This window comes from Halichoerus grypus, chromosome 15 (assembly GCF_964656455.1).
Source record: "Halichoerus grypus chromosome 15, mHalGry1.hap1.1, whole genome shotgun sequence".
In the NCBI taxonomy this organism is placed as follows: domain Eukaryota; kingdom Metazoa; phylum Chordata; class Mammalia; order Carnivora; family Phocidae; genus Halichoerus; species Halichoerus grypus.
Window position 1 is genome coordinate 13432944 of NC_135726.1, and position 222569 is coordinate 13655512.

Below are 222569 nucleotides of genomic sequence, written 5' to 3' on the forward strand. Positions count from 1 at the left end.
AACCTGATTCTAGGGTGTCTACCCTTAACCACTGAGCCATTCTGCATCCCCAGAGGCAGTGCAAGAGAAATCCCCAGCAGCTCTGGTGAATTTCCCAGCCAGGGGCTCTCCTCTGGCACAAGACGGAGGGGAAGAACTCCTTTTCTCCTCTAGTGTGTTCCTGCAAGAAACTCTAAACACATCTGCTCTGAGCAAAATCAAGTGGTTTTGGAGCTTCGCTCTGTACTGCCCCTTTGAGTCCGGCTCTAGGCTCGTCCCTCCCTCCAAGGGACAACCTCCCCCCTCTGTCTCCTGCCGACTCCTCTGCCCCAGCGACCTTCTTTTTGATTCTCACCTCCTTTCCTTTCGCTCTACCCTCGGAAGGCAGTTCAGCTAACACTCATTAGCACGTGTTAATGAGCATCAATTCATTTCTCAGTCGCTCAGCAGGAGAGGGGAGAAAGGAGGGCTGCTCTAGGGGTAATGGGTGCACGGGGCCTGGAGGCTCCAGGGCTCAGGCTCCTGGAGAGAATGGGGAGGGAGCCCAGTGCCCAGCTTGGGGAGTCCCGGTCTGCTGTCCTCAGGACTGTGCCCTCAGCAGCTACTTCTCTTTTCTCTGAAACCAGCATGGAACATTCCTAGGTCAGCAGTGAATGTTCTCCGCCCAGTGGCGGAGGCAGATTCCCATGATGTCCTTAGGTGAGTGCAGTTAAGCCGCCGTAGCGGAGGTAGTTCAGACACTCCTTGAACAACTGTCTCAAAGCCCCCAGAGCCTGTCCAGGGTGAGGCCGGGAACCAGACCACAGAGGGACATAGTCAGGGGAGGGCAAAACCAAGACCCAAGGGGACCGTGGAAGTCCCTCCTCCCCTCCATCTGGATCCTCCCTGGGTGTCTCTGATTCCAGCCGCACCCCCCCCCAACAAAGCCTTCAGAACTCTTGGCTTCTCCCCAAGTATGAGCTGCACTGAGGGACCAGGAGAGCATGGGAAAGCGCTGGGTTCAAATTCTAGCTCGGCCCCTCTTTGCTGGGCAAGTCATGTCGTCATTTTTTAGTCTCAAGTCCCCTCCTCAGAAAAGTGGTCCCTGTTCTTCCTGCTGTGGAAGGGTCGGACGAGAGGAGGCCCGAGAGACCTAGGGAACCGCGAAGTGCAGGTGCTAACTACTTGCCAAGCTTGTATTATTATTACTATTCGTGGCGTTGCTGTCACTACTGTTATTACTACTGCTCCCGCTAGTAACAATACGGGGTGGCTGCACTCAAGGTCAGAGAGAGGCAAGAGCAACCTCTCCCCCCCCTCCGCAGTGGGGGGCCTCTGCTTCCATGCCCGCGCGCCAAGCGGTCTCTATGCCCCCCGCCCCGTCCCCACCCCGCGCCCCTGGCCGAACCGCCGCGCCTCCGCCGCCGCCCCGCCGACACCCGGGCCGATTCTCTGAGCGCGCGCGCCCCCTGCCGGCGGCCGGGCGCGGACGCAGCCTCCGGACCGTATATAAAGGCAGCGTGGCGCGCAGGACCTGGCCGAGTGCGGGAGCGGAGCCCGGCGCAGGGACAACGTTGTGCGCCTGAGGTCTCCGAGCCGCTCGCCATGGCTAGCCCGCAGCAGCAGCCCCCTTACCTGCACCTGGCCGAGCTGACGGCGTCCCAGTTCCTGGAAATCTGGAAGCACTTTGACGCAGACGGTCAGTAGATCTCTCAACTTCTGCGCCCGTTCGCCCCCAGGGAACCTGCGGTGGAGGGGAAGGGGACAGCGCTGATGTGGGCAGGCGTATGTTTGCCCCAGGGGGTGTTTGGGCCCCAAAGCCTGCTGAGGTCGGGGTCTGGAGTTTGGGAGACACCCGCGCTGCTCAGGTGACAACTGTCAGCAACTTTTCTTCTCTGACATAGACGGCAGAGAGCCCACCAGCTTTTGCAGCCTCATTCTGGGCAAGTGGGAGCTTTCCCAGAGAGGAGGCCTGGGCGGGCAAGGCTCCCCATGACTCCCCCTGCCATCTTATCTTCCCTGCCTTTCTCTTCAAGGTAATGGCCTGCCTTCAGCTGCTGCAGCCACAGGTCTCAAAAGCCCACTCGCTTCTTTCTTGGGGTTCTCCTTTTGTTTAATACCAGCTTAGTCCGCCCCCCCCCACACTGTCCTGGAGATTGGGGCGAGCTGCGGGATACTGAAGGGAAAGCCTGGGCTTCCCCAGACGAATTGGCTGGGAGCGGGAGTGGAGAGTGACCTCGGGGCCCTGAACATCCCTTGGGCTTCCTTTGCCCATTTCCCATCCTCCCTGGGCAAATGGGTCCCCTCCACAGCAGCATTGGGTGTGGTGGGGGCCGGGTTGTGGGACCAGCCTGACATATTCCCTCATGGTGATAGTCCTGGGTGCTTTGGGTGACATCTCTGGGTGGAGGGAGGCACAATCCTAAATGCCTACGAAGACACTGACTCACCCAAAAATCGAGGGCCTGACTGAATGACCTTAGGAGGTGTCTCCCAGGGCTGGCATTCCAAGAGTCTATGATGGTCTGACTCAGGCATAAAGGGAGGCCCCCCTTTAGGAGCTTCTGATATCGCTAGAGACGTTTTCTCCACCCCTCCAAAAAAACTAAGTGATCGATTCCCTTCTCTGAGGTCCTGGCTGGGATGGGCATCCCAAATGTTCAGGCATCTCAGACCACTGGCAGGGTGGTGGCGTCGGGTGTTAATCCTGGGAGTGACAGTGAGGGGGATGGGAACCAGAGGGAGGATCAGGGGTGCCTCCCTTAATTCTTCCCTCCTCCTTTCCTCACCTCCGCAGGGCATGCAGGTAGCTCAACAGAGGCCCTCTGCCCACAGTGCTTGGAGAGGCAAGGGTTAACGCCCAGTAAAGTTAATGAGTCAAGTTTTGTTCCCTTGGAGCCACCTGAGAAAGCTGGGTTGCGAGCCAGGCAGAGGACCAGGCAGGTAATACCCAGGTTGGGACAGTGATCTGCCTGTGAATTACTGAAGGAGGTGGATAGATTGTTAAATCTGTAAAATGGGGACAAAGAGGGGTTGTACTTCCAATCCCCAGCTTGTGCCATAAAAGTGCCTTGGGGGAAAGGGCTGTAAGGCGCAGCCTCTTAGTATTCCAGATGACGTGCACATTCCCTAAGGATGCTTCTGCCAGTTTATCTGCACCAGAGACTTGCATGATTGAAGGAAAGTTACCAAGTGGCCAAGGTATAACCAGCCTCCTGCCAGATGAGTCAGCTATAATAAACAGAGGACTCCATAGTTTCTACTTCCCCCCATCCTCGTGGGGACAACCAATAGCACTCTCAATAATCATGCAAACCCTTACATTTATCTGAGACCTCAAACTGTTCCAAACACAATCGCACCTTCTGGAGTCCCTGTGAGGCTGCTGGGCAAGGTGCTCCTTGTGCAGATGAGGACAGAGGCATGAGGGGCGAGTTCTCTGAGGCTGTAATATAGCAAGGTAGTAGTGGGGCTGGTTCCTGGCCAGTGTTTATTCCCTGGTTTGGGGACGTGCGTTTGGGTTGGAAGAGGGGTTTTTCCATGACGATAGGTACCAGTTTCCCTCCCACTTGTCCACAGAAGAGCCTCTACCAACCCCAGCCTCGGAGGTGATGAGCCATTCCTTTAATCTCAGAAAGGGGTCCTTTTGTTGGCTGGAGCAAAGCTAAGTTAGCACCAGATGAGTGAGTCCAACAAACACCCGCAAAGCCTCTGGCTCCCTCCTGCTCCCATGTGAAAGGGGAGCTCCGTGCTTGCTTCTTGGTTCCTTGTCTACCAGACACCCCATTGCCCTCTCTGGCCACTGCCTCAAAGAGGCCCCAAGGAGGAGCCCCAGACCTAACAGAGAAAGAAGACAAAGGGGCTCACAGTGCCAGAGATGGCACAGAGGTGATTTAGGAAAATGAGGATACAGCCAAACTGGGGTTCTACTGAAGGATCCAGAATTAGGCCGTGGACTGCCTTGCTCTGTAACTTCCCTACCCAAGCCCTCCCGCACACCCAAAGGCTGCTGGGGAGCTCACCCCTCTCCCCTGAGGCACTCCCTGCCCTATCTGGGCCTCCCCCTTACTAACTCTGGCTTCTGTGTTCATCATGGGGTCTTTTTCCTGCTACAGAGTCCCCCTGCCGCTTACAAACTTAAAGAACTCTGGGAGGACTCCCCTTTGCAGCCCTCCAGGTCCCTGGAGCCCAGTTAGGCACAGCCCCTGGGGGAGGGAGCCACTGCCCCACTCCTCCTGGACCCTCTAGGAAACAAAGACAAGGCAACCCTAGGAGAAGCTGGATGCCAAAGCGAGTGGAGATGGGGCGGGGGGCTCTGACCCTAACTCAGCCTGTTCCTAACCAGGAGGAAGCATCATTCCGGTGACTTTGCCCTAAGAGTTAGATTCTTTTCAAAATCCTCATCAGTCTTGTGGAAAAAGGAAGGAGTGGGTGTTTGGAGAGAGAGAAACTGGGACTCAAAGAGGGAAAGTTCTTTTCACAAGATCACACGGCAAAGTGGGGGGGGGCGCACCCAGGAATCCTATCTCCTAGTGCCCTGTTCCATCCCTGGATGCTCCCTCAGCGTGACGCATCTGGGAGGGTTCAGATGTCATCTCTCAAAGGCAGAGGTAGAGAAGACAGTAGCCAAGCCCACGCTCTGACCCACATACCACCTCCATGCTCAGAGTGACCCTTACATGGCCCTCCATGTCTGAGTCCCTGTCCAGTGTAGCCTGGTCACTTCTTTGTCAGGAATGTCCTCACTCTGCAAGATCCAAGCAGCTACGGGATGCCCAGCTCGGAGCCCACACTCGCCTGTCCATGTGGTTCTGATCAGACGGGCCACCAGGTTCCTGTTCCACTGATGACCAGTAGGAATTTCCATGGAGAGCCAAGGTGTGGCTCAAAAGGGAAAAACACCTTAGCCTTGAGAAACCACTGAAATCAAAGGGACAAGATGGGTTCTCTCCCAGAGACCAGCAGACACCTGGATCCAAACAGGGAATGCCACTCACCCCCAGAATCTCTCTGACATAGATATACCCTTACGTGTGCAAAAAGTTAGATGAACAAAGGCATCTATTACCGAATTCTTGGGAATACTGAAAATTTGAAGGGAAATGTGCTTCACCAGGGAGGAGAAAAATGAATTATACCAATCTCTACAGGGGAATATTATGCAACCAAGCAGAGTGAGGTGGAGCTTTTCCATTGACGTGGGAAAATGTCCAAGATGTACTATTAAGATTTTTTGAATGGTAGCAGGACACTTACTGTATGAACGCATTTTCATTATTCACGAAGCGCATATGCTGGAAGATATTTGAAAGATAACACATGTTATAGGGAATAGAAAATGGTGGTTCTCTCTACAGAGGGGATGAGGTAAAAATTAAAAGGCATTTGCTTTAACGAAGTTAATTTCCAGAGTGTTTGAAAATTTTATAAGAGCTTATGTTTCTTGGGTGAATCTGCAAGACAGTAAAGATGTAAAAAGATATATATCTGCAGGTGTGGGAATCTGCCCAGACTTCTGGGCATTTGCCTGCCTCCAGATGGCCCTGGTGACGCGGGGGGTTCTCAAAGCCTCTTGCAGGGAGTGAGTCTTGTTCCCCATCCGTGGGGGCCCCGAGGCCTTTGAAAATTATTGACAGGAAGGCCCTGCCCTGTCTTCCCTCTGCTGTCCTCCTACCCCCGATGGTAATAACAGAAGCGTCCCCCCAAGCCATGCACCACCAACACCCGTTAGACCCGAGCACCCAGGCAGGCCTCCCAGAGCTTCACAGCCAAGTGTGCCTGCAGGGAGAGGGGAGGAGAGCGAAGCCATAGGGCTTCTCCAAGGTGGAGAGAGGTCTGGGCAGCTTGCACTGGGATACTAAGTGGAGGCTCTTGGAACAGTAAAAAAAAAGACTTGCCCAAACACGGTTCCAGAATACCTGGTATATATTAAGTATTTACACAAACACTATAACATGTACAAGGTAGTATTACTGTGCTATTCCTAAAATGATTATAGGACTCCTAAAAACCATCACTTCTTGGCACAAGAAAGTCAGAGGGATCTGGTATGGGGAGCCGAGGTCAGAGCTGTCTTTTAACCCTGTCCGCCGATCTCTGTGGGGTCTGTGTGTCTCATCTGGGACAGCAAGGGATGGGCTTGGGGGTCGTGATGGCAGGATGTGGGGTTCTTTGAGAGCAGCCTCCTGTCCCACCCAGGGTAAGCCCTAGGAATCAGTCCCTCACTCCGCTTTCACCCCTAAACCCCCAAATCCTTTGCTAACAGTGCCCTTTGGTGTGTCTGCAGCGTGCTGGGTGGCCCTGCGCTGGTGGCCTCTGTGGGCGCCCTGGGCCCCGCAGCATGCCCCTGGGGATGATTGCACCAGCCAGGGAGGCGCTGTGTCTGTGAGGAGCTGGGGCTCCCCAGGGAGGCAGCCCGGGACAAGTTTTCACAAACAAGACAGCTTGAGCCCGCCTCGCCAGGGGCAGCCACCAGCCCAGGGAGCCTGCGTCCCTGCCTGCTCACCATGGTTATTCCCCTCCAGACTTAAGTGGCTGTCCTGGCTGAAGCCCTGAGGGAGGTTTCCAGGGCTAAGAAGACCCTTCAGGGAAATCTCTTCCAACACCTGGAGAGCCCGAACTAGAGCGGGTGTGAAGCTCTTCGAAAATAGTGCCTCTCCTGGCAGCTGTCCGGGCCCGTGGCGTGCCATGCCCTCCTTGGCGCAGCTGGGCCCATCTGGGCCCTCTGGCCTCGCCTGGCCCTCCCCCCACTCCTCCTGGGCTCTCTGCTGTCCAATCTGCCCTAGCCTTCTGGCCTCCCCCAAGCCTGGGAACCGGCCCAGCGTTCGGCTGCCAGATGTCCACAGGCTCAGAGGACCCAGCCCGGCTCCAGAACCACTGTTCCAGAAGCAGCATGGCCCAGAAACACAGACTAAAAGTCAGATCTGAACGTTCTGTTTTTTCAGCCCTGGAAGCCACTCGGAGAAGAGTGTGCAGGAGTGCGCGTGCGTGTGTACGTGTGCGCGCGCGTGTGTGCGTGCACGTGCGTGTGTACGTGTGCGCGCGTGTGTGTACGTGCGCCCATCTGACCGACAGAGAAGCCACGACAAATGCAGGTGTGGGCGGAGGTCGTCCCCGGCATGAACAGTACACACGCTGTAGGCTGTGACTAATCTCTTTCCCCCTCAAACTCCTCCTCTCCAGCATCCTCACCTGTCTGCTTACCTGGCTGGGTCCTGCGATGAGAGCAGATGAGGTAGGGAGGGGGGCACTCCTTGTAAATGGTGCGCACCCCAGAAAGTAATATTAATATCAGGGCGGAATTGGAGGAAGCCAATTTCTGGCCCCAGCGGGTGGGGTTTGACTGTCCTGAAGGGTGCTCAGGCTTCGAGGGTAGAGGGCTATTTGCCTTTCCATAAATCTGAACTCCGGATAGACAACCAGGTGGCTTGGTCTCAGGAACACTTTCTTAATGAGCAAGTCTGAAACTTGGCATCTCCTGTCCTGGATTTCTCTAACCTGTGCCTCGGGGCAACACGGACTGATGGGTGCTGCTGAGGCTAGGCCCATAGTTCTCAAACTTGAATGTGTAGGAGGCCTTGTGAAAACACAAATTTCGGGGTCTCACTCCCAGCGCTTCTGCCTCAGGAGTTCTTGGGTAAGGTCTGGGATTCTGCACTTCTAACAAGCTCCCAGGTAATTCCAATGCTGTTGTTCCACAGACCCCACTTGCAACAGCAAGCCCTTATCCTCCAGACCTGCTAAATTAGACTCTCCACTTTAATAAGATCCCCAGGTAATTCTTGCATCCCTTAACACTTGAGACTCACCATAAAAAGGTCCTTAACCCCGACTGCACGTTAGAATCACCAAGAGAGCTTTGAAAACAGGCCTACAAGAAGTCCCCACCCCATCAATTAAATCAGAAGCTTTAGGGGCGAGGCCCAGACAATGGTATTGTTTTAAAAGCTTCCCAGGTGACTCTAATAGACAGCCTGGCCTGAAAACCAGTACTCTCTACAATGAGCTGAGGAGTTTAAAGCCATGGACTGGTTCAGAGGACAGAGGTTAAAAAATGATGCTTTCCATTCATGTGAGATTTTACATTTTCCAGAATGCTCTCGCAACAATACCTTGTGTGACTCTCACAACAGCTCTATAAAGCAGAAAGGGCATAAACAGTTATACCCATTTTAGAGATCAAGAAATGGAGGCTCAGAGAGATTGACTTGCTCGACGTCACATGGACACAGAGCTGGTGGCAGAATTATACCTCTTACTCAGGTTTCTCTTACCTGTTCAGCTCTTAGAAAAATCTGTACACACGAATCTCAGTGAGAAACAAGTAGGCCTCTTTCCAACGGGGGGCAGAGCATCCTTTGGTCAAGGCTTTCCAGGTGTCTGTGATCAGCTTAATTGTAAAGAAGTGTTGTCTCACTTTCTTTTTTTTTAAGATTTTTTTGGGTATCCGAGAGAGAGAGAGAGAGAGAGAGAGAGAGAGAGAGCGCGCGCGTATGCGCACAGGCACGAGGGGTGGGGGAGGAGCAGAGGGAGAGGGATAAGGAGACTTCCCACTGAGCAGGAAGAAGGAGCTAGACAAGGTGCTCGATCGGAGGACCCTGAGATCCTGACCTGAGCCAAAATCAGACACTCAGCTGAACCACCCAGGCGCCCCCAAGTACTGTTGTCTCAGTTTCAACTGGGGGAAACTGAGGCACAGTGGTGGTAAAGAATAGTAGCAAGAGTACAATAAAGGAAGATGCAGGGCCCCTGACTCCCACCCAGCCCCCTCTTCCTAATGTTCTCAGGATGTGGTTTGATAGGAAGGTAAGGAGTGGCGGTTGCTATGGTAACCACATTCTTATCAATGCCCGTCCACAGATTTGCTTGGTGGCCAGTCACCCCAAAGCCCTGATACAAGGGTCTAGAAAAAGCAATCCATTTGTCTTGTGCTGAAGTCTGCCCTGGAAGGATGTAGGTCAACCCATCCTCCACCCCGGACGGGGATAGCAGCTGCCTGCGGGGGTGGATGGGGGTTGCCCTGAGGGAGACCAAGTGGCAAAGGCCTTTCTCCCCAGTGAGGAGGTTGCCCCTTCTGGGCCCTGCAGCCCCTGCCTCCCTATCCGATCTCTGCCCCTCTCCCTCCGCCTTCAGCTGGTAGATCCTGGTAGTTCTTGTTTGGCTGCTTTGCCCCACTAGACCATGAATGCTCCTGGGGAATAAGCCCATATCTAGGACTTGTCTATAGCTCCCTGACCACCGGGGACAAAGTCAAACTGTTGTTTACTTGCAACAGTATAGGTTTGTTGAATTGAGCCACCTTTTCTCTCTTTGTTGGGGGCACGGAGAGGAAGTGGTGGTGGGATTCCTAGAAGGTTGCTCAGGCTGTGCAAGGTGGGTTCGGGGAGGGGACCTCTACCGTGGCACTCTCCTGGCTCCTCCCCGCTGCCTCCACTGTTATTCTTCCCTTTCTCTTCCTCTGCCCAGTAGCTGGGGCTTCTCAGAGAGGCCTTCCCTGCCCTCCCCATCAAGTAGCCCTGGCAGCCCGTCTCCGTTCTGTTACATCATCTTTCCTTTTCCTTGCTGTTTGTCTGCCCCTGCCCCATCCCCACCCCATTAGAACATAAGCCCCATCCTGGCAGACCCCGTCTAGCTCACTTTTACACACCTGGTGCCTAGCACACAGCAGGCACAAAGTGGGTGCTCAAGAAATATTGAATGAATGAATGAATGAGTGAATGAATGAATAAAACCTAGATCAGGAATTAGGATACTCCAGTTCTGGTCCTGCCTTGCTGTGTGTCCCTGAACAGATTGCTTACCTTCTCTGTGCCTCAAGTTTCTTTGTCACAAGAAGAGGATTCTATTCTGCCCTGTTATGATCCTGTGTGTCTGGAAGGAGTGTGACAACTTGGAAGACGGGAGCTCGATCTTGCACATTGTCATACCCCCCCACCATGGCAACCTACACAGGGCCTTACACATAGTGAGGTTTCAAATTATCTCCTGAAGCAAAGAAAGAAGCAAATATGCTTTGAAAAATTAAAAGTGTTGTATCCTGATGTTCACAAGTGTCCATGTCTCCTGCTGGGCAAGGCACTGGCTGACTGGTTCTGGAGGTTATTAAACCACCGTAAAACCTTTCCAGAACAAGAATAAACATAAGTACATTTATTCTTTGTAAGTTTCAGAGAAACCTCAAGGAAAAAGTGGGTCCCACAGGTCTGTACTTTTCTTACTTTTTTTTTTTTAAGATTTTATTTATTTGACAGAGAGACAGAGACAGCGAGAGAGGGAACACAAGCAGGGAGAGTGGGAGAGGGAGAAGCAGGCTTCCTGCTGAGCAGGGAGCCCGACGCGGGGCCCAATCCCAGGACCCTGGGACCATGACCTGAGCCGAAGGCAGACGCTTAACGACTGAGCCACCCAGTTGCCCCTGTACTTTTCTTTTTTTTTTTTTTAAAGATTTTATTTATTTATTTGAGAGAGAGAATGAGATAGAGAGAGAGAGCATGAGGGGGGGAGGGTCAGAGGGCGAAGCAGGCTCCCCGCTGAGCAGGGAGCCCGATGCGGGACTCGATCCCGGGACTCCAGGATCATGACCTGAGCTGAAGGCAGTGGCTTAACCAACTGAGCCACCCAGGCGCCGCCCCTGTACTTTTCTTCTTCCCATTCATATTGCTCAATGGGACATGGCTCAGCGCTGGCCGCACCTGCTTTGGCCTCTTCCTGCACCCCAAATCTCCTCGGCCTAAAGCAAGTGGCCCAAGATCAAGGTGTTCCCCAGCCTGGGCAGCTGGCAGAAACACCAGCCGTGGTGGTAATGACCACTGGCATTTTGGAGGCTTACTGTGGGCCAGCACGTTCCATGTGTTTTTACCCCCATGGGGGTCTTCACTGCCAAACGTAGGAGGAAGGCACTGTCATTATCCGTTTTATAGGTGAGGAAACAGGTCTGGAGAGGTGGCATCCCAGAGCAAACCAGTGAGTAATAGAGGCAGAACAAGAAGTGGGTGTGGGTACTTATGCAAGAAGTGTGGGTAACCCGCCCGCACCCCCCTCCATAGCAGGGCCGGCTCTCAGGATGGTGAGGCGTGCCGGTCAGAGCTGAAACCCATCCTTCCAGATCACTGCAGAGACTGATGAGGAAGAGAAAAAGTACTTGTTCCTTCAACTCGGAGGCATCAGCAGCTAGACTGCCTTTTGCCTAGAAAACCCTTGGCCTTGCCTCTCACGCCCCCTCTCCAGCCGGCCTCATGGGCCATTAGACACACGCTCGTGAAATTCCAACTGTCCCAAGAACGATGACCACTCTATGCCAGGGGAAAAAAGGGAGCTCAAGTCCCCTTCCCTCACCCCCTAAATACAATCACATCTTTTCCCTGCAGACAAAACTACATCATTTATCTCCCGGGATCCTCCATGCATGTTTATTGTAGCATCTTCTCCACTAGGGGGCGCCTCCACGGTTATTTATTGGGAATTGAAAATTCTCAGGGGATGCCGGCAGGGGAGAGGGTGGGAAGAACCCCCACCCCCACCCCACCCCATCCCACCCCCAAGGGCCAGGATAAATACTCCTTTTTTATTTTCTTTGTTTCGTTTGAAATTCCATCTGCCCTTGAAGAAAGCTACCAGGTGATTGACTATGCTTTATAGGAACCTTGCTCAATCGTTTTACATCAGATTTGAAACTTTAGGCCAGTGGTTTCCTAACTTGCTGCACATGGAAATCACCTGGGGAGCTTTACAAAAAAAAAAATCATGATGCTTAGTTCACACCCCAAACCAATTACATCAGCATGTCTGGGGGTGGGAGCCAGACATCCATTTTTTTTTTTAACGATCCCAGGAGATTGCAGTTTGGGGGAGTGTGGGGAGCACTGTCTTCAGCCTGTCTGATTTCCCACCCAGAAATGCCTCCTCTCGATCACAGCAGGGACTAGTGACCTTGGCCATGGGCTCAGCTCACCCAGTCTCTAGGCCTTCTGGGTTCAAGACTTGAGAACCTAAAGGGCCTCTCACCACTTATGTGCTCTTCAAAGTCAGGCGCTGACCTTGGGGCCCGGTCCTGATCTTTGCACTTTTCACCCCGACTCGTTCCATCTTTTCCTCAGATTCTGGTCACTGAACTGGAATAAGAGCCACATGGACAGTCCCCTCATAATGGGGGGCTTGGTGGGCTCTACACACAAGTGTCAAAACTCACTTTGCAGCTGACACGGGTTAAATGACTTTTCCAAAGTCCTACAGGCGGTGAGTGAGCAGAACAGGGTTTTACTCTGTGTCCACAAACCTCACGGCCTCCTCTCTTCATGGCCCTGCAGCGGATCGCCTCCCCTCTGCATAATCCTGGTGACCGACGCTCTCGGGTGGCCCCAGCCCAAAGGACAGACACTCCGCCTTTCTTTCTTTTCTAGCTCCCCAGAGCTGCTGTAACAAAGTACCACCAACCGGGTGGCTTAAAACAACAGAGGTTTTTTTCTCTTACCGTTCTGGAGGCTGGAAGTCCAAAACTAAGGTGTGGGCAGCATGCTTCCTTCTGGAGGCTCTCGGGGACAGTCCTTCCGTGCCTCTCTCCGAGCTCCTAGTGGTTGCCAGCGAAGCATGGCACTCCTTAGCTTGGAGATACATCACTCCAGTCTTGGTCCCTGTCTTTACATAGTCTTCTTCCCTGTGTGTCTCTCTGTGTCTCCACATGGCCTTCCTATAAGGACACAAGTCATTGGATTAGGGTCTACCCTAATCTACCATGGCCTCATCTTAACTAATTATAATTACCCTATTTCCAAGTGAGGTCACATTCTGAGATTCTAGGTGGGCATGGGTTTGGGGGGGTGAGGGGGTCACTCTTCAACTCAGTATACCCTCCCACTCCAGAGACCCAAATTCTGTCTCGGGCCTCATTCACTCCTGTGACCAGGGCCTGCCACCTGCTGACAAGCCCAGATGCTGATGACCTGTTGTCGCCTGGTGGATTCTCACTCCTGCTGCTTGCCCAGCCAGTTGCAGACAGTTCGGCTCGGCCCACTTCTACCAGCTTGGCCCAGATGCCGTCCCTCCCAGCGTTCTCTGACTACTGAAAGTATACCTCAAAGACACACGGTTACTAATCTTGCAGCTGTACAGTTGAGAGCAGGATCTGCGTCCCTAACGCTGCACGGTCCGAGGCCAACCCAGACACCTGCTTGTTGACCAGGGAGGAGTTCTCCATGAAGCCCCTGACTTCCCCATCCCCTCACCAACCCCCCATCAGTCTTACTATTCAGCTCTGAGGTCAATTGCTTTTTTTTTTTTTCTTTGCTTTCTTCACAGGAAATGGGTACATTGAAGGTAAAGAGCTAGAAAACTTTTTCCAAGAGCTGGAGAAGGCAAGAAAAGGCTCTGGCATGGTAAGCCCAGTACTCTGTCCCATTGTTTGATTTTTCTATCATCCTGATGGCGGCTTTGGTCAGCATTGTCTGTCCCCAAGTTATGCATCTCCTAAGCGAGCCTGACATCTCTGGTCTTGACCTTCCAAGTTTTTCTTTTATTTGTAAGGATTTTTTCAGTTGGAATAATCCCTTAAAAAGAGAACCTTCCTGCAATATCTTTGGATGTCTGGGATTGAGGGGTGTTCATGAATGGATACCAGGGGTTACTGAACCCTCCCAAAACTGCAAAGCTTTGTGTCTGTGTATATGTGTATAAAAGCTTTTTTTTTTTTTTTTTTTTGCCCTAAGGAATAGTCCAGAGCCTATCTAAGATTCTCAGGGGGGGTCCTGACTCAATTGTATGCCTCAGGGGTTTGAAGTGTCTTTATTCTAGACTGAAGGTTTTCAGCCTCGGCACTACTGACAGGGCTGGATAATTCTTCGTCGTGGGGGGGCTGTCCTGTGCATTGTAGGATACATAACAGCATCACTGGGACTCCCCATGAGATGCCAGGAGCATCCCCTCCAAGTTGTGACAATCAAAAATGTCTCGAGAAATCACCAAATGTCCCCTGTGGGGGGCACAGAATAATCCCCACCAGAGAACTACTGTTCTAGACTAACAGAATCTGGAATCCTCAGCAAGGACCTAGATGAACACAGGATTGCTCCAAACCAGCATCTGAACCACATAGTACGGACTGGCCTCATTTGTGGTGGTGTCAGACTGCCTTTCTCAGCCTGCCTGAAGCGACTCCAAATCACGTCCCTGCCCCTTCATGGCAGGGTCACTGTGGGGCCTGTAGTCATGAGCTGGCACTATTAAATTCACTAAAGCCTTGGGAGGACTGTCTGAAATACTGAAAAGCTGGGGTAATTGGAGCTAGTTTATTGGGATTCCCACGTCTAGTTCTCAAAGATACACAGTCAGACCCATTACCACCCCCAGCTCCCGCTGGTCCTTTGGGGGTCTTCCCACTCTCCCCAGCTGCATGTCTGCTGGCCAGTCTGCTGCTTCTTTGCAAGTCTTCATGGGGCAGTTTGGGAGGTGAGTCACAAATCCACCGGTAAGCTCCTGGTCCAGAGCGCAGCAGAGTGCCCCAGCGAGGGGAGGTCCGTCCATGGGCTTAGGCGATGGTGATGATTCATGGGTTTGTTTATCAACTCTTCCCCTATGACCCCGCATTACTAGGATAAAGAAGCCTGCATCGGGGCACCTGGGTGGCTCAGTTGTTGGGCGTCTGCCTTTGGCTCAGGTCGTGATCCCAGGGTCCTGGGATCGAGCCCCGCATCGGGCTCCCTGCTCCGCGGGAAGCCTGCTTCTCCCTCTCCTGCTCCCGCTGCTTGTGTTCCCTCTCTCTCTGTGTCAAGTAAAAACTTAAAAAAAAAAAAAAGAAGCCTGCATCACAGAAAACCCAGGCTTCAAAACTGATTCTGGGATCCTGGGGTAGGCGGAGGAATGGGTTTTGATGAAGTGCTTCTAGTCTGAAATCTTAGTCACTCCCTTCCTCAGATGGCTTCAGGGGTGACTCTCAAGTCTGTCAACAACCATCTCAACTGACACCATCCGGGACTGGTGTTCAGAGCAGCTGTTATAGGGCAGAAGGAATATTGGCCTTGGAAGCAGGCACCACGAGTTCCAATTCTAGCTACACCAGCTGGTCACCTCGGGAGAAGACCCTTCATTTCAGCCTGCATTGAAGTGTAGAAGGGACAGGCGACTCACCTCACTGGGGCTGCTGTGAAAGCTAAACCGGCTGACCCCATCTGTGATAGGGGCCTAGGAACATTCTGTGCAGACTTGTAAATGTAAGGCAATAAATACTGATGAATAAATCGTGGCAAATTAAAGCCGGTTCCCAGGTAGAAAGCAGTAGAAGGGTATACAGAAAAGACTAACCAGAATGGGTAGAATTCTCCTGGGCCCAATCCGAGGAAGCCCCCAACCCACCCAGAAGTCATCAGAGAAGTCAAGAAGAGGCCTCAGCTGCTCAAGCAGAGTGACCATTGGTGAGGGATGAGGAAGAGCCCGTTAATGCACAGAATTATTCAGCAGCACCCAAAACAGGCTAAGATTGGAGAATTTTGGAGAGCCTTATATTTAAGGTAGGCAGTGATGGGCTAAAGGAGATTTTGAAGTTGTCTGTCTTTGGAGTAGTCACAATAATCTAAAGGATAATTGAAATTACCCCTCAGCTTTATGAAGACTTTCTCCTCACCTTCCTCCTGGCATAAAATCAGGGTGAAAAATGTCATGAATTGCCTTTAGACCTGAGAGAAGAAAATGTGCGATTTACCTTGCTCTAGGGTAGTGCTGGTATATTCCTTGTGGAATAAGTTGGCTTGTATGAGAAGTTGCCTTGGTAAAATGTTGGGGCCTCAGTTCTCAAATCTGAGTGATGGGAATAAGTCCTCGTCCTTCTGATACAGCTGTGGTTTAATCCTGTCTCAAAGGCAGAGGGCATGTTTGATTGTATGAATTGCATGGGGGTGGGGTATATGTCCTCATGTGACCGAGCCTCAAAGGAGAGATCGCTTGGGCTTGGAGGGATCTTGGGAAGGAGAAGAGTGCAGCCCTGACCACTCAGAGCATTGGCCCGGCCTGGTTCCGTGCCTGCAGATTTGGGGCACAGAATGATTCGCGCCACTACCACACCAAGCAGGTGAGAGATCCGTGGTTCCCATGGGGCCCGGCGGCCCAGTCAGCCCCCCTCTGTCTTTCCTCAGATGTCAAAGAGTGACAACTTTGGGGAGAAGATGAAGGAGTTCATGCAGAAGTATGACAAGAACTCGGACGGCAAAATCGAAATGGCTGAGGTGAGTCCTACCGTCCTGGCTAAGAGCTACTCCGCCAAGCACAGGTGTCCTTCTGGGCCTCTAAATGGGGGGTGGTCTGGAAGCCCCCACGCCACCTCCAGCACTTAGGCTGATCAATGAGAACAGGCGGGACTTTTTCTGTGCCTCACGAGGAAAGAAGCAACAAACATTGGCCTAAGACAGGTCTAAGACGTGCTCTCACGGTCCCAGCAGCTACTGCAAATGGGTGAGGATCCCAGCTTAGGAGAGGAAGGAGCACGACAGCTGGAGAACAAGAGAGTTCGTGCCCCGCCGAAAGGCATCCGAAGGCAACAGTTTTAATTACTTAATTAATTTTTAAACATCTAATTTACATATATAGCACATATCATTGCTAAAACAGAAATAGAGGCATATTAAAAATTTAAAGAGTGTATTTGAGCAAAAATTGATTGAATGGGGCAGTGCCAAACCAGAGGTGGCTAGGAACACTCCACCAGCAGTAGCTGGGGAAAGATTCTCATAGAGAAGAGGGGGGAGCAGAGCAAGGAAATCATTTGATTGGCTAGAGCTTAAGTGGCTGCATTATTTGGGAGCACCTTGTCGGCTGTTCGGTTTCAGTTTGGGTTTGCTCACAGAGGCTACTAAGGCATTAAGCCCACCTCCATTTAATGGCTTCCTTGTTTAATTAAACAACTTATGCACACACACACACACACACACACACAGTACATAGGCATGTGTGTGCCCGCCTAACGAAACACCTGTGGCCATCAGTTTGTGATGTGTGGTCCAGGGCTCAGGCATAATGGTGGCAGCACAGGGATGAGGGCATAGCTCCTCCCAGGGTGGATTGGGTGGGATGCTGCCTCAGGGCAGTGCCCCGGAAGCAGAGACTGAGAGAGAGACCAACCAGAGTTGGTCTCACCTTGGGGCAAGGGATGGGGTGGTCCTTTGTACCCCCAGTTCAGTCAGTCGTAGGATACAGGCTGCCCCCTCCAGGTCAGGGAGGTGGCGGGGCTGGGGCAGCGGTGGTTTGTTGGAGGGCAGCTCTGCTGCAGGGGGCAGCTCTGAGCCATTAGCAGGTGTCCTTCATGGCGTGAGAGATGGCCCACCAGCCTAGCTAAGGGGGGACCTGGGAAGGGCACCAAGAGCATAGATGTCTAAGCTGCAAGTCTCAGAAAATCCTGACTCAAATGGGCTTAAACCAGGGGTCACCAGACTCTTTTCTGGAAAGATCCAGATGATGGTAAATGTTTTAGGATTTGGAGGCCATATAGTTTCTGTCACAATTCTTTCAACTCTGCCACTGCGACACAAAAGCAGCCATAGACAGTATGTAAATGAATGGGCATGGCCACGTTCCAAGACAAGTTCATTTACAGAAACAGGCATTGGGCCGGATTTGGCTCATGGCCCATTGTTTACCTACTCCTGGCTTAAACCATGAGAGGCTCCTAATGAGACGAGCCATGGGAAGGGTTGGCTCCAGATGAAGGAGGCCAGGCCCCCAGCCCTGCTTCTCCGCAGCTCTCTGCCCCCCAAAATAGCTTCATCCTCAGGCTGGGCTACTGCTTCAGCCATCACATCCGGATGCACCCATGTTCAGATGCAGGAAGGATCCATCTCATTTGGCCCGTCCTTGGGAGCAAGGAAACCTTTCCCAGGAGTACTTTTAGCAGACCTCCCCTCACATCTCATTGGCCAGAACTAGGTCACATGCCTGCTCATAAGCCAATCCCTGGCAAGGGAAACAGGATTGGCACATTTAGCTGACTCAGACCTATCAGGATTTGCCTGTGACCAAGGAAGCTGGGAGCAAAGTATGTCCGGGACAGCCAGCCGTGTTTGCTGAACTAGGGTATTTTTGCATTGTCTAAAAAATCAGATTTGTTGAGGGATAATTTACGTACAATAAGCTGCATTGATTGGAAGAGCCAAGTTCTGGGAGTTTAGACGTTGTGCACAGCCATGTAATTACCACCGCGATCAAGATACAGCATTTCCATCGCCGTTAAAAATCCCAAGCAACCACCCATCTCAGATTAGTTTGCATTTTTTAGAATTTTATATAGATGGAATCATCTTTAAGTATTCTTTTGAAGACGGGATACTTGCATTTTTTAAAGTGGCACCACTGTCTGTCCCTCAGGCTGCTCACACCTAAGATGTGGGGCGACCCAGATACACTTCTCAGAACATCCTTCTTCCCTTTTGAAGGGCTGTTCTCAGGAAGAAAAGCAAAATGCAGCTCCCACGCTACCTCGCCGCTGGCCATTCACCATCCTCCCTCCAGGAAAGTCTGCTCTGCTCCCTGGCAGGCCCTCTAACGTCTCTGTCGCTCTCTGGCCCCCACAGCTGGCGCAGATCCTGCCAACGGAGGAGAACTTCCTTCTGTGCTTTAGGCAGCACGTGGGCTCCAGCACCGAGTTTATGGAGGTGAGGCCAAGGCGCTGCCTTTCTCCCATGTTCAGAGCCAGGCCCACCCCAATGCCTGGGAGTGGTCCCCTGGGCGATGCTAAACCCCTTAGAACCCCACAACTCAGAGCATGGTCCCTGGACCAATGCCATCAGCATCACCATCACCTGAGTGCGTGTGAGAAACGCAGAGTCCCTGACCCACGCAGAAATCTACATTTCAGCAAGATCCCCAAATGATATGTGCACGTCAAAGCGTGCAGGATACAGTGAGAAGTAAATGTGGGCAAGTACATTTGGCAGATGCCATGTACACACTTACCTCCCCTTTGGGAATTGGTCATGGACATTTGCATCTTACAGTCTCTGAGAAATCCTGCAGTGAAGAGATCTGTTTCACGTCATTTGGCTTCCAGATCTCACGTACTGTGTTCTCAATAACATTAGTGTCCCTTGAAGTCAGGGCTCCAAGGAGCATGTGTGGGGAGCATGGATTTATGTGCCATCCCAAAGCTGAAAAAGCTCGGGCAGGGGGCGGGGGGCGGGGGGATTCCAGTTTGCAGTATCTTCCAGTTCTGATTCTTAACTGTGGTCTACACATCAGTGCCCCCCTTTAAAATAGATCTGTGCAACAGACATTCTTTGAAATCCTCAAGTGAAACAGACCATCCAAACTCACGTATTTTTTTTAGTAATATTCAACCGATAGATGAAACCATGTGAAATCACTAATATTTGACCATTTTTGATTTATAAAAATTGGAAATTCCATATGACTCAACCAAATACATGACTAATCCTGATACCCAGCAAAGTACCAATTATTTCTTGGTATTTTTCTGGACTCTGCACCCTCGCTGTTCAATATATGTTTCCCTCGGAGGGAAACTTAACCGATACCCCCCACACACTGTCTGCTCTGATAATGACTGGCCTTCAACTTGACTTGAGTTGCCATTCCTCATGTTAAATCCATGTCCAGACACCGGTAATCCCCTCTCCGTGATTTACTGCCTAAAACTAATAGAGAGTTAGCCCAGAAACCCACATGGCATGGAGTTCCCTACATGGGTAGAAAGTTGGTTAGAAAGAACTGATTCTCAGGGCAGAAAAGTCATTTTTTAAGCGGCAGCTTGCCTAAGCATCAGATATGGATTTAATTTTATGGTGCTTTAAAGGATTTTCTCCAGGCTTTTCAAGATGGCAAGATTCCATAAGCTGGTCATTGACATTCTGGATTCTGTTCTTAGTCCTTCTCTTGCCTGTCTTGCGGGGGTGGCAGGGGGTGTGAGGAAGGTCTGCATCTCCTTGTCAGAGTACTGCTTTTGTGAGAGTCGATTTTTCTGTCTGTAGAAAAGGGAGCGTTATGCCTGATGGCTCCCTCCCTGATGGGCAGGGAGGCAGCCAAAAATTGGCCTCTATCCCACCTCTGATCTGGAAAATGGGGATGACAATAGTTTGCGGTTGGGGGGGGGGCTGGAAATGCTTAAAGAGAAGCAAAAAATACCTTTCTCTGTCTCTGTCCCCCTCTCTCAAAGTCATTAGTGGTTTCTCTCTGTGTCGTTGACATGATTCCATATTCTTATCTGTCTTTATCCTTTCGTCTACAGTATAACTGCTGAGCCAACACCCCCAACCGAGTTTCCCGAGACCCCACCATCCCACAGCACCACCCCCCTGGGGTTGGCCATTTGTTCCATTTTTATCAGCTGGAAACATGAATTGGTCCCTGTGCCTCCCTGAAAGGCTAGCTCCGTCCCACTGCTAAGCACAACATTGTAATTTCTAATTTTAGCGATGCCTCAGGATTTCTTTGAGATTTCACAAAGCCCAGGTCCCTTGAACTCTTTTCCTTGAATGGGAAGAGAATGACCCACTGATGGAGAAGCACAAAGTGCTGGCGGGAAGAGAAGTGAGCAGGGAGTGTCTGGGGGGTGGGGGCGGGGCCAGGGAGGAAGGGAGGTCAGACCCGCTGGGAGGATCTCTCCCAAAAGAAAAGCAAAAAGCAAAGCGATGCTTTGCTCTGAGTGGACTGGGGTCCCTTCAGGTTACCCTCCTTTTTTTAAAAAAAAAGATTTTATTTATTTGTCAGAGAGAGAGAGAGAGGGAACACAAGCAGGGGGTGCAGTAGAGGGAGAGAGAGAAGCAGACTCCCCGCTGAGCATGGAGCCCAATGCAGGACTCGATCCCAAGACCCTGGGATCATGACCTGAGCCAAAGGCAGATGCTCAACCAACTGAGCCACCCAGGCACACCCAGGTTACCCTCCTTTTAGGCAACTTAGGGTGTATCTGCCTTTTTTCCCAGTCAAGACTCAGATGAACTAAATTCTAAGGCACTAAGTACATGCAGTTCATTGGTGAAGTCATATTTGTAAATCTGCACATATTAGTACTTTCTCAAGGGCAGGTTTTCTGGGCACAGGAAGGAATATTTGGATGGAACCAATGCATTTTTCCCCCAGAGAAAAGACAGTCCCCTGATCAAATACCATTTATCCAAGTTGTCTATGGTATACATCTACCCTTTTGCTGGGATTTGCTCATGTCTCATAACTTTTTAAAAAATCAGGATCCAAAAAAAAAAAAAAAAAGTACTACCAAATTTCCTGAGCCACCACAATCCCATGAGAATTACATGGCCTTGCTTGCTGGTATGGAAAAAAGATCCTCGGATATCTATAAACTCAGCCTCCAGACAATAAAAGGGAGACATGACATGGAGAAAGGAGGGGACACAGGGAATCCAAGTTTGGCAAAATAATTAGTGCTTGCTGATTCTCAGTAAACCAGGCATCACCCGTGTGCAGTGTGCGCTTCGGAGCTGAGGGACAAGAGAGGAAAAGTCAATGGAAGAAGCCTTGAAAGGCACCAACATAGATCAAAGATCTGCGGAAATGGGGCCCTTTGGATTGAGCAGGGAGGGGGGTGGTTTCCTTAAAAAAATAGAGAAAGGAACGCTTTTTATCACAAAGATGGGGAGTCGCCCTGGGATAGCCTAAACAAGCTGACAACACTACCAATTCTGCTCCCCTTCAGACGTGGATGCCGCGTGCACCATGATGGAGGAATGGATGAGGGAGTACAGTGACGAGGAACCAAAGCCTATGTCTGCCCCTTCCAGAAGGTTCTTACCCTTGGCCCTGGCCCTACTCAGAGAATGAGAAACTTCCAGAGCAGTAAAAGAACATGCTGTATACCCACAGCAAAAATCGGATCTACCAGATCCTAGTGCTAGAAGTTGCTTGGCTAGCACCTTAGAAAACCATAACCCTGTCCAAAAAAAGAAAAGAAAACCATAACCCTAGTTACAAAATGATCCAAAAAGAGACCCAGGCCAGTTAGAGTAGGGAGACATCATCCCAGCAGTTTTTTTTTTCCTTCTCTGTGTGACCTGGGCCAAGACACTTGCCCCCATTTCTTCATCTGTGACATGGAAAGGACTGGGCTAGACCATCTCCATGTCCCCATCCCCCGGTAATATTCTTGAACATCAAGACCCAACCTGGTCCATTAAAGGGAATTGGAAGGAGGCCTATAGATGTTGACGGGTCTTTGCAAATAGGTTGGCGTTCCCATTGCAGGCTTGGCGGAAGTATGACACAGACAGAAGTGGCTACATTGAAGCCAACGAGCTCAAGGTAGGATGGGCTTTGGGGAGGGTATGGAAGGCACAGAGAATAGGACTGAGGCCAGAGCGGTGGTAGGTTTAAGGAACCCGGGGAGGGAGGAGACGTTGGGTGAGGAACATGGGTTTATGGTCTGCTCAGGAACACTTAAGCCCAGCTCCGAATCGGTGGACATGTTCAGGACGGCCATGTGAATGAGTAACATGGAGCTGCAGGGCCAGGGAGTTGGACCGGACTACACTCCTTCGCCCATCAGTGCCCAGGACAGGCACCTTCAAGGCGATTCCAGCAGATTGGCCTCCTGGCCTATACATCTACCCCACCATTCCTCTGGAACTAGGGATCCCCAGGCACTGCTTAGCCCTGTGTCCTGGGCTCTCTGAGATGCCAGAGCCAGTTTCCACCACCTCTCTTAGGGGCTGAAGTTGTATCCAGGAGCTACCTCCAGGCCTTCATAGTCATTCCTCAAGCATTAGGGATTAGGGAATTAGGAGGGATGTAAGTCATACAAATGGTAGACCTCGGAAAACAATGTTGACTGAATGAAGGAACAAGTACAAGGGAGGGGCTGACTGAGTCAGGAGCTCTGAAGAGACCTTTTGTATTCTAGGGATTTCTGTCTGACCTGCTGAAGAAGGCGAACCGGCCATATGATGAACCCAAGCTGCAAGAATACACCCAAACCATAGTGAGTGGGCAAAAGTGTCCCTCCCCTCTCCAGAGGCACAGGACTGGGGCCCCAAGCCAGCGGGATTCTGGGTCTCCAGGGTCTTTTGTTGGCTGAGTCTTCAGGCCCCGGTGAGGTGACTCCCAGTGGCAGCTGACAAAAGGGATGCTGGGTCTCTGGCCCCACACCCCCTCTGTCTGAGATCCTCACTGAGCTAAGAGAGACTGGGAGCATCTGTTTCCATGACAACCTCCCCAGCTCTGGGAGAGGATGGGCTTGGAGAGGGTGGGCCTTTGCTGCTGGCCGGCCATGCTTCTGGGGCCCTCGCCCCGAGAAAGGGAGAGACGATCAGGGACCCATTTAGACCATGCTGGTCTCTGGCCTCCAGGTGACCTCAGAGGGGGCAGAGCACACCCACCCATCTCCCTTCCTCTTCAGTACAAGGGGATGGCAGGTCAGGGTCCCCCAGGAGAGGTCAAAGCAAATCACCCAGGCACCTCTGTCTGTCCCCAACAGCTACGGATGTTCGACTTGAACGGGGATGGCAAGCTGGGCCTCTCGGAGATGTCCCGGTAAGTGCCTGAGCCCACCCCAGGGTCACTTTTCCCAGGACCTCTGCAGACCGTTCCTGCCACCCTCCCTGGCTCGAAGACCAGTCGGTGGGGGGAAAGTGACAGGTCAGGTGTCATGAAGCTCAAGACCAAGCTAGAGAGAGTGTCAGCACCTCAGTGTGTCCGCCTCCCTCCTTGTAGAACTTGCCACAAGTTCCTCCGTGCTCAGAGACGGTTTCCAGAATTGCGGGTGCCGCCTCCACACCCCCCCACGTCCCCGTTTTCCTGGCCTCTGCCCTGTCTCCTAAGCTCTGCTCTAACACTTCCTTTCCAGACTCTTGCCTGTACAGGAAAACTTCCTGCTTAAATTTCAGGTAAAAGAGCCTCTGCTTTTCTTCACTTCCTCCCTTCCCTCATCCCCACGCACTTCACTCTGCCACCCTCCTGTCCGCCCTCCAGCACACAGGTGCGCACACGTGCGTGCACGCGCTCGCTCACACACACGCAGGCACACGTGCTCGCTCACTTGTACACGCGTGCATACACGCACACATACATGTGCACGCACAGACACACGCACGCGCATGCACAGGCACACGCGCACACCCAGGCTTTTGCTTCTCTAATACCTCGGGCCTTACAGGGCATGAAGCTGACCTCAGAGGAGTTCAATGCGATCTTCACATTTTACGACAAGGTAAGAGGGAGGACAGCGTGGGAGGGAAAAGCAGGGGCCCCATCAGCAGGGGAGCCCCCAGCCACATGGCTCCGCTTTGTCCTTCGGAGTAAGGAGGAGCTCAGTACTGCTCCCTTACCGCCAGCTCATAATTTCACATCGGAGCCAAGTGTTTTGCTAGGAAGTTGGGAGGGAAAGGACCCCCTTACCGCCCATCACCCCTTCCTTTGCTGCCCCGACCTGTGTGACTCCAATAGTCTCCCTTATAACCAAAGCATGGGGGGTAAGCTTTAAATAGCCCCTGTGTTCATCCTGACATCTTAGGGAGTTAGCTAAATGCTTCTGGAACCTCATTTATATTTTCAATGCAAATGAAAAATACCGGGACGCACATTTGCCCTGAAGTGTCCCGTTCCTGCCTCGGCTGGGGAAGTCAGCAGTTAGGTGTTATTTTAACACCGCACGGTGTGAACACCTTCTGCACAGAGTAGAGGGAAGGTCAGACTCTGCAGGCTCCCTGGGATGAGTTGGGGGAATCGGGAGGCCAGGTCAGGGGTGATGGGGCCTGATTCTAGAGCTCTGTGCTGCCCCTGCTCCCCACCACCAGGACGGCAGCGGCTACATCGATGAGAATGAGCTGGATGCCCTCCTGAAGGACCTGTATGAGAAAAACAAGAAGGTAAGCAACTGAGCCCCGAGGCCTAGGGAGGTGGCCCTGGGGCAGGAGAGAGGCTCCTGAGGGAGGGGGGAAAGGAACATGGGGTGCATTTTGCTCTCCTCTGATCACCCATAACTAGGCAGCGCAGTTTGGGGGCTGTTGTTTTGTTTCTGGTTGGATGCTTGGTTGATTGGTTGATGTTTCTTTTAATTGCAGTAAAATACACTTAGCACAAAGTTGACCATCTTAACCATTTTTTGAGTGTACACTTCAGCAATATTCAATACATCCCCGTTGTTGTGCAGCCATCACCACCACGACGTCCAGAACACTCTTCCTCTTGCAAAACCAAAACTCTTCGTCCAGTAAACAACCACTCTCCATTCCCCCGGCCCCCGGCCCCCAGCTGCTCTAGGCACCTCCAAAACGGCAGCATCCAGGGCTTGTCTTTCTGTGACGGGCCTACCTCGCTGAGCATAATGCCCTCCGGGTTCACCCATGTTGTAGCAATGCCGACGTCCTTCCTTTTTAAGGCCGAGTAATATTCCAGTGTTTGTGTCCACCACCTTTTATCTGTTCATACCTCAACAGCTCCTCAGGGGTGTTCCCCCTGTTGGCTCTCTGGAGTGATACGACGATGAGGCACTGAGAGCCTGACCGCCACCAGAAAAGACTTTTCCCACAAGGAGAGATTTGGGAGAACCTCCGAAACTAATAATATGTTATATGTTAATTAACTGAATTTAAATTTTTTTTTAAAAGGAGAGATTTGGGAAAGAAGGGGCCGGTGGGGGGTGAAGATCTTTCTCTCTGCCTCTCCCCCCAGCCTGTGCATGCATGCTCTCTCCCTCTCTCTCTCTCAAATGAACAGATAAAATCTTAAAAAAAAATAAAATAAAAAATAAATGCAGGGTCTGGAGGTGGGCAAGAGGCTAAGATGAGCCATGGAAGCATTTGTTCCCCTCAAAGAAAAGGCAAAAGACAGAGAACCGAACTATTACTTTCCCTGGTTGGCGTTGCTTCCAGGATAGACCGCAGGCATGGGCGGGCTCATCAGGAGGCCAGGGTCGGGGGGGCCGGGGTCGGGGGCGGCAGGGGGACCAGGAGCCCACTGCTGTCTTTGCAGCCGCCTTCCTTCACCTCCTGGAAAATGCCTTTCTCTGAGCAAATGGCTTTGCTGTTTTCTTTAATGAGATGATGAACACTCCATACTTCCTCGCATTGTCTAACCACCTTGGCTGCCAGGCACAAGCTAAATTTACTGCTCAGTTTCAGGGGAAAAAATTCACTGCAGCCTCTGAGTCTGTCTCCCCTTCCAGCTGCTTGCTTTCTGACCACTTCATCTTTGTCCTGAATATCATTCTTCATTTCTTTCATCCCGCATTTATTTTTTTTGTTACGTACAAGTACTTTTTGACAGAGGCAGAAAATAAATTACAAGTAAGCACATACTTCTTAGGAAGAAGGTCTTCACCAGGTATCTGAATTCAGCAGACTCTTTCCTGGCACCAAACTCTAGGAGAAAATTATTTATGCGCCCTTAATGTGTCCAAGGAGTGTTGGGCATCTTAGTGGAAAATATCTTTAACTGTAATTGTATTAACAAGGTATCATTATTTTCCATATGGCCCTGCTCAACACCTGAGGTTGTTCGACCCTGAAGGCAAGCATTAAATCTTGGGAGTGACCTGAATTTTCTGCTCATCACCTAACTAGGCTCTTTCTTTTTTTTTTTTTTTAAAGATTTTATTTGTGAGAGAGAGACAAAGAGAGCACAAGCGGGGCGGTGGCGGGGGGGACGGGCAGAGGGAGAAGCAGACTCCCTGATGAGCTGACATTGGGCTCGATCCCAGAACCCCCGGGATCATGACCTGAGCTGAAGGCAGAGGCTTAACCCAACTGAGCCACGCAGGCGCCCCTAGGTTCTTTCCTAATTACCACGAAATACAACTCCTGTGGCCACACAGGTTCACTCGAGATGTGGAAACAAAAACAGTCAGGTGTTGGGGTTAGGAAGCAACTCGGAAGGGTGGAGAACAAGGATATTAATAGAGTTGTTTACCTGGGAGTCTTCCACCTGTACCAAGCTCAGGATGTAGCCGCGGGGGATGGAGAGCCTGAACCAGGAGAGGGAGCCAGGGGACTGGGACAGCAGCACCCGTGCTGGGAAGTGAGCGGCCGTTTTTTGTGAACCCCCATGGCAGATGCACATGCCGTTTGGATGGTGCGAGGTCTGTGATACGGATTCTGAGCAGATTCATGTTTGAGGCTCCTGAGGGACAGGCTGGTGAGATCAAACCTTAATATTTCTCACCACTCCTGAGGCCACTGCAGCTCAGTAAAGCCTTCCTCAGCTTCAAGCAGAACTTCTAGACATAGAAAGTGAGCAGCCCTCTCCCTTCATGCTGCTAAGATTCTTGATTCCACATTGAGTCGGGGCGGGTGGTTCTCCAGCTCTGGGTTGATATATGGGGTCCCCTCCTTGGCTCTTAATTTGAATGGTAGATAGTATTACAACTAGGTGATATTTCCAGGGACTTCCCAACTTCAGGGAAGATGCTCCCCAAAGCTAGCGACGCTCACATAGTGCTTCCAGGGTGTGTGGTGGCACAAAACCCGGCATCAGTAACATGAGGGGATGTCCTGAGACACAGTAAAGGACTGACCTCTGAGCACCAAAAAGAGAGGTGACTGAGGGCAGGTGAGCCAGGCAAAGAATTAGATAGACTTCGGGACTCAGGAAACTAAGGATATTTGTGGCTGTAGAGTTGGTCCAGTCCTTTAACAAATACCATAGTTTTTATGCTTCAGTTTTTTCATTAGCTGAAAGGAGATAAAGACCATCACCCTGAAAGGGGTGGTGGAAGGAAGGGAGGGAGGGAGGGAGGGAGGAAGGGAGGAAGGAAGGAAGGAAGATCTGCCAACAATTTCAAGAAGAGAGGAGGGAAGGAACGGGGGAGGGAGGGAGTGTGTGAGCAAGGGAGAGAGGAAGGGAGACAAAAAGATAGTATAAGTGATGGATGGCTTTGCTGTATTTCAGACCTATTGGTTATTTGTATCCAAATCAATTATTGTAAAGCATGTATTCAACACAAGGCATATTAGGTACTGATGTTCTGTTTAATGTTGGCCTCCATTTTACATGAGACAGTGGCCATATGTCTGTGGGTCACCTGTCCTCATGGCCCCTGAAGGGCCACAGAAGCCAGTGAACAATAAGTAGGCAGGCGAGCCTTGCTGCTGGGGAGGCAGGAGTTAGGATTCCTTCTTTAAATGGGTGAAGTTGAGGAAAGTATGGTCCTTGGGGCGGGCAGGCAAGACCAGGGAGCTTCCCCTGTGTTCTCTTCCTCACCTGCAAGGACCCATGAGGAGTACGGGAGGCCCAGGGAGCCGGGGACTTGATACAAGTCATGCAGAGATAGGGACTAGCCGATTTTGGAGGGCACGTGTGTCAGGGGCTGTGCTAGGCATTGTTCGAGTTCATCCCCTCAGCTAACCATCCTAACACCTCAGTGAGGCAGACCTTGTTAATGTACCCATTTTACAGATGAGGCAGCTGAGCTGAAAGAAAAGATGAATACTTTCCCCAAAGCAATGCAGCCAGTAAGAGAGGGTTTAATGCAGGGCTTTCTGACTCCAAGCCCATGGTTGCTGGGATGGGGAGAAGAGAAAGGTTCTGGCAGATGTGTTTGTGAATGAGCAGATGGGACGCTCCGCTGGAGCCATCCAGTGAGGGGCTCTTACTCTCTCCCTGTGTCTCCTAGGAAATGAATATCCAACAGCTCACCACCTACAGAAAGAGCGTCATGTCCTTGGCTGAAGCGGGGAAGCTCTACCGCAAGGACCTGGAGATTGTCCTCTGCAGCGAGCCCCCCATGTAAAGGGGGCCAGGGGCTGTTTCTCCGCCTCCCCCAAACCCTGCCCCCGCTGCCCTGCCACTTCTCCCCGGACCCCGAGATCGTGAGCGCTCCTCCTCCGCCCCCGCCACCTGCACACACCAGCCTGCAGAGCAGGAAAGGAGAGATGGAGGGTGGGTTGCTGACGGGCCTCCGGGAGCCCCCTCCAACCTCCCCGGACCTGACCCGACCCGGCATGCTGCTCTGCCCGCAGCAGGGTACCACCCGTGTGGGCGGTGGGCGGGGCATGGGCGGGGCTTCCCTGCCCCCCTTCGCTGTGATGCATGAGCTCCTCCGCTGTATGATCTAGGCTTCTCTGTCCCACCGAGCCGACTCTTCCCTCCCACTCCCCTCCCCTCTCCCCTGTTCCACCCCCACCTCGCTAATGGCATAGCTGTCTTCTCAGAGCCCCTGTTCGTGGAGGGTGCCCGCCCTTTGTCTTCTGGACCCAGCGTGCTCCTTTGCTCTGTGGGTTCCTTGTCTCCTTGTTTACCAAAGAAGCGTTTACAGACAATAAAGTGGAAACGTTCTGCGTGGAAGCTCACCCAGTTCTGGTCAAGTGGTCGACTTCTCTCTGCAGTTAGCAGCTCTTCTTGACAAGGAGCGTATTCTTTGGGGGGGGGTGGGCGATGGGACCACCCAACTGGGGAGTAACCACGAAAAGCAGAGACGTAGGACCCCAGTACTCTCGGCTTTCCCTCGCCATTCCCGGCCTGTCTCCATCAGCCTGTCCTTTCTTTACTCCATGTTCGTTTCTCCACCTCCGAGATAATGACAGCAGTGATCCCTTCACTGAAAGCTGACTAAGCGCCAGGTATTATGCTAAACAGTTGACCTGAGGTATCCCTCACTCCTTGGAGCGGTGCTGTGACCGCCTCCACTGCACAGACAAGGAAACTCAAGGTTGAAGAGGTTAAGGAAGAACCCCACATCTCACGGCCAGTGTGGGGCGGAGCCAGCGTATGGATCCCACAGACCGGATCCACATTCCCTCTAGTAGGGAGAGCAGCTGGGTGTGGCAACAGTGGGACCAGGTGATGTCCTCCAAGCAGGGGGCACCTCCAACCAGGAGCTCTAGACCACCTCCAATTTAACCTCTCCTCCTCAAAATGTAATTAACCCCACCTCTCATCCGATGCCTCATGGCAGAGGGCCAGCCTGGCCCATGCATCCACAGAGCTGAGATTCTTGAATAGATAACTTTTTAAAAAATATGATCATTCACTGTCTACAGGATGCATTTTTGACATTACCTCATTTAATGCCGCAGCAATCCTATGGGATGGATCCTATTTTCAGATGAAGAACCTCCTCAGTGAGGCCCACCCTGATTAAACTGTAGCCCACTGCACCCCCTCACCCCATAGCTCCTCCCTGGCAGCATTTCCCCACCATGGCACCATGAGCACCTGACCTGGTATGCGTTCAGCTGCTCCTCCAGCCAGAGGGGGGAGTCCCTGAGGGCGGCAAGATGCGCCCCCTGCACAGGTCCTGCCCCTGCCTGCTCCACCCACATACCCCGGGACCCCGTTCCTCCCAGCTTCCCCACCCAGTATCCCAACACTCCCCAGGATTATGGGCCCCCCAAAGACGTCAGGATGTAGTCAATACGTTCTCTTACCGGGCAAAGGGGAATTAAGGTCCTAGAAGGAATTAAGATTGCTAATCAGCTGACTTTAGGGAGATTACCCCCATGCCCCAAGTAATCCCAAGGGTCCTTCGATGGGAAAGAGGGAGGCAGAGATCAAGTGATGCACTGTGCGAAAGGCTCAGCCAGCCACGGCTACCTTTCAAGATGGAAGCAGGAGGCATCTAGAAAGTCGGCGAAGCGGGAAAACATTCTCCCTTGGAGCCTGCAGAAGCCCCTGATACTCCGATGTTAGCCCATTTTGGACTTCTGGCACCCAGAGCTGTTAAGATGATAACTGTGTGTTGTTTTAGGGCAGCAAGTCCGTGGTAACTGGCTGCAGCAGCGACAGCAGATGAGCGCATGGCAGAGCCTCAGGCCACGCACTCAGTAATGTTTTCGCATCACACAATGAAATGTGGCTAAGATCCTCTCTTCCGCAGCGTTTCTGGGCGGCGTGGGGTGATCCTCGTTGCACACACACTCTCAGCACACTGCCCGGCACCACAGTATTACCAAATGACGGCTGTGGGGTCATAGCTACCGCGGGTGCCAGGGCCAAAGTACCAGAGGCTTCCTCTACCCCCGGCTGGCAGTTCCGTGGCTGCCCCAGGACTCTCAGGGACTCAGAGGGTTCCAAATTTGGGCAGTCCTACTGTTTTCAGAGAAGGTGCCCGACAGGTGCACTGCCCCCTCCTGAGGGAGTGGGAGTCCCCCAAACCTGGCAGACACCTCAAGGGGACAAGTCTGTCTGCCATGGCTGAGGAGCTGAGCACCCACACTGATCCCCTGGCAGAGGCAGGAAGACACTGAAAAGTGTGTATGAACAGCAAACAAACACATAAAAGATTGACATCATTGGGGCGCCTGGGTGGCTCAGTCGGTTAAGCGTCCGACTCTTGATCTCAGCTCAGGTCTTGATCTCAGGGTCGTGAGTTCAAGCTCCGTGCCGGGCTCCACGCTGGGCATGGAGCCTATTTGAAAGCAAAGAGAAGACTGACATCATTAGCCATTAGTGAAATGAAATACCATTACACACCAGTGGAAACCAAGTATCATTTTTAAATGCCTTATTTCTGTTTCCAAAAGCAGAGTCTACTAAATTGTGTGGATTACATGGGAGCCCAAAGAAGAGAAAAGGCTTCCCCATAGAACCAGAAAATAGAGCAATAAAACATTATTAGTTTAAACACAGAACCAAAATAAAATTCCCCCATCATTTCATGCAGTCCTATGTAATCATTCTTGTTCCACTGGATCTTGGATTAGCAGTCAGCTTTCATGACGCTGTCTTGCTCCTAGAACGGAGAGAGTCCTGGAAATCCGGACGCAGACCACAGGGCTAGTCTGAGAGGTGCTCAAGTGACGTCTGCTCAGAAGCCCGCACCCAAGAGTCTATTCTTTACAGGCGTGATGGTTGCAAGTACCTGGTACAGTCATTCTTCATGAGACTGTAGGACCATCCTCTGTCACTCTCTCACACACACACACACACACACACACACACACACACACACACTGCAGGCTGGGGCTTAGAGCAGAGCCTCCCAGGAAAGCTTGACACAGAATACCCACACGATGACGAAGCCTGCGTAGCTGTGGTTGGTCCGTTACTCTCACCAGTATCACCAGAGTGGAGGAACGGACAGGTCTCTATGCGGGGATGGTACAGAACTATTTCCTAAGACTTTAGATGGGCATTTCCCCTAGGGTACACACATGTGGGCAGTGAGTGCACTGACAAATCTCCAGGGACTTCCCCTCGCACTCACACACACACACACACACACACACAAATTCTTCTAAAATATATTCACATTTCATCCATATAAGCTTAACTTCAGGTAGGTGAACATGTCTTCTGATCTGACAACTCCTCTCATGCAAATCTTACAACAGTTAACACATCAAACCAGCCTAATTATTTCTAGCATCCCTCTTTTAATAAGGAGTAAACCCAGATCTTTGTGATTTTCTAGGGCCCCTCTGGGACACCTCAAAGATCACTGTAAGTGTAAAAGATATCCTAGAAAGTTCCCTTTCATGTTTTTTCCCCTCTATTTATTAAATTATTTGGGAAGGCAGACACCTAAAGAGTTGTCAGAAGAGATTTGGACACCTGATTAACATATGATCATGGGTACCTGAGAAACAACCCGTTGGTTACCCAGGTCATGAAGTGCCAACTGTTAAAAGTAAATGGACCTGGGGCTATTTAGAAGACATCTGTCCCCATAAGACCTTGCACACACACAGCTGTGTTCACAGCAGCATTATTCATAATAGCCAAAGAGTGGAAGCAAGTCTAATGTCCATCAACCCGACGGATCAACAAAGTACAGCACATCCATACAATGGGATTACTGATTAGTCGCCCATAAAATGCAATGAAGTGCTGACACGTGCTACAACATGGATGAACCCCAAAAACGTGACGCTACGTAAAAGAGGCCAGACAGGAAAGGCCACATCCTGGGCGACTGCATGTACACCGAATGTGCATGACCAAGTCCTTGAGACCGGAGGTAGAGTAATGGTTGCCGGGGCTAGTGGCAGGGGTACCGAGATGGGGAGCAACCGTTAGTTCCAAAGTAGGAACTGGGGATTAATTAGGGCCTTATCAATGAGGAATTCATTAATTAGGAATTAATTCTATCTGGAATCAGGCAGAATTAGGTAGTGGGATGGTTGCACAACCTAATAATACACTAAAAACCACTGACCCATAGGTGAATATCCTCTTCGTTTTCCTAAAAAAAAAAAAAAAAAAAAGCCTATGCAGGTATGGATTATAAAATAAGTAAAATAAACAGGAAATGCCTGTTTATATACATATACATATATACATATGGCCTGTTCATAAGGGATGAGTGTTTGTTGTGTTTTAAAATCACCTATTCTAGGACGGGACAAATTCAACATAAAGCACCAAAAAGTGTTCTGGTAAGATACAGAGTCTCTGCTATCTAGAATAACCTTCCATACTGCAGGCAATGATCAGTAAGCCAAGGAGGCAAGCCCATCAAACCTGAGCAAACTTTGCTAAAATACAATATATTTCAGTTTCTCTTCAGATGCAGGTTTTATAAAGCAATACAAATAAAATTCACTTTCCAAACTTAATCCTTCATGTATCCTTTCGCATTCTGGAACAAACTGACACCTTACTACAGGGCAGGGAGTCTGCAGGGTCAAAACTATTTTCATAATAATGCTAAAATATTATTTATCTTAACTGGCAATGTGTTCACCATCTCTGTTTGCAAATGAATCAAAAAATATTCGTAAACGTCTGTTTCGATTTCTAATGTGGCAAGTATCGATAGTTTTAACCCACATAAACAAAAGCTCTTTGGGTAATCTCAATAGGTTTTAAGAAGAGGGGAAGATCGCATCTTAAAACATAGTGCTGAAGGAGGAAGGAAACAGAATAAGAAATGGCATAACAATACCATCTACGTGAATTAGAAATGCTTATACACAAGACAGCAATAATGTTTTGTTACAGCATTAAAAAAAAAAAAAAAAGACACCCATTGAGCATTCCAAATGACTGTCTCCGAGGGAGAAGAATGGCCATGGGAAATCTCGTCCAAAGGGATTGCAATACCAAGAGAGGGACCCCGCATAGACCATTGATAATGACCCGCCAGGAACTGAGAAGTGTGCTTAAACTCACCCTCTGCACAGGGGAGGGGGGATCCCAAGCCCCCCCCAACCCAAAAAAAAGTACCTGTGGACTCCCCCACCCAGCTGCAGCTGCCCAGGATGGAGCGGGCACCACCCACAGACCCTCTCATAGGCTCCCAGCACCAACTCCTTCCTGGAGATGCCTCACCAGGAGGACTTTTTCTAGCAAATCCAGGCACGGTAAGGAGCAGGGAAGCATCCATATTCATGGCCTGGGAGGGAGCAGCTCCCAGGACAGGGAAGGCAGGTCGAGGTAGGTAGAGAGCTCAGAGGCCATGCGAGCATCTTTACTATGTTCAGACCACCTCTCTGGTGACCAAAGGTTCGCTCAGTTGCAGGGAAGCACGTGCTGGAAGCCTCTGTCATCAGTTAAGTTGACAATTTTAAGGTGCATGAGTTAGAGTGCCATGGTGCCCAGTTGGAGGGGTGGTGGGTATTAGGAAAAAGGAACCCAGCAGAGACACAAAGAATCCTGACTGGAGGGCCAGAGGTTGGAAGAACAAAGTTCTTCAAAAGGCACAGAGTAATCCACGAGTTCAGGGCCACGGACAGGTACGTACCAAAGGCTGCATGCTCCAACATGTTAAAACAACCAAGAAAACCATCAACGATCAACATCAGATGAGGAACTGGTTTCTGCTTAACCAGTGCCCTGACCAGGAGGAAACTCGCCACTTGCCAAAGAAGCACATTCCACTGTCACTCGGCTGGGTTATGAGGTCTGTCATCGTCTGACAACTATTCCTTGGAGCGTTAACTACAGGGCTGTGAGTTGTGTTGCACCCACGCTGGGGGTCATAGAGCGAAGAACCAAAGCACACCCATCCTCACCTGCCCGGGGCTCCCAGTCTGATGAGATGGCCAACAATCCCACGGATGTTCTGGCCTTGAGTCCCATACAAAATGCCTAATCTCATCGTCCTCATCCCATTGATTTTAAGCCGGCTCCTTCCCTTCCCGTCTGCATCCACCCTCTACCCCCGCTCCTCAACCCCAGTCTCTTTCCACAACTCCCTCAGTGAGCTGTCCCCTTCCCCACTGCCCTCATCAGTATTCCAAGGACACACTCCAGTCTGGAACTGCCCCTCTTCAGGACTAACAAGGTCAGTGATTTGTAGCGCCCAGTGCTAAAAGAAAACACCTGGCCTCCTTCTTCCAAAAATTACGAAGAATTTCGAGACAATGACAGCAGAGCATTAAATCAAGCAGAGGTGGCAAGTCCCTAAAGCGAGCCCCCCCACCCACCCACCCCTCTGGGACGTGGAGGGACCACTGAGCTGCTAACCACCAGCCCAGGGCGCAACAGGACAGGCCAGCAGCAACGCCCAGTCTTGGTCAGCGGGTCAGTGACCCATCGTCCTGCCATGAGCAGCAGATGGGCTCTCACCACTAACTGCTCCAAACAGGACCCAGAATCTCACCAACTTCCCCCTTAAAAGGGATCACTAAAATTTGTTAGAGCAGAAATTGCAAACAGAACTTAAAGGGTTAAAGGAAAAGCAAGGTTTCCTACTGGTAATTTTAAAAACCAAAGTGAAGTTTTGAAGAGTTGTTCTTCCCAACAACAAAACCATGCTCCAAATCACAAAAGCCCAAGCAGCCTCACCCCGGCTTTGGGGCAGCGTGGGGAGAGGGCAGCACGCCCCCCAGGGGTTACTGTCAGCACCCAGAAAGGAGAAGCTGAAGGGGTGCACAGCCTAGAAGACAGAGTCTTTGTCCCACTCCAAAGGTGGCCTCTCTAAGTCCTGAGAAGGGGAGCTGCTGCTCGTGACTCCCTTTCCGGGGACACTTCTTCTTCAGCCTCTGGTTTCGTGAAAAATCACTGAAGTCAGGAGACACTCCTCAGAAGACAGGATATTTCATCAAAGATGACCCAGCTGAAGCCACAGCTGGATTAACTGGTAAGAAGCTGAAGAGCCACACGCAAAAGAAATTGACTCCAAAATGTGAGGAGGCTACAAAAGTTCCGGAGAGTTGACCCCTGCACCGCATCCCTCCGCCAAGGAGACTGGACAGGAGTCCACGGCTATAAACACCCCCACTTCCTCAGGCCATTTACAGAGGCTCACAGCACCCCCCACCTCCGCCGGCATCCAGTGTGCCACAAGTCAGAAAACAGTTGAATCCCAGGATGAGAAAATACAAAGTCTGATGATCCTGTCAGATCATGATCGTCCCAAGACAAAAATACCGTCCACCCTGGCTGGAAAGGGGCAGCCTCTTTGTCTTCCACCAGGAGAGGGGAAGCATTACTGGGCCGTAGCAGGAAGAACAAGGAAAGTGTATGTATGGCTCAAACACTACCCAAAAATCGAGAACAACATCACACAAGCCTCAGGAGGCCGCCAGCAGCAGGTCGTGGCTCTGCAACACAGAGTCGGGAAGAAAGAGAGTGGTTTGAAAAAGATGCAGCCTTCCAGTCCCGCACGGGAGCCCGCGGCCAGCCGCCAGAGCTGGAAGAGGGCACGAAGCAACGAAGGAGGCAGGGGCTCCCCATACCGGGTCGATGCCCACTCGGGGCATGAAGGCAACACCACGCAGGCCCTAATGAAGGCCACGGGCAACACGTCACGCTCATGCACAGCCAGTCAAGCAGGAAGGGAAAAGAGCAGAAGCTGCCTGAGGAAGGGAAAATGAACCAGCAGGAAGTCCAGGCCCTGGAGAAAAAACTAAAGAAAAAAGAAAGCCAACAACAAGAAAGGTCCTATAAAATTTACAGTTGTATTTTAAACAGGAAAGCCATGAACTCTCGTTCACGGCACAGGACGTTAGAAGAGCTCTTGCCACAGAGATGGGGGGCGGGGGCTGCCAATCTGAAATATGTTTTCAGACAAACACACCAAGATAGCAAGAGAGCTTCAACAAACGGTGTCCCTCAAAACAGCTCCAAGAAGTAAGCAGTCACCAGAAACTTCCTGGAAGGCACCCTCAACGACCAGAGAGCCCCTCTGGCCCAGCCACCGTCACAGGTGGGATCTGGCTCCCAGCATCAATAATAAGCCAACCCGTGGGGTCTTCTTGCTCAAGGAGTCCAAGCTGGAGCCTCAACACCAATTCCTAGGGGTCATCTGAGGCCTCGAGTGCCTGGCAGCCCTCCTCGCTGGCCCAGCTGGGGTCCCACCAATAGAGGCAAGAAATCCTTCTCCTTTAAATAGCTGGATGTCACAGGCCGCCTGTCGTTCCCATCATTTCCACCACTTCCAAGACAGAGATGCCCAGTCCTCTGGGGAGATCACCACCCCACCCAGAAGGACTTCCTGTCCTTCTACCTATGGTTCTCCTTAGACCTACTGAGAAAACACAATCTGCACCTTCCCCAAGTAAGAACTTCCTTTTGCCCAAGAGGGTGCATGCAAACAACAATCTGAGGTTTGGGGGTTTAAAAAACGGTCTGACCATTATAAAGACCATCACTCAAACTGTTTCCTCCCAGTGCCAACAATGAACCAAACTGTAAGATGCTCCTCATCGTTCACTGGAGGAGCTTAGCCTCCACTAGGTCCATGCCTGCTGAGGAAGCCCTCACAGCTTGTCCTAGGCTCGTCTGAGGTCTCAGCTCCTGACGTCGTGTCTCTGCTTTGCTGAAACCCTTCCCTTCGGCAGGTTAAGTGCAGGAGAACCACTGTGCCACGTGTCAAAGAGGACGCAACTCGGTGCCCACAAAGATGGCCAATCCAGGGCCAACCCACTCATCGCCTCCCCCACCCATCCTCCCTGGCTCTTCTAAACGAGAGCTCAGAGATTGCAGCCCCACCCGTGGAGACCAGACACACTCCAGCATCAGCTCTACTGTCTACACAGCAAGTGAGGGGACTCCACGCTGTTAGGGCGATTTGCACCACAATCCTTGGGGCAGTTTGCCTGGCTGGAAGAGACTTATTCTCAGAGGGGCCCATTTGCAACTAACTTCATCCCTGATATCCCCGCCCCGTGGCTGCCACGCCCATGTGGGAAACACAATCTCCAATAGCTCACGTCTAGGATGACCCCCAACATCAACTTGGTCCACATGGTGCAGCATCCAAGCGCGTTCTTGAGAAACCCCAGGATAATAGCCACATTCGCCCTGCAGGGAGCCGGCTTGACGCCTCTCAAGCAGCCAGCGTCCTTGCCGGGGTGCACACACCTTACCGGACCCTAGACGTCTCGGTGCAGGTAACATCTGTCATGGCGCAGCCATGGTGTGGTGCTAGCTGGAATCCTAATCATCGCGCCCATGGGACCAGCCGTGCAGATGACAGTCCAGGCCATCGAATACAAAGGGGACTCAAATGACCACACTCAATGCTACTGACACGCACCTCCGCGAGCTGGACGCCACACTGCTCTGACACTGGGCATTACTGACAAGACCCCCAGATCCCACGGGGCAAACACCAGCCGCTTCGTTTAAGACAATCCATCACCCAGAGGTGCTCGTGGCTGCCACCCCAGCATTTCCAAAGCTTGCTTCTGCTGTCTGCTCCCAGGCATCCCGGTCCCAACAACAAGGGACCATCGATCGTGCTGGCAAACCCACGACTGAAGGACTGCCCCACAGCAAGCTCCACGAGCATTCAGGAAAAAAGCTGCGAAAGCCTGAAAGAACATTCTCACTCCTGGGCAGCGACAGGGGAAATCCTGGGGAGATGTTAGAGCAGACACACAAGGAGTTAAGCAAGAGGAGAGCTGAACCTTCTACATCTATGGAGGAAGATTAATCATTTGAAAGGCGGGGAGTCAAAGACCCTCATCATATGCAGGATGCCCCAGCACGAGGGCGCCCAGAGTCAGGAACTCTTAGACCACTTCCTAAATAGTGGGGACCCCCAATGCTTCCGATTGTTCTTTCACATCTGTTTCCTACTGGGTCATCTCCTCAAAACCCTTCTCTGCCCTTTCCCCTGAATGAAGAACTACCAATTTGAGGTCTGTGGTTTTAAAAAAAAAAAAAATGTATTCACCACAAAAGAAGATTACCTCAAGATCTTGTTCTCCACAGAATTAACTATTTAATTTTCATTGCAGCTCAGGTTTAAATAGTAAAGGACTGAGTGATTTATGTTGCATTTAATGCTCTAAAAGCCTTTTAGGTTTGAGTGAAAAAGAAATACAATAAAAATGAAGTTCCAATTGACCCAGCTGCCCAGCCAGGTTAAGGAACCAGTAATTTATATCAAACAGGGCTGAGGTTTGGAATGCCTATGGTCCACCAACGCTGAAAAACCCTTTGCCAGGATTTCACTGGACCCTCCAGACTGTGCACAGAAGGAGGCAGACAAACGGAGGCTCAGAAAAGTAACTTTGCTATAAATTTCAGGACAGCAAATAATGGCCCCTTACGGAAGGCTTGCTGCGTAGAGAACTGTACAAAGCAGGAGCTCTCCACCAGAGGCAACCTGTCCCCCCGCCCCGAAGACATTTAGCAATATCTGGAGACATTTTTCATTGTCACAACTAGCACCTCGTGGCGAAGAGCTACAGATGCTGCTAATCATCCTACAATGCACAGGACGGCCCCCCACGACAGAGTCATCCGGACCCAAATGTCAATAGCACCGAGGCTGAGAAACGCTGGTCTCGAATAAAGACACTTGAAACCCCCGAGGCGTCCAATCTTGTCACGACCCCCACCCCACCCCCCGCCGGCATCTTAGTATGCAGACCCGGTGCTTGGGGGGACAAGTGACTTATGCACATACACACAGACACAAGGCTTTGCGGTCTTGGAGCGGGTGGTTCACCAGTCTCTGATGCCATTCAACCCCTGATGTCCTTCCACAACCCCCCCAATATCAGGCACCCAAAGATATTGAGGTCAGAACTCTTCCTAATTAGGGAGTATTCCCTTTTTTTTTTTTTTTTTTTTTTTATCCTTCTAAGTAGAAGAAATCCTGCTCCAAAGAACCTGTGGCCCGTATTACCTCATTTAGACCTCACGGCCGGGTAACCGGGTCTGGACTGTTCTGTGACCATGTGACAGAGGACGACCCTGGGGCACAGAGAGGGTTAGGTAACTCTTCCAAGGGGACACAGCCAGGGAGTGGCAGAGCTGCAGGTGAGGCCCGGGCACTGCAGGTTCAGGATCCCGGGAAATGCAGGGCACTCCGACTCCAGCCTGGCTTTCCGTGGGGTTCCTGCTCCCGAGCCGCCCTCCACTCGCTGGCCAGCCCTGCGACAGCGCCCTCCGTGGGACACCCAGCCTGGAGCAGAGGCAGCGCCCTCCCAGGGCGGCCGCGTGGGTGGGGAGAGGGCCCCTGCGTCGCCTCCCCGGCCTCCCCGAGGGGCAGGACTGGGCAGGGAGCCGCGGTCTGCGTCAGCGCTTCTCATCTCCGAGCGCGCCCACCTGTGAACGCCACCCGCCACCCGCCACCCCGGCGGCCGATTCACGGAGCCAGCAAGTCAGCGCCAAGGCACATCGCCCGTGCATCACCTGTGTCACCCGAGCTGCCCACCCAGGCTTCCGCCAGGCCCCTCTCTGAGCTCCTCACAGGCCCCTGCAGCCAGCCGGCATCTGGGAAATAATGAGTAACGGGGAGTCCCTCATTCTTCCTCCATTAAACCTCTCCTTGGTCCCCTGAGTCTGTCTCTGCTTTTGTTCCATGGCAAGAGGTGGCCGGGGGCGCCGGCGGGCCAGCTGTGGTGAGGGACCGAGCGGACTCTCCTCCTCCAGCTGAGACCGATGCCCGGGCTCAGACATCTGGGCCCCAGGACTCGTCCTCTGTCCTCATTTCCGGCCAACGACTCTTCAGTCTCACCACCGGCTTCCTGTGGAAAGCCACCCAGCGTGGCGCCTTCGCATCCCCGGAGGCCTGTGACAAGCAGGAGACTGCATTCGAGCAAACTGTCTTCACAGGCACATTTTTCTGATAGTTTGTAAATAGGCGTGTTCAAATTGAAAATCTTTGTTTCAGAAAATAACAGCCACCCCGGTTTGACAGACGTTACCCATCTGCCATATGGGCAATACGGCCCACATCTGGCCCCGCCTGGCGCTCCTCCACCCCCCAGCTCCGTTCCTTGACTGGCTTGCTTGTCCCCCTAGTTGTGCCTGAGTGGCTTTTGGGAAGGGGCTGGGAAACGCCCAGTGCAGGACCAGTCTCCACAGCAGGAGAAGGTGGGTTTTCTGGACTCTGGTCCCCTAAGGGCAATGTCTGAGGCCATGAAGCATGGAGATGGTCCACATAGCAGCACCACAGCCCAGGATGACCTGGGGGTGCTCTGCATCCTCAAACAGGCTAGAAGGTATGCACCCTGCCATTTGATGGAGAAGAAGAAAGAGGCCCAGAGAGGGGAAGTGAGTGTGTCGAGAGCACACAGTCAGTGTCAGGGTAGGGAGGGCAGGGACTAGACCTGCACTCTGGGCCCCAGGCCTTAGTGTAGTTGCGAGCTGGTGACATCACCAGAACCTTCTTACTTTTCATCCCAGAGAACAGGCTGTGAAGACGAGGGTCTCTTTCCCCATGCTCGGCCCCACAAGGAGGAGCCAGCCAACTGCCCTAGGCTCAGAGCTGCTGCAATTTCCCTTGTGGGCATCCTGCCGCTGGGGTCAGCATTTCCAGTCAAGAGGGAGAGGACTAGGACACCAGAGGTAGGGATCTAGGTGGGGCCAGAGCGCCCCCTGCTGTCTAACTGCTAAGCAACCCAAACCTCGGGTCTGCCTCTCAAATTTCTTAGGGTCCCTGCCCAGGAAAGTTGAGGGTCGGGTTCAGCGCATACCCCTCCTGGGGAGTTTCTCCTTTAGCTCTAGACAACCCCGGAGGAACCGCCAGGATCCCTGTTAATGGGAAACTCATGCCCACCATCATTTCCTTTCTCTCCCTTGCTGCATCCCCGAATGTGTCCGGTCAGCATCACATATTGGTGGCTTTCGGCAGCCCAGCCACTGGGTCTGGTACGTTAAGAACCAGAAATGAAGAGCCACTGTCCCAGGCCCCGTGGAGTTTCCAGAGTGAGGCAGATAACCAAGGAAACAGTGAAGCAAAGATTTGATGAGGTGACTGCAGTGGGATGGGGGACCAAGTACCAAGCAAATGGATGGGGGTGGCGGTTCTAGTGGCAGACATGTGAGCTCTCAAGAGGAAAACAGAGGGAGACAGAACATGGAAAGGCATCTCTGGGGGCAGGGACAGACACAGCCAACGCCCCTCCTCACTCATCCCTTGTCCCAACTGCTTCTTCTTCCTCCCTCCTTCTGTCCCTCCTAACACCATGGGTCACAGTGGCTGTCCACCTCAAGAATCTACCCATCTCTCCAGGCTGGCCTCTCTGGCCAGGTCCATGTCTGGTGGGATCCCTAGGACTCTCCCAGCCCTCTTACCTCGGCCCTGCTGATGAACACTTGGGTTTCCTGAATCCTGCACAAGCCTGTCCACAATCTGGACATTTGAGAATTCAATACCTGGGAGATACTACACAGGGGATTCAGCAAAGTCTAAACCATCCTTTGGCCCTAAGAAAGAGAAATCATCCCAGGGAAGCAGGAAAAGTATAAAGGAGTCATGCTGAGGCAAGTTTCTCTACAAGTTCAGAGCAAGGATCAAGTTCACCTGGGCCCTTTTAAGGCCAGAGGAAGTGGTGAGGAAGGGATGTGGTCCCTATGGGCAATAGTGGCAGGATTTGCATGGAGAGGCAGAGTCAGGAGCAAAGACTTGGAGCAGGAAGGCTCAGGATGAGTCGGTGGGAGGTCCCAACGAGTACTTCCCAAGAGGCAGCTGGAAGGTTGGAAGCAGGAAAGGGACATAAAGATTCCCAGCGGCTATGACCAACCTGCACTCCAGCCAGGGAGGGTGGGGACAGCTTGAGGTCACCCACATTTAGCAGAGCCTCGGCCCTTGAAGGTGTCCTGCAAACGACCATCTCCATAGGAGGCCAGCATTCAACTCAAGGGCCGTTTAATACTCAAGGTCCAGATCAAAACAGAAAATTTAAGTCATACTCTTGTACCTTAAGCCTGTTCAGCATAGAGTGGGGATGATGAAAACCCCTCATAAGGTTACAGTGAGGACTGTCTGTGCTAATACACCTTCCCTACCTGGCGTCTGGCAGCCGCTTGAAATCATGACGACTCCATTCTACTTCCTAAAACCCGCTCTTTCCAGGGCTTGGGAAGCCTCTGCAGCCCCTTGACTTGCTCCTTCAGTCTCCTCTTGCCCCCTAATTAAACGGTAGCATTTGTGAGTAGTGCACATACCTGAAATCACTGTACATATATGAGCCATTTAACCCTACCACCCTGCTTTCAAGATACGTTCTGTTCCTTCCCAATTTAAAGGTGAGCAAACTCAAGGACAGAGCTCCCACATGCACACAATAGAGGTCTGAACGGGGGAGGGGGGTGTTACTGGATCAAACACCCCTCTCCTAGGCCCGTGTGCACAGGGCTCCCCATCCAGGACCCTCAAACCATGCCTTCTCGCTCCATAACCCCTCCCCTGGCAGCTGTGGGGGCCAGTCTCACTTCATTTTGAGCCTCCGTCTGTTCCTTTGATCAACAGACCCACAGTTCCAAAGGCCAGTGTATTATATGCATACAGATGGCTGTCTTCCCCTGAAGCCCGACCAGCTCCAAGCGCCTGAGCCTTTCCTCCAGCCTCAGCCTCAGGCACCTCCCCAAGAGCACGGGGTTCACTCTCTCCAGAAGGCTAGTTCAGGTGGCCGTGCTGGTCTCCTGCCCCCGATGTGGGGTCCTGGGGAGCAGCAACCTGTCCTCAGGAACCACTCACAGACCCAAGCATGGTAATGAAGGACTCGCCTATCTCAACCAGTGAGCCCTCCCAGCTCCCCTATTTTGGCTCACAGCACTACCTTTCATCCAGTCCTCCGAGACCCGAAGCTGTCCCCTTGACCCATCCCTCTCCAGCAGCCTTCTCATTCCCCCAACTGTCCTCTCTGCTTGGAACCACCCCCCCCCAACTGCCTCTCAGATTGTCCCCTTTCCCCACATTCCAACTGACCAACCGCCCACCTGCAGCCCCCGGCAGGTTCAGGTCAAATCCAAGCCCCCCTGGGTCTTGACCACACTCTGGCGTCTGTTAGAGTTAGTTCCCAGGGTGCGTCTCAGCCAGTGAACCACAAACTCCTTGAGGACAGGAACTGGCTCTTCTTCCATTTTTCATCCCCATGAAACTGATCGGCCTGGCACATAAAACCATCGATATATTTTGAGTAAATGAATTTGGGGATTTAGTTAAAGCAGAAAGTGTTTGATTGATAGAGAGCCTTTGATTTTTTTAAAAAATGTTAATTATATGTATTTTCTGACAGAGAAACATGAAATTGCCCAGGTCTATGCTCCTCCTCGTGCAGCCATCACACCTGCAGTGTTGGTGTTTTATTGATCTATTTGTTTATTCTGTTTTGAGTGTTGACGAGTCACTCAAACATTTCTGGAGCCAATGAATAAAACTGGTGTTAAAGCTCACCTGGTCCAGGGCGATCTGCACCTGAACACTAGAAGCGCCCAGGGAGTTTGTTAAAAATACAACCCTTAGCCCCCTTTCTAAGAGTCACCGAATGACAATCTCTGGAAGGAGGGCAGAGGGCTTTCACTTTTATCCATTTGTTTTTAATTTTTAAAACTTTTCATTTTCAGACTTAATAATCAAGCTCCCACATACCCTTCACCCAGCTTCTCCAGATGTTAGCACTTAGGTAACGGTGAGCGCCAGGATCAAAACGAGGACATGCACGTGGAGATGTTAACTAATCCGCAGACTTCACTCAGATTTTGCCAATTGCTCATTAATGTCCTTTCCACGTTCCAGGAGCCAATCCAGGTCACCACCCGGCACTCAGCTGTTTGAGCTGACGGATCTCTGGCTGCGAGTGCGCTTGTACACGTTCTCATATGTTTGAGGACCGCTGTCTTTGGGTGTGTGTGCGAATTGTCTGTCCAAGTCTTTTCCCGTTTTTCTTTTGGAGAATCTCATCCTCTGTCCCTTAATTTTTAAGAGTTCTCTACGTATTAGGGATCTTAAACTCTTCATCCTTGCGGCGAAGCCCTTAGTTTTGGGTGTTGCGAGTATTTTCTCCCAATTTTTTAATTGTCTTGACTTTATGGTGTTTTTTGCCACGTCCAATTTGCCAATGGTTCGTTCAACTGCCTCTGGATTCAGAGTCACGGTTTGAAATCCTTTCCTTATATGGAGCTTAAGTGGAATTTACCCATGCTTTTTTTTTTTACCCCACTAGTACTTACATGGTTTCATTTTTTACATCTAAATTCATGATCCATTTGAGTGTATTCTTCTATACAATGTGAGCTATGAATTTAATTCTCTCTCTTGAAATGACTGCCCAGTTTCCCAGCACCATTTATTAAAAAGTCTATCATTGCTTCTGAGATTCGAGATGCCACCTTTATCACACACTAAATGTCCATTTGTACTTAGGTTTATTTCTGCACTTTCTGTTCTATTCCACTGGTCTGTCTATTCATGTGCCACGGCCATACCGCTTTAATTACAGACGCTAATGGTTTGTTTTAATGTCTGGTGAGCAAACACTAATGGACCCTCCACCTTTCCAACGTTTCAATGTTTTCCCTGGATATTCTAGCAGGTTTATTTTTCATATGAACCTTACTATCAACAAACCACGCCCCTCAAAACAACTCCAGGAAGAAGTCACCAGAAACTTCCTAAAAGACACCCTCAAAGGCCAGAGGAGAGTTCCTCTGGCCCAACCATCAACACAGGTGAAATCTGGCTCCCGGCACCAACAAGAAGCCAACCTGTGGGGTCTTATTCTTCCTGCTGAAGGTGCTCCATGTGAGCCGGAAGCCTCAAAATCAGTTCCTAGGAGTCATCTGGGGTGTCAAGTGGATGGCAGGCCTCCTCGCTCACCCAGCTGGGGTCCCACCAACAAGAAATCCTTCTCCTCGAAAGAGTGGATGTCACAGGCCACCTGTCATCTCTATGATTTCCATGATCATCCCAAAACAAAGATGCCCACTCCACCAGGGAGCTCCAGCACAGCCCCACCCAGGAGGACCGCCTGGGCCCCCCTCCCCCAGCCCAGGATCCCACATACAGTTAGTTCCCCAAGACCTACTGAGAAGACGCAATCTGCACTTTCCCCAAGTTAAGAACCTCCTTTTGCCCAAGAAGGTATATGCAGACAACAATCTGAGGTTTGGGAGTTTTCAAAAACTGACCACTACAAAGACCACTGCCTAAACGCTTTCCTCCTACCGAATGACCTTCTTAGTTTAGCTCCTACCAGCTCTATAAGTTAGAAATTTACGATGAATATAATGCTGTAAATAAGTACTTTTTTGTGGATGAATAGCAAGCATTCCCCAGTTATTTTGATGGGCAGCCGGGTTTGGAAACCAGGGGAACAGAACCAAGGGGACTGGGATGGGACAGCTCCAGGGGCTCCTCCTGCTCCCTAGCAAGCGCCCTTGAGAAGAGCTGGACCCTCCACACCAGGCAGTGAGTCGGGGAGCTCAGCAAAGCCAGAAAAGGTCCTCGGGCTCACAGTGCTCAAACGATCAGCGATGAGCAACAGTTACCACGGCTGCCTCTCCGTGCTAGGTGGACGCCGAAGCCCAGCGAGGCTGATTCAGGTGTGATCACCACTTGATGGGAATAGAGAGGTTAAGACAACCAATCATGGCCGACCTGGAGATGAACAGAGGCACCTCACTCCAGCTGCCACGCACCGTTGTCTCCAAGACCTGGTCCTCTAAGGGCATTACGAGAGGTAGAAGGCAGAGGACTTAGTCCCCCCTCCCCAGGGGGCATGGCCACGGCCCAGGGAATTTATGGGACGCTGGTATCGTAGAATAAGCTGGGAGGGACTGACCCTGTTCCTTCATAGAGGAGAAACAAACCCAGGAAGTGAAGACACTTTCTGCAGATCACGCAGCCAGTCAAAGCAGAGACCAGAGGACAGGTCTCATAGGCAAGGCTCCTTGGCATCCACTGCAAAGCAGTTGGGTGTTAGAGGCAATGCAAGGCTGCCCCTTGGAGGAAGGGCCGGAAAACTGCAGGCATTCCTTCACTTTGCATGCTGGCGGATTTCAAGACCCTGACCCTCCCCGGGTGGGGGTTGGGGGGGAACGGAGTTCTACTTTCTTTGCTAGTGCCCTCCTGCCGAATCCCCAGGACCCTGTCAACGAAGTCCTATCAGGGGCCCAGTACACACAAAGCAGCTTTTCCTCTCACCGCGTCCCTGAAATCACCGACCCCAGGAACACCTAGAGAGAATGGCTTTTCATTCACGGAAGAGGCATTGGGATGGATGCAGTGGAGACAGAACCTGAGAAGATAAACCTGTCCGTCTCCTTGGAGGTGATAATGTGTTGGGTGTCTCAAACACAGTCTGTGGTGCCCAGAGAGCTGGAGTGGAACAGAGGGGAGGACCAAATACCCACCAAAGAATCAAGGGAGGGGCTCACGGCAGGCATCATATCTGAGCTAAGTGTGAAGAGGGAATGATTTCAGTAATGAAGAAGCCAGTAAGAAAGTCCCAGGGAGAGAGAGAAGGCAGAGCCTCCCCCTTACCATTCCCTGGTGCCTGCTTTTCCCCTCAGCTCCTCACTCCCTGCCCACCCAAGTCCTGGGAGGTCTCTGACACTGACTCGTCACCATAAGCCCCCACCCTCAGCTGCACCGGCCTCTCCTCTCAGGCCCTCCCCTCTCGGACCTATCAATAAGCAAAAACTAGTTCTTATGTACCTGCTGCAGGGAGTCCGGAAAATTCCAAACCAACCTCTGCCCCAAAGAAAGAAATCATCTCAGGGGAAGAGCAAAGGTTGCAAAGAAGTGACGGAGAGAGAGAAACATCTCTGCTAGTTTCAGGCCCCTGTGCAGGAGCCCAGGAAGCAGATTAGGATGAGCGGGCAGACGGGAGGAAGGCAGGAAGGCCCTAGATGGTTCGGCAGGACAGTTCATCTCGTCTGGCTGGGAGGCTGAGGGTCGGCCTTATCACTGCAGGGCCCTGATGGCTATGTCCCCTAAAGGACAGTGAGAAACGACTCAACATTGGGCGCGGGAACACCTCGCCAAATGTATCTAGAGAGATTCCTAGAACAAACCGTGTCCTTCCCTCTGCAGCTTCTCAAGGTGGGAGAGGTAGAGGGAACTCTGGCTTCACAGCTCTGACAGCGCCTGAAAACCCCTCCAGCTGTCAGACTCTGCCTCCTATTCTTGGGGCAGAATTTGTGCCACCCCAGGACGAAAGGGAGGGGAAGCCACAAAGTCAAGGCTGGGTAGCGGCTGAAAGGAAACCAAACCCAAGCCGGTGACTCTCCATGCAGTGCTCCTTGCTCACGGCACACTCTCCGGTCAGCTCTGAGTCTGAGCAGGAGATGGCAGCAGAGAGGGCTTGGGGTGGGGCCCAGAGCCCCCGCCACCCATCCTTGTGAATATGCTGTACTTAGGGGTGGCCCAGATCCTGTCCCTGGATCACAGAACACCCCATCAAGAGAGGAGGCAAGACTGACACATAGGGAACTGAGAACAATCTGGAAATCCAGGGAAGTAAGAGGGAATCAGTGTGAACTGTGTGGTACGAGAGATGACCTGAAACCTGTTTCCGATGGAGCACCAAAACCCTTAAAGGCGCAAGGAGGGGGAAGGGGCTTGTCCCACCAGATATGAAAATATATTGTTACTGTGGCGAAAGCAAGAATTCCACAAGAGCTGGGGAGTGAAGAAGCTGACAAGTCCAACGTAGTCTTCTTACCTGTAATACTCGCCAGGTAAATGGGACAGGTAAACGATTCCTTGGGAGCCATCCCTCTGGGCATCTGCAACAGAAATTTCCCTACAGGAATAAAGGAAGAGGGAGGAAAAAAAAAGGAATAAGGAAGGAATGCCTTCCTAGAGAGGGTTGTATGTTCAGCCCATCCACCCATCTATCCACCCTACATTCTTATTACAATGAAATTTAAAACCCTGCTTGGGGGAGTGGCGCCAGTCTTCTGCCCTTCGAGATGAGATGCCCCTATAGGTAATAAGGGAGCAAATTTTTGGGAAAAAAAATACAAAAATAGAGAGTCTAATAAACTGACAAGTCCAAGGTAACCATAGTTTCTTCCCTGCGCTTTCCTACTGAATTCACCTCCCAAGAGTCTTCTGGAATTTTCTCTCCCTTCCCCTACCTCACTCCCACCCCTAATCCAGGACCAGGACCTCACGCCCCAAACAGCTCTCAGCCCCTCTCTCTCCGTCATCCCACTCCGTCCCGCGCCCCGCCTGCTACCAGGGCCCTACCCACCCCCATACTCAGGGGCGCCCCCTGCCGCCCACCCGCAGCCGGTGCCGCCCCCTCCAGCCTCTGTCCCCGCCGGTCAGCACCGCGAGCCTGTCCTCCCTCCCACCTCCCCGCCATCAGGACTGACACCTGGGCTCGGAGGGCCCCTCTCACCTGCCCTGCGCCCGAGTCAGGCGCGCGCCTTCCGAGTGCCCGAGCGCGCGGGTGGGGTCACCCTCGGAGCCTGTGCACCTGCCCGGCGCGCCGCTGCTCGGGCCGGGTCGGCGCGGGGCTGCGGGGCTCGGCGCGCGTTCTCTCCGCGGAGACCGCTCTTCTCCCAAGACCGACCCTCCTTGCCCCCGTGTCTGTACATCCAACGGCGTGGGGCCCGCTGCGGGGCAGGGACCCCCGGGTCGCTGCAGGGAGCGACAGACGCGCGGAAGCGGCTCAGGCGGCGGAAGGGGCCGTAGGCACTTCTCTTCACTGGTAAAGAAGACCTCGCTTCCAGCGGCCCTCTTGGCGCAGTGGGCAGCGCGTCAGTCTCATAATCTGAAGGTCCTGAGTTCGAGCCTCAGAGAGGGCACGGTTATTTTGCTGTGCTCCAATGCGGTGTGTGCAGAAAGACTTGCAGCGAGGGGGCTCCGAAGCCCTCCCGGTAGCGGGACGCCCGCGACCGAGGAACGCACGTCCCCAGCAGCAGGGAGCCTCACTCAGCAGGAACGCAGGCGGGAGGAAGGACCGCGGCCCCGCCGCCGAGAATGAAAAGCCGTAAGTGAGAAAACGCGCCGTGTTGGCGCGACTGCGGGGAGATGGACCGAGCGTCGCCGAGTGGTGCGCTTGCTTTTGCGGCATCTGCGAAAGTGCTTCTTCGGGATCACTTCCCTTTGCCCCAACTTCTCTCTACTCGGAGCAAGACCGTGTCTCCACGTCCTTTTTGGCTGTCTCCAGAGGCTGTACCCTCGCTCCATCCCAGACCCGGCTTTCAAGAGCCGGCCGAGGAGTGGGGGGCAACCTGGGCGGGCAGCGCGGGCCCCCCACGTGGCCCAGGACCGCGAGGTGGGGCGCTGCCCTGGCGAGGCCTCGCTCTACCCACAGCTGCAGCTGAACCCTGCAAGTTTTGATTATTCAGTTTACAATAGCTTCCAATTACTTTGTGATTCAGTTTCCTATTATTTACAAGTATATTTCTTATTTTCCAAAATAGGGAAATTTCTGGTTTTTATTATTCATTTCTATCTTAATTGGTTGCATTGTAGTCATAGTGATGTGGTTTGAAGTGGGGTTCCCGAACCAATGGTCAAAAAAGAATTCTTGAGAGGTTTTTGGTGCAAAAAGGTGAGTTTTTTTTTTATAGCCCTGGAGCAGGACTCATGGGCAAAAAAGAGCTGCAGTGGGATTGTGAGGAGCAATTGATGATCTACTTTGGAGCTGGCGGAGGTAAAGACAAAGGAAGTTTCCAAAAGGATTTTTCGTATGTTAAAGAAGACTTACAGGATCCTGGAGGCCTGGAGAATGTCGAGCCCAGGTGGTTTTTCCCTCTATCAAAGCATTGACAGTAAAACAGTTGGGAATTCCTGGAGGAACGTCTTACTCTGCCTGTCTCAAGTATTTGTCAATGGGCTACAAGTTATAAGGAAATTTAATTTTATCTACATTTCTTTTGCCTTTGTTCTTCACATCAATAAAATATATTTTTTTATTTTATATACGTTATATATTTTTACTTCTTTTTAATTTTTAAAGTAAGCTGTACACCACGGAGGGGCTTGAACGCAACACCCTGAGATCAAGAATCACATGCTCTACCGACCGAGCCAGCCAGGCACCCTGGTCATAGAATATATTCTATAAGAACTAAATCCTCTGAAGTGTATAGCTCAGTGTATGGTCGTGTTTTGTAAATGCTTTTTGTGTATGTGGGGAAAAAATACGTATTCTGTACTGGTTGTATGCATTGAACTATGTTTCCTACTAATGTTCATCTTCTGTATTCTTTTTTTTTTTTTAAAGATTTTATTTTTTTTATTTATTTATTTGAGAGAGAGACACAGCGAGAGAGGGAACACAAGCAGGGGGAGTGGGGGAGGGAGAAGCAGGCTTCCCGCGGAGCAGGGAGCCCGATGTGGGGCTCGATCCCAGGACCCTGAGATCATGACCTGAGCTGAAGGCAGACGCTTAACGACTGAGCCACCCAGGCGCCCCTGTATTCTTTTTTTAAATGTTATTTTTTTTGTCTGTTTCAACTGTTGGTTATTGATAGATTTGTCTATTTTGTCAATTTGTATATATTTTGAGGCTACATTAATAAATGCATAAAGCATAGAATTCTTGTATCTTGGGAATTGAACACTTATGAAGTGCTCACCTTTTTTGCAAATACTGCTTTTAATTTTAGACTACATGTGGTCTAATAGTAATATAATATCAGCTTGCTTTGATTTAGTGTGTAGAAGCATTTTTTTCTATGAGTTTCATACTTTCTGTATCCTTGTTTTAATGTCTCTTTTAGGGGCACCTGTGTGGCTCAGTCAGTTAAGCATCTCCCTTCAGATCGAGTCCCGCATCGGGCTCCTTGCTCAGCGAGGAGCCTGCTGATCCCCCTGCTTGTGCTCTCTGACAAAATCTTTAAATATATATATATCTTTTAAACACATATATTTGAGGGCGCCTGGGTGGCTCAGTCGTTAAGCGTCTGCCTTCAGCTCAGGTCATGATCCCAGTGTCCTGGGATCGAGCCCCGCATCAGGCTCCCTGCTCAGCGGGAAGCCTGCTTCTCCCTCTCCCACTCCCCTTGCTTGTGTTCCCTTTCTCGCTGTGTCTCTCTCTGTCAAATTAATAAATAAAATCTAAAAAAAAAAAAAAACACACATATATTTGAGGTATTTTTAACCCAGTCATATAACCTCTATAGATTAATAGGAATATTTACTCTATTTATATTTAATATAATTTATTGGTATGTTTAGATTTAAATCTACCATTTTATTTTATTTTTAAAGATTTTATTTATTTATTTGACAGAGACAGCGAGAGAAGGAACACAAGCAGGGGGAGCGGGAGAGGGAGAAGCAGGCTTCCCGCTGAGCGGGGAGCCCGATGCGGGGTTCGATCCCAAGACCCTGGGATCAGGGCCTGGGCCGAAGGCAGACGCCTAACGACTGAGCTACCCAGGCGCCCCTGAATCTACTGCCTACCAAACCTGTAAGGTTTCCATTTTTGTTCTGCCTGTTTTTATTTAAATTCTAGTTAATTAAGGGGCACCTGGGTGGCTCAGTCAGTTAAGCGTCTGCCTTTGGCTGAGGTCATGATCCCACAGCTGAGGTCATGATCCCAGGGTCCTGGGATCGAGCCCCACATTGGGCTCCCTGCTAGGCGGGAAGGCTGCTTCTCCCTCTCCCACTTCCCCTGCTTGGGTTCCCTCTCTCACTGTGTCTCTCTCTGTCAAATAAATAAAATCTTTAAAAAAAAATATTATGTTCCAATGTGCCAGCATTTTCCCTCTATCTGGAAACTGTACCCTTAATATTCTTTTAGTAATTAATCTAGAAATTCCAATGCTACTACTTGACTTATGAAGACTACTATTAACTGGGACTTTCACCTTTTTTTTTTTTTTAAAGTAATCTCTACGCCCAACGTGGGGCTTGAACTCACAACCCTAAGAGATCAAGAGTGGTGTGCTCTGTGGACTGAGCCAGCCCAGCACCTGAGGACTTTTACCTTTTTTCCAGCAAAAAATTTTGGAATTCTTTTATCACTCTAGTTACTGCCTCCCCACTTACATGCTTTTTTCTTCTTTCAGTTCTCTCGGACACGTGCCTAAGAGTGGGACTGCTGGGTCCCATGCTGACTCTAGGTTGAACATTTTGAGCTACCAAACTGTTTTTCAAAGCAGCTGCACCATTTGGGGTTCCAATTTCTCCCCATCCTTACCAACACTTGCTGTTGTCTATTTTATTCCAGCCATCCTAGCAGGTGTGATGTGGTATTTCGTTGTGGATTTGATTTGCATTTTCCTCAGTGATGGTGAGCATCCTTTCCTGTGCTTACTGGCCATCTGTGTATCTTCTTTGGAGATACGTATATTCAAATCCTTTGCCCCTTGGACAATTGGTTTACTTGTCTTTTTACTGTTGAGTTATAAGGATTCTTTATATATTTTGGGTAGAAGTCCCTTACCAGGAATAGGATCTGCAAATATCCTCCCCCCTTCTGTGGGTTGTCTGTCCCCTTTTATGATGGTCTCCCCGAGGTGCTCATTTTTTATTCTGATAAACTTTATTTTTGAAGAAATAAACACTGCAGATGGAGTTGAAGCTCCCTTTTTGTCACTTTACGACCCAGTTTCTCTCCCTCCCTCCCTCCCCAGAGATTACCACTATTCTGAACTTGATCTTTGTAATTCCCTAGTTGTTGGTTTAATTGTGTAAAATACACATAACAGAACTTATACCATCTTAACCACCTTGAGGTGTATAGCTCAGTGGCATTGAGTACGCCCACGCTGCTGTGTCCCCATGACCACCATCTCCAGAATCCTTATCACCTTGCCAAAGTGAGACTCTGTCCCCATCAAACACTAACCTCCCATTTCTCTCTCTCCCTCAGCTCCCTGTAACCACCCTTCTGCTGTCTGTCTCTCTGAGTGATCGAAAGACCTCGTAGGAGTAGAATCACAGTATTTGTCCTTTTGTGACTGGCTCCTTTCACTTCCCACAAGGTCTTCAGGGTTCATCCATGTTGCAGCAGGTATCAGAATTTCCTTCCTTTTAAAGGCTGAATCATACATTCCCTTGTGTGTGTGCATATTACAGATACATCACATTTTGCTTGTCCGTTCATCTGTAAGTGGACACTTGTTATAAGTTTGTGTCTTGCCCAGTGGATGCTTCCATCTCATGGCCCTGCAATGCCCCAGGGCCTCCACCTCCTCACCTTGAGCTGGTAGGAGACCGAGAACCTGGAGGGGACGTCCCCTACTCCTTTAGCCTTGGTCCAGGAACGAGGCTCATTCCTCTCTCATGATCCATCGACAGGAACTAGGTACCTGACCGTATCTCGGTGCACAGGATGGCACGCTTGGTCCCTGGCTTTGCGCCTCCTCCCAGTGACAACCCTAAGCTACCAGCTTTAGCTGTCTCAGCTGTGCCAACACCAAGCAAAGAGGAGGCAGAATGGGCAAGGACAAGGAAGCAGGCCTCTATGGCTTGATTTCAGGAGCTGGGCTTTTTCTACCTCGAGAGGGCCAGACAGAATATTACAGAATGCCAGAATGAAAATCAGGCCTTCCAAAGACTCAAATAAAGCCAGATATCCTCAAGCAGCAGCTGAGAGAGAGAGAGAGAGAGAAAGTGCACGTGAGAGAGCGTGCACGAGCCCTTCCTCGGGATATGGTTAGACCAGCTCATGGAGTCTTAACCTGGGTCAGGAATGGAGTGTTGATGGTCTACACTTACAAACAAAACCTAAGTCTGGTGTAAAATTCCTTCCTGAGGGGGATCTAAGCAATCCATCACGAGGAGTTTGTTCTTTGAAAAAACTGACCACATGATCAGGCCATTTTGGTTTTTGCTCTTCTATTTTGTTAATTATAAAGGCAAGTTTCCCCACCCAAACCCAGAAATCAGTGGTGAGAATACTAACAGAGAGGGCGCCTGGGTGGCTCAGTTGGTTAAGCAACTGCCTTCGGCTCAGGTCATGATCCTGGAGTCCCAGGATCAAGTCCCGCATCGGGCTCCCTGCTCAGCAGGGAGTCTGCTTCTCCCTCTGACCCTCCCCGCTCTCATGCTCTCTGTCTCTCATTCTCTCTCTCAAATAAATAAATAAAATCTTAAAAAAAAAAAAAAAAAAAAGAATACTAACAGAGGAAAAACCCCTACGCCGTATCATAAAAACCTGCGCACACAGGCGAGGCGTGTCCTGGGGGGAGGGATGGACAGAGGCCCGGCCACCAAGGGTCAGGCAGTGCTATCGGGGCCGCGGAGGCTGCCCTCCCCTCAGCCTGCCGGCCTCCTCTGGGTCTTCACCAGCAGGAACACGGCACGTAAACTTCAGTACAAGAGCTGGTAAACCGTGGCACTGTTCTCGGAGCCCGTGACCAGATACTGGTTGTCAGAAGACACATCACAACACAGGACATCCGTAGGCTCCTCTACCTACAGGGAAGGAGGCTAGAAGAGTGACCACAGGCAGGGGCCAGGCATGGGCCACAGATGAAGGCCTCACTTGGGGCTGTTTCAAGGGTAAGGACAGACCTAGGGCTCGGTCTGGAGACAACGGGGCAGGTCTCAGGGCTCACGGTGGAGCCCATGAAGTCACAGAACCTTGAGTCCTCATTCCCCTGGATCTAGTAAATGGACCCAGATACCACCCCAGAGGTATTTTCCGGCACTGTCCTCAGGACCCGGCCCACTGGGATCTGGGTCTGAGCTCTGAGAGCCTGGGTTTGCACATCCCTCCTCCCAATACCTGAAACAACCTTTGTAGAGAAGGTGCGGCTATGCAGTGGATCACCTCGTCCAGTGTGGTCACAAAATAGCTCCCTGGCGAAGGAAAGGCAGGTGGGGAGGCCAGAGACCAAGCTTGCGTTCCAGTCCCAGCTCCATCCCCAAGGTGACTAGGAAAAGAGCAGCTCTTCCTCTGGCTCAGTGTGCCCATCTATAAAAATCCGAGACAAGAGCCCAACCATTCCCTCCCCTGGCCCTATCCTCCTGCCACACTCAGGATGGTGCTCAGTATCACTGCACAAAAGGACAATCAGATGGGGCTTCGTGCCTCTTCTGCCTGCCCGTGTCTCCAAGCTGCTCTTCTGTGTAGGAAGGCACCGTTACAGAGAGCCAGAGAGGAGAGGGTTGGGGAGAGAAGACAGGCAGGGCGCCAGGCCACAGAGGGAGAGGCGGCGGGGGGCAAGGCGGGCGTGGATGCCGAGATGAGAGCGGCAGGGACACAGACACCTGCGTCTCCACTTGGCCGGGCTTGGGGCTCAAGAGGGAGGAACAGAGCCTGGAACAAGGCTGGGCCCCAACTCTGCAGAGAAGCAGACATCCCGGGGTGGGACAGGACACCTAGAGGGGTCGCCTGGCTTCCACTCACCACAGGAGGCAAACTGGAGGTTGTGGTGGTTGACATATTTATGAAGGACTGCCTTAAACCTCTCCCTCCGGTGCGTGTGGAGAATGATGATATTGCTTGTCCTCAGGCCTACTAGCACCCACTCCTCACTGGGGTCGTGGGTAATGCTGAGGATCTGTTGGGAAGGACCGGAGTCAGCACTCCAAGCTGCCCACCCCGTCATTCAAGCCCCCTCGGGAGACTCAGCCCCCGGCCCCCCACCACGGGGACCACCCTCAGCCCCCTGGTGGCTGCCCAGACACCTCTTGCCGTAATTCGTGCTGCTGCAACCTCTGGTAGCACCTCAGGTCCCAGGAATATAGTCTGGTGTCTTCTCCTCCTGTCCAGAACTTACTGCCTGCGATGTCCACACAGCGGGACCCATATTCGGGGACCTCATGCTTCCTGGCGGGAAAAGAACTCAGAGGTTCACGCGCTGGCTAACCACCGGGACGTTTCGGGCCCAGGAAGCCCCCAGGAGGCCCCCACATCTATTCTCCGCACGGACTCACCTAGTCCTACTGCACAGGGGCGCGAGAGAGGTCCAGAAAGGCACACAAGCCTTCCCAAAGGCCTCACTGTCCAGCCCTCCCCTGGGTCGTACCTGATCAAGATTTGGTTCTGCAAATCCCAAATCTCGACAAATCCTTTGAAACAAGCCAAGCAGATCTGGGCATTGGAGGAGAGCGCCCCGGAATAGCACATGGGGCCCGTGGAGGCCAGCTGTGCCCTGACACGGGGTGTGGGTGCCAGATCCCACAGCGTCAGGTTCCGGGACAGACCCCCAGTGATGAGGCGCTGCCCGTCGGGGAACAGCTTGCAGGCGAGGACGCGGGAACAGTTCCCGCCCTCACATCACCTGCTCGAGGCCCGGGCTCCGAGTCCCACGACAGAGGTCACGCTGGGGTTCCCCCAGCCCTCCCCGAACACCCCCCCACACCTGCGAGTCCAGCAGGCGTCCAGAGCGCTCTCGTCCCAGACCCTAATGTAGCCGTGGCCACACGCGTACACGTGGTGAGTCGAGCCGCTGGTGGCAACGGCATCGACTCTCTTTCCATGGTGGAGCCTGCCAACCTGCCAGCACGTCCGGGGGACCCTCTGCCTGACCACGGCTTCATCCGGAACCGGCGGCTGGGGAGAGAAGAAAGCGGGTGCCCATCGTCCACGGGGGACCGCCTGCCCGGTCCTCTAATTGAGTTCCTAACTGTTCACCCAACGTCCTGAGACAACGCTGCTCGCCAGCAGTGAGAGCAGCGCCCGGCTCAGAGTGCCGCCCCCGCCCCGGACACAGCTCTAGAAGAGGTGACACCGTGAGCCGAAGGCCCTGCACGGTGGCGGTGAGAGCCGGGAGCCGAGTTCCAAGGAAGCAGGGAGCTGCCGGACAGCCACCCCCTATGGGAGAGAGAAGGACACACTGCATGCCCTCCCCTTTCCTTACTTTGGGGGGTAGCGGGGAAGGCAAAGATCCCAAGTGCAGAAACAATAGGACACTTACCATTGCCCTGAGGAACGACCAGACTTCTTCCCTGGGCGGAGGCAAAGGGCAAGGCCGGCCTGCAAGGAAAGATCAATGCCCACCCGCTCACAGAGAGGGCGGCCGACAGCAACAGAACCGCAGGATTCAAGGGGAAGGCTGCTTTCCCCGACACCAGGCCTCACGCCTTGTCCCCCATCCGAGGCCCAGCCTTGGGTTGCCACTTTCCCTGCCCACGCGTCCCAGCTGGGACTTACCAAACTCGGGTCCTGGCAGGAAGCTATGACACATGGACAGGAGCAGGGGTGGGAGGGGGGCGGGTGGGGAGATTCAGTGTGATCTGGAGAGCTCTGTGCTAGGACCCCTCTCCCAGGGAGAGCTCCCCGCTCCCACCACCAGTCTGGTTCAAGGGAGACCTACCTGGGGCCCAGCTCTGCTGTGGCTTGTGGCTCCTCCTGGGGGAAACAACTGGCCTGGAGCTCAGATCTGCCTAGAGTCTGGAGGACCGACTGCTGCAGGGTCCCAGTGCTCATCTCCTGATAAACCAGGCCATGCTATGTCAGGGAACCTGGGGGCCGCTGGGGCATCCCATACACCCCCTCCGGTTGGGACTGTGCTTGATGCTCATGCTGGGAGGAAATGCCAGAGCTTTCTGGCACGTTCCTCCTCTCCTCTGGTTCATCATAAATACTGAGTATACTAAACAAAGCCTCTTCCTTCTCTCTACTCATGTTCTCATATCAGTGACGACCCCGAGCCACCCGGTTCTAGGGCTGGAGAACGGAGCCCATCAAACTGCGCCTAGTCGATCAATTCATCCTAAGCCCCTGCAGCAGGAGAAAACAGATGCAGATACACAGATGTGCACTGTTTAGGATCTATTTGCACGGGTCTGAGAACACCTCTGTTGGCGAGAGGATTCAAAAGATTGGTTGCTGACCAATGTTTATCCTAAATGTTGGCAGTGAGGGTGTTAAGGGTGAAAGTGTCACACAGACGTTTTGAGATGTTAGTAGCAGGTGTTATGTTTTTCCTTCCAGACATACAGAGGGCATTTCCAGTCCTACAAAATCAAAGTCACCCTCTAGTCCAGCAGTATACCTCTCCACTGAGGACTCATCCCCAGTGTGAACAAGGGGCAACGGGAAACCCCACACGCATCACAGGCTCTTTCCCTGCCTTGAGGGGGCAGCGTGGAAGCACCCAGAGGCGTCATGCGAACACGAGGTTCCGTTTGGATGGAGGAAGGTCCCGCCATGACAAGAGACGTTGGCTGGTGGGGATATTCGTCTCTCCTATGGGGCAATTCTGAGAACTGGAGGCAATCACGTGTGTAGAAGACACAGAATTAGGTAAGGCTAGCGGTCAGCCCCCCCATCTGTGGACTGTGCCGGGGACCAGAGCTTTGAGGATGTAAGGCAGACCACGTGCCTTCTTCCTCCAGGCCTCCCAACAGGTAGCCCCAGAACGGGCCTGGGGAGAGCCAGCGTTCCCCAACAGAGCACAGAAGCTCAGGGTCAAAACGACGGTGGGGCTGGGGCGGGGATCTTCCCCATGGAACCCATGACCTGATGACCAAGTTCCAATGTTTGGCTCTGAGACCCCCACCCTCCCCACACGCCCCGGCTGTCACCCCAGAAACAATGCAGGGGCAGCTGTATCGCCAGACTCTACTACTCTGGGCACCTCGAGCTCTCGCTCGGCGTCTGGCCTTGAACCCAACACTTGACTTAGCTGATCCCACTGCACCCTCCCAACTGCGAGCCCCATTTTACAGATTTTAAAAACCGAAGCTCAGGTGAGCAAATAACTAGAAAGCACAGGGAAAAGGTTCAAATCCGCCCCCCTTTCCCAGGTCCAGCTCTGAAGAGTCTCCTTTCCCACCTCCCCATGAGGAGAAAGACAAACACCCACTGTAGGTACAAAGGCGGGTGCCCTCCGACCTAACACCTAAGTCCAGGCAACATGATGTTCCAGCCCGAGCGCCGTCTGTGACAGCAGATGATTGGACAAATCCCGTGGCCGCAGGAAGGGACTGGGGAAACGTTATAGGAGGTGAAGGTGGAATACGACGCAGCTGTTAAAAATAACAAGAACATGGGGCGCCTGGGTGGCTCAGTCGTTAAGCGTCTGCCTTCAGCTCGGGTCATGATCCCAGGGTCCTGGGGACGAGCCCCGCATCGGGCTCCCTGCTCGGCGGGAAGCCTGCTTCTCCTTCTCCCACTCCCCCTGCTTGTGTTCCCTCTCTCACTGTGTCTCTCTCTCTGTCAAAATAAATAAATAAAATATTAAAAAAAATAATAATAACAAGGACACATCTTCGAGGACCAGGAAAATTCCAAGGTGTGAATGAGGGGAGGGGTGGATCCAAGGTCCAGAACCAAGTGCATAATATGCTGCTTTGGTGTAAAAGGAGGGTGGCAATTAGAACCTATCTTTGCATATGTTTGTATGCACATAATAAAGTAGGAGGACGAGTTGCCTTTGGGAATGCAAATTGACACACCAGCAAGACTAAGGGAGAAAGATCTGCCTCTGCCTAACTTGGGATAGTTTCTGCACAGGTGTGGCTCTTTGAACCCCAATTTAAAATTGCTAGACCCTGAGTCTTTTTCTTAACCAAATCCTTCTTTTTCATCTTCCCCAAAATGATAATTTGGGGTCCTCATGACGCTTAGTTGCTTAAATAATTTAACAAATTCACCCCGACATGCATCAGGCTCCTTTAAGTGGGCTACCTGGGCTGGCCCAGCCCTGTGGAGGGGGCACCCAGAGCACACACACACACACCCCCCAGCCAGTGGGATGAGGATGGGCAGGGAGGGCCGGGCAAGCTGCCCTCGGGTAAGGCTCAAAGGCCGTGAGGCCATTGAGCCAGGATCTCACAGATGAAGAGGATTTCACCCTAAGAGTAAGACAAGGCTTTCTAGAAAGAGCAGAAGGAAGAGTCAATATCACTGAACCCCCTCTGCTCTCTCCCGAGAGCTGGAAATGCAGAGACCCCTCCCCTTAGCAGGCAACTCTTGTGCAAGCTTCAGTACAAAATGCTAGTCCTGGGGGGAGGGGGGCCATTCTGCCAGCAAGGCGGGCCCTCACCAATCCCCCCACGGCAGGAAACTCACCCCTGAAGACAGAAGCTCAAAACCCGGAGAAGGGAAGGCAGCAGAACTGAAATCTAACCCGCGCCGGGACCCTCCCTCTCTCCCTCCCACACCCAGGCACTGCCCCCTCCCCTGCAGGACTGCTATTTTTAAACCTTAGCCTAACTGATAAACTGATAATCAAGCCCTGGGTCAGAACCCCCCGGCGTGGCCACCACCTGCCTTTTCCAATTAGCCCCTCCCCCGCCCGTGCCCTTGGGAGAGGGCTGGGATGGGGGTCTGCCAAGGAAAGTCACAGGCAGGAGGCAAGATGGAGTGAGAAAGTTTTAAGGGGTAAGTCTTTGGATGGGGTTATGGCCGCCCCACAAGAGCCAATGTTTGTGCAGAGACGCAAGCTGGCTGAGCTGTCCCCAAGAGCGGGTGCAGATTCTCATCTCCGGGTGCATCCCCTTAGGGTGAAGGCTGGCTTGGGCTGAGGCCACTATGGGCTACTATGGCAGGGGAGGGGACCCCACCTCCGCCTGGCTCTGTGACCGTTTGTCTGTCGTTCACCAGTGTCTCTGAAAGGGAAGACCAGGGAGACCTTTCTTCTTGGCGGCGGTTCTCAAATCTGAGCACTCATCAGAATCCCCTGGAGTGCAGGGCCCACCGCAGACACCCTGATTCTGCAGGCGTGGGGTGGGGACCCAGACTGTGTTTCTAACAAGCTCCGGGTGCCACATCTGAGAACCACGGCCAGCCCCTCTGTCTGGTGGTCCCCTTCTCTAGGAGTGATCGGGAGGTGAAGCGGGATCCTCTCCTGCTCCTCTCCCCCCGCCCCACGCACCCCCTGCCTCTGGCCCACGCCTCCCACTGAACACACTCTCTCTTTTATTCAGGTTCCGAACGTTCTTCCTTCCTTCGAAGCAGAAGTCCTGAAATGGCCGCTGCATATGGAGAACTCTTTTACTGCCCCGACCTCTAATCTCCAAAGCTCTGTCTCTCCCTGTCTCTCTTTCCCTATCATTTATGCACCCCTCGTCCCCAAAACTTTTATGGTTGCCTGTGTCCTTCCAGATAAGGCCTGGCATTATCCTTGGCCCGGTATTTAAGATCTATCCCCTGCCCGGCCCGGCCTGTTCTCACTTTTCCCCTGATTGTACCTTAACCCAACCCCCAAAGACCTTGACTGTACCTTTCCACCCTCACGCTTCTCTCATGCTGTTCCCTCATCCAGGAATGCTGTTCCCTGTCCATTCACATATCACATTTATACCCCCGCCCCCATACTCCGAACACGTTGCCAAGTCCTTGGGGAACTCCAATTTGCGAGGGAGGGACAGAGGGGTATTGACAGAATTCCCCAGCTGACCCATGATCCATTTTTGGTGCATTAATCCCTTTTCTGATTCTCACAGGAAACCTAACAGTGAGGCAGGGATTTTATCCCCAGTTTGGAAATACAAGAATTAATTCAGGGCATCAGAGCTTCATGGAGACCTATCCAGGATCTCACTGAACAGTTGAGAAGAGCTAGGGTCCAAAGCCAGGCCTATGTGATTTTTAAAAATCGTTTATGAGGGAGCTGTATTGGGTCATAGGGGTTCTTTCTCTGTTCTGCCTCCGAATCCTTTAGCCAAACATGTGCACCCCCTGTGGCCTTTTAGCTCTCCTAATGGTGTCTGTAGATGAACAGAAGTTCTTAATTTCAATTCAGTCCAGCTTATCTAGTCTTCTAAGGTTAGCCTTTTTTTTTTTTTTTTTGAGTCTTATTTAGGAAATATTTCCTGCCCTCAATATCATGATGATATGCTCCTTTGTTTTATTCTAGGAGGTTCTCTATTTTACCCTCCACATCTAAATTTTTTAAGTTTAGGAACTTGGCAATATCTAGAAAGGGTTGCAAGGAACACAGAGAGTCCAGGACACAAGCCTGGGCCTCGCAAGGGGCGGGCAGCCAGCCCAGCAGTGAGGAGCCCAACCCTTCCGTCAAACTGTGCTGATTTGAATCCCAGGCCTGCCACTTCCAGGCAGCTTTGACAAGTTGCCAGCCGGTGCCTCAGTTTTCTCCTCTGTAAAATAGGGGAGAGAACAAGATGACATCCTTCCTAAAGCTGGGGTCAGACCCAGAGGTTAACCTTGACGAGGCCAGGTTTCAAGTAAATGCCCAGTAAGGGTGAGCAATTCTTAGGGGTCTGAGGAAAAGGAAAGAAAAAGAGGTTAGAGAGGCTGGTGGGAGGACCCCTGTGCAGGGAGTTGCCAGAAGGGGCACAGGGCCTGGATCATAATAGGCTGCATTGCAGGGCACTGGACGTGCATTTCTGGGTTATCACTGTCTATTTTCAGCTGCCCCAGGAGGGAAGTTACGTTTAAGGAAAACGAGGTTCAGAGAGCTTAAGTAACTTGCTCAAGATCACACAGCAACGAAGGGCTGGAGTTGGGGTTTGAGGCCAGGTTCACACAATCCCACACGGCGCTCTTGCAGGCCGCAGGGAGATGGAGGATGCCAGGAACAGGGAGCCAGTTGACTTCAGCAGCCTGGAGAGGGTGGTTCTGTGCATTCTTCGGCCAGGCCCTGGAATGCTAAGATTTGAGTTGTCAGACATTGAGAAGAACACAAGTGGGGGTACAAAGTACTCAACTGAGACATCTGAACAAAAGAAATGGGGCAGCCTCTGAGGGGTGCAATATCAAGAACAGTGGTTCTCAAGCTCAGGCGCAGTTAAAGTAACCTGGGTGCATACCAGTGCTCAGGTATCTCTGCCCTCCCCATTCCTATTAGCAGGGCTGCAGCCTGAGCATCAAGATGTCTCAGAGCTCCCCCTGGGATTCCAATGTGAGCTAAGGTTGGAAACCACTCAAGTGGAGGGTTTTGCAGAGAAGGGAAACAGGACCATAGTGTTCTGAGAGGGTAGAGGGAAGCAGGTGGGAGATAATCAAGAGGCTGGGGAGGGAGGGACAAAAGTGACAAAGGAAGACCCCTGTGGTCTTGGGAATGGTTGAGGTCAAGGGCACAGAAGGAGTTTAGCTTAAGATGGAAAGGGGAAATGACCACAAAAGGGATTTATAACCTATGTGGGGAAAAGACAGTTCCACTCTATTGTCCCCTCAGCCTTGTCTGTGGAGGGAGGCACCCATCTTGAGCCCAGGCTGGACCACGGTTGGTGGCCAACAGGTGGGACCAAAAATGTGTGAACCAGGGCACTGGAGCTTCCAGGCAGAGGAAACAAACTGGGTCCAGGACCTCAATCAAATGCACCTGTGCACCCACCCACTCACCGATCATCTTTCCCTCCAAGTGGCCAGTGAGCACAGTTTGATTGCACCCCTGCTGCCCTGGGCTCTGAGGACACAGGGCCCAGCCTACAAACCTGGCCTTGACCCTTGTGGATTTCAGTCTTTGGGGTGAAACCAACAGTTGAACTGTGAATTACAGATCAGAGTGGAAAGCGACATGGTGGAGTTAGGGAGGGTGTGACAGGTGAGCACAGAGAAGGGGGACACACCATGCGAAAGGTCATGAGGGGTCAGTGAGGTCTGCGACATGAAGGATGAGAGGCATTTTGGGGGGAAGTGGAGTGGAGGAGAGCATAGGAGAATATTCTAGGTAGAGAGAATAGCAGATGCAAAGGTTTGGAGAAGTGTATTTTAACAACTGGGAGAATTTTCTAGGGGCTAGAGCACAGAGAGTGTGTTGTGGGGGCAGGGAGGGTAGGGATGCGTGTTCTAGTCTAGGGAGAGTGGGTGGGGAGCCCCAGGGGGTTCTGAGCTGGGGAAGACAGGATCAGACTTGGGTTTTGAAAGGACTTGGCCTGCTCTTGAGTGGATAGAAGGGGGCAAGACTGGAGTCTGGACACCAGTTAAAAGATGCCCAACATTAGTAGTCATCAGGGAAATAAAAATCAAATCCATAATGAGATACCACTTCACATCCACTAGGGTGCATATAACAACAACAAATAATAAATGTTGGTGAGGATGTGGAGAAACTGGAATGCCTAGGCCCTGTTGGTGGGAATGTGAAATGGTACAGCCCCTGTGGAAAACAGTTTGGCAGTTCCTCAAAAAGTTAAACACAGAATTACCACATAACCTAGCAATTCCACCCCTAGGTATATACCTGAGAGAACTGAAAACAGAGGCTCAGATTTTTGTACACCAATGTTCATAGCAGCATGATTCACAACAGCCAAAAGGTGCAAACAACCCAAGTGTCCATCAACAGATGGATGGATAAGCGAAATGTGGCATATCCATACAATGACTTATTAGTTGCCAATAAAAAGGAAGGAAGTACCGATTCATGCTACAACATGGATGAACCTTGAAAACATTACACTAAGTGAAAGAAGCCAGACACAAAGGCCACATATTGTTGGATTCCGTTTACATGAAATATCCAGAATAGGCAAACCCATAGAGACAGAAAGCAGACTAGTGCTTGCCAGGGGCTGGGGATGGGGGAGAGATTTCTTAATAGGAGGTTCCTTTTGGGGTGATGAAAAAGACCTGACACTATATAGTGGTGATGGGTACACAACACTGTGAACGTACCCAATGCTACTGAATTAGACACTTTGAGATAGTTAAAATGGTAAATTTTATGTTATGAGTATTTTACCACAATAAAGAAAAAAAAAAGCTGTGTCATGAGTTATTAGCCTCCCAAGTTCCCACAGCATTTTCCCCTCCTCCTTCGTCCGGCAAACACCAGACAGTTTAGCTGGTGGTTTTCTTAACCTCTGCTCCCCGAGGAGAAGAGCCAGCCAGTTGCAGGTGCCCCTGCCCCCAGACACCCTGGCCAGCTATAGTCAAATGGAAGCTTGGGGCGGGGGGTGGGGGGTGCGCAGCAGCACCGGGTGGGCAAATACTGAGGCCAGAGAGCTTGAATCGTCCTAGCCGGACCTCAAACTTCAGCCTCCAGATCTTTATTTGGGGGGTGGAGCGCCCTCTGGTGGGCAACTGGAGAGCAACCAAATTCTAAGACGTTTGCGCTCATAGGCCAGGGCGCTCATCCCGTGGCTCCCCAACCCGGGGAATTCACCTGGACATCCGTTGTTGATGAAGATGTATAAACCATATAAACACAGGCACCAAACACTTCTTCCCTTACTGACTCACTAACATTATCCGCTCAACTGAAATTATTCAACTAGCAAGGTCCTGCCTAGCCCAACGAGCTGCCCCCGCTCCCACCCCCCAGCGACTTCGTGGTCCCCAGGGTAAGACCGGAAAGCCGCAGCTCCAGGAAGAGCGCTCAGAGAGCTGGTGGGGGACACCGCACGGGGCACCCAGTGCGGGCTAAGGAGACCCGGGAGGCCAGCGAGGAGCATGTGGTGTTTGGCTGAGCTCAGTGTGAAGGCAGGGAGAGCCCTCTGGGCAGAAGGGACACGGCAAAGCGTGGCTAGGCCCCTGCTCCCTGTTGACCTGGTCCCTGCACTGACTCTCTCCTCCCCCACTGTCATGCGGAGGCCAACTCACGGTTCTTTACCACATGCCTTTCCCAGGAGAGCCCGGCTATGGAGCCCATCTCCCTCATCTCTTGTTCTTCCTACCCACCTCACACCCGTGGGCGGCCCTGCGTGGAACGCTTGGATTCTGTGGAACGCATTGCGATTTCCGTCCTGGATCAAGGCATCATTAAGCAAAACCGCTGCCCTTGACTCTCGGGCCCACTGGCAACTGCCCCCCATCCCCTCACAGTCTTCCACAGCGGCTCTACTTAGGAGGTTACAATACGCGCCTCTAAGGGGGGGGGGGTTGAGGGGAAAGTTTGCAATGCGCTGGCCTAAGCGTTCTAAGGGTCCTTCGGACCCCCCCTGCCTGGCGTCGAAGGTCATGTGCACCCCACCCCCACCCCCGGCGGATTCCCCAGGAGAGTGTTCCACCAAGGGCTCATACCCGGCTGCCCCAGGACTCTGCTCCAGGGATACCCCCGGGATAAGGGCAGGGAGGAGCCGTCCCGCGGCCTCACAGGGGCGTTTCCGGGCTTCCCGCCCCGCGGGGAGGGCGGCCCGGGGCGTCTCGCGCCCTGCAGGGAGCGAACCGGCCACCAGGGGCCACTGGCTGCTAATGGCTTCTCGCGCCCAAGTGCAGGTCGCAGGGCCCTGGACGCGCGCAGGCCCGACGCTCCTGCCTCCCCTCGCACCGAGGCCAAAACAGTGCCAGGGCGGGAAGGCGCGCGCCCAGGCCGGCCGGGGAGTGAGGCGGCCGCAGAAGGCCGTCACCTGGCTCCGTACGCCGCGCGCGGTGGCCCAGGGCTGCTGGGATCCAGAGCCTCGGGTCCCCATCCTGGGAGCACGTGGGCCAAGGGCTCGCAGGCCAAAGGCGGGTGGCCGACACACGGAACGGGTGGCCTAACTGCCCCTTACCGTGGCTGGCTGGAGGAAGTGGGCCGAGCAGCGCGGGGGTTTCCTGGAGGCTGGGCTTCGGCTGAGCGCGGGTGGGATTTCCGTGGCCGGCAGGAGGTGGGGGCCACACTGCAGGATCACCGGAGCCACCCGGGCCTGGGAGGCAGTGGCAGGGCGAGCTGGAGCAGAAGGGAGGCTCGGGCCGCTGGCAGCCCGAACGACAGGCGGAGGAGCCAGGGCCCAGCAGAGCGGGCTCAGACCCAGGGCTAGAGCCCCGGCAGCCCTGGGACGAGTTGGATTTGCTGGGGACCACGTGGTCTGTGCGGCGCCCGGGGCCTGAGAGCAGGGGGAAGGGAGCGCAGGGAGCTGTCCCAGCCCGTGGACTGGGGACTCAGGGCGAAGGCCGAGGTTCGCCTCATCTCCAGTTCCCCAGCATTGGTCAGCCCTGGCCTGTGGAAGGGGAAGGGTGTCCTCAGTTCCCTATCAAGAGACAGGCTAGGAGACAGCGTGGGCTTGTGGTGTGGCGAGAGTGGGGACCTCAGAGGCAGAGGTCCAGAAGCCTCTGCTCACAACCCCCAGCCCCAATGCCAGGAGGAAAGGGGTACCAGTCCAGGAGTAGCTGTGCCGGGCCTCTTCTTCCCCCAGATGACACTGGAGCCTTGCCTAGCTTTGGCCTTTCACCCCAGGCTGTCCCCTGACCTGCTGGGTGCCCATGGACAGCCACATTCTCCTCTGACCTGGACAGGACAGGACCAGATGCTCTCTGAGGGCGCTTCCAGTGTGACAGGCCAGGCTGGAAGGGTGTGCTGTAGGGACAAAACACACTGGGACTAAGGGAGAAAGGCTTTATTTAATCCTGGCCCTTCCAGGCCCACAGCTCCAGTTCAGAGAAAGAGAAGAGCTTTTCTGAGGGGACAGAGGTCTCCAGTGCCATGGCTCCTTTTTCCCTGGTAAGGCTCCCATTGGACCCAGGCAGCCCTGGGCTGGAGTAAGGAGCACTGAGCATACAAGATGGCAGGACTACTGGCTGATGGAGCCGTGTGACTGCATGAGGCTCCACAGGTGTCTTTCTTCCTCCTCTTGTCCTTAGGATCTGAACAGAGCACCTGTCCTGGACAGTAACAAACCTAGAGAGAGGGAGAAAACCCTCAGGGGCCATCTGGGTGGGAAGGGCCTTGAGTTCTGGGACCAGCCCTCACCCTGCACTGACAAGAGCCTGAGACCCAGAGAGACCGTGGTCACAGAGGACACTGGTAGCAGATCCCAGACAGTAGGTTCCGTCCTTAGTGGTTCTTGACCCTCCTAGAATCCCCGCCTTGGTCTTGCCACGGCAGAGAATCAGGGTCAGATGAGGGGGAAGAAAGGCCGTGCTCCTTCCTATGTTCTGGGGCTCCAGGGTCTGGCCTCCACCCTTGCTCAGCTCCCAGAGTCTGGGGGCAGAGCAGTGGGACTTACACACAGTGGCATCCCCCAGACACTCTGCTGAGGTCCTATACCACATCATTAGCTTTCTAACAGGAATGGCTCCTTTGAAATACTCAAGATAGCATCCCTAGCCAACACTGGTTGCTCAAGCTACAGAACATGCAGGAGCTGGGGTCACTGACCTATGGGGTGTAGTCTCTGTGTACATAGGGTACACTGTGTGTGACTATGTGTGTCTATGGGAGGGTCTGTGGAAGAGCGGTCTGAGGGCTCCTTGGGTATGATTGTGTGCATATTTCATTTTCAATCCTTAGAGGACTGTGACTGAACATCTCTTTATTAGATTTTTTTAAAGGCCTGCTAATGTCATTTTTCTGGGTTTCATTAGATTACTTTTCTCTTGATTATAAAACCTATCTTTACATATTAAACATTTATATCATAAATTTTACAAAGGTATTTCTTTTTGTGCTTTATCTTTTAACTTTATTTGGGATTATTAAGAACAAATATTTAATATATTTATATATATTATATATTTTATATATATTATATATTTTTTTTCTCCCATGAAATTAAAAAATTTACTCATCTTTTCTTTCTACGGAAATCTTTATTGTTTATCCTCTTTACAAAAGTGATGCATGCTTGGTGTCAAAAATGAAAGTGAAGTAAATTTAGGCAGAGTGAATATCTACATGAATCTTCCTATCCAAGAACAAGGTTTCTCTCTCTCCCCATTTATTTTTCCTTTTTTGGCCCTCAATGGAGATTTCTTTCTCCATATAGATCCTGTGTAATACTTAAGTTTATTCCTAGGAGAGCCACTTTTCTTGATGCTGTTGGGAATGGGATCTTTTCTTTCATCATATTTTCTAATTGGTTGTTGGTATAAGACAAGCTATTTATTTTTGGTTGTTACTTTTTAACCAGTCATCATTCCTGATTTTAAAAGTAAGATGGAAAAGATGTGTTTCCATGGGAAGATGCCATATTCATTTCCCTCAAGGTTTTCTACCACGGTGAATCTGATGATACCTGATCCGTTTCATTACCTTTGAGAGTTTTCTACATCCTTCTCATTACGATTTTCCTTCACTATGGACACTTTGATGCTGACCAAGTTGGAAGCTAAACCTGAAGGCTTTCCCACACACATTACACACATAGGGTTTCTTCCAAGTATGGACAGTCTGATGTATAATACAGTCAGAACTATAGCTGAACCCTTTGCCACACTCCACACATCTAAAGGGTTTCTCCCCAGTGTGGCTTCTCTGATGCCGAATTAAATGGGCATTAACATGGAAGGCTTTTCCACACTCCTTACATTGAAAGGGTTTCTCTCCAGTATGGATCCTCTGATGTACAATATAGTCAGAACTACAGCTAAATGCTTTTTCACATTCCATACATTTGAAAGGTTTCTCCCCAGTGTGGATTCTCTGATGCCTAGTTAGTTTGGCATTGATACTGAAGGCTTTCCCACATTCCTTACACTGATAAGGCTTTTCTCCAGTATGGATTCGGTGATGATCAAGTAGGTTTCTTTTAGAAGTAAAGCATTTCCCACACTCATTACATTCAAAGGGTTTCTCCCCAGTGTGAATCCTCTGATGCTGCATTAGTTTTGCATTAACGTTGAAGGCCTTTCCACACTCATTACATTCATAGGGCTTCTCCCCGGTGTGGATTCTCAGATGCTGCCGCAGCTGGGAGTTACACCTGAAGGCTTTCCCACATTCGTTACACCCATAGGGTTTCTCCCCCGTGTGGATTCTCTGGTGCTGGATTAACTTCCCTTTGACACTAAAGGCTTTCCCACACTCGGTACACTCATAGGGTTTCTCACCTGTGTGGATCCTTTGATGCTGGATGAGTTTTGCATTATTACTGAAGGCTTTCCCGCACTCCTTACACTGATAGGGTTTCTCCCCGGTGTGAATGCTCTGATGCTGCCGCAGCTGGGAGCTGCACCTGAAGCCTTTCCCACACTCATTACACTCATAAGGTTTCTCTCCAGTGTGGATTCTCTGATGTTGAATCAATTTTGCATTAACACTGAAAGCTTTCCCACAGTCACTGCACTCGTAAGGCTTCTCTCCAGTGTGGACTCTCTGGTGTGTGATATATGCAGAACTGCAGCTGAAGCCACTTCCACACTCCTTGCACTGATAGGGCTTCTCTCCCGTATGGATCCTCTGATGCCGACTTAGACTCCCGTTGACGCTGAAGGCTTTGCCACACACCTTACACTGATAGGGCTTCTCCCCGCTGTGGATGCTCTGATGGGTGATATAATGGGAACTGGAACTGAAGCTTTTCCCGCACTCCACACATTTGAAGGGTTTCTCCCCACTGTGAAGTCTCTGATGCCAAATTAATTTTGCATTAATGCTAAAGGCTTTGCCACACTCCTTACACTGATAGGGCTTCTCCCCAGTGTAGCCATCTTTATGCTGAGGGTTACACCTGAAGGTTTCCACTAATTCTTCACATTTAAAAGATCTTTCCCCCGAATTAATTATTTCATGCTGAATAAGTTTTGTGTCAAAGCTGAAGGCTCTCTCCAATCCTATACGTTCAGGGGGCTGCTCTCCAGTGCTGACGGTGTGACACTGACCCAAGTTTGGACTCTGACTAAAGAAATACTCCTCCCCAGGGTTGCTGTCGTCTTTCACTATTCCGTCAATGACGCTGCAGTTTTCTTTCTTTATGCTTCCTACTAAATGGACTTCCTGCTGTTTCTCTAGAATACAGGCTTCTGAAAAGTCTGTGTCCTGGGAAAAGTCCCTCTGAAGTTCAAATGATGTATTATGTTTTTCTTCATACATTTCCTTTATCAAATTATTGTCAGTCTGGACATCAATATCTACTATTAAAAAAACAGAAAACATAAAGTATCATGTAAGATCCATGTTAGAGAAAAGAAAAGAACTGTGGTAAAAGGAATAAAGAATCATAGGTAAGGGGCGCCTGGGTGGCTCAGTCATTAAGCGTCTGGCTTTGGCTCAGGTCATGATCCCAGGGTCCTGGGGTCGAGCCCCGCATTGGGCTCCCTGCTCCGCAGAAAGCCTGCTTCTCCCTCTCCCACTTCCCCTGCTAGTGTTCCCTCTCTCACTGTGTCTCTGTCAAATAAATAAATAAAACCTTAAAAAAAAAAAAAAAAGAATCCTAGTTATCAAGGGTCTCTTGAAAATCGCCAAATTAGGTCAAAGAATCTAAGGTTCATCATAAGGTGGAATAATATGTAGCCAGTAAAAAAAAAAAAAAAAGAAAAAAAAAAAGAAACAAATCCATATATGTTGATGTGAAAATATGTCCAAGATACACTGTTAAATGGGAAAAAAAAGCTGAGAAATGGATGTACAGTAGATTCCATTTGTATAAAGGAAAAATAAAATGGGCCAATATATACCTATATATTTGTATGTGCGTGCCTAGAAAACTCCTGGAAGAATACACAAGAAACTGAGCAAATTGGTACAGAAATTTTGGGAGACTTTGTTCTCCAGTATGCTTTATACACTTTCTGTACAGTTTTGAGCAGGAACGATTTAAAAAGATTACCAACCTCTATGCAAATAACCAGTAACATAAAGGTTAAATGTGACAGCAATGGAACAAAATCCTAGGTTTTATCCACCGGATGAGCATTCTTTCCATCACACCACACTTTACTCTGCAGTTTTTTCTCAGCTATCCCTGTGTCCTTAAGTCCCTTGTTGATAAAAATGGAAACTGCTTAAGAAGGAAAAGGCACAGGATCCAACAACATGTAGCAACACAGGATGGCAAGAGTTTACAGCAGCAGGAGGTGAAAGGGAAAGAACTTTTTTCTTTTCTTTGAACTTAAACTCATGGCTTTCCAAAATTCCTCCTTCACCTTTTTCCTGTTTAGAGAAGCCATCTTCTTCTCCTTACCTTTTCTTCTTTCTCTTCCCTCAATCCTGAAATTGGTCAGTCCCTAATGTTCTTTTTTTTTTAGATTTTATCCATTCATTTGACAGAGAGAGAAAGCACATAAGCAGGGGGAGAGGCAGAGGGAGAGGGAGGAGCAGGCTTCCCACTGAGCAGGGAGCCTGACGTGGGGCTCAACCCCAGGACCCTGAGATCATGACCTGAGCCAGGCGACTGAGCCACCCAGGAGCCGTTGTCCCTAACATTCTTTTTGGAATCCCTACAGTCCCAATAGAGCTAAGGATCTTTTGTTCCCAAATTTCTCAAAACTGATCTCAAAATGCTGCCTCTATTTTTCATCTCTCATCTCTCCTCAACCACAGGTAATAAGCCCCCTGCCCCAGTATTTCATTCTAATCACCCTCAAGAGACCCAAGTGACCTGGATTTCCCTAGCAAGCATTTTCAAAACTGTTGGTCTTTTCCCAATTATAAAAATAGTAGTCATCCCTAATATCAGAAAAGTACAAAGAAGAAAATTCAATTTACGTGAAATACAACCACCTAACAACTACATCTAATCTTCTGATGTATCTCCTCCCCCAAAGATTTTCCTTCCAATCATTTTTCTAAAAATGTTTTTATTCAAAATTGAAAATATTTTTCTTCCTTAACACTAATAATGACAATTTTCCATTATCTTTATTCTGTAAAAATATTTTTTATTTTTATTTTTTTTTTTTTTTAAAGATTATTTATTTATTTATTTATTTGACAGAGAGACACAGCGAGAGAGGGAACACAAGCAGGGGAGCGGGAGAGGGAGAAGCAGGCTTCCCGCAGAGCAGGGAGCCCGACGCGGGGCTCGATCCCAGGACCCTGGGATCATGACCTGAGCTGAAGGCAGACGCTTAACGACTGAGCCACCCAGGCGCCCCTGTAAAAATATTTTTTAAATTGCTAAATAGCATTCCATCCTGCAGAGGTACCTTAAATTAACCAATTCTCTCTATACTCAATGTCTGGGTTATTTCCAACATTTTATTATATAAAATTATGATGAACTTTTCTGCATGCACATCTTTGTCTGTATCTCTGATTAGTTTATTAGGATACTCTAGGAGGGAATATCCAGACTATCAAGGACAAACTTTTAAAAGGCTCTTGATATGTATTGCTAAAGTACTTTCTGGAAAGACTACTGATTCACATTCATCCCCAAAAGTCTATTCCAGTTTGGTGTATTCTCTCCATCAATATAATTGTTCTCTGTATGAGCCAGGGAAACTGAAGGAACTCCATGAAAAACTGCTTTTTGCTTATTTTCCTGCTTCTATTCTTGCCAGGACCTGTACCCCACCCCACCTTGTACACACCTTATAGTACAAATGATGTATGTCCTTCTTATAAGGGTCAAGGAGTTAATGACTTTTTGGGGTCTTTCAGCACGGGTGATAACACCTAAGGAATGACCAAGCAGGGCCGTCATATACGTTTTCTAGACCACTGACTCTAGACCTCTTGATGCCAAAACCCCCTGGCTCCAGGCAATACGTGCTTTATGGAGGACACCTGGACACTTGTCTTTGTTCTGACCAGTTCCTGGGTGTCTGAAGAGGACATGTACACCGGATCCCAATCCTCAATAAAAACCCTAGACCCCAAGCAAAGGAGAGACTCACTCTCTTTTCCTTTCTGAATCTCCCAAACACTCCATCTGCTATACTCTATCACTTATACTATTCAATAAACTCTGCTTTCGCTTCCTCCTGGCTCCCATTTGGTTTCTACCCTACTCAAAGCCAAGGACCCTCTTGGCTTGTCCTGCAGGACCCAGCCTACCTATGTCAAGTGTGTTAGGTGGAGCATCTCTGTTTTAATTTGTATCTCATTGGTTTCTACTGCGGGTGAAGCTTTTTCACATTGATTAAAATTTGTACTTCTGATGTGGATCAAACACTTATATTCTTTGCCAATTTTTCTATACTAGTGACCTTCTATTTACCAAATCCTATGGTGTGGCAGATGCTACTGGTTACTTAACCAATATCCATTCTCCCTTTTTTCCTTACTAACACATTCTCCAATTTTTTTGAGGTAGCAATAGAAACTACAGCTAAAAACTGTATTTTCCACACTCTCTTGCAGTAGGGGGGGGCCATAAGACAGTTCCAGCAAATGAGATTTAAACAGAAGTCACCGGATGGGCCTTCTGAAAGTTTTTTTAAAAGAGTCAACTCTGCTGACGTGGGCCTTGTGCCCTGTACCTACCTTCCCCTCTGTCTGCTTAAAAGCTATTTGATTTCCTGCTCCAATTAACCTACACACACTAATTAATGTTTCCATTCTCAGTTTAGATCATGATGGTTATTCGAAAACTTCAAAGACTTCAGTACTGTCTGCTGACTATGGAATGAAATCCAGACTCCTCTGAGGAGCTCCACAACATCACTTTTTCCCCCTTAATCTGGCTGAATGACCACAAGGAACAAAAATCCACTGAATCTATCTTTTTATTCTTTAAAAAAATTTTTTTAAAGATTTTATATATTTATTTATTTGACAGAGAGAGAGCGAGAGAGCACAAGCAGGGGCAGCGGCAGGCAGAGGGAGAGCAAGAAGCAGGCTCCCCGCTGAGATCATGACCTGAGCCGAAGGCAGCCACTTAAGCAACTGAGCCACCCAGGTGTCCTGAAACTATCTGTTTAAAAAGGAGGATTCATTGAAAGGATACAAGAGAATCTATGCACCACAAATGCAGTAAGTAAATGGGAAATCACAAGAAATGGGAAATCATCTGGCAACTACTCTGCTTAAGCCAACAAGAAGCTTGCTACTTCAAGTATGGTCTAGGAACCAGAAACACTGGCAGAACCTGAGAATAGAAATGCAGAATCTTGGCCCTATGCCACACTTACTAAATGACAACATGCATATTTGCAAGACACCCAGGTGATTCACTTGCACATCATTTGAGAAGCACTGAATTGAGAGCACTTTCTCCCTTCCACCTTATTTCCCACAGCTTACTATATACAGCTGTCTCCTCCAAAAATAAATAAATAAATAAATAAAAACTAATACTTCATTGAGCACACACTATATGTTAGGCATATTATTCCATTTTCAGGGATAAAAACACTGAATCTTAGAGAACTCAAATAACTGACCTGCTTAAAGTCACAACTAGGAAGTCATATAACTAGGAATAGCAGTTGGGATTGGACCTCAGTCAAGTCTACTTCAAAGACTGTACTTTTAACTGCCAGGCTATTCTGCCTTTCTGTATAAAAAGACTGTTAATTCTCCATCCATCACATTAAGTGCACAATGCTTAGGAAGTAGCAAGGACCCAAAAACACCATCCATTAATTTCATCTGAGAAAGGCAGAATTCCAAAATTAGGCCTGGAAAGAATTAGAATGAAAAAAGATCTGTTCTTGGAATCAGAAACAGCAAACTGCAAAAACAGTCAGGTCTCAACTGTACCTATCTCTATAAATCATCAGCATTTATTTAAATTTTACCCTGTACGGCTGGCTCATAAATGTGGCATGCTTATATGTTGCTTAAGTTGACCTTCTTCTTAAGGAGTTAAACTTTCCCCCATAATAGGCAACCTGTGTGTCCCTCACCAGTCCAGAGGCCCTGGGGGCCTGTTTCTGTTCCATCCACCAGTGGAGATGGGCCCCCCAGCTCACCTGCTCCCTCTAGTTGTGAGATCACAGCAGGTTTGAGAAGAGAAAATCCTGTTTAGGGGAAAAGAAATAGGAGAGACAGGTGAATAATCTCCCACAGATGAGTTCTTAAGCATCTCCTCAGATTGTCTTGGCAATAGGAAGGCAAAATAAGAGCGCTAGGGGATCCCATGCCTAATGACTATGGGAAAGTCGGGGATGGGGGCAATTGGAAAGATGCGGAGCTTGGAAGGTATATGTGTGTGTGTGGGGGGAGGGGTCCTGAGAAGGTGTGGGAGGAGTTGGGAATGGCCCAGACTTGGGCCCAGAAGACCTCAAGATATGCAGGTCGGGTGAGGGTGAACCTGAAAATAATGCTGTGTGAAACAGTAAGTTTCTTTTTTCCACAGTGTCTAAACCATAACTTCTAGAGGGAGGATAAAGAGTGCACACCAGTCCCAGCCAAGTCCTGTACTGGCCCAAAAAGGGCTTGAGGTTCACCCTTCCCAGCAACCCCTGACTCAAGGGGGATTAGGAATCTCAGCACCTGCAGTTCCCACTCAGTAAAGGATTACCAGAGACCCCACCTGCAACCTGTTAGGGGGCAATAAGCCAGGAAACCCCAACTGGCAGAGTCTGGGTCCCAGGGGGAGAGAGGCCTTACCCAAGGAGGCCACATTCCCATAATTCTCCAGCATCACATCCCTGTACAGGGCCCTCTGTGCAGGGGACAGGCCATCCCATTCCGTCTGGGTGAAGTACACAGCCACGTCCTCGAAGGTCACCGACTTCTGAAACAACAGGTTCCTGCTGCCCTAGGGCCAATTCCATGGCTCAGGCCCTAAGTGAGGGGCAGAGGGCAGTATAAGGGTTTGGGGAGGGAGCTTGTGAAGAGCACAGAATTAATAACAAGGGGAAAGGTTTGAGAAATAGCACCTGGAAAGTAAACAATGAAGAATATCTGACATCTCTCACGGCAGGGAACCTCATGCCATATTTTACGTTTATAAAAGATATCCTAGGTTGGGATGACAGAAAAAAAATTCCCATATCAAGTTCCCCCAAAGCAACTCCATTCTTTCAGTTAGGCCCTGTCCTCAGTGGCAGATGCAGCTCAGGACCAACCCACCAGCATTCCCACTTGAGATCTTGGCTTCTCCATCCTGCTCCCCTCACCTGTAAACCTCCAGCCACCCCCGGAGAACAGCTATGGCCTCCATCTGGTCCAGCCCCCGTCTGTCGCCTGACTCCCGTCACTGCCCCTGCTACGAAGGGCTGTGGGGCTGCTTGAGCACCTCCAGCAGCTCAGCACTGCCCTGACTGGCTATGGTGGGGGCAGCAGCCCATTCTGCTTCCAGAGGCGTCTTACTGAAAATCCAACATTTTCTGTTACCCTCTCCCATTCATGCCTCTCGTCCTTTCCAACTTTACCCAAGAACTCACTGTTTCTCTGCATCAGGGCTGATGGCTCCCTTTGGGCAGCTGCAGCCTCTGGTCGCTCTCTCTCTCTCTGCCCCCCTCAGTCTTTTGTAACAACCTTGGGGATGCACTGGCAGGGGTATGCCCTCAATTCCTCTCTGTCAGGATCTGTCTTGCTTCCTTCCACTGACCTCCACCCATCAACAATTCTAGTCCAACCTCTGGGTGAGTCTGCAAGTCACTCATCTGTGACCTTGGAACTTCTCTGAACAATATTAAATGCCTTCACTGCTGCCACCACCACCCTTTACCCTAGTACGTTGGCGCCACCTCCTGAATTCAAACATCCCCCACCATCTGTGCAGGAAATCTCAGCCAGAAACCTGGGGATTGTTCCCGACTCCTCCCTCTCCCTTACCCTACCCCCAGTCCTTTGACTCTCAACATCCTAAAGATCTTTATGTTAAGCATGACTTGAATTGGATTCTTTAACAACTACTTTCCTTGATGAAGCCCACACCACACCTGGACCAATGGAATTCTTTCTGAAGTGGTCAGCTTCTTTTTGAATCACCCCTAAAAATTATTCCCTTGAAAGCCATCACAACTCTGACCACATTAACTTCACAGGTTGCACACATGTCACAGGGATGAGCAGTTAAGAATCAAACACCGGCTGTATGACCTTGGGCAAGGCACTCTACTCCCCTTTGCCTTCATGTCTTTTGTGACAGAATGAGCACAACACAGCACCTATCTCAGAGGGCAGGTGTCAGGACTGAGCGATCCATGCAAGGGCTTAGTATGGTGCCTGCAGCGCAGCAAGCCTCAAACAATGTTACTGGAGTTACTGTGACTATGATTATTCCCAACCTGTAGTCCATGGAGGTCCATGGATGCGCTTCAGGGGTCCATGAAGTCCCTGAAATTGTAGGGAGAATTTGGTTTGCATGCTTATTTTCCTGAGCGGGGGAGGGTCCAGAGCTCTTATCAGAGACCTAAAGTTGGAGCCCCTGCACCCAAGCCCTGAAAGCCTCTCCAGGACACAATGAGACATCCTGTCCCATAGGACTTCCTTTCTCCTTCTCCAGACCCCACTCCGCTCATCTCGCCGTCCCCACCAAATTAGAGGCACAGCCACCCTTTGTGATGATCTGGTCCTACTACTCCTCTTCACCTACAGCCCAGTCGCTGGGCATCCTAATCCTCTGCTATCCCCCTCCATTCACATCCACGCATGGAGCATCCTCCATGAGCAGCTTCCATGTCCCCTATTCACCCGAGGAGCAAAGAACCTCGGTGTGCAGACCACTTCACTCCTGCCTTCAGGGATGCTCTCCGGTTGTTTACATCCCTTCACATCACCACTCTTCCCACAAGATCCAGGCAGAAGCAAGGAGGGCCCCTCCAGCTTCCACCACAAAGCTCACCAGCTTCCCTTCTCAGTTTTCTTCAATGTGAAACTGTTCAGAGGAAGAGCTGAAGGAGCCACAGCTCACCTGGGGCCAGGCTGTCAGGAGCATGGCTGCCATCATCTGCTCCCCCTCTCAGAGAAGGGCTGGAGCTGAGGAAAAACAGAGAGAGACAAGTGTGAGGCGAGCCCCGTGCCAGGAGGAACAACACAGCCCCTCGCAGATGTGAGGCGCAGGCAGCCAGTGTCCAGATAGGAGTGCCGTGGGAGTTGCCACAGGAAGAAGGGGACGATCCGTTCACTGGCTCAGTGCCCAGGACCCCTCCCAGCCATGGCACTGATGCTCATTGCCAGGAACCCTAGGATTTCACAATTCTGACGTATGTCACATACACAAGAGCAGACATAAAATGTACTCAGGGCCTAAAGCACAATAAAACAAAGACCCACATAGCAACAATTCAGCTTAAGAAAGAGAACATTACCAAGATCTTGGACTTGCTTGTTTTTCTCTAAACAAGCATCACTCTCGATTACACTGCAGGAGAAGCCAGGCTGGCAGGGCTGTGGCCCCAGCACAGAGACCTGAGTCAGGCCCCTGGGAGCTGGAGGAGACAGCTTTTCCCCTACTTCCTGCCTGCTCCCTCACACAGCTGAGTGTCCTCAAGAGCCCCACTATCTCTGTGGAGATCTTGGGCAGCCAGCCTCCCGCATGGCCCAGGCTTACCTTTGAGGTCCCAGGCTGCCTCCTCATGTTCTCCAGCCCTCTGATAGTGAAGAAGCCAGAGCCTCAGCTCCCAGCGAGAGGGGATCACTATATCATCTAGGGTCCCATGACCCAGCACGCCTTGTTCACTGTTTTCAAAACATTTGGACTGCTTATTTTCAGGTTTTTACTGCTCCCAAAGTCAGTCTTGAAAATATGTGTTTCCCTAAAATATCATCCATGTCTTCTAGGATTTCAACTTGAGTGCAGAGTTGTGGAAAACACAGGTTCACGATTCTTTCCATTTCCTCCATATCTGGAGCCACTGTGCCTTTCCCACTTTTGAATATATGTCCTTTCTACACCCTTTCCCCTTTGTTAATGTTACGGATGGAACATGTCCCCCCAAGATTCATAGGTTGAAGTTCTATCACCCAATATGACTATATTTGGATATAGGACCTGTGAGGAGGTAATAAGGTTAAACAAAGCCATAAATGTGGGGCCCTACTCTGATAAGGCTGGTGCCCTTATAAAAAGGAGGAAGAGACCCCAGAGTTCTTTTTCCACCACATGCAGACACAGTGAGAAGACAGCCATCTGCAACCCAAGGACAGCCCTCGCCAAGAACCAAATTGTCTGGCACCTTAAACTTAGGCTTTCCACCTCCAGAACTGTGAGAAATAAATTTCTGTTGTTTGAGCCATGCAGTCTATGGTATTCTGTTATGGTGGCCTGAGCAGACTAATAAAGTTAAGTTGAACAATGGTTTGTCTATTCAAATGTTGTTTTATTTTTAAAGAACAAATTTTTCTATTTATTTAGAACACCACTCTTTTCTATTTCCTTTTAGTTCATTAAGTTCTGCTTTCTTTGTTTCTTTGGCTCTGGAAGAGCTCCACCTCTGTGAGAGGTACACCTTCTGTTCCCTTCCAAATCCTCTGGTCTCAGTCCAGTGCCAGAGACTTTGACCAGCTTTGCGCCGGTATAACCTACCAATGCATCCTCAAGGATCTGTACCACATATGGCTGATTCCTGCCCTGGGGCTTCTCTGGTGTCCTGTGGGGGACATCTGCAGACACCTATGGACACCTGCTAGGTCCTGAAAGGCAGAGAGGAGTCACTGCCTGTGAGACCACCTATGACTCACAGGGGACAGAGGTCAATGGACAACTCTTTTCCCCTTCAGTCTCCTACATGAGATTCCAAGGCTCCTCAAAGATCCTGCAAGACTGAGCACCAGTTGCCTATGGACAGGCCAGCCTGACAATGCATCCTTGTATTGGCTCTCCCTCCTGTCTCACTCCCCTTGTCTTTCACTCTGCCTTTGGAATACATTCCCAAGTAAACTGCCTGCACACAAACCTCTGTCCTGTGTTCTGCTTTTGGGGGAGGCTAGACTACAAAAGGCTTTTTTCTACTTTTTTTTTTTAAGATTTCATTTATTTATTTGAGAGAGAGCAAGAGTGAGAAAGAGAGAAAGAGCACAAGCAGGGAGAGCAGCAAGCAGAGGGAGAAGCAGGCTCCCACTGACATCAGGCTCCCAGCCTGACTCAGGACTCGATCCCAGGACTCCGGGACCATGACCCAAGCTGAAGGCAGACGCTTAACCGACTGAGCCACCCAGGTTTTTTCTACCTTGTTGAGGTTGCATGATTTATTCATTTATTTTCATTCTTTCCTATTTAGCAATTAAAATCTATAAAGCCATAAATTTTCCCTCTGAATACACTATTTGCCACATGCCAGAGGTTTTTTTTTTAATATTTCATATTTTAATTAATTACATTTTATAGCCTGTCAGCAAGTGTTTTGTCTCTGACCACAGAATTCTTTAGGATAGTTTGTTGCTAATTTCTTCTCTGTTCATAATTTCTGGCTTTACTGGCTGGTGTTTAAATAACCTGGTCTATTCACTTCTGCTTTACAGATTTTGAGGGCTTATTTTGTTGGCTGAAGTGTGAATACTTACAAAGAAAACTTATTCTATGATAGAAGAACATATCATTCTATTTGAATCTAGTAAATCAACTCTACTAATTTTATTATGTAGGTATTTCTCTGGAATCCATGATTACTTTTACCTAATTAAACTGAGATAGCCAGTAAAGAGCAAACTCTCACAAAACACTGAGCCTGTATGTATCACGGACAAATCTTTTCAAGTCTTTAAGAAATGAGTAATTCCAACACTACTGAAACTGTAGGAGAGAAGAGCAAAATAAGTTTCCTGGTCCTTTTTATGATGCCAGCACAACACTGATACAAAAACCACAGGCCAGCCTCCTTTAGGAATACTGACAGAAAAATCCCCAATATAAAGGCATTGACTCCAATAGTTCATTAAAGTGACATACCGTGACTAAAAGGGATCATCCCACGAATGCAAGTAAAGCTTAATATTAGAATACAGATTAGTATACTTTTCCACATGAATAGATCAAAGAAAGATAAACACACTCTCCACCCCAACAGATGCCAAAGGCATTTGAGATAAAATTCAATACTCATGCTTACATTTTAAAATTTATGCCTTAGAGAAACCCTTATATGTAGAAAATATGTACAAAATTATTCATTATCAGTATTTGAATACTAAAAAACTGGATACAACCCACATATCCATTAAGAATACATAAATAAATTGTCCTATCATTTTTAAAAAGGAATATTATCCAGCAGCAAAAATGAATGGCTCACAATTACACACAACTACACAGATGACTTTAGGAACATAATATTGAGTCATACAAGTCCCAGATGACTACAGACACTACAATGCCATTTGCATAAAGCTCAAAAATAAAATTAAACATTGTCTACAGACCTATTTTATCAGATAAAATTATTTTTATAAATAGGTAAGACTATGATTAATGCAAAATTCAAGATAGTTGTTACCTCTAGAGGGGTGGGAAGCTGGGAGCTGGGTTGAGAAGCAGTACTGGAAATATTCTCCTCCTTAGTGGGGTGGTGCGTTCATGGGTACTCATCTTACTACTATGCTTCTTAAATGCCATGCTAGATGCAATCTTCAGTATGCATGAATAACATTTAAAAAACATACTTATCTCTATGATATGGAGTGATTTCCAGAATATACTGTCAAATGAAACAAGCAAAGTGCAAAAGGCAGTGTGCTACCTCTTGTGTACAAAAGAATAGGAGTATAAGAAAATATGTGTGTATCTGGTCATTTGTACAAGAAAGAAATAGAAAGGGGGCACCTGGGTGGCTCAGTCGTTAAGCATCTGCCTTCGGCTCAGGTCATGATCCCAGGGTCCTGGGATCGAGCCCCGCGTCCGGCTCCCTGCTCAGCGGGAAGCCTGCTTCTCCCTCTCCCACTCCCCCTGCTTGTGTTCCCTCTCTCGCTATCTCTCTCTGTCAAATAAATAAATAAAATCTTAAAAAAAAAAAGAGAAAGAAACAGAAGGATAAATCAGAAACTAAGGAGAATGGTTGCCTCAAATATGGGTAGGAAATGAAAGGAGCCTGGGATGGAAAAGAGAATGAAAGGAAATAGGGTAGAAGAGATGAGGAGGGTAGTGACGCTTCTGAGTTTGCCTTTTTGTTCTGACTTTCATAACCATGTTTCACATGTCCAAATAAATAAATACACATATATTAAATTAACCAACCAGGATGGGATGGGGATGACAACCCAAAAAGGAATACAAACAACATCAAATGAGCTTAACTATACTATAATTGAATAACATAACCACACTGAAGTGGTGGGAAAGAAAAGAACTAAATAACTTTGGAAAGCAGTATTTTAACTAGGTACTATAAGGTTAAAAAGACCTCTGCCCAAATGCTTCTTGAGGATGCAGGATTTATTATTTCACTCTTTCCTATTTGGCAATTAAAACCTGTAAGGCCGTAAATTTTCCTCTGAATACAGGATCAACCACATTCCAGAGAGGTTTGTGGTTTTTTTTTAATATTTCATGTTTTAACTACTATTTTATTATAGTACAATTTTCGTATAATTTTCACGACGGTATGAATGAGCAATTCTGGAACTATTTTATGTGTATTCTAGAATTGAGCAAATAAGTGATTACAATGTAGAAATCATCCCCAAGTCACTGTCATCCCAACAGCCCGAGACGAGGGCCAAGTTACCTTTTGGAACTGCCAGCTCCAGAAGACAGTGCTCTCCAAAAGCCGGGCTGCTTCTACTCCCGGGTGACTGGGAGGGGCTCTGCTTTTTCTGTGCTCTCACTGAGCCCTGATTCACGACCCTATGTTAGAAGTCAGGGGGCACACGGTCCATATTTGAAATGCATATAGGTAAGAGCCCCTGTACGACTTCAACATGTCAAAAGACTCGCGATATCACAATCCACTTCACCCCTGCAAATATTCCACCCACTGGCTGCTCCGACACATCTTCCCGAAAGGTCACTGGCATCTTCCCCGAAGACAGTGCGGGGCTTCGTGGCTGTGACAGGAATCCACGCTTCGCCTTCCAATTCGGTCACCAAGTCCAAAACGGGAATCTAGGACGGGCGCAGTCGGACCGCGGAACACCGCCCTACCCCCTCCTCCAGGAACTGGAGGCGCATCCCCACCGCACCCACAGTTACCGGCCAGGGCACCGCCCCCGCCGGCCGCAGCCCCACACTCACCTCGGCCACCGGCGGCACCACCGCGCAGCCGGAAGTGCGTCACCAGGCCGCGGCCGAGTCTCTCTAGGAGCAGCGTTGCTCCCTCTTGTTGGTGTTCCGGCCCCGCCCCTGCAGCCCGAGTCTCAGCAACCGGGACTCCTGTGCCCCGCGCCCTTCTCCGGTGGGTCCCGGCCGCAGGGCCATTATTCCTCGAGGGGGGCTGGGGAAGCACCAGAGGGGAGCTGGATTCACCCCCGGGGGTGGCGCTGGGGATCTGTATTTTAGTAAAGCTGCAGGTGCAACCGGTTTGGGAGTTTCCGGCCCGGGCCTGTGGATCTATCACAGGCTGTCACACCTAAGGCCGCCTTTCTGTAACAACTGTTTCCTGGTGACCGCTTTATTCTCCTGTCCTGAAATTCACAGATCGTGACTTAGAAGTTCGTAGGTAATATAAACAACCCACATTTTAAAAACTGATGAATGGATAAAGAAGTTATGAGATAGATAGGTAGATAGATGATCGTAATATTACTCAGCCATTGAAAGAATGAAATCTTGGCCATTTGAAACAGTGTGGATGGAGCTAGAGGGTATTATGGTAAGTGAAACACCATATGATCTCACTCACATTCGTTGAATTTAATAAATAAAATAGATGAACACTGCGGATAAAGAGAGAGAGAGAGGCAAACCATAAAACAAACTCTTAAGGATAGAGAACAAACTGAGGGTTATTGGAAGGGGATGGGTGATGGGTATAAAGAAGGGCACTTGTGATGAGCACTGGGTGTTGTATGTAAGTATGAATCACTAAATTCTACTCCTGAAACTAATACTACACTATATGTTAACTAACTAGAATTTAAATAAAAACTTGAAATTACAAAAAAACCCTAATATTATGCTTTAATAGAGGAGATATAAAAGGAAAATGATTTGTAAAAATACACATTTCAGTATGTAAATGGTCATGACTGCTATAGACCTAAAGGTCAAATATTTGCCTTTTCACATGGAATGTGCCTGAACGCCACAGCCACAATGCTGTCTTTTATTGAGGTTTCAAAAATCACAAGCTGTGATCCAAAATGGTGAACACTTCTGGGTAAGGTTTAAGTGAAACAGTACAATCTTCTTTTGATTTCACAGTAGTTTTATTCCTAGAGAATCAACATACGTTAAAACTGTGTAAAAATTCATTTAGCTGAAACAGGTTCTGGATTCAGCTCACTTATAAATGGTTTTTACCTACATGAATGTCCAGAAAGACCTGAAAGTCTGCAAAAACTTTTCCAAATAGGTGGGAGCCTTCTATGATTTTCAGGACTCGTGACACTCCTGGCTCCCATCTAACACCACTAAACATTGCAACAAAAATACTCCCATAAAATTTCAAAATGAGCCCAGGGGAAAGGGGAACAGCACGAAAAGCCATCGATTAGACCATCCTTATGTACCCTCCCAAATTTGATAGTGCAGGCATTTCTTCTAGCTCTGATCCCTAGGATGCTACAGCACTGGGATGTGGTTGGCGGCCGGCCCTACCTGTCTCTCCAGCCTCTTAGCACTCTCATTCCTCCTTCTCTCTCAACTTCAGCCCCACGTGCTGAACATACTGTTCTCTAAACCTAGAATGCCCTTCCCTTCCCATTCCAACCGTCCATCTTGACTGTTGCTTGAAGTCAAGGCTCAAATCCCATTTCCCTTGGAAAGCAAGCTTTTTCTGACCACCCAGAATAAGGCAGGCCCCCAGTTACATGCCATCACAGCACTCTGTATTTCTCAGTTTAAGTATCTGTCTTTGCTCACTCCAGGAAGCAGGGACTGTATCTATCTTGTTCAACATCATTATCCTCAGCTAAAGCACAAGCCCTGGCACAAAGGAGGCATGTAACAAATATCTCCTGTTGACATAATCCAAAGGCTCCAACCCCAACTCCAGAGCAGAACCCTTCTTTATTTCTGTGCCCCTGGAAGTAAGATGTATCTTATGCCTGGAATCATTAACACTGATCACTGTCAGGAGGCTTCTGTTTTGCCTCGTCCCTGATCACCACTATTTCCTAAAACGAGCACTTTACACAGCTTCTCTTGTTCAGATAGGAAAATGGTCCCAGGATTTGGCAGAGTAATAGCTGGGGATTACACTGCTCTTGGCAATAAGTTTTTTTTTCCTTTAGCAGAGCTTTAGCTAGGACTGAGGGCTTGTCTAAAGAGATAGGAAGGAATTAGGAGATCACAGTGTCACAGAAATGCTGGGCCCAAATGCTGGATCATAAACCTGTCACTAATTTAACAGATAAGAGAATAAGGCCTCCTAAATAACATGAAGCTCCTACTCCTGAGAGTACTAGGACAGGCACACGCCAAGTTACAAAAGGCCTGCAGAAGCAGAGACCACTTGTCTGTTAATCTCTGTTCTTCCCTTATATATTAACAATCTCTAGCAAGCCAAAGACAGTCCAGAAAAAATAACACACTTTCTGGCCCTCTTTAAATTTTCTTTTTAGATTTTATTTATTTGAGAGAGAAGCGGGAGAGGGAGAAGCAGGCTCCCACTGAGCAGGGAGCCAGACTCAGAGCTCAATCACAGGACCCTGGAATCATGACCCGAGCCGAAGGCAGATGCTTAACCAACTGAGCCACGCAGGCATCCCTAATGTTTTTATGTCTGCTAACACATCTGGCCCTCTTTAAAGGGTGACTATGTGACTAACTTCTGGCAAACAGGCTACAGGAAAAAGTGATGCCATGCTCCTAAAGAAAAGGAACATGCCTTCCTGGCCCAATATCCCCATCGGTTAGGTGGAATGCTGACAAGGGCGTAAGCATCTGACAAGGGGGTAGACCATGTGAATGAGGATGTGGCCCCTGGGGATGACAGAGCTACTAGGAGATACCATAGAGCTGCTGTACCAGCCCTGGACTGCTTACCTTCAGATGATATATGAGCTAGAAATAAGCTTTCATCATGCTTAACCACACTGATTTGGGTTCTTCAAATCAATACCCAAGACCATAGATAGCCTTATAGAATACTTTTAGGAATGAGGAATGATGGAAAAATAATATGCACTTAAAATCAAAACATACTTAAAGATTTAGGCTGGTTCTCATATTTCACTGCTCTGTAAGTCCATCTCTATGCTGGGCCTGCAGCCAAGTGTCCTCCTGTTCAGCTTTAAGTGCCCTCTGTCCCTACAGTCCCAGAGCCTCCCTAAAACCCTTCCTCCCTGCCCACTGGGAGAAACTGACAGATCTTCCCCCTGTTAAAATATCTGTTTTTGGTGTTTCCAGTTTTAAGAAGACATAGTAAAGGTTGTTCTGCCTACGTCTCCTCTTGAAAATTATGGGAAAACAACAAAAGTCTGTTTGGGGTTCATTCCAAGAATTCAAGATTGTTTCAGTACTATAAAAATTTCCTTTACTTATTGATATTGTGAATTAAATTAACAAATTATTCAATCTATTATGTGGAGAAACAGAGCAGGGAGAGGTCTCATTTACAAAAGCAACAAAGCAACCAAAAAAATTAAGACTAAATTTAATAATAAATGTTTAAGACATAGATGAAGAAAAATGTAAATACTCAGGGACTAAACCACTACCACCAACAACAACAATAAAAACTTGTATATGGAAAGGCACAGGTAATTTCTCAAAGAAAGGACATTCATCTTGATTTAATCTATAAGTCCAATTTCAAATAATTTGGGGGGAAAAAAAAGAATAAAATGGGAGGAATTGCCCTACCCAAATAAAGTCACAATGGGATTTGTTTTGGAACTTGTGAAATGATCCTAAGGTTCATCTAGGGAAAAAAATGTTATATATTTATAAGGTACTACTAAAACTTAAAAATGCAAAATGATTGAAAGTTAAAGAATGGATATACCAGACAAGTGTTAAGCTAAAGGAATAATGGCATTAACTATATTAATATAGCAATGATTTTGAGACAAAAAATATCACTAGGCAGGGTTCCATTTAAGGCAATATAGTGAATGATATAAACTAGTATCTAGAAATTTAGGATAAGATATAATTTATAACATCATTTTATACTTAGCTCACAGGAAAATATACCCAGGTACCAAAACTTAACAAGAAACTAAACCATAGGTTAGCTGCCCTGACTGATTTGGCCGACATGACTGGAAATAGTTGAGATTTGAAGATCTTAATATCTGCAGAGGCTGTATTATAATATTCAGGAGGCCAGAAGAAACAAGGAGTAGAAACTGGGGCTTCTCACACACACATACACCCACCCAAATGCCTGGACCCATGAAAGGATAAATTAGAAAAAGAAATCTTCCCACTAGTAAAGAGAGATAACAAAGAACGTTATAGTCCTTTCCTAGGTTTTGGAGTGATAGTGGGGATGTCCCCTAAGAAATTATAATCATAGTCTGTATTACTGAGTACATAGTTTAAAATTAATGCTAATTACTTGAACTAGTAACTCATAATCTAAGAAATTAAATTAAAAACAAATCCTAGCAAACTAATGAAATAGTCACTACAGAATTTGGAGACAATGACATTTAAAATTTATTATAACTGCATCCCACAGATTCAAAAATTAGAGACATGGAAAATATAGAAATGACCTAAATCAAACTTCCAGAGATGAAAAGTGCAATGTACAATCAAAAATACACTGGAGAGAATTAAGAGTAGATATTGAAAAAAAATACCTTTTTAAAAAATGTAGTGAACTTGAAGTCATAGCAGTAAAAACTATCCAGAAAGAAACACACAGAGAAAAGAAAATCAAAAATAAATGAACAGTAACAAAACATGTACAGGATTTGCATGTTGAAAACCATAAAATGCTGATGAAAGAAATCAAATCAGATCTAAGCTAATGGGAATAAATACCAGGTTCATGGATTGGAAGATTCAGCATAAGAAAGATGTCAGGTCTCCCCAAATTGATATACAGGTTTAATGCAATTCATACTAAAATCCAGCAGATTTTTTGAAGATATAGACAAGATTATTTTAAAATTTATATGAAAAGGCAAAGGATCTAGAATAAGTAAACCAGTTTGAAAAAGGAGAATAACATGAAAGGAATAGGTCTACCAAATTTCAAGTCTTATTATGTAGTTACAACAATCAATACTGTGTATTATTGGCAGAGGAATATACACACAGATCAATGGAACAGAATGAAGAACCCAGAAACAGACCCATACAAAAATGCTCAACTTATATCTTTTACAAAAGTGCACAAGCAATTCAATAGAGGAAAGATGGCTCTTAAAAAAATGGTGGTGGAGCAATTGGACATCCATAGGGAAAAAATGAATCTCAACCTAGGTATCACAACTTATAAACCCAAAATGGATTACAGACATAAATGTAAAATGAAATTATGTAAAATGTAAATGTAAAATGCTTAGAAACAAACAAAAGAGAAAATCTTTAGGACTTAGGGCTAGGCAAAGACTTCTTAGACCTAACACAAAATGCATTAGTTGTAAGAGGAAAAATGGATACAAGAGACTTCATCAAAATTAAAAAACTGTTCTCTACAAAAGATCCTGTTAAGAGGATGAAAAGACCAGCTACAGAGTAGGAGAAAATAGGTGCAAACCACATATCCAGCATGTACTAGCACATACTTCTTGCTATATTTCTGGAATATACAAAGAACTCTCAAAACTCAACAGTAAAAAACCAAGCAATCCAATTAGAAAATGGGCAAAATATGTGAAGAAACACTTCACTGAAGAAAATAGATGACAAATGAAAGATGTTCAACATCATTAGCCATTAGGGAAATGCAACTAAACCACAATACCATTAACATAAATATCTACCAGAATGACTGAAACAAAGCAATAGTGACAACACCAAATGCTGTCGAGGATGCAGAGCAACTGGGTCACTCATATGTTACTGGTGGAAATGTAAAATAAAATGGTGCAGTCACACTGGAATACAGTTTGTCAGTTTCTCAGGAAACCAAACATGCAATTATCACACAACCCAGCACTTCTGGGCATTTATTCAAGACAAACGAAAATTCTCACACAAAAACTTGCACACAAATGTCTATAGCAGCTCTATTCATAACAGCCCAAAACTAGAAATGATGACGCAGATGTCCTTCAACAGGTGAACAGTTAAACCAACTGCAGGTTATCTATACTATAGAATATATTCAGAAATCAAAAGGAACAGACTATTGATACAATCTCATTCAATCTCCAGAGAATTACACTGAGTGAAAAGGCCAATCCCAAAATGTTATATACTGTCTGGTACCATTTACGTAACATTCTTAAAATGATTCTTTAAAAGGAAATAGAGAACAGGTTAGTGGCTTCCAGGAGTGAAGGAGAGGGTTGTCTGTGGCTCTAAAAGGGCAAAATGAGGGATCCCTGTGAATATGGAAGTGTGCAGTATGTTGACTATATCCATGTCAGTATCCTGATTGTTGTATTGTACTTTAGTTTTGCAAGATGTTACCTTTGGAGGAAACTGGGTAAAGGATACATGGAAACTCTCCATATTATTTCTTACAACTGCATGTCAATCTATAATCATCTCAGAATTAAAAGTCTAATTAAATAATAAATGAACAGATCATTCATGAGCTGTGGGACAACTCCAAGCAGCCTTAAAAGGTTAGGAGAGGAGAAATGGAAATACATTTTTATAAGGTTTTTATGCTTTACATGAAGTGGTATAATATTACTTAAAGGTAGAGTGTGCTAAGTTTAAGATATATAGTCTAAATCCTAAAGAAACCCTAAAACAAAAACAGTTATAGCTGAATAGCCAGAAAAGGAGATAAAATGGAATCACAAAAATTTGATCCAAAAAAGGGCAGGAAATGGGGTGCAGGGGGTGGGAGAACTATGGGACAAACAGAAAACAAAGAGCAAGGTGATAGACTTAAACCTAATGTTAATAAGTATCTCAAATACAAGTGATTAAATATTCCAATTAAAAAACAAGAGATCACATTGATGATGATGATAAAAAAGCAGGACTACAGCAACAGCCAAACCAAGTACTTCTGGTTCTTGAAGGTAGTTTTCCTTGAAATACCTCATTTGGCCACATTACAACCACATTAGATAACAGCAAGCTGCTAACACCCCAATGTTCTTTGTATCTTCCAAGTCATGCAAAAATGCAATATAGATGGTGGGCATGAAATGAAAAAGAAACAAACAGGTAAGTTCGTTATGTGTTATCAAGTGCACTAACTTAACACTGTCTGGTCAGTAAGTTCAAAACACTTAGCAGCCAGCTGTTGAGGCAGTGTGACCTAGTAGGAATCATACTGAGGAGTCCTGGCTCCTTCACTGACTAGTTATGAGTCACTGGGCAATCACCTCATTTTTCTGAAACTCCATTCATTCATCTGAAAGATGGAGTAAGAGCACATAGTTGTAAATACTGTATGTTGTTTCACTTAAAAGTGCATACAGTATGGCCTGGGATTCAGGCATTGCTCAATTAATGTTAACTTCTTTCCTCTTCCACCTTATTTGTGCATCTGAGTAGCAGCCAACCAAAGATACCAGGTCCTCATTTCTGGAACCTGGTAAATGTTGCTGTAAATGGCAATTTTTGCCGGTGTAATGTGTGGATCACCGGGGTGAGTCCTAAATGCCACGTTTCCTTATGAGAGAAGCAAATGGAGATCAGACACAGAGAGGGGGTGATGTGAAGACAAAAGGAGAGACTGAGGAGTGATGTGGCCACAAGCTAAGGAATGCTGGCTATCACCAAACACTGGAAGAGAAAAGGCACAGATTCCACCCTAGAGCCGCCCCAGGGAGTGCAGCCCTCCCAACACCATGATTTCAGCCCACGAAAACGGATTTCAGACTTCTGGCCTCCAGAACTAAGAGAATAAATTTCTTTTGTTTTATGCCTCTAAATGTGTGGTAACTTGTCATAGAGCCACAGGAAACTAATATACTAACCATGACTAATTCAAAGATGGTTACTCAGTTGGAGGGGGTTCCTGACAGTGGCACTGGGGTCAGGGACCATGGATGCTAATTACTCAACAAAGAAGTCCACATTCACGTTATCAAAGTTGTACAATAAAAACGTAATGTTTGTAAAAAAAAAAAAAAAAAGTCCACAAAGATGAAGATGGTTAGGGCGCACCTGGGTGGCTGTCATTAAGTGTCCGCCTTCGGCTCAGGTCATGGTCCCAGGGTCTGGGATCGAGCCCCGCATCAGGCTCCTTGCTCAGCGGGAAGCCTGCTTCTCCCTCTCCCACTCCCCCGCTTGTGTTCCCTCTCTCGCTGTGTCTCTGTCAAATAAATAAATACATTCTTTAAAAAAAAAAGAAAACGATTAAACATCACTCGGGCTATCACATCTCAAAGCTGAAATACCTCAAAGGAGCCAGCTCCTGGTTCAGGTACAGAATAGAAAATACCCATTTTTCAAATGGTGTTTCCGAGGGTGAAGGGACCTAAGAGCCCGGTCCTCTGCCTCCTGGGTATGCCATATTAAGATACTGTCTGTAGTAGACATGTCTGTTTTAGCTCAATCTATGCTTTCCCTCACTGTTGCCTATTCCCCATCTACCTCCCTCTCTTTGAAGTCAGGTACAGCCTCATCCTGACTTGTTCCTGATATTCTCCACCTCTATGGAGTTTATCAGTCTCCTCTAACAGCCCCTCTTCTGTTACTGACCTTCCCTCTGATCTTGACAGGGCAATATTGGGATGGCCAGGACACCAGTGGGCTCTGAAACCAGGCTGCCTGTGTTTGAACCCTGGCTCTGCTACTTCTGTGTCCTTGGGTGGCCTAATTAATCTTTGCCTCAACTGTAACATGGAGCTAATTACAGCAACTACTTCATACAATTAAATGTGTGCAGTGATTAGGGATGTGCCTGACACAGGGTGAGCGTCAAGTGTATTACTGCTGTGACATCATTTATTAAGGGCAGCTGTGGCTAACGTGGCAACATGTGAAACTAAGTCAGGGAATCTGTTACTCTCACCAGTTTTATTCTGAGTGCTTTTAGATCATCTGCCCTCAAAATGATCCCCCTGGGGCACTTGGGTGGCTCAGTCGGTTGAGCATCTGCCTTCAGCTCATGTCATGATCCCAGGGTGCTGGGATCGAGCCCATCAGGCTCCCTTCTCCCTCTGCCTGCTGCCCCCCCCCCCCCGGCTTGTGCTGTCAAGTAAATAAAATCTTAAAAAGAAAAAAAATGATCCCCCTGAAAATAATGCACGTGTGTACCAACAGCAGGCAATAATTGTGGTATATTCACGTAACAGAATGCCACTTGGCAATGAGAATGAATCTACATTGATGATTCCGTTCACGTAAACATTTGTGACGGTAGAAATCAGAAAAGAGGTTACTGTGAGAGAGAAGTAATGACTAGAACCAGGCACAAGGAGACATAGGGTACTGGGATGTACTTCTTCCTGATCTTGGTGATGATAAGGCCATGTTCTTGGTAATATTTCAGGTTGTACACTTTCCTGTGTGTATATTATACTTCAATTTTTAAGTTAAGTGATTCCCCCAGCCTGTCACTCATTGGTCAGTTCAACTGCTGCCGAATAAGGAAGAGGTGGTGAAGCCACCAGGTGGCAGACTTCAGGGAGCAGGTGAAGTCTGGAATGTGGCAGGGTGACTGCCACAATGGCTGGCAGCGAAAGGGCACAGGAGACAAAGGAGGGCACAGACCACATTCATCACTCCTCAGTTAAAGAGCCAGCTCTGTCTTCCTACTGAGACACCCCAGCACTCCCTCTTAGGAGAGAACTAGAGCCTTTCCTTGGCCCACTGACCAATTCAAAGGGCAAGGGGGGCATGCTATTCTAGACACGCTGGTAAGTGGCATGCTGTAAACGCTACAATAGCCCAGCATTTACCAGTTTAATCCCTAGAATAGCACCCATTCCAAATAAAAATTGAGTAAACAAAATGAAAGCTTTAGGAGCGGCAGCTTTTGGTTTCACAGGACTTATCCTGAGAATGGACTCCCTGAGGCAGGCACAGTTTCGCAGTAACATCAAACTCGTATCACAGCTTAAATAGCTACAACTTCTATATACTGGTACCCTGATGTAGCCAGGCTCTTGCAGTACAGTGGGTTTTCCATTCTTGTTACAATCACAGGGACTGCTGGAACTATAGCTAAAGACTTTCCCACACATCATACACGTAAAAACATTTCTCCAGGGGCACCGGTGGCTCAGTCGTTAAGCGTCTGCCTTCAGCTCAGGTCATGATCCCAGGGTCCTGGGATCGAGCCCCGCATCAGGCTCCCTGCTCAGCGGGAAGCCTGCTTCTCCCTCTCCCACTCCCCCTGCTTGTGTTCCCTCTCTCGCTGTGTCTCTGTCAAATAAATAAAATCTTTAAAAAAACAAACAAACAAAAAACATTTCTCCATCAGGTTTGTTAGCCCTGAAGATTTTTGTTAGAGTGATAAAGCTCTCTTGCAAGGAAAGAAAACCTCCCCTGAACTTGCGTGAACAAAAAGACAACAAAACAAAAACAAAATTAAACATATTGCTTACTGGAACTCAAAAACCCAGCTGTACTTCTGGCTTCAGATATGGTTTAATGTAGTTGTTCAAACAGAAGCTTTGAGGGTGATTGCTCTGCAACTCTGATTCCTTTTTTGCTGTGCTTTCTCCTCAGCCTCCACAAGAATCTAAGAGTTCCTCTCAGCTTTAAGACTACGGGGAAAAAGTAGAGTTATTTCTTCCTATTAACTCTTGCCGAGTCCTGGGACTGTAATTGGACCATGTTGGGTAAACTACTGACATCTGAACCAACAGCTATGGCTTAGGGGAAGGAATGTGCAGCTGAGCCAGGCCTGTGTCCCACATCCTGCTCCTGAGTGGAAGATGAAATCCAAAGGGAAATTTAGTGTACTATTACCAGTAAAAGGGGGTGAAAAATTCTGGGAGGCCAAAATGACAAATGTCCAGGACAACAGGTTTCTCTCCGGGGTGGACATGCTCATGATGACCTAGCTTGGAAGAAGTCCTAAAGGTTTTTTCATACTTGACACACTCATAGGGTTTCTCTGCAGTATGGTTTCTTTGATGCTGAAGAAAATTTCTTTTGCTAGCGAAGACTTTTCCACAGGCATCACATAAACAGGAAGATTCCTGAATATGGATCCTTAGATGCCTTTTTAATTGTTCCTGAGCACTAAAGGCTTTTCCACAATCTACACAGTCAAAGGGTTTCTCCTCACTGTGGACTCTCTGGTGCCGAGTTAGTTTTGTATGAAAATTGAAGGCCTGCCCACATATTTTACAAGAATAAGGCTTTTCCCCTGTGTGAATACGCTGATGTTGGCTAAGATGAGAAGTCCTTCCAAAGCTTTTGCCACACTCATTACATTCATAGGGTTTCTCTCCAGTGTGGATTTTCTGATGTCGAAGTAGTGGTGAATTACCAACAAAAGCTTTTCCACACTCATTACACTCATAAGGTTTCTCCCCAGTGTGGATTCTCTGATGTATGACAAACTCGGAACTACTGGTAAAACTATTTCCACACTCTCCACAGAGATAGGGCCTGTCCCCACTGTGGATTCTCTGATGCCTGATCAGATTTGCATTATCATTAAAGGCTCTCCCACACTCTTCACATTGATAGGGCTTCTCTCCAGTGTGGATTCTCTGGTGCCGAATTAATGAAGAATTGCCATTAAAGGCTTTTCCACACTCATTACACTCAAAGGGTTTCTCCCCGGTGTGGATTCTCTGATGTCTAACATAGTAAGAAAAATAACTGAAGCATTTCCCACACTCCTCACATCTGAAGAGTTTTCTTGCACAGAGGATTCTTGGAACCTTTCCTTTAATATTTTTCACTGTGGGGATTTCCTGGTGCTTTTCCAGTTCACAGGTTTCTAGAAAGTTGGTTCCCTGAACAACACTCTTCTGCAAACCATGTGACAATATCACATCTCTTTCTCCAGAAATTCCCTGTGTTGATGTGGACTCATTGCCAACGTTGGTCTCAGTATCTAATAAAAGAGAAAACACAAATGCCACCTGAGAATTATGCTAGAAACAAACAAAAAGCATCAAAAATTATAGGGTCTTTAGAGATTACTATTCCAACCTCCACATCGAACTGCTAGCAAGACCAGGCTACTAAAATTAAAGTGCCAAATATCACACAGAGAACAGTCAAGGAGAAACAGGGTATTGGTATACACAGCACACATCAGATTGCTTCCTAAGCTTTTCCAGACTCCGTATTTTTTGAATAACTTCTCTCTGGTACATTCTAGTATCTCTTGACCTTATCATATTCATAGGCCTACAAAATGCCAAAGGCACAGGCCCTAAGAGCAAGTGGTGACACTGGGGCTAGCAAGACTCAAGAGTCAGAAAGCACAACAGAACAGAGTCAGAATACAAATGTGATGAAGGAAAAAGGTTCTTTTAAAAAATTCATACCCAAAAATAAATAAAAAATCCATACCCTGTAAATAGCCCAAAAGCCTGGAGACACTAAGCATTAAAGGCACTAGGCTGTGACAAGACAAGGGAGAGAAGAAAATCACACTCAGAGGTTCTTAAATACAGGACATCCCCCAAAGGTTGTTAACTGCAGGTCCACAGAGGACAATGAACTCCCTAAAATTGCTGGCAATTCCCGTCTTGTTATCAGACTCTCACAAAAGTCTGGATCTCAAACACGCAGAGACTTTATTTGGAAAGGGAAGAATACAGTTTACCTAGATACACAAAGACTGCAGAGTAGTTCTCATTTCAGCCACCTGTAAAATGGCATTTGTATTCCAAGACTGTATGTCATTTTACCTCAGTTAAAGTCATTCTATTTTTTTAAAAGATTTTATTTATATATTTGTCAGAGAAAGAGAGCGCGCACAAGTAGGGGGAGCGACAGGCAGAGGGAGAAGCAGACTCCCTGCTGAGCAAGTAGCCCAATGCGGGGCTCAGTCCCAGGACCCCGGGATCATGACCTGAGCCGAAGGCAGACACTTAATTGACTCAGCCACCCAGGTGTCCCAAAGTCAATCTATTTTATATAAAATGTTGGGCTAATTTTAACGTTAATCTCAGGTATCTGGGACTCATCTAATCAAGTTCGTCCTTCAAGTGTGTGTTAAACGAGTAAGAGCCCTTGGAGAAAGGCAGTGGGAGAGGAGACACTGGAGACTGAAGTAAACAGGGTGCTCAGTTATAAAACCAGGACTGGGCAATCAATGACCAAAATACTCTATTTTCCTGATGCCCCATAATCTGCCATCATCTAGATCAGGATCCCCACAGCAGTTCTTCCAAGCCATCACCTTCCTAGGTCTCTAGCCACTACCCCCACCTTTCTGCTGAAAGAACAAAGCTGCCCAGATGCAGTGCCCTCAACGTCTTTCCCTTCCATCTACACCCACTCATTACAAGCCATTTGCTGCCCTCTCAAGTCTCACACTTCCCAATCAGCCCTGATGCCATCTCCTCCCTCCCCCTGCTACACTGCTCTACCAGCTGTATCATCCTTCCTCTTCATCACCAACCTCCTTCTGCAGATCCTCAAACCCACTTGGGCTTAACCATCATCCCTTCACATCCAACTTTTTCTTTCTTTCTTTTTTCAAAGATTTTATTTATTTGACAGAGAGAGACATAGAGAGAGGGAACACAAGCAGGGGGAGTGGGAGAGGGAGAAGCAGGCTTCCCGCCGAGCAGGGAGCCCGATGTGGGACTCGATCCCAGGACCCTGGGACCATGACCTGAGCCGAAGGCAGATGCTTAACGACTGAGCCACCCAGGCGCCCCCCAACTTTTTCTTATAGTAGTATTTTTCAAACTGCTTACCCATTAGTTGTGAAATGGACATAGTATGTAACTATCAGACAATTTTTAAAATGAAACACACTAGCCTAACCTAGAACAGAATTCACATACATTGCAATGCCAAGGTAAATTTTGTCTCTTGAAACTCCAGTCTCAAAGTACATAATGCGTATACAGGGTGAAGCTCATAATAAAAGAGTTGGTACAGTTGTACTTCATTTCTAAACTTACCAAAATAAACTTATCTAAAGTGCTGCCTATAATCTCAGGAAACAAACTGAGGGTTGCTGGAGTGGTGGGGGGGTGGGAGGGATGGGGTGGCTGCGTGATGGACACTGGGGAGGGTATGTGCTATGGTGAGCTCTGTGAATTGTGTAAGACTGTTGAATCACAGGCCTGTACCCCTGAAACAAATAATACATTATATGTTAATAAAAAAATAAAAAATAAAGTGCTGCCTCACTTTCCTCATCTCCCATTTACTCCTTCTCTACAAAGTATCTACCCTGAAACCCCTACCCTTGGCTTCAGGTCCATGTTCCCTCTTGGGGACGCTCCTCTGTCTACTTTCTCCTCCCTGTCTCAATAAAATTAAATATCCCTTAATATTTAAGATGCAGCTCTTTTTGTTCTCTGGGTGTCATTTTAATTAAAACTCTGGTAGAGTACCCTTGCATCTACTCCTATAGACCTGACATTTATCTCAGACTCTACACCTGCCTTCTCTGTGGCCTGCTCTGGCCATCCAATTATACATATTCTAAAGGAAACTCAGACTCTGTGCTCAGATCTGAATTCACATGAATTTAAAAAGTTTCTTTTATGTCATGACTTCCCAGTGTTACCTGACTCAATTCTCCTCTTTGATGGCCAAGTTTTGATAAGATCTGGTCAATGTTAGCTCCACATGCTCTTTCCTCTTTCTTGTTTGCACTGCCACTATCCCCTATCCAATTTACTCACTCAAAAGTTAACACTTGACATGTAGTAAGGGTTTTTAACAAGATTCTATACCTTCAATTTCCTTCAGGCCAATCCACAGCACATACTATGTTAATATTTCACAAATACAACCAAATATGGGCCTATGTCACTAGAGGCAAGGTCACGGTGGCAGGGGTCACTGCTCCTGCTCCTTGTTTGCTTTTACCTGCTCTTTCACTTCCAGTTCCCAAGCCCCAAGTTCATTAGGATAGAGCCCTCAGGTCCACCACCAACTCTGAATTCTAGATTTTCCATACAAGGCTGGGTGGGTAAGACACACCAACTACATTCATCTACACCATTGGCTGAGTAAAGGGGGTCAGGATATACTGTAGACTCTGCCAGCCCCAGATTCTAGGAAGTCTTATTTAGCCTTCGAGTCCTAAGCTTCATACTCCCCCACTGCTTACTAGAAAAGACAAACACTTGTAGGTGCTCCAGAAATATCCATTTTAAAATATGCTCCCCAGGTGACTGTCCCTGAACATTAAACTGCTAAATTCTTCCCCACAATTTACTGGATCCTCTACTCCTTTTCTTAGGCCAGAGACTACCTTTTTTTTCACATGGGATCCATTGTCATAAGTCAAATTTGGAACATATAGCCTGCTACTGAAGAAGCTTACTTAAGCTCCCAAATGGGAATTTCTCCAACTTCTCCTTCTGCTGTGCTCCCATAGCCCAATACCTATATGCCAAGAACAGCACTTAACACACTTTTTTTTTAAAGCTCTTTACATCTGTCTCCATAGCATGTATCCTCCAGAGCTTCTTAAACAAAGCTTGGCACATGGCAAGTGCTGAAAACCACCTGTGAACAAATCCATCCTGTCCTAAGGAGGACCACTGAGATAGGAAAGGCCAAAACTCAGAAAGGAGTAATGGATTCAAAAATTACATGAAATTTACTAAGGGGAACTTGTTATCTTAATAAGAGTTAAAATTAATGGAAAAGGTTTCATATTTTACTTACTAGGAGAAATCATCCATTTTATTTAAATCCTTCCCAGCATGGTTCATTTTAAAATACACTGCTCTATAAAGCTCCATAGTTGCCAGTTCTAAACCTTCCTCCTTACCTTGACAGATGTCTTTGGTCCTCTCTGCAGATGGGTTATCCTGTGCCTCCAAGCCCCAAGGCAAATTCCCTCCCTCCAGAAGTGAGATCAGGGCAGGTTTGGGAACTGGGTATCCTGAAAAGGGGGAGAAAATGGCACCTTTCAGCTGTGGGTCTGCTGTGTCAAAAGAAGGAAAACCCCAAGAGCCTCCATAAGAGTAAGACCCACAGAAGAAGGCTCAGGATTGGGGAAAGCCAAGATTTGATCAAGAAACTGAGCATCTGTGATCCCTTCCTACTTAAGAGTAGGTAAGTTAGTGAGATCCTACAAGATATATGCAAACACAGGGAATGGGTCACACCCTTCCCTAGACAAGAACTTACCTCTGGCAATGGAAAGTATGTATTCTTTACTGTGTAGAGTCCCTTGGAGGATGGGATGTACTCTTACCAGGGGACAATTCCATACACTGCTACCAAACTGACTCAGTATCTCTCCCTACCCAGCAACCTTTGAAGTGGGTCATTTGGTTTCAGCCCTGGAGCCACAGAGTGGAAGATACTAGAGACAATCCCTCCCTCTCCACACTGCACACCCAGCCTATTAGGAGAGAACAAGGAAGCAAACAGGAAAGCACAGATCTGAGTCCCAGGAGGAAAGCAGCCTTACCAAGGGATGTCAAGTTCCCATAATTCTCCAGCATAACACTTCTGTACAGGGCCTTCTGTGCAGGAGAAAGACCAGCCCATTCTGTTCCGGTAAAGTAGACAGCCACGTCCTTAAAGGTCACCAACTCCTAAAACAAAAGGTTCCTGCTGCCCCAGAGCCAACTTTCTGACTCAGGGACAGAGTGCAGGGCATAGGGAACAGTATGAGGGAGGGGTCCTAAGAGGGATGGCTAATGAGAAAAAATGAAGAAACTAGATGTTAGATCATTAAATGACTATTTTTACAACCAAAAATCTGAAACTTCTCTAACAGAAGAGCTTCCATTAGGACATGAAATGTACTATTCTAAAACATGGTAACATTTAAAAAACCTTGGAAAATCTCCCATTAATTAAACTTCCTAAAGCAAATTTCTTGGTTTTATAAATACTTTTAATCTTTTGCTGTTACATCTACAAATGGACATTAGCTTCAATCGGTCTAGACACTCACTCACAGGTAGCATGTCAGGACCTACCTAATCCCTCTTCACTGCCTCAGTGCCCAGGTAATCCATCTGTACCCCACAAGTGCTCATTCTGCCCCAAACCTCAAGCCCACCTTAACAAGAAGAGCATCATGGTTTGCTCTGATGAGCCTGTCTCATCCAACCCCATCTGTGCTTGAAAAGCTACCCTGCCTGTATTCAAGAACGTCTAGCAGAGAGCTCAGTGGAAGAGACAGCAGGCAGCAGTGGACTTGTTGGACAAGTGGAAGAGACAGCAGGCAGCAGTGGACTTGTTGGACAAGTGGAAGAGACAGCAGGCAGGAGTGGACTTGTTGGACAAGTGGAAGAGACAGCAGGCAGGAGTGGACTTGGTTCCTCTCTAGAAGTGGTATGAAGGGAGAATGAGTCAACAACTGCTCAGCAGTCTGGAAACTGAGTGGTGAGGACTGTGATATGGTGGTACCAGTGACTCACCAATACTTACAGAAGATCAGAAGAGGGTGGAAGCTACAGGGAAGACACTGCATCGATTAAAGTCAGGGAGAGGGACCTTCCAGATGTCAGAAGCCCAGGATTGGGACTTGGGATACAGTTCATGGATGCTAAGTTACTGGATAAATAAGTCCCAGGAAGAGGAAATGGTAATCAACACCTAGCAACTCCCCAGTCAAAAAGTGAGCTACAACTCAAGAAATCAATTTCCCAGTCCCACAAATGTAAGGTACTTAATGTTCACTTAACAGATGAAGTCCATCAAAATACAGAGTTCAAGTGATTAGCTCAAGACCACAGAGGCCTGATGGGATCCCTAAATTCAGGTGTCCTGTCCTAGTGCAGATTTTCCCCGTCATAGTCTGCTGGTGCCTCACCTTAGCCAGCAGCACTGACCTTAAGGGTGATGTATTTTCCCTGATTATGAAACCCAAACTTCTTTAAGAGGACAAAGGCTAGAGGCCCCCTTTTCTTGTCTTCCTCCTACTGGCCCTCTGCCCCCACCTCCCAAGAACCTTGCAACCTCACTGATCTCGATCACTCCCACCAAACACCAGATATTTCTACCACCAACCCGAGTCCCTCATTCTCAGAGATCCTTCCATGAGAGTCCCTACTGAACCTGGGGGCTCTTCAGTTCAGCAGAGATCCTTGGAGAACAGGAGACTGTACTTCTGATTCCCTGGACACTCTCTCCAGCCAATGTCTGCAGGGCTTCTGGCTGCTTAGCCCCTCACCATCAGCTTTCTCCCCAACATCCAGTCCTACTGGAGAGAATCAAGAGATGCCTTCCTGCTGCTTTGGTTCTAAGAGTCTTTCCAGAATTATCCCTCTCATGCCCCATTTCCTTCAAATTAGATCTCTGAAGGCTAACCTGAGGGAATCACAGCTCACCTGGTGCCAGGCGTTCAGGGACATCGCTGCCATCACCTGGGCTCCCTCTCAGTGAAGGGCAGGGGCTGAGGGAAGAAGCAAAGAGAACCATGAGTGAGCCTGGCCCAAAGGCTCTCCTTTAAACCAACAAACCTACGGCCAATAACAATACTGCCGTCATTTACCCAATGCCCACTGGATAAGTGGCATATATTTCTTTCAACCCACACCATACAATGAAGTTTGAATTCGGAAGAAACAGATTTTGAAAGGGTAAGTAACTTGCCCTCGGGCACCGGAGCCTGTACCACCATCAAACCGTGCTTCCTCTCCTGGGTAAGATGTAAGTACAGGGAGAAGAGGAGTACACAAAGAGCAAAACAAGCAAGAACAAAATCAAAACCTAACAGGAGGAAACCCAGACCTTTATTTTTAAACATAAACTTTGGGGCCCCTCGGTGGCTCAGTCGGTTAAGCGTCTGACTCTTGATTTCAGCTCAGGTCATGATCTAGGGGTCATGGGATCCAGTCCCACGTTGGGTTCCCCCCTCAGTGCGGAGTCTGCTTGTCCCTTTCCCTCTGCTCCTCCCCCTGCTCGTGCTCTTACACTGTCAAATAAATAAATAAATAAACTTTTACTGAGAAACCTAAAAAGTTAAAAAAAAAAAAATGTTCTCAGATGTAAAATACATAAAATACATATCCCTTCATTCAGGCTCCACTTTAATCCTCTGAATTTTCTTTTTCCCAAATGAGAAAACAAGGCTATGAGAATAATTTTCTTTACCAAGGTCACAAGGAGGTGGACGAACTTGGATTCCAACCAGATGTGCCTGATTCCAAAAGCCACGTTTTCAGTTAACTACACTAGATCACTTCCAATTATAATCCCAAAAGGATCTCTTTTATAACATTCTGAGGTTAATATGGAATAGTCACCATGAAAATTCAGAAAAAGAATCACAGAGTAAGTCTTCCTTTTCTTAGACCTTGGGGCCGGCATCTTTTTGTTAACCACTCCATTCTAGAACCCAGTGATGACCGAAACTGATTAGCAAAGGACCCTGAAAGGCTACCTCAACTTGCCCAAATGCTGGGTTATTACTTTAATTATATCATCCCCTACACTTTGTGCTAAGCAGTCATATTCTGCCGAAAAGCCAGCAGCTTCCCTAACCTCACTGCATGCTGTAATTTCCTGCTAGCCTCATCTTGTGCCACCCCCCTCCTTTGTTTAGCCACTCCGGCCTTCCTTCAGTTCCCTCTACTGTACTAACTCAGGGCCTTTGTACCTGCTGTTGCCTCTGTATGAACTACTCTTCTCCAACTTTAGGACCTTTGTAACTGATACTGTCTGCCTACAATACTCTCCAGCAGCCTGACCCTTCTTCACCTAGGTAATACTAGAGCATCCTTCAGATCATCCTCTACAAACCAAGTCGGCTTCCCATGTTAAACACTACACTCATACTGTGTTCACTTTACTGTATACCACGTCTCCCAGTTTGAGATCACACATTTGCATTAATTTGTGCTTTCTACACTCAACATTTATGTATACTTCATTCATTCCAGGCCAAGTGTGAGATGCAATGGAGAGAGGAGAAACGGATGCGACCTTCTGTCATGGAGCTCTGTCTAAAGGAAAGACACACACTAATCAAAGAGTCTCATAAGTAACTTCAAGATAACAATTGTGATTAGTGCCGGGGGAATCTATCCTAGATGGGAAGACTTAGGGATAGGAACTAACTAGGTTAAAAATGGGGGTGAAAAGCCAAGAAGGCTGTAGCACAGCCGAGGAGAGTGTGCTGCAAAACGAGGTTGGAGAAGTTGCAGAAGATGAAGCCATGCAGGGACCTGTGCACACGTTAAAGAGTTGGTCTTCGCCCAAAAGCAAGAGGCCGCAGCTACTGGGTTACAAGCAGGTAGGGTGAACCCATCAGGTTTGATTACTACGTGACTTTCCCATTACACTGAAAGCTCCCTGAGGGCGGGGCCCACGCTCGGCTCCTTTACAGCCGCATCCCGGGAACCTGGAGCAGGGGCTGCCATGCAGCTGCTAGGTAAGTAGAGGCGGGCCCAACAGGCAGGGCTCTGCAGCTGTGTCGGGCACACAGGGCGTCTCCTTTCCGTCCACAGCTCCTCGCCCCAAAGCGGCCGCCGCGGGCTGGGGCGAGCAAAGGCACCCGAGGGAGGGCGGAACCGGCCCGCAGGCAGCCTCCGCCTCCCTCCACCGCTGCTTCAGGGCCGCAGGAGGGGCGAAGGGTGCGCCCCTAACAGAGACGACCCGGCCACAAAGCCCACCACTCACCTCAGAAAGGCGCAATGTGCGGCGTGACCGGAAGCGCGTCACCGCGCAGGCCGCGTAGCCCAAGCCGCACGTGCTTCCTCTCTAGGACGCCAGAGCGCGCCGCTCGGTGGTCCCCTGGCTTTGAGCCCCAGGGGGGCGGGCGAGGCTTCTTAACGTGCGGTCCTCGCAGACCTTGAATGGCAGGGAAAGTTGACTGTTTTCGCTGATCTCTAACCGAAATTTAGCATTTCCTTCAATTATGTGTTGGCAACAAACCGCAGTACTATCAGCAGTACCTGTGACTTTGTCACCAATTGAAATCACAGGTATTTTCATATCACATCACAGCTGATGCAGGTATCTCAAAATACAGGCTATTCTCATCCCTAGTTTGAAGTTATCATCGTTGTTATGAGGGCTCACCTTTAGATCATGTCATTTCATTTCATCACAGTGATAAAGACACACGTATATTAATGTATCACAGATTTATTTTTTTAAACCATTTAACTGTATTTTAATATAACTAGTTTCAGAGTGGTCCACAGATGTCATCACAATGCCAAAGAGGTCGTTAGGCAAAAAAAAAACCAAAAACTGTCCTCCTTAGGGGTAAAGATCCAGTCACAGTAAGAAAGACCAGGATTGCGAAGGGATATTATTTTAGAACTATTTAGGAAGTGAAAACAGTGGAGATTTTTAAAAAGTTTGAATAACAGATATGAGGAGAGGGAGCAATCTATTCTAGCCATAAAGTTTGGGTGACCTGATAGATGAAGGGGTCATTAACCAAGATTCAATTACTTTAGGAACTCAGGAAAAGAAGTTGGTTTCAGGCAGGAAGATTACAGAATTTGGTTTTAGAAATACTGAATACACACACACACACTTGCTTTATTAAAATGTAATTCATATCCCATACAATCCATCCATCTATAGTACAGAACTTAGTAGTTTTTGGTATATTCAAAGAATTGCACAACCATCACCACAATTTTAGAACATTTTCATCCCCAAAAAGAAACCTCGTAACTATCAGCACTAGCACTCACTTTCCATCTTCCCTGTGATAGGCAGAATAATGTTCCTCTCAAAGATGTCTGGAACTTGTATGTTGGCTTACATAATAAAGAAACATTAAGGCTGCAGATGGAATTAAGTTGCTTATCGGTTGATTTGAAAATAAGATTATCCTGGATTATCTAGATGGGCCCAATGTAATCATAAGACTCCTTAAAAGTGGAAGAGGTCATTGGAAGAGAGAACCACAGAGGTGACAGATTGAGAGAAACTTGTCCCAACATCACTGGCTTTGAAGCTGGAGGGAAAGAGCCACGAATCAAGAAAAGTGGCCTCTAGAAACTGGAAAAGGCAAGAAAATAAAGTCTCTCCTTAGCCAACACTTTGAATTTAGCCCAGTGAAACCCACTTTGGACTTCTGACTTCTAGAACTATAAGATAAATTAATAAATAAATAGAATAAATGTGTGTTGTTTCAAGTCACTGTTCACTGGTAATTTGTTACAGCAGGAACAGAAAATTAATAGAACCCAATGTAAAGCTTTCCTCCATTCCCAGACAACTCCTGATCTACTTTCTGACTCTACAGACTTGCCTATTCTCGGTATTTACATCATATAATGTCTATTAAATCTGGACATGAAACAAAGTCTTTATTGTTGGTAATTTTATTAGTCTTCAGAATAATGGAAACCTATGTGTTTGTTCAGTGGCAAGACTTGGGAAGAGCTTGATTTTTTTGCTTGGGGGAGGGGGTTGCTATACTTTTAATCTACACAAACTCTCAACAACAAAAAAAAGACTACCCCAATGAGAAGAAATGTCTCAATTATCTCTGGTAAATGACCACTCCACGCAGAGAAGCAGTGTGATTTGAGTTGTGTTTTGAAGTGCTTTAGACAAACTACATACTGCGCCATCTTTCAACCCTGGCCATGAGCATTAGCAGATGCCTCCTACCAAGGCTTGAACTTAGGTGCCGCCCTGTTTCTCCATGATATTTTATTGATTTTTGTGCAAGTCTTTTTTTTCTTCAAATCATTTAGTAAATATAGCAAGATTATTGTCACAGGTGACTTACAGGTGAGAATTAGAACTTAAACAGTGTTACTTATTTCCTGCATAGTCACATTTCATGAATCAGAGTGCATACCACTCTTGATATTTAGAGAGAAATTCAGCAGGATTTTGCAATCTGGGTTTCCCTGACCAAGACTCTAATCCAGTGTCCTTAGGACCTTTAGAATGGGGAAAAGCTAGCCATCCTGAAATCCTTTTTGCTTAAATGATGAGTAATTTCCAATCCCAGTTGTCCACACAGTATTCCAGTGAGTCTTCAGGATTAATAAATAGCTAATTGTTGCTGTTCTATTGTACCAACTACAAGAAAATATATACTCATATGCAGGTCTATTGTGGTATCTACCATCAAACATAATTATCTTAAAGCCTTGGCCACTCCTAAGATTCCAATGGGAGCCACCTTCTCTCCTGGTCACCTCACCGCCTGAATACCCGGCTCTCCCTCTAACTCCTATGTTATCTATCTTTAATTTAGACTAAGAGCACTGTAAGTCAGGGGACCCAGAATATAGAATATGATCATGACACACTGGCTGTTATTCCTGACTTTAAAGTGGTGGGGAAAATATCAACTTCTCTCCCAGCTCTCTGGAAAGCCTAGCCACAAATGGACTGAAGTTATAGTGGAACTTAAGTTTCATGCATAAAACTTGGCTGCCCAAAGAGTTACAGTTAAGCTCAATGTTTTGTTGCAGTGGCTACAAAGACATAGGATTTGATATGGATTGCTTCCTTGCAGCTGAAAATATACTCGATAGTGATAGAAAGAATGCCTTCCTTCCAAGATTGGGCACAAGGCAGGTATGTCTGCTCTTACCACTACTATTCAACACCGTGCTGGGAGTCCTAACAAGTACAAGAAGGCCAGAAAAAGAAATAAAGGGCATACAGATTGGAAAGGAAGAAGTAAAACTGTTACTATTTGCAAGAGGACATAACTGTCTACGCAGAAAATCCCAGGGCACCTGGGTGGCTCAGTTGGTTAAGCGTCTGCCTTTGGCTCAGGTATGACGCCAGGGTCCTGGGATTGAGCACCATGTGGGGTTTGCGGCTCAGCGGGGAGCCTGCTTCTCCCTCTCCCTCTGCCTACAGCTCCCCCTGCTTGTGCTCTCTCTCTTTCTCTGTCAAATAAATAAATAACATAAAATAAAAAAAGAAAAGAAAATCGCAAAGAATCTACAAAATCTCCTAGAACAAGTGAGTTTAACAAGGTCACAGAATTAAAGTCAAGGTACAAAAAAGAAAAAAAATCAATTGTTGGAAACTGAAATTTCTGATAATAAAATTTCCTATGATACAAAATAATTTTAATAAATTTTCAAAAATAGTACCACTTACAATAGCACAAAGAAATCACAAAATATTTAGGTATAAATCTAACAAAATATGTCCAAGATATGCATGCTGAAAACTACAAAATAATGACAAATGAAAGAATACCTAATAAACAGAGAGAGATACAGTGTTCATTGACTGAAAAACAAATTTGTTAAGATGTCAAATCTCCCCAATTGATCTATACATTCAAAGCAATCCAATCAAAATCCCAGCAAGACCTTTTGTAGAAGTCAACAAGATGATTCAACTGTATGTCAACAATACAATAAAGCTTAAAAAAAAAAAAAAAAGCAGTGGAGACAGGAGGGCAATACTGTGTAATGGTTTGCACATGGGCTCTGAAGTCAGACCACTCGGGTCTGAGTCTCTGCTCTTCCACTTATTAGCTGTATCTTTGGGCAACCTATTTAACCTGTTTTTCAATTTCCTAAGTGAAACAAGATAACAGTATCTACTTCAAAGGCTGCTGGGAGGATCCAGTTAATGGGGATTACCTAACATAGGAAAGCACACACAATGTTACTGGCTATTAGTGTTTATTAAAGAACAGCTATAACAAATAAAACGCTAATATTCTGTTGGAGGGGCAACAACTGAAACAAACAAACCTTGACTCAAGTGACTTCAACCATTTCTTTGCCTGAATCACTTTTGGTGCGTCTGCACAATTTTAAGTCCATTACTAAAAGATGACCTCCCAGTGTCCTCCCCACTGGGCGGATTGCTGTCAAATAAGGAGATGATAAAGCTGTCTTCTCAGGGCAAGATTTCAGGCAGCAGGTTAAGTCTGGAATTGAGAACTGTCACGACAAGTAGATGACAGTACAGGGAGGCATGGGACATAACAAGGCACAAACTGAAATGCATGCAAAGAAGAGGATTTGCTCCTTATTTTTACAAAAATATACCTTTAGGATCTCTCTAGATCAGTGGAGACAATTTTGATTTTCATGACTGGGGTCAGGCAGTGTTACAAATAGTATGTAGTGGTAGATGTCAGTGGGTAAGCTAAACATCCTACAATGCACAGGACAGCACCAACAAAAAATTATCAGGTCCCAAATATTGATAGTGTCAAGTTTGAGAAACCCTGCTTTAGATGGATAACAAAGGCCATTTCCTCAGTTATTAGAGTCCCCTAACCAAATCAAAGGTCATGGCAGCCATGCTATTCTAGGCATTATAAGGACAAATGTCAAACCTTTGCATGCAAATATATGAGTAATAAAAAATCTTCATATAGATTTTGTCAACCAACAAATTTAGGAATGCCAAGGAACATATATTGAAAATATATTTTTTTTAAATAGGATAGTCTGGGTAAAAGGCAGGGCTAATGATTTGTAAATGTCAGTAAGAAATTATAAATTACCAACATTCGTTCAAGAATAGACAGTGTAATTGGATCAATGCCATAGAAGGAACTGATAAAGTAATCAAAGATCTCTTGTCCTCTACACTACCCCCAACAAAAGCGACTGGCCCAGCCAGCATTATTAGGTGGACTTTTTTCCAAATTTCCGAGGAACAGATAATTGCTAGGCTTTTGAAACTTCTCTAAAGTACAGAAAAAGAACAGCCTCCTAGCTATTTCTAGCAATCTCATATAACTCAGTTCCCAAATCTTGACAAAGATGGAAAAAAATTACAGGGCAATCACACATATGAATATAGATGACAATATCCTAAAATATTAACAAATACTATCCAGCAAGATATAAAGAAATGTGTACTACCATATCCAACTAAGATTATGAGAATATAAATATGACTAAATATTAGGAAAAGAATAGTATAATTAACTATAGATAGGTCAAAAAGGAAGCATTCTGTAAGATCTAAAATAAGATGAAAAATTCAGCATCCACTCCTGTCAGAAACTGAGTAGGAAGTAAACAAGGCTTTCCATTTAATACATGCATCTTCCCTACAGAATATTCACTGATAGAAATTTAGTTTTATAGTTAACTTGAAGGGACACCTGGCTGGCTCAGTTGGTAGAACATGTGACTCCTGATCTCAGGTCATGAGTTTGAGTCCTACGTTGGGCATGGAGCCTACTTAAGAACAAAACAAAGAAAAGCACCTATAGTAACTTGAAATTTTCATTACAGTGCTTAAATTGCTTTAACTTCCATCCATTTGGGATACCTGGCTTAACTGAGGGTTAATGGCTTTCCCACATTCAAACTACTTGAGTGTTTGCCTCTGTGCAAACCATCAGAATCACAGCTACAGTGTCTCCAACATATCACACATATGAAAAGTTTCTTCATACAATGGACTCAGTGATGCCAAATCAAGTTTATGTTAACTCTGAAGGCTTTGAAACATGTGAGACACTGAAATGGCTCAGTATCACCAAGGAAAGAAAACCCAACTCAAAACTACTTAAGCAAAAAATTGAAATTTATTGATTCATGTCACTGAAAAACCCAGAGGTAGATTTGGTTCTCTTCATTTCTCTCTTACCTGCAGCGCTGGCCTCTTCTCACCCTTCATGATGGCTCAAGGCTAACATCCGAGTCCAGCAGAATAAGTCCAACAAAACCAGGGTAGGTTTCGCCCCTGACTGGATGAACCTGGTCACCTGCACCCATCACTGTGGCCGGGTGAAGGAACAGTATTGACGGGCTAGACTAGGCCACAAGTTCCACCCTTGCACCTATCTACCACGTCAACTGATGAGTGAGGGCTAAGTGGCCTTCCAAAAAAGCAGGGCAGGAACTACCATGAAAAGCGGGTAAAAAATGTTGGGAAGCCAAAGGAACCGAGGTCCAGGACAGGCCTCTCTCTAGGGTGAGCACACGCATGATGATGTAGCTAGGAGGAAGTCCTAAAGGTTTTCCCACACTTGAGACACTCATATGGTTTCTTTCCACTGTGGATTCTCTGATGCCGACTTAATGTTGACTTAACAGCGAAAGCTTTTCCACACTCATTACACTCATAAGGTTTCTCCCCAGTGTGGATTCTCTGGTGTATAACCAACTGAGAACTACTGGGGAAGCCATTTCCACACTCCGTGCAGAGATAGGGCCTGTCCCCACTGTGGATTCTCTGATGCCTGATCAGATTTGCACTATTATTAAAGGCTCACCCACATTCCTCACACTGGTAGGGTTTCTCTCCAGTGTGGATTCTCTGGTGCCGAATTAATGAAGAATTGCCATTAAAGGCTTTCCCACACTCCTCACATGGGTAGGGTTTCTCCCCGGTGTGGATTCTCTGGTGTCTACCATAGTAAGAAAAAAAGCTGAAGCATCTCCCACATTCCTCACATCTGAAGGGTTTCCCTGCACAGAGGATTCTCTCATCCTTTCTTTTAATATTTTTCACTGTGGGGATTTCCTGGTGTTTCTCCAGTTCACATGTTTCTGGAAAGTCACTTTCCTGAGAAACACTCTGTGGCAGCCCATGTGATATCATCACATCTCTTTCTTCAGAAATTCCCTGAGTTGATGTGGACTCACTGTCAATGTTGGTCTCAGCATCTGACATGAGAAATGGAAGACACATGCCACCTGAAAATTATACTGGAAACAACAGAGCACTAAAGTATAGAGCCTCCGGAGATTACTATTCCAAACTCCATGTAGCCTGCCAGAAATATAAACCTATTAAACCGGAAGAGCCAAATATAACAGAGGCAGAAAATAGTAGCTGTGGAATAGGAAATGAGATTTTGAATCCAGGTCACTACACTTCCCAACAAAAAAGACTGCTTCTTATGCTTCTCCAGACCTGTATGTCCCCAATAACTTGTGACTTCATAGTACTTAAATGCTTGAAAATGCTCTGGAGGAAGCAGCACAGAATCTGGAGCAAGAGGCAACACCTGGTGGGCTACAAGAGTTGAGCATATGCCATCTAACTGTTAGAAATGGCTGAGTATGTGCTGTTGTGGGACTCAAAACGTGTCTGCTCAACTACTTAGAAAGAGGAGAACACAGTTTTAAGGCCCAGGAGACTGCACAGTGCTCTCCTTTGCATCCTGAGGAGCAGGAAAGCCTCAGGTGAGAAAAAGACAACAGGAACAGTCTGTCTACTGGCATTTGTATTTCCAAAGATTGGAGGACATTTTCATTAAGTTTTTTGAAATTCAATCCATTTTTTTCTAAAACTGAGTTAAATTTCATATTCAAGTGTTGATCTTTATCAATTTGTACTCTTCTTAATTAAACATTTGTGGTTAAAAGCAGATATTAGCATTTTTATGCCATTTGCAAAATAACATTATATGCAGAATGCCTGTTTATCCTCTGGGTTTTGTTTTTTTTTTTTTTACAAATTAGCTGCCCTTGATCTTAAACCACTAGAACATAAGCTCCATGAAAGCAAAGGCTTTGTTTTCTTTCTTGCTGTATCCTAGGTGTCTTGAACAATTCCTGACACACAGTAGATACTAAATAAATGTGATAAAATAAATGACTGAATAATTATTTGTTATCTGTATAAATAGGCATACAGGGGTGCCTGGGTGGCTCAGTCAGTTAAGCGTCCCACTCTTGATTTCAGCTCAGGTCATGATCTCAGGGTCATGAGATGGAGCCCTGAGTCAGGCTCCACACTGGGCGTGGAGCCTGCTTAAGATCCTCTCTCTCCCTCTCCCTCTTGCCCCTCTGTGCTCCCCCACCCCACTCACCCCCTCTCAGAAAAAAAAAAAAAAGGCATACAACTTATGTACTACAATAATAAAATTATTATGACCTGAAAGTTAACTGGATCCATGTTATAACATAATGGCTGATAAGTTCTGTTTTAATAGGGAGTGGGGGTGATCTACCCAGTTCTCCGCACATGCCTATGTGCATGTGAATTTGGAGGAGCGGGCTTCTGCAGAAGGGAAACAGGAGCAAGGAGATAGCTGAAACTGTGAACAAACAGGGAAATAACAATCTGAAAAACAGTGATCAGAACAATGTGGAACCTGGAAGTCAATTCTCATGTATCTTTTCCCTTGCTGTTTGGCAGAAAGCAAGTGTCACACGATCCAGATTAGAATAATAGATGACAGAGAAACCCCCTCCTTCCCTGATACCCTAGAACCCTATCATTTGAACTTATCAGCTTCCCCAGAGTACTTTCAAGCAATCACCACTTTCCCTAAACCTCCAACTGGCCCCTCACTTAACCCTCCCGTCAGTATCACCTCTTTCTCGCTGGGAAAACCAAGACTGCCTCAAAGGTGCTCCTCAACCTCCTCACTATCCACCCCCACAGGGTGGCACCCATCTCCCACATTTCCTTCAGGGCTCCCCCTCTCTCACCTGGATCCCAGCTCTGCCCACTCCTCTAACGGAGCTCATCAGGTACATCCTCTCCCTGCCCCCCTTTCACCTTTTCTGACTTTAGCTACTCAGGTCCACCTGAGGGTAATTATCTTTCCTAGACTAGCTTTTTTTTTTTTTCCAACTGTTTGAGAACCACTAGTAGATCATGAAATAAATGTGGCAGGTTGCAAGAAGAAACTTTTTAAGAAGTGAAAGACATCAGACTAGATTTGAATAGAGTATTAATAGAGAATACCAGGTGTCAGAGCAAACAGGAAAGGTAAGCTGTAAATCTGAAACTCTGGCTTCAGTTATTTGTAAAAGCATATATACTAGGTTGTGACTTAAGTTGTATTTCTTACTGTAGGTTACAGTAAAAAAATGTTTGCAAAACACTGCCTTAAAGCTACTGTTTACAGTCTTCCTTTCATTCCTAAACCTCACAAAAGAAGGTAAGTGTTTCCCTAACATGTTCATATCCCACTTACCTCATGGGCTTCTACTCCATTGCCCACCAGCTTCCTTGGAAATCTTCCCACCCTTAGCTTCAATCTCACTCTTTTCTCTACTTCCTCCTCCCTCTCTCTTCAACCCTAAAAAATCTTTAAGATCCTCTTCCCCATCTCCCTCTCTATTTAGGGACATTTCAGCTACATGGAGTCCTTTATACAGAGCAAGGTATCTCAGTCTCAGCACTACTGACATTCACAGCCAGATAATTCTGTTGTGTGGGGTTGTCCTGTGCAGTGGAGGATATTTAGCACCATTCCTGATACAGTTTCAGCCCCTTCCCCAGTCTGCACAAACAAAAATGTCTCCAGACATTACCAAATGTCCCCTGGGGACAAAGGTGGCTGGCCCCCGGTGAGAACCACTGATATGGAGGACTCCCACATATACAGGGTGATCATAAAGTCTGGAAGTAGATGTATTTTTTAATAGATTGAAGATGTCTTTGACACCATTATGTAGGCCTGCCTAGGTTTCCAGACTTTGGCACCCTGTATAATCCCAGCCTTGACCTTGTCCCAACATCACAGAGTTGCATTCTCAAGAGTCTGCTATACCCAGGGAGCTGTATGTTTCAGAGAAACTCAAACTTCATGGGATAAGTCTACTGTCCTCGTCACCATAAAAGCTATTTTTATATCAAGACTCATTTATGTTTACCGCTAAGCTTTATCATTGCTACCTGACACCTCTACGATCCTGTCTATCCCTGCATCACCCTGTCCCTACCCTTGTGCAGGCCTCCAAAGTTATTAACTGCAATACAGCAACAATGTAACAAGGTTTTATGCCTTAATTTCCCTCACAGGCCAATCAAATTACATACGATGTCCAGTTAACAGTTCTGAAACATAGTAATCACGGGCTCACCCCACACGGCACTGGTGGCAAGGTCACTGTGGCAGGGGTCCCCGCTCCTGCTCCATGTTCTTTTGCAAGCTCCCTCATCTCCTATTCCCAGGCAGTAAGTTCCCTAGGACAGAAGTCTTCGGGTCTGCCTTAACCTCTGTGTCCTAGGCTTTCTATACATACCAACGATGCTTATGTATGGTTGGCTAAATAAGAGGGCTTAAGGATATGCTCTGTAGTAGAGCAGGGCTGTTCAAAAGAAATACAACGTGAGCCATAAACACAAGCTACATATGTAATTTTGTTTTTATGGGAGCCACATTAAAAAAGTAAAAAGAAAAATGGTAAAATTAGTTTTAATAATATATTCTATTTAACCCAGTAAATCGAAAATACTATCATTTCAACATGAAGTCAACATAAAAATCATAAATGAGATCATTTACACTATTTTTTTTTTTTTACTAAGTCTTCAAAATCTCGTATTTTATACTTATAGGACATTTCAACTTGAATTAGCCCCCCTTCAACTGCAAGAGTTTAATAAGCACACACAGCTAGTGGCCACCATGTTAACGGCACAGAAGTAGACAAAAGGAAGTCCTGCTTCGGCTTTCAGTCCTAAGCCTAGGTTCCTGAACACTTCCTTAAAAAGATAAAACAGTGCATGCTCACAGGTGGGCCCCAGAAATGTCCATTTTAAAATACGCTCCCCAGGTAATTCTCCTGCACATCAAACCATGAAGCTCTTCACAATTATATGGTGACATACATGATCAAGGTGTAGTGATATCTCATTGTAGTTTTAAATTGCATTTCCCTAATGGCTAATGATGTCAAGCATCTCTTCATTTGTGTGTTCCCTTTGGTGAAATGGCTGTTCATACCTTTCACACATTTCCTAACTGGGTTGTTTTGTTTTTGTTGCTGAGTTTTGAGAGTTGTTTATATATTCCAGATACTAGTCCTTTTCCAGATATTATATTATGCCAGGAATTATACTGGATCTTTTATTATTCCTTTCCTCCAGCCAGATTATCTTCCCCCCACCCCATCTGCAATGTTATCATCTGCTGAATGCAGAACATGTGGCCTGCCACTGAAGGAGTGTCACCTGATATTATTCTAAGTGGGAATTCCTCTAACTCCTCCTGCTGGGTCCCACACCTGCTGCGTATATACCAACAGCACTTAACACATTCTCTCTTTTTTAGCTCTCTAACCCTGTCTCCATAATTAGTATCCTCCAGAGCCTCTCAAACAAAGAAACGCCATTTTAGCACACAGCAAGTGCTCAAAAACTGGCAAACCATGCATCTAACAAAGGACTATGGTTGATGGTTCTAAACCTGCCTCACCTACCTTTAGAGACATCACTGGTATTCTCTGCAGGTAGATCGTCCTGTGGCTCCAGACCCCAAGGCAAATCCCCTCCTTCCAGAAGTGAGATCAGGGCAAGTCTGCAAACTGGGTATCCTGAAAAGGAGGCAGAAAATGGCAATGGAGGGGAGTCTCATGTTAGTGTTTTTGAGGCGCCACATAACCCCGTGTCTGCAGTCAGAGAAGGAAACCCCAAAGCGGCTCAGTAAGGATAAGGCCCACAGAAGTGGGCTGGAAAGTGGGGAAGCCCAAGGAGACTTTTGATCAAGAGGAAACTGAGCATTTGTGACCTCTTCGTAAAAAATCACAGAGTTTGTCAGTGAAATCCTGTGAGACACATGCAAGCACAGAAAAGCAATGAGGGAAGTCTTCCTTAGACCACCGGGACAGCTGAAGGTACTACCTTCAACAGAAGATACTTCTTTCCCATAGTGCCCTGCACAGAACTCCTATGGTGGGAAGTGTTCTCACCAGAGAATGGCCAAACCCACATTAGACCCACACTAACCTCAGACTTCTCCCTCCATCCCTGCCTGACATCTTCTGGGGCTGAGGGTTTAGGAGTTTTTGCCCCTGTAAATATGTAAAAGGTTAGGAGATTCACGCCACAATCTACCCTACCCTTGTCCTATGAATCTGAGTCCCAAAGGCAAAATGGCCTTACCCAGGGAAGTCAAGTTCCCATAATTTGTCAGCATCACCTCCCTGTACAGGGCTCTCTGTGCAGGAGAAAGGCCAGCCCATTCTGTCCGGGTGAAGTAGACAGCCACGTCCTCGAAGGTCACCACCTCCTAAAACAACAGGTTCCTGCTGCCCCAGAGCCAATCCTCTGGCTCAGAGCCAGAGTGTGGAGCACAGGGGACAGTGTGAGGTTCTGAGGGACAGTCCCATGATGGCTGGGAAATGAAGAGTAAAAGGACAAGGCCCTGAGTGCTACTGAATGACCACACCTACAACCAGCAACTCTGAGACCCCTTCACTGTCAGAGCAGCTTCTAATTACACATGAGACTTACTATTACAAGAGGCAATGTCACATTATAGAAAACTGGAACCAAGAAAATCTTTCACAAATTCACCTCCCTGAAGTAAACCCTCTTCATTTTTGTACATGCCCTTCTGGTCTTTCAGACACTCTATGAACAGATGACTGGCCTCTGACTGTACTTCTCATGGGTGACATGCCAGGGATGTCCCTGCTGCCTGTCCCCACTTTACTGCTCAGAGTCCAGCCTATCCATCCTGCTCCCTGCACTTACACTGAGCCCTGTTCTATGTCCACATCTGCCTGCCCTACCCCAATCCTCACAGCTACCTACTGTGAACAGTCATGGTTTGTCCAAACAGGCCCCATTCCCTGCAGCCCTCACCTGATACAGAACCCTATTGTGCCACCCACCCCTCCACCCTCAACAAAAGGGGGCTATGCTGCCTCTGCTTAAGCCGGGCCAGCAGAAAGAACTCTGGAGTTGGAAGAGCCTCCTTAACTCCAGGCAGTCTTCCTATGACAAAGTGTCTCTTGATTCTAACACTGCTCGGTGGCTCTCTGGCTGTCTCTCTTTATACCTCTCAGATAAACTATCCTCTGCCAACCAAACCGCCTGCCAGCCCAAACTCTTCCTTCCCAGACAGCACAATGATGTGGTCCTTCTTGTCTTTTTGGTGTCCTCCGCGTGTGGACATGATCCTCACTCCAAGGTCTCATGTGGTCCTGGAATCAGTCACATGCCTGCCTCAGATGCCCAGTGACCCACACGCCAGTTATGTTTCTGATATGTCCAATTCTGAACCTGTCACCCTCCCTTAAATGGCTGCTTCTAATCCTGCTCAATACAAGAAGAAACAAATGGTAAGTGCTCACATCTGATGCTGGTCATTATTTTGATTCCCTGTCTCAGCCAGTAGCACCACTTTTAGCCTGGTCTCCTTGGATGGGAACCTAAGAATCATTCTCAACTATCCCCCTAGTCACTACTTAGCTCTGGCAAGCAATCAGTAATCACATCCTGCCAATTCTATCTCCTAAATATTTCTTGGATCTGACTCCTATGCAACATCATTAGTCACCATATAACTCAAGTCCTCAGCAACTGTCCTTTGGACCATGGCAATGGTCCCTAATTCCAGGCTTATCCTCCAAGTCCACCTCTGTCCAGCACATAGAAAGATCTTTATAAAATGCCAATCTGACCTCAACTCTGTGAGCTAATGCACTTAGATGGATCACCATACCACAACAAACTCCAAATTCAAGAACCTGAGCCTGAGTCTTAAAGGCAAAAAATGTTAGATGACAGGATGGTCCAAGACTGGAGACAAAGGAAATTGCTGAGAGGCTTTGCTGACAATATCCAGGAAAGGGACAATAAAATCAGGAAAGCCAGGGGCGTCTGGGTGGCTTAGTCAGTTAAGCATCTGACTTCAGCTCAGGTCATGATCTCGGGGTCCTGGGATCGAGCCCTGCATCGGGCTCCCTGCTCAGCAGGCCATCTGTTTGTCTCTCTCCCTCTCCTTCTGCCCCTCCCCCCACTTGTGCTTTCTCTCTCTGTCTCTCTCTCTCTCAAATAAATAAATAAAATCTTAAAAAGAAAATCAGGAAAGCCATACAAAGAAGGGACAAATGGGTGCTGAGACAGGAATAACAGAACTTGGACTGAATGAACAAGGTGACAAAGGAGAGTGAAGAGTCAGTAATGACTAAAAATCTAAAAACAGTGACCAGGGATGGTGGCATGGGGATACTAGCAATTGGCAGGAAGTGCAGAAGGAGTGGGAGGTGCGAGGGGTACAATGAACTGTGTCTCTCTGATGTGTCGAGATTAGGCTTCCAGGCAAGGCCATACTAATGGAAAGGAATCCAGACAATGGATGATCTGGGACTGGTACTTGGGATAAGATCATGGATGACAAGATGCAACATAGAGAAGCCTGAAGAAGACAGTCCATCAAGTAGCACTCAACAACCCAGCACACTGCAGAGCTGAAAGGCATCTGGCAGCATCTTTCTCCTAACGTGGAACGAGTAGCATTGTTGCCATCTGACAGAGGAGGTCAGCTGAGGCACAAAGAGGTTAGGTGACTAGCTCAAAGTCACAATGCTCCTGAGGGCTGATAGGGATCTCCTCTGAAATTAAGTTTCCTGTCACCTAGTACCACGTTTCATATTGCCGCATCCTGCTTCCCTCAACCAGAAGTACTGAGTCTTGAGACAGACATTCATGTGCCCTTCCTGAACCAATTCTTTCCTCACTGATCCAGAGCCCCCAACTATGCTCTCTTTTTGGAGGACAAATTGTATATGCCCCCTTTTTCTTTTCTTCCTCCTACCATCCCTCTGGTCCCACCTCCCAAGAATCTTGCCACCTTGTTGATCTGGAACGCTCCTACCGAACACTGGATACCTCCACCACCAGCCTGAGTCCCTTATCTCATGGATCCCTCTGTGGGGGTCCCTACTGAACCTAGGGGCTCTCCAGCTCAGCAGAGATCCCCAGAGTGCAGGAGGCTTTACTTCCGATTCCTCACTCTCTCCAGCCACTGCTTCCTGGGCTCTGGAGTCTCTGGCTGCTCAATCTGTCATCGTCAGCTCTTTCCCATCATCCAGTCCCACTGTGGGGATGAAGCAGGGCCTTCCTGCTGCTTTGGTTCTAACACTTTTGCCCGAATCACTCCTCTTATTTCCCATTCCTTCAAATAAGATTTCTTGAAGGATCTGAGAGAATCACAGCTCACCTGGTAACAGGCATTCAGGGGCATGGCTGCCATCACCTGGGCTCCCTCACAATGAAGGGCAGGGGCTGAGGGAAGAAGCAAAGAGAACCAAGAATCAGTGACTTTCCTTTAAACATGCAAACCTGTATTAGCTGCTAATATTAACTGACATTCACTCTAGGCTTGCAATGTGCCAGCTTCAGAACTCAGACTTTACATTCATTATAATACTAGCAGATATGTAAAATTATTGTCCTCATTTTACCAAAACAAGGAAATGAGACTTAGAAAGTTTAAGTAATTATTTTAGGCCACAAGAGCTGTATTCATAACCACTAGGTAGTGCTATCTTTCCTAGGTAAAACAATACATCAGGGCAAAAATATAAATAAACAAAAGCAAAACAAACCAAACATTAAAAAAAGAACCCAGGGAACCTATGCAAGAAACTGGCAACAGTAGTTGCTTCTGGTGCAGGAAGACTGGGAAATTGGAATCTGGGACAGAAGAAAGACTTTCTTTTCACTCTATGCCTTTTGAACTGTTCAAATTTTTAGCATGTACCTTAATACCTTTTAAAATATAACAGCTTGTTTAAAAATTTAAAAAAGAACCCAGGAATAAACTTAATAAGAAACATAACAAATTTATGTAAAGAAAATTATATAAAATATTATTGACAAACATAAATGAAAAGGCAAAACATGTTCCTGGATTGAAACAATCAATATTAAACTTTTTGGGGCGCCTGGGTGGCTCAGTTGGTTAAGCGACTGCCTTCGGCTCAGGTCATGATCCTGGAGACCCTGGATCGAGTCCCGCATCGGGCTTCCTGCTCGGCAGGGAGCCTGCTTCTCCCTCTGACCCTCCCCCCTCTCATGTGCTCTCTCTCTCTCATTCTCTCTGTCTCAAATAAATAAATAAAATCTTTAAAAAAAAAAAAAAAAAAAAATTAAACTTTTTGTAAATGCTGACTTTCCTCCGAACTAATCTACAAATTTAGTAATAACTTCCTTTTATGAAGAGCTTGTACATGCTCAGCATCATGCTAAAATGCTTTATACACATCTTCTCATTTATCCCTCACAACATTCCTTTAAAAGAGATTTAGGTTTTGGGTTCCCCCCCGCCAAACAGATGAATAAACAGAAGCTAAGAGATTAAGAGACTTCACCAAGTTCACACAAAGAACAGACGGTCAAACCTGGATTTTAAGCCAAACTTGGACTGCATGCCAAGTTTGCCAGATTCCAAGAGCCATACTTGTAAGCAGCTAACCAATATTACTTTCAAGCAAATTATGAACAGAATTTTAGAAATCTGATAAAGTGATTCCAAAGTTGATACAGAAGAAAAGTCAAAATAGCCACTAAAATTTAAATAAAAAGGGAAAATAGGAAAGAAAAACTCGCAATACCAGATGCTAAATGTATAATGAATAAAGTAGACTGGTACAAGAACATACTGCTAGAACAATAAAACAGAATCTAAGACCCAGGAAAGACTAAAGCATAAAAGTAAATCAGAAAGATGGCATTCCAAATCAGTGAGGAAAAGGGATGGATTATTCAATGAACAACACTGGGAAAATTGGTTAACTACTGAAGAAAAAATGTGTAATTAAATTATCTCTTACCATACACTGAAATAAATTACATATGCACTAAAATTCTGAGTGTGAAAAACAAAACCAAAGAAAATAAAGGTGAGTACGTCTATATCCCAGGGTGCAGAGACGTCTAGGATGAGCAGTTCCAGCACAATGGTGGGGTCACAAGCCAAATGACAAAGAAACAAAGAGAAAACTCTTAAAATGACAAATTAAACTACTTTAAAACTTCTGGCTTACATGACTAAGGAAAACTCAAAAGCAAACTAGGAAATTAACTCTACAACATATGCAAAAAACATTAATAGCCCAGGACCCTAGAAAACCAGTAAGAAAAAGTCGAACATCCTAGAAAATATCACTAATAGGCAATTCACTTATAAGTGGCCAGTAAACACACAAAAAGCTGTTTACCCTCTACTGTATAAAGATGGCAAATTAAAACAATAAAATGTAATTTTTCTATCTATCCAATTGGTAACTTAAAAAAAAAAAAAGATAATGCTTTATACTGGAGAAAATATAGGAGACCAGTATCTGCTGGTAGGAATGTAAATTGTTCCATCATTTCCTCAAGACAAATACCTACTTAAGAATATTCCTATCTATAAGTATAAAATACCAAATTCAGTGGTGTGTGATTTGCTCACATTTAGAAAATTGTTAGTAGTGGTTACCTCTGGAGAATGGACCTTAGGGTCCAAAAAGAGAGGGAGATTTCTTTTTTACTATACCATCTTAAGTAATCCTTTTTCTTACCACACGCCTGTAGTACTGTTAAAATTTGCTTAGTTAAATTTTAAAACCAATTTTTAAAAATTCCAACTTGAGGAATTTATCTGAGATGTGTCCAAAGATGTGTCTGCTCATAAGCATTCATCACAGTTATTTCTAATATGAAAAAGATGCAAACTTAAATATCCAACAATGTGGTACAAATCAGAAAAAAAAAGAGTAGCCATTAAAAATCATGCTGTAGGATATTTCACAACACAGGAAAACATTCAAATGCCGTGAGAAAATTTCATATTTCACTCTTCAATTGTGTAAAAATCATATGTGTGTACTTACAAATATCTACAAAACCACTCAATGGATATAAATTTTATTTTTTTAAAAAGATTTTATTTATTTATATGATAGAGAGATAGCGAGAGCAGGAACGACAAGCAGGGGGAGTGGGAGAGGGAGAAGCAGGCCTCCCGCCGAGCAAGGAGCCCGATGCGGGCTCGATTCCAGGACCCTGGGATCATGACCTGAGCCGAAGGCAGGCGCTTAACGACTGAGCCACCCAGGCGCCCCTGGAAATGAATTTTAAAACAGTATCCCTGAATGGTAGTCTTATTGATGATTTTTTTTTCTTTGTGACATTTTAATTATTTCCCCAATTTGCTTACTAGAAATATACTACTTTTCGAATTAAAAGAATTGTCATTACGCAAGTATTAAATGGCTGACTGGGTCCCAACTCCGTCCTAGCACCTATTTCCCCTGCCTCTAATAGCCTTTCCCAACTTGCCCCCCTTTTAACCTGTTAACTCCTTTTCAGAATTTCAGACCTCAATTTTTTTTTCAAGATCTTATTTATTTTTCGACAGAGAGAGAGACAGCGAGAGAGGGAACACAAGCAGGGGTAGTGGGAGAGGGAGAAGCAGGCTTTCCGCTGAGCGGGGAGCCTGACGCGGGGCTCGATCCCCGGACTCTGGGATCATGACCCCAGCGGAAGGCAGACGCTTAACGACTGAGCCACCCAGGCGCCCCTTCAGACCTCAATTTGAAAGTCATATCCTGGAAGATCCAAATTAAGTCAGATCTGGTGGGCATGTATTCTTTTATCAAGTACCTTACACTGCAATTACAAATATATCTGCCCTTTCAGTCAGTATTTATTGAGGCATACTCTGTGCACCGCAATACGGTCGGCACTAGGGATTCAAACAACTTCTTGTTCTCCTCTAACTTGGACTAAAATTTAAGTGTGACGTTACTTTTGTTATGCGCTAGGTGTATGGTGGTCGGAAAACCCATGATGAGGTCAACAGTGTCAATGAAAGCAGGGGGATTGCCCTAGTCGACGAATACTTGAGAAGTGGAATGAACTAGGCCAAGGGGGGGCATGTTTTACAAGTACAAGGCCAAGAAGCCTGCAGCAGCGGCAAGGGGATTGTGCTGCAAGACCGAGTAGGAAGAAGCTGCGAGACGCCAGGCCAAGCGGGACCCGTGAACGTTCAGAACGTTCTTTTGCCCAAAATCAATGGGGTTATTATGAGCAGGGGCAAAGGTATAATCAGAATTGATTAATATTCACTTCCCCGTTAGCCTTAAAGTTCCTGGGGCTTACTCATTGCTGCATCCCCGGAACCGGAACTACACTGCACTTAACATACGCTCATTGGGGTAACCGACTGAACTGCGGCGCGTCGGTCACCCAAGGGGGCCACACCTACTGGCGGCCCACAGCCTCAGCCCCCATTTCCTGAAGTGGCCGCCGCGACGGGTAAAGGAATGCGGGGGAAGGGGCGGACAGCCCGCAAACCGCCCCGCTCTCCTCGATAGCCACGCCGTCGCCCGACTCCCTCCCGGGTCGGCCTCCCAGAGGCCTCGGGAATCACGGAACCGCCATCTTGGGGCTCGGGACGGAAACCTCCCAGTCCGCACTCACCTCCCGCAGTGAGCGGCTGGCGCTGGACCGCAAGGGCATGGCAGGAGGCGCGCCGGAAGTGCGTCACCGCCAGCGCGTCTCCCGGACTCGCGCTTCCTTGGCTTCAGGATGCTGGGGCTTCTTCGTATTTCGCCGGGCTCCCCGACGCGCGCCGACCCTTGCGGGGAGGAGGCGACTTTCTCTCCGAAGGGCTTGCGGTGGCACAGACTTTAAACCTTCGCAAGGGGCGGAGGAAGCCAAAGGCCATCCTGGATGAGCGCTAGTATCTGGGGATTCTCTTATTTGGCTGTACTCAAGCTGGTTCTGCTCTTTGGACCAGGTCTGGTTTCGTTGTAGATCTATGAGTTGTAACTACAGTGTGAAAAATGCATTTTAAGTCAGGCAAGAGAGAAGTTAGAAGGCTATTAAAAAGGCCCCGTCACAACAATGAAGAGCTGGATGGTTGGCAGCAAGCTGTTCTATAACGGGAAACAGCTGTAACTGTAGATACACACAAACATATTTATATGTACACATGTATTCAGCCTTCTGGATGGTACCTCTCTAGAAATTAATCTTTAAGTATTCTTACTTACCCATTACACATAATCAGCATCCAAACTGCTCCAAAATCGCCAATGTTTATTCTGTCTCAGTGCCCTTGGCTTGACAAAGAACAAAATGTTGGAGATGTGCCTTCTTCACTTCAAGATCTATTATCCCACTGAGGGAACTGAATCCTAGAAAGATGAAACATCAGAGATCTCACAGTGACGTAGGAAGCTTCTTGGCCATTTTTGCATTATGACCCCGACTTTTATCTCTCTTCTCATTGCCTCAACTCAGTTACTGAGGGCCTCAACATCACTTGGGGATCTGCAAACGCTTCCAGTCCCACATCTCCATAGACAGATAAATAGCAGGGCCTGATGAGGTTGGACTGTAAGCTCTGTAATTCAGTTCAAATTCAACTAGGTAAGAACAATACTCTAGGCAAGAAGCCTATTGCTCTGATACAACCAGATAGTCTCTTTGGGGGGGCGGGGCGCTTCTGGCTGGACAGGGGTTTGGCACTTTGGCTGCTCATGTTCTAGTATTTGGGGATTCTAGTATTGGGGGATAACTACTCATGTTCTTAGAGGCTCAGGAGATGGAGTTGATGAAACTTTTAGTGAAACAATACAGACACACCATAGCACAGTATGGCAGAGATGGAAAATACAAAAGAGGTTAAGAAATATGAAGAATAAAATGAGAATATCCATTATACAGCTAATAAATATCCAAAGGAAGAGAATATTAAGTATGAGGACAAGTGAGAAAGATATAGGGAAATGGGTACTCATATTTTATTCTTGAGAATGTGAATATACAGATGCTTTGGAGAGCAACCGGGCAGTATCATAAAACTGAAAAACCATATATGCACTATGACCCTGTAGGTTATATTCCTATAACCTAAAAAACTCTTGCACACATGCACAGAGAGTCATTTTGTATGAATAAAAAAAATGATAAGCCCCAAAACTTTGATTCAGTTATGGTTAAAATTTTGTAATACCGTAAGCCACAAGTAACAATGGTATTTAATGAGAGACTTTGAAAGGGATGAATATTCTTACACATGCTTTTGAGAAATCAATGCCTACATTTCTCTAAAGAAGTATTTTTAAATATTACATACCAGTTACCTAAAAGCATTAAAAAGAGGAGCATAAGCCAGATGGGACACCAGTGTAGTCTGAGTCCAATCAATGCATACTCTATGTGGTAGATATTGTGGAGTGGTTCACTCAACATCTTTTCCAGCCTTCTGGTATGCCTTTCTGTACTGCAAGATGGAAAGCTAAACACCAAATGTCCCATATTCCCTGCGGGTGGGTTTCTGAGTGGGCTCCACTGATAAGATGTATTCATGCAGGACTAACTTATGTGATTCAAGTGTGCAGCTCACCACAGAGGCAGCATTGTTCAGAAGCCCCCCAGCTGTAATCTAGAAGGCAGTTTCAAATCTATTGCAGGAATTAGAGTCCCTTTGATCGTACAGGCCTGCAGTATCGCTGTGGGAGTCATTCCCAGAAATTAAGCCAGAATCTATTTCTTCAACCTTCCCAGTGATTTTATAGATTTTTTTCTTAAACCTTTTATTTATTTATTTGAGAGAGACAGAGACAGAGACAGAGCGAGTACGAGCGGGGGCCGGGGGCAGGCAGAGGGAGAAGCAGACTCCCCGCTGAGCAGGGAGCCTGACATGGGGCTCGATCCCAGGACTCTGAGATCATGACCTGAGCAGAAGGCAGACGCTTAACCGACTGAGCCACTCAGGTGCCCCGATTTTATAAATTTCTAAAACCTTGTAATAAATCTGGTTTATTTAAACTAAACTCTTACAAATACACACTGTCTTATTATAATGAATTTCAGTTTCTAATGCATCCATTAATAAAGAGACAGCACTATCACTGACTACAAAAGTTTTATATTTGCCTCCTAGGGAACCTACTCTAAATGGTGAGATTATGATTACTGCAAACTTTTTTACATATTTATTGTGGAAAATTGTTTTGGCATGCTCTACTTGCTAAAAAAGAAAAAAAAAACACTTGTTAGTATATGCTTGTTGTAGGAAATTGAGTTTATTCACTTAATATGTAATGAGCATATTACCTCTACTGATTTCTTACTATTTGTAAGTCATTACCTTTATTCTGTAACCCCTATTATATAAGTAGCATGTACTTACCAACTATTAAACATGAAGACCCCTTTGCTTTGGCTTTCTCCCTACAGACCTCTTTGAGTTCATTTCTTTAACACATATGAGGATATTCACTCTGGCACTCCTTGAAATAGTAAGAATAGGTAAGTTAGCTGTAGAGAATTCCATTCATTTGTTAAAATGAACTAGAGCTATTACCAGCTTCAACATGTAAATCTCATAAAAATCATGCTGAGTTTTAAAAAAAGCATGTGACAAAAGGACACAGTGCAAAATGTTTATACATTTTTTAAAATACATAAATTATAAATATATATAATATTTATGGATAATTTCTAGAACTTACATATATAGTAAAAGCCCAAAAAGAAAAACATGTATAGTTCAACGATACACAGTAACCTCAGCATAGGTGTTTACACTGGGAGGAAGTGGAAGGCGAGGAGGGTCAGGGGAAGCAGGACTTTAGCTGCGAAATATTTTTGAAATGTTGGCAAAATCCAGTATTTGCTTAACCTAGATGGGGGGTACATGAGAATTGATTACTTTTAGTACTTTTCTATATCAGTTATTTCACATTAAAAATAAAGATTTAAAAGTAGAAATAATGCCTTTATCACATTCATTATATTATTAGACTTTTATCCTGGAATGGACTGTCAGGTGATGTATTAGTTCTGTTTTAATGCTGAAGCCTTCCAGATGTATTTTTAGAACTTGTTTCCACGGGGTAGACCCTAGGCTGTCTAAATTGGGAGTAACTCTTGCTTTACAGTCACTGGATTTCTCACCTCTGTAATGCATAATACCATTAGAACTATAGCTGAAACCTTTCTCACACTTCATACATACAAAGAGTTTCTTCCTATCATGATGCCCACTTAATTTTGCTTTAACAATAAGGAATTTAACAATATTGCTATAATGATATGGAATACTTTCCCATAGCACTTATACTGGTAGAGTTTTTCTCCAGTATAGATACTCAAATTGGGAGGTCCTTTCAGAACTACAGTTAAAAAAAAAAAAAAAGAACTACAGTTAAAGCCATTCTCATACAACACACATTTGTTAAGTTTCTTCCCATGGCAGGCCTGAATGCCCAATTAATTTTGCATTAACAATGTGGGGGGCTCTTCCTTAGTGTAGGTATTCTGATATTAACTCACTTGGGAGATACACCTGAAGGCTTTCCTGCAATCACTTCACTCATAAGGTGTCTCCCCAGTGTGGATGTTCTGATGCAACAAAGTCTGAAGTTATACGTTTAAGAGCTTTCTCACACCTAATATATTCATGGCTTCTCCCTGTTGTGGATTTTTTTATGCTGAATTAGTTTTCCACTGATGCTGAAGCCTTTTCCACACTCTTTACATTGAAATAGCTTCTCTACAGTATGAATAAGCTGATGCTTTCTACACTGGGAGCTACATCTGAAGGCTCTCCCACACTCGTTACACTCATAGTCTCTCCCCAGTATGGATTCTCTTGATGTTGAAGATAGAATTACAGCTGAAACCATCCCCATATTCCATACACAAATAAGGTTTATCCCTATTATGGTTTCTTTGATGCCTGATTGGATTTGCATTGACATTGAAAGCTTTCCCCACATTCATTACATTCATAAGGCTTTTCTCCAGTTCAATTCTTTGATGTCTAATATAGTTAAGAACTATATTTGTAATCTTTTCCACATTCTATATATTTGAAGGGTTTCTCCACCGTGTAGCTTAATGCCAAGTTAGTTTTGCACTCATATCTAAGGTTTTCCCTCATTCCTTACATTGAGATAGCTTCAAAACTCTTCTGTGGACTTTTCTAGTGCTAAGTTGGGAGTTAGCACACTCTGTATGTTTGAAGGGTATCACCCCCATGTACATTCTTCAGTGCTGAATCAGTTTTGAATTAAAGCTGATAACCTTTCCCACATATCCTATATTCATAGGACTTCTCCCTAGTGGGAATGCTTTGAAACTTATAAATATATCTGTACGTTGATTAAAATAACCTTTCCAGTGGAGACTCTAATCCCCTCCACACCTGCTGGAAAAAAAACTTTTATTCCCCTCATCTTCCCCCACCATGGATATTTCCTATTGTCTCTTCAGTTCATAGTCTTCTAGAAAGGTAGTTCTTGGAAAATGTTTCTCTGGAGTTTACTAGAGAGCATAATCTCTTCCTTTGCTATATCTTTTGTTGTTATGAATTCATTTGCAGTGTTGTTTACATCATCTATATTTAGAAATGGAAAACAATACTACACTTAAGAATTGCTCTTAAGGGGCGCCTCGGTGGCTCAGTTGTATGAGCATCTGACTCTTGATTTTGGTTCGGGTCATGTTCTCAGGGTTGTGGGATTAGCCCTGCGTTGGGCCCCTCATCAGGCTCTACACTGGCCATGGAGCCTGCTTGAGATTCTCTCTCTCCCTCTCCATCTGCCCCTCCCCACTCTAAAAAAATTAAAATAGAAAAAAAATTTTTTAAAAGAATTGCTCCTGAAAAAGCAACAGGATCACAAAATCACAGGACTATTAAATATCATTGTCCAATCACCTCAACTAACCAATGACAAGCTGAGGCTATTATAAAGGAAATACACAGTATCTCCCAAAGGAAAATGGTCAAGGTAGAAAAATAAACCAGGCCTTGTTGCCAGTTACATGTTCTTCCATCACCAGCATTGTACTTTCCCTCATCCTACATTTTGACCCAGCAACTCTAAGTATGTGAGAGAAAAATTATTTCACATGTCTACAAAGAAACATGTCTAAGAATGTTCACTGCATCAGTTTTTCAAAACGAAAAACTCCAAACAACCTTAATGTCCATTATTAAGACAATGGCTAAACCAACTGAGCTTTATCCCACAAAATGAAATATTATACTAAACACAAGTGGAAATGAATGAACTTGAACTATGTGTTTAAATCTCAATTACAGGGGTGCCTGGGTGGTTCAGTCAGTTAAGCGGCTACCTTTGGCTTAGGTTATGATCTCAGGATCCTGGGATCCTGCCCCATGTTGGGCTCCCTGCTCCTGGGCATGGAGCCTGCTTGAGATTCTCTCTTTCCCTCTCCCTCTGCCCCTCCCCCTGCTCACGCTCTCTCTCTCTCTCTCTAATAAATAAATAAAATCTTTTTAAAAAAATCTCAGCTACACAATATTGAATTTAAAAAGTAACCTGCAAGGCGCCTGGGTGGCTCAGTCGTTAAGCGTCTGCCTTCGGCTCAGGTCATGATCCCAGGGTCCTGGGATCGAGCCCCACATCAGGCTCCCTGCGCTGCGGGAAGCCTGCTTCTCCCTCTCCCACTCCCCCTGCTTGTGTTCCTTCTCTCGCTATCTCTCTCTGTCAAATAAATAAAATCTTTAAAAAAATAAAATAAAATAAAATAAAATAAAAAGTAACTTGCAGAAAGATATACCATTTATGTGATTCACAATATGCAAAATAATGTTATGTTGTTTACGGAAATAACCATATATAACAAGTTTAAAAGCATCTATGGGCACAATTAACACCATATTCAGATGGTAAACTGCCTCTGGAGCCACAGAGAGGGAAAGGCAATTTAATACAGGGGACTTCAATTACATCTGTACTGCTTTAGTTCTTAGAAACATGGGAAACAGCCATAACAAAATGTTCACGTATGATAAAACTAAGGGGAGGTACATAGAGGTTTATTATACTCCCACTTTTCTACACCTAAAATATTTCTAAGAATGTTTTAAAATCTCAACAGTACCACTAGTAGAACAAAAACAGGAGAAATATCTTCCAGAATAGCAAGGGATGATAAAAGAGCAAAGAACGCCAAGTCCACATAGCAAAACGGACTAAATAGGACAGCAATAATCATAAAAAATTAAAAGCACTTAAGATGACAGATGTCAGACCAAATTTTATCACAATAAATATAAATAGGTTAAAATATTCTTAAAAGCATCAATACAGCAAATGGATGAGACATACTCTGCCTAGATGACTGGGTTACTTTCCATAAGTATAAGGGTAAGGGTAAATAAGCCTGTGAATAGGGTGATTGCCTTCACCTAGATAGCCTCACAAATGGGAAATCTTGTGTTTCTAATATCTGGAGAGCCATTCCTCTTTTCACTAAGGACAAGACCCCATGTACCCATGAAGTACACTATCCTAAACAGAAATTCCTAAATTACTAACTACTAATACAACAAATTAGATATAAGTGAGCTCTCTTTTCCCTAATTACCCTCTTGTAGTTCATTACAATACATTCTTTCTTGATATTTCTTACCAAGTCCAGTAATCATTAAAGACTGGGAACAATAACTTCTGTGTGTTATATGTGATTTCTTGTACCAAACTGGTAGTTTTGGATGGTCCCAAACAACTGGATACTACAACAGCCTTGGTTAAAGCTTCAGCCCTTGGTGACAGAACCCAGGAGGCTGTTCAGTTTCCTAGGACCCGGAAGTCTCCCCATTTTAAATGTGTGTCTAGCCCCTTAGGAGGTGGGCTCCTTGTCTCCCCCTTTCTCACGCCTGGGCAGTGCCACCTGCACACACTTCTCTCGTGCTCCCCATCCCTGGGTCGCTCTCTTTCCAGCTCTAGTAGTGGAACTTGCATCTGTGAGGTCTCCAAGGAGAAGCAAGCACAGGTCTAAGGCAGAGGCACACAGGAACTCTGCACGTGGCCGTCCTTCACAGGAACCACTGAGGCTGGTACCCCCCTTTGGTGTGTTCCTTAGAGCTTGGCCCCAAGCAGTACCAAGCACAAGAGATGTAGAATGAATCATAAAACAAGAGAAGATCAAGGCTCAGGGAGTTTTTTGGTAAAGCCATAGTAATCATATTCTGGCATCAAATGGGGGAGAAAAAATGAACAACCTTCAAACACTTGAAAAGCCTGACCTCGTCCTAAATATTAAATAGCACTCCAGAGCGCCAGCTACATTTGCACAGCACGATGGTGACATCTAATGTTGGTTGGATATATATCAGCTAGCTCTGCAATTTACTTGAAATTTAGAGAAATAGGTTTCTTGGTGCCTCCCATTCTCTCAGGATTCCTGCAGGGCCAAGAAATTTGTTTTTGTTTTTTTTTTCCAGTTTGTAACTCGCCTTTTAATTTTCTTAACAATTGCTCTTATTTTTCATATTACTGAAATAAAATTATACAACAAACTGGATGGCTTTTTTTTTTTGAGAGAGAGAGAGCACATGGGAGCAGGGAAGGGGCACAGAGAGAGAGAGAGAGAGAATCTTAAGCAGGCTCCACACTGGAGCCTGACGTGGGGCTTGATCTCACAACCCTGAGATCATGACCTGAGCTGAAATCAAGAGTCGGATGCTTAATGGACTGAGCCACCCAGGCGCCCCTGGATGTTTTTTAAATTGAAATATATTTAACATATAACATTGTGTAAATTTAAGGTGTACAAAATGTTAATTTCATACATTTACATATTGTAATATGATTGCAATTATAGTGACAACCAGGACCTCTATCATGTTACATAATTATAATTTATTTTTAGTGGTTGGAATAATTAAATTCTAGTCTCTTGGGAAATTGGTGATATAATACAATATGTTGTTTATATTCACTATATTGTACATTAGATCTCTAGGACTTATTTACTACTGGTTGCAAGTTTGTACCCCTGAGCAACATCTTATCTTATCCTCTTTAAAGAATTTCTTTAGATGTTCTGTCTTGTCTTGAAGTCTGATCTCTTCAAGGACAAGGACTGGTCATTACTCACCCTTGAGTCCCAGCACAGTGTGACTCATGGTAGTTCGGTGTCCATGGAATGTATGAATGACCCATTTCAGTGGCCATGCCATGGTCTATGTTGAGTTCCAGTAAGTCACGTCCTCCCACTCCCACAATGTTCCTAATCCACCACTCAAACTGGATATTTTTTGAGTATACAATTTGGTGAGTTGTGACCAATAGAGAACAAAATAAACAAAAATTCCTGTCCTCATAGAGCTTACATTCTTAGTGGCCAAAATTATATCACATAGCTACTCCCAGCAGCAGAGAATCTAGAAGGCAAGTTTTTTGTTTGGTTGGTTTTGTTTTTTTGTGTTTTTTTGCTTTTTGGCTTCCATGGTAGAAAGAGGATGGAAAGAGTGTTGTGTGAGCCAATCTACAGTTCCTGCCACATGGGACTGAGGAGCATACTCACAATGTGTAAATATTATGTACACCACTTAGGTTTAAAACATGTTTCAAAAGTATTTGATATGCCTATTCCTTAAGCCAGCCCTATTTATCATTAGTACTATTATAATAACTTAGATGTCTTTTTATTTGATGACATACAAATAGATCCCCTAGCACAAGACCATGGCCCGAGGGGACCTCCAATCAACAGTAGATATTATCTTGGCACCAGTAAGGTACACCTTGTGGGTCCTGGAGTGTTGCTTAGACCTTTCATTTGTTCAGGTCCCTTTCGTTATCACTCTGTAAAGGTTCTCCATAAGTTACAGGCGCAGCGGGCTTTGCGAGGCTCTTGAGATGTTCACAGACTTTTTGTTTTCCAAAGTTCTCTTGATAGAAACAGGTGCTTACTAGATAGGATGAGTGGAACTGCTCATCTCGCTTAGAATATATCCATTCTTATTTCATCAGTATTAAATAACAGTTTATAAAAACTGACTCCAAAAGTCCCAGGACTTTCCACCAGGGTACACTTCCCAAAGGAAACTCCATCAGAGCACTGGTTCTCAAACTTGGCTGCACATTGGAATCACCTGGGAAGATTTTTAAAAATAGGATGCCTTGGGGCGACTGGGTGGCTCAGTCAGTTAAGCAACTGCCTTCGGCTCAGGTCATGATCTTGGGGTCCTGGGATCAAGCCCCATGTCGGGGGGTCCCTGCTCAGCGGGGAGTCTGCTTCTCTCTCCACCTCTCCCCCCACTCAGGCTCTCTCTCTCTCAAATAAATAAATAAAATCTTTAAAAAAAAATAGGATGCCTGGGTCCCACCCCCTACAGCAGTGATTCTCAACTGAGCGATTTGCAAATGTCTTTTTGTTGTTACAACTGGGGGAGGGTCCATAGGCTTCTAGTGCATAGAGCCCAGGGATGGTGCTAAACATCCCACAATACATAGGGAAGCCTCCCAAAGCAAAAAAATTACCCGGCTCCACATGTCATAAGGCCAACATTGAGAAACCTTGTTAAAGATTCACCTGTCTAGGTAATAGGTTCTTTCCGGGCATGGGAGTTTTAAAACATTCCCAGGTAATTCTAATATGCAGCAAAGTTTGAGGGGAAAAGTCTGGAGACCTGTTGCCAGAGAGTATTTGAATATGTGCCTAAATTCCTTTTGACCCTTTATCACTGAGTATTAACTGGAAAATGTCCACATCTTCCCATTTGATTGTAAGTTGGGGGTTGAAGGTGGTTGGAGGGAGGAAGGTTAGTTGCTTCTGTGAGGAATTGCAGGTTTCCCACAACATGCTGGAACAGACATCGCAAATTTTGCTGCTTATTATTCACCTCACTTGGGAGTTGGCCTCTCTGGTACAGCTCAGGAGGATCATTAACTACAGCCAGACAGTCATATCCTGGAAACAGGCCACTAGGAGTTACACCTGGGAGAGGCAACTCCTTTGCAAGCGAACCTCTGCTCCTGCTCTGGAGGATGACAGCTGGTGCCTCTGGGGAGCGTCCAGGAAGTGCCACCACCATTATGCAACTCCAGAGGGCGCTGTCCACATAGAACACAACGTGAAAGGCGCTCCCTGGCTCCCATGTCCCCACAGGAAATTTTTACACTCACCCTCCTGCCTAGACCTTTAAATCAGACCCTTTTAAATATTTTGCCAAATGAAAATATCCAACCAGCTCCATGTATTTATTCTGATATTTATGTTTTCTCAGATAATGCTGAGGAGAATATATATATATATATATGTATATATATATACATACATACAATATGTGTGTATTTATAACTGTGTATATATAATATAAAAATGTTTTTAATGAAACCAGTTTCATATTATACAGAACCAAATGTGAACTTGCTTTTTTCATTTAACTTTCTATATTGTCCATTTCACAGGTCCAGACATGTAGATACATTATTCCGTTTAATAGCTGCAGAGTATTACACAGTGTGGAACTGATGACCATAAAGAATAGTTGTTTATTGGATACATGCAGACTGAACACAGGCACTTCCTGAACCCTATAACATGATACTGAAAGTACAAAAAGGATGGGAATCTACAAGGACATGAGAATGAGACAGGAGATGAAAACAGAGGAGAGATGCCAACACAGTCTGGGAAGATGGAAAGGGATAGAGAAGTGGTAACCAGAGAAAACTGGAACGCTTGCATGCAGCAGGGTGGGGAGGAGGGTGGCTAGGACACGTGGGTAATACCACGGGCAAGCTGATTCACCCCGTGGAAAGGCTCAGCAATCAGGCATCAGGTATCAGATACTTTGCAAGATGGAGATGAATCATAGGATAGAAGTACAAGCAGAAATTGGACCTGCAGGTCCTACCCCCATGTACACAGCCCAGAGACTTCTCCCAAACCCTACAACAATACGCTTATGCTCTGGGGGGAGAAAATAGCAAAGGGTCAGATTCAAGTAGCAGATTTAAAACAAGGAAATGAATGAAAGTCTGCATACTCAACAGAGAAATATTGCAATGCCTCAACACTGCCCCCTGCCCCATTCTCCCACCTGGCTCTCAAACACTGTCAAACCAGGCTTATATCCTTTGCATGGGAGCCCAGGAGAGCCTTCTTTAGAGGCAATGGGCAATGAATAAACCCACATCAACAGACATCTTGGGTAAGAGTCTATCAACAAAAAATTTGGAAGTCTCTCAAATTTTTCTTTACCATAAAAGACTGGATGTGATTCTAAGGTCCCAAACACGGCCATGTCTATGGGTAGCTTGAATGTAATTTAAATAAAAAGGAAGTAGAGGGAATCCTCTAGAAATAATGATCAAGGATATAGGGCATATTTTATGTTAAAACTGGGAATCCTAGGAACACAGTGATGGGGGTAATGGGGAGCTTTTGGAGGATGTCAATCTGAGATGGACCAGAATGAGTGAGAATCAGGAGCAGGAACCAGGATGTCTTCTTCCTAATTCCCATCAGGAAGGCAAGGGGGCTCGACAGTCATCAGGGGACAGAGTATCACCACTGCACAATCCAATACAGGAAACATCCTGTGTGTACCTATTATACTCCAGGTTCTGGGTTAGGGAACATATATGGATATAGGACTAAGATGCTGTTCTTGTTCTCAATGAACTAGCAACCTATCCAGGGGAGACTGCCAGTCATAAAGCTCCCTGCTGTCCCGGGGCAGACATGAGGGTTCCAAGACTCTCTGTTACTTTCATAGCCCCCTGCCTAGGCACAACTTTGTGCAGATGCGCCCTCATTTCCTCACTCTCCTCCAGCCTTACACAGAAATGTCTTTCCCAGAGCACTCCTTCTCAGTTTGCACAGCCAAAGGTCCCTTCTGACTTCATGTCAAACAAACAAATAAGCATGTAAAAAGCTCACTATGTGCAAGAGGCTAGCTAACTTTGGCATTCAAAATTAAATGTCTTCAAAACATAAGAGGGCTCATTTAGCAGATAGCAGAGAAAGATTTGGTATCATAAATTGTAATTTTAGGGGCACCTGGGTGGCTCAGTCATTAAGCATCTGCCTTCGGCTCAGGTCATGATCCCAGAGTCCTGGTATCGAGCCCCGCATCGAGCCCCGCATCAGGCTCCCTGCTCGGCGGGAAGCCTGCTTCTCCCTCTCCCTCTGCCCCTGCTTGTGTTCCCTCTCTCACTGTCTCTCTGTGAAATAAATAAATAAAAATATTTTAAAAATAAAATAATAAAAAAAATAAATTGTAGTTTTAGTCTGCACAGACCCTCAAGCCACCCCACTGAGAAGGAAAGTATTTTTTATTTTTAGTTCTGCACCTCTAGATGGGAGAAGGGTCACTCAGACAAAGTGTCACAAAGCCTTGAGGCGAGAGCACGATGCTGCCAGAGAACAGAAGGGTACTAGACAAGATCTTCAGAAACACAGTGGTTTACGCCTACAGCTGTGGACCATAACATTTTTGCTTGCACACCTCCTAAAATAATTTTGTAAAAACTAGGTAGTCATGGCCAACAAGCACGTGAATAGATGCTCAATATCATTAGGGAAATGCAAATCAAAACCACAGTGAGATACCACTCTATAACTACCAGGTTAGTCACAATTTTTTTTAATGGAAAATGACAAGAGTTCTCAAAGAGGCAGAGAAATTGGAACCCATGGTTGCTGGAAATGTAAAATGGTGCAGTGGCTGTGGAAAAGTTTGGCAGTTCCTCAAAAAGTGAAAGAATTATCAGCAATTTTGCTCCTAGGTAGAGACCCAAAAGAATTGGAAACAAATATTCAAATACTTGTACACTCATGTTCATAGCAATGTGATTCATATTAGCCAAAATTTGTAAACAAGACGGATGTCCATCAGCTGATGAAAGAATAAGCACAATGGGGTATATACAGACAATGGAGTATTTTTCAACCATAAAAGGGAATGAAGTGCTTGTACACACTACAATTTGGATACACCTCAAAAACATTATGCTAAGTAAAAGGAACCAGACACAAAAGGTCAAATATTGCATGATTCCATTTATAGGAAACATCAGAATAGGTAAATCCATAGAGACAGAAAACAGATTAGTGGTTGCCAGGAAACAGGTGGGTTATTAAGTTATTGCTTAATGAGTATAGGCTTTCCTTTTGAGATGATGAAAATGTCTTGAAATAGAGGTGGTGGTTTCACAATATTATAAACATACTAAACACCACTGAATTGTATGCTTTAATATGGTTAATGGTAATTTTATGTTATGTGGATTTTACTCAATAAAAAAAATCCCATAAAAGAAAAAAAACAAAATAGTCTCCCTACATATTTTTAGTTAATATTTAACATTTCTGAACTAAGTATGAAGAATTGCAAATGAAGTAATTTCCGGTACATCATATGATATTGATGCACTGCTGGGTGCGCAGAGGGCGGCTCTCCAGTGTATCATAAATAACACTTCAAAATAAAACTGTTACATCATTCTTTTAAATATATCTATATAATCTTAATGCTCTAATTTGATACCCCATCGCCTATTTTTTTAAGTTAACCTCTATCCCCAACGTGGACCTTGAACTCACGACCTGAGATCATGGGTCGCAGGCTCCACCGACCGAGCCAGCCAGGCACCCAGCCTTATCACCTATTTTTAAAAGTACATGAACAACCTCTTCTGTAACTATAAGTTATCTTATATCATTCCTTTCTCTTCTTGGAATTATATTTCCATTACATTTCCTCTTTGTGTAATTTTTATTTTTTTAATTATTTTTTTAAGATTGATTGATTTATTTGGAAAGGGAGGGTGGGGGGAGGGGCAGAAGGCAAGGGAGAGAAAGAATCCCAAGCAGGCTCCCCGCTGAGTGCGGAGTCTGACACCGGGCTCCATCTCACAACCCAGAGATCATGACCTGAGCTGAGACCAAGAGTTGGACGCTTAACTGACTGACACCGGGCTCCATCTCACAACCCAGAGATCATGACCTGAGCTGAGACCAAGAGTTGGATGCTTAACTGACTGCACCACCCAGGCCCCTCTTTGTGTAATTTTTAAAGTTTTTTTTCCTGATCCCGAAGTCTCCAAATATTAAAAATTTCTTTTGGATTTGGTTTTTACAGTTGGTATTAGTATACAATTGATCAAAAATACATAAATATTACAAACTTTGATAAATAATATAAACAACTGGGACACCTGGGTGGCTCAGTTGGTTAAGCAACCAACTCTTGATTGTGGCTCAGGTCATGATCTCAGGGTTGTGAGATCGAGCCCCAGGTCAGATTCTGCGCTTGGGACTCTGGCCTGCTTGGGATTCTCTCTCTCCCTCTCCCTACCCGCTCTCTAAAAAGAAATAATAATATAAACAACTATTAAACATAAAAAGAAAAAAATTGTTGAAAACACAGGTCTCTTAAGAGAATGGATGGGGCTTTTCTCTTTTTTCCTGTTTGCTCATGCATTCATGAATAAATATTACCTCTTGCTAATATGAAAGAGTTCAGTATAAACTCTCATTGCTTGTTTTTGTTTCTACACATCTAAGCACTGTTCATATAAACAGGCTTGTTATACCAACGTCAGTCATTCAGTCCTTTCAAGGTATATGCCCAAAAATCACACAGTGATAAATCATAAATAATTAGTTTTAGTGATCTATCAGCTGACAGCTAGAGTAGGTACTCCTTCAATGAATTTTTTTACATTTGTTTTTATCTTTTAATTTTTATTATTGAAAAGTTCAAGCCTGTATAAAGGTAGAAAAATAATAAAATGAATCTCCACGTGACCACCATCCAGCTTTGACAATTTCACCAACCCATAGCCAATCTTCTTTTATTTCAATCCTTTCCTGCTGTCTGTCCTCTACTCCCACCCCTTCACCACTATTGGATCATTTTGAAGCAAATCCCAAGAATCATCTTGGGATGAGAATAGAGAGAATACCTCTATAAATATCTCTTAAAAATAAGAACACTTTTAAAACAAACCAGTACACCTAAGAAATATAAATCATCCAATATCCAGCCATTGTCTAAATTTCCCTGGATTATATCATACATACTTTTGTTTTGATTTGGTTTGGATTTCAGTGTTGGTTTTTCAACTTAAGATTCTAACAATGCCCACAAATTACATTTGGCTGATTTTTCTCTTGCCTTTTTTTTTTTTTTTTTTAAGTAGGCTCCATGTCCAGCATGGAGCCCAACATGGGGCTTGAACTCACAACCTTGAGATCAAGCCCTGAGCTAAGATCAAGAGTCAAGAGTCCATGGATGCTTAGCTGACTGAGCCACTCAGGCACCCCTCTTAAGTCTTTTTTTTATTTTAATTTTTAAAAAGATTTTATTTATTTATTTGAGAGAGACAGAGCACAAGCAGGGGGAGGGGGAGGGGGAGGCAGAGGGAGAGGGAGAAGCAGACTCTTCGCCAAGCAGGGAGCCCGACATAGGCCTTCATCCCAGGACCCTGAGACCATGACCCCAGCTGAAGGCAGACACTTAACTGACTGAGCCACCAAGGTGCCCTTAAGTCTTTTTTCTTAATCAATAGATTCTTTCTCCTTGTTTTTCTTTCCCCTTGCAATTGATTTGTTGAAAAATTGGGTAATTTGTCCTGTAGATATGTTTTCCAAGTTCTGGATTTTGCTGATTACATCTCCTTGGCCTCTGTATTTCCTGAAAATTGATATTTAGATCTTGAGGCTTGATTAGATACAGATTTGATACTTTGGCAAGAGTCCTTCATAGCTAGTTTGTTTGTACTTTTTATTTCATTGGAGGTACCTAAAGTCTGGGTGTCTTTTTTGTGTGTGTGATAGGCTGTATCCATGGGTTTAGTGTTATTAGCTGTATCTACCCATTTCAAAGGTCCCCATCAGTTTTTCATCTGATGGTTTAGCAGCCATTAATGATCACTGCCTAGATCCATCATTTCATTACATGTTCTTCCTTCAATTTTAATGAAAATAAATAATTGGAAACCAGAAAATAATTTTTTCCCTAATTAGAGTCATTCACTTTCATAATTTCTGAAAAGTAGTATACTCAAATAACTTCAAGAATTATCAGATTACATAATTGTTAATATTAAGAATTATATAATTATAATCAGTTACGCCTGTTACTCTTTTTTTTTTTTTTTTAAAGATTTTGTTTATTTTTTGACAGAGAGAGACACAGTGAGAGAGGGAACACAAGCAGGGAGAGTAGGAGAGGGAGAAGCAGGCTTCCCGCCGAGCAGGGAGCCCAATGCGGGGCTTGATCCCAGGACCCTGGGATCATGATCCGAGCCAAAGGCAGACGCTTAACGACTGAGCCACCCAGGCGCCCCTGTTACTCTTTTTTTTTAAGATTTATTTATTTATTAGAGAGAGAGAAGGGGGGTGCACATGTAGGTTGGGGGAGGGGTAGAGGGAGAGAATCTTCAAGCAGACTCCCCAATGGGCATGGAGCCTGAGGTAGGCTCCATCCCATGACCCATGAGATCACGACCAGAGCTGAAACCAAGAGTCAGATACTCAACTGACTAAGCCACCCAGGTGCCCCTGCCTGTTACTCTTTCATGTAAAAGACACCTCGTTTAATCTGATATACTCAGAAAATATTGGAAAAACCAAATATTAATTCTAATGCACCATAGCTTGAATTCAATATTTTTTCAATAAAAATAATTTCCTTGGGGTGCCTGGGTGGCTCAGATGGTTAAGCATCTGCCTTTGGCTCAGGTCATGATCCCAGGGTCCTGGGATCGAGCCCCGCATCGGGCTCCCTGCTTGGCGGGGAGCCTGCTTCTCCCTCTCCCTCTACTGTTCCCCCTGCTTGTACTCTCTCGCTCTCTCTGTCAAATAAATAAATAAAATCTTAAAAAAAATAATTTCCTCATCTCACATTTTAAATACACTTTTTAATTTTATTATTTTTAAAGATTTTATTTATTTATTTGATGGAGAGAGACACAGCGAGAGAGGGAACACAAGCAAGGGGAGTGAGAGAGGAAGAAGCAGGCTTCCCGCAGAGTAGGGAGCCCGATGCAGGGCTGGATCCCAGGTTCCTGGGATCATGACCCGAGCCGAAGGAGACACTTAACAACTGAGCCACCCAGGCGCCCAAAATACACTTTTTAAAAAAGTCTTGGAGATATGTCTCATTCCACTTATGAAAAACACTCACCATATTACCTAATTGTCAACTCTGATCCTCATTTTCAAACCAATAAACTAAATCAGAATTAATTTCCGCCTGACTTTTAAAATTCAAGTAAATGTGTTAATAGGCATTTTTGAGGAATATTATAACAATTACTGAGGAATAAGTTATGGAATACATCTTGTACAACACATGACTAAAAGCAGGTAAGATTCAAATAATGCAGCTCTTATATAATTAATTTATTCATGTTTAGAATAATTTATAAAAATAATTATGCTATTTGCCATCACTTAATTATAATGTTCCAATATAATATTCAACTAACATTGTAAGTTATTTACAAAGCAAGACATATGAGGGAGGTATATTTCTTTGATGTGTGCATGTGCATATATAAATATCAGGTATTTAGCTTTTGAAACTAAAATGATGGAGGCGCCGGGGTGGCTCAGTCGGTTAGGCGTCTACCTCCGGCTCGGGTCATGATCCCAGGGTCCTGGGATCGAGGCCTGCATCGGGCTCCCTGCTCGGCACTGGAGCCTGCCTCTCCCTCTCCGACTCCCCCTGCTTGTGTGCTCACACACTCTCTCTCTCTCTCCTCTCTGTCAAATAAATAATAAAATCTTTTTTTAAAAAAAAGAAAATGATGTATAAAAATCAGAATTAACTTTACTACTTTTGCTTGACATCATGATTGAACTTTCCAATGAAAGAGAAAGGCATATTGCACTAATTAGCCCAATACTTGCATCTTTAAACATTTTATAAGTGAAATAAGATGAGGACTGAGTGCTACTGGAATAAATATTTCAGGACATGTTTTGATAAAAGTACCTTATTAACTACTGTATTGATTAATGCACAGAAAATCTGAAAGAAATCACATGAAACTTTTGTTGGCAAATTTATCCAGTATATCTTGAATAATTTGATAGTTCCCTTGAAAGGAATCAGCATTATTAACTTGTACCCTTTTAGAGGTACCTTTTCTTTCCATAAAAGACATCCTGGGGTGAGTATGGAATGAAATGTACCGAATGGAACAGTTTATCTTAAATATGGGGGGGTAGGCATTTTGAGGATTTGATGTTTGCTTTGATTTCCCAGGGTTGTTGCTAGGAGCAAAGTTTTTTCAACAATAAACTAGAGATGGGAGAGGTGAAGTCATCTGCAACCCACTATGCCAGTACACAATATCTGAATTCAGACTGTCATAATTCAGGCCAATTCCTTCCCCCCCCAAAAAATGTACAAGACAATGTAAGACAAAAGGTAGGTGGGGTTTTTTCTTTGATTAATTATTAAAGGAGCCTTTTCAGAAATCTATATTTCAAAGTGTCTCTTTGTTTGGTGCCCCAGAGGTTTTTGACTCCCTAGGGCAGTTCAGGGCAGGTTAAGAGTATGTATTCTTTATATCAAGCAGAAGGGCAGATTATGAAAGCAGTTGTGGGAAGGAGAACCCGGGGGAGCAATCAGCCCTGCTTCCACACGAAGTTGAGGATCTGGAAATAGATGCTGCTATTCCCACTTTGAAGACCACTGACCACTGACCTCCAGCTTTGAGGATATTTCCTTGGGCTGGGAAAAGGCACATACAGCAGCCTTCACCACTGACTTGCTTTGGAATTCAGGGAACATTCTTTGGCCTTCTTGTTCTAATCTGGCAAGTTGAACCAATGTCTAGTTTCCGGTTTCTTTCCATAGTGTTCTGAGAATTAAACGTGAGAAATAGTTACTACTACTACTTAGGTTTCAAATAGTACTCTTAACTTTCCAAAAGACTTTATTGTCTGGATCTGTGTTTTCCTCCCAACTGTCCCTCAAAGGCAAGTCTTCCCCTTGTGTGGAAGATGTGGGTCATGGAGATCCAGGGCAAGACTTGGCCAAAGATCTCACAGCAAATAAATGACTTGGTTGGAAATAGCACCTTCTTTCTCCACATGCAGAGCATGAAGAAATCACCAATTATATCAAATACCATCAAATTAACAGAAAGTATGAAGCATATCCAGTGTGTATACTATATATTGTTTATATAGTGCATCTGGATTTTTTTAAAATATCATTTTCATAAAGTAACAGAGGCCAATGAATATTCTTAGTCTGCTCCATCAAACTGTGACTCAGTTAACTGAAGAGCAGGAAAAAAACCCCAAAAACATAAAGCTCCCCAAAGCAGTTTCCATCCCAAGATGCATATTCATTCTTCACTGTCCAGTGATGTGTGATGCACTTTGTACTTCTGTAACCACCCTGCAAGATGATCCTTCCCAGGGCAGAATGATGTCAGCCAAACAAGGAAGTTATTTCAGGATAGATTATTATTTTTTTGCTTCATTTGAAACAAAGTTTTAGTTTATTTTTTGGCTAGTAATTCAAAAGGTATTACAAAAGAGTAAGTTTTGGGGGCACCTGGGTGGCTTAGTTGGTTAAGCGTCTGCCTTTGGCTCAGGTCATGATCCCAGGATCCTGGGATCGAGCCCTGCATTGGGTTCCCTGCTCAGCAGGGAGTCTGCTTCTCCCTCTCCCTCTGCCGCTCCCCCTGCTTGTGCTCTCTGTCAAATAAATAAATTTTTAAAAAAAATTTAAAAAAAAGAGTAAGTTTTCCTTCCACCTCTTTACCTCCCCAGAGGTAAGCAACGAGAAAGAATTTAAATCATGAAATCTGTTGTAACCCTGTACATGCCTTGGGCAACATGAGATAAGATATTTGGGGCTAATCCGTTGTCCAGGAAGTGTTTGGATATTGTAAGACCTTCATTTATGGAAGACTAAGTATAGAAAGTTGGCATCAGGGCAGGAGCTGGATGGACAGCAGAGAGGATGGAGATGACCTTGGAGCAGCACTTGGAGTACACAATGAAGAATCCAGCCATTGTTGAGAGTCCTGGGCACTGATTCACAAGGACTTAATCTGGGATGCCAGGGGATGCTGTCAGATAAGCATGCTGGGGTGATATCTGTTCTAGCCCAGCAAGCAGCTACACCAACCTCAGACCTGATATTCCTGTGGTGTGTCTAGAATCAGATAATGGGAACATGGTTCCCCTCTCTTCCTCAGTGCTGCCTGCGGAGGTGGCAGCCATCTGTTACTGGGCATCATGGCTGCCCTCAGACCTCTGGTGAAGTCCCAAAAAGAGGACCAAGAAGTTCATCCGGCACCAGTCAGACCAATATGTCAAAATTAAGCACAACTGATGGAAATCCAGAGGCACTGACAGTAGGGTGCGCAGAAGATTCAAGGTCCAGATCTTGATGCCCAACACTGGTTATGGGAGCAACAAGAAAACAAAGTACATGTTGCCCAGTGGCTTCCGGAAGTTCCTAGTCCACAACGTCAAGGAGCTTGAAGTGCTGCTGATGTGCAATAAATCTTACTGTGCGGAGATTGCTCACAATGTCTCCTCCGAAAACCACAAAACCATTGTGGAAAGAGCAGCCCAACTGGCAATCAGAGTCACCAATGCCAATGCCAGGTTGCGCAGCGAAGAAAATGAACAGACAGCTTGTGTGCATGTCATATTTGTGTTAATAAAACCATAAAACTACAAAAAAAAAAGATAACGGAAACATGATGATCCAGAAACATCATGTTATCACAAGGACAGTGTACAAAATGACTTCTTGATATCTCATATCAGTTCTCCAGAAGCCTGTCATAAGGGCTCAATGTTAATTATCTTGTAGAACTATTAAAGTTCCAGTAGTGACACCATTTCTTTAGTGTGCACTGGGCACGTTTCTATTAAGTTTAGAGTAAGCTGCTTTTGGACACTCAATGGACTGACATCAAAATATTAGTAAGAAAGGATCATGTTTTGAAGCAGCAGGTCCATGTCACTTTGTACACAGAATTTTGGTATGTTCAATAAATCTGGTTGGAGGATAAAATAAAAGTTGGCAGCAAGGTCTAATCAAGGGTCAAGGTAAACATTGACACACATCATATAAGCATAGAACAGGATGAGGGACAGAGTAAAATAATGAGTCTGGGAGAAGTGAATCATAACTGGGAGTTATGGGTGAGTCCAAAACAGGAACAGGAGTTTCCAGAAGTCCACAGAACAGTTAAGAGCAGAATAAATCCAGGTACCCAAGACCAGTGAAACAAAGTTGAACCTAGACACAGAATCCAGTCCCAAGATGGCCCCATTTCTCTGAGCTGCCCCGGAGACTGCCTCATGACCTGGAGCCCCTGCCCCTGCCTTCCAAAAGTTATGTATGACCTAAATTGCTTCATGAATGGAGAACCTTGAAATTTCAGAGCTGACAAGAAACTTAAATATTACCTAATACATCTAATTCTCAAGCGATTTGGTCCCTGGGCCCCATAATACTCTTAAAGACATTGAGGACCCCAAAGAGATTTTGTTTAAGTATGAGCCATATCTGTTGATATTGACCATATTAGAAATTAACACTAATAAAATTTTTAAGTATTTCTTAATTTATTTTAAAATAACAATAATAAACACATTACATGTTAACATAAATAACATGTTTTATGAAAAACAACCATATTTTACAAAACATAAAAATATGAAGTGAGGGCACCTGGGTGGCTCAGTTGGTTAAGGGACTGCCTTTGGCTCAGGTCATGATCCCGGGACCCGGGATGGAGTCCCTCATCAGGCTCCATGCTCAGCATGGAGTCTGCTTCTCCCTCTTGTGATCTCTCACTCTCTCTCTCAAATAAATAAAATAAAATCTTAAAAGAAAAAAAAATGAAGTGAAAAGATTGGCATTCCTTTACATTTTTGAAAATCTCTTTAGTGTCTGGCCTACAGATGACAGCGGAATTCTTATCCCTACTTCTGCCTTTAAGGTGTTTGATAGCACATGGCATGTAGCCTTGAGCAGATCACTGTAGGCACACAAGAATGGTTTTCAGCATACAGACACCTTGAAGGGCCTTGGGAACCCCAGTGGCTCCTGGACTACACTTTGAGAGCTACTGATCTGGTATAATTTGGGACTGCACTTTCCTGTCATGCCACTTATTAGCAAAGTGACCTCTAGCGTGTGACTTAACCTTTCTACGCCTCACCTTCCTTAGCTGTAAAGCACAACTAAAAACGGAAGGTCCCTTTTATGACCACATGTCTTTCTATGGATGTTGCATCCTCACAATCATTTAGATAAATAAATGAGGTGATGGATACCTGTAAATGTTTAACACAGGGCTTGGCTCATAATAGTAACTCAAAAAACGGCTCTTCCTACTATTGTTTTTGGTAGTTATCATTGACTACATTCCAAGCAATGTGCCAGGCACCAAGGGTCACATCAAAGTGAGTAGGATGATGGCCTGAGTTGCTTAAGAATAGGGGAGGTAAGATAAATACACACCTATATAGAACAAAACAGATTATGTCAAGGATGATACAAAAAAAGGAAGAGGCTACATTCATTCATTCATGCATTCATTCACCAAATATTAATCAATTGCTCCCCACATGCCAGGAGTGATATCCAGGAGGGGGCTGATATAGAGGAACCAAGTGAGGGAGAGGGTGCGTGGCAGGAGGGAAGAGGGAGCCATGAAGGGACAGGGGTGGCCCATGCACACATTGTGTAGGCCTTTGTAGGCCAATGTGATTGGGGATAAAAGGAAATGTTTCAAGAGAAAGTGGCATTTGAGTTAGAACTTGAGAAGAGGTAGGATTTGGAAATAGAGTTGATACACAAGTTTTTTAATTCATTCAATAAACATTTGATTTTCTTGTTGAGTCTGCTCCACGTTGCACGAATAAAGGGTCCCCACTTTTTTTTAAGTTCTTTTTTTTTAAGATTTTATTTATTTATTTGAGAGAGAGAGAGATCATGAGCTAGGTGGGAGGAGCAGAAGGAAAGGGGGAAGCAGACTCCCTGCTGAGCACAGAGCCCCATACAGGGCTCAATCCCAGTACCCCAGGATCAGGACCTGAGCTGCTTAACTTAACTGCTTAACCGACTGAGCCACCCAGGCACCTCAGGATCCCTACTTTCAAAGAAGAAAATTTTGCATTTGTTTTTATTATATAAGAAATACACGCTCACTTGAAAAAATTAGAACATACAGGTTGAGCACAAATGAGAAAATAAAAACCACCCACAATCTCTTTATCCAGAGAGAATCCCTTTAGGGCCAGGATTAGAGTGAAGTCAGTGGTACAAAATTTAAGGGAGTGGGGGTGGGGCGGGGATGCTAAAAAATTCAGTAATCAAGATAAATAATATTTTAATGTAATAGTTTTTAAAAAACAAAATTATTGCAAAAAATCCAGGATGACACAATACCTAAATTGTAATAAAGGCAGGATCCCACCCTGCACTTGCCTCGCTCGGTCTCCCTCTCCTTACCCTCATTCTGGCGCTGACTGGGCTTGGTCATTCCCTGCATGTCCCCTCTTCCCCAGATCCATTCTCGGCCCTTCTCTGCCCTCCTCTGGGCTCTGGGAGGCTGATCCCTGAGGGTGGCACCAATGAGCTTCTTTGCCTTCTGGCTTCCAGTTGGGTTCAGCCAATGGGAAGCACCTGTAGGAAACCAGAGGATGGGTGTTTCTTTCCCACTCCCTCCTTTCTCATCACCTAAATTCAGGCAGTGGCTGCTTCTGCCACAGAAACAGCTCCCGTCCAGAGGCCCCTCTCCCACACCTTCAGCTTTCACAGGTCTGTGGGTGTTAAGGGCTTCCTGCTTTTGCCAGACTCCGGGTACCTCACGTTCTCTTGTTGATTCCCTTAATGCTGCTTACATTTCTACAAGTGGACCCTTTAGAAGAAATTCCCTACTAAACTGCAACTTAGGGTACCTTCTGCTTTTTAGGGCAACCTTGACTGTTACAACCACTGTCAACATTTCAGGTCTAAGATATTTGCATTTTTTAAAAAAGAAATGTGTGTTAATTTCAAGACTCCATAAAGATGATATCATAATTGTTTTATGTGATTATACTATGTGTTTAGGAAAACCGCCGCTATACTAGCTTAAAATATTCTACTTGTGGAGATTTGCTAGAGAAAAATACAAGCACAAATCACCATTCGTGCTTTCTATCTCTTTGCTACTTCCCCTCCACAGGTGACTGGTCAACCCTGCTTCGTTCTCTTCTCCTAGGCCAAACTCTCTATTTCCAACAATTTCTAACCTAGGGCCTGGGGCGACTCTAACCTGAACTGTTCCCTCAGTGAAATGCAGGGGTGGGGGAGGGCATGGTTGAGCAATGACCTGACTGTGTCACTGGGGAAAGTACTTGGAAAAAGACCCTAAAGCTAAGAGCAGTGGGGTTACCTGGGCCGTGCTTTGCTACACATTTGAGGAGTTCAAAGGGGTTAACAGCATACTTTTGCCCCACTGTCCACCCTCAACTTCTCCCAACTGGTCCCCCAGTCAGCCCTTGAAACTTGCCTGCTCCTTCCCTGGTTCTTTTGGCACCCTGAGAACTGGGCTGTGTGCGAAGCTTTGTGACTTGGCTTCCCCAAGACCCATGTGCCAGATTCAAATCTAGGCCAGTGTAGGAAGCTAGAAGAAGCTGAAAGAGCCAGCCTGTCAGTGTAGACATCCTTCTCACCCCCTAAATAAATTGTGCTCATGTTCATTCAGTCCTCACTGCCTACTGATTACACTTCATGCTTATCTGACTACAGATGTGAAAAAACTGGAAGGAATGTACATTGAGTAAAAGAAAACACACAAGGGAGCCCAGACAATGTCTCCTCCTGCCTGCTCTCCTAGGAAGCGGTGGCTGGAGGAGGATGTGGTGGGGAAGACGGAGCTCCTCAAGAGGAAGAAAACAAAGTTCTTGGATGGAGAAAATGTGAGAAAACCAGGACAAAGTGAGTAAAGTGAGCATCCACACTGAAGACTCAGCTAGGCAGAAAAAGTAACCACACCTGGTGGGGCCCCTGGGAGGGGTCAAGGTGTCATGGGAAGGGCTCAGCACACAACTGCAGGAGTCCACGGGGGAACCCCTGAGGGGCAGCACTGACATTTCCTTGATGGCTATAGGAAGGGAATGGGAAACCTCCATTCCCAAACATTTTAAAGAAGAAAAACATGAATCTAAGTGGAGATGGTTTTGGGTGTTGTCCCTTAATCTTCTGCTTAAATTGTTAGGAGAGTTTAGAATTTTCCTTTTTGCTTTTTGGTTCTCTCTCTTTGGATTCACAACATTAATGGAGCTCCTACTGTGTACCCCAGCCTGGTGCTGGGGACACAAAAGGGAGGAACCTCAAGGCTCCTACAGTCCAACAGGGGAGACAGACACGTACAGGAATATGCATAATTACAGACGTTCGTACAACCCAGAGAATGATCATTTCTATCGGGGGATGTGGGGGGTAAGAGGAGACAGAATTGGGCATGGGGATAAGGAAAGGTTGCACAGACAAGGCATTTCTGAACAGGGTTTAGAAAGCTGAATGGGAGTTTGCAAGGTGAAATTGGGAGTAAGGTGGAGACGAGTTCCACTTGAATAAAAAGGAACAGTGACACCCATGTAGCAAATACAATCAGTGGATTAGGAAACATTTTTCAAGAACACAATGACCCCCTCACACCCAAAAGGTAAATACTGGGGCGCCTGGGTGGCTCAGTCGTTAAGCATCTGCCTTCGGCTCAGGTCATGATCCCGGGGTCCTGGCATCGAGCCCTGCATCGGGCTCTCTGCTCGGCGGGAAGCCTGCTTCTCCCTCTCCCACTCCCCCTGCTTGTGTTCCTGCTCTCGCTCTCTCTCTCTCTCTCTCTGTCAAATAAATAAATAAAATCTTTTAAAAAAATAAAAAATTTAAAAAATTTTTAAAAATTCTTAAAAAGAAAAAAAAAGGTAAATACTACCAAAACCCAGGTGAGATGTGTCCTTGGAAAAGGTGCTTAAGAAAAGTTTATCCCAATATTGATTCTGGTATTGGCTACATGGAGTCCCAATCGGTATTACTTCTGACTTCTACCCCTGGCTGTAACAGTTTTTTATAGAACTGGACAAGCAGAGACAGGGGAGTGTATTAAAAGCAGAATAAAAGAAAATGAGACAGCCCAATAGCCAGAGGGGGAAAAATAGTAATTCATGGACTCCTGACACAACAGGCTAAGTGACTATCTGCAGGAGGACAGCATATCTTAGGACTTCAAAATAATTGCTTGGTCATTTGCAGCCAGCATAAAGCATAAATTTAATATGACTATTAAATGTGTTCCTGTGAAAGCCATCCACACAATACTGTTAGAATCTAGCAGTTAAGATTGACCCTACCCTTCATTATATCACTCCTTTGCTCAAGAGCTGTTTATCCTCTTCTGAGTAAAAGATAATGTTAAAATGTCCCTAACCTTATATTCAAGGACTTCCACAATTGGAATCCATTCTGCCCCGCCACTTCCATCCTTTTATAAAAAATGTACATATTGGGGCGCCTGGGTGGCTCAGTCGTTAAGTGTCTGCCTTCGGCTCAGGTCATGGTCCCAGGGTCCTGGGATCAGGCCTCGAATCGGAATCCCTGCTCAGGGGGAAGCCTGCTTCTCCCTCTCCCGCTCCCCCTGCTTGTGTTCCCTGTCTCGCTGTGTCTCTCTCTGTCAAATAAATAAATAAAATCTTTTTTTTAAATGTACATATAATTGACATCTAACATTATATTAGTTACTCCCAGTCTTGTTTACTATTTCTCTGCAGAATCTTCTTTGGTAAAATTACTTTCTAAGCCCCCAAAACATGCCATGCCAGGTGATTGCTGACCTTTCACAAAAACGATACTCTCTGGCTACAATAAAAAATATAAGAAACAAGTGTTGGTGAGGATGTAGAGGAAAATGAACCCTCGAGGACTGTTGGTGGAAATTCAAACTGGTGCAGCCACTGTGGAAAAGAGTATGGAGATTCCTCAAAAAATTAAAAACAGAACTACCGTGTGATCCAGTAATTCTACCACTGGGTATTTACCCAAAGAATATGAAGACACTAATTTGTTTACTGCAGCATTGTCTATAATAGCCAAATTATGGAAGCAACCCCAGTGTCCATCAATAGATGAATGGATAAAGAAGAGGTGAGATACACACACACACACACACACACACACACACACACACACACACACTGAAATATTACTCAGCCATAAAAAAGAATGAAATTTTGCCACTTGCAACAACATGGATGGGTCTAGAGGGTATAGTGTGAAGTGAAATAAGTAAGTCAGAGAAAGACAAATACTATGTGATCTCACTCATATGTGGAATTTAAGAAACAAACAAATGAACAAAGAAAAAAGAAACAAACAAAAAAACCCAGACTGTTAACCATAGAGAACAAACCAATGGTTACCGGAGGGGAGGTGGGGGGGGGATGGGTGAAATAGATGAAGGGGATTAAGAGTACACTTATCCGTGATGAGCACTGAGTAACCTATAGAATTGTTGAATCACTATATTCACTTGAATACAGTACACTTGAAACTGATATAACACTGTATGTTAATTATGCTGTAATTAAAATAAAAGAATGATATTCTTACCTTCACACCCCCATACGTGACTAGGTTACTAGATATCTTTTCCTCTGCAGACCACTAGTTGAAATTCTCTTTTTTATGTTAATATTCAAATAGTGTTTTTTTTTAAAGCAGTGCAAGTTTCTTGACATTATTAAGAAATGTCAGTAATTACAGTGGTTTGGTATGGATATGTAAGGATATGTAGGACTGAGTCATATCCACTTACACCCTACTCTTAAAAGTATATTTATGGGATTTAGATTATCTTTAAACTGCCTACACAATGTAATAAACTATAAAACTGAGTGCCCAGTGTTTAAGGCATGACCATTGCACCTGAGGTAGAAAAGCACTTTCATCTGGAATAAGAGCTTATTTTTTATTGTAGTTTCACATAACTTGTTGAGTCAGGTTTTCTGTGGGTGAGTTCACTTGGTCACATTTAGTTATGGGTAATTTTGCACCTGTTGTGCAGCAAGTTCCTTTTTAAAGCTTGAACAAAGGTTCATTCATTCATTCCTTTCACAAGTTTCACTGAGCACTTTCTACGTGCCAGGCACTGTGCTAGGTGCTAGTTATACAATAAAAGGTGACCGTGTTCTAAAGGAGCTCCCCAACATTGGTTGGGGGGACAGGGCTAAGGCTTGGGGCAGAGCTATGCCCGAGGGATTCTGTAGCAATGATCCAATGCCACTGCCATGCTGAGTAACAACCAACCACATAATTTCAGTGATATATGACCATAACTGTTAATTTCTCATACATCTGGGGTAGTGGCCTAGGCAGTTCAGTTGATCTTGGTTGGGCACCCTAAAGGGCCTGGCTGCTGTTGGCTGATCTAGAATGGTCTCATAAAAATGACTCATCTCGGGGTGCCTGGGTGGCTCAGTCATTAAGCGTCTGCCTTCGGCTCAGGTCATGATCCCAGGGTCCTGGCTTTGAGCCCCGCCTCGGGCTCCCTGCTCAGCCAGGAGCCTGTTTCTCCCTCTCCCACTCCCCCTGCTTGTGTTCCCTCTCTAGCTGTCTCTCTCTCTGTGTCAACTAAATAAATAAAATCTTTAAAAAAAAAAAATGGCTCATCTCTGCTTCATGTGTCTCTCGTCCTCCAGCAGGATGTTCTCATGGCTGTGGCTCAGGCACAAGAGGAAGTACAAGCCCAACTACACAAGTGACTTTTAAGCTTCTGCTTAAAAACCTCCCACTGGTCAAAGCAAGTTGCATGGCTGAGACTAGACTCAGAGTTATATGGCACAGGGCACGGGTACAGAGACAGGAGAACTGGGGTCAGCACTGCAATCTATCACAGGCTATGAACCCGCAGACCAGGGGCACCTAACTCAGCCTATGGAGATAAGGAACGGTGTCCCTGAGAAGGTGATGTTGACTTGAGTTGAATCTTGAAAGAGAACAGAAGTTAGCTAGATCAAAGAGAAGGGAAGGAACGTTTAGCAGAGCAACCCACATGAACTAAGAAGAACTTCAGAGATTGCAAGTACCCTTTACCTTTTCTCCCCATTTTCTGTCTGGAATTTAGAATGTGAGTCCTAGATATGCAGCAGCCTTCTTATGACCATGACACAATAATCATCAGATTGAAGGTCTACAGAAAGATAGCACCTAACAGCACCACTGAGCCACGACAATGGCCTTGTCATCTGGGTCAGCACCCAGGAACTCCCTGCCAGTCAGTGCTGCAAGCACCACCATTACCTTCCTTTCTTCCTTAGTTAAAACTCCAGTTCCTTCAGTCGAGCTGACTCCAGATGTTGTGCATCATTTGCAGAAGTGTTAATACTAGTTCTCTCAAGGATGAAGTTTCTAATTTTCTGGAGTTTCAGGTGCTCTGGATAAGACAACACCCCTGCCCTGCCTCTACATCATCACTGCCAAGCATCAACAAGTGCACCTCGGACTCCCAACAGTATCCAGTTTGGCCACCTTGAGACCATAGACCACGTCAATAGACCAATGATGGTCCTCCTTGAGACCATCATTATCTGTTATCATGATTCCTTTTATCCAGCTTCATGCCAGTCACACAAGGAGCCGAGGATCCTAGGTTGTTCATTATCAGTTGCATTTCATCAAAAATGGCCCTGTACATCCCGTTCTCTGACCCCATTTCCCAGATCCCCCACCTCCTGAAATCCTTAGGAATTCATTGTCAGGATCAGCAAAATCCTTCTTTTTTCAAAGTCTCTGAATTTTTTCTTCACCTTTTTGCTCTAAAGGAAACTGGGGTCTCCTTTGAGGATGCTGCTTCCTCTGCAGCCCTCTCAGGTGGTGGCTGTTTTTCTCCCACATCCCACAGTGGAATAATCACTGTCCTCTATTACTCTCTAATATTCCCCATTCTGCTTCCAGACCATTCTGCTTCCCTGCTTCTTAACACTGACCAACTTTGATTCTGATGTTAACCAGACTATGCTACTCTCATTCCAGCCATATGGCCACTCTCCCTTTGTAACCCAGCTCCAACACGATCTCAACATCCTTAGAGATGATCCTTCCAAAATGCTTATTTCTAAAATCCTTAACCTCCTCCCCTCAAAAAGCCTGTCCTCCTCCTTAGCTCAGTTATTCCCCTCATGTCCTTGTTTCACCTCTTATCCTACTTAGATTCTGTGGCTTTTTATTATAATCACTCTTTTGAATACATCCTTGGTTCCCTTTCTCCTCTCTCACTTCATTCTACTCTCTGACAGAACACAAGCCTTAATTAAATCTAACTCTCCACCTATGTCTGCACAAGTGCAACAGCTGAACATGGCTGGAAAATTCACACACCTATGCCAACTGCTCTCACTTTAAGTTTATGACCACATACCTTGCAGAGGCCTTCAATGTCACTCATCAATCCCATTTACATTACCTGAGTATACTTACTAACCCATCCTCATTAATGGCCATTCCATATCTTCTCCTCTCTCTTTAAACTTTCCACAACTTCTTTCCTATCCTCAGACTCAGATGACAACCTTCTCAACTAGTTCAGCAAGAAAATAAAAACAGTAAAAAGAGAATGTTCACAAACTCCCAGAACATTATCTCCCCACCTACCTGCATCTAGGCTCATTCAGTCCACCTTCCCTCCTATTAATAAGGACGAACTATATGTGCTCCTAACTTGGGCCAACTCTCCACTCGTGTACACCTTATTCCACCACTCTAACCATTCTCATCTCTGTCCTGGACCATTTCCACCAATAAGTAAACAAGCTGTTATTTCTCCCATCTTAAAACAAAAAACTGTCTCTTGACCTCACTTCCGTCTACTATCCCATTTCTCATCCCCTTTAGACACTGTCAGTTGGCTATCTTCCCTACTTCCAATTCCTTTCCTCCCAACAGATTTTCATGCCTATGACTCCACAGAATGTCCTTTAGTCAAGATCATTAATAACATCGATCTTGCTACATCCAATGGTCAATATCTTTCTTAATCTTTCTGAAGCTTTTAACACAACTAAATACTCCTTTCTCCTTGATACACTTTTTTCTCTTGGCTTCCAGGACACTATACCCCCTCGTTTTCCTCTTTTTTTTTTTTTTTTTTAAGATTTTATTTATTTGACAGAGAGAGAGCACAAGCAGGAGGAGCAGCAGAGGGAGAGGGAGAAGCAGGATCCCTGCAGAGCAGGGGGAGCCCGATGTGGGACTCGATTCCAGGACCCTGGGATCATGACCTGAGCCAAAGGCAGTTGCTTAACCAACTGAGCCACCCAGGCGCCCCCTCGTTTTCCTCTTAACTTGCTAGCGATTCCTTCTCCAGTTTCCTTTGTCCTCTTCTCTATCTTCTCACTCTTTCAGAATGTTCTCATCCAGCCTCATGGTTCTACATACTATCTCTATCTTGACAACCCTTAAATGTGTGTCTCTAGGCTGGACCTCTCCTTTGAACTCCAGACTGTATTTACCTGCCTACTCCAACATTCCTACTTGGATGTCCAATAGGCATCTTGAAATTAACACATCTCAAATCAAATACCTGATTTCCACCCCAAACCTAATTCTTCCCATTTTTGAAAAATGGCAACCATATCCTTGAGTCAGCCCTGACTTGTCTCTTATCCCCACATCTGATCCATCAGTGAATTATTTGACTCTATCTTTAAAATATATGTTTTAATAGATATTGTGGAATCTACTACCTTCACTGCTACTACCCCGATCCAAGCCATTAGTCTCTTGCCTAGCCTCCTAGCTGATCTCCTAGCTTCTGCCCTTAACTCTGTTATGGTTTATTCCCCTCACTGTATCCCAGATGATCCCTTCAGAATATAAGTCATTCAAATTCATACCCTCCAGTAGCTTCCCATTTCACCCAAAGTAGGAATCAAACTCCCACTAATAAAGACAAACACTCAACTTCCTTATTTACTCCCCAATTACTCATTCTGACTAGTCACACTGCTTTCCTTGAGATTCCTAGCTTAGTACCTCTGCACTTGCCTGTTCCCTTTGCTTGGAATGGTCTTTCCTCAAATATTCTCTTGCTTTTTCCCCCCCTCACATCCTTCAAGTCCTTGCCAAAATGTACTTTCCCTGACGCCTCAATTTAAAATCGGAACAATCCCCACCACAATCTCTATCTTCTTCTTTCCTTATTTTTCTTCATAGCACTTACCACAATCTGATATTCCACACATTTTATTTATGTGTTTGTCCCCCATCCAGTAGAATGAAAGTTCCACAAAGGCAGGAAATTTTGTCTTTTATTCACTGCAGTTTTCAGGGCCTTGAGCAAAGCCTGGTATGTAATAGGCAACCAACAAATATTTCTGGAATTTATTGCATGAAGATTAGGATGGAGGGAAGAGAGACACCTGCTCTTAAAGGTACTTAATGGCAGGCCAAAAAAATTTTCACCTTGTCTATAATGAGCTCCACTGCAGCATTTCATCAGAGAAGTGATTAGGATTGGATCTATACAATGAAAGATCACTCTAGCTGCAGGGTGAAGCAAAGACTGGAGAGAGTAGGATTGGAGGTTGAGGGAAGAGTTGAGGGGTTGTTGGCAGAAATTCAAGCAGGAAAAATTGAGAGCCTGAGCAAAGATAGTGTCTGTGAACAAAAAGAAAAGGAAGCAAATTTGAGTTATATAAGGGTGACCAATGTGGTACATGGGGTTAGAGACCACCAGAAGACATCTCTTTACTCTCCTCAGATTTCATCCCCAGAAACTCCTTGTCTAGGCTATCATGGATCACCTATATAAAGCTCTGGAGATCTTCTGAAAGCCTGGAGGTAGAATTCTCATCTCAGATTATATCTTGGCCCAATTCCAAATAAGGCATCTCTTGTCCAATAATGTCCAGCTCCTGAACCACCACCGACACTGAGGTTTAGGAGGAACTCCTGACTCTTTATTCCCCATTTTCTCACCCTCTCTGTCCTATTAAGGGGCCTCAAGAAAGTAAGAACCAACAAGAAACTTAATACCATGTTTACCTTTTCCTTCATCCTGACCTACCCTAATCCGACTTGTTCTCCCACTACTGAAACAAATACTTTTAACACAGAGATAAAGGCCAAGGGATCCCCAGTCCGGTCTCCGCCCCCAGGGCCCAGCTCAGGGAAGCAGGTTCTACTGAAGGCAATTGTCCATTTGATAATAGGATTTATAGCAACCGAAATTCCCTTCCTGGCACACTTCTTCAGGAGGTGCTGGCTCTCTAGGATGCTGAGGTCCAACCTGTGCAGCCCGCAGATGCTCAACCAAAGTAGAAAGCTCTAGTCCTCCAGAATCCATTCTCTAAATCCAGCCTGTACCCTCGTCAAGCCTAACACCAGCATTTACATGGGTAAATGCTTATTACATAGTAACACAGAGCTGGTGACCAATGTAGGGAGGGTAATGTCACTCAGGTTTCAAGTCTTGACATTCACATTGCAGGTTCCATATTGAGTAAAGTGTAGAATTCTGGAGCCCCCATGTAAAAAGGAACTCAAGGAAAGCCCAACTGTTCTTTTTTTTTTTTTTTTTTTTTTTTTTTGAGGGCGGGGAGGGGAAGAGGGAGAAGGAGAAAGAGAATCTTAAGCAGACTCCATGCCCAGCACAGAGCCTGACATGGGGCTTGATCTCACAACCCTGAGATCATGACCTGAGCCGAAATCAAGAGTGGGACATTTAACCAACTGAGCCTCCCAGGCACCCCTGACTGTCCTTTTAATGTCAGTGAACAGGAAAGACATGTAGCCAAGTGTAGCAGTGAAGAAACTCCAGTCCTAGTACACAGGGAGCAATGGTCTAGGTAAAGGTAGGAGTGGGTAGTATAACCAGCAGAAAGATTCTTCTTGACCCCTGAGAAAATCAGACTCTAGCTCAGTGGCTGACTCTTTACCATGTGGGTGGGTCTCCAGATTCCAAAGATGGCAAAAGTCCAAGGGGGAGGGATGGAGCACAAAGCTCTGCTGAATAGTGGTCCCTGGGAGTCAACTCTCTTGAAATCATGCTTTGAGAAGCACTTAAAGTACATACAGCCCTTTGTCAGGATTCTTAAGTAGGGACCCCTTGCAATTGGATCTGATTTTGTGTTTGTATGATGATCAAATGTACATTTTCACAGAGAGATGGTCTTTATCTTTCATCAGATTTTTCTGAGACTTAAAAAGAGATGGGATCTGTACAGCCTTAACCGAGCTTTCTAATCTGGTATATTAGCCACGTTTCAAGTGTCCAATAACCTCACGTAGTAGTGGCTGCTATATTAGACAATGCAGATACCTAACGGTTCTTCATCACAGAAAAGTGCTATGGATGGTGCTCACTTAAAGAAATGGTGTTTTCCCTGTGAATGTTCCACAAGAAGGCTTGGATATCGAACACCAGCATTCAGATTTCTTCCCGGTGCTGTGGAATACTGTAGACTCTTAGAAGCCGCATATCTGAACGTGCTGACTACCACCAGAGGCTAGTGACCAAAGGAGGCTTTTCTTTAGCTGCTTGGCAGTCTATCAGCACAAATTCCTCTCAAGGAAAAGATGGTAGGTGATATGAATTATTTAGGGGTTTTGGTATATTTGAGGGATCATTATATTTGGGAAGGCTTCAGAAAAGCATGAAAAGAACAGTAGAAAGGGCTGGATTACAATTACTGGTGTTCATCAATGACTGACAAAGACCTAGTTTCTCTTCTCTTTTCTTTTTACATGAGGCCAGTAGAATCCCCCATGAGGTCTGCAAGGACTGAGGATTACATGGTGATACAGGGAATTGGGGCAGTTTTTTCTTCTTTTTGAATGTTAAATTTCTATTCCTGTAACTGTAGAAAGAGTTCTGCCCCGAATGAACTATCAACTATCCTTAGGAGGACAGCAAAACAGAACAGACTCACTAGTCCTGTCCATGATCACAGGGAGAGGTAGCTGTCAAGGAGTAAGCCTGGACTTTCTCTCGGACCGGAGGTTGGGTCCATACTTTTCCACTATAAGCCATGTAATTGTGGATACATTGTTTAGCTTCTCCAAGCCTCTATTCCATCATCTGGAAAATACAGAAATTACCTCCTAAGCAGAGAGGACAATGCAATGACCCCAATACGCACGCAGTGCTATGCTTGGCTTGTCGCCAGCTCCGAACAAGCAAGAGCTACCCTATCATTCTCTTCTTTCATAGTCTTCGTGCCTCCTAATTCCTTCCTGGGAATGCCCTCTGTTTGGGACACCCTGGGTTTTTTATTGCTGTGAATACCTATTTCTTAATGACTGTTTCCAGCCCAACCTTTCTGAAAGTTCTTCCTAACTGATATATGAGTGACACACTAAAGAGGCTAAGATCTGTGGTATTACTTGTGAGGAAAGAGGTGGGCAGGTACTTGTACGGAGAATTATGCTAAGTGTTTCATTAATCATTAAGGTCCCCATATTTATCGCAGTGTTATATGTCATAGGGAAACTGGGAACAATCTAAATGTCTGACAACCAAGCACTAGAATGTTGGCATATGACAAACCCTTTCGAAGTAATGTTTTCCATAAATATTTGTTTACATGGGTAAATGCTTATTACATAGTATGAGGTGAAAAAATCAGAGTCAAACACCCCCCAGACACTTGTATAAATGTGTATAAATGTGTGCCCGGAGACATGTCAAGAATATTCAACCATAGCTTCAAACTACAAACACTTCAGATGTCAATTAACAAGATCGTGGACAAATTATGGTATATTCACACATGGAATGTTACAAGGATAATAAAAACAAATTTAAAAACCCCTATTACTCTACGCAACAACATGATGAGTTTTACAAGGATAATATGAAACGAATAAAGAAAAGCTCAAAAGAATGTGGTATGATTCTATTTCCGTAAAGGTCAAATTGGGGAAAATTTAATTGTCTTGCTTAAAATGATAAACTGTAGGGGGCGCTTGGCTGGCTCAGTCAGTGGGGCGTGTAACTCTTGATTCTGGCTCTTCAATGTATATCCCAGCATGGAGTCACTCTGAGGAAGAGAAATGTCTCTTCTCCCTGCCGGGGAGAAACTGGGACAGAGGGAGGGCCACACAATTGAAATCCCACCACCACAGGTCTGGTCATTTGTGCCAATGATAAGGCCTTGGGAGGCCCAGCTGATGGAAACCAGCAAAGACACTTACTAGATTATCCTATAGAACTCCTATAACTCTGCCTGCTCTCCCTTTCAAAGCCTAGAAAATGGGCCAGAAACTGAGCAAGAAGAAAGAGGTATTATGATTAACTACCACTTTTTTTTAACATTTATTTTTTTTATTTCAGCGAGAGAGAGAGAGAGAGAGAGAGAGAGAGAGAGAGAGAGAGAGGGCGTGCGTGCGCAGGGGGGAGGAGCAGGGGAAGAAGGAGAGAGAAACTCAGGCAGAATCCCCGCTGAGTGGGGAGCTGACTTGGGACTTGATCTGACCCTGAGATCAGACCTGAGCTGAAACCAAGAGCCGGACGTCTAACCGACTGCACCTCCTAGGTGCCCCTTAACTACCACTTTTTAACTCATTCTTGTCATAATATTGTATTAGGGGTTGTTATATGCACTAATCCTGCCCTGACATTCACAAGAATTCTATAAAGTAGATATATATTTTACACTGATATTCCAGGGCTCAGAGAGGTGGGAAGGACTTACCCCAGATGCCTGACTGCAAAGTCAGTGGCTTTTACACTTGGCCACAATTTACATTTACTTGAGTATTCTCATCTATTGTTTACACTCACAACAATCATGTAAAGTAGCTCAGAGTAGTTGTGTGATTTGCCCAAGGACACACAGCTAGTAAGAAGCTATAATTTTCAATAACTTATTTCTTTTTTTCTTGTGGGGGTAATATTTTTCCTGTACCCCAACTAAATGCCAATATATCTATGTCCTCCCATACATTTAGTTATTACATCTAGGTAATTATCTAGTTAGAATCTCCTGTAAGAAGGGTTGAAGATGTTGAACATGACACAGAGGCCAAAAAAATGTTATCTTCCACTGCTAAATCCAGTGGAGTGAGCAGGCAGGTACGATCCAGAAATAGCATTCAGGTTTTCTCCTCTTTTTTGCAACAGAGATAAGATTAAGGTATAAGAGCAAGGCTTAAGATCTTGCGGGTATTTGGTTTGTGATTGTCCCTGATTTCCCTATCAACCTCATCTCCCAGGTCTCCTTTTTCTTTTTCTACCCTGTCCTAAGGGAGTTAACATTTTCAGCTGCCTTCAAGGAGCCTACTTTCCAGCACCGGCTCCCAGCTGTGGGAGAGAACGCTTCCTCCTTTGCTTCTCCCAGTCTACCGCGAGCAGACTCTCCCAGCGGCTAAGTCTCTCTGTGTTAAAGCTGCTAATATCAAGGCTACTAGGGAGTGAGCGCTTTCTCAACATCATCTTGGAAGGTGGGTCACTATTCTGGCAGAAGGCAGAGGGCAGTGGAATTTGTTCTGAGTAGGTACAGTTATGCAAAATGCAAGGAGGAAAAGGAAGCCGATAGGGCAGTTGGTGAGACAGAAGAGAAAAGCACAACTTGGCTAGCAGTGAGACTCTCTAAAGCAGGAGAAGCCTAAGCTATTATCAAGGTAAGGAGAGCGTTTTCTCTGTATACACCTCCACAGCGCGGCCATTGTCCCAGAAAACCTCCTGCAGCTAAGCTAAGGATTTTAACAGCAATGGCAGAGGAGGGGGGTTGTGGAGGGGGGCTAAATCAGAGTCGCCCGGAGAATCTCCCTGAAAAAGTACAAGCCTCTTGCCAACAGCTCCCTCATCCCCACCCAGCTCCATCTCTGAAAGGATCTGAAAAAGCCTAGAAGGCCAGTAGGGCTGTCCTGATAGATGTCTTGTAGATGGTCCCCTGACTCATCTAACTTACTCCGATCCTGGCTTCTGAGTTCAAGTTTCTGTATTTGCTGTGTCTTCTCTGCTCAGGTGCTGGAGAATGGCAGACGGGAGGTGGAGGGAGCTGTAGGTTTTCTCGAGCTCAGGCGAGGTGTGATGTGATCACTGAATGCTCTCGGCCCTGAGACTCAAAAGACCTGGGGTCTGATTCAGGTAGGGCTATTTCCACCATTGAGTCAATCAGTTACAGTTTCAGTTTACTTACTCTGAAACACGGGTGTGTGGATTTTCAGTGTCCTGTATATATAACTGGATAGCTGTCATGATTGTGGCTGAATGGGGTTTCAAAGTTGTGGAATGCTATTCAGATGTAAAAGAAGATTAAGTTGTGAGGCCGGCACATCAGCCCAAGTAGAAGAGACTTCTGTCTTGTATGGCCTCAGACCAGTCTAGAACTTCTGGTTGGAATTGAAATACGTTTATATGCGCAAAATAAAACTATCTTGTCCCCCCCACCCCCGCTTCCTTACCCGAAATCAACGAGGGCACCTCAAGCACTAAAAACTGCTCTACAAATGATGTCATTCAGTCATCATTCGGTAGATGTTTCAGGCACTGTTTTTGGCACACTGGAGATGCAGCAGTGGTGAGGACCCAGGTCCAACCCTCCTGGCACTTTCAGTCTAGTTAGTGTTTGTTACTATATGGTCACCTTTGCCCAGGTGCTTATCCCCGTGGTTTTCCTGGGTCTATAGGTATATGTGTGGATTTCAGTTTCCCCAATCCAGCTCTGATCTCTCGGTTTGTGAAAATATCTTCTGCCATCTCTAATTTCGGGTTATGGGAGCATAATCTCACTGGGGAATCTAAGTTAGGAATGTGCCAGCGGCTGGAATCCGGGACTCTTAAATTGCTGCCTGTTATTTTTTCCCTCAGAATTCATTTTCTTTTTTTAAATATTTTATTTATTTGACAGAGAGAGACACAGTGAGAGAGGGAACACAAGCAGGGGGAGTGGGAGAGGGAGAAGCAGGCTTCCCGCAGAGCAGGGAGCCCGATGTGGGGCTCGATCCCAGGACCCTGGGATCATGACCTGAGCCGAAGGCAGCCGCTTAACTGACTGAGCCACCCAGGTGACCCCCCCCTTTTTTTTTTAAGATTTTATTTATTTATTTGACAGAGAGAGCACAAGCAGGGGGAGTGGCAGGCAGAGGGAGAGGCAGACTCCCTGCAAAGAAGGGAGCCCTGCTCAGGACTTGATCCCAGGATCCTGGGATCATGATCTGAGCTGAAGGCAAACACTTAACCGATTAAGCCATCCAGGCGCCCCTGCTCATTTTGTTTCTAAAAGGCTACCCAGTACTCATTTGGGGGTCATCCATAATTCAGCCCGTGGTCATCAAGCTGCCAGATGAGGTCACGTTGATGATGGTGATGTTTTTTTAAGAACAATACCACTCACCCCTAGTTGGTGCAACCTGTTTTTAAATTATTTTGGGGGGCAGTGATCACAGGATGTGCTGAGGGTTTTCTCTGTTTTTTCTTTTTCTAACTGAGCTGGTTAGACAAGAGAAGTAGTCTGAGTGGTCTTTTGCTCTGCAATACAGCTTTTATTTCTTTTTTTATCTTTAAGATTTAGTTATTTTTTAAGATTTATTTATTTATTTAGGGAGAAGGAGAGAGAGAGGAAGAGAAGCAGACGCCCGGCTGAGCGGGGCTGATTTCACAACCCTGAGATCATGACCGGAGCCGGTATCGAAAGTCAGATGATCAACCAACTGAGCCACCCAAATGCCCTGCTTTTATTTCTTATTAATTTAAAAAAATAATGTTCATGGGTTTTTTTTTTTCTAGTTTTCATTAATACATACTCGGTGTAGAAACTCCTTTTTTTTTGGAATAAGGTTAACTGTGCTATACCATCAAACCTATGCCTCTAACTTTATTAATATTTTGCTCCATGCAATTGAGAGAGTTTTGGTTCTGTGCTCAGTACTCAACAGAATCATCTACATTTTAGTAACTGATACTACAGAGACACCCATGTGCAAAGGACAAGTTTCTGTTTCTCAGTGGATCTCATTCAGTTATCTGCTTTCCAGCTATGATTACTCTTCTTCCCATATTCAACTACTGATTTATTCAACAAGTGTTTAAAGAGCCTTAATCACTTACAAGTTTCATGTACCTTTAAATAAGACAAGACATAGCATTTACCCTTAAGTTACAGTAGCCCAGTGGTAGAAACATTCTTCTACAGCTATTTACTATAGAGTGAGAGATGGATGCTACTGGAAAGTTTAGAGAATAATTAAATCTCAGGAGTAAGGGCTTCTAAATAATAGGAAAGAACTGAAAGTAAAGTCTAGAGCCTACGGTGTTGAAAAGCAGGGGACTGACAGGGGATCAAAGATCAGACCATGAAGGTCCCTGGGTACAAGACTTGGGGATTTTAGGGACGCCTGGGTGGCTCAGATGGTTAAGCATCTGCCTTCGGCTCAGGTCATGATCCCAGGGTCCTGGGATCGAGCCCCACATCGGGCTCTGTGCTCAGCAGGGAGCCTGCTTCTCCCTCTGCCTGCCTGTCTGCCTACTTGTGATCTCTCTCTCTCTCTCTCTCTCTGTCAAATAAATAAATAAAAATCTTTAAAAAAAAAAAAAAAAGACTTGGGGATTTTGATTTAATCCCGTATGTGCTGGAAAGTTACTGAAGGATTTCAAGGAGGGGACTGATAGACTTGTGCTTTAGAAAAGACAGTTTTTGGCAGCAGTGGATGGGGGGGACGGGGAATTTGAGAGACAGAAGAGAGAGGCTACTTACTATCAAAGGCCAGGCCAGAGATGAGCAGACCGGGGATTCTGACAACGGGGAGGGGGGGATTCAAGCTTGGCACCTGAATAGCCAGGAAAAGAACACTTGGGAAGGTGGACTAGGGACTCTGCAATGGAGTTGTGTCACACACCTCTCACAAACACTTACCAACTCCAAGGACCACAGAGGTTAGTGCAGGACAGGGGGAGAGGTGGTAGTTAGATGAGAGGAGATGGCCATAAAAAACCCGACTTGCCCTTTCTTCATGGAGCCACAACTGCTCACTTCTCCCAGGCCCTCAATATCATCTCTACTACTGATTACAATCTCTGCAGACATGGGCTTTGCCTACAGTACTCCCTGGCTGTCCTGGCTAGCCCCATCATGGGCTGCCTGGATCCAGGAAGTAGCTAGATCCCAGTGACAAGACATGGGACTCACTTTACAAAAGCATATTTTCTTTCTGGCCAGGGTGAGTGCTCATGGTAAGAAAAAGCAGAGAAAGAAATCGAAGGGTTTCCATGGGAATTCCTGAGAGCTGTGAACAACTGAAGCCTGAGGACAACTGGGGACGGAGTTAGAAGGCCTGGCTCCAGCCTGAGACAGAATGGGCATGAGGCCAGGAGCTACTGGTAGGCAAGGAGGACTTAGAGCCATTGATCCTGCTCAGGACACTGAGTTGGCCCAAAGCCAGGATTGGGGAGCAAAAGTATAACTTTGAAAGGTCTACATTCCTAATCCTTAAGAAATGTTAGCTTCTTTTTGAGTTGATTACAGGCCCTGCATATAAAATTCTATCACAGTTTCCTTATAAATGTGCACAGGTTAAGTTCTTCCTTTCTTTACTTTTCTCTCTTTTGCTCTGTTGTTTCCTATCTTTGTTCCAAATTTTTCCAGATACTCACGTTACCTTTGGGAGAGAATCTCTTGCTAAAGTCATTTCCTCAGTCTTTGGGAGGTGGGGGTAGAGGAGGGCAATCTTGGGCTATTATTAATAATGTCCTAGTTTCTAATCATTTCCTCTTGGGCTTGAGTTTGAAAGACCTAAGAGCATATCTTAGCTGGTCCTGTTCTAACCTTCAGGGCAAAGAAAGGAATTACCCCTCACTGACATTTCCTTGGCATATAGCAAAGTAATCCCGGCCATGAAGGAGAGAGGATCCTCACTGGATCCTTTTGGCAATAAGGAGGAAATGCATTGTTGTAAAAAATGGAAGAGAAGGGTTTCTATGCCACTGCACAAGGTCTGGCTTGGGTCAGTACACACTTCCCAGAAGGTTCAGGGGACTTCCAAGGGAAGCCCATGAGCTGGCAAAGCATGCTGTACCTCTTCAGGAAGCAAGCTATAAACCTGCTTTTATATTTATATATTTTATATTTATATATTCCTCCTTGAAAATCTACTCCCTAGAATTTCTGCAGCTCTGGATATAGTGAATGGTTTATGACCAGTATGAAGACCATGTGGGTGACAGATAGCAAAGCTACACATACGTGTATTTTTTGACTCCACAATTCCCCTTCTGGGGATTTAGCTTACATACACGTGTAACAAGGTTTAAACATCAGGTCACCATTGAAGTTTTTGTAATGGCAAAAGAGCTGGAAATAAGCCAAAAGCCCAGCAATGAGGAAACTAGTTAAATAAACTGTGGAATATCTGTATAATAGAACTCTGTGTAGTGGTAAAATGGAGTGAGGAAATGCTTTATGTGCTACCATGTAAAGCTCACCAAGACATACTGTAAAGTTAAAAAAGCATGCTGTGTATAACTTGCTACTTTTTCTATTATAAAGAGGGGGGGAAAATTAAGACTACATATACATTTGAATTTTCTTGGGTGTGCAGAAAGCAACTGAAAAGACACATACAAAATGAACCCAGTTGCTACCTGGGGGCACAACTGGGGGCAAGGTGGGAAATGGGCAGATAGCGGACATGTACTGAAGCAGACTTTCGCTGTACAGTAATGACCAAACACGAGCTAGCAGATTCATCCTAGCTGTGAGTACAGAAGAGGTTACTGATTCAGCAGCTGGTAAAATTCTTAGGTGTTCTTTCCCCCAGAAATATACTGTGACCCGTCATTAAGGTATGTCATTAACCCTGTTTACAAAGAGCTCTAAAAGTTTTCCAGTTTATGACTATAGTCTTCATCCACAGACATAACTGCTTGTCATAGTATTTCCCCCTCGCCTGTTAAAGACTTGCAGTGTGACAGGCTAGACTCAGGCTGGTAAGCACTCCCCTTATGTCCTGCATGCATGCAGAATTGTAGGAAGCCTTCTTTTATTTATTTTTTTAAAGATTTTATTTATTTATTTGACAGAGAGAGAGAGCACAAGCAGGGAGAGTGGCAGGCAGAGGGAGAGGGAGAAGCAGGCTCACTGAGCAGGGAGCCCGATGCACCTATGTGGGACTTGATCCCAGGACCTTGGGATCATGACCCAAGCCGAAGGCAGATGTTAACAAATGAGCCACCCAGGCGCCTGAAGAAGCCTTCTAAATTCTAAGTCTGTGGGTTTAATGTCCATGATAATGATACTTTTTAAAACAATTTGAACCATGTAACTATTACTCATTAAAAACTTTTTAAAAATTAGTGATAAGATCTGTCACCAGGAAATTAACAAACCTTAAATCCAGCTCCAATTACTGTCTAGAAATATATTTTCTTTTTTTTCCTTTAAAAAAAATTTTTTTTAAAGATTTTATTTATTGGGGTGCCTGGGTGGCTCAGTCAGTTAAGCATCTGCCTTTGGTTCAGGTCATGATCCCAGGGTTCTGGGATGGAGCCCCACCCCATGTTGGGCTCCTTGCTGAGCGGGGAATCTGCTTCTCCCTCTGCCCCTCCCCCTGTTTTTGCTGTCCACACTCTGGCTCTCTCTCTCTCTCTGAGAGAGAGAGAGTGCACAAGCATGGGGAGCAGCAGAGGGAAAGGGAGAAGCAGGCTCTCCGCTGAGTAGGAAGCCTGATGTGGGGCTCCATCCCAGGACCCTGGGATCATGACCTGGGCCCAAGGCAGATGCTTAACCGGCTGAGCCACCCAGGCACCCCTAGAAATATATTTTCTTTGTTAAAGCTGAAAGGAAGAGGGGGCGCCTGGGTGGCTCAGTTGGTTAAGCGACTGCCTTCAGCTCAGGTCATGATCCTGGAGTCCTAGGATCGAGTCCCGCATCGGACTCCCTGCTTGGTGGGGAGTATGCTTCTCCCTCTGACCCTCCCCCCTCTCATGCTCTCTCTGTCTCATTCTTTCTCTCTCAAATAAATAAATTCTTTAAAAAAAAAAAAAAGCTGGAAGGAAGAATATCTTGGGTATATAACGATATGCAAATTAGCGCCTTGCAGGTGCCTGGCTGCCTCAGTTGGTGGAGCATGGGACCCTTGATCTCAGGATTATGAGTTCAAGCCCCATGTTGGGTGTACAGATTACTTAAAAACAAAATGTTTAAAAAAAATTAGCACCTTGCTACTATTAATATTTTACACTATGCAAAATAGCTATTCTATCTGTTCTATCTCTCAATAGTTGTTTATGCTAGGAAGTCACCCAAAATGATCCAGATTCATCTTAACCCTTAAAGAACCCTTAACCTTAAACTCTTAAAAAACCCTCAGAATAATATTCTAGCATGTCACTGGGAACCATGGTCTTTTCATACAAAGTGAGCCTTGATTATAAAGGAAGTTGAGGGTTGCCACCAGTCTGTATGAGCCTTAGTGTGAATTACTAAGTGGAATTCATTTCTCTAGATATTTTTTTAAAGATTATATTTATTTATTTATTTATTTATTTAGAGAGAGAGAGAGAGCATGCACAAGTGGGGGGAGGGGCAGAGGGAGAGGGAGAGAGAGAATCCCAAGCAGGCTCCCTGCTGAGCATGGAGCCCAACACGGGGTTCAATCCCAGGACCCTGATATCATGACCTGAGCTAAAATCAAGAGTTGGCCGCTTAACTGACTGAGCCATCCAGGCACCCCTCTCCAGATATTTAACATCTAACAACTGGAAAATCATCCTAATGTTCTTATTCTGTTGGACCAAAATACTTTACCGTCACCTATGAGAACATTTTTTAATAAGAAATATCTTAAAGTTTTGATGAGATGGCATTCCCTAGGGTTGTGCAGTACACAACCTGGCCATCTGTACTGAGCTGCCCTAATTGGGTTGTGTCACGCAGTTAAGCATTCCCCCCGGCAGCAGCACAGTGGCTAACAGGCCACAAGTATCACTACTGCAGCTCTTAGGTTGGTTTGCACACTTCCATAGAGCCAGCTGTTAAGGAGACAACAATTCAAGCCAAATAGATTCAGATAGTTTCTTAGCTACACAGATGTAAGGTCAGCTTGGGTCAGTTCCTTGTGTCCCTAGTCCCACAGGATGATGCCAAACCAGAGGGGACCAAATGACAGGTACCATGGGCACTTGGCTCTGCCCCGAGGAGACAACTCCAAACTCAAGCCAAACAGTTTTATAGCCTGCAACCATATCCTTCAGGGGATTGAAAGGCCTGTGCTTGCTTGAGATGAAGGAAGGCAATGAGAAATGGCCTACGGCAATCTCCCTGAAGATAGGGGAGGTGGGTGAACAATGACCTTGAGGTAGTTCCTCCCAAGTCAGCTTATCTCCCTTAGTTTCAGAAGGAATCACAGAGCATTCCACCAAAATTTGGTCAGACTGTGGTTAAGCTTTGCCTAAGTGGCCCATGTAGACACGTGTGTGTCACCAAGGTGGCAGGGTGAGCTATTCCTCTAAGATGATGAAATATGGCTACATTCAGGCATTTTTGGCAGCTCACTGGACAAGAAAGACCAGGAGGAAGGAAGTAAAGAGCCTAAAATAAATAGATCTTATTGACATACTAACTGCAAGGGACAGGAATTGATTCAGAGAAGGATTTGTGTAGTTGGTTACCAGAAGTTCCCAGCACTCTACGTTGCTCCTTGCTGGGGGTCAGGGGGAAAAATGACTTTGGCAAGAAAGGGGATGGAAGGCTGACACCAAAACAGAAGCCTAACAACCCTTCTGCTTGTTCCTTAAAGGTCTTCCACTTCAGCATGACGATACTGCCCAAAAAAATGCGGCCACTGCTGTTTCTGGTTTCCCAGATGGCCATCTTTGCTCTCTTCTTCCATCTGTATGGCCACAACTTCAACTCCCTGTCCACAAAGGAGGAGCCCAAGCCCATGCATGTGCTGGTCCTGTCTTCCTGGCGCTCTGGTTCTTCTTTTGTGGGACAGCTTTTTGGGCAGCACCCGGATGTCTTCTACCTGATGGAGCCCGCGTGGCACATCTGGATGACCTTCACACACAGCACTGCCTGGAGGCTGCATATGGCAGTGAGGGATCTGATCCGTGCCATTTTTCTGTGTGACATGAGTGTCTTTGATGCCTACATAAAACCCAGTCCTCGAAGACAGTCCAGCCTCTTCCAGTGGGAGAACAGCCGGGCCCTGTGTTCCCCACCTGCCTGCAACATCTTCTCCCGGGATATGATCATACCCCAGGCTCACTGCAAGCTTCTGTGCAGTAAACAGCCCTTTGAGGTGGTAGAGAAGGCCTGTCGCTCCTATAGCCACGTGGTGCTCAAGGAGGTGCGCTTCTTCAACCTGCAGGTGCTCTACCCACTGCTGAGAGACCCTTCCCTCAATCTGCACATTGTGCACCTGGTACGGGATCCCCGGGCGGTGTTCCGTTCTCGAGAACAAACCATAGGGGAACTCATGATTGACAGCCGCATTGTGATGGGGCAGCATTGGGAGAAAGTCAAGGAGGAGGATCAGCCTTACTACATGATGCAGGTCATCTGCCAAAGCCAGCTGGAGATCTATAAGGCTGTGCAGTCCTTGCCCAAAGCCCTGAGGCAACGCTACGTGCTTGTTCGCTATGAGGACCTGGTCCGGGACCCCATTGCCCAGACTGCCCAAATGTATAAATACGTGGGACTGAAATTCTTGCCCCACCTCCAGACCTGGGTGTACAACATCACTCGAGGCAAGGGCATGGGTAATCATGCCTTCCACACTAATGCCAGGAATGCCCTCAACGTCTCCCAGGCCTGGCGCTGGACCTTGCCTTATGGAAAGGTTTCTCGACTTCAAAAAGTCTGCAATGATACCATGACTTTGCTGGGCTACCACCTTGTCAGATCTGAGCAAGAGCAGAAAAACCTGTCACTGGATCTTCTGTCTACATGGACTCCCTCCAACTAAGTCCACCAAGAGGGTAGAAGAAGCTCTGTCCCCAACTGGCATCAGCCTCAGCCCCATTAACCAAAGGCTTCTGAGTCTTAATTACATGTACACTAGTGTACATGTGAGCATGAGTTGTGCCCATGCTCAAGCTGAGAAACTTTCATGTCTCTGCTCATGCCTAGAAGAGATTCAGCAGCATATTCCACCCTGAAAAAGGAGTATTGCCTTTCTTCTCTTCTTGGCTTTCCTATCCGTGTATACTGCAAAGACTTTGTGGCCTGGGGTCCTATTTAGCACCACGCAGTATCAGTGGAGTAAATCCATAAACTTCTCTGTCCACATCTTGCCCGGTGGGAAAGGGAGGAGACAGGAAAACCGGGGAAATGGGTCTTCCACCAAAGAACCCACCAGCACATTCCACAGGGATATGAACTCTGAGACCATGGAACTCCTGATGGATTCAAAAAGGGAACAGAGAACAGGATTGGATGCTTACGGTGAGCTTGGCCGTCACAGCTATCAGTTATCACAAATACAAAATAAGATCTCTGCACGACAGAGCAAGCTCTTAAATTCATGGGGGTGGCTGGGCCTGATGTGGACATCATTTCCCATCAGTGTTTTCCTATCACATGGAAGACTTTGACTTGTGAAGCTGCCATCCGTTAACACTAAAATTCCAAATAGGATTCTGTTAGGAGTTTCCCATGTTATGCTTTCTAATTACTTAGTAGTAAAATACTAATTCTTAGAGGACCCTAACGTGATAGCATAAGCTATCTTTTACTATTACTTTTACTATTATGTGTTACCCACACATAAAAAAAAAACTGCTAAGACAATATTTGGTGTTAGAATATGAACTGAGTCTAAACTGATCAATACTCACCATCATACTGTGCTCTTAAGAATCTGTAGAAAGTAGGCAACTAGCAACTAAGCCCTTTCTTTCTTGTGTGAGGTGTGAGTTGTGATAATATTGTATATATCACCCTAGGGTCTGGGCAAAGGGTTCTTTTAATGTGATCGTCGGCCAGAGGACCTCAGGTCTAGTATGGCTGGCGCTGTTCAGCACTTCCGGGTCACCTCTCCGCATGATAGAGGTTGTTGCTCCCAGTCTTTGCAGCACTCCCCGGGTCTTGTGATGCATCCGAATCTACTGTTAGAAATTCATTTTGCCATGCCACACCTCAGATCTGCTGGAATTGGAATCCACCAGGGTGGGAGCTGGGATTCTGTATGTTGATCAAGCAACCTGGTGATCCTTTCATGGCCAGCCTGGCAATACCACACCCTCCACTGGGGAGCAGCACTGTTTGCCTTCCTGCTTCAAGACAGTTGCCTTTGCAGCACATGCCAGGTATCCACACTGCTGACTCCTGACACTGGTGCTGTCCTTGGGTTGGAAGGAATAGGAAGAAGGTCTATATTTGTCTGGAACTCCAGGGACCTCTGAGTCCTGACTTGCTTAATATTTCGCTTTGTCCAAACCTGAAAGATGCCAACACTTCATCTTCCCTTTGGTTCCCACTCCCACTTCGGACGTGGTCCTCACCTCATAAAGTGCCATCGCTGGCAGATGGGAATTCTCACGCCTGATTCTGCCGAGGAGCTCTGGGGCTCTGGCACCACCTGAGATGCGTGAGTGGTTACCTTTGCCAGCTGGGTCTAGCAAAGTGAATCTATATGCGGCTCTAAAGGAGTGAACTTATTCTAACATGTAAACCTAAGCCATTCTAGAAAGACCTCAAGAGCCTAGCAAGAATCTCCCAAGCAAATGCTTCTTGCCTCTACGAACCTTCCAAAACTGTAAAAAGTTTCCCCAACATTGAAAATAAGGCCAGGGCAGTAGGTGATGGTGCAGAGTTAAGAAGACCAGTGAGGGGGACAGGCAGTGATAGACTCAACTGCCTCTGATTTCCCCTCTGAAATTCCAGCCTCCACCTGAATTGTCTTAATGTTAGCAACTTCCTTAGGAACCATCTCTATGGGATGCTGGAGTACAGAGCGGCTTGCTTCTCCTTCTCCAAAGGAGTCGTTCTGTGCTCATGAGCGCATGGGCTCTGGAACCATGCTGCCTGGGTGACATTACTATCACCAGCTGGGTGACCTCCAGCAAGTCCCTTAACATCTCCATGTCTCAGTTCCCTCAACTGTAGGGTGGGTAGAATAATGGTGGCACTGACGTCCTCGAGTTGCTGGGAGGGCTGATGAGTTAATAAATGGAACATGCGTGGCAAGCATCCGGCACATAAGCAAACACTCACTAAGTGGTAGCTGTGATTATCTTGGTAACAACGCTGGTTTTAGCTCTCTCAAGGACTGTCTTCCATCATTTCTGGTAACATCCTCATTAAGGTGATGCTCAACAGCAGATCACAAGCCCTTTGTGGCGTTTCTGATCATACTGGTACAATTAGATTTATAGCCATCTGTAATGGCTCTAGTTTATATCAGTTGTTCTCAACCCAAGGTGATTTTGTTCCCCAGGGCACATTGGTCAATGTGTAGAAACATTTTTGGTTGTCACCACTGGTGGAGTGGGTGTTGCTGGCATCTAGTGGCCTGGGATGCTGCTAAACCTCCTACAATGTACAGGAAAGCCCTCACCCGCGCCCCCAACAAAAATTCTCTGGTCCAAAATGTCAATATCACAGCTGTTAAGAAACCCTAGTCTGCATTCATCAGATGCTGAATGCATGCAAGATGAAGAGCTGATGATTCGAACAGATCTCTCTTCTCTCCTCATTCAGTCACATTCAATCTTACTCAAACAGTACACCCCCAGGCCAAGTGTCCTGACTGGGGAGATGTCACAACCCCCCAGGGCTCTTCTGGCACCCACTCAAGTCATCTCAAAGGGAGCAAGCTGTGCGGCAGACATTATAAAAATACAGAGCAGCATCACAGGGCCTGATGAGAGGAAGTGAACAAAGCCAGGCTTCCTGGGACCAGTCATGCACTGGCCATAACTGGTCTTGGCTTATATCCACCCTAATTCGGTCAGCTGTGGCCAGAAGAGAAGAGCTTAATGGGGGCAAAACATAGTCATTTAGGGCCTTGGGGAAGATGGGCAGGACAAATGAAGCCAGAAGCAGACACGGTGCTAGACAAATGAGCTGTCTAACATGTCTGGGAACAAAATCACTCACAAATGTCAACACATTCCACAGGCACTACAGGATTTAAACCGTGGCTCCCCAATCTTTTTTCCATTATTACCTCCCCCCCTCAGCAAGCCTACGGTAGACATTTTTGTTCTAATCATCCTCTACCATGAACTATTAATACCACAAATATACTGCATATTTTTACGCAGTTTTTAATGGCCCTCCAAAGGGCCACAAATCATTGTTATACCTACGTTTTTTGCCCCCCACAAACCACTTTTTACCCCGCTGGTGGCAACAGCAGTTCCACTGAGAATGCATGATCTAGGCCACTGTCCCTGACACTTAGCTCCCTCCCCAGCTCCTCTCTATTTTCGTTAACATGTCTTTTGTCGTCCCCCCCAAACTATGTTCCTTGCTGTCACCAATAAGATTTGTACCTTGCTCAACCATAATTAAATGTGATTATGCAAAATAACACACTGTAAGCACCTATGAAAATGTTACTTATAATAAATAATAGTAATAAATAATAATACAAGTGACTCTCATTGCCACCCTCCCTGCCAGCACTATTAACTATTTGGGATGGCTGCTGGCCCTGTTTGCCTTGCCACATTTCAAGATTGCTTCTTATGGTCCTGGAAGAACACACTGTTTTTCAAGTTTATGAGAAGAACTGAGAACAAGTGGAACAGGCACATAGCACCGCTGTTCATGAAGAATGAGGTGTGTTTCAGAAAAAGTATGCTATTGTTCCACCCTAAATCAATATGGATTTAAATGGCTAACGACAGATAATGTAAACATGTTGGATGAAAGGGATAAAGGCTCCTGTCCTTTTAAGTAGGGGTGTGGTGAACTCCTGATTACCTAATCAAACGATGAGATAAACCAAACAATGAGACTTTAACAGATGCAGTTTATACACACACACACACAAACACACACACACACACACACACACACACACACACACAGCATTCTGAAAGCAAATGAGCTTGAAAAAGTTGACAAAACTAAATTTAACCAGATTTTCAAACTCAAGACCCTCAGAACTTCAAATACGTTCATGTGCATATTAAGAATGGAAAAGAGCAGACAGCGTCTCTCCCAAACTTCTTTGACCAAGGAGGTTTTGTTTTTCCCCCTCAGTATACCTATTAACATCCATCAGGAGAATGTTTCGAGAAAGACCAGTGTGAGAAATGCTGAGGTGTCTTCAGCAACCCTAACCCTGATGACCCCAACACTCTGGTTTCTTTTTGCCTCCTCCCGAACTCAGGCCGGCAAATGCGGAATGGAGGAGATTGCACGCAGGCAGTTAATACACAGGGGCTTTATGATCGCCCACATCAATCTGTGATTACTTCACCACTCACCTACAACTCTTTCCCCCTCAGCATAAGAACTTTCCCCGGTCATCTTCTGGTCGCATACCTTCTCCTCCTCCCCAGAGAAAAAAGCCATCTGATACTGGACTTCTCCACTCATTCACTGTGAACGTCTGAAGCTCCCCGAGCATTCTGTCTTCCTCCTTATATTGTGTTACAAGATAGAGACTGTTCTGTCTCCTGTTGAAGGAGCCACTATCCTGTTGAAGCTCCCACTATCAGAGCTTTGGATTCTATCCCCTCACCTTTTCAAGAACTGTGTATTTTTAGTATTCACTCCCTCTCGACTCAACTTCTCCTCAACTGAATCCTTCTCTTTGGATTTTTAAGTCAGTATACTCTCATCTTGAAAAAAATTCTCTCTCGTTCCCATATCCTTATCCAACTACAGATCTTCTTCCACTTACAATGGGGTTAAACCCATCCTAGGTCAAAAAATATCATAAGTCAAAATGCATGTAATACCCTTAAGTGAACATCATAGCTTAGCGTGGCCTACCTTAAGCATTCTCAGAACATTTACATTAGCCTACAGTTGGGCAAAATCATCTCCCACAAAACCTATTTTATAATAAAGAACTGAATATCTCCTTTAATTCATTGAATACTGTATTGAAAGTGAAAAACAGAATGGTTGTATGGGTACAGAATGCTTGTCAGGGTATTGGCTCTTTACCCCCGCAATGGTGTGGCTGACTGGGAGCTGCAGCTCGCCGCCCCCGTCCAGGCTCACAACAGAACTGAACCATGTATCGCTAGCCTGAGAAAAGATAAAAATTCAAACTTGATGTATGGTTCCTACTGAATGCATATTGTTTTCACACCATGATAAAGTCAAAAAATTGTTAGGTTGAACCATCAGAAGTCGGGGACCATCTGTACTGGCCTCTCCTCACCTACAGCCAAACTGCTCTTACGGGTTGTCCATGGTCATCGGCTTTTTATTTTCTCACCTTCTATTTCCTCCTCCACCCACTTCAATCTGGATTTTGTCCCCTTCTCTAAACTGGTCTCAATAACAAAGTTCCATGTTATTCATTCACTCAATGGACATTTTCCAATTCTCATTTCACCTGAACTCTCAGCAACAAACGTGATCAAGAACTTCTCCTTCTTGAGACACTATATCCTAGTTTTCTTATTTCTCTAGCCACTTCTCAATTTTTTGTAGAATTATTCTTTTCTACCTAGCTATTAAATATTGGAGTTACTTAAGGCACAACATAGATCCTCTTCTTTTCCCACCCTATGCTTTCTCTCTAGACTATCTAATTTATGCCCACGTAGTTTTTAAAAACCACCTACATGCAGATTATATATATAAATATATCTTTGATGTATATCTTCTCTAAGCTCCAGATCTGTAAATCCAATCACCGATCGACGCCTCTTGAATATCTCAAAAGATACCTCAGACTCAGTATGTCCAAACATCACATTCATGATTTTCCCCTCCTCCAACCTATACCATGCCAAACATCTTTATCCCTTCTGGGTCTCTTCCGCACCTTTTCAATCTGTTGCCAAATCAAAAAAACTGGACTTTTCCCTTGACTTCTTCCACCAGTCAGTCACCAACAACTGTCGATTCTACCCCATCAACATTTCTTAAGTTCAATTTCTTTCCGTTTCTTTGTCCCTCCAAATCCTCACCCTGTTTTGTTCATGCCATCACCATCTCTCTCCTGAAGCACTGACTGGTCTTCCTGCCTCCAAGCTTCCCACTTAAATACAATCTACATTGTATTGAAAGTTCAGAAAGTCCAAATTTCTTAATACAGTTTGGATAGCCTTTCGTGATCTGGCTCTTATATCCTTCCCTTGTCACTCCCTCTTAGACTGTACTTTCCTACCATCTCAAATTTGTAGTTCTACCAGTGTGCTACATATATGTCTGGATCTTAGATCATGCTATTTCTCCCACCTAGAATATGCTATTCTGTCCCACCCCCAACTTCTCTGGCTTGTTATTTTTTAATCCCTTCTCAACTAAAACATCTCCTTTGGGAGTTTTTCCCAGCTTGACCCTTAGGCCTCTATTCAGTGTCACCTGTACTGGATTTCTACTATCACAGCACTTATTACAATATAATAAAACCATCCAATGTATGTGTCTTTGAGCTCTTTGAAGGCAGAAACTATCTTGTTCACTGTGCTATAACTGATGCCTAGCACAGTTCCTGGCATCCATTAAATGTTTAATAAATGAAACCTTGATCTTATCTGTATTATATGTAAAGAGCTCATTCTTCATGTAATACTTAGAAAAAAAGGCTAATCACAGAACCTTCTATTCTGAGAAACACAGTGACATGTTTAAAGATTCAGGTAAGGGGCGCCTGGGTGGCTCAGTCAGTTAAGTGTCTGCCTTTGGCTCAGGTCGTGATCCCAGGTCCTGGGATTGAGACCCACACTGGGATCTCTGCTGCGGGGAGCCTGCTTCTCCTTCTCCCTCTGCCTGTCACTCTGCCTACTTGTGCTCTCTCTCTCTGTCAAATAAATAAAATATTAAAAAAAATAGAGAATCAGATAAGAAAGAAACAACATTTAAAAGTTTCCTGTTTGAGAGAAACAAGGGAAGTTGAATCTCAAAGCCAACAGCTCAGAAGTGCTGGGTCAAGTGGGGTGGCAGATGGGAGGTAGGGGATAAAGCAGAGATTCAGAAATTAAGTTGACATGTATTTCTAATAGTGATATTACTGTGGCAAGAGGAGCTGCAAATTATGCCGGTTTCTGAAGAGCTGCATGTGTTCACAGGGTGTAGCATGTGAACGAATCAAGTGCCACCCATATGGCAAATACTTGCTTAGTGATTGCGTTCCAAATGGCTTTTAGCCAAATCTCTAAGCAGAAAAATTTACCAATCTTAAGCTAGATGGAATAATAAAAAAAGAATACTAAAATTACTAAAATTGAAAAAATAAACTATGACAGAATGAAAAAAGGGATACAATTACAGAAAATCAGAAACTTGAAAAATAGAAATCTATCATGAACAACTTTATGGTATTTGAAAATTTAGAGAAAACGGACATTTTAGTTTATTTAGGTGGGGAGGGGCAGAGGGAAAAGGAAAGAAAGAATCTTAAGCAGGCTCGACATGACCTGAGACAAAAGCGAGAGTTGGACACTTAACCTTCTGAGCCACCCAGTCACCCTGAGAAAATGGATATTTTAAAGAAAGATGTAATTTATTAAATTGACTATGGAAGAAACAGAAAATATAAGTAGGCTTGTAACTTATAATTATGAAAGAAATTGAATCAGTATCTTAAAATCTACCACCTATTGTAGTTTGATTTCTCATGTGGCTTGACTTCTGAAAAAGAATAACTGCTAGATTACACTTGCATTACTATTTCCAATCAGTGACAATTCAGTTTTTCATCAGAAATGAATAAATTGACATTCTGATATCTAAATTGAGTAAGAAGCAAAGAATCCTAAGACTCATGCTGACCCCTAAGCATGGCAGTTGAATCCCTATTGAGTCCCACAGGTGGTCATGGTTCCCTTTGTGTTTAAGTCTTACATCCTTTATTTAGGGGATTTCTTTAGAAAAAGAAAAAAAAAGTTCTTTAAAAAATTTTCCTGAAAGGGATGTGCAAATAAAAAATTTAAGAAAATCAAGCTGAACAGATATCTAAAGAAAATGGAAATGAATAAGAAGATATCAAGACTTCAACCTTATTACATTTAAATGTGCTTCTTAAGAAAACCTGGAAATTTGTGTATTTTCCCAAAAAAAAATGATGTATAGAAGGAAACACCTCAAAACTTTTAAACCTAAGCTCTCATGAAGCTTATTTATCAAAATCTCAACTGAAGAGTCAAATTAATATACATAAAAAAGTGATTCTTAAACTTAACTAGATAGTTCACTTTAATTCCATATGTGAATTAGAAATAACTAGAAAATTTATTAATAATTTTACTATGTATTAAATTGAGCTACATGAAATTGTATACGAAATGATATTTTACCATTTGAACATACAAAAAAATGGCAACTCTATATGACCCAATGTGTTTATTAAAGGAGAAAAAAAAGGTGTCCAGACTACGCTGAACTATTTTTAGTTGTTTAGTTAAAATTTATTTGTTATTAATTATTATCTTTTATTCTGTTCTAATACTCCCTGCAAAAAAGCAACAATTGGTGCAAATGGTTTATGAGAACATTGCAGGAGACATATTTAAAGTGGAGAGAATTCTATTTACGGAAATTTGTTTTATTTAAAAGTTAAGACAAAGATCATCATTATTCAATTCTTGCATTATTCAAACCTTATTCAAGACAGCAGTTGCAGAACACTGTACTGGGCAGGAATATAGTTTGGTACCCAAAACTAAAGAACATATAATCAAGTAATATGAACTTCTACAAATGTATTAATTGGAAATCAAAGAAATGTCAATAATTAGAACTGGTTTTATGGAAGGAGATGAACTGACATTGGTATTGAAGGTCACCTAAGATTTGGCAGATAGGTGAAAACCATTAGCAAACACAAACAGGCGGATGAATATGGCCAGTTTGAGATCAAAGATCATCTGTCTAAGACAATTTGTTGGAGAATATTGATATCAAAGAGTGACTATGAAAGGAGGGGCCAGGTGGTTTTTTTCCAGTGCCTGACTGTCTAAAGATCTCTAGGAAGGTAACTACACCAAGAAAGTAACATTTTAGGGAGACTAATCTGGTAATGGCGAGCAGGATAGCTTTCAGGAGAGAAAGACAGGAGTCAGTGAGATCAGTTAGGACAGTCCTGCCATGATCTGCATGAGAAGATAAAAAGTCCAGGACTAGGGTGATAGATGATAGTGGAAATAAAGGGCACAAAAAGAAGCCAACAGAAGTTTTGAAGAGACCTGGCAGTGTTGGTGGCATAAGGAGTACAAATCAACACTGCAGGCTTCTCCCTTTTCAGATACCTTCACCAAGAAGTGATGTCCAATGTAAACACTTTGTTTTTATACAGTGCTTTATGTATATTTGGTCCTCAGTACATGAGTAAGTTCTCATCTTTATATTAGAGGCCAAATATTTGTGTTTTCAATGCTTCAATATTTTCAGTATTTCTATTAATGTCTGTTTTGGAATAGAACCCAAACTAGTCTTTTTTAAAAAAATTATTAAGTAAAATAAAATAAAATTACTAAAATCAAGAATGAAAGCAGGGATATTACTACTGACTTTACAAAAATAAAAAAGATGGTAAAGGAATGCTATGAACAACCATATGCTAACAAATTAGATAAAAGACAAAATGAACAAAGTCCTAGAAAGACACAAACTACCAAAAATAACTCAAAAAGAAATAGAAAGTCTGGAAAGACTGACAAGAGACTGAATTAGTAATTTAAAACGTCCCACAAAGAAAATCCCAAGCCCAAATGGCTTTACTGATAGACTCCACCAAACATTTAAAGAATTAATATGAATCCTCTTGAACTCTTCCAAAATGAAGAGGAGGAAGTATCTCCCACCTGTTATATAAGGCCAGTGTTACTCTGAGACAAAAACCAGAAAAACATGTTACAAAAACCCCCACTTAACAGTATCTCTTATAAATATAGGTGCAAAAGCCTCAACAAATACTAGTTAACTGAATCCAACAACATGTAAGAAGGACTGTACACCATGACTAAGTGGGAATTATCCCAGGAATGTAAGGTTGATTTCACATCAGAAAATCAAGTAATGCAATACATCACACTAATAGAATATAAAAACAAAACCTGGGGCACCTAGGTGGTTCAGCTGATTCAGTGCGTGGCTCTTGATTTCGGCTGAGGCCATGATCTCAGGGTTGTGAGATTGAGCCCCAGGTTAGGCTCCATGCTGAGCATGGAACCTACTTAAGATTCTCTCTTTCCCTCTGCCCCTTCCTGCCAGCTTATGTGCACGCTGGTGCATGCTCTCTCTCTAAAAAAACAAAAAAAAACCCAGAAACAAACAAAAAACCATTTGATAATCTCAATAGATGTAAAAAAAAAAGTACTTGACAAAATCCAAAAGCCTTTCATGATTAAAATAATCAATAAACTAAAAATAGTAGGGAACTTCCTCAAACTGGAAAAAGGGCATCTATTAAAAACCCACAGATAACATCATACCTAATGGTAAAAGAATGAATGCTCCCTCCACCCCCAAGATCAAGAATAAGACAAGGATGTCCATTCTCACCATTTTATTTCATAATGTATTGGAGGTTCTATGAAGGTCAAGTGGGCAAGAAATAAAACATATCCAGATTGGAAAGGAAGATGTAAAATGATCTCTATTTGCAGATAGCATGATCTTATATATAGAAAATCCTAAGGAATCCACTAAAAAATATTAGAATAAAGGAGTTTAGCAAGGTTGCAGGATACAAGATCAATAAACAAATACCAATTCTATTTTTATATACTAGCAAACAATCCAAAATGTCATCTGGCTTCTTCACAGAAATTGACAAGCTGATCCTAAAATATTGTGGGGAAGAAGTCCCAATTTCAAAACTTACTACAAAGCTCCAGTAATTAAGACAATATGGATGGCTCAGTCAGTAGAACATGCAACTTTTGATCTCAGGGTTGTGAGTTTGTGCCCCACATTGGGTGTAGAGGTTACTTAAAAATAAAATCTTAGGGACGCCTGGGTGGCTCAGTTGGTTAAGCATCCAACTCTCAATTTTGACTCAGGTCATGATCTCAGGGTCATGAGACCGAGCCCCATTTGGGCTCTGCGCTGGGCATGGAGCCTGCTTAAGATTCTCTCCCTGCCCCCACCCCGCCCCATTCGCGTACATATGCACTCTCTCTCTCTCTCAAAAATAAATAGATAATAAAATCTTTTAAAAAAAGACAATATAGTACTGGTATAAAGATAGACAAATAGATCAATGGAATACAATAGAGAGTCCAAAAATGAACCTTTGCATATATGGTCAAATAACCTTTGACAAGGGTGCCAAGACCACTCAATGGGGAAAGAATAGTCTTTTCAAAAAATGGCACTGGGACAATTAGATATCCATATGTAAAAGAATGAAGTTGGACCCCTACCTCACACCATATACAAAAATTAACTCAGATGAATCATAGGCCTATATATAAGAGTTAAGACTATAAAATCCTTAGAAGAAAACATAAAAATAAATCTTCATGATCTTTGATTAGGCAATGGTTTCTTAGATATGACACCAAAAGCACAAGCAACAAAAGGAATAAGAGATAAGTTGGACTTCATCAAAATTAAAAACTTCAATGCTTCAAAGGACACCATCAAGAGAGAGAAAAGATAACCCAGAGAATGGGAGAAAATATTTGCAAATCATACATCTGATAAGGAACTTGTATCTGGAATATACAAAGAACTGTTACACTTCAACAATAAAAAGAAAAATAATCCAATTTAAAAATGGGCAAAGGATGCAAACAGACATTTCTCCAAAGAAGATATACAAATGGCTAATGCACACATGAAAAAGTTGCTCAAAATCATTAGTCATTAGGGAAACACAAATCAAAGCCACAATTAGATACCTACTATGATGGCTGACATCAAAAAGGCAAATAATAAATGTTTTGCAGTTCCTCAAAAGGTTAAACATACAGTCACCACATGACATATGAGATTTCTTTTGGAGGTGATAAAAAGTGTTCTAAAATTGATGGTGGTAATGGTTACACAATGCTGTGAATATACTAAAAACCACTGAATTGTATACTTAATTTTTTTAAAGACTTTATTTATTTGAGAGAGAGCGTGCACAGGAGTGGGGGTGGGGGGAGTCAGGGAGAGGGAGAAGTATACTCGCTGCTGAGCAGGGAGCCCAACAATGCAGGCCCATCCCAGCATCCTGAGATCATGACCTGAGCCTAAGGCAGACGCTTAACCAACCAACTGAGCCACCCAGGTGCTCAATTATATACTTTATTATATATATACTTTATATATATACTGAATTATATACTTTATTATATACTTTATATATAATTATATACTTTAAATTATATATTGAATTATATACTTTATATGGATAAATTGTATAGGAATTACATCTTTATATGGATTTATATACTTTATATATTATATACTTTAAATGGATATAATATCCATTATAAATGGATTATTTATATACTTTAAATGGATAAATTGTATAGGAATTACATCTCAGAAAGCCATTAAAACAAAGAGAAGAGAAATCTCCAGGGGCTTCCCAGCCCACACAGTCCCTCTCTCTTCATTCACTCACTTCTATCCATGTTCTCTTCTTTCTGCCAATTTTCTGGACTTTGCACCTGTAGTTTATACTTAGAACATTCTACCCCAAATTATCTCAAGCTGATCTCCTTCTCATCGAGATCCTCAAACGAATCCTCTTCAGAGACATTTTCCCACAAGTCTCCCTGCAAATGATGTCTCATTTATTCTGTCCATGAACAAAAATGAGTTGAAGTGAGTCAGAGGTTAAAGTGACTCAGATATTTAGCTCATGTGTATCAGGCAGTCCCTCAAAATGATGTAACTGCCAGAGCTAAAGCAGAATTGGAGTCTTTATATATAGAGCACAGAAGAGAGGGGCCTATGGTTAGGATATTTTCCCAGTTGCAATTTTCTTTATCTGTAACTGCTGCAAAACTTTGCAGCTGGAATGGATGGGTTCTGTTGGGGTTTTCATGCTTCTTTCTCATGACTGTTGATGCACTCTTACTTTGGTAGCTGTTGAAACAGTTCTTTTGAGAGCTATCTTTGTAAGGCCTGTGAGTCATGCTAGTTAAGGTCCAAGGGAAGGGGAGGTAGAAAGGAGAAGACAGGGGGAAGGAGAGGAGAGAGAAAGAAAGAAAAAGGAAGGGAGGTAAAGATTAAAAAACAAGGAAAACTAGGGTCTGTTTTCTTTCATAATTCTTTACAATGCTTCTCAGTATGTAAAGTCATCTTAGTTATATGCATGTTTCTTTTCCATCGTCCATCCTCTGACAGGATGTTTCCACCTTGTTTGCCCACATAGCAGATGCTCAATAAATATCTGATGGCTGACTGAACAAATTCCACATCAACATGATAAATCCAGGAGGAAAGCATGAGAAAACTGTTTGAGACTTTCTAACCACACCTCTCATTTCTCATGACTATAACTAACTTCTAAGGCAGCTATAGGCTGAGTCTCCATTGCCTGGGTGCTTATCAAAGTTATGAATTCTTGAGCTGCCCCTCCACAGACTGGTTCATCTGTGCTTTTAACTACACATCTGCCTTGCCTAGAGAAACAAATGTATTTTAAAAATGGTAAGATCAAAGTCTGTGTAACAGTCTGTGCAGTGCTTCCACTTGAGGACCTCTGTTTAAGAAAAAGAGAGGCTCAAAAAATAAAACTCAAAAGTTATTCCAAAGCTTTGAATATGGTTCGTTTTTAGATAACATTAAGGGGTTATTTTTAATTTTGTTAGATGTTACAACGTCATCATGGTTGTGTTGTATGTCTGTATAAATATGTATGTATAAATATGAATACAAGCAGACATACATAGTCTCTGTTAATGATGTACCATACTAAAGTACTTACGGATGAATTTATATATCTTGGATTTGCTTTAAGATGCCCCAGAAAAGGGGGAAACAAATTGGCAAAATGGTGATAATTTAGGGAACTGGATGGTGAATACACTGAGATTCATTATATTACCCTCTCCACTTTTCTGTTTGAAAGTTTCATAATAAAACATTCTTTTTGGGATGCCTGGGTGGGCTCAGTCGATAAAGCGTCTGCCTTTGGCTCAGGTCATGATCCCAGGGTCCTGGAAGTCCCACATCTGGCTCCTTGCTCAGCAGGAAGCCTGCTTCTCCCTCTGCCTGCCACTCCCCCTCCTTGTACTCTCACACTCTCTCTCTCTCCCACTCTCTCTCTCTGGCAAATAAATAAATAAATAAATAAAATCTTTAATAAAAAAAATAAAACTCTTTAAAAAAATACGCTTTAAAAAATAGTTTCAAGTTAGTGATAACTAACAATCCCCCCAAGAGGCACTTGTGGTGGGAAAGTATAGTCAGAAATGTTGTGTATTTGCCCCAAAGTGAAGGTTGAAGGGGAATGGGCAGGAAAAAAGGTTTATGGGCCAGACCCTTTGGGTACATTCCTTCATTTAATACCCTTCACAACTTTGTTAGGTTAATGCCACCTTAACTATGTGATTAAATTTAGCATCACTAATCATGGGACAAACTGGTATTCCATGCCTCCTGGTGGAGTGTATGGAGAAGTACAAACCATCATTGAAGTGGTCCTCCTGCCAAAAATTGTTTAACCTGAATATAATCATGAAGCAGCCGTCAAGTGCTGAACATGGATATTCTACAGACAATGGGCCTGGACACTTCAAAACTGCCAATATCATAAAAGACAAACATTTTTTAAAGACAAGTGTATTGTTTAAAGACTAAAGACCTAGGACATCAAAATGCAATGGGATTGGATCCAATTTTGATTGGATCCTAGATTCAACAAAGAAAGGCTGAAAAAAGACACTATGGGGACAATCAAAAACTTTCAAAATGGGCAACTTATTAGATAATATTTTTGAAAAATATTATGCATAATGAGTGTGACAAAAAAATAATAACCTTTTGAAGTAGGTGGTAACCCTCTTTTAGAGACTGGGGAACTAAGCTTCAGAGAAATACAGGGATTTGCCCAAGAATCCACAGCTAGCAAATGGCAGCACCCAAACAGGCCCAGATCTCCCTGCCTCCAGAGAATAAGCTCTTGGCTGGTGGATGCTTCCTCCTCTGCAGCATCCCCAGGAATTGAGAGATAGGACTGTGATCTACATTATCTCCCAGGGTATGGTAGTAGCTACAGGTGGTAAAGAGGCCCCTCACTCTTGCCATGGCACCAGCAGTAATTCACTGATTCGGAATTTAATTGCTGTGTGACAATGATAAGCAAAAACAGGCCAGTTCCTAGACTCAGGATGCTTACAGCCTAATGAAGGAAACAAATGTTAATCAAATGTTGGAACCACTCAAGGAAATATATAATAACAAAAGAAGGTAAGAACAATGAAGAAGGGGCGCCTGGATGTCTCAGTCGTTAAGCGTCTGCCTTTGGCTCAGGTCATGATCCTGGGGTCCTGGGATCCCTGCTCAGCAGGAAGCCTGCTTCTCCCTCTCCCACTCCCCCTGCTTGTGTACCCTTTCTCGTTGTCTTGCTCTCTCTGTCAAATAAATAAATAAAATCTTAAAAAAAAAAAAAAAAAAAAGAACAATGACGAAAAGAAAGCTGACCTAAGCTGAGGGTCTACGGAAGACCTACGAGTTGTGCTTTGAAAAATGAATCAAAGTTAATGATACAGACAGAGGGAAGAGTGTGAGCAAAAGGCTGATGGCAAGGACTGTGCAGTAGGAAAGCCCCAAAAGCTAGCAGGTGCCTGGTGCAAGGTGAAAATGGAGGAAAGCAGGCAGAACCAGACAATGGAGGACCCCGAAGGCCATGCTAGGGATTCTGTTTGATTTTAAAAGCAATGGAAAGTTATTATTTAAGCAGGTGACAAAATCAGATTTCAAGTTAAAAAGCAACAACACTTCAGCTGCAATGTTGAGAGGATGGCAGAGCAGAATAGATGTTGTTAGACCAGTTAAGAGATTGTAGCAGCCAGTGGTAATGTGGATTAGAGTGAGCAGTCTATAGGAGATGGAAATGGCCAGATCTAAGGGATATTTGAGAGTATACGGGGAAATTCAAGTGAAGGAGGTGTTGAAGATGACTCTTAGGTTTCTAGCTTGTGCCGTTGGGATGGAGATGCCATTTCCTGAGAGAGGGAATAGCGGAAGAAGGCCGGATTTGGGAAGACACAAGTGGAAATGAGGAATTGGTGGTACTTTTTAGATGGGAGAAGGCAGTTGGATGTGCAAGTCTGAAGTTCAGAAGTCTAGACTAGAAATGTACATTTGGGAGCCATCAAATTATGGTTACTGAAATATGGATAAGATGGCCTCAGAAAGGGAGGAGTTAGTCGATGGGAACCCCTGGGATTGGATGGTTCTTAACAAGAAGGCAGCTGAGGCAGAAATACTGGAAGGGAGCTGTGGAAGGGGGAGGGCTGAGTGTGGAGCCTGAGGGAGAAGTGGTGGGCTGGGGGAGAGCCTTAGGGTCATTCTCACAACTTCTAGAAGTGCTGCATTCTATGTTAGAGGATGGCTGATGTTCTCTTCCACCTGGTGGGCTCTCCCATTCACCCTCCAGACAAGCCTCTGCTGGCAGCCTCCACATCTGCTGCCATTGATTCATGGGGAAAGTTGCTCTATCCCTGGGCTCCTCTCCTGGTGTCTTCCAAATAAGCAGTTAACTTATTTATTAACTAATCCCTTAGCGATGGGCAAAATTGATGGGCAACAATTATGATATAACCATACTATGGAATCCTATGTAGCAGGAGAAAGAGAGAGAGAGAGAAATTTCTCTGTGTGCATATATGGAAAGCTCCCCAATTCATATATATATTATACATACACACACATACATTATATATATTATACATACACACACATACACATATATGTATATTTAAAGAAAAAAGACAAAGTACAAGACCTGGATTCATGCTATCTTTCATATTAAGGGGAGAATATATAAACCTGTATTCAAATTTGTTTATATACACCTATATTCCGTGGAAGGATACATGAGACACTAAAAACAATGACCCCATAAGGGAATAAGGCAGGTTGGACTGGAGATGAGGAATAACGATGAAAGGAGGACTTTTACTACATGACTCTTTATACTTTAAATTTTCTAAGCCTTATGACTATATCACCTATTCAAAAAATTAAATTAAAAAGCCTGGAAAAATGCCATTTTCCAATATAAGTTTCATGAGTTCCATATTCTATATTTTTTAATGAAACTGATTTTCGGGGTGCCTGGGTGGCTCAGTCAGTTAGGCGTCTGCCGTCAGCTCAGGTCATGATCTCCAGGTCCTGGGATCGAGTCCCACATCAGGCTCCCTGCTCAGTGGGGAGTCTGCTTCTCCCTTTCCCTCTGCCTCTCCCCTCCACTTGTGCTCTCTCTCTCTCTCTCAAATGAATAATGAATAAATAAAATCTTAAAAAAAAAAGAAAAAAGAAACTGATTTTGGCTAGTGTGATATTTTTATAATTAATTTTTTAAGATAATTGTAGATTCACAGGCAGTTGAGAGAAATAATACAGAAGGATCCAATATACTTTTCACCTAGGTTCCGCCTATAATGATAACATCTTATAAAGCTGTAATACAATATCACAACCAGGATATTAACATTAATACAGTCAAGATACAGACAATTTCCATCACTATTATGTGCCATTTTAAAAATACTGAAGATGTATGATTTATTAAACGAAATAACATATTTTACAAATCAATGTATCTAGTATAATCCCATAATTTTAAAAAAATCTAGAAGGAAATCCAGCACAGCCAAATAGGAATAGTGATCCTCTCTAGGCATGAGCATTATAGGTGGTTTAACTTTTTCTTTTTTTCTTTATAGTTTTATAGTTGTTTTCTTTTCTTTTTCTTTTCTTTATCTCTTTTATTTTTAGAGGGAAAATTCACATAATATACAACTAACCATTTAAAACTGTACAATTCAGTGGCATTTTTTGTATTTACAATGTTGTGCAACCACCTCTCCTTAATTTCAAACTGTTTCATTGCCCCAGAGGAATACCCCATATCCATTAAGTTATCACTCCCTATCCCCCCCAATCCCCTGTAACAATCTCTAATCTGCTTTTTGTCTCTATAGATTTGCCTTTTCTGGATATTCCATACAGAAGGAATTATACAATATGTGACCTTTTGTGTCTGGCTTCTTTTATTTAGCATATTTTCAAGGCTCATCCAAGTTGTATCATGTATCAGTACTTCATTCCTTTTTATAGCTAAATGATATTCCATTATATGTATATACCATAATTTGTTTCTCTATTCATCTGTTGATGGACATTTGAGTTGTTTCCACCTTTTGGCTACTGTAAATAGAGCTGCCAAGGATATTTATGAACAAGGTTCTATTTACATTCCTTTTTGCAATTATTTCGGATATATATAAACCTAGAAGTAGAATTACTAGTAGTTGTATGTTTATCTTTTCAAGGAATCAACAAACTGTTTTTCACAGCAACTATACCATTTTACATTCCTACCACCAACATACAAGAGTTCCTATTTCTCCATGGCCTTGCCAACACCTGTTACCTTATTGTTTGTTTTTGTTAGTCATTTCAGTGGGTGAGAAGTGATATTACACTGTGGTTTTGATTTGCATTTCCTTAATGACCAATGATGATGTCAAACATCTTCTTATAAGCTTATTGGCCACTGCATATTTTTTTTGGAGACATGTTTATTCAAGGGTATGTTTTTTTTCAAGATTTTATTTTTAAGTAATCTCTACACCCAACGTGGGGCTTGAACTCACAACCCTGAGATCAAGAGTCACATGCTCTACTGACTAAGCTAGTCAGGTGCCCCGAGGATGTATGATTTTTACTTGTATCATTAATGATGTATTTTAAAACAAAGGGATTAAATTTTGTATTACTGTTTCTGAATAGAATTTTCTCTTCTTACTGATTAAAATATCAAAATGGGGGGCACCTGGGTGGCACAGTCAGTTAAGCATTGGGACTCTCGATTTCAGCTCAGGTCATGATCTTGGGGTCATGAGATCGTGCCCCCTGTCAGGCTCCACACAGAGCACGGAGTCTGAGATTTCTCTCTCCCTCTGCCCCCCCCCACTCACGTGCTCACTCACTCTCTCTCAAATAAATAAGTAAAATCATAAAATCTTTAATAAAAAAATTCAAAATGATATCTTATTGCATTAATTAAGGTAACGGTAGCTGCTATAACAAATGAATCCCCAAATATTTGATGGCTCAAACACAAATGAAGTTTTTTTCTTGTTCAAATAAAGCCCAACATGTTCAGTAAATGGCTTTCTTAAGCAGCAATGCAGACCCTTAAGGTCCTTTTATATGTGCTCTGCCAACTTCAGCTCAAGGCTTCTAAGGAGTCACTGGTCCAGTATTTGTAAAAGGGTTGCTGACACAGTGCAGAGGGCCCAGTGAGGCCGAAGACCATGCACCATTGGCACCAATTTATCTTATTTTTATTTTAACTATAGAGATGGAGAAGCCTCACAGATTAATCCCAGGTAGAGACTTTGCATGGTAAATGCTATAGAAAGATAAGGAATCGAAGAAGCTGAAGTAGCTGGCAAGAACGTGGGTGAGTGTTGCACCATGGGGTATATGCAGAAAGAAGAGTAACAGTGCAAGAGAGTGAATGGACCAGGAGAAAGACATGGAGAGATTAGAGGGCTGAACAAAGTCAAGGTGTAAACTTGCGAGAGAGTTGGGAGGGCAAGCGGGCTGAGAGGAGTATACAGTGCATCAAGGTTTAAGATTCCTAAAATGGTCTAGTTCAGGATGATGATGAAAAAACAAAGGTGCAGCTATGGGAATGGGAGGCCAAAAGTGGGTAGGATTTATAGCAGCTCGGGTTTAAGACAGGCAGGAGGACTTGAGGTTAGGGTGTGGGTTAGTTAGGTCATCCACAGAAATGTTGAAAGGGTATAAAATAATGTAGCCTATATTTTAAAGAAGGATAATTATCGCAAGACTCTCAGAGAGAGAGTTCAAACTGGCTCTAGGCATGGCAGTGTTTCTGGGGGAACAGCCAAGTTATAGTTAAGGCAAAGAGGTAAAGGAACATTCTAAAGAATTTGGGAATGACAGGGAATTTTATCTGCATTGGAACAAGGATTCCTGCGGGAAAGAATGGAAGGAGGAAGCATCAGATTGGAGGGAGCTACAAGCATGGGAATTTCTATCACCATATCAGAAACTAGATAACGTGAAAATATTTGGCCTTCAAAACACCTAGATATGCTGGATCAAATTTAACAAACATTTTCAGATTCAGAGCTAAACTTGCAAGGCAATAAGGGAATCTCCCAAGGAACACAAGTAAAGAGGGACTGAAAACTAGGACAATAAGAGTACACTTATCCTGGTACTAGTTCAGCAATCCAAGGGTTTGGATTTTAACACGAGGAGCGGAGGCCTTAGGCCCATGTAAGGCAGGGAGACAAAATTTAGACTCTGCACGAAGTCAGGACTCTCCAAATGTTAAGGTTGAATGAAAGGATGGATTAAAAAAAAAAAAAATCTTTCTTGGTCTGGCTTCTGGAAAGAAGAAAAAAAAAAAAACAAAACTCTCCCCCTAAGAATCTGTAACCATGGACATTCCTTCACAGGGGTTTGGTGTTCAAATGTATTCTATCTGAATAGTCTAGGACCCCAAGTTGAGAAATTCACATGAAAAGGGGTTCCTGTCCAGGCATTTTAATACTGGAAAAGAAGTGGAGAATGGGTGTTAGAATACCTAGCAGTCTGCCACTTCAGTCTATATTTTTGTTGAAGAGAAATATGATCAACACAACACTTTCAAGGATAATAAAGGATTACATTAAAATAAAATTGGAGGGAAACATGGACTCAAAATACAAGATTGAGAAAGAAAAGGAATAATGTAAAATTTCTAGTATCATCCCTGTTGAAAAATGCATGTTCTAGAGCTAAATTCCATTTAATGGACATTTGGGGTTTAGAGGAACCAGTTAAATGACACCACAAGGAAGCAAACAAACCCACTTAGGGACATTTCACAGGACAACTATTTCTGCAACAAGTCAATGGCATGAAAAGATTAAGAGAGATTTAAGAGACCTAAAACCAGAAGTAAGGGGCGCCTGGGTGGCTCAGTGGGTTAAAGGTCTGCCTTTGGCTCAGGTCATGATCCCAGGGTCTTGGGATGGAGTCCCACATTAGGCTCCCTCCTCAGCAGGAAGCCTGCTTCTCCCTCTGCACCCACCCCACCTGCTCCTGCTTTCTCTCTCTCTCTCAAATAAATAAAATCTTTTAAAAATTTTTAAAAAATAAAAAATAAAGCTAAAAGTAATATTTGAACCTTGTTTGGATCCTAATTTGAATGAACCAACTATAAAAGACATTTTGAAGATAACTGAAGAGATCTGATTATTTGGTGCAATGTGGCACTGTGATTAAGCAATCAGGTTTTTAGAGATGTATACTGGGTGTATGAGGGAAAATGACACATGCCTAGGATTTACTTTATAATCCTTTAACAAAGAAAACAAGCAGGAAAGAAAAAGATATGGAAAAGTCTTGATAATGGATGATGGGTATATGGGTGTTGATTATACTCTTGTTTCTACTTTATATATGTTTAAAAATTTCAAGGTCAAAATTCAAAATTATTTAGAGAACACATGAACAAAAATGCTTAAAGAGCACTAGTATAGCATGTAAGTTACGCTAGAAATTTCTTATTCTTCCCAGTGTGGAGGCCCAACTGATGCTTTTCTGCTTCTATTATAAAATGGCAGAATCAGGAAAAACACTTTGTACCCTGAGATGAATCAGCAATGATGAAGTCACCTCACTAGTTCCATCTCCCAAGAAAAAATTTAAAACTAAGTAATATCTAGTGTGGACTCCCTAATAAAAAATGGTGTCATCCCTTTTAGAATACTAATGTCTAAAATAATATCACAATCTTTGTGAATATGGCTAATATGAGAAAAAGTTACTATTTTCCACCATGAACAGATAAATGAAACTGGTAATTTTATGGGCTTCTTACCTTTCTTTTAAAAACCTGAAATTCCTTTAAATGCCAAACAAATATTTGACTTGATCTTCCTGAAATCTGACTCCTTTGTACCTTTAAAAAAGAAAAACAGCGTACTGAAATAGAATTCACATACTATAAAATTCACCCACTTAAGTGTAAAATTTAATGGTTTTTAGTATATTCAAAGTTGTGCAACTATCAAAAGAATAAATTTGAGAACATTTTCATCACCTCCCCCCAAAAATCTTGTACGTGTAATCAGTCACTCTCCACCTTCCACCCCCCAAATATACCCTCACCCTCAACTCCAGGCAATCACTAATTTATTTTCTATCTCTATGAATTTGCCTATTCTGGACGTTTGACATATATGGAATCACACAAAATATATAGTTTTTTTGACTGGATTCTTTCACTTAGCATAGTATTTTCAAAGCTCATTGTAGCATGCATCAGTACTTCCTTTTTACTGCCAAATAATATTCCATGGCATGGCTATATCACACTTTAGCCATTCATCAGCTGATGGATATTTGGGATGTTGCTATCTTTTAGCTATTATGAGTAATGCTGCTATGGACATTCTTATAAAAGTTTTATGTGGACATAGTTTTCATTTCTCTTGTTTTATTTGCTCTAGGAGTAGAAGTGATAGGTCATATGGTAACTACATGTTTAACCTTTTGAGAAACTATCAAACTGCTTTCCGAAGTGGCTGAACATTTTATATTCCTACCAGCAGTGGATAAATATTCCAATTTCTCCACATCCTTACAACACTTGTCTATTTTCTTAATTATAGCCATCATCATGGGCACCTGGCTGGCTCAGTTGGTAGAGCAAGCAACTCTTAATCTCATGATCATGAGTTTGTACCCCGGGCACAGAAATTACTTAAAAGGAAAAAAAAAATGTTAAAAAAAAAAAGTAAATAGCCATCATAGTGAGTGTGAAGCAATATCCCATTGTGATTTGGATTTGCATTTTCCTAATGGCTAATGATGTTGAACAACTTTTCAAGTGCTTATTGACCATTTCCTTGCACCTCTTTGAAAGTAAACTTTCTAAGTATCTTCGTCTCTGGGTCTTCCTTCTACACTAGTAATATCTTCAGTTAAACTCAATATCTCCTTGCTGTAGTTCACTTAACCAAAAGATAAAAAGTAATGGCAATACATTAGTCTTTGTATTTTCTCATTCACTCACTCATTCATCCAATATGGTTTGAGAACCTATTATGTGCCAGAGGCTGTTCTGGGCACTGAGCATATACAAGAAAATAAAACAGACAAAAAAGTCCTTGCCCTCGTGAAGCTCACATTTTTGTGGCTTTCAATTTTTTCCAGTTTTATTGAGATATTATTGACATACAGCACTATATAATTTAAGGGATACATCATAACAACTTGACATATATATTGTGAAATGATTTGTACAGTAAGTTTAGTTAACATCCATCATCTTATATAGATACACCAAAAAAGAAAAAAAAATGTTTTCTTTCCTTGTGATGAGAACTCTTAGGATCTGCTATTTTTCATTCAATAGAAAGGAAACATAGCATAAAATTTAACATCTTAACCATTTCTAAGTGTAAGTGTACAGTTCAGTAATTTTCAGTATATTCACATTGTTGTAAAACAAATCTCCAGAACTTTTTCATCTTGCAAATAGGAAACTCTATACCCACTAAACAAGAAATCCCCTTTTCCCCCTCCCCCAATGCCTGGTAACCACCATTATACTTTCTGTTTCTATGAACCTGACTACTGTAGATACCTCATAGAAGTGGAATCATACATTATTTGTCATTTTGTGACTGGCTTATTTCATTTAACATAATATTCTCAAGGTTTATCCATATTATAGCATTTCCTTCCTTTTTAAGCCTGAATAGTATTCTGTTCTATTTTGTTTAACCATTATCCCTCAGTGAACATCTGGATTGCTTCTACCCCTTGACTCTTGTGAATAATGCTGCTATGAACATAGATTTACAAATATCTCTTTGACCCCTGCTTTCAATTCTTGTGGATATATGCCCACAAGTAGTATTGTTGGATTAAATGGTAGTTCAATTTTTAATTTTTTGAGGAACTGCCATGTTTTCCATTGTGGATGCACCATTTTACATTCTCACCAACAGTGAACAATGATTCCAATTTCTTCACGTCCTTTCCAGCACTTCTTTTTTCTTTTCTTTTCCTTTCTTTCTCCCTTCCCTCCGTCCTTTCCATCCTCCCTCCCTCCCTTTCTTTTTTCTTTGTAATCATCCTAATGGACATGAGGTGATATCTCATGGTGGTTTTGTTTTGCATTTCTCTGATGATTAGTGATGTTGAGCATCATTTCACCTCTCATCTCCTTGGTTAGGTTTATTCCCAAGTATTTTATTCTTTTTGATGCTATTGTTGTTAGTGTATAGAAACACAACTGATTTTTGTGCATTGATTTTGTATCCTGCAACTTTGCTGAATTCCATTGTTAGTTGTAATAGGTATTTCTTAATTTTTGCTTTTTTAATTTTTATTTTTTTATTGAAGTATAGTTATGTTCTAGTAGGTTTTTTTCTCTAGTAGTTTTCTTATGGAATATTAGGGTTTTCTACCTATAAGATGATGTCATTTAATAATAGAGATAATTTTACTGCTTCCTTTCTAATTTGGATGCCTTTTATTTCTTTTTCTTGCCTATCTGCTAGGACTTCCAACATAAGGTTGAATAGAACTGTAGAACTAGAGAGAGTGGGCATCCTTGGAAAAGCTTTCAGCCTTTCACTAGTATGATGTTAGCCATGGGATTTTCATGGATGTTCTTTATTATGTTGATGTCATTTCCTTCTATTTCTAGCTTGAGTGTTTTTATCATGAGAGTGTAGAATCTTGTCAAATGCTTTGTCTGCATCGATAGAGATGATCGTGTTGTTTCACCCTTCATTTTGTTGTGGTTGTGTATTACATTGATTAGTTTTCCTATGTTGAACCATTCTTGGATTCCTGGAATAAAGCCCACTTGGTCATGGTGTATAAGCCTTTTAATGTGCTCTTCAATTTTAAAGTGCTAGCACCACGCCCATCTTCTCTGTATTGTTCAAATTTTAGTATACGTGCTGCCGAAGAACTCCTGTGGCTTTATTTTTTAAATGGGGCATAATGTACTTTGAATTCCATGATGTCCTTTGCATTTCAGTTACCAAATGAGTAAATGTCTCAAAGAGCAAGAATTCTTTTCCATGCTCGAAACATTGACAAAAATTAAGACACACTTGGTGGTTCATCTCATTGTTTCCTTTGCAGAAATGGCATCACCTACTACATAATATACCTCAATTGTAATGTCGGAAAGTGACTGCCTCTTTGGAAGGTGCTCTGTAACAATGTGACCCATGGAAATCATCCGGATTTGCAGGTTCTAGAAAACCCTATGAAACTTGTTTGTAAATACAGGCAAATTGTTTAAAATAAAGGAGTATGAATAAGATGTACCGGGAATTCAGTCTTCTACGGACTCAATAATTCAACCTCTAGGGTACTTAAAACACAGCCCCTCCTGGTAGTAATGTGCGGAGTGTGTGGAGCATAGCGGTGGATTCATTTTTTCTGCCTGAGGAGAGATTCGAACATAAACGCCGAGTACTCGGGACCATGAAGGGCACAATTCTTTGGAGAAAAGTTCCAGGGACCACACAATTGTCAGCTAACAACAGCTACGGGCAATTTCTGCTTCTGTGTCACAACTCATCGGAAAGGAAAATGCACAGTTCACTTATTTGACAGGTGTTTACATTACCTAGGCATGTGTCAACTCATCGGAAAAGGAAAATGCACAGTTCACTTATTTGACAGGTGTTTACATTACCTAGGCATGTGTCAACTCATCGGAAAAGGAAAATGCACAGTTCATTTATTTAACAGGTGTTTACATTACCTAGGCATGTGTCAACTCATCGGAAAAGGAAAATGCACAGTTCACTTATTTGACAGGTGTTTACATTACCTAGGCATGTGTCAACTCATCGGAAAAGGAAAATGCACAGTTCATTTATTTAACAGGTGTTTACATTACCTAGGCATGTGTCAACTCATCGGAAAAGGAAAATGCACAGTTCACTTATTTGACAGGTGTTTACATTACCTAGGCATGTGTCAACTTCCGGGAAGCGTCCTGCCAGATGTAGCCCAGACAGGGAGCAAACGAGGAAGAGAATCTCTCCACAGGACGCGGGTCCGAGGAAAGCTGGAGGAGGAAACAAAACCGAAACGCCCAACTGAGAAAAACCCAGCACCTGCTAAAGAGATCGACCCTCGCCGTCTGCTCAGGTTCTGCGGCTGCGCCCTGAGCAGCGCTTCGGCGCCCGTGGTGGCGCACGCTCCCTGAGCTGCAGGGCGCCCCGCACTCGCATCAGCGCCTGCGCAGCCGTAGTTTCTCCTCACGCGATTCCACTGCCGCCCCCTGTCAGGTGTTGTTGGCTCCTTAGGGACTGGGGTGGGATACGATGTGGCATCAGCTGTGTGGTACTTGCCAGTTACCCGATAGGCGGTGCTCTGGCCTAGAAAGAAAGGTGCGTTCACAGACTTTTTTTAACGCATTGTTTTTTGAGACGCTCGGACTGCACCCTCTCTCCTGCCGCTGCTGTCCGAGAAGCATCTGGAAGCTATCCCTGGGGGAATTTTAATCTCGTTTGGAAGCAGACCCGCCCAGGAGTTCTGTTTATCTAGGAACGCCCGGGAGGTGATGGACACCTCAGAAATATCCCTTGTTTGTCTTCCATAGGAAGCTGAATTATAAAGTTGAGTAATAGTTACTTTGAAGAAAGGAAAGAAAAAAGGAAAACTTAATACACACACACGTTTACGTATTCACAGAATAATTTCAAAGAATGGACCAGCAACTGCTAACTGATTACCTCAGGGGACAAAGGACTGGGTGGCTGAAGGACACGGGCATGAGGAATGTTTTTGTTTTTTGTTCGTTTGCATCCTTTGAAATTTGCCCAGTGTGCATGTATTATTTTTTTTAATGTTTGAGTTATTTCCTTGATCCCCTTATCAAAATGTAGACACGAAATTCGGAAGTTTAAGAAGTCTGAGTAGAATTCAGTAAACTGGATAGAATTATATGCACATGTTAAGATAAAACGTCTTGTGTAAACCACCAAGTCTTCCTGTATAGTTCTGGACAGAGATCTTTTGGGGGTTGGGGTCAGGGGGGTATAGGAAAAGAGAACCAGGCACTTTCAGAAAATTATTGGCATTGGTGGCATACAGGAAACAAATCTTTATCATCTCAATTGTTGTATGTTCCCTTTGGATTTGCCAAAGAAAATTAAAAGGTAAATTTTAGTGGGAACTCACTAAATATGGATATTTGATATTTATTTTTGTAAAGGAAATTAACTGGGTGTGACTGCCAGGGTTGAGACCTGAAGTTCCTCTTCTAGATGAGGAAAATTTCTTTTAGTGAGTAATCTCCAGACTGATTATAGTATACTCCCGCCCCCAACCTTGCAAGATAACTTCATGCTTCCTCCTCTAAGAGAAGTCTTGAGGAAAAAACTAGTCAGCTGGGCCTAAGAGGATTTGTAGGCAAAAGGCCCATAATGAAAGATGTCTGATATCTCTCATTCCCTGGGTCAACTGAACCCCTTCAGTTTCATTCACCACTGAGTGGTTAGTGGATCTAGAGCATAGGAATTTGGGACCAGAGATGGGGAGTCCCAAAAAGTGTAAAGTGTGAAGTCAAATGCCAGAGGTTTGTAATGTTGCTTCTTAGTTTGCCTTGTTTGTAAGTAGGAAGCCAGAAGTTGAACTCCCAAATAAGATGTTTTAGGAATAGTATTTCTTAAGTAACTCCAAATGTCAGTACATGGACAAAGAAATAAATGAAGCCTAGTCGGTAATGCATCAATCAGACTAAACAATGAACAGCAATAAGAATTGCTGTTCAATAGAAATAAGAATTCCCCACAGAGGAGAAAAACCACATTACAAAAGAGCATACTTAGTAAAATTTATTTTTTTTTAAAAAAAGAAGAAAAACAATAATTTATGCCCTTGGCAAAATAAAGGATCTTGTCAATATAAATGTTCCTTAGAAAACATATGAAAAGATAATATAATATATATATCAATAAATCAATATCAACCTTACAGCAAAAGCAATGATTCCACAAAAATGATAAGTGAGGATATTTCTGGCCCTTACACCACAGTATTTCTGGAAGGTCCTATGATTCCTCCTTTTTTTTTTCTTTAAAGTTACAGATGTGCCCTCATTTTAAGAAACCCTGATGTACACATATCTAAATTTAGAAAGTCCATTGATCACCTTTACAATCAGTAATTCTATTTATTTATGTGTGTATGTATCTCTGTACCCAGTGTGGGGCTCAAACTCATGACCCCAAGATCAAGAGTCACATGCTCTACCAACTGAGCCAGCCAGGCGCCCTGTACAATCAATAATTCTTTTTAAAAAAATCAACAAGAAGGTTTCTGTAAGGGATCCTTCAAATTAGCAAATTTTCCTAATGTGTTTAAAATATAATAAACCAAATATATGTGTCCCCAACTTCTTTCGTTATAGTTCTATTGCATAAAGCGAGGTATACCTGAAGTGAAGCAGTAACAGAGTTGGGCCTCAGACCTGACTGGAGAGAGTGTACTCTTACTTACAGTATGAGGAAATGTTTGGGGGCACAAATTCTCTCAATCTTTTGTTTCTCTCATCATGAGCTTTTACTTTTCTTGTCTCTACCACTTTCTGGTAAATTTTGCTCACCTCGTACTCTCAGGAAAAAAGGAGGAAGTCATATAGGAGGGGGCGGATTCATGAATTAGTGAGTCACTCCAGCAGAGCAGAGTGAGAGGAGAATCTGGGATGCAGAGTGTGTATGTGGACATAGTTGGGGGAAAGCAGGAGCAATTCTGAACCCTTGACATGCTTTTGAGGCCCCTCTCCCAGTAGGGGCACCTGATTCCTCTTGAGGAACAGCAAGGCCCAGTCCAGCCCTCCCCGGATGGGACACATGCTCAAGAGAATGGACCTGGGCCTATTTGTCACACTCCTCCTGGCTCCCTTCAGCACAATGGTAGTGCAGCTCACAGAACTCCTGGATCCGGCTACAGGCCTCCAGCATCATCACTTTGGGGACCGTGATTACCACTCGGAAGAAATTCGGGTACTCGAAGCACTGCAAAAATAAGCACCTGTTATTTTTGTAGCAGTTGAATCTGGTACTAAACCACCCTAAAATGACCAGGGTCCCGATCAGCAAGAAGCAGTGATGTCATTTACTCAGAGCTATCAGTTCGCTCAGTTCTACTGTGGAAGGTGAAATGAAATGGGGTCACTTATGTCAGGGGGTTTTAAAATGGACCCAGGAGGTCATTAAGGAGATGGACCTTATGCACCTCTTCACCGGTGAATCCGTGAATTTTTGAACTGGGCTAAACCACGAATCTTAAAAGGACTCAGCCAGAGTCCTTAGTTATTCCTTACTGCAACTTGCTATAGTAAGAGTCTTTGCTCAGTGATAGCCTTAGTAACCAATTATATTCAGCCAAGATTAGTTTTCTGCCACCAATCAACTAAAATTCTTTATAAACAATATATACAAGCATTCCCTTTTGTCTTTAAAAACCCTTGACTTTTGTTCTGGGGGGGAGGGGAAGGGTAGGGAGTGGGAGGATACTATTTGGGTTGCTGCCTAAATCTGTGTTCCCCAAATTGCAATTCTGAGACACCAAATAAATATTTTTGTTTTATTTTAGCTCTGCTTCTTCTCTGAGTTGACACCATCACTGGGGTGCTAAGTCTAGTAACAGTTAATTCATCTTAAAAGGGACTTGTGGGACAAGCTTATTTCCCCTCACCTAAAATGTTCAGCCACAACTTTTCTTCCCAGTACAATGGGATAATGATGGGGGAGAAACAAATTTTAAATCAAGGCCATGAGACACATCAGTTTAAATTTTATCAAATGAGAATACACTTTGTTGGGGGAGGAAAAAATCAGGTTAAGGACCAACTCAGGGAGAGCTCCTAAGGCTCTAGAAACAGTTGAGAACGTCCTGAGAGAGACATAAGCACTCACCGTTGCTGGGAGGCAGTGGACTGATTGCTCAGCAACTAACCGCTCCGTGAACTCCACATCATTCTCAAATTCTGGGAAATGTTCCATCTCAATTCCAACCTATACCAATAACAGGGAGAGGCAAACTTATCAGAAGGAGGGAAAACAGGCCAACTCCCTATGCTAGAAATTAAGGTAGGGCGGCTCTACAAAATATCTTGGAACTCTACTACTGATAACTAAGAGTTCTCACACTTAGGAGCTCATGGAATTTTTCATAGGGAAGAGAGGATATATTTATATGAATATTTTAGTTTTTTGAAGCGTTCCTTCCTAGACGATGATAAATGAGAGCTGCAAACAGAATGCCAGTGTTTCTCTAAAAAGGCAATATAAGCATTATGGGCCAGGAAATTCTTGATTGCATGGAACAATCCCACCCATTGCAAGAGATTTAGTATCCCCAGTCCACAAAATGCCAAGAGCATCCCCCCACACCTGCCCCAAGTCATTCTGCAAACAAACAAAATTCCCATATATTCCCAAACACCCCTAGGGAACCAGTATCAATCCTAGTTGAGAAGTACAATGGTGTGGAAAGCCTCTTATTTGTGTCTATCTTCCCTGTATCTATACATAAAACGATTTTCTGAATCGAGAAATTAAGTCATTTTAAAAGGTGTTTTTGTTTTTGTTTTTTTAACACTGAGGTTAAATCATGTTATTGGGGCAATTCAGAACAAGGGGATTCCTAAAATGACTGGCCCAGAAGCTTAGTTGGTTGTCTCTGTGAGTGCTGCAGACTGGCTTCTGCTTGCCCTACAGCAAATGCCTGCCACCCACACACTTACCATGAGGTACATGGCCCCGGAAGGACGGACTGGCTGGAGTCCAGGGATGGCAGCCAATGCCCCATAGCAAAGATCAGCATTGGACTATAAGAGGAGGAAGAAAGATGTCAAGGATCAAAATTTAAGTGAAAGAAAAGCAAGTCATTAAAAGTAGAGCCCACACCGAAGGCAGGGAACCTACGTTTGTTCTGCTGGCATAAGGAGTCAACAAGAAAAAGTCCAATCACTGGAAGCTTTTGGCCCGGAGCCGAGTGAAGTGCCAGAAATGAGATAAATGTCAGGGTGGATGGTTACACTAATGCCACCTCCTGATTTGGAAGCCCTGTAATGGGACATTGCTCCAGAAATGAGGACCCATTATTCCTAATTCCCCTGGTGGCTTTCCCTGACTGCCAGAGTGGAAGGCCATGGGCTGCCCTTACCTTCAGGAAGCTCAGAGTGTTGTGGTAGAACTCCTGAGGGGTGCGATGCAGGATGCTTTTCAGAGCTCCCTGGACGATGGTGCAGGGCCCCAGGATCCGCTGACTCAGCTTCACCAGCCCATCTCGGATCTAAAGTGCCCCGGCAAACATATTACTTAGCCTTCCTTAAGTGTTCCAGCTTTGGGGATTCTTGTTCTGACCATTCTTTTCATCAGGTTTTTAATCTCTGGGGAAGTGATGATGCCTAGTGGCGTTCTTGGATCAGACCGCTTGGGTTTCAGCCCAGCTCTGTCACACGCCTCCTGTGTGACTCTGGGCAAATTATACAACATCTTAGTGCCTCATGTGTCTCACCCGAAAAATGTAGATAATACTAATCCTGGCCTCATTGGGTTGTTGGGAGGATTAAGTTGTTTTTTTTTTAAAGATTTTATTTATTTATTTGACAGAGAGAGACAGCGAGAGAGGGAACACAAACAGGGGGAGTGGGAGAGGGAGAAGCAGGCTTCCCGCCGAGCAGGGAGCCCGATGCGGGGCTCGATCCCAGGACCCTGAGATCATGACCTGAGCCGAAGGCAGTCGCTTAACCAACTGAGCCACCCAGGCGCCCCGGGAGGATTAAGTTAAAATAACGTATTTTGAACGCTGGCACATCGTAAGCCTGCAAACAATGTCAGGTGTCATTAGAGCTACTGTTTCCTTTTTTTGCGGTCCTAAAATCAGAAGCAGATGGAACTTCTTCACAGAGCCAGGTACAGGAAAACTGAGTTTTGGAGAGGAATAACTAGTACCATCTTACGGGCATCTTTCCAGGCACCCAGAAACTACAGGGCCAAGAAGAAGGAAAAAACAACACTACAGCAAAAATCACCTCCCAACCACTGTGCATGCAAAGTAAATACATGTATGTATACTAAATTAGACATACCATTTCACCACATTGTTCTTACCTCGTTGCCAAAAATGTCTCTTCGATCATGGATGAGGATCCAGCCCAACCTCCAGCCAGGAACCAGCCAGCGCTTGGCCAGCCCTCCACAGGACAGGATGGGGACGTTGCTGCTGAGGGTGGCCAGAGGCTCAAATTTGGAATCCGAAAACACCTGAGGAGAGGAGATGCTTGTTAGAGTTGTCTTCTGGCTTATTTTCCTCCAAATCCCGTCTCCCACCCTTTACCTTGTATAACTAGGGACAGGGCCTTGGATTTCTGGGCTCATCCTACCCCAAAGCATAATTGGGAGCCCAAGAGGCTTCAAAGGAGACTATCTCAAGATATTTAATCTGGTGTCTGGTCTGGATTAAAGGAAGCCTACAATGAGGACACTGATTCTAGCCTAGGAATATGTATAACCCAATGAAGCTCGCTCTAGGGAATGAATGTCTGTTGGAATTAGAGATCTAAAAATAAAATAGGAGCCCACAACCCTTTGTCTGAAATTCCTAGGCCCGTATGTAAATGTTGCAGAATGCAGAACTGTTTGGATTTTGGAGAAGTTATGTAGCACATGTATCATACATTACCTAACACCAAGGCAGTCTGGGACAGCACTCCTAATCAAGCATATTAACATTTCTGTCCCTTTCCTTACATTTTTGACAAATATATAGATCTGTAAGTGAGATATATAAAAAAATCTACAAATATCTTTGTATCAGGTCAAGTCAGGTTTTTCCACCAAATGAATTTCAAAAATCTTCAGATTTTCATAGCTTTTTGGACTTTGGAAAACTGGCTAAGGTGTCGTAGATCTATATGTATGTTTTTTTAAGGTGGGGGGATGAGGGGGAAAGGGAGAGGGAGAGAGAGAATCTTAAGCAGGCTCCACACTCAGTGCAAAGCCTGACACGGGACTCAATCTCACAACCCTGAGATCATGACTGAGCTAAAATCAAGAGTTGGATGCTTAACCGACTGAGCCATCCAGGCACCCCGATCTATTTATTTAGAGTGCAGGGATACTGATTTGCTGTACTGAAATGATTAGGAATTACTTCTGGTTATTCTAGATGCCACCTCTAAAGGTCCCATGAAATAATTTGGATATGAGATTATTATAGTGATATATCCTGCCCAAGACTTACCATGTCTCCATAGATCTCATCAGCCAAGATGGGGACGCACTGCCTTGCAGCCACTGAAAATAAGAGAAACAGACTCAAATCATTTTTAATGTGAATTGCCTTAGCAATTAATATTCACCTGGACTTATTTTACTTTGCATTTCATGTTTGTGTGTTTTGTTTTCCTCTTTAAGAACTATATATTCTTCTTATACCCTTCCAGGGTACAAATCTGCCATTTAATCAACTGGATATTTCAAACCCTCTCTTCCACATATGGAAATGGTGCAGAGGCAAGTGTTGCCTTTTTCGTCTTGCAGGCAAGTCCTACCGTTCCCGTGGCACACTATTCACTGGAGACCCCCGTGGAGTTCCCCCATTTCCATTCTCAGCTTGGAACTGACTCTTTTCTCATTCCAGGAAACAGATAAAGGATTCCATCCCCATATCTGCTCCTGTCAAATGAAGTCTGATGGACTTACCAGCCAGAATTTTCTGGAGATGACTTTTACTGAACACTGACCCACAGGGGTTTGATGGATTATTAACAATGAGACAAGCTGTCTTTTCATCAATCAGAGATTCCAGTTGTTTCAAGTCAATTTCCCAAGACTTCTCTGGCTGGGGAGGAAGAAAGGGTGAGACTAAGATGATTCTGAAAAATTCAGGGGGAACACTCACCTAACAGTGTCTTCTAAATAATAAAATGTGTTTGTGGCCTCCACCACCCACTTCCGGATCTTTCTGTGCTAAGATAATGGTCATATATTATTACGACATAATAATTGAGCCCTTGAGTCTAAAATTAAAAAGTTGTTTACCAATAAATTGTAGAGTTTGACCTCAATTCCCATCGATTCAGCCAAAGTCCTATAGAGAGAGAAACCAGGTCTCGGAACTAGGATGTTCTGTCCTGGATTGGCCAACACAGCTAAACAAAGTTCAATAGCCTGACTGCAGCCACTAGTCAGAATGACATCCTGTAAAGAGAGAAAAGGCTCACTTTGTTAGGGGTTCCACAGCAACAAGAGAAAAGAGATTATCAGATGGGTGAGTGGGGAGCAATGATAAACTTACTTTTGCAAGTTCTAAGTAAAGTAGTAAAGACTGTACTGAGCCAAAATTGAAAGAAATTAATGTTTGTGTATATCCATTATCTAAATGTTGAAAATGTTGACTACTTAAAAGACATAAATTACTTGGGGCACCTGGGTGGCTCAGTCGGATAAGCATCCGGCTCCTGATTTCGGCTCTGACCATGATCTCAGGGTCATGGGGTTGAGCCCCGCATCAGGTTCCATGCTCAGCAGGGAATCTGCTTGAGATTCTCTCTCTCCCTCTTCCTGTGCCCCTCCCTGTTCTTCCTCTCTCTCTCTCTCTAAACTAAATAAATAAATCTTTTTTAAAAAAGAAGTAAATCACTTTAAAAAGGACATGGCAGCTGTGACTCAGCAGACTTCCATGAGAGATCATTTTGACCTTGGACTTTTTCACGTGGTTATTTATTTATTTTTGACCATAAATTTGAGGCCTGACTCTTCTCTGAAATATAGACCGAGGGCACCTCTTATGTTAAGAAATATCAACCACACACAGTAGACAATAGAGGGAGAGGGACATTTACACTTGGCACTGCCATTGATTCGATATGCCATAGTACCTCGATCTTCCCAACTGAGTGAACTTCAGGTGAGTGAGGGAAGCTGCAAATTTAAGAAAAGATCCTTCTGGTAAAATAAAAAATGTTACTTATTTGGTGTTTATGAATTATTGTTTTTTAATGATCTTTCGCAAAGAATCAAATATAGGGGGACCTCTGAGTCCTTTGAGCCTCCTTAAGACAGGACATCACATAAATTGTATGCAACATCCTCATCATACTGTAATGACATTAAATATAATCATGGATTAGGGGGTGCCTGGGCGGCTCAGTCAGTTAACCATCTGCCTTCAGCTCAGGTCATGATCCCAGCCAGGGTCCTGGGATCGAGTCCTGCATCGGGATCCTTGCTCAGCGGGGAGCCTGCTTCTCCCTCTACCTCTGCAGCTCCCCCTGCTTGTGTTCTCTCTAACAAATAAATAAAATCTTTAAATATATATATATATATAAAAATATATAAAATCATGGATTAGTGGCCTCACTATATGAGAAGGGCAATTCTCCACACCTTTTGTTCCCCCTGCAATCCTTATTCCTTGTGGGACAGAAACAAGGAAAAAAGTACAGATTGCCCAATACCGCTTCAGAGCTGATACATTGTCTAAGGCTTACCTTAGCTTCCAGGGGTGCCTCAGGCCGGTGGTAGTAAGAAGCAATCTCCTCCCGACTGGATAAGTAGCCTGAAAGAGTAGAAGGGAGAAGCTGACCACTATGCTCTAGAGTTAAGAGGGCTTCCAGCTACCTTCTGCTCCTGCTTAGAGCACGTGCTATTCAGGTTAGCTCTCAGCCACCACAGAGAAAAGACATTGACTTGATGTTTTACATTTTTATAATAAGCTCAAATGTGTGGGGGCGGCTGGGTGGCTCAGTCAGTTAAGCGTCTGCCTTCAGCTCAGGTCATGATCCCAGGGTCCTGGGATCGAGCCCCAAGGTGGGTTCCCTGCTCAGTGGGGAGCCTGCTTCTCCCTCTCCCTCTGCCCTGCTCATGCTCTCTCTCTCTCAAATAAATAAATAAAATCTTAAAAAAAAAAAAAAGCTCAAATGTATGAATAATAACAAGGAGAATTCTCCAAACTATAAAATACTCTGCACCATCTTGGTTACTGTGATTATGTTTTATTTTTCATTAAAAAAAAACAAACAGGATTTAGATTATTCCTAAATTCCTTCCAGGGACTATATTTTTTGAAAAGTTACAATCAATGCATTCAATACATTGGGTCCCTTTTAAGTTTTTTAGATCATATGATATACCTATTAGTGGTTTTGCACAATTTTTTTCTTTTAAATTCTATTCTTAGACAATATTTCCAAATGTTGGCTTATAAACTTGGAGTAGAGTTAGTAGCATACAAATTATGTTTTGCAAAATTGTTTTCCAAAAAGATTCCATTCAATCAGAAAGTCCAGATGCAATATTTCATAATGTTCCACTTAATAAAGATAAAGTCTTGAAGTTATATAAATCAGCACTTCCTTAATTATTCATAAGGAAGACCTTTTTCCTAGATATATATTATGATCTGTATTTCTTTTGGCATGAAATGTTCATATCCTTTGAATATTTGTCACATGGAAAATTGGTTCTGGTTTTTCAGGTTGAATCAGTTCCCTAATACTTTGGATATAAAAGTTATAAACTTGTTTTAATAAGATAAAACCTCATTTTTGGTCTTACTTTGTTTTTATTTTTGTTGTATGAAACTTTATAAAGTATAAACAATCAACCTAAAAGTTATGTCCCTCAGATCTCTCTGAAGTGTTTTTTTTTGTTTCGTTTTTTTTTTAGATTTTATTTATTTATTTAACAGAGAGAGACACAGCAAGAGAGGGAACACAAGCAGGGGGAGTGGGAGAGGGAGAAGCAGGCTCCCCAATGAGCAGGGAGCCCGATGTGGGGCTCGATCCCAGGACCCTGGGATTTTAAAAACACTTCAGAGAGGGGCGCCTGGGTGGCTCAGTCGGTTAAGCCTCTGCCTTCAGCTCAGATCATGATCCCAGGGTCCGAGAATTGAGTCCCACATCGGGCTCTCTGCTCAGCGGGGAGCCTGCTTCTCCCTCTCCCTCTGCCTGCCACTCCCCTGCTTGTGAGCTCTCTCTCTGTCAAATAAATAAAAATAAAATCTTTTTAAAAATTCTATTTTAGCATGAAACTGGATTTGTATTCTACATTAAAAATATGTTATTATGTCTTGCCTTTGCGACAACATGGATGGACCTAGAGGGTATTATGTTAAGTGAAATAAGTCAGACTGAGAAAGACAAATTCACTTACATGTGAAATCTAAAAAACAAACAAATGAACAAACAAAAAAAATCAAAATCAGACCTATAGATACAGAGAACAAACTGATGGGTGCCAGGGGAGACGGGTAGGAGGAAGGGCAAAAATGGGTGAACGGGACAGGGAGATACAGCTTCCATTTGTGGAATGAGTGAGTCATGAGAATAAAAGTCACAGCATAGGGAATATAGTCAATGATATTGTACTAGCGTCGTATGGTGACAGATGGTAGCTACACTTGCGCTGAGCACAATAACATACAGAGATGTTGAATTACTATGTTGAACACCTGAAACTAAAGTAACATTGTGTGTCAACTATATTCAAATAAAAAAATAAAAATAATTAAAAAAAGAAAAGAATACGTTGCTAGGTGCACATTACAGACAGATGTGCAACACGTTGAAATAAAGTCAAAGGATCCCTGATTTTATTAAAATGTTTAATGTGAAAATGTTTAAATAGATGGAGACAGTTAAACCTAAGTAAGAATAGGGATGGGCAAAATGGGTGAAGGGGTCAACTGTATGGTGATGGATGGTAACCAGACTTGGGGTGGTGATCACTTTGTAGTGTATACAGTTGTCATATTATACAGCTGTACATCTGAAACTTGTATTTTAAAAACACCTAAATAAGAATAATTTCTTTCTGTCAGAAACAACCTTCTACTCTTCAATAGGATGCCCCCTTCCTTATATTCTAGTTTGTTTTTATCTCTTTCATCTGAAACAGCTACAACTGCATTTGAATGCGGTCAGAACCCTAGTTAAAATAACCTACGAATGTATGGAGAAGGGGAAATAAAGCCAAGAAGCTATTTACATGGTGCAGTAAGTAAATTAATTTAGGACCTACAGGGCTCAGTAGACAAGCAGCTGCAACCGAACTCAAGGCCTTCCTACTAGAATTAGCAATGATAGGAGAGGAGTGCTATTTGAGAAAGAAGTATGTGAATGGGAGCTTAGAGAGGAGGGGTCAGCGTGCTAAAGGAAGCCAGGAAAGAAGCTGGACCTTGGTGGCTGTGTTTAAGCATTCTGAGACCTCCTTCCCCAAATCCAAATGACCATTTTGTTTTAGCCTCTCCTTAGGAACTATGCATCAAGGAAGCAAGGAGAACTGCTAGAAATTTATTCCTAATAGAAGAGCACTAAAGATTTGGAAGCCACCAGACAGAGTATCAGGAGAAACTTACCAATGGAGGGAGCATAGCCATTATACTTCCCCGAGTCCAGAGCATCTTTCATGGCTTGGGTAATTTCAGGGTCTGTAGGCAGGTTTCCAAACACAGTAGGGTCCCCTTTTCATGGGAGAAAAAAAAGGAGCCACCAAGATGTTACTCTTCCATGCCCAGTGCTCAGACTCCCCCTCTACTCTCATCTCCAACCAGCCGTGAGAAAGGGGGTAAGAGCAACAACGGTCGCCCTTACCAGCGTGTCCCCAACTCACCAATTGACAGAGCAATCATGGTTTTGTCTGGATTTGGCTTCACCTTCATGCTGTCCACAATGGCCCGGATAGGATTGAAAGTTTTGTTGGACATGTCTGAAGGCTTCACTGACCATCTGGCCTTCCTGCCTTTCATTTTTCCCAACAAGGAGCTTCTCCCACCAATGTTGACGTGCACATCCAGAACGGAGGGGAGGTTGCTGTTGCTGCTCATCTGAATCACATACGGGTCCATTGCTAGTGGAGCCTACGGGGAAAAGGAGGTCCCTGTGACTCTAAGAGCAGAGCACCATTCTGGGGAGCCATATTTGGACCTACACATCAGGGTGATTTCACTAGGCATGTCTTCCCAAACTGCCTCGTTTTGCTACATTTCTCATGCTTTCTTGTGAAGGAGGGGAGTTTTAAGACCTTTTGCTGAGATAGAAAATAAAGCAAGAACCCATTGTATAACAATAGCAAAGACCGTTCCATGGACTACTTATCTGCTGTGAGATTTGCTGTGTGCAACCCTAATGCCCATAAAAGTTTAACTGCTCTCAGTGCAACCAAGGGGAAATGACATGAAAACTGTGAAACCGTCAAAGACTATGTGTTGCCTCCTTTCCATGCAAAGCCTACCCAAGAGTCTCCCTAATATTAGCTTCAACAGACTTTGTCTTGCCCTCTGCAAATAAGAAGAACCGGGAAAAAGCATTCCATGTGGTTAGAAATTTAGTGTTAATCTTGTCATTAGCAAAAATAAAGCCCTATCCCATAAGCATCTTACTGCCCTGTGGAAAAAGAAGTCAATACACCATAGAGAAAAAAAGCATACATCCCAGTTACCACCACCAGATTAGCTGAGGCTTGAGATTTTACCTTCCAACTAAAGGAGAAACAGCCTCTAAGGAGACGAACCTGGAACCTCTCTTAGTGTTCTTCTTTCACAGGTCACAGTGACAATGGGCTTAGATGCAATTGACTCCTGAAATAGTCTGCACAAATGGGCGTTGGGCCTGGAACTTTTGTGCTATTGGTTAGGGTGAGAACTGGGTGGCCAGCCCTCCCTCCCCTCCCTACCTCACTTTCTGCTGCTTCTCACCTCTAACCCTTCCCCCACCCCCACCACCAAATCAGGAGTTTGTCCTCACTACAAACATCTGGAAGTCTCTGTGTTAACTCTTTCTGGACACTTTGTGCGAGGACTGTCAGAGGGGTAGTTATGATTACAGGTGGCAATTTTTATTAAATCTCTTTTGATACAAAACAACCCAGTAACATGTTAACAATACAGAAACATGTAAAGTAAAAAGTGAGAGTCCTTCCTTGCCCCTTGCTCTCTATACACTCTATTCTCGCTCCCAGGGGTAGGTAGTGGTAACCATTTGGCCATTTCTATCCATTCACCAAGATGGATTAATAGGTAGGAAGGTAGATAGATGATAAATACATAGATAAATCCAAGATAGATACATAGATACATAATTTCATAGATTTTCTAAACACTGAAGGGATCAGGCTTACAGTTTGTTCTGCAACCTGTTTATTTACCTCCTACATCTTGCCCTCCTTTCCCAGGTCCATGAGATTCTACTTCAGTCACAACAAACCAGGCAGTTGAAGCAAATTAAGTTCCACTCCACAAATACCTTAAACGACAGTAGGGTCTTCAGGGCATTTAAAATCTGGGCAATGTCATCTTGTCCTGTGAATTCTCCTTCATTTACCTGGTATGGAGTTATTGGGAGAATAAGATGTCGGGTGAGGTCTAAACAAAACAACTTCCCTAAGCACGCACAGCGGAAATCTCAGCATTCTGGTGAGCCTATGAAAAACACCGTGCATTCAAGGGTTAAGAGAAGCCTCGGGGACTCTGTGGCTCAGCTCCTATCTGTTTATTTATTGGAAGACAAAGAGTGGTTACATAAGTTCTTTCTTCTCCATTTACTTTTGGGTGATTCGAGTCTCCGGTGGGGTTGAAGAACCTTTTATTTTTCTGGACCTTTCATCTCTTGGTGCTTTGAAGAACTTATCTAACACATTCCCTTCCCCACTCCAAAGAAGCAAGCATTTACCACCTCGTGTTACCAGGTAAACAGCAGAAGCACAAGGCAAGGACAGGAAGCCAGCCAGGTCAAAGAGAATTTAAGTTCTAAAGCTGGAAGCCAGGCAACCTGAGCTCAATACCCAGGACTGCTCTGTTTCAAAATGCAAGCACACAGCCCTGTCCTTACAACATCCAAAGACACAGAGAAGGAAAGGACTGTCAGTTCTGCTGTTTGGCACCCTATAGCAAAAGGCAAATGGCTTCTTTGTTTTACCAAATGGCGGTTAAACATGGCACAGACAGGTGTATACTTCACAGGTTGGACAAGAGTTAGACTTTGTGTACTTGCCAACACAAGAACATGGTATTGTTTCCAAAGCACACAGATTTTGTCAAGGGAGAAGACCTTTCTCTCCTAAATGGTTTTATTTTACCACCACCCCCATTTGAAATGCAATACATGTGTACCGGAGAAAATTAGAAAAAACTAAAAGCATTTATAATCCCAACAGCACTCTTAACTCATTCGTCTTATTCTTCCCCCTACCCAAAGTTGGGAATCTTGTTCTAGATCCGTATTTTTGAAAAGTTGAGATAAAATTGATGTAACAAAATATTCACTGGTTTCTTCATTTCAGAGTGTAAGATTCAATAATTTCTGGTACACTCACAGCATTGTACAACCATCACCACCATCTAATTCCAAAACATTTTCTTTTCCTCTTACTTTTTCAGTAATTAAAATCCTCATATAGTAAATTCAAATAGAAATGTTTATAAACTAAGCCCTGAACATCTTTCCCCATGACCCCACTCCATAGAGATGGCTGTTTTAGCCATTTCTTGTTTCTCTTTAGTGTCTTGTTTCTTTTCTTTATTTCTTTTTTTAGATTTTATTTATTTATTTGAGCGAGAGAGAGAGAGCACAAGCCCAGGGGAGAGGCAGAGGGAGAGGGAGAGGTTTCAGAAGCAGACTCCTGGTTGAGCAAGGAGCCCGATGCGGGGCTCGATCCCAGGATCCTGGGATCGTGACCTGAGCCAAAGGCAGATGCTTAACCAGCTGAGCCACCCAGGCGCCCTGTGTTTTCTGTTTCTATACAATACTTATACAGCTGGTTTTAAAGTTGTTTGAAAATTTAGATACTACACATTTGTTCTGTAGCTGCACTATCCCTTACCGTAGCCACTAGTCAAGAGCAGCTACTGAGTACTTGAAATGTGGTTTGTCTAAATTGAGACGTGGTGTTGGTGTAAAACACACATCAGGTTTTGAAGATTTATATTAAAATAATGTAAAATACCTCATCAATAATTTCATATTGATGACATGCTTAAATATTTTGGATATACTGAGTCAAATAAAGTACACTATTACAATTAATTTCACCTACTTCTTTTTACATTTTAAAATATTTCTACTAGAAAATTTGAAATTACTGTGTGGTCTGCATTCTGCTTCTATTGAATAATGCTGTTCTTTTTTTAATAAATTAGAAAATTTTAGATTTTGTCTTTTTATTTAAATTCAACTAGTCAAGGTATAGGACATCATTAGTTTTTGATATAATGTGCAATGATTCATTAGTTGAATAAGGTTGTTCTATAGCTTGCCTTTTAAAAAATCTTAACATGTTGTCTTGACATCCTTACCATTTTCATACATGAAGATCAATTTCATTCCTTTTAATGGCTATACAGTATTCATTTAAGCATTCTACTCTTTTTTTTTAAATTTTTTTATTGTTATGTTAATCCCCATACATTACATCATTAGTTTTAGATATAGTGTTCCATCATTCATTGTTTGTGCATAACACCCAGTGCTCCATGCAGAACGTGCCCTCCTCAATACCCATCACCAGGCTAACCCATCCTCCCAACCCCCTCCCCTCTAGAACCCTCAGTTTGTTTTTCAGAGTCCATTGTCTCTCATAGTTCTTCTCCCCCTCCGATTTCCCCCCCTTCATTCTTCCCCTCCTGCTACATTCTTCTTCTTCTTTTTTTCTTTCTTAACATATATTGCATTATTTGTTTCAGAGGTACAGATCTGAGATTCAACAGTCTTGCACAATTCACAGCACTTACCAGAACACATACCCTCCCCAGTGTCCATCACCCAGTCACCCCATCCCTCCCACCCCACCCCCCACTCCAGCAACCCTCAGTTTGTTTCCTGAGATTAAGAATTCCTCATATCAGTGAGGTCATATAAGCATTCTACTCTTGCTGGACATGGGGCAGTTTCTCATTTTTTTCTCTTACAAATAAAGCATATTGAACACAGTCATTAATAATGATTGGAAATTTTTATAAATATCCTATAATTTGGGAGATAATCACATTTCAAATACTGATAGACCTGCCAAATTGATCAGCTGATGGACTTTAGAAAGAAGAGACAATACAAATATCTCTTGACAACCTGCCACTCAAGGTTTAGACTTTCGAGGATCCCAGCTACATATGAGACTCAGGTTCAACTCCCCCTCCCACACACCCACACAGTCTATGGGCTTGGTGCTCTGTCCTCACCTGGAAGTTAACACAGGAGCCTTAGATTACTCAGATAATCCACTCTGGGGTAGCAGCGGTGTCAGCCCACCTAATGTCTCTGGTTTTCCGTTCCTTTTCATTGTTTGGCCCCTGGGGCATTCCCTTTTGTAACTTTGGAGCTCAGTCAGGCATTTTGTTATATTTTACCCAACATTTCTAGATACATACTTTTAAAGTGAACTGTAATTGACACATAATGTTACTTTAATTTCAGGTATACAACATGGTGATTGGACAACTCTACATGTTATGCTGTGCTCACCACAAGCGTAGCTACCATCTGTCAGCACACGACACTGTTACAATATCATGGATGGTGTGTATCCTATGCTGTACCTTTCATTCCCATGACTTATTCATTCCATAACTGGAAGTCTATACCTCCCACTCCCCTTCACTCATTCTGCCCATCTTCCCATTCTCCTCTCCTCTGGCAACCATCGGTTTGTTCTCTGTACTTACAGGTCTGATTCTGCTTTTTTTGTGTGTTCATTCATTTGATTTTTAGATTCCACGTATATATAAGTGAAATCATATGGTTATTTTTCTTTCTCAGTGTGACTTATTTCACTAGCATAATACCCTCTAGGTCTACCCATGTCTCCCAAATGTTAAGATCTCATTTTTTTTGGCCAAGTAATATTCCATTGTGTATGTGTCGTGTATGTGTATCAAACCTTCTTTATCCATTTATCTATCAATGGACATGGGCAGCTACCATATCTTGGCTATTGTAAATAATGATGTAATAAACATAGGGGTGCATGTATCTTTTTGAATTAGTGTTTTCATCTTCTTTGTGTAAATACCTAGTAGTGGATTTACTGGATCATATTTCTATTTTTAACTTTTTGAGAAAACTCCATACTGTTTTCCACAGTGGCTGCACCAATTTACATTCCCACCAACGGCGCATGAAGGTTCCTTTTTCTCCACATCCTCACCAACACTTGTCATTTCTCACTCTTTTTTTTTTAATACTAGCCATTCTGACAAGGGTAAGGTAATATCTCATTGTAGTTCTTTGATTTGCATTTCCCTGATTAATGGTGTTGAGCATCTTTTCATGTGTCTATTGGCCATCTGCCATGTCTCTTTGTAAAAATGTCTATTCAGGTCATCTGCCCATTTTTCAATCAGATGATTTGGGAGTTCTTTTGGTATTCAGTTGTATAAGTTCTTTATATATTGTATATCAACCTCTCATCAGATATATCATTTGCAAGTATCTTCTCCTATTCAGTAGGTTGCCTTTTCATTTTGTTGATGGTTTCCTTCACTGTGCAAAAGCTTTTTAATTCAGTGTAGCCCCAATAGTTTATTTTTGCTTTTGTTTCCCTTGCCTGAGGAGACATATCTAAAAAAATGTTTCTATGGCTGATGTCAAAGAGTTTATTGCCTGTGTTTTCTTCCAGGAGTTTTATGGCTTCAGGTCTCATATTTAGGTCTTTAACCCATTTTTAGTTTATTTTTGTATATGATGTAAGAAGGTGGTCCAGTTTCAGTCTTTTATGTGTAGCTGTCTAGGTTTCCCAGCACAATTTATTAAAGAGGCTGTCTTACCCCCATTGTATATTCTTGCCTCCTTTGTCATAGATTAACCATATAAGTGTGGGTTTATTTCTGGGCTCTTTACTCTGTTCTGTTGATCTATGTGTCTATTTCTGTGCCAGTACCATACTGTTTTGATTATTATAGCTTTGTAGTATATCTCGAAATCCAGGATTGTGATACCTCCAGTTTTGTTCTTCTTTCTCACATTGCTTTGGCTATTTGGGGTCTTCTGTGGTTCCATACAAGTTTTAGAATAATTTCTTCTAGTTCTGTGAAAAATATTATTGATATTTTGATAGGGATTGCAATGAATCCGTAGATTGCTTTGGGTAGTATGGACATTTTAACAATATGAATTCTTATCCATGAGCATGGTATGTCTTTCTATTTGTTTGTATCATCTCAGTTTCTTTCATCTATGTTTTATAGTTTCCAGAGTACAGGTCTCTCATGTCCTTCATTAAGTTTATTCTAAGTATTTTATTCTTTTGGTGCAATTGTAAATGGAATTATTTTCTTAATTTCTCTTTCTGCTATTTCATTATTAGTGTATAGAAATGCAAAAGATGCCTGAATATTTTGTATTTTGCAACTTTACTGAACTTATTACTTCTAATAGCTTTGTGTGTGTGTGTGTGTGTGTGTGTAATCTTAAAGAGTTTTATATGTATAGTATCATGTCATCCGCAAATAGTGACGGTTTAACTTCTTCCTTACCCATTTGGATGCCTTTCATTTATTTTTCTTGCCTGATTGCTGTGGCTAGGACTTCCAGTACTAAGTTGAGTAAAAGTAGTGAGAGCGAACATCCTTGTCTTGTTCCTGAGCTTAGAGCAAAAGCTGTTTTCACCATTGAGTATGATATTAGCTGTGGGTTTTTCATATATTGCCTTTATTATGTTGCGGTATGTTCCCTCTAAACTCACTTTGTTGAAAGTTTTTATCATGAATGAATGTTGAATTTTGTCAAATGCTTTTTCTGCATCTATTGAGATGATCATGTGATTTTTATCTCTCATTTTGTTAATGTGGTGTATCACACTGATTTGTGAATATTGAGCCATCCTTTCATCTCCAGAATAAATCATGTTGAATAATCCTTTTAATGTATTGTTGCATGTGGTTTACCAATATTTTGTTGAGGATTTTTGCATCTATGTTCATCAGGGATATTGCCCTATAATATTTTTGGTTTGGGTTTTTTTTTTTTTCCAGTGTCTTTGTCCGGTTTTGGTATTGGGGTAATGCTGGCCTCATAGAATATATTTGGAAGCTTTCCTTCCTCTCCTATTTTTTGGAATAGTTTGAGGAGAATAGGTATTAACTTTTCTTTAAGCATTTGGTAGAATTCAACTGTGAATCCATCTGGTCCTGGACTTTGTTGGGAGTTTTTTGATCACCAATTCCACTTCATTACTAGTAACTGGTCTGTTCAGACATTCCTTCTTTCTGATTCAGTTTTGGAAGATTGTGTATTGCTTTTTTCATTTCTTCTAGGTAATCTATAATCCAATCTGTCAGCATAGAGTTTTTCATAGTAGTCTCTTATAATTCTTTGCATTTCTGTGGTGTCAACTGTTCTCTTTCATTTCTGATTTTATTTATTTGAGCCCTCTTTTTTTTCTTTGATGAGTCTGGCTAAAGGTTTATCAATTTTGTTTATCTTTTCAAAGAACCAGCTCTTGGTTTCATTCATCTTTTCTATTTCTATTTCTCATTTATTTCTACTCTGATCTTTATTATTTCCTTCTACTAACTTTTTTCTTCTTTTTCTAGTTTCTTTAGGTATAAGGTTAGATTGTTTATTTGAAATTTTTCTTGATTCTTGAGGTAGGCCTGTATCACTATAAACTTCCCTCCTAGAACTGCTTTCACTGCATCCCAAATATTTTGGACCACTGTGTGTTCATTTTCATTTTGTCTCCATGTATTTTTTCTTTTCCTCTTTGACTTCTTTGTTGACCCACTGGTTGTTTAGGAGTTTGTCATATATCTTCCAAATATTTGTGTTTTTTCCAGTTTTATTCTTGTAATTGATTTCTAGTATCATACCATGATAGAAGCTTGCCATGGTTTCAATCTTCTTAAATTTATGGAGACTCATTTTGTGATCTGATATGTGATCTATTCTGAATAATGTTCCATGTGCACTGGAAAAGAATGTATATTCTGTTGTTTTTAGATGGAATGTTTTGTATATGTCTGTTCAGTCTATCTGGTCTAATGTGTCATCAAAGACATTCTTGATTGATTTTCTGCTGGGTGATGTATCCATTGATGTAAATAGGGTCCTAGATTTGTTTTTTGGTTTTTTTTTTGAGATTTATTTATTTATTTTAGAGAGTGGTGGGAGGGGCAGAGGGAGAGAGAAACCTAAATAGACTCTGCGCTCAGCATGGAACCCGACACAGGGCTCAATCCCACCACACCGAGATCAGACCTGAGCCAAAACCAAGAGTCCAATGCTCAACTGACTGTGCCACCCAGGTGCCCTAGATTTGTTTTTAAGTTGAAGTACAGTTGGCACACAATGTTACATTAGTTTCAGATGTACAACATAGTGATTCCAGAAGTCCTAGATATTTTTGTAACTGAAGATTCTCTAGGTCATTCTGACCTCAATATTGCCAGAAATGGAATTCTCTCTCCTTGTTAATTTGAAATTGTCACTTTCATTTTGTACTAAATTCCTGTATCTTTCTCAACCTTTTATGGAATGTTCTATTCTAGAACAAACATTTTTACAGTTCCTGATGTGCACTGCCAGCTTGCTTTCAGAAGGGCCAACTACCTCTCTATCAGTAATTGTTTGCAAATCCTGGGAACTGTTTTCATTTTTTTTTTTTTTTAAAGATTTTATTTATTTATTTGAGAGAGAGAGAATGAGAGACAGAGAGCACGAGAGGGAAGAGGGTCAGAGGGAGAAGCAGACCCCCCACTGAGCAGGGAGCCCGACGTGGGACTCGATCCCAGGACTCCAGGATCATGACCTGAGCTGAAGGCAGTTGCTTAACCAACTGAGCCACCCAGGCGCCCTGGGAACTGTTTTCTAAAGAAATATGCCAAATTGATTGCCAGGTGGAAAAAAAATGGTTTTAAGGTGTTGCTGTTATTTCTGTCCCTTTTTATTTTGATGAGGGGGGTCACTTTTCATATATTTTTTTTAGTTCTTGGTGTTTTGTGAGTTACCTGCTCATGTCTACTACCTGTCTTAGAGGGAGACTCATTTTTTTCTTAGGTGAAACCTGGACCTAGGAAGTGACTGCAGGGCAACAGCACAGTTGCTCTGAGATCACCTGCCCAGCCTCCTCTGTCTCAACCAGCTGGCTCAGACTCAGGTTTACAGGTCAAAGTACAGCCAGTGGCACAGGATTTTGGTGGGTGGTCCTGTAAATAATGCAGCTGACGCAGAATCTGCAGGGTTGAGGGGGTGTGAAGGGGGCAGGGGCTGCTGTATCAGGTCATCCGCATGGACACGCCCTCAGATTCAGTAGCTGACAACTGAACCTAGATCAGAAAGAAAACCAGCCAAAGCAAACAAGTTTTGGTAATACCCCTCTTCTGTAGCTCATGTTTTCTCTCAATAGAAACCTGAGGGGGAAAACAAATCAGAGGACCCATGTCTACTTAGGAAGCCTTACTGCTCCTGGGCAGTCAGGGTCCAATAAACTGGAGAAATATTCACAACAAGCTACACCAATCAGCCATAGTTATGACTTTCATTTAAAACTCAACAACTTTCATTCATTTTTTTTTTCCTTAAGTATAAAACTATTGTGTTCGTGGGACACCTGGGTGGCTCAGACGGTTAAGCATCTGACTTCAGCTCAGGTCATGATCCCAGGGTCCTGGGATCAAGTCCAGTATTGGGCTCCTTGCTCAGCAGGGAGCTTCTCCCCCTGATTGTGCTTTTTCTCTCTCTGACAAATAAATAAATAATTTTTTTTTGGTAGTTTTTAATTTTATTATGTTATGTTAGTCACCATACAATACATCATTAGTTTTTGATGTAGTGATCCACGATCCATTGTTTTCATATAACACCCAGTGCTCCATGTAGTACGTGCCCTCCTTAATACCCATCACCGGGCTAACTAATACCCCCTCTCCCCTCCCCTCTAAAACCCTGTTTGTTTCTCAGGTCCATAGTCTCTCATGGTTCATCTCTCCCTCCAACTCCCCCCGCCCATTTTTCCCTTCCTTCTCCTAATGTCCTCCATGTTACTCCTTATGTTCCACAAATAAGTGAAACCATATGATAATTGACTTTCTCTGCTTGACTTATTTCACTTAGCATAATCTCCTCCAGTCCCATCCATGTTGATGTAAAAGTTGGGTATTCATCTTTTCTGATGGCTGAGTAATATTCCATTGTATATATGGACCACATCTTCTTTATCCATTCATCTGTTGAAGGGCATCTCGGCTCTTTCCACAGTTTGGCTATTGCAGACATTGCTGCTATGAACATTGGGGTGCATATGGCCCTTCTTTTCACTACTAAATAAATAAAATCTTAAAAAAAAACACAAAACTACTGTGTTTGCCATAGAAAAGTTTTTTTTTTTTAATTGTAGTAAAAAACATTACATTAAACTTACCATCTTAATCATTTTCAAGTGTACAGCTTAGGAGTGTTAACTATATTCACACTGCTGTGCAAGATGTCCAGAACTTTTTCATCCTGCAAAACTGAAACTCCGTAACTGTTAAACACTAATTCTCCCACCCCATCTCCCCAGCCCTTGGCAACCACCTTTCTCCTGTTGACCTTTCCACTTTCTCAGAGAAAAGTATTTTTTAAATAGTTCCACCACCCAGAGATAACTGTTATCCATTTTGTCCACATTTAACATTTTGAAATATTCATATTTTTTTCCAGGTGTACATCCGTATCTGTGAGTCTCATTTTACACGATACTGTGAACACTTTCCTAAGACTATAAAAAGTTTTGTAAACTTGCTTTACAATGATCGCCTAAAATCCTGGGTCCTTCGCTTTTATACCCGTTTCCCCGACCCTTCCTTTCTCTGCCCATGCAGAATGGCGTAACGGCTCGTGCTGACTGGGCACCTCACCCATACCAAGCACACCGTCTGACACACTCTACCTCCAACAACCCATCATCCTCACATCAATCCTAGGAGTAGGGCCTATTTCATCCCCACTTTGCAGATAAAAACGAGGTCACGCGGTAGCAAGCAGTGATTTGGAATTCCAGTTGCCACGTAGCCCCACACATGACTACACAAGTCTGCCTCTCTTTAAGGACCAAGTGAATTGAGAACTATAGTCCTTTCTTCCCTCAAAAGAAAAAAAAAAAAAAATTAAAATTGGGGAAAAAAATAGAAAATGAAGAAAGGCCCAGGTGGAGACAATTTTAAGAAAAGAGCGAATTAACTATGTGGATTAAGCATTGACCATTCACTTTTATTGCTTATTGCCTTCTTCATTCCTTTGTATCTTTCCACCCCAAACCATGATCCATGATCACTCACCTACTGGGTACAGAAGAAGGCATATGTTTTAGTTCCCCTAGTGGACTGTTAGCTCCCTAAAGAAGTACAAGATGGGGAGCATTCCTTCTGCTATTCCACATCGTCCTTCAAGTCTGGCACGGCGCTTTCTATGAGCCATGCTCAATACTTGTTTGCCAGTTGGCAGTAAATAGTACATAAACCAGAGTACCTGGTAAAAGGAGAAGTAAATGAGGAGAAACCAGTCTTTGTATTGTTATGGGAGGCGCAGTGAGGAATTAGGAGGGATGAGGTAGCTATGTTGGACTTGGATCACTTA

At 44.8% G+C, this 222569-nt stretch overlaps 6 protein-coding genes, 1 long non-coding RNA gene, 1 other non-coding gene and 3 pseudogenes across 28 annotated transcripts; 5 read left to right on the top strand and 6 right to left on the bottom strand.

The window, feature by feature from the left end:
- Window positions 1-1488: 1488 nt before the first annotated feature.
- Window positions 1489-29183, top strand: CALB2 (calbindin 2). The gene is made up of 11 exons (XM_036074051.2): window positions 1489-1657; window positions 13252-13328; window positions 16077-16166; window positions 18504-18584; window positions 22147-22203; window positions 22802-22879; window positions 23375-23430; window positions 23744-23783; window positions 24053-24106; window positions 24693-24764; window positions 28508-29183. Exons 1-11 carry the CDS (start codon window positions 1564-1566, stop codon window positions 28622-28624), a joined length of 816 nt encoding a protein of 271 aa, XP_035929944.1. The 5' UTR covers window positions 1489-1563; the 3' UTR covers window positions 28625-29183.
- A 2238-nt stretch (window positions 29184-31421) lies between these two features.
- Window positions 31422-50096, bottom strand: LOC118524073 (uncharacterized). The gene is made up of 3 exons (XR_004911410.2): window positions 49314-50096; window positions 48630-48710; window positions 31422-33016 (listed from the first exon to the last, which is right to left on the bottom strand). It is a non-coding gene; the product is annotated as an uncharacterized LOC118524073 (long non-coding RNA).
- On the top strand, window positions 49650-49722 carry TRNAM-CAU (transfer RNA methionine (anticodon CAU)). Its single transcript has one exon. It is a non-coding gene; the product is annotated as a tRNA-Met (tRNA).
- A 4946-nt stretch (window positions 50097-55042) lies between the features above and the next one.
- Window positions 55043-67093, bottom strand: TLE7 (TLE family member 7). Its single transcript, XM_078063531.1, has 10 exons — window positions 66952-67093; window positions 66705-66834; window positions 66363-66548; window positions 57745-57775; window positions 57207-57380; window positions 56854-57098; window positions 56513-56654; window positions 56232-56385; window positions 55608-55681; window positions 55043-55294 (listed from the first exon to the last, which is right to left on the bottom strand). The coding sequence occupies exons 1-10, from the start codon at window positions 67091-67093 to the stop codon at window positions 55190-55192; spliced, it is 1383 nt and encodes a 460-aa protein (XP_077919657.1). The 3' UTR covers window positions 55043-55189.
- Window positions 67094-69171: 2078 nt separating this feature from the next.
- On the bottom strand, window positions 69172-84449 carry ZNF23 (zinc finger protein 23). Of its 17 annotated transcripts, none has more exons than XM_036074028.2 (6): window positions 84326-84449; window positions 83820-83938; window positions 79073-79137; window positions 76819-76945; window positions 76113-76226; window positions 69172-71453 (listed from the first exon to the last, which is right to left on the bottom strand). In XM_036074028.2, exons 3-6 carry the CDS (start codon window positions 79106-79108, stop codon window positions 69661-69663), a joined length of 2070 nt encoding a protein of 689 aa, XP_035929921.2. In that variant the 5' UTR covers window positions 79109-79137; window positions 83820-83938; window positions 84326-84449; the 3' UTR covers window positions 69172-69660. The 17 variants fall into 17 exon arrangements, with proteins under 17 accessions (XP_035929921.2, XP_035929930.2, XP_077918839.1 ...); XM_036074037.2 differs by lacking the exon at window positions 83820-83938 and adding an exon at window positions 78447-78495 and having other exon boundaries at window positions 79004-79137; window positions 84326-84355; XM_078062713.1 differs by lacking the exon at window positions 83820-83938 and adding an exon at window positions 78447-78495 and having other exon boundaries at window positions 84326-84350.
- Window positions 84450-86796: 2347 nt separating this feature from the next.
- Window positions 86797-199722, bottom strand: LOC118524070 (uncharacterized). Of its 4 annotated transcripts, XM_078062720.1 has the most exons (13): window positions 197970-199722; window positions 193845-193925; window positions 127119-127218; window positions 124972-125115; window positions 124397-124747; window positions 120147-120211; window positions 117080-117206; window positions 116398-116511; window positions 104984-105154; window positions 102691-102755; window positions 100818-100944; window positions 100170-100283; window positions 86797-96305 (listed from the first exon to the last, which is right to left on the bottom strand). In XM_078062720.1, the coding sequence occupies exons 10-13, from the start codon at window positions 102721-102723 to the stop codon at window positions 95200-95202; spliced, it is 1380 nt and encodes a 459-aa protein (XP_077918846.1). In that variant the 5' UTR covers window positions 102724-102755; window positions 104984-105154; window positions 116398-116511; window positions 117080-117206; window positions 120147-120211; window positions 124397-124747; window positions 124972-125115; window positions 127119-127218; window positions 193845-193925; window positions 197970-199722; the 3' UTR covers window positions 86797-95199. The 4 variants fall into 4 exon arrangements, with proteins under 4 accessions (XP_077918846.1, XP_077918847.1, XP_077918848.1 ...); XM_078062721.1 differs by lacking the exons at window positions 116398-116511; window positions 117080-117206; XM_078062722.1 differs by lacking the exons at window positions 104984-105154; window positions 116398-116511; window positions 117080-117206; ... (4 more) ...; window positions 193845-193925; window positions 197970-199722 and having other exon boundaries at window positions 100818-101046.
- On the bottom strand, window positions 110795-115266 carry LOC144380222 (uncharacterized; annotated as a pseudogene).
- Window positions 144696-145500, top strand: LOC118526491 (ragulator complex protein LAMTOR5-like; annotated as a pseudogene).
- On the top strand, window positions 144959-145415 carry LOC118526490 (large ribosomal subunit protein eL32 pseudogene; annotated as a pseudogene).
- Window positions 170496-171650, top strand: CHST4 (carbohydrate sulfotransferase 4). The gene has a single exon (XM_036077739.2). It carries the CDS (start codon window positions 170496-170498, stop codon window positions 171648-171650), a length of 1155 nt encoding a protein of 384 aa, XP_035933632.1.
- Window positions 199723-199830: 108 nt separating the features above from the next.
- Window positions 199831-211613, bottom strand: TAT (tyrosine aminotransferase). Of its 2 annotated transcripts, none has more exons than XM_036068657.2 (12): window positions 211498-211613; window positions 210637-210883; window positions 210383-210487; window positions 207516-207583; window positions 206065-206223; window positions 205726-205864; window positions 205265-205317; window positions 204133-204285; window positions 203183-203311; window positions 202761-202844; window positions 201931-202029; window positions 199831-201027 (listed from the first exon to the last, which is right to left on the bottom strand). In XM_036068657.2, the coding sequence occupies exons 2-12, from the start codon at window positions 210869-210871 to the stop codon at window positions 200887-200889; spliced, it is 1365 nt and encodes a 454-aa protein (XP_035924550.1). In that variant the 5' UTR covers window positions 210872-210883; window positions 211498-211613; the 3' UTR covers window positions 199831-200886. The 2 variants fall into 2 exon arrangements, with proteins under 2 accessions (XP_035924550.1, XP_035924551.1); XM_036068658.2 differs by having other exon boundaries at window positions 211537-211575.
- Between the last annotated feature and the right edge of the window lie 10956 nt (window positions 211614-222569).

Excerpts from the sequence above, each read along its gene's own strand:
- CALB2 (XM_036074051.2), top strand. The coding sequence starts at position 1,564 with ATGGCTAGCCCGCAGCAGCAGCCCCCTTACCTGCACCTGGCCGAGCTG. Across the intron at positions 18,585-22,146 it reads CCAGCACCGAGTTTATGGAG|GCTTGGCGGAAGTATGACAC; the intron begins GTGAGGCCAAGG and ends TTCCCATTGCAG. Across the intron at positions 22,204-22,801 it reads TTGAAGCCAACGAGCTCAAG|GGATTTCTGTCTGACCTGCT; the intron begins GTAGGATGGGCT and ends TTTGTATTCTAG.
- TLE7 (XM_078063531.1), bottom strand. The coding sequence starts at position 67,093 with ATGGGGACCCGAGGCTCTGGATCCCAGCAGCCCTGGGCCACCGCGCGC. Across the intron at positions 66,835-66,951 it reads CTGGCACTGTTTTGGCCTCG|GGCGCGAGACGCCCCGGGCC; the intron begins GTGCGAGGGGAG and ends CGCTCCCTGCAG. Across the intron at positions 66,549-66,704 it reads CAGAGTCCTGGGGCAGCCGG|AGGCGCGTATTGTAACCTCC; the intron begins GTATGAGCCCTT and ends CCCCCCCCTTAG.
- ZNF23 (XM_036074028.2), bottom strand. The coding sequence starts at position 79,108 with ATGATGGCAGCCATGCTCCTGACAGCCTGGCCCCAG. Across the intron at positions 76,946-79,072 it reads TCCTGACAGCCTGGCCCCAG|AAGTCGGTGACCTTCGAGGA; the intron begins GTGAGCTGTGGC and ends CTGTTGTTTCAG. Across the intron at positions 76,227-76,818 it reads TGGGAATGTGGCCTCCTTGG|GATTTTCTCTTCTCAAACCT; the intron begins GTAAGGCCTCTC and ends TCCCCTAAACAG.
- LOC118524070 (XM_078062721.1), bottom strand. The coding sequence starts at position 102,723 with ATGGCAGCGATGTCCCTGAACGCCTGGCACCAG. Across the intron at positions 100,945-102,690 it reads CCCTGAACGCCTGGCACCAG|GAGTTGGTGACCTTTAAGGA; the intron begins GTGAGCTGTGAT and ends CTTTTGTTTTAG. Across the intron at positions 96,306-100,169 it reads GACCAAAGACATCTGTCAAG|ATACTGAGACCAACGTTGGC; the intron begins GTAAGGAGGAAG and ends CTCTTTTATTAG.
- CHST4 (XM_036077739.2), top strand. The coding sequence starts at position 170,496 with ATGACGATACTGCCCAAAAAAATGCGGCCACTGCTGTTTCTGGTTTCC.
- TAT (XM_036068657.2), bottom strand. The coding sequence starts at position 210,871 with ATGGACCCGTATGTGATTCAGATGAGCAGCAACAGCAACCTCCCCTCC. Across the intron at positions 210,488-210,636 it reads CATGATTGCTCTGTCAATTG|GGGACCCTACTGTGTTTGGA; the intron begins GTGAGTTGGGGA and ends TCCCATGAAAAG. Across the intron at positions 207,584-210,382 it reads TGGCTATGCTCCCTCCATTG|GCTACTTATCCAGTCGGGAG; the intron begins GTAAGTTTCTCC and ends CTACTCTTTCAG.